The sequence below is a fragment of the Vigna angularis genome, chromosome 10 (genome assembly GCF_016808095.1).
Source record: "Vigna angularis cultivar LongXiaoDou No.4 chromosome 10, ASM1680809v1, whole genome shotgun sequence".
Classification (NCBI taxonomy): Eukaryota; Viridiplantae; Streptophyta; class Magnoliopsida; order Fabales; family Fabaceae; genus Vigna; species Vigna angularis.
The window spans coordinates 21,914,283-22,184,967 of record NC_068979.1 but is presented as its reverse complement, the minus strand read 5'-3'; the positions used below and the strand labels follow the sequence as shown (position 1 = coordinate 22,184,967).

At 32.7% G+C, this 270,685-nt stretch overlaps 18 protein-coding genes, 1 long non-coding RNA gene and 2 other non-coding genes across 47 annotated transcripts; 8 read left to right on the top strand and 13 right to left on the bottom strand.

Moving 5' to 3' along the window:
- Nucleotides 1–3,605: 3,605 nt before the first annotated feature.
- Nucleotides 3,606–8,678, bottom strand: LOC108336728 (probable ADP-ribosylation factor GTPase-activating protein AGD8). The gene is made up of 7 exons (XM_017573194.2): nt 8,552–8,678; nt 8,357–8,475; nt 7,653–8,046; nt 7,295–7,546; nt 4,578–4,700; nt 3,874–3,966; nt 3,606–3,713 (listed from the first exon to the last, which is right to left on the bottom strand). The coding sequence occupies exons 1-7, from the start codon at nt 8,618–8,620 to the stop codon at nt 3,606–3,608; spliced, it is 1,158 nt and encodes a 385-aa protein (XP_017428683.1). The 5' UTR covers nt 8,621–8,678.
- An 11,429-nt stretch (nt 8,679–20,107) lies between these two features.
- LOC108338459 (transcription factor MYC2) lies at nt 20,108–22,665 on the top strand. The gene has a single exon (XM_017575356.2). The coding sequence runs from the start codon at nt 20,354–20,356 to the stop codon at nt 22,322–22,324; it is 1,971 nt and encodes a 656-aa protein (XP_017430845.1). The 5' UTR covers nt 20,108–20,353; the 3' UTR covers nt 22,325–22,665.
- Nucleotides 22,666–62,291: 39,626 nt separating this feature from the next.
- Nucleotides 62,292–62,846, top strand: LOC108336729 (uncharacterized). Its single transcript, XM_017573195.2, has one exon. The coding sequence runs from the start codon at nt 62,292–62,294 to the stop codon at nt 62,664–62,666; it is 375 nt and encodes a 124-aa protein (XP_017428684.1). The 3' UTR covers nt 62,667–62,846.
- Nucleotides 62,847–63,881: 1,035 nt separating this feature from the next.
- Nucleotides 63,882–67,568, bottom strand: LOC108336323 (uncharacterized). Of its 4 annotated transcripts, none has more exons than XM_052869806.1 (4): nt 67,410–67,557; nt 65,459–65,679; nt 64,278–64,836; nt 63,882–64,191 (listed from the first exon to the last, which is right to left on the bottom strand). In XM_052869806.1, exon 3 carries the CDS (start codon nt 64,814–64,816, stop codon nt 64,307–64,309), a length of 510 nt encoding a protein of 169 aa, XP_052725766.1. In that variant the 5' UTR covers nt 64,817–64,836; nt 65,459–65,679; nt 67,410–67,557; the 3' UTR covers nt 63,882–64,191; nt 64,278–64,306. The 4 variants fall into 4 exon arrangements, with proteins under 4 accessions (XP_052725766.1, XP_017428228.1, XP_017428227.1 ...); XM_017572739.2 differs by having other exon boundaries at nt 65,556–65,679; XM_017572738.2 differs by lacking the exon at nt 65,459–65,679 and having other exon boundaries at nt 67,410–67,568.
- Nucleotides 67,569–67,619: 51 nt separating this feature from the next.
- Nucleotides 67,620–67,704, top strand: TRNAM-CAU (transfer RNA methionine (anticodon CAU)). Its single transcript is given in 2 exon segments — nt 67,620–67,657; nt 67,669–67,704. It is a non-coding gene; the product is annotated as a tRNA-Met (tRNA).
- Nucleotides 67,705–70,667: 2,963 nt separating this feature from the next.
- LOC108338650 (protein HAIKU1) lies at nt 70,668–73,590 on the top strand. Of its 7 annotated transcripts, XR_008245668.1 has the most exons (4): nt 70,668–71,070; nt 71,278–72,654; nt 72,796–72,955; nt 73,260–73,590. XR_008245668.1 is itself a non-coding variant. In XM_017575664.2 (2 exons), exon 2 carries the CDS (start codon nt 71,374–71,376, stop codon nt 72,334–72,336), a length of 963 nt encoding a protein of 320 aa, XP_017431153.1. In that variant the 5' UTR covers nt 70,674–71,070; nt 71,278–71,373; the 3' UTR covers nt 72,337–72,799. The 7 variants fall into 7 exon arrangements, 2 of the variants coding, with proteins under 2 accessions (XP_017431153.1, XP_017431152.1); XR_008245669.1 differs by having other exon boundaries at nt 70,674–72,429; nt 72,543–72,654; nt 72,796–73,590; XR_008245667.1 differs by having other exon boundaries at nt 70,674–72,654; nt 72,860–72,955.
- Nucleotides 73,591–89,256: 15,666 nt separating this feature from the next.
- Nucleotides 89,257–90,552, bottom strand: LOC108337133 (abscisic acid receptor PYR1). The gene has a single exon (XM_017573590.2). The coding sequence runs from the start codon at nt 90,314–90,316 to the stop codon at nt 89,657–89,659; it is 660 nt and encodes a 219-aa protein (XP_017429079.1). The 5' UTR covers nt 90,317–90,552; the 3' UTR covers nt 89,257–89,656.
- Nucleotides 90,553–102,278: 11,726 nt separating this feature from the next.
- LOC108336730 (uncharacterized) lies at nt 102,279–105,085 on the bottom strand. The gene is made up of 4 exons (XM_017573196.2): nt 104,627–105,085; nt 104,325–104,471; nt 103,334–103,522; nt 102,279–102,597 (listed from the first exon to the last, which is right to left on the bottom strand). Exons 1-4 carry the CDS (start codon nt 104,792–104,794, stop codon nt 102,433–102,435), a joined length of 669 nt encoding a protein of 222 aa, XP_017428685.2. The 5' UTR covers nt 104,795–105,085; the 3' UTR covers nt 102,279–102,432.
- Nucleotides 105,086–105,695: 610 nt separating this feature from the next.
- On the bottom strand, nt 105,696–109,469 carry LOC108336403 (mitochondrial carnitine/acylcarnitine carrier-like protein). Of its 3 annotated transcripts, none has more exons than XM_017572844.2 (3): nt 109,328–109,469; nt 106,757–107,148; nt 105,696–106,385 (listed from the first exon to the last, which is right to left on the bottom strand). In XM_017572844.2, exons 1-3 carry the CDS (start codon nt 109,466–109,468, stop codon nt 105,884–105,886), a joined length of 1,035 nt encoding a protein of 344 aa, XP_017428333.2. In that variant the 5' UTR covers nt 109,469; the 3' UTR covers nt 105,696–105,883. The 3 variants fall into 3 exon arrangements, with proteins under 3 accessions (XP_017428333.2, XP_017428332.1, XP_017428334.1); XM_017572843.2 differs by having other exon boundaries at nt 109,290–109,418; XM_017572845.2 differs by lacking the exon at nt 109,328–109,469 and adding an exon at nt 109,003–109,261.
- A 3,988-nt stretch (nt 109,470–113,457) lies between these two features.
- LOC108338379 (probable sphingolipid transporter spinster homolog 2) lies at nt 113,458–125,626 on the bottom strand. Of its 5 annotated transcripts, none has more exons than XM_017575220.2 (16): nt 125,386–125,622; nt 125,067–125,198; nt 124,884–124,985; nt 123,311–123,415; nt 123,126–123,201; nt 122,953–123,027; nt 121,441–121,543; nt 121,284–121,349; nt 119,972–120,017; nt 118,870–118,961; nt 118,583–118,659; nt 117,059–117,172; nt 116,297–116,416; nt 115,516–115,644; nt 114,471–114,549; nt 113,458–113,858 (listed from the first exon to the last, which is right to left on the bottom strand). In XM_017575220.2, the coding sequence occupies exons 1-16, from the start codon at nt 125,436–125,438 to the stop codon at nt 113,737–113,739; spliced, it is 1,491 nt and encodes a 496-aa protein (XP_017430709.1). In that variant the 5' UTR covers nt 125,439–125,622; the 3' UTR covers nt 113,458–113,736. The 5 variants fall into 5 exon arrangements, with proteins under 5 accessions (XP_017430709.1, XP_052725195.1, XP_052725197.1 ...); XM_052869237.1 differs by having other exon boundaries at nt 113,800–113,858; nt 115,516–115,571; nt 125,386–125,625; XM_017575221.2 differs by lacking the exon at nt 113,458–113,858 and adding an exon at nt 114,944–115,149 and having other exon boundaries at nt 114,532–114,549; nt 125,386–125,625.
- Nucleotides 125,627–128,965: 3,339 nt separating this feature from the next.
- Nucleotides 128,966–137,558, bottom strand: LOC108336283 (probable starch synthase 4, chloroplastic/amyloplastic). Of its 3 annotated transcripts, XM_017572674.2 has the most exons (20): nt 137,177–137,558; nt 136,931–136,966; nt 136,778–136,811; nt 136,584–136,653; nt 136,375–136,503; nt 135,352–135,556; nt 134,782–134,916; nt 134,482–134,586; nt 134,210–134,308; nt 133,452–133,581; nt 132,956–133,006; nt 132,682–132,792; nt 132,408–132,517; nt 131,993–132,161; nt 131,412–131,498; nt 131,032–131,103; nt 130,186–130,299; nt 129,640–129,701; nt 129,438–129,552; nt 128,966–129,335 (listed from the first exon to the last, which is right to left on the bottom strand). In XM_017572674.2, exons 1-20 carry the CDS (start codon nt 137,269–137,271, stop codon nt 129,216–129,218), a joined length of 2,049 nt encoding a protein of 682 aa, XP_017428163.1. In that variant the 5' UTR covers nt 137,272–137,558; the 3' UTR covers nt 128,966–129,215. The 3 variants fall into 3 exon arrangements, with proteins under 3 accessions (XP_017428163.1, XP_017428165.1, XP_052725754.1); XM_017572676.2 differs by lacking the exons at nt 136,584–136,653; nt 136,778–136,811; nt 136,931–136,966; nt 137,177–137,558 and having other exon boundaries at nt 136,368–136,503; XM_052869794.1 differs by lacking the exons at nt 136,375–136,503; nt 136,584–136,653; nt 136,778–136,811; nt 136,931–136,966; nt 137,177–137,558 and adding an exon at nt 135,852–135,880.
- A 4,502-nt stretch (nt 137,559–142,060) lies between these two features.
- Nucleotides 142,061–147,854, bottom strand: LOC108336206 (uncharacterized). 7 transcript variants are annotated; one of them, XM_017572555.2, is made up of 10 exons: nt 147,695–147,853; nt 147,183–147,231; nt 146,862–147,070; nt 146,161–146,278; nt 145,117–145,194; nt 144,905–145,031; nt 144,308–144,804; nt 144,060–144,196; nt 143,457–143,543; nt 142,061–142,408 (listed from the first exon to the last, which is right to left on the bottom strand). In XM_017572555.2, exons 2-10 carry the CDS (start codon nt 147,201–147,203, stop codon nt 142,300–142,302), a joined length of 1,383 nt encoding a protein of 460 aa, XP_017428044.1. In that variant the 5' UTR covers nt 147,204–147,231; nt 147,695–147,853; the 3' UTR covers nt 142,061–142,299. The 7 variants fall into 7 exon arrangements, with proteins under 7 accessions (XP_017428044.1, XP_017428047.1, XP_017428046.1 ...); XM_017572558.2 differs by having other exon boundaries at nt 144,308–144,795; XM_017572557.2 differs by having other exon boundaries at nt 144,905–145,028.
- Nucleotides 147,855–149,512: 1,658 nt separating this feature from the next.
- Nucleotides 149,513–155,725, bottom strand: LOC108338200 (phosphoenolpyruvate carboxykinase (ATP) 1). Its single transcript, XM_017574949.2, has 13 exons — nt 155,596–155,725; nt 155,173–155,438; nt 154,282–154,454; nt 153,449–153,602; nt 153,227–153,311; nt 152,061–152,161; nt 151,541–151,839; nt 151,169–151,342; nt 151,000–151,065; nt 150,430–150,608; nt 150,163–150,332; nt 149,885–150,053; nt 149,513–149,797 (listed from the first exon to the last, which is right to left on the bottom strand). The coding sequence occupies exons 2-13, from the start codon at nt 155,430–155,432 to the stop codon at nt 149,651–149,653; spliced, it is 1,977 nt and encodes a 658-aa protein (XP_017430438.1). The 5' UTR covers nt 155,433–155,438; nt 155,596–155,725; the 3' UTR covers nt 149,513–149,650.
- A 9,798-nt stretch (nt 155,726–165,523) lies between these two features.
- Nucleotides 165,524–167,343, bottom strand: LOC108336731 (uncharacterized). The gene is made up of 3 exons (XM_017573197.2): nt 167,332–167,343; nt 165,825–167,225; nt 165,524–165,529 (listed from the first exon to the last, which is right to left on the bottom strand). Exons 1-3 carry the CDS (start codon nt 167,341–167,343, stop codon nt 165,524–165,526), a joined length of 1,419 nt encoding a protein of 472 aa, XP_017428686.2.
- Nucleotides 166,579–166,685, top strand: LOC128194561 (small nucleolar RNA R71). The gene has a single exon (XR_008245936.1). It is a non-coding gene; the product is annotated as a small nucleolar RNA R71 (small nucleolar RNA).
- Nucleotides 167,344–185,196: 17,853 nt separating the features above from the next.
- On the bottom strand, nt 185,197–185,805 carry LOC108336732 (uncharacterized). The gene has a single exon (XM_017573198.1). It carries the CDS (start codon nt 185,803–185,805, stop codon nt 185,197–185,199), a length of 609 nt encoding a protein of 202 aa, XP_017428687.1.
- Nucleotides 185,806–201,257: 15,452 nt separating this feature from the next.
- On the bottom strand, nt 201,258–203,942 carry LOC108336312 (probable E3 ubiquitin-protein ligase EDA40). The gene is made up of 2 exons (XM_017572726.2): nt 203,284–203,942; nt 201,258–203,121 (listed from the first exon to the last, which is right to left on the bottom strand). The coding sequence occupies exons 1-2, from the start codon at nt 203,623–203,625 to the stop codon at nt 201,460–201,462; spliced, it is 2,004 nt and encodes a 667-aa protein (XP_017428215.1). The 5' UTR covers nt 203,626–203,942; the 3' UTR covers nt 201,258–201,459.
- Nucleotides 203,943–205,133: 1,191 nt separating this feature from the next.
- On the top strand, nt 205,134–206,196 carry LOC128194346 (uncharacterized). The gene is made up of 3 exons (XR_008245771.1): nt 205,134–205,355; nt 205,681–205,780; nt 205,891–206,196. It is a non-coding gene; the product is annotated as an uncharacterized LOC128194346 (long non-coding RNA).
- Nucleotides 206,197–231,075: 24,879 nt separating this feature from the next.
- Nucleotides 231,076–235,769, bottom strand: LOC108338237 (auxin-responsive protein IAA8). Of its 4 annotated transcripts, none has more exons than XM_017574998.2 (7): nt 235,501–235,769; nt 234,432–234,890; nt 234,164–234,342; nt 233,806–234,035; nt 233,538–233,679; nt 231,987–232,048; nt 231,076–231,427 (listed from the first exon to the last, which is right to left on the bottom strand). In XM_017574998.2, exons 2-7 carry the CDS (start codon nt 234,852–234,854, stop codon nt 231,390–231,392), a joined length of 1,074 nt encoding a protein of 357 aa, XP_017430487.1. In that variant the 5' UTR covers nt 234,855–234,890; nt 235,501–235,769; the 3' UTR covers nt 231,076–231,389. The 4 variants fall into 4 exon arrangements, with proteins under 4 accessions (XP_017430487.1, XP_017430488.1, XP_017430489.1 ...); XM_017574999.2 differs by having other exon boundaries at nt 235,409–235,758; XM_017575000.2 differs by having other exon boundaries at nt 234,432–234,880; nt 235,501–235,758.
- An 18,844-nt stretch (nt 235,770–254,613) lies between these two features.
- On the top strand, nt 254,614–255,578 carry LOC108337696 (uncharacterized protein At5g65660). The gene is made up of 2 exons (XM_017574271.2): nt 254,614–255,030; nt 255,118–255,578. The coding sequence occupies exons 1-2, from the start codon at nt 254,821–254,823 to the stop codon at nt 255,283–255,285; spliced, it is 378 nt and encodes a 125-aa protein (XP_017429760.1). The 5' UTR covers nt 254,614–254,820; the 3' UTR covers nt 255,286–255,578.
- Nucleotides 255,579–263,741: 8,163 nt separating this feature from the next.
- LOC108336380 (uncharacterized) lies at nt 263,742–268,565 on the top strand. The gene is made up of 2 exons (XM_017572813.2): nt 263,742–264,631; nt 267,676–268,565. Exons 1-2 carry the CDS (start codon nt 263,828–263,830, stop codon nt 268,414–268,416), a joined length of 1,545 nt encoding a protein of 514 aa, XP_017428302.1. The 5' UTR covers nt 263,742–263,827; the 3' UTR covers nt 268,417–268,565.
- The last annotated feature ends 2,120 nt before the right edge of the window (nt 268,566–270,685 follow it).

Sequence of the window (270,685 nt, the reverse complement as noted above, 5' to 3'; positions counted from 1 at the left end):
TCTTTATATACACAATAAAAATTTCAACATTATTATGACAATTATTTCCTACTAAAATAAAATTTAAATTAAAAAAAATTACAAGCGGGAGTTCAAATAAGTTAATAATATTGGACCTTGAACAATTAATTGTTTAACATTTAGAAATATTTTAATTCCTCGTGTTTTTACACTAAAGATTGAAACATAAATGATTACGTCAAAAATAAAAGTACTTGCTTTTTAAAATATATATATATATATATATATAATATTTATTTTTTATTTTCTAGCAAATATAATTTGAAATATGGTGTTGTTTTGAGAAATCCTTATGTTTTTTATATTCTGGTTTGGGAATTTCATGTGTTCTTAATGCTCATCTACATATTGTTGGTGCGATTTGGAGGTTAGGGTATTGAATTTGACATTTGCGTTTTTGGGTCATATTTCTCGCAATTTGGAGATTATGGTTTCAACAAAACCACTTTCAAATACCAGATTTCCTTCTAATTTGCCACGTATATAAAAAAAACTAACAACTCATTCATTGATAGCTAATTTGGATACTGTGTCATTAACGATTTAAATGTTGTCAGCAAAAAGTACCAAATTGAACATAAATTATGAAATTATGACTACATTGAACATTTGAAAAAAATGAATCCCACATAGAACAAAGTTGAAAAAAATAGAGACGTGGTAGCTGGCGAGAACGGTGGGCAACCAAGAGAGAAGAGTGAAAGAGAGAAACTTGAGATATAGAGAGATTTCAAGTTGTTGAAAATAAAAAAATTAACCCTTTTTTGAAATAATATTTCAGAAATCACGAAACAAATTTCCACGTATGCTTTTATTTCTAAAAATATTATTTCAAACAGACGAATCGTCACCTTAACATTGTAAAATAGTTAGTAAAAAATAATTGTTAAAGAAACATTTTCGAAAGTATAATTGCATGGGAATTACATTTTCTATATTTTATGTTTGTTATCTTGTTATATGTTTTGTCAGGATTAATCAAAGTTATTACGGTAATAGTAAATTAAAAACTTATCATATTTATGATTATTAAAAAAAAAAGGTGTTGTTAAAATTCAAACAAGTCATACCAATCAATTTATTGTCTATAAAGGATGTTTGAGTTACAAAATGTTCATTTTAATAAATACAACAAACATTAGCTTAATATTCCTTCTTAAGCATTACATACATATTTATCCACACGTACATATATGGTAATAAGCATTAATAATTTATTGTGATAAGAATATAACCTTTTATACACGAACATGATCAGACAACTATAGTGGTTATACATAATTTATACAAAAAAAAAACTTTACAACATAATTAATCTCATTTTTACTTATAAAACTAATTGTTTATAAAACTAATTCTCAAATACGATTGAGTTACTTGATTTAATCATTCATTCAAAATCAATGTCAAAAGTAGAAACCTTATACAAAAAAAATTGATGGTATTCAAATTAATATTTAAAACTATTATTTTACATGTTCTCAATCAAGTAATTTGTGCATGTCAAGATTAAAGGGAAATCATACCTATTGCTTAACAAAAACTACTATCACAAGCATTTATATAGAAGAAATAAGAACATGAATGCAAAAAACAAACAATCTACTCTCACACACAAATATTACGTTATTTGTATTTTTATAACTAACATTTTTTATGCTATGAAGTTATTTCAGCTAGTTTTTGGTTTGTATATGGTTTATTTTTCTTTTATTATGATCTTTTATATTTCAATACATTAATTTATTATTCTTAATCTCTTTTTACTTATTTCAAGATTACAAAGACAATTAATTATTACATTACTTTTTTTTATTTGTTGGGTTTCCTTACAATTTTTTATGCAGTTCAAATTGAAAAAAAAAATTATGTATACATTGTAATTAATACTTATTAAATGATGATACGTAAAAATTATACACAATAAAAATTACAAAAAAAAAATATCGTTGTAACAGTAGTTTAAATTGAGAAATAAAAAAAATTGATTAATACTCATCATATCAACTTATTTAACTAAAATGATTTGTTAAAAAAAATATTTACTACTTTTAAAAAATAAATAAAAGTACTAAAAAATTTAATAAAAAATTCATCATTTAAAAAAATGTAAAATTATAATTGTATAATAAAACTTACATATAATTTTTAGTGAAAAAAATACAGATAATTAGTATTCCCAAGTATTTATTACACGGAAATATTTCAATACCGGTTTATAAATGGGTCGATATTACACTATCAGTTAGTATCCATTATGCATAAAATGTTAAAATGAAAAATCAATTTATATTTCATTAAATTAATTTAATTTTGATTAAAATTAATTTATATTTTATTAAGTTAAAATTAATTAAAATTAAATTTTAACTTATATTTAATTTAATTTATATTAAATTTTATATTTTCTTTTGTAATTTTATTTTAAAAATTTATCAAATATATTTTTTAAATATTTACATATATTTATGTGTATTCACAAATTTTAAAATATCCACGTATATTTTTTAAACGGATATTCGATTAGTAACTAAACATGTAACTGGTGGATCTTTTTGTTATGGATGAAGTAACGAGTAAACACTATTCATGTCCAACTCAACCTGATACATTGTCATCTTAATCATTTAACACTTACCAATTAGTTTTTTCTGCTAATTTTACTAAATATTTTATAATATAACAAATTAAAGTATCAGCTCAAAACATATAAGAACAATATAGTCCTTTTTTTCACATCGTACATCAATTTTACAATTCACTTAATAAATAGAATAATGTATATTAAAATTTTAAGTTAAAAAATATATAATTAAAATATTGTTTTAAGTTATAGAATTAATATTTTATATTTAATGGGATTTAAATATTACCACCCAACTTATAGATTAAAAATTTATCAGAATTTGTAACATAATTTTACATGAAATTTAGAAATATAGATGAAAATAACATTTTTCGTAAAAAGAAAAAAAATACTTTGATAATCTGAATAATAAAAATGCATACATGACACCTTTTATTCAATAACATAATAATATATGTTATAATTTTTAAATGAGATAAAAAATAATACAGATATAATTAAGATATTGTTATTGTAAATTATCAAATGTACTTTATCTTTTTATATCAAAATCATGAAAACAGCTGACTAGTTGTGAAAGTAACGTATTAAATGCATATGTAACTAAAATAAAAGCTACGAAAAAAGAGAGTCTAGTTAACAAAATAAAAACAAAACATTTAAGTAACTAATAAGGAAAATGGTAAAGTTATGCATTATAACTAGTTATTATAAGATATATAGTTTACTTATCTTTTGAGATACTAATTAGCATTTTTTTTTGTATTGGAAATAATTAAAGCGGAATATTATAATTACTTAATATATATTAAGAAATTTCAGAAGATAGCATTTCAGTTTGTGTTGAAAAGAATTTTTTATTAGTGATGTGAAACCCTTGTTAAAAAATATTTTATATGTTGTACTATAATTACATTTGATACACAGGTGATTGTCGACTATACCAAATTTAATGGATATCAACTATATAATTTTTTTATATAAAAAGCTTATATTCTTACATTGTTCTATCCTGAATATCTGTTATCAGATTGGAGGCCAAGAAACTGAGTTTCTTCCCAGTCTCACCAGCCATATTTCTGAGAGAAGAAATGTCTTCATAAGCCTACACAACAACAAAATAATTTATTATTAAATTTCATATAATAATAAATTATTAATAAATTTAAAAGTGTGAATATAATTAAAATAGCAAAAATCATGATAATATCTAAGGTGGCCTTATATAAACATGAATAATAAAATTTATAAATACAGAAACATACACGGAAAGATAGTCTATTAAGGAGGTCATTAGCATCAACATCAACATTGGAAGAGTTACCAAAAAGATCGGCACTAGAAATGGAAGTTGAATCCTGAAAATACAAGAGAACCATCACTCAAACACCAAAATTTAGACTTCGGAGATTTTTATTTCTAATTATAACAATAAAAAGTAAGAAAATTTTGCGAAGATTGTTCATATTTAGCTTGTGTTAAATTATTTATTATAATAATGGTTTTCAATTGCTACAAACTTATGATTACAATGTCTAGAAACATGCCATGAAAATAACACAAGTGTGTAAGTAACATTAGACTATTTTTTTAAGGCTAATTTAAGCTTTAGAATAAATTTTTATAAATAACTTTTATCACATTGAAAAAAAAAATGTTAGTATGCATTATGGCATGGTGAAAGAAATGAAAAAAAAAATATCTAACTTTGTTCCATTCATCCATGATTTATCTAAATTGTGATTAATCTTTTGAAAGAGATGCATTAAATACATTTCAAAACAATGAAACATATGAACCAAATTTACACAGAACTGATATCAATTTTTATCTAAAACTTAAAAAAAATGATTTTGTAATATTTTTTTTTCATTTTTATTCAATATAAACATAAACTCACATTTTAATTTTCTAACAAATTGTATAATTTCAAACCATGTTTCAAACATTTATTAATAAGGACACTTACTGAAAATTTTGAGAGGATAACTTTTGAATCATTTGCATCTTTGTTTGGATCTCCAAAAAATTGAGAGGAAGAAATTGATTTAGCATTTGAGAATTTCTTTCTTGCTTCGTTGGACTCCTCAATCTAGTAAGGGTGGTGATCCAAGACAAAAAATAAGAACCGAATTAAAATGAAAATAACCCCAAAACATATACAAATATTATATATAGATGATTAATCATGGTTGTAACGTCCCGGCAACTCACAGGGACCGTTGACTGCCCCCACAGATCACCACCAGGCTTTCCAGTGTGCTTTAATGAAAACCTTTTTCTTTTAAAAGTAAAGACATAAATGAAAATGAACTTGATATTCTAGCAATAGATTTTATACGCTATTCTATTTTTTATAATTTGTAAAGTAGAAAAATGGTAATTTTTTTTTGAAAAAAAAGGCAGGGTCCCTTTTAATTATGAGATACAATCTGTATTCAAATATGATATACATCATAAATAGATATGCTCTGGGACGGAAGGATTCGAACCTCCGAATAGCGGGACCAAAACCCGTTGCCTTACCGCTTGGCCACGCCCCATTTTCCATTTTACATTAATAAAGACTATTATTAATATTGGTTATTCGTCAATTCCAATTCAAAAATTTCTATATAAAAAAAATTTGTATTCTATTGGTGAGGGGTTCCAATCGAATAATCGGATTAGGTTTTTTCAATTCAAAAAACGTAAATGATGAGAAGGTCCCTCTTTTTTCCTATCCTATATATTAAAAAATTTCAATATTGGAATCCAGAATTCACACTGTAAGACTTATCTGATCTTATAAATTGTTAAAATGTTCGAATTTTAGTTTTCTGATAAATTCTGAATTTTTTTAAGACATTATTCAAATTCAAAATCTCATCGAAAACTTACAGCAGCTTGCCAAACAAAAGCTAAAAAAAAAAAGAGTAAGGGTATTACTGGCATAATATCCACAATTGGATTCAAGAAAGCGTAGGCTTCGGGCAATTTCTCCAACAAAAACCTACTGGAATAAAGGACGGAGGGAATACAAATACAGATCCAACTAAAGATATTAAGCATAACAAACATTTTGTTCTTTAATAAAATAAAAGTTATTTTTGTTTTTTTTTTTATTATGAGTCAGGCTACCGAAAAGCAAATGCATTTTGGTGATATGAGTAGTCAAATCAATTCCTTTAAGCTATCCTTCAACTGTATAGTCCCATACCTATACAGTCTCCAAATCCCTCTCATTCCGGTGTATGTTCGATTCATCCATGTACCCCTTCCACCCGAAGCTGCCAGGAGCCGCTCCTTGTCTGTGCCCCCTGCACCATGCTTTTTGCACCGGCGTCACTCCCCGCCCTCGTCTCCGTGCCCGGGTGTCACATGCCCACCAGCTTTTGCTCTGGTTCGTCCTCGAACCACACCCTACTGGGAGAGGCTAGGCTCTGATACCATCTGTAACGTCCCGGCAACTCGCAGGGACCGTCGACTGCCCCCACAGATCACCACCAGGCTTTCCAGTGTGCTTTGTCCTCACTCGCACACTTTTCGGGAAAACTTCCCGGAAGGTCACCCATCCCAGAATTGCTCCAGGCTAAGCACGCTTAACCATGGAGTTCTTATGAGTCAGGCTACCGAAAAGCAAATGCATTTTTGGTGATATGAGTAGTCAAATCAATTCCTTTAAGCTATCCTTCAACTGTATAGTCCCATACCTATACAGTCTCCAGATCCCTCTCATTCCGGTGTATGTTCGATTCATCCATGTACCCCTTCCACCCGAAGCTGCCAGGAGCCGCTCCTTGTCTGTGCCCCCTGCACCATGCTTTTTGCACCAGCGTCACTCCCCGCCCTCGTCTCCGTGCCCGGGTGTCACAATGGTTGGTTGAGGTCAAATGAAATAGTTATACAAAACTTATGTTTGGTGTCTACGGGTTATGTCGTGGGATCATGTATTATAAACACAATGTATCCTTAAACATAAAGTAGTTTAGTTACTAAAATTCAATATGTTTTTTTTGTCCTAAATTGAATGAAATTAAGAGTCCACAAAAATTACTAAATGTCTGAGAGTAGAAGTATAATGTGTTTTAAGGACATTAAAGAGTGTAATTTCCTTCAACGTCATAGGTTAATGTTAATGTTTGATGACCAAACAAAATTATAGATTCCAAAGATAAAATATTATGCTTTTAATAGGTTTTTGTTCATATAATATGGTCATATTTTGTTATTTTTTAACTTTTGGTTAGTATACATTTTATTTCGTAAGTCTTTCTCCATTTTAGTAAAGCATATTTTTTTATTGTTTTTGTCCCTATAAAAAGTAGATTAATTGTTTCTTGTCCATCTAAAATACTTTTAAAGGGATTAACTCAACATAATAAAATATTTATAAGACTAAAACAAGTAAATATATCTTTTTTACTATGATTAAAACAAAACAAAAAACACTAAAATAGGAAAAAAAAATGTTAAAAGACATTTAAAAAAATGTGGATGATGTTGTTTTCCAATCTTACCAAAAGTTTTACCTAGAAATATACAATGTATGGACATCATGAAAAAAAAAGTACCATGTGATTAAACAAAGAACACCAACAATATTTATGGTAATGCATGGAAGTTTTGTAATAAAAGAAAGTTTTAGTATAGATAAAACAAAATATTCTTTCTAGCTAAAAGTTAAGTTTTCTAAGGATAGCTTACTTTGTCTTTTGATGAATTTGACCCAAATTCCTTTGGAGAACCACTATCCATTAAGAAGTCTACAAAGACGCTTGATGACTCTGGTAAGGATACATGCCTTACTAAGCGACCCTTGCCTTTAGAATTCAAATCAACTGATTGGTCATTTTCTATATACTCAAATCGTGATGTAGATGATGACCCTGAAAGTGTATGCTTCTTTGCTGCGGTTGCTGGTTCTTCTGGTTTTTGCTCGTACAGATTCTCACATGACTGCATATCATACATAGGCATTTTCAAATTTTGTGAGACTGATCAGAATTAACCAACAAACACAACATATTTCTTCAAATATAAATGCAAATAAAAGTATATATACCTTTCTAGTAAGCTTTCTAGCACCAAGTCCGACAGTTTTTTTTGTTTTTTTAGCAGATATAGGTTTTCTGACAGTATTAGAAACTGTTGTGTGTGAATAAGCACTTTCGTTTGGGGATTCATTAGTCTTTACTTGAGGAAGTTCTTCAACAACTTGTTCAAACTGAGAAGCAGTAGGCGATGATGGTGAATCTACCTCCTTATCTGTCATACTTTTAGCTACTTCCTTAGAAAGAATTTGTCTATATAACTCCGCAGCTCTTGATGTATATTTGGCCTCTACTTTACCACCATCAGTCCAACCATGCTGCTTAAAGAAATTTCGTGCACGGTTGTTTCCTCCCAAGCTCATCGTTTTCAATTGCTCTGGACTCCACATGTCTAAGTTTGTTGATCTACAAAACAAACATATAATAATCAATGTTCTCATTTTGCAAATCCTAATCCTATATATCTTCCACAAATCATACTCATTCAACAATGCAATAATAAAAACCAAATCGAAACATGCAAATGTTCATAAACCTCGACAAACACCATGTTATTAATACCCTTTTTAACGTTGTATGTCTGTTAGCTGCAAAAATGACAGTATCCATGTACATTATTTGTTGTGTTTGATGAATTCTGAAGGTAGGGAAAATATTAAAGCGAGAAGATTTAGTCCTAACATGGAGAGCGGAAATATTAATGATTATAACTTGCCTGACAAAACTGACATGGACACCGAGACTACGATGTGCAGCGGAACAATCGATGCAGAGGAAGATCCCATAGGTGAGGGAGGCCCAAGTTGGATTTTTTGCATTACAATCGAAACACATCTAAAAGAAAATGCAGAGAAGGATATGAAGTAGAAAGAGACATAATTAATAAGAAATTATATGGATAATGATGAACCTTGTTTTCAGACTTTGCCTTGAGTTTCCGAAACACATTGTTCTTGTCATAGGAAGCATCTGAGGCCATGGAGACGTAAAAGAGAAATGAAGAAAATTGAAACGCAAATGGGTGGGTATTTAGATAACTAGTTTATTTATGGAATGAATTAATTGGGGGTTTTGCTGAAAGCACCTCACCATTCCTCCTTCCACCAAAAATAACCAATCATCTTTTATGTTGCTCTATTTCTTTATAATTTTTCATTTCAATGTCTATTAAATTACTTTTTCAATTAAGTTAACTTTAAAATACTTCTTTTTCTTTCTACCATTCATCTTCTACTTTATTAAATATGATTTTATTTAAAAATATTAAATTAAAAGAAAATAAATGCTAAAAATGAAATATAACAAGTTATTTTTGAATGATTTTAGTATCTTCTTACATTCACTTAATATGTTAGTGTCATATTCCTTCAGCAAAAGGATCCTTGTCAAAAGGATAGTGACATTAAAAAAAATAGAAATTAAAAGAAAAAAAATTAAAGGTGCAAGGAGAAGTGTCCACAAACAAACACAACTTACCCAAACTGAAAAACTCTTATAGTTATTGACAAAAAAAAAAACAAAGCACGTGAGTACCAGGCTTATAAGTCTGTGTTATTAAAATATTAAAATATTAAAATATTAGGCTTGTTTTGATATTAGTTAACATGTCTGGTCCTGACTTAAGCTAGAAAAGACATGTTTTGCGCTTACATTGCGTGTTAGATGACACCCACCGTAGTGATATTGCCCTTGTATTAATTAAATGCAATTCAAAAATAATGTCATTCTACTTTTATAGCATATTTTTGGTGATACATCTGAATCCACGTATTCACACTTTATGCTGCAAATCTTTCCACCTAACATTTCATCTCATAGCTTCTATATAAACTTCTTCTTTTCAATTACATATTCACCAAAGTTCAGATTTTAAACAAGAAAAACAATTGGATATATACATTTAGTATTTGTAGTGATGATTTTTATCTGTGTAATGACTTTGTTGAAGTTATATATTCTCCTATTTGAAATGGTGATGATGGATAATAATTGTGTGAAAGGTGCCTTTGGGTGCACAAATTATCAACAAGAAATTATTATTATTGTCAATATGTTTATGGAAATTACAAGTAGAAAGAACAACGTCAACAAATTTATTAGTGTGTGTCAGGGGTTTGCATTGAAGAAGAAGCAATGATATCATGGTATTTAGAAAACATGACTTTGATGTTGCATTGCTTCCAAATAAATATGAAAATGTTGATGTCAAAATTTGACTATGTTTTAAAATTACTCTTTTTTAATTAGTAAGACTTTTCTTAAAAGAAATACATATTATTTTGAGTAAATATTCACCAAAATTTTATGTTAAATAATATGAATAAATAAACAATTAATATAAAGATAAAAGTTGATTTAAATATTATTATCAGTAAATCTCTTTAAAAGGTATATAATGCTAAGACAATCTATCTTGAGAAAAATTACATATTTATTATTAATATATGATAACATCTCTTTTGTTAAGTATTAAGAAGATATCACTTTATCAAAGGTATCTGGTATACTTTTATTTATTCTTTTAATTGAAAGTGTAATTACAATACAGTAGTTTATTTTTATTTTTTCTTTCTATCAGGCGATTCCATTAAAAAGCCACCGCAAATTTCTAGCCATTTCCTCTTAAAGTATGCGAATTATTGAAATATTCTTGAGGTAGAGAAAGAAAAGAAAATTAGTAATATTAAGCTTGAAGCTGCAATGCCATCTATCAAGGGTAGTGATTCTCTTCAAGCGAAAAAGTTGAAACACGATTTAATTAGAAAGAAAATCTTCACTTAGATTTGAAACTGAGAAACATTAATATTAAAAATTAGGAGGGTTAATTTAAGCAGAGGGATAATTAAGAGTATTAATGAAGGAAGTTGGAGAAGTTGATGGTTTAAGTAGCGACAGAATTAAATGCGTGAAGAACGTGGGGGATCCTCGTCTCTAACTACACACCACACATCGCCATTATCGACTCATGTTGACTCACCTCCTCAAACATCCCTTTCACATATTATCACTCTTTTATCTTCAATAACCACCATTTCCCAAACTCTTTTTAGTGTCAAATCTCACTAATAACATCTTTTAGCCCCTTTTCTTTCCTTACACCATAGGCTTATTAAAACAATGTTTTTTTAAACAAATATAATGTAAATAGAAAAGAAGGAAATATTTTATTTTAAAGTTTAAAGAAAAATAATAATTTGTGTACTTGATAGTCCGGTCAACACATCCCTTACTCTTATAAGACCGGATGGTCTATTCTCATAAGAATCAGTGCTTTCTAAATACTTTCTAATAATTTTGGAGACCATGGTTTATCAATAGACCATAATCTCTATAAGTAATTCTTCAGTAACGTACACATTAAAATCATCAGCATAAACTTAATATGATTAACAAAATAAAACATACTTATGAGCTGTTTAACCCACCCGCTCTATTAAGATTTTAAAAAAATAAAAAAAAAATAGATTTTACAAGAACAATCCTAGATAGAATAGAAAATAACAAGTGAAAGAATAATCTTCTACCCCATTCTCCGAAACAATTTGTTAAACTATGTATGAAGAAAAATAAAGAGAAAACACTTGTAAGGATGCATTAATCCTTCTATCTGGTTGAACATAAGAATTGAACAAGTTTATTAAAGAAACTTGTAATCTGTGTTTATATTGGTTTTTTCTTTATATTATATTTTTTTTTTTGAAGATAATAATAAAGCTTTTATATAACACTGGCTATTACACTGATTTTAAAATCGAAATGGTCATTAAATTAATTAATATATTAGTTAAAAATCTAATGATTGTATTCATACTAGTAACAATAATAATTAAATAAGACATAAATAATATGAAAGAAATATAATTTTGTTGAGGGGTATAAAATTTTGAGTATATTCAGAAGTTTAAATAAAATATATCATGATATTTATATCTAAATTTGTTACCATTGATAAGTACAAATGTTTGAACAAAATAAAAAAATATAATGAGAAAAATATTTTAGTTTTTTTAATTAAAAAATGCTGCAATTGTTTTAGTAAGAATTTATAACTCGTATGGATCGGTTCCTTCAAGAAAGCTTTGTAGTTTATTAATGCTACTATTGCTTGACCACTCTAAATCAATAGAAGGGGTAATTAAATTTGAGCCGTAAGATTTACAAAATTTTATTTCTAGCATTTTTCTTGTTATAATTACTTGTGAAAAATAGAAGAAATCGAGTCAAATTTTAGTATACCTAAGTTCGACATGTTTTAAATAAACAAGGCATGAATCTCGTCAATGTCTTGTTATAGTAATTTTCTTAAAGATTTTGGCTGGATTAAATGAAAGCCTATTTAAAAAATATTTTATTATACGAATTTAAATGAAAGCCTATTTAAAGTTTATCGTATTATCAGCTTAAATAGGATGATTAAGAATTGCAAGTTTTTTATATTATTATGTAATATATATGTATCATTATAAATTAATTATTTATAAAAAATATTATAAAGCTTTTAAATGAAGTATAAATTTATAATTTCATAATTATTAGCATTTTACACGGATCAAAACATGCTTAATAAAAAAAATATGATTTTGAAATACTATAAAAAATTTATTCAAACAAAAAAGATATTATTTATATTTTTACTCAAAAAGTCACGTGCTTTAAGCCATGCCACCGTTCCCTTCGCCCGTGCACTTTCTCAAAATGTCGTACTCGGTTCGAACTCGACGTAGATCTGTTATAAAAGTGCCATATTGTATCTTTTACTTCTAACAATAATTAATCAATTCATTTTTTTTTTCAAGTGTAACATTTTTTGCTTGTTTATTATTTCTAAAGTTGAAGAAGAGGTAATATGATGTAAAAAAACATGGCAAAACTATGTTACAGTGACAGAGAAAAATGATTATGTGAAAAAAAAACGCAGTGTATATTTTGTGACCCACTAAGTCTTACGCGGGGTCGCATTTTTGAAAACATTGTAGGGAATCATTAGCAGCGTTCACGTGTTGACCCAAAATTTGTTGTTGCTTTCTCTCTTCAACCTTGCCCTGCTACACTACATCAACCTCTTCCCCATATGTTCCTACTAACTCAAACGTGGGAGACATGTAATATCATCACTCACTCAACATGCTATTTCTAATCCACACCGTCCACTCATACCTTTCTATTCATTGTTTTTGTCTTAGTTTTTATATATATAAAAAGTTAACTGTATAAAATTAATTAGAAAAATGGAATTTATATATATTTATATATTACAAAATCGTGTTATTTATAATCAAGATAAGATTTTGAATTTGATATTAAATAACGTAATAGATTAAATAAATAACAAATATTTCTAATAATAAATTAGATAAATTTCAATTTATGATTCTGATATAATGCTGAAAAATAATTCAAATTCTAATTCCGGACCATATTTATATTTTAACTGAAGATAAATTTTAATTCATAATTCTAATATAATGTTAAAAAATAAATCGAATTCTAATTTCGAGACCCTATTTATATTTTAACTGAGATATATATGTTTCTGAAAATTTCAAAAGTATCATCTTATCATGTTATGTTTTAGTTTCTAAAAAATCGAAGTATAATATATGCATTAGAAAGTATTTTTATATCAATTTATATAATTATGAAATCGTTTTATTTGAAGTTATTACCACATTTCCATGAAATCCAACCTTAAAACTTGAATCATGTTATAACTAAGTAAGTTTCAGGACTCAAACATGAAACTTGGAAAGTTGGAACTAGAAAACAGACCTCCAGACACTCTTGTGAAAGAATAAAAGAAGGATAGTGCAGTGCATGGGTGATAAAGTGGTCTTAGAGAAGAATTGATTAAAAGAAGATAGCTTAGTGTAAGATTATGTTAACGATAAGATGGATTAAGATATGAAATAAGTGGTGTGAAGAATGAGGATTCGTGGAAAGGGAGGAATATGATTATTTAAAAATGATATATGATGATGGGGAAGCGTGAAGTGACGGGGCAGCGTAATGAAAAGAAGAAAGAGAAAGTGTACGGAGACGTCTACATTCATTGGGCACAGCACCGCCAAGTTGGAATGCTTTGACTTTTGGCAGCGGAATGGAACACACGCGGCGGCTGAAAACAACAACTTAATATATAATAAGAGAAATTAACAAGATGTTCCGCGTGCAGATCAGAATAAAGGGCAGGGGAGGGGCTGAAAATATGAAACACGTGAGTTTTTTTTTTTTTTTTTTTTTTTAGCGTGTGTGATTAAAAGGGAGAAATGATTGGCCTCTTTAAGTCAGTGTGAGACTGTGTCTGACACTGTGCGTCACGCTTATGCCATTTTCAGTCTTCATCCTCTTCACCCATTTATGGTACTCCTTCCTACCCCATCCTATTCCTTACTCTCTCTTTTTTACCATAATAATACACACAAAATCAAATACTCCTCCCTCTCATCATCACAAAAATATTATTCTTTTCATAAATAAATTAACATTATTTTAAATATAAATTACAATTCATTTTTCTATAAATTAACCTAAATTAACCTAAATTAATTATAGCTTGTCAAAAAAACCCTGTCTTATTTTTTCATAAAAATACTTAAGAAAATATTTGGAGTTTATTTAAAAGAATATAAACTTATATTGTGTAATAATACAACTTTAATTTTTAGATCGTATACAAATTAATTAGTATTATACTTTTGAACTTCTCTCCCATTTTTTTAATCCGGATCTTCAAGTTTGGATACACGTGGAGGACATACTCCTTCCACGTCGGATCAATCTGGCAGACATACATTTGAGAAAGTAAAAAAGTTTGGGAATTAAAAAATAAAAAAATTATTTAATTATTGAACTACAGCTAAAAGAATTATAAAATAGTTTAATATACAAATTAATTTAAAAAATATAAAATAAATTTTAAATTAAAATAAAAATCATTACAAATCTTAAAAAGTGTATTTCAAAATAAAAAAATTAAAATATTTTCAGAAAATAACAAAAATATTTAATTTAATTATTTATTTCATCATAATATAAAACATATATTAATAATTTTTTTGATAATTAATAAAAAATTATAAAGCTAGTGATATATATAATTATGGTGGCATAAAATAATTTTTTTAAGATTATGCATAAATAGTTATGTTTAAAATATAACCAATTATATAAATTTCTTTATCGTAAAAAAAGTTTAATTTAAAAAATTATCTTTTTTAATATATTTTAACATTTTTAATTTGTTTAGCCATATTCGGTGGCTTTGTTTGTTTTGATTTAAACTAAAATAAATGAGTGTATCAAGTGATATTAATTTTTTTACATAAATGAATCTTTTGAAAAAATCATCTACTTATTTACGCAAGTCCTTTAATATATATATATATATATATATATATATATATATATATATATATATATTAGATATTCAAATAAATATGTTTTTTTAATACAACAGTTAACTACAATACTTTTACGACCCAATTTTTTTTCTTTTTGAAGTCTTTTTTCATCAAATATTTTTCTGCTCCTAATTTTCATTTTTCACTCAATCGTGTGAGGATAAGAAAGATTTTGTGTTTGTGAGAGAGAAACTATGGGAAATGACTATTCTGATTTATTGCTAGATTACGACCCCACCTTTTATTTCTCTCATGGCCAACCTTTCGCTGTTGGAACTAGATAAAATAATTGTGTTTTTGGAGAATATTCATTCATATATTATTTTTTAATATTTCATAAGTGTTTTTTTAATTTTAGAAAAGGTTTATTAAAACAATTCATTATATAATAATTTCATACCCAACACATAAAATTGAATTAAAGTAAAATAATTGTTAAATTGGATGCTGTAATTATATTAATTATATTCCAAAGAGATGATACCAAAGTAGAGCATACCATGAAGATAGAATTCTAAAAGCAGACCCCATGTCTCCATCATAAAACCTAGCCTAACCCAAACCTACAGGTAACTTTCAAATGTTGGTATAAGTAGAACATTATCAGTTCATACACAAAAGCACTCAGCCTCTGAACAAACAACTAGTTTATTTATTTTTCTCCTTTTTATTTTCAATTTCTTATAATGTTTTTCTTTTCACTCTTTTGTTTATTTTTCTCTTTTCAAACGGTTTTCTTTCTTGTTCTATATTTTTTTTTTCATTATTTCTCATTTTTTTTCTAATATGATTTTCTTTACTTATTCAATCTCTTTCATCTCTTTTTTATTTTCATGAAAATTATGAAAGATTTTAGTACGCCACATTCTATTTATCTTTCAAAATTTGTAAAAGAAGATTTCATTTCAAGTATTTATTTTTCTGAACTTATTCATTAAAAATATCTTACTATGGCCATTTTTATGTCACATAAAAGAGATGATATAATCTTTCAGTAACTAAAAACATAATAAAAATTTTCAAAAAACAAAAACAAAAACTCATCATGAAATTAGTTCCTTTCCATTTGATTCAATGATTAAGAGGAGCTAAGGTAGAGGTGATCTCACGTGAGAACTAAACAAATGTTCTATTATATACGGATCGAATAAAAGTACAAATTGTTGAAAATGCAAGTGTGAATCTAAGTCCCATGTTAGATAGAATTTTTAAATTAAAATACTATATAAAGGTGAAAGATCCATTAACCCATTACCTTAAAGTTTTAAGTAGAAAGTGGTGTCAATCCCTTATGTGGTTGAACTCATATCTCATTGGTATTTGTATCTCTCCATTAAACATTTCCCTTGATAGACCCAACACAACCAATTTTATACCTACAACCTACCAATAACAATACTTTATTAGTTTTTTTTTACCATTTTTTACATTTTTTTTATTATAATCACTTATTACTTCTAATTATAGTTTAGGGTTTAAGGTTTAGGTTTACACTTTTTTTAATACTAGAATGTTGTCCAATAATGTTTTAATACTTCGGACGTTTAATTTATTTGTTTGCTAAATTATGTAGTTTGACACTTTATTTTTCAACTACTATCTTTGTGAAAATGTTTAGTAAAATAGGTTACACTTTAATTGTATTGTTATCAAATAATGACTCAAGTCAATACACTTTTATTATACTATAATACATATATAAAATACTTTAGAAAAACAAAACATCCGTAAGGCTATGTTCCTTTTAGTGTATTTACTATCTCTAAGAGGGGATTAAAATCTACTTACCCACCAATTTATGATAGATTGAATCAGGTTACAAAATTTTTGGTTCACCAAAAAGAGAGTCAAGTTGAGTTGACTTTTTTTTTTCGCTGAACCATAATGAGCAAACTCGTGCGAGTCATACAGACTCACTTTGACACCCTTACATTTCATAGTCACAATATTTTTAATTTTGACTATAAGTTCTTGTTTGTCACTATTTGTATGATATTATTATATTGAACAACAAAACACTTTTAACATCGAAGTGTTTATTAGTTTACTAAATCACACCTTAATATATGAGTCTTGAATTCATTAGTTATATCTAAAGATCGATTCCAAATAAGCATGTTGTGTTGGAAATTCTAATCTAATGTCTTTAATCCAATCCAGAACGAGACAACATACACATTATTCTCTCCAATGAGATCTTCTTATTCATCTCTTTTGTCACCCTATTATTTTGTGAAGCATAATAAACAATACAATGTCCAATAATACCTTAATCTTTGTAGAAGTTGCCAAATATCTTAAAACATAATTCTAACTCATTATCCATTATCGTACTCCATACCTTTTGTTAAGTCTAATTAAGCATAAAAGTATATACTAATGAAAATGAGAAAAACATTAAATATTTCCTCATCTTAAAAATTCAAGTTAGTTTTAAGTATTTACATTCTTTAACAAAGTACCTCTTAAAGGACATTAATAATTAGAATAGCTTAAGAATGATTGTCTATATTGCTTTCCAAATATGCATTACTCACATAATTGCAAAGCCTTACTATGATAGCTACTTAATCACCCATGCTCACACAAAACTTTCATCCGACTCCCACTCATGTGACTTAGATGCAAATGCTACAAAGCCTTATAAAATGCATACGAAGAAACAAATGACAGAGTCTATCCTATTGAAACCTTCCAATATATACAAGTTACCCACCTTGTTTTATTGTATTACTACAACATATATCTTTTTCGTTACAAAAATCACCCGACTTTTAACATTACACGTGAAACCTTTTCCATTCAATGTATCATTTGAAACGAGATTGTTCTTTAGTTTTTAAATCAAACAAAGTCTAACAATAAGCTAAAAATATCAATATAAATTAAATAGACATATATCATTCAAACTCTCAACTAAGTTAAATAAACTAATACATTAATATATAAAAATATACACATATATGTATGTACGTGTACGTATGCACTTGTGCTATAAAAGATAAACAAATTCTATCAAATGTTAAACAAATTTAATAGATAAGTAAGAAGTAAAATATAAATGAATCATTCCAAGATTTATGTATGTTTTATTGCTTTAAATAACATGTAAAAAAACAGTAAAAGATAATTAGTATCATGAGAGTCATCTACAATTATTTTTAATAGGATAATAACTTTTCTTTATTGTATATCGTTTTCTTTCATTCTTACCTACATAGTTTTAATGAGAGGAGCGTTTTTTTTTCACTATTTTTTTATTGTGCTTTTATATCTAATATATAATATATTGATAATTTGAGAATCAATATAATTAATAACAAAAGTAAGAACATAGTGTATGGAAGCACATTATATATGACTAGTGAAAATAATATTTTTATGATAAAAAATAATTATATAGATAAATATAAATAATAGGGTTAAATATGTTTTTAAATTTTTTAAGTTTTAGTGAAAATTAAAATTAGTCCTTCCTCAAAACTTTAGTCTTATTTAGTCCCTCAATTTTAGAATGTGTAAAAATTTAATTTTTTTAACTAAAATTTGTTAAATTTATTTGACGTTTCAAACACATCTCATGATAGCATCGAAGTTTACACTATTTGACAAAAATTTCTTTTAATGTTAGTTGATAAACGTATTTAAAACCTCAAATAAACTTAACAAAAGTTGTTTAAATATATTAAGTTTACATGGTTATAAAGATGAGAAATTAAATTAGTCCGAAGATTTAAAGAGTAACTAATTTTAATTTTCAATTAAAGTTAACATATTTAAAATTCTGATATAAATATTTTTATTTATTTTGTAAATAAATTTTATTTATTTTTTTGAAATAATTTTAAATTTTAAAAGAATTCATTTGGAAGGTAAAATTAAAAAAAAAATGGACATAAAACAATATCTTTTACATATAAGTATAAATAATATATTATATTATTATTTTTATTTGAATGAAGAAATACTTCAACTTTAAGATAATAAAGTTAATAGTATAATTATATAAAAAAATAGTGGGTGATTTATAATATATGATATGATTGAAAGTAAAGTATATTTCGTTTACTTTTTTCAATTATAAAATATAATTAAAAGTAATATAGAAATATATATATATATATATATATATATATATATATATATATATATTTTAAAAATAAATAAAAACTAAGATATAAATGATATATATGTGATGGGTATATTTTTCATTATCTTATTATTATATGGTTTTAAAGCCCCATCACTTTTGAATTGATGTGTGGGTTGTCAATCCCACGAGGCACCAGAGAAAGACAATTTACAGGTGGAATGCAGACTTTTTTGTCGTCCACAAAATTATAAGAAAATAAGACAAAACAAAAATAATTGTGAAAATGAACCTCAAGCAGGTCCACTTTACACCACCCAGCACTATTCTTTTTGTTATACAACTATGATCTTATAATTTTAAAATTAATTTCCGTACACATAAGATGTTTTATACAAAAGCAGGAGAAATATTTTATATAAAATGTTTATTGTGGTAAATATAATTAATATTTACTATTTTAACAACTAAGATTGCTTAATGAAATATATTAAACATTTCAACCAGGTGTTTTTGTAATATTAATTAAGATAACATTTATCTAAAATTAGATTGAAATTCAGTTTAATACTTCTTCCGTTATTAATAAATATAAGACTCTGTTGCTTAAATCATCAGGGTTAAATAATGTTAATTCAATTGATAAAAGAATAAATAACAATAAATATGTATTAATTTTTAAAATTATACTTATATTTAATATTTTAATTTTTTTAAAAACTGTCTTCTAATTAAAAGTATTTTGATATAAGAATAATCCATACGATAAGCATTTGAGACTTATAGCTCTTAAAACAACAGTATCTTTAATTCGCGTAATTCGAAATAAGTTGTTTTAAGAAAGAATGAAAGAATTATATTAATAATAATAAAAAATATAGTATAGTAAAGCAGTAAAAAAGAGATGGAAAGATACAAGACGCGGCGTGTTTACGAAAAACTCGGCGTGGGCGTTTGGGTTTCGCGGAAGGCTCGCGCTTGCTCACTCTCAGTCAGTCCTCTTGAAACAAAATACTACTAAAATTCACCCTAAATGCACTCCAAATAAATTCCAAACCCAAATGCATTCTCTCTTGTTGGGTAGCTAGCTTTCTGTGTTTATCCCCTTTTCTCTTTCTTTTTTTCTCTCCCAATCCAACCCAATTTCAATTACCCAAACGCCAAACTCCAATCACCACAGCTCAATCACCAACATCATCAACAACTCAGCGTCAGCGAGTGGATGAATCTCTGGACGGACGATAACTCTTCTGTTATGGAGGCTTTCATGTCCTCCTCCGATCTCTCCTCCATATGGCCTCCGCCGGCGCCGCCGCAATCCGCCGCCGTCTTCAACCAGGACACCCTCCAGCACCGCCTACAGGCCCTCATCGAGGGCGCCAGAGAGAGCTGGACCTACGCTATCTTTTGGCAGTCCTCCTATGACTATTCCGGCTCCACGCTCCTTGGCTGGGGCGACGGTTACTACAAAGGCGACGATGACAAGGCCAAGGCCAAGGCCAAAGCTAAAGCCACCTCCGCCGCCGAGCAGGACCACCGCAAGAAGGTCCTCCGGGAGCTCAACTCCCTCATCTCTGGCTCTTCAGCTACCGCCTCCGATGACGTAGACGAGGAGGTCACAGACACCGAGTGGTTCTTCCTTGTTTCCATGACCCAGTCCTTCGTCAACGGCGCCGGCTTGCCCGGCCAGGCCTTCTTCAATTCCAACCCCGTCTGGGTCACCGGTGGCGACCGCCTCTCCTCCTCCCCCTGCGAGAGAGCCCGCCAGGGACAAGTCTTTGGCCTCCAAACCCTAGTCTGCATACCCTCCGCAAACGGAGTCGTTGAACTGGGGTCTACCGAATTAATTTACCAGAACCCGGATCTGATGAACAAGGTGAAGGTCCTCTTCAATTTTAGCAACAACAACTTCGACATGGGTTCTTCTTGGCCTGCAACCAGCGCCGATCAAGGAGAAAACGACCCCTCCACGCTCTGGCTCAACGATCCTGAAGTTAGGGATTCCATTAACACTGTCGCAGCTACTCCTTCTGTATCCGTTTCTGTTCCCCCTCATAACAGTACTCACGGGATTTCAAAGACGATGCAGTTGGAGAGTTCTATTCAAACCCCCGGTTCCAGTACCTTAACTGAAACCCCAAGCTCTATCCACGCTGTTCCACAGAACCAGAGCGTGTTCTCCAGAGAATTGAACTTCTCTGAGTACGGTTTTGATCCCAAGAGTGGCAACACTAACAATCAGCATTCCCTGAAGCCCGAATCCTGCGAGATTCTCAGCTTCAGCGATAGCAAGAGAACCTCTTACGGGGGCGGGGGCGGGGCCGGGGCCGTCAATGGTAATTCCAATTCCAATTCAAATTTCTTCTCTGGTCAATCACCGTTTGTTGCTGTTGCGGATGAGAACAACAATAACAACAACGGGAAGAGAAGGTCACCGAATTCGCGAGGCAGCAACGACGACGGAATGCTTTCGTTCACCTCCCGCGCGATTCTTCCGGTCACTAATTTGAAGTCTGCCGGTGGCGGTGATTCCGACCACTCGGATCTGGAAGCGTCGGTGGTAAAGGACCCTGTGGTGGAGCCGGAGAAGCGGCCCCGGAAGAGAGGGCGGAAGCCGGCGAACGGAAGAGAGGAACCGTTAAACCACGTGGAAGCGGAGAGGCAGAGGAGGGAGAAGCTGAATCAGAGGTTCTACGCGCTTCGTGCTGTGGTTCCCAACGTGTCCAAGATGGACAAAGCGTCGCTTCTGGGTGACGCAATATCTTACATTACGGAGCTGAAGTCCAAGCTTCAAACTCTGGAATCAGATAAAGATGGGTTGCAGAAGCAACTTGAAGGAGTGAAGAAGGAACTCGAGAAATCAAGTGATAACTCTAATCACATGAAACACGCGGGTAATGGTAACATTAAGTCGGCTAATCAGGCGTTGATTGACTTGGACATCGACGTGAAGATTATTGGGTGGGACGCGATGATAAGAATCCAATGCAGCAAGAAGAACCACCCCGCGGCGAGGTTGATGGCGGCGCTGATGGAGTTGGACTTGGACGTTCACCACGCCAGCGTGTCGGTGGTTAACGATTTGATGATTCAACAAGCGACGGTGAAGATGGGGAGTAGGTTTTACACGCAGGAGCAGCTTCGTTTGGCCCTGTCGGCTAAGGTTGGGGATGTACGCACTTTGCGGCGTTGAGTTGAGTTGAGATTATATGAATTGTGCTTATGTCATGTTAGCTAGCTAGCTAGCTCTGTGTAAGTTGTGCTGCTCTGGGATATTTTAAGCCTTCCCGGTAGCTGTTTCTGTAAAATAATAATAATGTCTTTTCTTTTTGGGTAGTAGATGAGTATGAATTTTGAGGTAATCATGTTGGGAAGCTTCATGGAGTTGTAGAACAAGCTAGGCACAATTGTCACCAAATCTGTGGGTGGAGTGGAGATAGGAGCCAGGTAAAATAGGGTATTTTTATCTCTCTAGATAATGTATATATTAATAATCATAAATGTGAAGGAACATCATGCAAGTTTTCGATATTATCATTCTTCATCTTATGAGTTTCACTCCCAGCCTTGGCTGCCATTTCAGTTTTTGGTTATTCAAATAATAATGGTTTGTTTGGGTCTTTTTCAAGAGATCATAAAATAACGCTATTCTTTCAAAAGCCAAAGACTTGTTTTCTGTTTTTTGGTTGGAACATGCACTGCCTACCATTTACAGGATTTTGAACAACTTTATAATCTTTATCATGGAGTTGTTGTGCTTTTGCTGTTTGATCTATCATGAGAAAAAGGGGTGTGATTGAGCTGATTGCTTGGTTGTCCTGGGAACCAAAATTTCCCTGCAGCTTTGAAATGATGTTCCTTTAAGCCATGTGAAAAATGCACACCAACACAAGTAAGGTCGTGCTTCTCTGTCTTTATGCTAATTGGAATTCTTTTCGAGCGTCTACATCTATGCTACGTTTTCAAGTTTTTGACTTGCTCGCACGCTGTTTTAGATCCTCTCTTATTTTTCTCATCTGGTTAGCGAGTTTCCTGATCAGGTATTCTGCTAACTACTGTTCTGACCCTACTACCAACTTTGACAATGAAAATGTCTTCCGACATGCATGGTAGAATCGAGGGGAATAAATGGGTATCGAATACTACTTTAGTCCCAAGTTGTCTGTGTACGAGGCTATGACATATGTGTTTGTGGAATCCGAATCAGTGGTAATGCACGGGAATAGCCAGAAGTTCACCATTAGAAAGAGACTCCAATGAATGGCTCTTTCTCTTAAGCTGCATTAAAAACAACATGAATTTGTTTCATTTACCAACTATTTTTGCTATGTTAAACTTAAATGGTTATAAATTGAGTTTATCAGTATGGATATGTACTTGTACACAGCGGGACTTTTTTGGCATTTCAGGAATCCTGGGATATAAGCAGAATTGGATAAAACTATTTTTAAGTAAAGTTTACTACTTCTAAATATGTGAGAAGCTTTAACAAGATTTAACTGTTATAAGTTAGTGTTTCATTCAATCGTATGTGTAGTAATTATGGAATTCTCAACCTAAACAAACAAATAAATTCAGCACAAACTTAAATTAAAATCATTTGAGACCATTAATTCTCATGTCTTAATTAAGACACTGGAATGTTTACGGTTCTTTCGTAATTATATTGGAATAGCTGTAAAATGGAGAATTTCCTTTTTGATAAGCTAGAAAAGGCAAAAAGTGTTAAATGCTTTTTGAACAGAAGTAAACAAAACGTTCAAGCAAAAAGTTATCCATCTGGCTTTGACAAAACCAAACAGAGACAGGATGCATGATACAATTCCGTATGGAAACTCAACAACCGAACCGCTATACGTCTATCATTTGAATTGTACAGTTAGTTTGAATAACAACTCAGATGCCTTTATGTTTCTCCCTTCTATTAATTATTTTTCCAAAATTTCTTAAATCATCATGAGTTCTACCAAACTTATAAGCTTTCAATTTAAAAAACTGCTGTACATTTTGTCATTTTCTCCTTAGTAAGTTTCTTATCGACAAATTTTGGAATTAGGTCGCCAAGAGAAACTAAGGCTACAATATTAAAAAAATTTCTTAATTTTGAAACATTATATATTAAATTGAAGGAGTAGAATGTAAAGATATGCAAGGAAAGAGGAGAGAATGGGAAGTAGATAGTGGTGGCTGTCTGTAGAAAAATGGAAAGATAAGCTATCCTCTTCAATATTCACCATAATACATACAAAAACACAAAATGTTATACATACAAAGTACAAAAACTTCTCATTACTAAATTAGTTTATCTTTTAGGATTATAAATGAATAGACGCCAGGTGATGCAAAAGATTGCGTGTTCGGGAGAAAATCGAGGTGCTTCGTTTTTTTCCTTTTTTTTTAATTTTTAATTTAATACGATGAGATTGAGGTGGATGAGATTTAATTTATGTGGGGTTCATATTGGTTAGTGTTGATCCAATCTGAATGATTAAAGTTAGTTGAACTGGTAAGAGCAGCTCACAAGATGTTTATTTTATAAACACAGTGGTCATAAAATATAATATTACAAGTAGGACAAAAAATGACCATAAAATAGGGTCAAATATCCTATTAAAAAAATTCAGGCACATTATTGTTTTCTGTGTTTACATAACCTTCTCCAATCGAGGCATTTGCACAAAGACTAATGTCGGATTACATCACCAGGAAATCTTTCAAATGAAATGACTTGATAAGAATTGTCCCAATACCATTTTTAAGATTATCGAGTGCATGCAATCAATCGGTAGTGCCACGAAAATTATTATAAAATTGATTATCACATGCGACAAAACATAAAGCTAGAAAAACTGTTCACCCACTAATAATTCTAATCTCATGAATGAGATTACTACCCCTACGAGCAAGAATGAGAAGCTATGTTAACAGTGAGTTAATGTAATGTAGGTTAAAGTATAAGATATAAGAGAGTGTTAATATCATTTTATAAAGTTAACTTTATGAAATTGAGTTAAATTAAAATTTATTTTTTAATATATTTTTGAAATTAATTAATTATTGACAATAGATATGAATTTTTATGTGGAGAGATATCGAGAAATCAAATAGGAATGAAAATTAAGTTGGTGTCAAAATAATGAATATTAGGAGGTGAGAAGAGATAGTAAGATTAGATTTAGGCTGTGTTCTTTTTAATTGATTTGAGGGAGATGATTTGGGGGAGATGATTTGAGTGGATTTGAGGGTAATTTTTTTGTTGTTTTTTTGAGTGGATTTGAGGTTAATTGTGAGTGGATTTGGAAGGAAAGTTTGTGAGAATTAGTGTAGGATTTGATTGATGTGATTGATTTTAAAAATTAGTTTAATTGGTAGAAAATATAGATTACCAAATTGCCCTTCTTTGCTTGTATTATAAAATGTTATTTTGTAATGTTATATTTAATTGTAAAAAAGTTTATAAAGAGAAAAAAATTTTTTAATCATTGTTAAAAATATTGTTTAAAAATTATAAAAATTATAATGTAGTAAAATAAATATATTTTAAAATGTTTAGGGAAATTGTAACATAATTTAAGATTTGAAAGTCACATACAAACCAAAATAACAACCATTACAGTCATGGAATATATTATCGGAAATAAAATGAACTTAATCATCTAAATGGTGAAGAATGGAGTTCACATTTTGATTTAGGTTAGCAAATTGGCGGTTCATGTCTAGGGAAAGGTTTGCCAAGTTATCTTCAATACGTTGTACCCGCACCTGCATTTGTTCCATACCCTGCATCCTATGTCTCAAGTCTTGTACTCCTTCCCACATTTGATTTATCATGTTAGCATTTGATAGAGGTGGAGGAGGCTGCACAGGGTTTTGATGAGGGTGTGGTTGATCTTCTTCTTCATCATCATCCAGATCGTGTTGCCAAGCACCGTTGACATAAACAATTTTCATCCTCTTCAAAGAATTGATAGAAAAGTGATGTCGGGACCCTATTTGAGTGCTGGGATCGGCTGAGACGTCAACTCCACAATATTGCATGATGTGTGTGATAAGGACACCGTATGGGAGGGCTGTGTCACTGACCTTGCATTTAAGCATATGCTGCATGATGTGATGAGGCCAATTGATAGGTATATTATTTTTCAGCACCCATATCATAAAAATATCTTCGTGCAATAACCTGGCATAATTCCCTGGTCGTGGAGTCAACATATGCACAATAATATAATGGAGAAGCCGATCATTGATATTCAAACAACCAACGGTTAAAACACCTTGACCACCCTCCAAATCTGGTATAACCATAGTAGCTAATGCCATGTCGCGGTCATATGGAAAATCGTCTGGGATAGTTGAGTAACATAATTTCTGACCGTCGTACTTCAAGTTAGCTACATTCAACCAATCAGCAGGTTTGAATCTAATTTTTCTCCTGTTGACCTCAGTGAGCAAATATCCATTTGCAGATATCTTCAGATTTGAATAAAATACTTTGATTAAATCCGGATAGTAGGGTCCCTCTAATGTCAGAAATTGGCTCAACCCTTGAAAAAGAAGCTGTTGTTGGAAAAATAACTCTGAACCGGTGAATGAATCAAAATTCATTATCTTTGGAGGAATTACACTTCTTGTATAGAAATCAGCTGCATAGTTCTCCATTTGATGACTGTGAGTGAAAAAACGCCGCTGATCTAATTGTTCCTCTACAGATGGTCTAACATGGGGTGCATCTTCTGCCTCATTGACAGTTTCTTTTCCCTTACGAGTTCTTTTTGACCTTCTTGTTGATGATGATGCCATCTGAGAATTTTTTCAACAACAAGCTATTTATTAAAACAACAACAAAGGATATCATAACACGTTAGTTATATATAACGATAAAAACAAGAAATGATAGATATTCAACCAAATCATTACATCGTTAACATAATAGAAGTAAAATATTACATCCACCATAGAAATATAATAAGTCATAATTAAATCACTAATACAGAATTGCGTCCTTATACTAATAGTAGTAAGTCATATATGGAAATTCTTAACAGTCACCGCCCGATATCATTTTACATAATTTGTTCCACCGCTTATGTGGTGGCAATCCCATCAACCTCTTAGTGCATGTCGGGTTTCGACATAAGAAATCATAGCACTGCTCTAGCAAATTATCGTCACTGATGTTCATAGCAGTCAACATTTCATAAATGTCCGCCTCAGTATATGTGTAATTGGGGGTGCGACGAAGAATCTCGGTTTGGGAACGTAGTATTTCATTTCTGTCCTCCATCACTGATACTTGACGCACGGCGGCATCAGAAATTACCCCAAAATGTACATTTGATGAGCTTAGTACATTTGCAAACCCATCCAGACTAGTGGTCAACTTATCAAATTGGGTATCAATAGAATCCACCATAGGTGCCTTCCTTTTCGAGCCTCGTAAGGAAGAAGTTCCACCAGATGGGACGGAAGGCACAGATTGAGTCTGGGCCGGACTATATTCATCAACAGATGGAGGAGGCGATGGTGGAGTTGGGTCTCTGTATCCTGTCCACTGAGACTGTTGTGGCATGTACTCAACATTTTCATTCAAATCAACAGTTACATGAGGACCAACACGTTGTCTTCGAGCTTGACGAGCAGTTCGAACACCACTCCCAATAGCTCGATCAGCTGCCCATAACTCCACCATTAAATCATAGTGTTTTATACTGTTAACCCTCCACTTCGCCGCAGCTGGCCGCGACTGCAACAACAAAGACAATAAACACAGTGCTTCATATTAATTATATTAAGGATCCACATAAAAAATAAGTTTTTTTTATAAATACCTGAATCAGGTCAAGCCAGACTTCGTCCTCAGCATGAAATGTCATAGTTACTGGATTCCAAGCAAATCCACTCAATCCAGAGAACAAGTCATGCACCTCACGCCATTTATCCTTTAACACTTTCTGACGATTTTTCACATTATTTTTTGTAACTACGACATACCCAGCGCTGTGAAGATGATCAACTATGTTAGTATATGCTTGGGTTGTCCAGCTTCCATCAACCCTATTACCCATTCTTGATTCCTCGATCATGCAGTGTAGTAGACGTGCGTCCATGTCCTCTGTCCATTTCATAAACTCTCTAGTAGGACCAGAGGACGGCATGGCGGGTGCCTTACCCCTATTCATTTTATACCTAAAGAGTCAAGAAATATTTTGTAAGTTAACATAAAACATCCTTAATAATATGTTCTTCTCATACAGATAAAAATAAATTAAAATACAATACAATCAAATACAATAACTACGATGCTTGGTAATCACGCCACATTTGATCAGCTATACAATCCCTAATACTACTTCCAATCCTATGGTCCTCTTCTCTAACTTGAGATGAAGTCCCATCATGTTCTTCCCTTTCATTCAACTCGTTATCAACTTCATCGAGTAAGGAGTCATCGTTATCCACGCCCCGAAGGAAGTTGTGTAATATACAACAAGCTAGTATGATATTAGTCATCGTCTCTAATCCATAGTGCGGTTCAGTGCCACTTCCAATGATAGGGAATCTTTTTTTCAACACACCAAAAGTTCTTTCAATTACGTTTCTCAACGACGAGTGCCGATGATTAAACAACTCTCGTGCATTTTGTGGTCCTCTGCGTGTATATTCTTTTAAGTGATATCTTACGCCTCTATATGGAGTCAAAATTGTGCTTTTCAACATGAAACCTGCATCACCCAGGTAGTATTTTCCTACAATTTTCCAGATACAAAGGTAATTAGTCACTACAAAATAATTTCATGGACATGGATTGTTTACACACTGACCTTGGGGGATAACCAACGGATCATCTCGATCAAGAGCATTTTTTAATATTCTTGAATCGGATGCAGTGCCTTCCCATCCAGCAAGAACGTACGTGAATTTCATGTCAAAGTCACACGCCGCAAAGACATTTTGTGTTGGCCAATCTTTTCTTCCTCGAAATCTCGGAGCTTCAGAACTTGGAACCCTTACCCTAACATGAGTACCGTCTATGGCCCCCAAACAATCCTAAACATAAAAATATTAACTCATCATATGTCACAGAATTTGTTATCGTCCTTGTTCAAATAACAATAACAGATGTAATGGAATCACTACCTTAAAGTACGGATAAAATCGATTGTTGTTCAACACATGTGGATGAACCTCATTTCCTGATGGTTGTATTAGAAATTCTGATTCTAAACTTATGATAGCGTCCAAGACATTGTGAAAGTGTTTGCTAACTGTCGAACCTGATCGATGAAAGAAAAATGCCACACTACGATTCTTAACATTATGACCAATTATATGAAGAAATTCAGCAACTTGTTCCTCCACGGTTGACCGAATTGCGTCCTTGACTAACCCAGTTGATCTTACTCTCTCACAAAGATTAATAAATGCCTCTGGACCCATCCTAATAATGTCGCGGCACCGATGAGTATGCACGAGATATGACATTAACTTCTCCCTACGACGGTCTCTATCAGGTAGGTAATTGCTTACACTACTGGAATCAGTGGAGTACATATTCAAGATACTCAATGCGTGTCCAACAATGCATAACATTGTGATCGCCGCTACTGATGTGGTTATTTGTAAGTGTTGACGTATCATTCCAATAATCTTGAAGTCTACACCAACCACATCATCATCTACATCTTCGCGGTCCAAATATGATAAATCTATATGTTCTTCCATCTATATTTACTTAAACAATTACACATACTATTTTACAAATTTAAAATTCATATATTCATTCAATAAAATACAAATATACATTAATACATTCAACTAATAATTATAAAAAAAAATTTTAATAACATAATACCACAAAAACATTTAATATCTTTCTTATTAACTACTTACATATACGTATAACAAATTCAATTAATTTTTCAAATATTAATACGTTAATATATTTAATAAAATACAAATATAAATGAACATAAAATATATCAAATAAATAATCTTATACTAAGGTACACATGTCCAGAACTCAATGATTCATTCAAATAATTAAAACATACTGCAATAATGTAAAATACTTACCTGTTCAACACGTATATGGACACTTGAACTTGAAGATGCTTTCACCAATGAACCACACAGGAACCTCTTTCCTATAAAAGCAAGTGAAAAAAAATTGGGTCAATAACTCATACTACACTAATCACAACTCATTAGTATATGCTATCACAACATAACTCATTAGTATATGCTTGGATTTTTAACAGAGAAAACCAAAATCGCAATTCATTAGAGATAACCAAAACTGCAATTCATTTGAAATAATGTTCAATACTTACCTCTTGAACACGTTAAACACCTATATGAACTTTGACCAAGATCTAAGCAACCACACAGGGAACTATTTCCTACGAAAGCAAGAAAAAAAAGGGGTTAATAACTCATACTTCTCCAATCCAACTCATGATACTTTACTTTCATTTTCAACAGACAAAACCAAAACAACAATTAATTTTATATTCTCATACAATAGAAAATGATGTTCTTCCTTGACCTCCACCAGATTTGGTATCTTTGGATTACCAAATCTGCACCAACTTCACGCTTCTTGCTCCACCACGATAAACACCGCAATTCCTAGTGAACACCTGCATCACAAAGCCACTATCAGACCATGATAGATCACCCACTACAATCCATTCCTCATATAATCAGTCCATAGTGTGCTTCTCCATCATTGTTTCAACAGAACTCTATCTTCCCTCTCCACCTTCTTATCTGTGACATGGTCTCGGCCACCCTCACGTCCTCCATAACTCCCTGCCAATCAATATAAACCCTAAACATAACTCTTCTTAACCACTGAAATCCACCATGCACCAACGTCTCTCTCCCACTTCGCGCAACAACCACCAACACTCTTCCATCCATTACAGCACCTCGGCAGCCCTCCACTGACCAACATACGTTTACCTTTACTTTCTTCTTTCTGCAAATTGGTTAACATATAAGCATATGTCCCCTCAACCCTTTCATGATGCACACTGCCTCACAAAATTGTGACATGCATCTTCCGAATCATCACCCATCCACAACCACCTCTCTGCACCCAAAAAAAGAAGCCCCTCAACACCCACCTATTCAAGCCCCTAAACGTGCACAACCACCTCTTGAACCCCCTCAACACCCACCTCATGAAGCCCCTCAACGTGCAGAACAACCTCTCTGCACCCAGCTCTTGAAGCCCCTCAACACCCACATCTTGAAGCCCCTCAACGTGCACCAGCCAGCAGCAAGGAAAGAGCCACCAGGGAAGCTCTGTAATCGGTTACCACTTCACGTAACCGATTACAGAAATGCATGCATTTCTTCAGCTTTTTGTAACCGCAACACCCAGCCTTGTAACCGGTTACGAGACACTGTTCACCATCTTCTCCAACACGCCCTGGACTTTCTTCATCTTCAACAACCACGTCCTCCATTCCACCAACACGCAGATCATGCTTCTTCGTCCTCTTACACAACCTGCAAATCAAAACAAACTTAAACCCTATGATAAACCACCAAGGTATGTTACTCACCTAGCACTTGCTGTTCTTCTTCTCTGGAAAACCTTCTTCTCTTCTCTTAGCTTACACCGCACAACTATCTCTTTGCACACAGCTTACTACACTGCCAACCGATTTATCATTCTTACCACTCAATAAATAACATCACCTACCAAACCAACCGCGTTTGAATTCTCACGGGTCAATGCCAATTCTGCAATGTAACTGTTTGATGCAGGAATCTTTACTGTTTAATGGCTGTTTCAACCTTATCAGCAGCTCAGGAATCTTTCAGGCCACGCCCCCAGCTTTCTCGTGCATGCACAGTGTAATTTTGAAAATGCTGTATTGGATTTGTTTGATATGTAATCGGTTACCCTTAACTATAATCGATTATGTGGTGCACAACTTTTCATCAGCAGGATTCATATTGGAATTTAATATAATGGCAAGGGCACACTGGACATTTCCGGTTAATTCATCGCAAATCTTCTCACTTTCGCGGGTGATAAAAATGGGACGTATCCTTCAAATCCGTCCGCGCAAATCGTCGCTGATCACCTCAAACAAACAAGACTCGTTGCTTAATTCATCGCTCGCTAATTCGCATGAACAGGAAATTCCGTTCATGCGAACACAGCCTTAAGGAGGACAAATGCTTAGGTAATGTAGCATGGAGGCTTATCCCAAGTTATATACCAACTCAAAGAATAAAAAAGGGCAACAATTTTATAAATGGAAGATGGAATAATAACGAGGATGATATTTGAAATGGAGAAAAATAATGGTTTGAGACGAGTCAAAATCTTTTGATAATAGTTCAATATGTAAATTTATTATTGTTGGTAATAATCAAAATTTTTTTTGTCAATAATTATAGAAAAATCTATTTGTAATTGTCGAAGAAAAAATTTATCAGTAATTACAAAAAAATCTGTAATTATCAAAGGAAAAATTTGTTAATAAATTATGTCAATAAATATCACAATTTGATTTATCTTCTTCTTCCTCTCTTATTTATCTTCTTTCTTTTATTTTTCCTACTCTAGAAAATGAACCCATTACAAACAAATGTCATATTGATTCATACAATTTCATAACATGTACAAAAATTCATCATCTCACTTTCCTTTGCTCCATAATTTTATTATCACCTAATTATCATTACCACAATGTGATGGAATACCGCCAATGTCATATAGATTCATTTAATTTCACCAGCACAAAAATTATAGCCAACATAGCAAATTACTCCACCACAAACACAAATCAAAAAGAGAGAAATCAAAAAGAGAGAAAACAAAAAGAAGAGAATAAGTGGATTTAGTTGACTTCAAATCCATTACTGTCTAACGACGATGCGTAGTGATGGAAGTGCGTGGCACGATGACGATGGACTTGGCTAGGTTGAGCCCTTGCATGAAAGAATAAGAATAGAGATACTGCCCGTTCCTTACACGTGTTATAGAAGAAGATGGAGCGAATGACCCCAAGCGCGATAACACCGATGGCGATGACAACTTGGCTTAATAGAGATGCAGGTGCGTCAGAAGGGCTTGTAGCTACGGTGGTATGAGCTGAGATGGGGAAGTGAGGCAAGATAGGGGTTGCCCTCAAGTTAGAGAAAAAAAGATGAAAGGAGTTTTCAAAATAGAGGAAAAGTAGGGTTTGAGGTTGTGGAATGAGAAGAGAAAATTAGGCCGGGAAGGAGAGAGAGAGAGTAATAATGTATGGCTCGTAGAGAGAGAAAGAGTGGACGGAAAATTTGTCACTTTTTTTATCGACAGATTTTATCAACGAAAAAATTTGTCAATAAATGAAATATGTAATAATGTTGAATTTATTGATGAAAAATCCATGAATAAGTGAAATATCTTTTTGGAATTAAAATAAATGTTGATGGTGTATTAAAGAGTTGTATTTTTAATGTTTTTGGTGATCATATGCAGGTTTTGGCCCATTGTATTATAGAGAGTATAAAGACATTTTAGTTAAGTTAGTTTAAGAAGAATACACATATAAAAACATCTTTGGTATGATTGGGATGAAATCCTTTCTTGCAACAAGAGTAGATGTTGAGAGTTGTATTTGTAACTCTTTTGTTAAATGAGTTGGAGCATCTCAAGTACACTCTCGTAACTACATTTTTAACTGATAAAAAAAAATATAAATAACTTATTTTAATAAGATTTGTAAGATTCATGAAAAAAAAGATATATATATATATAGTAGTAAATTTTAGTATTTTATTATTAATAATAATTTTAATGGATAGAAAATTGTAAATTTTGGATATAAAATTATAGTAATTTTAGAAGGAGAGGTTCAAATTTTTGGTAACTTATTTAGTAAATTTTTTTAAATTGAATAGTAAATAGTAAATAGTAAAAAGTAAATAGTAAAAATAAATTTTCAGCATTAAGATTTCTTAGCATGGAAGAAAGTAGTAGGTAGAAATTAGGATCAGATTTGGTGAGAAAATGATTGAAATGTTATTTTTAAATAATATTAAAATAATAAATAATATTAAAATATTAATGAATAGTAAATTTTTTTTTACTATAAATAGCCATGGGAGGGAAGGGTATTCTGCACCAAGAGAAGAGAAATCAAGTGAGAGAAAGTTAGAGAGAAATTTTTAGTTGCAAGAAGGGTAGAGGTTCTGAAAGGTTTCGGAGAAATAAATTCAGAGCAAGAGACGTCTGGAATAGAGGTAGGGGAGCTAACCTTTCTATGTTTTTTTTTATGATTTAATAGTTCTATGCTTTTATATTATGATTTAGTATTATTTTATTACTATTCATATATTGAAATTCTGTGTGAATATTGTTAATGTTTACTGTATGTTTATCTATGTTGAAATTCGGTATAAATATTATATGCTGTTGTTTTGAATCTGTAAATAAGAAATTTGTTAAAAACTAGTTGAGGAACACTTTGGCTAAGGAAAGACTTGGTACTTAAGTTGTCCATTGTGACGCACCTCTCTTTCCTGGAAGTCTACTCGACAAGTTTTTAACTTAAATCCTATTGAACAGATTGAGTACTGTTAAATTATTATGCAATATATTGAGTTTGTGTGATTTATGCGATGATTGTATTTTATTATATTGCATTTGAATTTATGCATCTGAACATGTTATGAGTATTATGGGGAGATTTTGTAGGGGTATAATGTGAGTTGAGGAATATGAGTATGGCATGAGTCTCGTGGAGAGATTCAATAATATTATGGTATTTGTGTATATGTTGATGTTGAGGGTCCCGTAGTTGGAGGTTATCCTGATACTCTAATAATCATCTAGTCTCAAGTAGAGAGGGATGAATTATGTGGTGAGAGGAGCAGGAGGTCCTGGTCTATGTGCCGGTTTTGGACATAGTGAGGGGACTAACCTTGTGAATGGTATGAAGTATTTTGGAAGTGTATTTGTAAGAAGAAGTAGAAGTCATTCCAAGTGCATAACCTCCCGTGACCGCTCATCAACGTATCATCCGGATGAGTGTCTATTGGGTATTGTGGTGTCTATTGGGTATTGTGAGACGAGTGTCTAATAGGAATTGTGGTATGAGGGTGTCGAACATAATTATTATATGATGTTTATATCAAGGTAATTATACATGTTTTAAATGATTTGTTGCATGTTAACTCACCCTACTTGTTTGTGTTTGTTTTGTGTTTGGGTATGTGCGATGATCGTATAATTCGTTATACGGGAGCAGATGAAGGATTGTCGTCTGATCCAATGCCAATGAAGAGAGAGACAGAAGAATAAGTTAGAAGAATTCGAATTATATTTATGAGTTTATAGTTGAAATCTGAGTTTAAAACATGTGTAGACATATATTAATTATGAATTTATAAGTGTGAGATTACGGGATATTACCGTAAATGTAATGTTACAATATATAAATTATGAATTATCCGGCGTGAGATATTGGGATGTTACAAGATTTGTCAGACTTATTATTCTACGTACCATTCAAATGAGATTAAGTTAGATTTAGTATATTTTACACAATAATATCAAATCATATGAAATTTCATTTGAACTAAGTTATTAGACTTACCATCACTTATTATGTTCTTTTTATTTTCATGTTCAATGTTATTAATCTGACCAGTCAAATTAATAATAATAGTTACCAACCTATTTATTTACTTTTCTAGTAAGTAAAAACATTAAATTGAGTTCAATTAGTAATTCAAGTGAGTTTCTTTAGTTAAAAAATGTATAAAAAGTAATTAACAAAAAATAGATTGGAGAGAGGCAATGTTAATGAATATATAAGTATAAAACAATTTATCAACTCCAATATTGGTAATTTCACTTTCTTAAGAAAAAATAATTTCAAATAATTAATTTTGGAAAGCAAATTATGTTAAGTAAACTTTTTAATCAATTTTTTTTAAAAAAAAATCCTATCTTTTGTCATCTAACACAAATTAGTTAGACTAAAACAAGTTGGCTGTGAGACTACCATTCACAACAGTTAATAAAACATTTAATGAAATTATTAGATATTTAATGTTAAAGGAATGCTAATGATATACTTTTCAGTTAACTCTTTTTAATATAAACTCTTTATTCTTAATTGAAATTTATGTACAAGTCTCACTATTTTCAAAATGAAATGCATCGAACAAAGAATAAGATTTGATGAGTTGTTATTTAGTAGACCGAATTAATTATCATAGAGAAAGTGTATTGAGAAAACAGTGTTATATAAGTATATACATTTTTCATGTGTGATACTAATGATAAATTGAATTTCTGGTGAGGTGCTTCCCTGTGTTGAAAGACCATCAAAACATGGCTCTTTAATAACTTGTACGTAATAAAATTTGTTCAATGTTTAAATAAAATAAATAAATGATGGAGTGTAAAATGTACATGACAAAAGTTCAAATGACTATCCTTTGCATTCATATGAAATCCCTATGAATAAACATTTGATAAACATGAAGGATTTAAAAAATAAAAAATCATGTAACATAAAAAAGAGTAACAAGGTAAATGAACAATAAATTGAAAAATAGAAATCTTAATATTTGTTGGTATAATAGACAACCTGATTTATTTTATTTTATGCATAATATTATAATTAATGGTCAAAAGTGTCGAGTGACTTTATCAAATCCTCTATAAAATTCAGAGAACAATTAATAAGTCTAAATCTAATTAATGTATGTATAACTAATTTCTTATGGAAGTTGGCCACAAAATTAGTTAGCCTTTTGTTTAAGTATGTCACGGCATATTTAGTGTGCTTGGAAACCAATAATTCACACTAAAATTCATATATCAAATTTTATATGATATTTGCGAAAACTATACCTAATGATTTATATGACACCTTCATCAAAATTCTAAACACTCACCAAAAACATCACGCACTTGGCCTATTTAAAAATATATATTTCATTTTGATGTTTTAAATAAGTATAAGGACTACACATCACAAAAAAGTTTAAAGACTTGCATATTAATAAACTTATAATTAAAAAAAAAACTGAAAATTAAAATAATTAAAATCATTTATATGTTTTAAATATTTATTATAAGAACCTAGAAAATAGAGTATTAGAGTTAATATGTGTATTAAAATAATGAGACAGAGTATTGTATTATAAAAGAATTCCATAATATAAATAGAATTTTCTAAACTTGTCTTATTACTTAAAACACACTCTATCTCTCTAAAACTCTTTATCTTTGCTTCCTCTCACATCTCTCTAATTGTTCTTGCTTATAAGTCATCTGTTGTTTGACGATTAGGAGGTGTTTAGATGATCACAGTGTCAAGGTCTACAAATTTAACCAATCAATTGTTGTCTTAGAGCAAGTAAGTTTCTACTCATTTTTACCATTTAGCTTCGGTCCATGATCATGCATGGAAACTGTTTTGCATGTATCATTTGACCTTCTTTTCTTGTTTTTGGTTGATTTAGAGTTCTAAGGACTCTGTCCGTTTTCAATTTGGTATCTCATAGGTTTGTCTATAGATTCCTTATGTTTCAAGCAATCGGCGAAATATTTATTTGAGTTGGGCAATTTATTGTGAGGTAAGGGAAGCTAGAACTTTTGTTTTAGTTTGTGATTATATTGTAAGAATTTGTATCTTTATGTATAGTAGTTAAATTTTGAGAAATTTCTATGTTTGGATATATAAAGATTATATGTAGTTGATGATTTGAACATGTTTTGTTGGTATGTTGGAATTGTATGTTTGTGATGTTTAAAACTGTATTGATTATGTGTTATGAAGTTATTCTAATGCTTGGAATTGAATGCAAAGTGATTGGTTAAAAGAAGTGTTCTTTTTGCTTAGGTTTTAAGGTTAAAATAGGGGTTTTGATGGGTGAAATTCAAAAGTAGGTGTTGAAGTGATGAAGGAACTGTTTGAATGTTGTTATGAGGTTATTTTGAACTTGTTAACATTGTTAAATTAAATGAAATCTGGTATGAAACAGGAAAGGGGATTATTATTGAAGTTGAAGGTATATTTAGTGTAAAAAAATGAGGTTTTGGTGAGTGAAATTAAGATCTAAGCATTGGAATGAGAAGGCAAATGGTTTAGCAATGTTAAGTAGTCAATTGGTACTTGTGAGAGGTGTGTTTTGATTGAAAATTATTATGGAGCAAAGATGTGGTTTCTTGTTGAAGTTTTAAAGGGTTTTTAGTGTAAAAGGGGGGTTTTGAGTAGTGAGAATTGGAAGTAAGGGGTGTAGACTGTTTTGGGAATTTAGGAGGTTGATATGAAGCCTATTGTGACTTATATCAGCTGTCAAATTAGAAAAATCTAGTGTAGAATTGTTAAGGACTTCTTAGAGTGAGTTCTTAGGTGTTTTTAGCTCAATTTTAGGTTTTGCATGGTAAGATTTTGAAACAGAAGAGTTGTGAGTAATATGAGGTTTTGGAGAGTGCTAGTCAGTGTATTTAGACTTATTTATGCAGGTTGTAAACTGGTTTAAAAGTTTAAAAGTGTAGAATTGAAATTGGGTTTTAAAGGGTCAAGTTGAGTTACAGTAGGTTGTTCTAAGTTTTCTCAAGGTCTGGAGGGTCCTAGAGGCCTTTAGAAGTTTGAGGTAAAGTATTTAAAGTGAGAAAATTGAGTTTGGTAACTAATGATAGCGCTAAGTGCCTAAATAGGAAGTTGAGCGCCTAAAAAGGGAGTTAAGTGCCTAAATAAGGCGCTGAGCGCCCATTTTCTAGTGGCCAAGGCGCAGAGCGCCAATTTTGGGGAGTTTTTGGGGTTTCGATTAGTGGTTTTTGACGTTCTTTAGGTCATTTTGGGGAGTTTTTGACCCTTCTAGAGCTATTGATGAGGGTTTGAAAGCTGTTTTCCTTGCCTACGTATGAGTATTAAGTTTCTATAAAGAAAATTGTGTTATTATGTGAATTTTGATGCCTTGTATGGGTGTTTCTGGTTATTTAATGTATAAGCAAAAGTTTCATGTGATAGTATGCAATGTTTGTGTGAAGTGTGTATATATATATATATATATATATATATATATATATATATATATATATATATATATGATTATGATAAGGATACTATGATGATGAATATGTGGTTGATTATGTGAATGATATTGATGAACATAATTCCATGACCCTCGTGGAGAGGTTATATGGTGGTGCCCTATGCTGTTGTTGTATGAATGTATGGAGCTTTGTACTGGAGTTTTCTTGATGTTCTTAATAACCCCAACTCAAGTAGAGGTGTTGGTTATGTCGTGGAGAGTAGCAAGAGGTTCAGTCTAGGGACTTTATCTTGGCCCAAAACATTTGTGGACTAACCTTGTATGGTAGCTTAGGGTGAGCCAGTTGTATTATCACTATAAGTGCATAAACTACCTTAGTTTGACATTCATACTATATCTGGATGAGTCAAGCCTATTGATAGTTAGGTGTGTAGTATGTGTGATTCCTTGTATTGAAATTGTACTTCATGTTGATGTATTAATTGTTTTAGAATGTTTCTGTTTACTCTAGCTTAGCCTTTTGCTTGTGTCTTTGTTGTTTGTTTTCTGTGTTTTCTTTTTTTTTGCTATAATCATCCGGTGGGTGTTAGATTTTCCTAGAGCTGGAGTTAGATGGAGGAGCTGTTGATGTTTAGTAGCATTAGTTAGCTGTATTGTGTATAGTTCTGGTTAGTGATGTCCTAAATAAAGTTTTAAATTTATAGTTATGTATATGACTTTAAATAACTTTATTTTCCAGTCTTTGTCGAGTGCTCTCGTTTTATTGATTATGTGATGGATATTATATAGTTTTATACTATATTTTGGAATGTTATATTTATATTCAATTATATATTTAATTAGCCGAGTTATAATTTAAGAAGAGATTAGTTATAATATAAAAGGAGAATTCCTTTATTAAGAAAATAATAATGGTAAAAATATAATAGTAATTTTTTATTTAAGTAATGATAATAATTTTTAGATTTTATATTAGTGTGAAGCATGAATTTATGTTATGTGTATCATATCGACTGTTTACAAAAATGATACAATCTCGCTTTTATTTATTTTCAATTATATATTTTATTATATAGTTGTTATGATTGATATCAAATAAGTTAGTTTAGTATTGGTTAGTAGTTATTACTAGTTTATTTTTGAATTAACCTTTACATTAGTGAATATACTTTAACAGAATTGTTAATAAGTTTTTGTACTTACTATTTTAGTAGAATATTATAAATTTATTTCACTTGTAAAATATGTTGGTTATAGTTAATTTATTTTGTTTTTAGTTATAGAGTTAAAATATAATAGAAGAATTTTTTCGTAAAAACAATTAATGCTACATCTCTTATAACTCAAACTAATGTAATGTATGTAGAGTTTTTTATATTTATTTAAACTTGAATGTTTTTATATTGATTCAAGATTATATTGTAACATTTCATTTATATTTCATTTAATGGTATAAATTATTAAATAAAATATTATAATTTTGATAATGTACAAAGATAAAAAAATATACAAAATATTAATACAGTTATTTAGATATACTAATATAATATATGTACAAGATCAAATAAAAATTGAACAAGTTTTTCTAAAAACAAGAACAACTACACAAATGATTAGTTAAAATATAAATGATTACTTAGTAATATCCTCGACCTCCACTAAAGACATGTTGTCACCTAACTTATCCTTTACTCATACCAATAGATAATTATTACGAAAGATAAATAACATAGAAGAGAAAAAAAGTTAAGATAAGTTAATGTTTAAAAGAAATCTCCATACAACAATTTAAAACATATAACATATTACTTCAACATATATAAAATCTCATAACTCATATTAACATATATATAAATGAATCGAGACTCAATTATCCGGTTATATGCTTTAACATAAGATTTTATTGTATGTGTGCACTTGTAGTAGTATTTATGCTAGGCGAAGTTAAAACACAAAGATTATACTCTACTACTCACGAGGTTAATCTTTCAAGCCTAAGATCAAAAGTCTAGGGTAAAGACCTCCTGCCATTCTCTCTCTCACCCCCTTTCATCTTTATATGAGTTGACTGGTTGATAATGTATCAGGATACATCATTTCTGAACTCTCATATGTCAAACATACATTAACAATCACCAAGACATAGAATTTCTTCGTGAAATTCTCTTAACAATAGAACCACACATGAACATATCAAGAATTATCACACACACACACACACACGCACACGCACACGCACACGCACACGCACACGCACACGCACACACACACACACACACACATATTCACATAGTCATTATACTCATCAACAACATCAAGAACGACATATATCAATACCAAACAACCAAATAAATCAACAAAACACATGGAATATGAAATGACCCTCGGCGGCAAGAATGACACTCAACATCATTCTTCTCGCAAAGCGGCTCGCTCAACGAGATGAACTTAAATGGTTCCATACTAGCAGTGAAAAGTGATGCTCAATAGTGCCCTGCCACCGCTCTACATCAGACCATTAAAAAAAATGGCCATTTAGGGGGGAAATATGCATTCAACGGTGTCAAACTAAAATGCTTCCAGACTTACGATTCCAAGCTAATGCTCAATGCAACATTAGTCCCACTCAACGCCATATAGAAAACAACAACTTTAAATTTGTGATTTTGGAAACAAAGGACCTTTTTAGATGATCAAATTGGTATTCCTAACTCAGTCCTTAGTTAAAAAACAGTTCTTATATTCATAATGATCACCAACTTGATCAAATAGCCAAATCCTCAGTTTTCTCAATCATAAAAGTTCAAGCCCAACCAATACTCAATTGAAGTAATAAAACACACCATGCAATTAAACACAAAACAATAATCATGTTCAACATACCCAATTCAACCAACAATGTCCAACTCACGCACACTAAAGTATTTAGCTTCCCTTACCTTACAAATGACCAACATGCTATAGGGGTCCTAAGACAACTCCACAAGCATAAAAATTTTATCTGCTTCTACGAATAACAAAAACATGATTAGAGCACACTGTTAGATCCACTGATCAACAAAGAGTCTTGTAGAAAACTCATACGTCACATACAAGTTGAGGTAACTCACATGCATGGATAAGCACACAAACTAAGAAAAAGAGCATAAATCAACTTACTATTGTAAAAAACTAATTAGTTAAAGTAGAAGATCTCGGCTCAAGTCTGTTAAGACTTCGACAAGCGTACCGAATCATTTAAGTAATATAAAATGGTAAGGCCAAGTATCGTTTCCCAAAAGACTCGTGTAATACTGGTTAATTGTACTATTAACAACTCTTATAGACTCAAGAACAACATATCAATTCAAAAACAAGTGCAAAGAAGATAAAATTTCAACTATACAGGTTTGGAATTTGGTGTTTGAAGACACTTAGACATGGACTAGACTAGAAATGGTATGAAATGACATTGTTAAGGTTAGTTTTCACCTATTCACTCCTGTGCATACACAATTTCATCTCTTCTCCATTAAATTACTAAAGTCAATCTACAAAATTACTCTATCCCTAATTTCTTAGATGAAAGAGCCTAGCTTTTCCCTATTAAACTCTAATTTCTTGAAAAATATAACAAGCAAAATCTGCCATAAGAACTAGGATCTAAGACAACAAGTGAATCATCTTCCATTCCTAGAATCAATAAACCACTAGGACTCTTGTTTCAGTTCTAGATTACACAAGATACATTCCCATACCCATGAATCAAAGATCAAGCCATGAACATCTCTATTACATGCAAGCTTTAAGATTGGAAACAAGAATACTAGCAATTGATAGAAAAGACATATATCTATTCGAATTATTCAACAAATACACAAGAGTTCAAATGTTACATCTATCCCCAACAAGATGGGTTTGACTCTCCATTTCCACGGAGAGCCTTAGAGCTTACAAAATGACCATGAAAGAAGAAGAAGAACCCAAAGAGGAAGTAGGGAGTGTTCCCACAAACCCTAGCAGCCCTCCAAGATCTCCTCTAAGTGAAATTGTGCCTCTAAACCACCAAAGACCCAAACCCCTTCGCATTTTAGGTTTAAATAATCTCAAACTGTCACATCAGCAAAGGTGACGCTCAACGCCCCTAGAGGGGGCGCCTAGACAAGAAATTATGACAGCATAATGGCGCTCAATGCTCTCTGCTAAGGGGCGCTCAGTGCGAGCACACTAGAAATCAACTTCTTTGCAGTTTGTGCATGTGGCGCTTAGCGGCCCTGACCTAGGGGCCCTCAGCTTGACTCTGCTGCACTACATCTTTTTCTTATTTTTTTGTAGATCTGCTTGCTTCTGTGACTGGTTCAGTTATTTACATTGTTGGAGATTCTTCCAAACACATTATTAGCTACAAAATAAAGGGATTATATATAAAATTACTTCAAAGTAGCCCAAAACACATTTATTTAGAAAACAAGACAAAAGAAGAGGATTAAACAAGTTATAAGTTAAAAAACAGTTGATTTTGCTACTAAAATGATGTCTAGATAATGGTAAGAATTAGCATTATCAAAGTCTCACTCAGGTAATCTCTTATCTTTAGAAAAATGAACAAGAGTTTAGAAAACTTAAAGATAGGCTAGAGAGCTCTTAGAGAAAGAGTTTTAGAAAGATAATATGTTTTTGGATAATGAAACTCCTTAATAGAAATTCTATTTATACATTAAATTTTTAATATTAAAATAATTGATTTTCATCATTTAAAACACGTTATCACCTCTAAGACTCTATTTTCTAGACTCTTACACTCTATTTTCTAGACTCTTACACATATATAATGTTGATATGGGAGCCCTTCAATCTAAGTAATCCAATGGTTAAGATGATTAACATGTTCTAACTTTGTTTGATGATAATTGAATGATTGTTTTTTATGATGTTGAATAATGTTTCTGACTTGATTAATAAGTTGTGAAACTATATTAAAATGTATGTGTTATCAATTTGTGTTGATTGTATGATGATATAAATTTAGTATTAAAGCTGTCAAATGCTAGTAACTTACTCTTTGTTTTAATCGATTAAGAAAATCATCTAATCGATTAAAACTGTGGGTAAATTTTAATCAATTAAGAAATAATCTAATCGATTAAAATTGTTTGATGCACACCAAGAAGCTTAGCTCTCTATTTTAATCGATTAAGGAAATAACCTAATCAATTAAAACTCAAAGTAATATGTCTTTTGTTATATATATGTGGCTAATTCCTTTTGCAGGCATGCAAAATATGTTAAGAGCAATCTATTTTGAAACAAGAACTTTATTTGAGAAGTCTTGGAGCATTCTTCGAGAAGTCAAACATCAATTGAGGAAATTCAAGTTGCAAACCTTTAAGAGTGAGAAAAGATTAAGGAAGGGTCTTAATTCTAATTTCTTTGTAACATCAACACTAGAGGTGTATCAAGTTTTATTTTTTTGTAATTCTTTATGAATTGTAGTTACCTTTGTTGTGTAGGCAATGTTCCTAGTGCGAGTGTGTAGCCTCACCCTTAGAAGATTGTTTGTTGTGGTTAGTGATTTAGAGTACACAGACAAATATTATATCTCTATAATCTTGACACTTTGTTTTAGTAGATTTCTTTCATTGTTCTTGCTTAACATCTTTTTAATTCTTTAAAAAGGTTAAAAAGTTCATTGAAAACAATTTAATACACGAGAAATTATTCAAGAAGGGTAAAAATATTTTTAAACCAATTCATCCTCTCTTGGTTGAGAGATATTGATGTCACAACTTTAATATATAAATATTTCTTGATATAAAATTAAATCTGTTTTATACCATTTTAAGTTATTTTAAAAAAACAAATAAATCATTTTGTTTATCAACTGATGTTAATATCTCACTTTTACATAATCTCTCACTTTTAATATTTATGAGACATAAATCAAGTCTTCAATTAATATATAATTAAAAGAAATCAGTTAAAAGTTTTGATTTTAATAATAAAATATTCGTTAAAAAGTGAATTTAAGTTTAATTTAATCTTACAATGAATTTTAAGTGACGAAGTTTGCATTTATATATATATATATACTGTGAATTGGTATGAAATTTCTAAAAATATTTATAAAAATGTTTTGATATTAAGTGAACAAGAAAATAAAAATAATTTATTTATTATAGATATTAAAAAATAAAAAAGGAGAGGTATAATTTTTTTATATATAAAGAAAATAATATATTTGTATCTAAAATACACACTCATTTAATTTTAGCTCTTTATTATATTGATATGTAGATCGAAATGTTTTTATCTACCGAATTCCTATACATACATCGTGCATACTCAATAGGCTTTACATAAAATATATAGTTTTACTTAAAGAATTTTAAAAAATAATAACGAAATTTTACATGTTCTTCTGATATGTTAAAAATATATACGTGACTAGATTACTTGTGCTATAAAAACATTTTACTTGTATTATACTTCAAAATGACTATCTAAGAATCTTCAGAAATAATTTAAAATTGCCATGATAACACGTGAATTTTGAGGAAATTTTATAAACTGGACTAAAAAGAATGTTTTTTAACGAGACCTACCAGACAATTAAAAGATAGAAGCTGTGTAATATACATCACATCAAAAATTACTTTATAATGAATGATTGATTTGAAAGAAACCGTTTATTGGAGAAGAATTGATTAAAAATTAAAGAAGTGGAGCAGAGCATATGATATGCCACCAAATGTGCCACTTAATTAAATATTTCCTTTAACAACAGCTCAAGAAAATCCACCCCAAGTTGGACCCATTAAAAACTGATTAATACCTCTTCTTCTCTTCCTTCTACACTCCACTTATATTCTTTAATATCAAAATCAACTATTAGACATTTGACAATATTTTGAAATAGGATACGTATCAAAACTGAGTGATGCACATGGAAAATAACTTTTAAAGATAAGAATGATGTGAGAACAAAATTAGGGGTAGGATTTCAAGTTTTGGGTTCATTTTATCTTTTCAGATTTTGAATTTGAGGAAGTTTTGAGAGAGAACCGAGAGCGTGAAACCTAGAGAGAGTCTCCTCTTCCCTCCACCCAGTCACCCATTGTTGTCGGAGTGCCGCTGTTCGTAGAGAAAGTGACGCTTCCTCCCATCCACCCATTGCTGTCGGAGTGTCGTCGGAGTGCCGCTGTTCCTAGAGAAAGTGTCGCTTCCTCCCACCCACCCATTTTCGTTGTCATCATTTTTTCCACTTATAAGTAATGTTGAATCAATTTTTATACAGTTTATGAAGAAATACTTGGCAAATGAACCATATTTAATAAAAGTCATGATGCACGAACATAACTGGTACCAAAGACAAAATAAATGGGTACTTCAGGTGAATGTTTTGCATAGTCAGGTCAACTATGAACATGAAACTCATTTAGGAGTGCCTAATTTCTTTGTCATTATTTTTTCCACTTATAAGTAATGTGGAACCAATTTTTATACAATTTATGAAAAATTACTTGGCAAAGAAACCATATTTAGTAAAAGTCATGGTGTAGGAAAGGAACTGGTATCAAAGACAAAACCTTCACCTGAAGTACCCACTTATTTTGCCTTTGGTACTAGTTATGTTCCTGCAGCATGACTTTTATTAAATATGGTTTATTGACAAAGTATTTATTCATAAATTGTATAAAAATTGGTTTCACATTACTTATAAGTGGAAAAAATGATGACAACGAAAATGGGTGGGTGGGAGGAAGCGACACTCTCTCTAAGAGCGACGACACTCCGACGACAATGGGTGGGTGGGAGGAAGCGCCACTCTCTCTATGAACGGCAACACTATGGCGGCACTCCGACGACAATGGGTGGCTGGGTGGAGGGAAGAGGAGACTTTTTCTAGGTTTTGCGCTCTCGGTTCTCTCTTGAAGCTTCCTCAAATTCGAAATTTGAAAAAAGAAAAGGAACCCAAAACTTGAAACTCTGCCCCAATTTTGTTGCCACGTCATTCTCATATTTAAAAATTATTTTCCAAGTGCATCACTCACATTTTGACATGTGTCCCGTGTCAAAATGTTATTGTTAAAGTATCATTTTCCATTTGATTAATACCTCTTCTTTTCTTCCTTCTACACTCCACTTATATTCTTTAATATCAAAATCAACTATTAGCCACATTTTTTTTCATAATATCATCATTTCGGTCCGAGTTTGCTATGAATAATTAACATGTCTTTATTACTTTCCATATCATGATAAAAGAAATTACATAACTAAACATCCAGTACGATCTTAAGTATGTTGAATAAATTGTTTTATCAATACATAACACTTATGTTTAGAGTGTGAAACTCAGATTTTATCTTTAAAAAACGTATAAGAAAGTAAAAAAATAAAAAATTTATTCATACAATTGGTTCTTATTTCTTGTAATTTTTTTAAAATAAGTATCTTAGTTATTTTTTATCTTAATTAGATCTACTACGAAAAAAATAATGTAATTGGATCTCTATCATTAAATTGACATAATGACATTAAACGTAAACTAACATCACATAACGAAGTGGTTTAATTAAAATACCTAATAGACTTGAGTATATTACATGAGTTTTGATATTTTAAACATTAAAAAATTAGTAAAATTTAATTAAAATTAAATTGGGAATGTTTTTTGCGAACAACCACAATGTCGTTAGCCACCACCCATTGATCGCAACGATGCACTAGATTTTGCCAACCAATCTGCACGTAGCCACCAAAACATTTATAATTTCATTTTAATTAGGGTTTTGTTGTTTTTTGGTTTTTGTAGAAGTGAGGTGTGGAGGAGTCACGGTGGGTTTGAGTGGCTGCTATGAAAGAGACAAAAGGATCTATGGTGGTTTTGGTTTTGTAGGTTAGTGATTTGGCAAGAAAGGTGCAACGAAGAAGGCAATAGAGATCGGTGGTTGTCTGTTAACGCTGGACCAGTAGTGTGCTTTAGAATAGAGTGGCGGAATATAGAAAATGAAAACGTGATGCAAGAGAATATAGAAAATGATTATCTTCTCATTAACAGGAAACTGATATATGTATATCAGATACAGAAGTAGAAAACTGTCTTTTGATAGTTAAAACCGTTAAGTAGTTTAGATTTACATTTTAACATTGCCCTTTACAGCTAAACTACTAAAAGATATAACACCAAGAGAGTCCCTCAGCCTTTCAAATATGTTTTGCCGTAATGCCTTAGTAAAGATGTTTGCTGTTTGCTCATCTGTAGTGCAGTACATCAGTTCTAATCTTTCCTTACTGACTTGATCTCTGAGATAACGAAACTTAGTCTCTATATGTTTGCTTATGCCATGAGAGACCGGGTTCTTGGACAAGCTGATAACTGATTTGTTATCCACCATCAAGCGTGTTGGTTTACAGTGCTCAATCCTCAACTCTCGTAGAATAGCTTCTAGCCATGCACATTGGCAAGCAGTTTCTGCTGCAGATATGTACTTTGCTTCGCAAGATGAGAGTGCAACAACATTTTGTTTCTTTGAGCACCAATATATTGAAGCTCCCATCAATTTGAACAGGTATCCAAAGGTGTTCTTCCTATCCACTTGATCACCACTCCAGTCTGCATCACACCATGCCTTCAAAATATCACACGTATTGTCAACCTTCCTGGGAAAATGAAGACCATAATCCGTTGTTCCCTTCAAGTAGCGCAGAATGTGCTTGGCTGCTGCAAGATGAGACTGTCTTAGATCATGCATGAACCTGCCGACAAGCCCGACTCTGAAGTTGATGTTCGGTCTGCTGTTGCATATGTAACGAAGAGTTCCTACAATCTGCTTGAACAAGGTTGTATCAACCTTGGTCTCTTCTTGCTGACACGTGAGTTGCAAGTTTGCCATGACTAGGATGGATGTGTTATTAGAGTTCTTCAAGTTAAATCTCTCCAGAGTCTCTAAAATATACTTTCTTTGATATCGAGTTAATTTGAGGGACACAGAAAGTTAGTCAACAAAATCATATTCAGTTTAGATTTCCAAAACAAGGTACAAACTTGGTGAACTTTTTGCGCACTTAATCACGGTTTAGTTAAAAATTCTTCTTATTTAATTTCTCTTTCAAAATCAAAGTGGAAGCCAACATTTAACTTGTTGGCTTGGGAAAAAAACCATGCTCAATTAGGACCAAATTTAGAAATATGAGATTTTTATATAATTAAATTTAATATTTTTTAGATATAATTAATTTGATTGTTTTCACTAAATTGGTGTCAACTTTCTTTAAAAAGTCTTCAAAATATTTTCTAGTTAGAATTCATTATTATTTTTCTTTTTTATCTTTATTTATCTCCTTCCACCTCACACTATCTTTCTTTACCTTCCTTTGCCTCTAAGATAAAAAATGATTAAAATTTTAACGCAGGATACTTATAAAATATGTTATTGTTAATTTAACAAAAGAAAGCAAAGTAACTTTATTTAACAAATATTGACTCAATATTTTAAAATAAATACTTGTGATGAATAAAAAAAACATTAAACACGATTGAAATGTGTGAAATTAGCAGAAGCTTTTTGTTGTTGTTTTAGTTAGTATGGATTCTGATGTGTGATTATAACTTTAGAAGCACGACGCATTAGTATTATAGGAGAAGTTGTCATGTCAAATGCAACACTTATAAAAGGAGGCTACACAGTTATATATAAAATCGATTACTTTAGAGAGAAAGAGCAACGTGTAATTGAAGTAATTCTGTATAGTAGAAAAGCTATACAAATAGTCACTCGCTTTTTCTTTGATAACTAGTTTGAGACCTTGCGTTCGCACCAGTCAGTTATTTTTATTTTCTTTTATATATTACTTTATTAAATTAAAAATAATTAGTTGAGTTATATTTGTTATGATATTTATAAAATATTTTTATAATTTATTTTATTTGTCATCATTTTTTTTAATTTTATCAATAATATATTTTAAATAGTGATGTATAATATTAAATAATTTTGATAAAAGTTAAAACTTAATATTTAATTTTTTGTACTGTATTTTAAAAAATAATTACAATTTTGATTAAAGAAAATTTGTATATTATTTTTAAAGTATTTGAAGAGATAGTTATATGATAACTGTTTTAGATATTTTTAATTAGATTTTATATTTTAATATTTTTTACTAAATTATTATGCTTCTATATGATAATAACATTATAATATATTAATATTTTCATATGGTTATATGTTATATGTTTTAGAAATATATTACTGTTTTCAAACCATGATTATGTTGTATTTTTTATTGTAATTTTATTTTTTTTAAATTATATTGATATTTTAGTTAAAATTGTGTCAAATTTTAAATTATATTGTTTTGAAATTCCGTGCTTACGAACAAGTATTTGTTTTCTGTTTTTTTTTTAAAATTTATTATTAAATTTAAATAAATAATTTTTTTATATAAATATATTTAAGTATTATAATTATATATAATTATAAATATAATATTTAAATAAAGAGTTTGATTATATAAAAATAAATAAATAATTAATTGTAGGTATTTTCTTTATAACAAATTAATTAAAAATAATTAATATTATTTTAATATTTATTTATTTATATTAAAGTAATAAATTATAGAAAATTGAGTTAAAGTAATAAATTATAGAAACTACAATTAATAATACCAACATTAATAATAATAATAAAGGATTATATTAATAATAATAATATCAATAATAATAATGATAATAATAATAATATAAATAATAAGTAATGGTATAAAACTAAATCAATGGATAGGTGTTGCAATAAAAAGATATTCATTAAAAAAAAGGTAAAATTATATCGTTTCCTATAAAATAAAAATCATATGAAATTAATTATTAAAATTTGTAAACAGAAATACATGTTGATATAAATAACATAAAAGATAGATATATGAAAATGTATTGACGAATGAAATAAAAAAAAAACTTAAACTATTATGAACAAGAATAACATGTAATATGAATAATTAATTTAAAGTAAAATGTAAACATATCAAATAAACACATTAAAATAGTTAGAGTAACATAAAATTGAAATTAAAAGTTTTAAACAAAATTACATGCAGATATTGACTTTGAGTTTCTAATAATTAATTATTAATATGTATATACCAGTCTTTTTGTAAGGAATGATAATATTATTAAAAAATAGTATTTAAATATAAATTTGCTTACAATTAAATTATAAAATTGACATAATAATTAGTTAATGATGTCTATTAAAATAATATTGTTATATAATTAAAATTTATCATTAGAGTTGAATTATATATCATATGAAAATAAAATGTGTATACAAAAGTCCATTAAAGTAAAATGAAAGCGTGAAATATGATTCCGTACAAATAAAAGTAAAAACAAGAGATCTTCTTTCTATTCGTACACACGAACCGTATTTTTTATATAAATTTTATGTAAAATTAAATTTAAAAATAAAAAGTATGTAAATGATTTAATTATAATGTTTGAATATAGTTAAAAATGTTAATATAATGAAATGAAAAAAACATCAATTTTAATGTAAATTAAATTGAGATTTGTATTTATTGAAAGTGTATGTAGATTAAAATTTGTTATAATAATAAAATTGATTAATAGTTATTTATATGCTTAATCTTTTTATTATATTTATATGTACTATAAAATAAAATATGTAATTAATGAGATACTCATCTTTTATTTATTTATTAGTATAACTAATTTATTTTTAAATAAAATTCTCACAGAAACAACTTATAACGTCACGCGTTCCCAATCACTGAAGTGAAATTTTTTAAATAAATGCAATTGTTAAACGTCGTTTAAAATTGTAATTCGACGTAAAATAATATAAAACGTCGAATGCCTTTTAAATTCGACGTCAAAAGGTTAGTGGATTCAATAAAATTTGAGCTGGAGATTGAAAATTCATTCACTTTATCTTAGCGCGCGATACCCTCTATTCTTCTCAAACTTTTCTTTTCTCGAACGAAGTTTTACTAGCATCACATGTAATTTTTCTTTAAATGCATGTTAATTAACTACTTTATGTATGATTTTTAATTTTGACGTCAATTTAATGTCGTTATCAAATGTAATCTTTCTTTCATTTGATACAAATGCATGTTAATTAACTACTTTATGTATGATTTTTAATTTTGACGTCAATTTAACGTCTCCTGATATGACGTTGTTCGAGATTTCGCCATTAAAAGCCCAAAATATTCAATATTATACACGATTTTTGTGCTAGTGATCAAAGTCCGATAAAATTATTACAAATTCAAGATTTATTATTATTTGTCATAAACTAATTGTTTATATATTTACATATTGGTTGTTTGAAAGAAAATATATATATATATATATATATATATATATATTTTACTTTAATGTCCAATTATTTATAATCCAATTTAATGAAAGTTTTTAATTCATTGAGATTTTAAGTGGAAAAACTAATTTAAATTTTTAAACACAAAACATTAATAATATTTTATAGGGTTAAATATGGTTTTAGTCCCTAAGCTATCAAGCGAATTTATTTATAATCCTTCTTTCAAATTAAGCTGCATTTTCGTCCTTCTCCTTTAAGAAACCTTAAATTTTCGTCCTTAAAAACTGTTAAAAAGAAACTGAGATAGCGTGATGATATTTTTTCTTCCTAACTTTTGTCACGTGTGATGTCAAAAAAATATAATTATTATATTTTGTTACGTTAAAACACACAAATTGTCAATATAATTATTATGTAGCAGTTGATCAAGGAGTTTCACAATATGAACGTCCAGACATTTACAACAGTATTCAGGAGGAATTTTAACTTTGATATTTTTCTTAACTCATATTCTTCCTTCACCATTGCATTTACAACAGTATTCAGATATGAGAAAGATATTAAAATAGAATAAATCCCAATGAAAAATTTATGCAGATAAGGATACCTTTAGTCTGTCATAACACCGCCAGAAATATGTTACAAATTTCTCTTCACATATTTCCATTGCGCAAAAACTTGATTTTATGTTAAGAACCAACAATGAGAGAGGTTTCAGCTAACTTATGTCTATACCAAACACAACCTTAATTGATATCTCCCAATCTTTCCATGACTTGAGATGAAAAGTCTAATCATGTGGATACACATATATTAATAACACACCCAATTATAAATGCTGAATTGGATCAAATAAATCACACACACATCTCATGAAACCAATAAGAGCCCTCAGAGGCGGCTGTTTGGAGAAAAAACATCCAATAAAAATAAATTGGATTTCGAGATGTGATGTTCTCCTTTTCGCATTTCCATATACGAGGCATACACGTCTTCATATTAATTTTGAATTTTTCATAAATTTTTATATTAATTTTAAATAAATTTATTTTTTTATTAAATTAAATAAATTCATACAAATTTTATATAAAAATAAAAAAACAAAAACTAATACAATAAAACTAATAAAAAAAATTTAACATTTAAAATCAAATTATAAAATAAATAACTAATATAAATAATTCAACATTTACAAATAATCTATTCAACTTAACAAAACTAAATTAAACATTTAAAAATTATCTAACTAAAAAATTTAAAATAATACAATAAACATATCATATAATTAAACAAAAGAAACATTTAGTGGAATGAATCAAAAAATCTGAAAATCAAACATCGAATATCGAAATTTGATATTGTGATTTTCGAATTTTTATATTTAATTTATGTTTTGCATTCCAAATCCGATTTTCACTTCTTTGGATCTCCACATCCTGAGCGCCTCTTTCGCATATCAAAATCCGATATGTACTTTCATATCCGATCGGATTTCGATATCCGATTGTTTATTTATCAGATTTTCATATTCAACTATGATATACGAGTTTAAGAGTAAATGCATGCACCTGTTTCATGCGAGAATCTTCAAGAAAAGGAGAGAGAAAAGTATGCACATGGAGGTTGATCTAGAAATTAAAGAAGAGAGAAAAAGTATGAGGCACCGCAAAGAGAATGTATTTTTAAAAGATTTTCAGTAATGAGAAAAAGAATGATGTGGGTATGATTCTTCTTCCTGATTCTTCTTTCTTTTGGTTTTTTTTTCTCTCTACTACTATCATTCTAGTCTGACCATTTCCATTCCTTTGTATTGCTTCAGGTGGATTCTGATCATTTCACGTGGGCATGATTAATGTTTAGTTGTATTTCTATCTTGTTTTACAGTACACATAAATTCCATACAAACCTCTTATTGTATTGTTTACTAGACTCTGCTAGTGTAATAAACATAATTGCCCTGTTTCATTGAGTATATAATACAATTATGTTTCATTGGTGCTTTCATAGTCATCAATGGCTGAAACCAATAAGTGTACGCGATTGCAAACGATGCAAAGTCAGATTAATACTCTGACAACTTGGATGGAAGAACAACACAAGTATCAACAATAAATCATGAACGCTTTGAGAAAATACATAAAACAATGAAGTTGTTACTAAGGAATCAAGGTTGCGTCGTTGGTGGTACAAACTCTGATACTGGAACTCCGGGCTCTTCTCTTACTTCAGTAACTTTGGTTACTTCTTCGGTTCAAAACATTTAGTTGAGATTTCCAATACACCTGATGTTGGAATGGATTTTTAAAGTTGAGGAGTTCTTCGATTATTATCATACACCTGATGTGGATAAAGTAGAGATTGTTGCAATTCATTTGGAGAAGGACATTATTCCTTGGTTTCAAATGCTTCAACACATTAAATTAGTAGATTCCTAGTCAGATGTTACTCGTGCCTTAGAATCTCAATTTGGTCCATCTCCTTTCGATTGTCCTTTGGATGAATTGTTTAAACTCCAACAAACTGGTTCAATTTCAGATTATTACTTAAAATTCACGAGTCTAGCTAACAGATCTAAAGGCCTTTCTAATGAAGTTGTTTTAAATTGTTTAGTGAGTGGATTGAATCCTGATATTCGTAGAGATGTTGTGGCTTAAAATCCTACAACCTTCATTTGAGTGGTGTTATTTGCAAAATTATATGAAGAGAAATTTGCACCAAAAGTTTCATCTCGTCATGACAATTATGTGCATAAATATACTCCAATTCTTGCTCATTCCACTTATATGTCTGCTAATGCTGCGAAACATACCAATAAGTCTCATTTTCCTCCTTTATAACCTGCTCCTAATACTCCTCCTCTCAAACATAGGGCTATTAAGAAAATTTCTCCAGTTGAAATGAAATTAAGATGAGAAAAAGGCATGTGCTACTTTTGTGATAATAAGTTTACAATTAACCATAGGTGCCCTAACAGAAAAATGTTGATGTTACAATTCGATGATGATGAAGTTGAATCTGAAACCATTATTGATGCTCATAATGGAGATAATAATAGTAACCCTAAAAGTGGAATTGAAAGTTCTCCTCGTTTGTCTTTGAAGGCTCTGAAAGGTGGTCTAGGTGTGGGAACTATCCGGTTTGTTGGTCATATTAATACTTTGCCAGTGAAGGTATTGGTTGATGATGGGAGTTCAGATAATTTTCTACAACCAAAAGTGACCAATTTTTTGAAATTACCAGTTGAACCAACACCCTTATTTAAGGTTATGGTTAACAATGGTAATTATATGACTATGGAAGGAATGATTAGAGAACTTAACATTCAATCTTAGGGACACAAATTTCAATTAACTATCATTTTATTACCTATATCAAGTGATGATCTAATAGTAGGAGCTAATTGGTTAAAAACTCTAGGTTCTCACATTGCAGATTATGACTCGTTGTAGCTGAAATTCTTGTATAATGATAGATTTATAACGCTACAGGGTGAGAATGATCACTATCCTACTCATGCTTAATTACATCACATCAAAAGAATGGTTTCTACTCATTCTATTGTTGAAGCTTTCAGCGGGCAACTTATGGAATCTCCTAGTTTCCAGTTTCCATTAGTTGAGTTATCAGCTGATGTATAACCTGAATTGGCTCTTCCATGGCACACGTATCAATCTGTGTTTGAGACACCTTCTTCACTGCCACCACTGAGGTCTCATGATCATGCTATTCCCCTGATAGAAGGATTTAAGCTAGTCAAAGTTAAGCCATATAGATATTTGTACAATCAGAAGGATGAGATTGAAAGATTAGTACAAGGTATGTTGGAAGAAGGCATCATACAACCTAGTAAGAGTCATTTCTCTTCACCAATAATCTTGGTTAAGATAAAGGATGGATCATGGAGAGTATGTACTAATCATAGAGCATTAAATGTTGTTATGGTGAATGATACTTTTCCAATTCCAATAGTTGATGAATTAATTGATGAGTTATTTGGAGCTCAGTTTTTTTCTAAGTTGGATTTGCGATTTGGTTATCACCAAATTTTGTTGAAACCTAAAGATAGGTACAAAATTCCTTTCGAACACATCATAGACATTATGAATGGTTGGTTATGCCATTTGGGCTCATTAAAGCCCCAACAACATTTCAGAGTCTTATGAATAAGGTCTTTAAAGGAGTTTTGAGGAAATTTGTGTTGGTGTTTTGTGATGATATATTGGTATATAGTCCTACATGGCAAGATTATTTACGCCATTTGGAGTTTGTATTGAAGACTCTACAACAACAAAAGCTCTATGCTAGGGTCTCTAAATGCTCTTTTGGAGTTAAACAATTTATTATTTGGGCCATGTGTTATTTGGCGTAGGAGTTGCTATGGAGACTTCGAAATTAGAAGCTATTAATAGTTGGCCATAACCTACTTTCATCAAACAACTTAGAAGTTTTCTAGGCCTCACTTGTTACTATAGAAGATTCATAAGGCATAATGCTTCTATGGTTGGCCCACTCACTGATTTGTTAAAGAAAAATTCATTTCAATGGTCTGAATTAGCTTCTAAACCTTTTCTACAGCTCAAACAAGCCATAACTTCTACACCAGTTCTGGCTATTCCTAATTTCAAGGAACCATTTATTCTAGAGACAAATGCTTTAGGTTCAGGTATTGGGGAAATTTTGAATCAAGCACAACATCCAATGACCTATTTCTCAAAGAAATGATCTCCTAAAATGCAAAAATAGACTACTTATGCAAGGGAATTCTATGTCATTACTAAAGCACTAGCTAAATTTCAACATTATTTACTAGGCCACAAATTCATTATAAGAACTAACTAGAAGAGTGTTAAAGAATTACTAGAACATACCTTGCAGACTCTTAAACAACAACATTGGTTGCCTAAATTCCTTGGTTATGACTTCACTATTCAGTATAAAATTAGAAGAGAAAATGTTCCTGCTGATGCCTTGTCTAGGAGCTTGTTTATGGCTTGGTCAGAACCTACAAGCAATTAGCTGATCAAAGTGGTAGAAGAAACGAAGCAGAATAACACATTTCATGAGCTACTTAATTAGCATGCTTAAGGAGCTAAACTTGATCCTAAGTATGAAATTAAAGATGGTTTGGTATTCCGGAAGGGGAAGTTTATGATTCTAGAAGGTTCTTCCTTTCGACAACAAATAATTCAAGAATTTCATGGCACTAGGACAGGGGTCATGTAGGAACTAAAATTGTTGCTAGAATATGCACTCAGTTTGATTGGCCTAAAATGAAAGAGGATATTAAAAGCTACAACAGAAATTGTAGTATTTGTCAACAGGCTAAGATTAATCAGGGTTCGCCTGCTGGTATACTACAACCGTTACCCATTCCTCAACAAATTTGTGAGGATATTGTCATGGATTTCATTACTAATTTACCTTCTTCTTATGGCTATGATATAATTATGGTAGTGGTAGACGAACTTTCAAAATTTGACCACTTTATTACCCTGAAAGCTGAGTAACAGTAAAACAATGGCATATGCATTCATCAACAATGTTGCAAAGATACATGGATTTCCTAATTCTATTGTGTCTGATAGGGACAAGGTTTTTATTAGTTCTTTTTGGCAGCAATTGTTCAAAGCATAGGGAACCACCTTAGTTATGAGTTCTTCTTATCACTCTCAAAGTGATGGGCTAGACTGAAGTCCTTAAATAGATTCTTGAGATGTATGTAAGATGCTTTGTGTATGACAATCCTAGGTACCCAATGTTAGCCTGAGCACAATATTGGTATATTCTTCATTTCATCATAGTATAACAATGAGTCCTTTCAAGGATGTGTTTGGTAGAAAAGCTCCCTCTGTCAATCCTTACCAGGTGAATTCTAAGGATCCTGCATCCTTAGAGAAAATGTTGATCAACAGAGTTTTTGTTGCAGCAACTCAAACCTAACTTACTAAAATCTTAAAATTATATGAAGTTACTGATAAGAAGAGGAGAGAAGTTCAATTGGATGTGGGTAATTTGGCTTTACTGAAACTACAACCTTATAGGTAACATTCGGTTGCCCTTAGAAAGAATCAGAAGTTGGGCATGCGCTTTTTTGGTCCTTTTAAGGTTGTGAGGCGTATTGATCAGGTGGCATAAAAGTTGGAATTATCGGAAACAACTCGTATGCATCCCGTTTTTCATATTTCTTTACCCAAGAAGTTTCAGGGCAATCAATAGAAACAATATTTACCATTATCACTTACCACCACTGAATTTGGCCCCATTATTCAGCCTCAACAAGTTCTGGATGCAAGAATCATTATCACGAATGGTATGGAAGTCCGACAATTATTGATTCAATGGGAATTAGCGAGACCTAATGAAGCTACATGGGAAGACTTGTTATTCATTGAGCAACATTATCCTCAGTTCAACCTTGAGGACAAGGTTGATTTGAAAGGGAAGGGTATTGTAATAAGTAAAAAGGTTATGGGTAAGGAAAAGTTATTTATGGGCAATGGACACGTGGAGGATGATCCTGAAATTAAATGAGAGAAAAAAAATATGAGGCATAGCAAAGAGAACGTGTTTTTAAAGGATTTTCAACAGTGAAAAAAGGATAATGTGGGTATGATTTTTCTTCCTAATTCTTCTTTCTTTTGGGGTTTTTTTTCTCTTTGCTACTATCATTCCAGTTTGACCATTTCCATTCCTCTGTACTGCTTCAAGGGGATTCTGATCATTTCACGTGAGCATGGATTAATGTTTAGTTGTATTTCCAATCTGTTTTACAATACACATAAATTCCATTAAGACCTTTCATTATATTGTTTACTAGACTATGCTAGTGCAATAAACATTATTGCCCTAATCCCTTGAATATATAATTAGGGGTGGGCATAGTTCATCAAACTGAACTTAAACTACAGTTAACTGTATTATTTTATACTTAAAAAAATTGAACTGTTTTTACTAAAAACTAATTCAATTATTTTATAGTTCAGGTTAAAAGAACTGAAACTTAAGGCAGTTAACTGAAACTTAAGGCAGTTAACTAGTTAACAAGTTAACACATGATTTTTTTTTATCCTTTCTCCATCAGAATCTTTTTTTCTATCACTACGGCTTACAGATTTTGCCAAGGTCCGCTGCCCTCTTCCTTTCTACCGCCTCCTATCCCGCCGTCGCCCATCCCTCCTCCCATCTCCCTCGATTAGCCCTCTAGGGTTTTCTCATCGACTCTCTTTTCACTCCAGCGTCAATGGCTCCTCCAGGTCTCTCTCTTGTTATTAACAAATTCATAATCTTTATGTTTACTGATTTTTTTCTTCTCGTGGGAGGAACGTCCTCCCTTTTTCAAATTCAAGATGGGTGTTCCTTCCCCTGCTCGACAAGCCTTCAAGCTTTCCATTCTTGCTTCCATTTTTAATATCTTCTTCTCGTTGACTCATCATTTACATTGGGTTAGATGTTTGTTTTTGTGTGTGTAGTTTAGGTGTTGCTTGGAAAAAGTTCATTCATGTATTAATTTTTTTTTAATGACCTCTAAATGCACTAGTGGTCTATTTTTATCCAACAATTGTTTTGGTAAGGAACAAGCTCACTCTTCACCCTGTAATTTTGTAATACTAAAGACGAACTTGGTCCTTTTTTCCCTAACCTAGGAAAAAAAATGAGTACAGAGGAAAAGCATGTGAATGAGGAAAATGAAGCAGGTTCTAGCAGACGAACAGTTTCTTTTCCCGTTTAAAAGGTATCACTTTTGGTTATTCGTTTTCCAGTTCTTGTAGGGTCTGGTTTATTTCAAGGATTAGTCACTAATTCAAGGATATATCATATGCATATATTTTATAATACTCAGAGCTTAATTTGTCTGAATTTTTTTCATAAATTGTATCCCTGGGATTTGTCTAAATTCAAGGATATTGCCTTTTGTTGCACTCTTCTCTAACTGGTTCCTTTCACGGATTGTTTATGACGTGACAGATGAAGATAACTTCAATAATGTGAAGCAGGGGCTCAGTGAAATTGATTGTTATGCCATTGATAATGTTTACAAACTTTTAGTTGGAAACAAGAGTGATCTGACAACAAATAAAATTGTATCATATGACACAACTAAAGTAAAACCTTGACGTACATGTTTAAATCTCAGAGTTATCCATTTTACTTTTGAATTGTGTATTCAATAACTCTACCTTTTCAATTTAGTTCTTACAAGTTCTTTGTTTTTTCAAAAGCTGTGAGAAGCTTCCCAGTCCTGTGGGACAAACATTTATAAAGTGCAACAGTATTTTTTAGTTTTGGAAGAAAGTGGAACTAGTTTACTGCATTGGTTTATAAGTAAACTAAAAATTAGTTTACTGAATTGTACTGTACTATAAGTGAACTTAATACTAGTTAATTCAGTTCGCCTGAAGTATTTTTTAGTTCAGTTCAGTTTAGTCAAATTGTTTTGTAGTTAACTACAATTTTTTATAGTATAGAGGAGTATACTTTGCCCACCCCTATATATAATACTATTGTGTTTCAGTGTATGATAAAATTGTCTCGGGTAGAAATAGTTTTGACCATTTATTAACTGTAAGAACAATGAGAACCAATTTTTTTTGTCATTTGTTCGTGCACTTCCATAATTTCCACTTGTAGCTCCATAATTTCAACATGCATTTCCAAAACTTTTTGTAGTACAATCAAAAATACAATTTTTGTATTTTGAAGGATATATTAAAAAATATATTTCAAATTGTATATTTTAAATTGTATCATCCAAAATACTAAAATCTATAAGGATACATATTGAAAATATAGAAGTTTAGAAATAAATTGTCCGAACCTCGTAGTGCAACACTACAGGCCGAAGACAGTGGCCCATCTAATTGGGTCGCTTTTATTAAACATTTTAATTTTTTTATAAAAAGAAAAAAGAAAGAAAGAAAAGACTTACTACTTAGATAAATCGTAATTCATGAGTGACAGCAAAGGAAAAAAAAATGGAAAGAAAAAATAGTCATAGCAGGTTGAACCATCTATCTATAATAATTTGACTAGTTTTATTCTCATGGTCAATTGTCATCATGGGCGTAATAGTGAATACAAAATAAAAATCGGCAAGGGTCATAAGTCTGTGAAACGAGAGAGGACAATCGGAAAATCCAATTTTAATAAATTTGTTTTCAATATAAATTTGTTTACAATGTTTTAAATAATCGGTATCATAATAACTTCTTCTTTTTTTTTACTTAAGTCAAATATCTAGAACATTATCTTAATTTTTTTATCATTCTTATATTAAAAAGTTGTCATATACAAACACTGAGTTAAAATAGAGGGAGCTAGGCTAGTACAAAAACAGTCCATTTTAGGGGTAACAATAACACAACACACGCCAATTCCAAACTTGTTATTTGCTAAAAATAAAAAATTAGGCGGAAAATCATATGATGAAAGATAAAAAAAATACATTTGGCATGTCATAAATGACAGAATAAATCCCTTGCAGTAAAAAGCTTTCGGCATGAATAAGTCATTCGTTGGTCAATAGCTCATGCAACAACAAACTCCAGAATTAGAAAGAAAATGGCTAAGCTGTTTTTGTTTTGGGTCGGAATCCATGCCAAAATAGGGCAACAGCTTGTACTAATCAATTCCATTGTCAAATCCAATCATGCAGCCCTTCACCATGCCTTCCTCCCTCTTCATTCCCTCTGCCCTAATGTGTATAATAAACTCACCTTCTTCCCACTTCATTGCACCAATATTCCTACCAACACAAGCAAAAGCTGGTTTTGCTTGCTTGAGATACAAGAAATTACCAACACAATGAGTCTCAACTGCCTTACCTGCAGCCCGCTTCTTCCAAGAACAGACTCATTTGAGGAGTTATTTCCAGAAAAGGAATACAAGGAACACAAGGAATACAAGGAATACAAGGAACACAAGGAAATCAAGGAAACATGGAATCAAGTTGATAGAAGCTGGTCAAACAACAAGTTACCATCAGCACTAAAACGTGAGCTGCCAAAAGTTGGTGCTGTGGGCAAGCTTAAGGGTGATCATCGCCGCAATTATAGTACAGGAGATGTTCCTTATCCTGGAGCCTCAGAACCAAAGCTCATGAGGAGCAGTGGAATGAGAAGAAACTGGAGTCTTGAAGATCTGACTGAAAAACAAGAGCGGAGAGTGAGGTTCCGCTGACATTGTTCACATCATTGTTCTATGTTTCCTTTCCTTTGCTGCGTTACATTTGCCACTTTTCTGCCTTTTCTATACTTTCTTTGTGTGGGATAATGTAAAGATTGGACAAAGGGGCCAGAGTGGCTGTACATTATTAAAGGATGCTTTTCCAAAACCATTGTACAAGTTATGAGCCTTTTCTTTTACACCATACATGACTCACATCCCTTGTAGTTTTTTAATTTTCATTTTCTCCTTTGGATTCTTTGTAATTCGTGGTTCAATTTATTAATTCATCACATTTTATATTTGTTATAGCCAAACGAGATAATAGACTCGATCAACTAAAAACATTATGCATTTTTCTTGTTTTTTTGGATCTTTTTATTCTCATCGTTTTCCTAGCTTCTGATTTTCTCCCAATCTTCCAATTTTCGTTAAACCTAACACCACACATCCCTTAGCTTTAGCATATTAGGAACCCAAAACTAAAAGATATGATTTTGAACCATGACCCGATTGTTATTGAGTCTAACACTACAATAATCAATCTCTATGTTGTGTATGTTGGAATGCTAGAACTAATGTTTGTATCATGATATCGACAACCGCCATGATCTAAGGGTTAACATCATATCTTACATGGGATGAAAAGAAGTTACCAAAAATAAATATCTTACATCATATTTTTTTTATATACTTTATACCTTTTTCAAATATTATAGTAGGTATAACAATATTACAACTCGAGTCGCAACAGTAAATTTATTTTCCATATTTTAAAATTTCATAAATTTAATAAGGCTAGAGGAATGCAATTGAAAAGTTATTAAAGGATAATACTTCTCTTGCTTTATGATCTATAAATTTGTTGATGTCTTATGATCAAGGAGCTGGCAGTGTCATTTAAAATGAGCGGGAATCGTTGACATGAACCTTGTTAATTTTATTTGAAAGAATATGTTTAGATAAGGCAATTATATTTTATTCTCTGTTCAACATCGATTTCTATTCATAGGGTGTAATGACAACAATACCGAAATTGTAATATTAGAGTTTTCATGTCATTGTGATAATAACATAAATTGCAAAAATGGTACGATACTTAACCAGTTCCTTTGACAATTCATTGGTTTCTTTTCTTTTCTATGGTTATGAAAAAAAGGATGGAAAGGTAACAACGCATTAACTGTAAAGATGAGTGAGTGAGAATTGTAAGAGACAAAAAGTATGAGATTGACTTCTAAGAGCATCTTATTTCGTAAATCAAGATTTATATATTACAAATTCATAAATAGATTGATAGTTTGTTTCTCAAACATACATTGCACTAAAGTTGAAAACTCTACCTGCATACTCAACATGTCATAAAAAATCCGTTTCACTGTGGAGATGATCTTCTGATTATCTCTGTGCCAAACATCAAGCAATGAGCAGAGTCAGGCAGGTATCTTCTTTGATGCCCTTTCTACGTCTGTGATGAAAGGTATGAATGAATAACGTAGAAAATGAAGCAGATTTTCGTTGATCCTGATCATTTCAAAACCTGCCAAGTAACGAAACAGTGGTTATCCAGCATTCTCTACATTATATAATGTTTATCATAGAACAGAAAGTCCACAGGATAAATACTCTTTTTAAAACGTGAAATGAAGAGCCAACTAGTTTTTCTTTCTTCTAGCTTCTGCTTTCCAATTTCTTCGACTCAGCGCCACTCTAGGAGTTTCAGTACTAACAATACTAGAAGATTCAGACTGAATTTCCTTCTCTGGCACTGTTTCTGACTTATTTCCAATGGCTAAGCAAGACATCTCAGGCATGCTAGTTATGGTTGGAGGATCAATAGATCTATTCATTTGTTCATGTTTTAACACATGGGCACGTCTAGCATCCTTCTTCCAATCTCGTTTACAATATATGCGGGTCATGCAGTTGTTGTTGTAGTTCCCATTTGGTGGTTGTTCAACTTTCACAGCTGGTGTCTCTTCCACAACAAATGACTTCTTTGTTTCAGCTTCTAGCCGCTTTCGTGCCCTGTACCTTCGTTGCCTCTCTCGATTCTTCAGACGGCGAGTCATTATGTCATTACGCCCCTTAGAGCGTATTCTTTGATCAACAGATTTCATTATTGAACTATCTTGTGTACCACCAGCTCTTTGATCGTTTTCCATTTTCAGATTAGGACTAGCATCTGCATTATTCATTTCAGTTTAGAAAGGAATGTAGAAAATCATTCTTCGTGATGCATGCATGTGATACTTTTGTTAGAGGGAGCAAGCCTTTTAGTCTGTTTCTGTACTTCACTGAAAAGCCACTTTTCTGCCAGAACACCATCAATAACCTCAAGAAAAATGGATATGGTGAAATTTTAAATAAATGCTCAAGTTATAAATGCCAAAGAAATGTCAATAACAAATTTGTTTATTGGGAACATGGAACAAAACAAAAACAAAACTAAGTAAACAACCATAAAATTAGAAAACAAAGTGCAAAAACTATCTTTCATCCCTGTTTTTACGTAAGTTTCCTAAAGGTAGTTAAAACCATGAAAAGGCACACAGCACCAAAAGAGTCAAAGCCTTTCTAGTTCATGCAAGACGTGACTTTGGAAGCATATTGATAACACTAATATACCTCTGAAACCTGGCCATCTAACTAGCTAATTGTGATGCTAAAAGGTGCAAATAATCAGAATATTAAAAGAACTTAGAACTAGGCGCCTGACTTTCTAACTGTTAGTCTGTTGGTCTTTTAGCAGCAAACACCTTTTGTAAATGAACTACTTTTACAACGAATTCATGCTTGGTAATTACTTTTTATGGAACCCAATGCAAAAATCCTAAAGCAGTAAGATATTTTCCTGTTTTCTTTTTCCAATGTTAATATTCCTTTCTTTAGTATGGCATGTACTTTCTAACACGCCTTGCTTCAAGGTTTTAAAACCCCTCCAGTGCCTTAAGGGTGCTTTTGCCTTTGACTACCTCTCCTCTGATCGTATGTGTATCTGATGGAAGATTAATATCACAATCTGGGACTGCAATTTCATAACATAGAATCATTTAGGCTCTCAACAAATATGCATCCTGAGTCCATTGACTTTGTAGATTAGTGAAATTACCAATTAAAGTTGTAGAAAGGATAGACCTAATGGTTCTTAGTGCCATTTAATTTGCAAAGAGTGAAAAATCAGAATCGAAAGAAATGCATGATTTAAAGACTTGAAACTTAATGACAGGTAAAATAAAAAAGAAAATGCAACAAATCAAACTTAACCAAGATCCAACAAGTTGCTAACATTATGATAGGAGTATATTGGTTTACTACTTCATAACCAACTTTATTAGAACGTATAATTGATTAGGTGTCACCATAATGGATTATGCCGTCAACCAAAAACATTGAGGAGTGGCTCCACAAAGATGGCGACCACCAGCAGTGCCGCTGAGCTCCAGTAGCAACTCCGGCAGTGCCAGTTTTGTCGAAAGAGAATAACACCAAAGATTGCATGCAAATCATGGAACTTCAAAGCTGCAGGATCCGCTGCTTGTTAGTATTTCATTGCCCTTTCCACGCTACCAAACAGCTCCAAATTTGCTGCTTGTCACTCTTCCCTCATTTCCTCTCTTTCCACAAAATTTCTTCTTAACCAAACATTCGTTAACGTTGGAAAAATTGAAATACTTTCAAAAGCTTGTATTAGATGAGAATGGAATAGACCTAATTCAGCCAGAAATAACAGCTCAAGGACAACATTGGTCATAGACTCAGCTGACATGAGATCTTCATATCTCATCAACCACTCATCTTATCCATAGAGGCTTTCATTCGACATAAAATATACAAAAGAAAAAACAAATAAACACAGGCATTTGAATATAAATTCATCAAAATGCTTCATCACAAATGTGCAAGTGGGTACCATTTTGTATTCCCTTCCGAACAAGAACAAAAAAGAAAAACAAGGCACACTTGGACAGGTAAATACGGCAAAAAATATCGTCGACCAAGTTTTAGATTTCCCCCTTTTCCAGTGATAAAGGAGGCAAGGTTTCAAATTAACCGTTTATGACTTTAATTGCAGCCACATCCGCTGCATTTGAGTGCAAATTTCTGCATGTCAGGGATTACAACATAACGACTATGACAACCACCACAATTTAAACCTTCAAAGGAGGTCTACAAGTTCGTATATGGAGGGACAGTGAGAGTTAACTAAAGAAATGACCAAAACATCTCAATGAGATTTGGACAGTACAATTCCTAAGACGTAGTGCCAATTGAGATGCAGCTCCTACAAGTCAGTTTAAAAAAAAAAATCAAAGAATGCATTCCATACATTTCAGTAATCAACGAGTAAACTATCCAGGAATCCGGATCATAAAGAAAAAAAAAATCTGAGTCAAATTATATGAACTTTATCCCAGTAACAGTATAATGAGGCACCGGGAATAATCCACTAAAGAAAAATGGAAACTTGAATTAGTGACAACACAGCTGCAGTCATGTGGTCATGCAGCTAAATAGATTGCAATTGAACCCTCTAAATTTAGTCATCTAGAGGGGTTAAAGTGACATGGGTGTCATCCTCAAATTAGATTATAGAATAGATTTAAAAACACGCAATCACGGGTATGGCAAAAGTGGCTCTGAAACATAGAAGCTTTGAGCTTTGAGATTCGAAGGGGAAGTGGTTACAAATGTATATTTAAAGAGTGACTGAAAGGTGGAAGAAAATGCAGAAGAGAAAAAAGTTGTGTTAATTACCTTGGTGGGTAAAGATCCACACCAATCCTCAGCAGAAGAGCAAGTGTTGGAAACAGTAAGGAACGAGTAGTTAGGGTCGTCAAAGACAGAAGAAAAGATGACTAAACACACAAAGTTGGTCTTGTTCAGGTTACAGAGTTTCCCGGAACTGGAATCACAGGTCTAATCTACAATTATCTATATTTAGAAATCCCTTACACATACCAAACTGGGGTGGTGGCGCAGTTGGCTAGCGCGTAGGTCTCATAGCTTCTGAGTGATCCTGAGGTCGAGAGTTCGAGCCTCTCTCACCCCAACTATTTTTATCATTTTTAACAAAAATCATTTTAGAGATTTTACTGAAAAATATCATTAACTTATTATATAATTATTAATTAATAAATTTCGATCAAAGATAAAACTACAAAATAGAAAGTTTCCCTTTAAAGAATATGGCATGTTTAGAAATCCCATAAATGAAAATCAGTTTGAGCGATTGCTGTTTTAGTTTCAATTTATGACTTTTTGACCTAAATTTCTAATCATACTAAAGTTAACAGTAGATTATGGATTACATAAACATATTATTTTTTGAGCAAGCTCTAGAACTTTGGAATTAAAAGTATCCACATATATGAATTCTTTCACACTATCAAATAGAAAATACAGAAAAGAATTATTTAACAAAATTCAAAAATACCAATACTAATTGGTTCAAAAATAATTATTTTACTTTCCATGAAAGAGCGATATTTCCACACTGGAAGGATTGTTGACATTTTTGTCTATGGAAAAACCCATAAATGAATTACACAAATAAGTTTTCATGCAATCTCTACGCACAATTGTTACCTAAAAAACTTCTCATTGAAATCCTTGTCGATTTCGGAACAAATTTATTTCACAATTAATTTACAGCAATAATAAGCCTGAAAAAGCAGAGGCTATTATTTCACAAATTAATGCAACCATAAACCTTTCAAGATACCAAAGAAATTTTTATTTTGAAAATAACATCTGAAGACTATTAAAAAGATATTAAATATGACATATATAGACAACCTCTTCATACTTTGGAAAGCTGATTATTTAAAACCTAACCATTTAATTTATAATATATATATATATATATATATATATATATATATATATATATATATATATATATATATATATGTATATATATATTTAAATTAGACCAATAAAAAGGTTAACATAATTTTTATAATTTATGTTCCTTTTTAATAGTATAAAAATGAAAAAAAAAATATATATATATATATATATATATATATTTATTATACTATTGAAAAAATATAAATATATCATTAATAGTTACAACTGAATTTCTAAATTAGTAATTATAGTGAAATAATAAAGCTTAAAAATAATAATTTTTATTTATTCAACAAAAAATATTAATTAATAAAATAAAACCTTAAAACATATTTACATAATTAATACATAAAATAATAATTTTAAGAAAATAGTAATATATAATCAATAAAAAAAATTCAAAATATGATAATAATCATATTAATAATAATAACAACTTTAATAGTAATAAAAGAGATATTGATAAAGGAAAATTCATCAAAACAAAAATTTCTTATAACAAATAATAATAATAAAGGATAAAATTATAAATAAAGAAAAAGAATAGAAAGAGTTTGAGTTTGAGCAAGTCTTAAATAGAAAGCGTCTCGCTCCACATAACAAATAAAACAATATGTGCAATGTACTCCTTTTACATAAGTGGTTGTGTTGGTTGTATATTTTCTTCATGTAAATTGGTTGTATTTATAAATAGATGAGAATAAATTATAATAAATAGTAACAAATCTTATTAAAATAAAATAAATGTAATAAAATTTAAAAATGGTTTATCTTAATATTTACTCGTAAAAGTAATAGTCCATAAAACAATAGTAGGATAATTGATTTATTTATTTAATTTTTAAATTATAATAAATATTTTCAATATTAATTCACATGTCAAATAATCAAATTTCACATTTATATGATATTATAAGATAAAAAAACATATAAAACAACGGCACAAACCACTAAACCTATTTGTATGAAATTTTGATATGACATAATGAATTTACCTATCAACTTCCAATGTTTTTATTGATTGTTTAGTACTTGCATGAAAAGAGGTCCTAAAAAAGATATGATCATTTATAATAAACTTAAGGAGTTGCATTCTCGTATGTATATGTGGTTTGTTTGTTTTGAGAAATTCTTATTTTCGTTTTGGATCTATGAGCTCTTATCAATATTTTGTCGTAACAATTTTGATTCCATTAGAATGTCCTTCCCATTCTAATATTAATAAAGAGTTATGTTGAATTTTCTACCATATAATGTCTCCTATGATTTCAATCTAATACTTGCTTGGTAGTTGTTATTATATGTGAAATTTATCATTGAAAAAGTTCATCTTAACTACCTAATATCTATACACACTTATTATAAACATATAATTGAAAGATCATATGACTTTATTTTATGATTATCTATTTTTCTAGTGAAATAAATCGAATATTAATCTCATCTTAATGTCTCTTGTAATATTGTCATCTCCTATAAGTGAATATAAGATCTTTATTAGAAAGTATCCATTAAACCTGACTTTCTTATAAAAGTTAAGTATACAAAATTATAATCAATGATGTTTAAAGTGTTATATTTTTAAGTACTAAGAATCATGTATTACTTAATGAAATATTATTTTGACTTAATAATAAATATTGATCCAATAATTTATATTAGAGTTAAAATCACAAATTAAATTTTCATCAAATTGATGTTGAGATTATACATGACATCAATTATCCAATATATATGTTAAGTAATTTGAATTGCTAATTTCTTAAGTAAAAAAAACTATATTATAATTATTAATTATATTTTTTCCCTAAGGTTATAACATATTATCTAGTATTCAATACTCTATATTTGACTTTTAACTAGGGAAAAAGTAAATATATATCTAAGTTTATCTTTATTCTAATCACTAATTACTTCAAATCCTTATATATTTTATTCATATAACAGTAAAGACTTTAGTTACTTTTATTACCTTTGTCAAAGATTAATCTTCTAAACTCATTACCAACAAACACCGGTATACTTCCTTTAATTCTTAGACAAAAGAAAAAACTCATTAACATGTATTTTTTATATATACATATATATATATATATATATATATATATATATATATATATATATATATATATATATATATATACCTTTTATGATAATTTTATTATATTTAAATGCAGTTGATCTGTATGTGTCTGTACAGGCTTGTGTTGTGGATTGAGGAAGTCACATCAACACGAAATTGCAATCTATATGATATACCGAAAATACCCTTGTCATTCATTCATTCATTCCCCCATTGACCACTCACCCAACTCCTTCTATTCGCCATCCTTAGGGTTTTCTCTGTTTCTTCCATTTCCTCTCTTTCACACTTAACATTCATCTCCAAGAATTAGTCTTACTCCCTCAAAGCTTCGTTTTTTTTACTCAAAAACCCTTTCCGGGTATTATCCTTTCCATTAACCCATTTTTCTTTCATTTTCTGCTCCCAGTTTCGATCTGATCCCGTGCTGAATTTGAAGCCGGTCCTCCACTCCTTCAAATTTCGGCCGAAGCTCCGAAAAGGGTATGTTTTCTGCCTCTTTCTTCGGCTCTAGGGTTAACTTTGATGCTGCTGGTGAGATTGGTTTTTATTTGGAATGAAAGGAATTGGGAATCTTGGGTGTCTATTGGGAGTTCAGGATGCTTAGATTACAGCTCATGCTTGGTTTTGTTCAACTAGTGTATTAGAATTGTTGAAATTAACCGGGTTCTTTAGGTTTGGATTTTGAAGTTGCGGGTGTCGTTGGAAGCTTATGAGCGTTTGTTTGGTTTGCTTCAAGGGGAAAACAAGTGGTGATTTCTCAGTATAGTAAGGTTTGATTTGGAAATGGACAACTCCAAAAACAGGCATAATGATAGTCTGGGTGTTAACAAGATGGGAAAAAATATAAGGAAGAGCCCTTTACATCAGCCCAATTTTGCTAACAACGCTGCTAGACAACAGCCTCAGCCTCAGGTTTACAACATTAGCAAGAATGAATTTCGGGATATTGTTCAGCAGCTTACTGGATCACCCTCCCAGGATCATCCACCTAGACCTCCACACAATCCACCGAAGCCGCAGAGCATGCGACTGCAGAAAATTAGACCTCCCCCGTTAACACCAATCAATCGACCTCGCTTGCCCCCGCCAATGCCGGTGCCTGCTGCCGCCCCTCATCCAGTTCCTCACAATAATGCCATGCCAAGACCTGCTCAGTTTGGACAACCGTTGCCTAGTCCTGGGGATATATGGTCTAATACGACCGAGTCACCCATATCTGCTTACATGCGTTACCTTCAGAATTCAATAATGGATCCAAGTTCAAGGGGTAACCAGGTTCAGCCTCAACCACATCCGTACCCTCAACATCAAATACCCGGCAATGTCCAGCCTCATCCCCCTCCCTCGTCTGCTATGTTTCCTAATCCTCACATGCCCATGTTCCCTTCCCCGAGATTTAATGGTCCTGTTCCACCAATGAATGCTACTAACTCTCCCGTGCCTACTCTTCTTCCTTCACCACAAGCAAATGGTCCTCCTCCCCCTTTACTTTCTCCAACCTCTCAATTCCTCCTGCCTTCTCCAACTGGTTACATGAATTTGCTATCTCCTCGCTCACCTTATCCACTTTTGTCACCTGGCATTCAGTTCCCGTCTCCGCTTACACCAAATTTTCCGTTCTCGTCCACGGGGCAGTCAGGGATTTTAGGTCCTGGCCCACAACCTCCTCCTTCTCCTGGCCTTGTGTTTCCGTTATCACCTTCAGGCTTTTTTCCCATATCAAGTCCCAGGTGGAGAGACCACTAGGCTTCTTAATTCTTGTTACAAGTTTAATATGGTTTGCTTCTTTCTAACTGAAGAGGTTCTAGGCTTGTTCTTTGGCATGTGATGTACAATCAGGTTGTAAGAGCTCTTTTTGGCTATCTGTAGTGTTCATTTCTCATTTCTTTGTTTCTCTTTTGTTGAAAACTGTAATGGTTGCAGTCCTTTTACTTTGACAAGTTTTACATTAGGCAATACATATTGAAGATCAGACAACTCAATTGGGCAGTTGGACAGGAGCTGTAAGATGGAAGACTGATCTGTAGCTCAAAAGGAAGTAGGATTACAGACAATATTTGTTGTGTATGTCATCTTCTTTTGTAATATAGTGGTTTACATCTCAAAGTTCATAGCTAATTTCATCTTTTATATGTAAGGTGTTTTGAAGTACGATCTTATGGTTATTACCATGTGATTTGCTACAAATATATTTTATTTCTGCAGCATATTTTACTGTTCTTATGTAAAGTAGCTCCTCATTTGATTTATGGCATACTGGTGGATCTAGCTTTAGCTGCCTCTTTTGGGGGACAAAGGAGCCACACGTAAAGGCCCAAGAAAAATTATACTAGATTGCTTCATCTTTCTTTGGACTTGTTTTCAGGTAAAATGATTTTCCTTGGGATTGACTGTTTATGCTTTACCCATATGTTATTCAGTACAAAGGAGTACGTTTTTAATTTGGATTCTGCCTTTGGAGGGAGTATGTAGGGGAGAGAATAATATGGCTGACTACTTGACTGAATCATTTATGATGATTTTGTTGTTTCTTCTTTTGTTAAGCATTTAGAAATCACTAGATGTAACTTAACCACTAGGCATATTATCATCTACTCTTGATCATCCCTTGGAGACCCTGCTTATGTTCTCATTCTTTTGCTTATTAAATTAAGTTTTATCTACCTCAGAATATGCTTCTCTCCCGCAAACTCATGGGGGGCATGTGTATAATATCCAAGCCTGAAGATAGATTACTCAGTTCTACGTCATGTGTTGAGAAGAAGCATTAGTTAGTTTTGTGGCCTAACAGGTTTTTGACTGTGAACGTCTTTCCTCTATCTGATAAAGGATCGGTTTGTTTACTGTTGTCTTTTCACCATCATGCATTCCTTCTAGGTCTGACTTTGACTATTTGTTCTGCATCTTCCGCTTCCCGTTTCCTTATATCGTTGACAGAGCGGAGGGCCAGTTCGTTCATGAAATTTATATTGAATAAACTTGCCAACATTTTGGATGTTTCTCATGTGATTCAGTAAAAATCCTGGGTTTTTGTATTCCTGACTGCTTTTAATGTTGTGTAATTTTAATGTCGGTTTTAATGACCATTAAGAAGTCAAGGAATAAACGGATTAGGGTCATCCTGGTGATGAAGAATTTAAATAGTTGCATGAGGGTCTAAACTGTGACTTCATTATTGTCATTGTAAAAAAAAATTCAAAGAGTTGATTGAAAGGTTATTAAAAAAATATGAAAATTTGTATCTACTAAGATTAATGTTGTACATTTTAGTAGTGTTTTTAATTTTGATTCGTCAACTAATGTCCTATCATTGCTTTAGTGAAACTACTTTAAAATTAGTCTGGCTTTAGAATTGCTTTTATTGAGTAATTCAAAATATTAAGTTAGATTCTTTCATCTGTGTGCATTGTAAGGTTCATTTCAGCATCTCAATGTACCAACTTTACTTTATATGCACGAGGGTTTTATTCCTCCAAAATAGAGGGTTTTTTTCCTCTAAAATAAGAAGGTATATAATGAAAAACTAAGGTGCATTTGTTGAATTCATGATGTCTACACAGACTGATAATTTGGTAATCCAAATCAAGTTTATATCTGGGTTTTTCTGGAGGAGTTCAATGCCCGATGAAAACAAGAGACTGATGGCATTTTCTGGATTTTCAGTTGAAAAGTTTTTCTTGTTTCTTTTGCTTAAACTATGATTTTTATTTTCCCAACATATGCAAATACTCTATAATGAGTTATGAATGATATAGTAGAAAATCCTTTTAACTGAAGCTGTGCAGATAGGTATGTTTTGGTAGCGTGTTAAACAATTGGAACCATTTCAATGGACAAAATCGTCCTCATCTTGCCAGTGTTGTCTATAAGAAGATCTGATATGCGTTTAATTATAAATATTTAGGAGTAATCCTTTAAACGTGAAGGAGAAGTATCAGTTAATTTATATCAAACATCACTTCCATGTTAGAGGTTATTCAACAACGACCTTCGGCCTATATCACAGTATCAGTTAATTAAAACGGTAGAGCTGTTCATAAAACGAAGCAAAGCAGCTGTTCATTTGATAACCTAGTCACCAATATGATAATTTTTGTTTTAATTGTTATAAATATGCTTCAGTTTTCATTGGAGTATCTCTACTTATTTTCCCTTCTACTTTCCTGTCACTGTCAGCTTCCTTTCCTGATATATTTATACAAATCCAATATAGAAATAATGGAAGATCAGCATGAAGCCATCACCACCTCAAATCAATCATCAGAATCAAATCAACTCTCACATTTATACAAAATTTATGACTTCTCATCTCCCATCACACTTAATCCATCCATTCTACTTTATTTGAACTAGGGTTTAGAGAGTGGTATGAGTGAAAATAATAAAAAGATAAATATATTTATTACTAATTTAATTTTAATAATACTATTTTAATTATTTCTTTTATCTATAATCTTTTATATATTTTCTTTTTTCTTTTATAAATAAACCATCATAATGAGTAGTCATAATGAAGATGGAGTTGTTATCATAGAACTCTAATAACTAATACAAAAATTCACTTGATAACATTTTTTAATGAAAGATGAAATTTGTTATCTGGAATTCTAATAATCAATAGAAATTTTATCACATTTATAACATTTTTTATATTAATTTTTTATTAATATGGATCAATTTTGTCTCTTTAAGATCAAATTTAGTTTTTTTTTTTAAATATTATATTGATATTTTTATTAAAATTAATTATATTATTATAATATAGTAGATTTATGTAATATGTAAAAAAAACGTTAGCGTTAGTTTAAAATTAAAAGGAAAACTTTTCATTATTTTTAAACTAACTCTAACCTAATATCTAATTATTTATATCTTAATAATATAGTTATAGTTAATTTAAAATTATTCCATAAATATTTAATAAAAATGTGAATTTCAATAAAAACTCAAGATAATATTTATATAAAAATTTAATTTGTTTTTAATTTAGAGATGAACAAAATTATTTTATTTTTTAAAACATTAAAATTCAATTTAATCAAAATAATAAATATAAAAACTGAATTGAATATAAAATATTGGTACGTGGTATTATTGTTAATATATAGCATTACTATTATCAAATAACACGACTTCTATGTGAACAATTTTTAATATTAAAAAAATAATGAAATTAAAAAAAATCGTTAACTAATACATGACTTTTTTTGTTTACATGTGATTAACTATTTAAATTACATTAACAAAAATTACTAAATTAACAAAAATTAACAGAAAACTGATATTTTATTAACCACGAAAAAAAATTACATTATTGAATAATCTTAAAAAAGAAAATAAAGTAGTATTTATTGGGAAATGAACTAAATAGAGAGAATGTAAAAGAATAAAAGAAGAAGAAAAGGTAAAAAGATGAGTATGGTGGGTTAAAAAGAAATAAATTGACAGTTTTAATATTATGTAATTATTTATTAATGAATAAAAACCTGTGAGTTTGTAAAATGGAGGGAAGAAAAGGAAGAAATTAACCCTAAAACCTAAACTCGTTACACATTTCCACTTTTCCGCACGTCTCTTCTTATTTTGTTTGTGAAATATGAAGCTTTCAGAAGAAATAATGCTAGCAGTTTAGGTTATATATATTATCATTACAATTTATTTTCTTCTCTATTCTTTATTAAATAATATATATAAATATATATATATATATATATATATATATATATATATATATATATATATATATATGTTTCTGCGGGAATGGGACAAGGAAAACACCTGTTGCTTCTGCTCGGGAACACTCCTCCTTCACCGATCGGTCCTTCTCATTTCCGTCCTACCTCCTGAATCCTCCTCTCCTTGCCAAAGTGGGGGTGATCTGCAGGAAACGCTCCGACGCTCAAGTCAAAATTTATCTCTGCAAGTCTAGTAAAAATCAAAAATCAAAGAGTTTACCTTCTTAAACGATTGTTATTTATATGGTTTCAAGGAATATTATCCAAATTTACCTCTTAATGACGATCAATGTCAATCTTAACTGCTCCACAGTGACCGTTACCTCATTAGTTATGCATTCATTGACATTCAAAAGTTGTCTCCCGTAAGCGGCTGGATAGTATTATTCTAGTGTCCGGTCGGTCTAACCTACTCGGTATTAACTCAAGTATGTCCGGTCAGTCCAGCCTACCCGACGGTAATAACACCTAAAAATGTTTCTGTGGGAATGGGACGAGGAAAACACCTGTTGCTTCCGCTCGGGAACACTCCTCCTTCACCGATCGGTCCTTCTCGTTTCCGTCCTACCTCTTGAATCCTCTCTCTCCTTGCCAAAGTGGGGGTGACCTGCAGGAAACACTTCGACGCTCAAGTCAGAATTTATCTCCGCAAGTCTAGTAAAAATCAGAAATCAGAGAGTTTACCTTCTTAAACGATTGTTATTTATATGGTTTCAAGGAATATTATCCAAATTTACCTCTTAATGACGATCAATGTCAATCTTAACTGCTCCACAGTGACCGTTACCTCATTAATTATGCATTCATTGACATTCAAAAATTGTTTCCCGCAAGCTACTAGATAGTATTATTCTAGTGTCGGGTCGGTCTAACCTACTCGATATTAACTCAAGTATGTCCGGTCAGTCCAGCCTACCGACAGTAGTAACACCTAAAAATGTTTCTGCGGGAATGAGACGAGGAAAACACCTGCTGCTTTCGCTCGGGAACACTCCTCCTTCATCGATCGGTCCTAAATATATATATATATATATATATATATATATATATATATATATATATATATATATATATATATATATATATATATATATATATATATATATATATATATATATATATACATACATACATACATAAAGGAGATGCAAATTTTGTGGTCAAAAACCGAAGCCCGCTATTTAGAATGAAACAAGCAATTCCTATTCGACATTAAAAGTTTGAATAAAAAGAAAATTTAATTTTAGTATTATAAAATAAATAATTTTGTTATCGAATTGAATTAAATTTGATAGAAAGTAAATTGAATTGAAGTAGTGGTAGATTAAGAACAAAAAATTAGCAGAAATAATAGATGATGGCCCACAGTTGCGTACTGCTCCATTCTTCGTAAGTCTTGACTCCCAACATAACGGCCCCTCTTACATCATATAATAAAATTGATCAATAAAATAAGATTTAAACTTAATTATATGTAGAATATATGAAATTTCTAACATTTTTTTTTTGGGGGTTGAATAATTAAGAGAGTGTAAAATAATAGTGTTATGTGTGATGATTTTTTTGTTTTGTTTTTATTATGAAAAATAATATTTAAAAGGTTTAATGGTAATTCTTATTTTTGTCTGGAATCTCAAATAAGTCCTGTACTATACGAAGTATATCGATCAAAATTGATGGTCATTAAACATGTACTAATAGGTGAGTTTCTCTTACGCTCTACAAATATACGACATTAATGATTAATTACTAGGTTTGATTACCTAAAATATATTGTACTAATGGTTAATCAATGGACGTGACTGTCACAAGCATTATAAGTAGACAAGTGATGTTTAGGTACAATGATTCTTCTGCAGGTCAACAACCCATTGGAGTGGATCACGTTCTCGGGGAGGATTGAAGATCAAAAGAGAGCATAGCAAAAAAAGACGACCAACCCTTGGACCAATTTAACCGAAATATTTTGGCGCCCACCGTGGGGCTGAGCGGCTTCCCCATGAAGCCACAAAGAACCAGACGCGCGCTCGATCTCGACATCGCTACTTCGGATCAATACCAGGTTTTGCAACAAGAGTAAAAAATTCCCTAATAATTCCTAAAGACATGTCTTTTGTTTTAAGAACTTTCAGCCCTACATTCAACCTTGTCAGGATGGTTCAGAGCTGCGTTCAACCTTGTCAGGTTCTACTGACTCTTAATTTTAAATTATAAAATATTATGTACAGGATGGCTCAGAGCTGCGTTCAACCTTGTCAGGTTCTACCGACTCTTAATTTTAAATTATAAAATATTATGCACAGGATAGTTCAGAGCTGCGTAACCTTGTCAGGTTCTACCAACTCTTAATTTTAAATTATAAAATATTATGCACATAATGGTTTAGAGCTGCGCAACCTTGTCAGGTTCTACCAACTATTAATTTTAAATTATAAAATATTATGTACATGATGGTTTAGAGCTGTCTTCAACCTTGTCAGGTTCTAAGGACTCTTAATTTTAAATTATAAAATATTATGCACAAGATGGTTCAGAGCTACGTTCAACCTTGTCAGGTTCTAACGACTCTTAATTTTTAATTATAAAATATTATGTGCAGGAAGGTTCAGAGCTACGTTCAACCTTGTCAGGTTCTAACGACTCTTAATTTTTAATTATAAAATATTATGTGCAGGAAGGTTCAGACCTCAACTTGGTCAGGCTATAATGCCCGCTTGGGGGAAGTCAGAAAAATGACTACAGAAATCTCCGCTCAACGCACGAAGTCAGAAAAATGACTCCTGCATCAGGACCGTTCGGGAGAAGTCAAAAAAATGGCTTCAAAAATCCCCAGTCAACGCAAGAAGTCAGAAAAATGACTCCTGCCTCAAGCCGCTCGGGGGAATTCAGAAAAATGGCTTCAGAAATCTCCGCTCAACGCATGAAGTCAGAAAAATGACTCATGCCTCAAGCTGCTCGGGGGAAGTCAGAAAAATGGCTTCAGAAATCCCCGGTCAACGCAGGAAGTCAGAAAAATGACTCCTGCCTCAGGACCGCTCGGGGAAGTCAAAAAAATGGCTTCAGAAATCCCCGTTCAACCAGGAAGTCAGAAAAATGACTCATGCCTCAAGCCGCTCGGGGGGAAGTCAGTAAAATGGCTTCAGAAATCCCCGCTCAATGTAGGAAGTCAGAAAAATGACTCCTACCTGAAGCTGCGCGGGGGAAGTCAGAAAAATGGCTTAAGAAATCTCTGCTCAATGTAGGAAGTTCGAAAAAGAACTCTGTCAACTACTCAACAGGTTCAGATTTGTCAGGTTCCAATGTCTTTTCATTATAAAAATAAATATTGAAGCGTTTACTTTATTTAAAAGCATATTTTTTGGAGTAAAAATCTCTTGCAGAGGAAAAAGTTTCAAAGAGAACTCTTAACATTTTCTGATCAGTCTAAGGAACAAATCCAAAGAGAATTCTTAGAGTTCGCCGCTCGGTAGATAAAGCAATGAAGACTTAAAATATCGAAGATAGACTCCCTAAATACAACGTGAGCGGCCTCTTTTAATGCTCATAATAATCCCTAGGCACCTCTTTTAATAAAGAGCTTACTCGGACTTCGGAGGCTTATGTACTATACGAAGTATACCGATCGAAATTGATGGTCATTAAGAAAGTACTAATAGGTAAGTTTGTCTTACCCTCTACAAATATACGACATTAATGATTAATTATTGGATTTGATTACCTAAAATATATTACATTAATGGTTAATCAATGGACGTGGCTGTCACAAGCCTTATAAGTAGACAACTGATGTTCAGGTACAATGATCTTTATCTATCCTAATAAAATGTAGATCTCTTTATGAAACATATCTGACTTAAGCGTCGGAGTGTCTTCTGTAGGTCAACAACTCATTGGAGTGGATCGCGTTCTCGGGGAGGATTGAAGATCAAAAGAGAGCAAAGCAAAGAAGGACGACTGACCCTCGGACCAATTCAACCGAAACAAGTCCCTTTCTTTTTCGGCGTCTCAATTGGGTATTTGATTTTATAAAATTGAAGCAATTAGGGGTTTCCGTCAAATTGAGAAGCCACCGTTAAGGAGGGTGTTACGTGGCTGACATTTTCTTTTTAAATGATGTGGCATTAAAAACGTGTGCGAAGTGTATTTTTTTTAATTTTTGAATTAAAAAATGGAGTGCAAAGAGGGAAAATAAAATTTAAATAAGGGCAAAGTGGTCATCTCATTTCATAGAACACATGGAAAGGTCCAAAAGCATTGCCAGCACCAAACATTGCTCTTGGAATGCCATCCTTCATCTTCTCCGGTAACCAAATCACGCTTCCATGGCAGCCACCGTAGACAGAACTGCAAATTACAGGAACCCAATCGCGAGTTCGTCCAACATTTTCACCACTACGAGACAAAATTAGAACTTGCGAAAATTCCCAAATCAAAAACCAGAAAAAAGATGTATGTTAACTGATGCAAAATTGACAAAAAAAAGTTGAATCTGCGAAAATTCCCAAATCAACCGCCATTGTGAAACATCTTCACCTGACCACCTCGTCAATGCCGCTACAGAGACCACCCAAACACACTCATGCCTCTTCGCTAGCTACTCGCTAGGTCGCCACTAATCGTGATTCGATCTCCACTGTCTTCGCAACCTGAAACGCAGAAAAACCAGAAACGACAGAGGAACCCTAAAACGCAGAAAAAATCCCCAAATCAGACAACCCTAGTCGCGCAAGCACGATCAAGACTCAGGAGGCGAAACTCATGAGCGTGATTCCCTTTGTTTTCCACCATCATCGCGAGAGATAATTAGAATCGTGAAGCACCTGCAAAAATCAAAATGCAACCACAAGAGAAATTTTTCTCTTCGCACACAGAGATCTCCATGGCAATTGGCAGCAACACACTTCGCGACGCAGGCAGAGGAGGCAGAAGCAAGCTTTCCAAATCCCAATTCTAAAACCCTAATTTAAGGGGCTACCACGTGGCAAGCCCCAATTGGATACTTAATTTAATTTGATTTCCCAACTTTGCCCTTACTTATATTATATTTCCACTTTGTAAACTTCATTTTTTAATTCAAAAATAAAATAAAGATAATTGAAACAGGTTTTTAATGCCACATCATTTAAAAAGACACTGTCAGCATGCCACGTAACATTCTCCTTAACGATGTCTTATCAATTTGACGGAAAGCCCTTGTTTGATTCAATTTTATAAAAATAAGGACCCAATTGAGACACCGAAAAAGAAAAATACCGATTTCGAACAAAAATAGAAACTTACTAACCCATTAAACCTATTTAAAATAAAAGAGGGAAAGAGCATCTAGAAACAGGAAGGAAATATGATTGGTGTGGCCCTACAAATAGTTTGATCTGATTGGGATTAGTTGTGATTGTGGCCACTAGTTTTTGGGTGAGAGAGAAGAAGCAATAACAATGAAAAGAAAAAGAGAAATGGGTTGAAAATAGTTAAGCATTTGAGTCCTCTAAAGTTAGTGTTTGTAGCTTCTATTCCTCTTTTCTTTGGTATCAACTTGCCAACTTGTATCAATTGGATCATCTCAAAAGCCCCCTTGTCGCTTTCGTTCGCCTTTCTTATAGTGCTCTTCACGTGCTATGTTTACTCAAACCATATGTTCTTAAAAAAAGATCAAATATTCTTTATACATCTTTTTCAACTTCAAATCCACAATAATTCATAACCATCTTCTTTTTTTTAATTCTATCAAAACCCATTTCTACTAAACACTAAAATAAACTCTATTGTTCAATTAATCTTGGATCAGTCAGTCTACATAATTAAAAATATCATGATAACTACCTAAAATGTTAAGATTGTATCATATGATTAATCATTTTTAAACAATAATAAAGTCTGATAGAGATTAACTTATTGTAAAACATAATCAATACCAATTAAATCATGATTAGTCTTTTGTATTTTAAAATCTATAAATACAGTTAATATAAAAAAAATAATTATATTTATTATACATTTAACGGTTGAATTTGTTAAACTTTTCAAACTTTAAAATTGAAGTATCTTTTATAGATAACCTTTTAATTTGATAAAACTATTTGAAAAATAAATAACGACAAATTCCAAAGTTAATAAATAAATAACTTCAATCTATAATAAAAAACATACCATACTGTATAAAAAAAATTAAATTCATTGTAAAAAGAAAAAGAGTGCGCATTCTTTTTTAATTTTGGTTTAGCAAGGTTCCTTGAATCCACTAATAAGATGGTTATAGATTTGTAAAGTTGATAATGAGATTTGTGTTGTGTAGTCGAATTAATGCGTGGGCATGATTTAAAGGTACTTAGATGGATTTGGATATACCTGCCCAAAGGCTGTTCTGCTCTCACACGTTCGACAATACAATACATTCACTTTTCACATCTTCTGCGTAACTTTCCCAGGAAAATGACTGTTCAAAACTTGCTTTTCAGCTCCACTAGCCCCACAATTTTTTTAATTTCTTCTATACACTAAATTTATTAATTTTTATGGTACCACCTTAAAACCTCTAAAAACATTAAAATTATAATTTTATTTATTCGTACATGTTTCTCCCCCACAAATAGGGTACTGTTGTTTCAGTGCCATCATTCTCAAAAAAATATGTGCCCACATAACGTTACTTTTTAATATATTATTATTTGTTGAAATTTATTAAAAAATACATAGAAAAATGCCATTTTTTTTGGAGAAACTAATTATTAGCCAAGTGATATGATGGAGGCATGTGAAGTGGCAGAAGAACAACCGTGCAAGCAATGGAAAATGAGGACTGTCGATACCTTTTACCTTCGAACTGTGTTCTGTGCTCATTCATTTAATGGCCGTAAAATGTGATTTAATGATAAATAGCATTATTAAGAAAACATATTGATGATGTTGATTATGTGGTGGAGCAATAAAGCAAGTTTTGCGACAAATAATTCACTAAAAACTAAGTTGGAAAGAAAAGAAGTTTGATTGAATTTGTTCACTTGCATGCAACTTGTTCATACAGATACACTCTAATATTGTGAAACTCTTCCTTTCTATATAACATTCCCCAAAACTATGGAATCTACATAGTTTATTCCTTTTCTGACTTTTTCTCACATTACCATTTTTCCTTTTCTTTTCCTTTTCCATTCAACTACCACAATTCATCCAATCATATTTAAATATGCCCAATTAATACCTTTTAAAGAAACTGTGGCGTAAATAATACTTATTTTAATTTTTGGCGTATTCTATTATTATCCATGCATGTGTATATTTAATCATAAAGTTTAATAAATGTTTTATCTAAACTAACTGTACGTATATTAATTAAAAAATTTGATGCAATTAATTAAAACTTTATGATTGACATTTGTTTAATTATGATAGTATTGTTTTAAAAATAATGTTTAAAAGTTGGTTGTTTTTCATGTGATACATTTTTTTTAAAGTTTGGTTGATTATGTTAATAAGGTGAGTTTGTTTATGTAATTTAAAAGAGTATATGAAAACTGAAATAAATCATATCATCATGTATGGAAAGTTTGTCCAAGTTTTTTTGTTTTGAAGATAAAAGTAAATTCCTCATTAGCTTTAATTGAAAAAAATATGACGACTTAGAGAAAGATTAAATTTATGTTTTAGATCGTAACTTCAAATACTCAAGGTTACACCAAATATAACTACTTAACATGTTATCATTATACAACTTTAAATTAACATGTTATCACTGTGCTAAATTATTAATGTTTTAGTTTAGTTTGATTCTATTTAACTGATAATTTTGATATAAAAATTAATAATTAAGAATCACTTTCAAACACTTTTAAAACAAGAAACTAAATTAATGTTATTTAACAAAAATGGAAACAAAACAAGTTATTAAACCTAAAAATAATATCAGTAGTAATCGAACTAGACAAGATATTCTTTAAATCATTTTAGTGGAAAAGAATTTTCACACACATGCAATTCGGTAATATTACCTAAGAAAAACTTGAGAACATATTTATAAAAGAAGTGAGATTAAGAGTTTGATTAGAAGGAAACAAAAGAGAAGAATGGAAGTTGTTAGAGGGAAAAATCTGACCCATACGATTGTCGATGTCAGTATACGTATGTATGTATGTTGCCTAACAAATCCATTCTGATACGTTCCTATCTGGAAAATCAGTAACCTAACATGGAGACGTTGACACCATGAGTATCTTCAACAGTGACAACCTAAAAGTGGCTAAAGAATACTCGTATTATTATTTGTATAAACAATAAATATGATGATGAAAAGTAAAACCCTACATTGCCAGCTTATAGATACTGGAAAAACCCTGCACATACATATAGATTTGGAAAAACAAAAAGGGGCACCACATTAATACATACCTCTGCTAGCAACACGTTGAACGAGGCATCAATATCATGATAACAGCGACCAGAACTTGCAGGCAAAAGCATGGGGCCATAGCATTGTGAACGAACGGTTAAGAAAAATGCAGCTAACTAGAAGATTTGGATTATTAGAAATGGCCTTATTGGGTACCAAGAGCCACCTTTTTTATTTAACCCAACCTCAACCTGCAAATGGAAGAACCAAAACTACACTACAAAAACCTGCCAGAAAACGGGTCCTTCTCAATTTTATACCTTTCTTACAAATTCCCCTTTTCCACACTGCAATTCGGAGAAAGATGCTTCACACTAGCCACCATCTGACACAATTATTTACTCCCATTTTTCTCACTGCCCTCCACCTACTACTACTACTATATGAGAAACAACAACACTATCAACTAAACCTGCCTGCTGCTAGGTGCCTTCACCTTCTTATTATACCTTCCTAATGGGTTGCACAATCTGACCCATTTACCATTCCACCAATAATATATAGGGTTACTCAACTTCAGATTTTGTTCAATTCAAACTTGTTTTTTCTTTTTGCAATTTATTGAACTACTGTAATATCCCAAAAATATAACTACAAACTATATTCAAAAGTATTTATATTTACAATAAAATAGAATAGTTACAGTAAATAAAGTTTAACTTACATTTATCCTAAAATAACCATAAATTAAAAATTTTACAAAAACCTACACTGATACAACCTAAAAGAGCAGAGTGATCGGTCATACAAGAAGTGTATTAACCGAACGGTCCTATACTAAATATCAAAACAAAGTCAAGACCTAACGGTCTTACTCTTAGCGGAGACCATCCTCTTATGCCAGCGCTTGCTCCAGAGAAGCTTCTGCACCTTCTACTCACACCCACAGGATGATCATCGAAAAGACAAGGACTACCGAACGGACAACAAGGCAAGACAGAAAAATAAGGGTAAACTAGTGTAATTTAATTAACTATGTAAACTTACAATTCATACAAACACATAAAACAATCATACTTCTACAGAAATCACACCAACATACTATAACCGACCACTTTCCCTTTGACTGTCCGGATTGTATGAATTATGTAGCTACAATGTTCGTGTGCTCGTGGGTGGTAATCTAAAAACCTTATGATTACCGTAGCATGGAAAACCCTTGAGCTGCCACACGAGGTTAGCTCGTTATTCCTCACCTTAGGTCAAGGTAATACATACCGCCCAGGCTAGGGTCTCCTGCTATTCTCACTACATGCATCACCATTCTCTAATTGAGACTTGGTGACCATTAGAATGTCAGGATGAACGACAGCTTAGTCTGACCATATTCATACTTTACAATTTCTTAACCATTTCTGAGATATTCCTCCTTGGAACACTCGTTCATATCCATATAATACAAATCACATCATACTTCTTCATATTCATACTATTCCATTCATATCACATTTTAAATACCATACCTCATTAACAACATATTTCCTCATCCATAACACCTTTAAATAACTTCAAACCGAACATTAAAACAACATCACCATTGAGCATAACTGACTTGAAAAAATATCAACACTTATTATGAACAAAACCTGACGGTAGAACACCTCCTATCTGCGAACATGACCGTACGGGATATGGTTTCCCTATGGTGAACCTGACCAAACGGGATATTGTTTCCCTATGGTGAACATGACCGAAGGGAATATTATTTCCCTATGGTGAACATGGACGAACGGGATATTTACTACACAGAATCCAAAGATTTGACTGAATACTATAGAACATCTATAATTAGACATAAACAAATACTAAAGCTCATAACCAAAATCTAAGAGCCTAGACCGAACACTACAAGCTTAGTCTGAACCCTCTTAGTTACAATTTCAATTACATAATTTTGTAATATGACGACACCAAGTGCTTAGTACATCATCGAGCATTACTGAGACCGAGTGTTGGCATCTGGCCGAGCACTACCAAGACAGTTCAAGACCGAGCGGTCAATAACAGTTATAGCCTATGACAGACTGAACGTTGTTTACAACAAAAGTTATGTCTATACCGAATGCTACATTAATTTAAAATCAACACTAAATCGAACGGTCATTAACTGAGAATCCACAATAGCAGAATTCAGTTAAGATCAAACACCAGATAAAAGTCGAACGATCAATTAAAGGCCTTCAGCAACTACATAATTCTGCAGAATAGCTACAAAATTAGGATCGACACAAAACCTTACCAATTTCACTCGACCACTGTTCCATAATCATACAGATACACAATCATCATAAACACAGCATCAACATTCCACACCAACAGCACCGAACACCCAATTCATCAAATTTTACACTCATACAGCTTTATCCAAATCAATTTCATACGCATGCATAATTATCAAACAACATATCCATACATCAAAACCAAGTAATTAAATTATCTAGCTTCCCTTACCTCTTTGACCGAACCGAACAACGATTATTCTTTCCAGATTTTGCTTTCTTACCAGAAAATCCCAAGAACATCTATATTTCACCGGTTGGTGAGAAAAGACCAACCCAAAATTACCAGAAAAGTGGTTAGAACTAAGAAGAAGAAGCTGATGAACACATGCAACCAGGAACTTGGTTTGCATGTGCCAGAAATAGAATTTCTAAGAAGAGAGTGAACTTACTGACTCTAAACTTGATTTTGATCGGTGGAAAAGAAGATCTGAACCCCCAAAATTGCTCAGACTGTGGCTGGTTGAAGAAAAGATAAAATGAGATGAAGGATTTCTAGAGAGAAGGACGAGAAAAGATAGATGTTTGAGTTTTAGAGAGATGCAAATTTATGAGAAAATAAGATGAGCTGTGGTTTGGAAAATTCTATAAAATGTTTACTCTCTTGCATTTGCGACATCTGTCCCTACCTTCCAGATGTTATTTTCAGGATTTTACAACTACTAGCAACATATGTCATATTTGTTGATAGAAAGCTTACCCTTAAGTATCTGGTTACGTTGTTGACATGGCAATATAATTTAAATTGTAATAGAGAATCTGTGTTTGTGAAATTTTGTATAGAAACAGAAAATAAGGTACTTTATGTAATTAAGAGACAGAAAGATATATAATGTTTGTAAAAGTATTGTATGATGTGTTAAAGTCCAATTACAAATAAAGTCTTATATTGGGAATGGAAATTTTGGTGTAAGATTTACAAGGATTTTGATCTCTGTTGTGATGTGAGTCCATCTAATATTCTTATCAAATTGAAGAATATAACTGCTCAATGCAATGTACATTTTTATTCTTAGAGATTATACCAACCTACATCTTTTAAAGTTCATCAGAATTAGAGGTCAACATCATGTTATAAAAAAATAGTTATTGATATGTTTCTAATTATATTTTTAAAAATATACACATTTTATTATTTAATTAAAATTTATTTAGGAATAAATTCCTTTTATGCTTTCATATAACCAACATTAGTGTGTGGAAGTAAATATATTTAAAAACATACAGTTCGTATTTTTAGGTACATGGTCACTTGGATGAATAAGCTTCCTGACACGGGTTAGTATAGCATAAATATCCAACACAACTCCCAAAATGTATTGCGATATTTTATGACAATGAAAGAAAAATGAAATGGCAGATGATTCACAGTAAAGAAGTAGATGATATAGTAATAATAAAAGAAACAAAAATTAATTTCATCTAATTTTATTTCCTACTTTAAAAATAGGTTCACATAAGCCATCTTTTCCTGGCAAACAAATGACTAAAGCAATAGTTGACATAAAATGACTTAGCAAAAACATACTAGAGATTATGTGAATCTGTCACATAACTTAAGCACAACGTTGCCATACTTATAATAGTTGCATGTAGAAAATACTATTTTCTAACTTGTTGCTATCTACAAATTAAGAGATAACTGGCATTAAAAAAAATGAATTATAAGTTGCTGCATGCTACACTTACAAAATATCAGATAAAATTGAAGACATAAAATGTTGAATTAAAGATATGAACAAAAATTGGGAAAATCTTACAAAGGAAGGAACTAAAATTGCATTTAAAGATGGTCTTTGATGAACCAAGTTGATGAGTGAATTTTGTTTTAATTTATTCCCACCCATCGAAACCAGTTCTAGAGTTTATGTTATGGAAGGGTAGGGCGATGATGGCGTTGAATGTAAAAGACAAAAAGAATTGATTCCAGCGTTGGTGACACCTTGATTGTGGGAGAGAAAGAGACTCTTATGACTGTGCTCTCCGCTACTTTATATTCCCAGTTCTGTTTCTCAACCCCTAATTTGACTTTCTACATTAAAAACACTCTATAGGCACATGGAAATCAAAGCATTTTGATGATTGAAAAATATCACATGGTGTAGCCATAAGTGCATTTCTACCACCTTCCCAACAAAATTTAACAGAAAACCTATTTGATTCGTGCAATAATACCATAAGCATCTTCAATCTACAGAAGGAAGCATCTTCTTTAAGTAGGCTTGCACTCATGGGAGAAAAAAGGGGAAGATATGTACACGGAATCAAATCCAGAGGAAAAGCAAATGATGATATTCACAGAACGGTTTGAAAGACACCATGAAGAACAAACATCACAAGTCAACATTTCCTGTACACCTGCATTGACCAAATTGCCCTTACCCATTGTAATAACAAAATTCAACGGATCACCAAGGAGGACATGCTAGCTACCGCCAAAGAAAATCATCAAAAACACAAAACGAGAGTCTTACCCGAAAAAAATATAAAGGAAAAGTAAATGAATTTCCAAAGAAAAAAAATAAAAGAAAAGAAAAACAGAGAATAACTTGTTTCTCTCTTTTTATGAATTGGTGAGCGAGGGAGCGATTGTTTCAAATTCCAATCCCTTCTTTTGTTTAATTCTTTTTGTTTTTATTGAGATTTGCGCAGTGCTGGTTTGGATTGCTTCACCGTGAGTGTGGCTTATGGTCACCGTCGCGGTTTGTTCCTTCGGTGACGGTGGCGAGCTTCTGAAGGTTGAGCTTGACGACGGTGTCGGCGAAGAGACGCGTGTCCTCTTCGGTGTTGCCGTCGGGGACATCAACTATGTAGGATTCGAGGACGACCGTGTAGATCTTAGCGTCTGCGTCGGAGTCGAAGGCGTGAACGCTGGTGACGGAGCGGTAGTTTCGGAGGCGGTGTTCGCCGCCGATGATGCTGAAACCGGTCACGCGGCGGTCGTCGTCGAGGAGGTCGAGCCTCTCGGTGCTGGTGGCGGCGGGGAGGCCAGATATGACATTGACGTCGCGTGTGACGCCGACGGCCATGTGGAAGGGGTCTTTGACGGCACAGCTCTTGATGAAGTGCTTGTAGGTCTGTGGCTTGTCGAAGCGGCGGACGACGGACCAGACGGCTTCGGGTGGAGCCTGGACGCGCTGGGCGAGGAGGGAGGAGCATTGGCCGGGGCCGACGAGGTAGGTGTGGTGCTCCGTGATGGAGGGGACGAGGGAGCCCAACTCGTGCGGGGTGAGGCCGGAGGGAGGGTTGAGGTGGTGGTTGGTCGGGATGCGGTGGTTGTCGTCAGAGTCTGGCTCCGATGTGGAGGCGGAGCTCTCACCTTTCTCCATGGCGGAGAGAGAGAGAAAGAGAGAGAGCGTGAGAAGGAGAGAGTGTGTAAGAGACGCTGTTGGCGCTTGCGGAACGAGACTTTGAGGAACGGTTAGGGGTATTCCTGGAAATTCCCTCCCAAACTCTGTTTTCTTTCTCTCCCACTTGCTAATATATGCAACTCCACCAAAAGTCACTGCTTTCTTAAACTTCAAATTATACTCTCTTTTTTTTCAGTTCAAACCACACTTGCGAAGAAAATATGGAGCTTGAGTTTAAGTGTCTTGCTAAACTAAGGTTAAAGAATTACATAATTATCAAAATCAATTTTTAAGGACCTTAACAAAATATTCCTTTCCATTTCTTATTTAATTACAACACTGATTAGTACTTGTCGGAGTTTAATTATAAACAATAAAGTAATAAGTCAAACAAAGTTGATTCACTTGTCGAAAATTGAACTCCAATTAATTTTTGTTTTACCAGTGTAAGAATTTTGTTACTGAATAATTCAAAGTATTTTAATAGAACTTGAGAGAATTTGTAACGAACGTTTAAAATTTAACCCGCTTAAAATTTTTTTTAAAGAAGTACTAAAAATATTTGAAAATACAGTTTTTTTAAATAAAATAGTTTTTATTTACCTTTTATACACTTGAGTATTTACAACTTTTCAATATCTAACTTATTTTATTTTGGGAAATTGTTTATTAGAAAGTATCAATAATATAACTCAACACATTAATCACGAATAAAGTTATTAAATATTTTTTTATCAATGTAAAAGAAAAAGAAAACACTTTATTCTCTTACATTGTAGTAAAATAGATACGTTTGAGTTAAGTAGTGGAAAATAAAATTAAGTTTGAACTTATCTTACTTATTAGAGAGAAAAATCAATTCATTATTTAATAAAATCTGAATAATTTACGAATAGATCAATTAGTTTATATTATTGATATGTGGATGTGTAGTGATTATTAAAGGTGGGTATCTAGGTTTAAGCTTGTGTGCTACCTCTATAATTTGTAGTTTATGCGTCTAGGGACTTTTAATTCTTTACTTTCTTTTAGGATGGGATTTTTTTTACCTAAATTAAATGGGTTTAGTATGTGGAGATGGTGAAATATCCTATTTATTGCTATTTATGATGTAGTATATGATATGTGAAGTGACATTATCCAATGTGTGAAAAAGTTGAAAAAAAAACATCTATACCATATAAACTACATTATTCAACAAAAGGTTGTTGCTAAGAGAAAAAAAAAAGTGAGAATATTTTCATAAACATGGTATTTATTATATTAGTTACAAATACATTCAATTGTATATATAGCATTTATTAATATGACGTAGAATATAATATATGAAAAGAAAATTTATTCCAAAAAGTGAAAAATTAGACAAATATTATATCACATCTTTTTAAATACTTCATTGAACAATTTGTAAACTTGGTATTCTTATCATGATGGATTAATACAACTATACCAATTCTTTAAATTTTGAATACAACTTCAATCATCGTACTTATCTTGTTTTTTTTACAAGATGCATATGCCTTTATTATTTACTTCAATAAACAATTAGAGTTAGGTTAAGATTAGAACTGAAGTAATCAGAAAATTATAATTAAAGACAACTAAGTAAGTATGTAAAAGGAAACATATAAATGTATACGAGAAACTTTGAAAGGATATAGAAAATGACAATAAAAATTTTAAATCGTTTAGAGTAAAACATCTCAATGATAAAAAAAAGGGTCTTAGAAATTGAAATTATACCACATAACATTCATTTTAGTTCACGATATTTATATTGATTGAATTATCAATATAAAATATATAGAACAATTGATGTAAAGATTTATTTTTATAATAATATTAGTTGAATTTTAGCTGCATTAAACTTATCATGATTCACACAATATAATATTAGAAACTTATCATGTTATAAGATGAATAATTACTCTTAAATTAACTTTGAAGTAACTTCAATATAAAGACATAGTTTATGAATAAAGTATAGTTATTAAATTATGTGTTTTCTTAGAAATGTCTATATAATTGTTTTCTTAGAATTTGAAAAAAAAAGTTTATTACTTAGAACATGTTTAGATTGTTATAATTGGTTTATTTTTTCACTCGTTCTTCCTTATATACTAACTGTTTTTCTTGTCTCATCGTGGAATTAGAGCTGCAAAATGTTTGATTTTTTGAAGGTAAAATATTTTAAATACGATTTTCTTGCAATTAATTATGTTTTAAAAATGGTAAAGTTTATGCTATTTCTTTTAAGTTGGGTTTTATGGAGAATGGAGTTTATTTGTTAAAGCTATAATTTGTATATTGCATCTATTCGGCTTTTCAATTTATTAAAAGACTAGTTGAATTGCATTGACAAAGAATCATGTATAATAATATTTCTTATGATTTGATATTGAAAAAAACACGAGAAGAGTCACACAGACAGAATCGAGAGAGAATGAGAAACAAAATCTGAAATGTAGTTACTAGACGATAGAATAGAATGTACGTGTTTATATATAATCAACAATTATTTATAACAACTTAACAATAAACTATCTAATTAGAACAACTAATTATTTATATGCAACTAACAAGGACTCCCTGCGATAATAACCAAGCTCATACACTATACCTTTATTACCTTTAAGTATAATATTAATTGACACATAATATTAATATATTATCTGTAAAAATAAATTATTCATGTATTGTTGCTTATTATAAAATATCGTTGGATGTAAAACATTTTCATATTAATTTTCAATTACAAATATATGTACATTAAATTTATTAAGTTGAATAATATGACACTAAATATTTAAATATTCTATATATAAATTACAATAATATTAAGTTTATTAAAAATTAACTTATTAACTTGATTTTTTAAAGTTTGATGATTAACTTAATATTAATAGTTAAAATATTTCATTTTTCTGTTTCTTCTTACCCAAAACTTAATATCACATAATTTGTTCGAGTGGTATTTGTTAAAGAATCTTAACTTAAAATTCTCTTGTTACAATTAATAAAAAACTTTAGGTAAAAGGAGTTAAAGTAGAAAAATAAATTATGTAAAAATATTAATTGAAAGTAAAATTTTACCTTATTATTTTTATTAACAAAATTATTTATCATTATTTAAAAAAAAACAAAGTGTTAATATTGAAGTCATCATTAGATTAGCCATTTTCATTAAATAATGTTTCTTTTTTGCATGTGTGATAATTAATATATTATGTTTGGAAAATATATGTTTACATATATTTTTTTAGGTTTAATTCATCGTTTGGTCCCTAGTTTTAGGTTTTCTGTTCAAAGTAATCATACCTTTTAAAAAAGTTCAGTAGTGACACATATTTCATTAAAAACGGTTCAAAATAGTTGTTTTGGCTTACGGCGTTAAAAACATAAAGGTGAAATTGTCTTCGTGGCCAAAACTGAATGACATGTGCACTTATTGATTGCGTGACAATGTGAAGTGAATTGACTTGGTGGAAATGTTTAAGTTATTGGGTAAAAGAAAAGGGTTAGGGTTGGTGAGGGTTCATGCAACTTCTTTCCTTTTTTGAGCAAAGTGGTTGTAGCGAGATAGAAATGGTTTCTTCCCAAGGTTGTTCTTCTTGTTCCAATACATGGTCGCAAGGAATTTTGCATTCCACACATGATGGTGGTTGGAGGGGAGGTGGAATATATAATCCCTCGTTGCAAATGTGATGATTTTGTTGTAAGCAAAGTGGCCAAAACTCCACATAATGTTGGTAGACAATTTTGTGGTTGTCGTCATTATAAGGTTTTCTGAATACCCTTCTCACTTTATGTCTTTGGAATTTATTTGTTGATACATTGCTTACTTTGAACCTATTTTGGTGGCTTATTTGGTAAATAACAGGGTGGATCTTCAATAGAGATGTACTGTAACTTTTTCAAGTGATGTAATGAAGAAAAGATTGACGAAAGAAATGGTCAAATTGTCAAACAAAGGAGGAAATTATACCCCCAAAAACATCATCAATCAAACAAAATAGGTATATTTAACAAAAGACAAAATTAAACCCTAACCCCTAAAACCAACAACAACAACACCAACCCACTTTGATTTGAAGACCACTTTCACTTTCACTAGATTTCACCACATTTAACAACCCAGAAATCGCGAATGGATTCTTAGATAAGGGTAATTTCATTTAACCCGTTAAACCTTGCTCACGTTATTCAACTTTTTTTAATGTACACCCTGAAATATATCAAACGTGCCACGTATTGCAAAAACTGCATAGGTCATTCAGTTTTGGCCACGGAGGCAATTGCACCGTTATGTTTTTAATGTCGTAAGCCAAAAAGACCATTTGAACCATTTTTAACGAAATATCGGTCACTACTGAACTTTTTTAAAAAGGTAAGACTACTTTGAACAGAAAGCCCAAAACTAAGGACCAAACGATGAATTAAGCCATTTTTTTACAACATTTTACTATAATATATTTTTTTTATTGGATTTAGAATACGTCAATACAATAATAAATAAATAATAAATTAGTCAACGTAACAAATAAATAATAAACACATATGTATTGTATCAAAATATTGTAAAACAAATTTATGAAACAATATATTTTTTCATTTTGTTTTATAGGTGATAAGCAAAAATCTCATTACTAAGAAACATTTTGCGAATGATAAAAATGTAAGGGCCTAAAAATATATGGTAGTTGGGCCCTATGTTGAGGTAGCCAGACCCATAACACTAAGGGCACTATGACCTTAGGAGGGACTTTTCAGATCTGAGTTCATTATCTCAGCTTCCCATTCTCTCTCTAAAAAGCTTGTTCCTCCATTTCTCTCTGCCTTCTCTCTACCTTTCCCTCACGTTTAGTGGTTGCATGTTGGTTTAGGTGGTGCTGAAGTGACCGCGGCGTAGAGACCTTCGCAACCATCCAAATAGATTTTCATTCTTCAGCGGGTAAGTAGCTCTTCACCGTTCTCTGCTGTTTGGGACCTAGGGCAAGTTGCATGTGCCTAGTGTACCCTTCTTTATGTTTTCCTCCATTCATTCTAGCTCTAATAGTTGTTCTTGGTCACCGCATTGCGGGTTATAGGGTGCTGTCTAGATTATTCGCGTTTGGGGTACTGGAGCTGCGGGTCTTAGAGCTGAGCAAAGAAGTTTAAAGGTAAGGGGAGCTAGGTTTTCTTAAAGTTTATTATTATGAAATGTGCAAATGTGCTGATCTCTGTGCAATTATGTTGTTTGGGTTGAAATTATGTTTTTGAGATTTGCTGTATGAACTGTATGTTGGAAATTTGTGACTGTGGATTTGGTTGGGCTGAGGTGATATTTGAGATTGATATGTTTGATGTATGCACTGTTTTGAGTAAACTAGTAATGTTTTGGGGTCACTTGAGAGGAAGTGAGGTAGTGGTTTTGGGAAGTAGGGGTTCTGGACACAATTGGGCTGTGGGGACATCTTAGGCAAGTCATTTGTGACCTGTTAGGATCATAAAATTGGACTAAAACATGTTAGAAGTGGTAAAAATCGAAATTGGGTCCTTAAGTTGTGGAAATTGATGTTCAAAAGACAAAACTTGATCTTAATCACTTTAGAATGGTAGTAGGAATGTTCATAACCATTTAGATGAGTTTAGTTAAGTATAAAACAAGAATTAAGGGTGTTAGAAGTTAGTAAAAATGGTTAGGAATAGTTGGGTTAGGTGCTATTCATAATTCTGCAGAATTATGCAGTTTCGCAACTGATAACCGTTCGGTCTTAGCGTTCGGTCGTAATAGCGTTCGGTCTTAAGTGGAGTTCGGCCTTGGTACTCCGTCTAATTGAGCGTTCGGTCTTAGCGTCTGTCTTAGCGTTCGGTCTGAGGTGGAGTTCGTCCTTAGAGGTCTTGTTGAGCGTTCGGTATTAGCGTCTGTCTTAGCGTTCGGTCTGAGGTGGAGTTCGACCTTAGTGCTCTGTCTTGTTGAGCATTCGGTCTTAGTGGATGGTCTCAGGTAGCGTTTGGTCTCTTAAAGAGAGTTTGGTCTCTTAAGTAGTGTACGATCTTAGTGGGTGGTCTTGGTAGCGTTTGGTCTTAGTGGATGGTCTCTTAAGTAGCGTTCGGTCTCTCTTAGTGAGCGGTCCTGAATAGTGTTCGGTCACTCCTCAGTCTTACCATTTATGGACCGTTCGGTCCTGTCCTTTGGGAAGTGAGATATTGTTCGGTCTCCACCATTCACAGGGTGTTCGATCTTGCCCATTATGGGTTGCTGTTTTCTGTTCGGCCTATATTCTTATTTATCCCAGTATGTTATGTTACTTAATTGTTCTAGTTGCTTTAAGGGTTTATGTATGCATTAACATGTTGGTGTTAAAGTGGAAAGTATTAGTATTGGACGTAATTCTATGATCCTCAAGGGGGATACATGGTGGTGCCCTTTCAGTGTGTTTAGAATGATTTGCATGGTAGCTCAGTCTTGGGGGTTTTCCTGACACTCCAATGGTCCTTCATTCTCAAGTAGAGAGGATTGAACCATGTGGTGAGGAGTAGCAGGAGGTCCTAGTCTTGGGTGCTTCCAGTATGGCCCAAGATGAGTGATAACAGATTAACCTCGTGAGTGTGATAGGGTGAAACCCATTAGCAATGGCTTTGCAAAGCAGTAGAAGCCACCACGAGTGCATAACCCGCCATAGCTCGGCAATCATTCTAAGTCCGGACGAGTCAAGTTTAAGTGCAACAAGTCATGTTTGTATAGTATAGTATATTCGCCTTTACTTGCATGTTGCCTATGACTGTTATAATACGATTTTTATATCTAGCTCACCCTTGCTTGTGTGTTTGTGTTTGCTTGGGTATGCTTTCTTTTGCAATGATCATCCACTTGGATGTGAGCAGAGATGGATGAGGTGCCTCTAGAGCAAGCTTTGGAGGAAGGCGATGTTGCGGCTTAGTCTCCTTAGGACTCTCTTAGTATTTCTTGTATTTTGAATTACTATTTAGTTGTTAAGGATTTTCCTGGTGATCCCTATCCTTTTGAAACACTCTACTTGCGTTTAAGTTTTAAATTATGCCTCATTCTGGGATGACTGTAAGCTTAACTACTTTGTTTACAGTCTACTCTAACTGTTCTCTTTTATTTAAATGTGGACTTACTATGTTATATGCTTCTATATAATCTAGGATGTTACATTTATGGTATCAGAGCAGTTTCTGTCCTTAGGAAATCCTGTAGGGTATGTGCGTTCCTTGTTTATGCTTGTGTACTCTTAATCGTGTTTAAGTTGGGTGTCTTTGTTTATTTAAGTTGGACTGATGGTCTTTCCTCTCTGTGTGAACAGAAGATGACACCTAGGCTTCCTCCTCCTCCCCCACCGGCGGATCCGTCTGAATCTAACCAGATGTTAGAGACTGTGCTTCAGGCGTTGCAACAGCAGAATGCTGCATTGGTTCAGCAAAACACAATAGCCTTGCAAAATCTGGAAACTGCAAGAGTGTCTGCTGAGAACGCCAGAGGGTCGGCTAATACCACTCAGAGGCAGTTCATGGATATGATGGCTGGTGGTAAGACTGCTATAGGCACGTCTTCATCTGTAGGTCCGGTCCCAGAATGGAGCTTGGAAAGCTTTCTTCAACACCATCCAGCTAGGTTTGATGGGAAGTGTAGTCCGGATGAAGCTGATCATTGGTTTAAAGACATGGAGAGAATCTATGAAGCCAAGAGATGTCCTGATGAGAACATATTCTTTAAATATTTGTATTATAATAAAATTTATTAATATTTACAAATTGATTAAGTTAATATGTAAAATAAACTTTTATTCATCAACAAAATTAAATAGATCTTAAAAAAAATATGAAAAAGAAGAAGACAACATTATTCAATAACTTTCAAAATAACAATTATTCTTAAAAAGACATATAATACTTAATAATTGATAAGTATGAAAAATACATGTTTTCAGACTTATTAATGAACTTAAAATTTGTATTTATTACAACTTTTCCTCATTCAAAAGTTGTAATTAAAAGTAAGAAAGTATGTAGTAAATTGTACATAAATTTATACATCAAAGTGGAGTGTTATCATATGTTTCTCGCTAAGCCAACATTAAATCGCTAAGCTAAATAGAGTTTTATTCGCTCAGCGCACCAACACAACTCGCTGAGCGAATAAAGGACCATTAAAGATATGCTGGAGTTGAATATTCGCTTAGCGCATAAAGAGTTGTGCGCTTAGCGAATTAGTTATTTTTTTCAATTGGCTTTTAAAGTGAGAAATAGAAGGAAAGAAACGAAAACATCTCAGGAACTTCCAGAGACTACTTCAAGGCATCAAAGACACCATTGTTGCAAGAGATTGCTTCAAATGTGTACGTTCTAGATGTCTAAGAGTAGTTAAATTTTTCTTTCGTTGGAATTGGATGTAATCAACTCATTCTTATGTAATTTTCCTGTTGAATATATCGTTGTTCTTTCAAATGCTCTTTTTTGAATTTACTAACATTGTATGAAAATATAATGTTATTTGAATGTCTTTGATTACTGGAAAGTAACTTTGAACATGAACATAGATAGAGCACCTAAGTGATTTGGGATCTAGGGATAGACTCAATAACTTGGTCTTTTTTAGTATCAGACTTAATGCAAATTGTATGTTAAATTGACTAAGAGATTAACATTTTGATATATAAATTTAGAATTAGTTGCTAAGGGATTAGGACTAGTTTGCCTTGATGTGAATGTTTGAATGAAATAATGATATATTGTATAGAGTTTTATCTTCATATGATTCATAAAACCCAATTCCAACAAAGTTTCTTTTAAATATAATTCCTTGCACACCAACTGTTTGATAAAATACCAAAAAGAGTTTCTTGTGTTGTTTTGTACATTTTGATGTCTAATTAAGTTATAAAAGGAAGAATTGTCATGTGTTACATAAGTCCCTTGGGAGACGATACTTTTATTTATTCACTGTATTGCTTGGAACGATTTGGTATACTTGCCAAAAAATTAACAATAATAATTATGTCTAGAAAAAAAAATGAAAATCCTCTTTTATATATATATATATATATATATATATATATATATATATATATATATATATATATATATATATATATATATATATATATATATATATATATATACGTACGTAACATTTTTTCACTTAAAATCTAGCACTCTGAAACTAACTAAATTAAACTAGTAATGTGAGTCCAATTATCTTACTTCCAAAATTGTTCAAAAACATGTCACAAAACATTAACTATAAAATTGAAGTTGATGTGTTATAAGCTGATTAGTTTTAAAATAAACCGCATATACTCGTTTAATAATTCGTTTATAGTTAAGCTTAGGGTAGAGCAAGTCAACCACTATTATTTATAGTAACATATACTAGAACTAGTAAATATAAGTATATAAAGCACATGCAATTGATGAAGAAAGTCAATTCTAATAACTTGAAATAACATGTATGTACTTTAACACGCGAACAATAGAAACTCAGACCAATATTTTTGTCCAGAATAGATTAAACGAAAATAATAGAAGAAGAAAATGAAGGAAATAAGTAATTATTTGGTTTTGCACTATAGCATGAGCCATTTATAGCAAAAAAGGAATATTAAAGATGGTTGTGATTATAGAATGCATTGGTTTCGGGTCAAAGGGGGCAATTAAGATTCCTTCACGACAACTTGAATAAAATATGGGATGTTACGGGAAGCATCCCAAGTCACTGCAACTTCCTCTGCTTCTCAATGCACCATTTCCATAATTACAAATTACTATACCTCTTTCTAATGCAATATGCCTTCATCTCATTTAAATGGTGGCTAAAAGATTTCATGGAAGAGAAATCTCCCTAACTTCAAAAGAAAGAAGCTTGAGAATAATTCCTGAGGAAAATAGCTAGATATAGGAAATAATAGTATTTTATTTTAGTTGAATATCTTACTTGATATAGGGTCATAATTAATTGTATTTCATCCCTAGGGATGTGTAAGAGATAAATGGCCCACAAGACCTAGCCAACTCCACACAACAGCAAGTTGCAGAAGCTACCCACATTTATGTGTTCACATCCATGGATCCACTTCTCTCTAATTCACTATAAATAATATCGATATTATAAGTATTATTTATTCATACAATAATTTCTACCTATCTTCTCATCTATTTGTTTTTCTTTTATCTCATACATTATATCATCATCACCTACTTCATCACATATATTTATGCTTCTCTTCTTATTTCTGTTGCGTATGTAAAAGGGTGATGTATAATAATCGGATGTGACACCGATGGCTTAATATACCAAAAATTGATAAAGTTAAGTAGTAGCTATAATGATGGATTAGAATATTTGATGCATTCAAAATCAAAGTGAAATTATGTTGACCAATAAATAGAGGTGGTGTTGATGTAGTTATTTTCCGACTCCGGGTTATGCGAAAGCAATTAGATTAATGTGGTAGAGCACAATTCTAGAAGAATCTGACGAGAATATTTAATGGGAAAATAAAAAGGTGAAATGATTAAGGGAATATATTATTGGATGAATTGATGAAGTTCAGGATTATGATTGTTGTCTGTATTAATAATGGTGTTAAAATAATAAAACTTTGTAGACATAGAAATAATTTCATTGGTTGGTGGCATCCAAAAGATAGCTAAAGTCTAAAGATGATGGTCATTGCACAACTAGAAACTGTCTGCTTGTAGCCACCATTTGATTCCATTATTATGAACTGAAGTCTCTGCTTTTAGAATTTTATTTTGCTTACCGATAATTACACTAAAATCATTGCTGTTGCTGTATTATGAGCTCATCTCAACCAGACAGATTACTTCCCAACATACTAAAAAATTAAGATAAAACACTTTCAAGCAACTTCAAAATGGATGTCTGCATCATTCCACGGATTTTCCAGCTCACCACAATTTTCTCTCTTTCAACAAATCTATAAACTGTTAATATCAATACATAACAATTATTAGTATAATTCAATCCTCAAAAAATATATTTCTCAGAAATCAAATCATTGAATGGATCTCATATTTTTTGTGGTAACGTTTTGTAGGATTTAGCAATTTTCTGAAACTAAATAAAATTTCAACGCGAGAATATCCATTTCATTTTTATTGCAAGATTCACGAATCATAATGACCACAAATAAGTGTTTAGCATTTTAAATTTGGTGGTCATGAGAAGATCTCCCAGCGGGCAAATAGGAGGAGGTCCTGCTGTTCACCATGTTCCTATTTAATTGATACCATGAAAAGTAATAAGCACAATGCCAGATATTCCATTTTTTTTAGTTATTATAAGTTATGTATATGCCATTGTTAAGCCATGATCATGAAATTCTCTTTAGACCTTTCGTTAGTGGGTGTATCTGATTCCAACTCCTTAACAAATCATTTTTCAATTAAACCTTCTTCGCCTCTGACGGTTCACTGCGATTTGAACTTCAGAATATATAAAATATAGACTTAAAAAAATGCATTTCCTCAAATTCACTTGTATCAGTGCTTAAGTGCAACGTTTTGGCTCTGTCTGAAAAATATGACGTGTGAAATTTGTTGCTTATTTCTTAAACACATCCTTAGTTATGTAATATGAAATAAGCATTTAAAAACTCTAGGTCCGTCCAAACTACGAGATCGATGGCATCTTTTTTCCAATAATTCTACTTAAATAATTAGAAATATTGGGTTGTCTGAAGCTGGAACCAAAGCTAGTGTTATTACAGTTCACGATTTCACATGGTCTTCTGTCCCTTAAAATCTGCGATGGTTCATTTCCCCAAGTACTCCAGTGCAAACAATTGTACTGTGATGTTTAACAATGATACGACTCCCAAACGATTTTGTTCTTCAGTACAGATGAGAAAATAAACTCTATTAAAACAGATTAATTCTTTATTTTAAAAAATAATCTTTCATTTCTGATAAAAAAATATCCTTGTGACTATATCTACCAAATCTAATCTCATACTTTATTATTACCAGTATAAAGTAATGTACCAGAAAATTCAAACCGAACGACACAAATTTATATTAATGTTCATGGTCGGGTAAAAGAAGTAAGAAACTAACCAATGTTACGAGGATCAGCAACCTAGTAGTTTTAAATGTGGCCAACCAACATTAGATACTCGTTTTTTTTCAACTTGGCCTTTCTTTTCATTCTTCTTAGGTCTATTCTTCACCACCTGCACCTGTTGCTTAGGAGGACACGAGTTTTTAATTTGTTGCTTCTCGCTCTCACATTTTTCCTGCAACAATATACATGTTAAACATTGATTCTGAGATTCATTCCAATAATAGCATAGGACTCGCAACCAGCAGAAACGCCTTGTAAATCACTTCTATGTTGCTGTTGGTGTTGCCAGTGCCAAGGTAACAATAATATAAAACAAAAAGGCTATATAGTACACACTGCCTATGATGTTGCTGCCGATTGATTTACATTTTCCCATCATAACCTAATTGCTGGCTCTTTGGACTTTACTGCTTAGTTTATTTAGATACAATACAGCCAAAAAGAAAAAAAAAATATAACATACTAGAAGCTCCATTAATTCGTGATGCGCATGATTTCTTTCTTTTATCTGTATGAACACACACACTTTTTAACAAACACATGCATAATTATCTGTGGTCCTTACAAATTTTCATGTTAGGTATGCCTTGTATTCTAATCTAACTGGATCTGGGTACATTTTTTAAGGGTGAAAGAGACATAATGTTAATATATTTTTTCTCATATCTAGAGGTTACCATTCATTCTTTATTCTTGCTAGGACCGAAACTCCAAGCACAAGAATTAAGAAGAAAAAAGTTTAAGAAATTTAGTTTAGTTGACCCTTGGATGGTGACAGTGAACAAAAAATTTACAGGGGTTAGTTGTAAACCTGTAAACTATAGTGTAAACATTTGACTCTTCAACAATCAAGAATATATTAGAAATAAATAACTGTTCTATTTCAGTAATGTTGTTTTTTTTCTTACCTGGGGTGTTTCAGTTGTCTTGATAGGCATTAATCCTCTCTCAGTATTATTTGAGAGATTGTTGAAAGTTGGAAAAGAGTGACATATTTCTGTCTTGGATCCCTGGCTGGTAGAAGATTCCCCAGAAGTTTGTGTGGAATCACGGGACAAAGGTAGAGGGTTTCCACTTGAATCAATATCTACATAAAGCTAAAGAAACACATAATTGTGTTAACTTACATGGTAGATAATATGTTTACACTTTAAAATAATTAAATTCATGTGATGAGAGTGTTGATGCAAAGAACAGTGATGATTTTCTCGAACATAGGAGTGAGTGTGACTGTATGGTATATGTTTCTAAATATTGTTGCTCAGTAATGGATGCTTATGATAGGATGTCATTTTCGTAGGCATATTCTGGCTACATATAGATGAGGGATTTGGCGGTTTAAGCATTAGTTGTTTCATGAAGTGTTTGAAATCGATTCACTAAGATGATAAACCTTTTTTTTGCAAGTGGTTTATGTCATCACAGCTCTAGGCTTCCTATTTCTATGATTATCTCAGGAAGTATGCAGATCAGTAGTAATCAAGACATATTCTCTATTTATATAACTAAAATTAACTTTAAACAATAAATAAATGATATTAGATGAAAATGTCTACTTAATATGAATTTAAGGTCTCCATCGGTATAACAATATGCACCAGTACTAGGATAAAAAAATATCAAATGTAAAATTTGATGGATAGTAAAAGAATAAAACTCATTTTTCCCAAAAATACAAAAAATACAAAAAATACAGACCATGAACAGAATGTAAAGAATTTTTTGAGATAAACATACAGAAAAAGTTTGTTGGTTTTTGCGATAATTATTTTAAAAATTATATCTATCATAATTTTTTATCATACAGATAGTGCATGAAAGTTAATCTTAAAAATGCCAAATGCAATTATTAGACAAAACGGCTGGCAGCAAAACCAGACCGAATATATAATGTTTAACCTTAAAAAGTCTGTGTTCAAGAGAGGTAACTCGATCCAACAATGTGCCTTTAAAGAAATCCTCTTTGGTGGAGAAATCGAAAGGTTGTTTGGCTTTGTCAGCAGGGACATTGCTGCCAGATCTTTGTTTTCTTTCTAAGTATTTCATCTGTCATGAGAAGCATAAATAGACATGTATAAGGAAAAAGCGATGCTGAGAAGGATAAATAAATGTTTGAAAGGGTAAGATTCTAAGAATGATATGTGAGAAAATTGATGTGATTGTGACAAATAAGACGAAGGTTAGGAGAGTGAAAAGCTCACAATGAACTCCAAATGATCCAGCCTAGCAATGAGAGAGATGGATGAGTGATGAGAGGGTAGTTTGGGGTCATCCATTTTTGGCAAATTGGAGTGTTCTGTGTTTCGATAAAATAAGAATGATGTGTTATATATATTATCACACTCAGTGCTCGCACTCAACAAAGACATGACAAACAAGAGGAGAAAATCAACTCAGCATTCAACTGCGACGTTTAATCGTTCGCACATTTTCCTTGGACCCAGTTTGTTATGTCACGTGCCACTCACCATTTTTTTCTCACTTCCTTTCCCCCTCCTGATATTCATAATAGTTCGTTACGACTGGGTCTTATGAATGATTACGTGGTGTAAATATGAATACATGATAGTTAGTCAACTGGATTGGGCCTTGCATATCGGGTTGTCTTCATGGGTTAGTCCCCTATGATTCCTTCGTCTGTTTCTTCCTGCCACTATGAAATTTCTTCCTTCACCCCATCAATCTGTGAATTTCCTAATTTTACTTTTCTGAACACACCATACCAATTCCGGAAATATTGATAGAGGCCAACCAATGGAGTCTTTTTCATCCAATAGAGTTAGTAGGCCAACCATTGAAACTGAACTGGGAACTGCCACAGGAATTTAACAGTGACAGAATCTTTCAATACCTTCATACTTTCTGAATAAATTCTGTCCATTGACATCTCAGCAAAGGAAACGGTAAAATAATCTAATTGCAAGAGTACATATTTATTCCTTACAACAATTTTTGTTGTATTTATTGTTAGGTTTGGACTAAGGTTCATCATGAAATCTAAAAAAACGAATTTAAGTTAGTTTAGTTAGGACACACTGTGCTCACCAAAAAAAGTTAAGATACAATTGATCCAGTTCTTGCAAGTTCAAATGATTGCATCCTAATTTGATCACAAACCTTAAATTCACACTGAACTATTAAGATACATTTGAAATTGCAAGAATTTGATTCACAACTGTATCTTAACTCTGAACTACACGCTGAAATTTTTTTTCTAGGACATCGTTTGTGATCTATAAAAATATTTTAAGCATAAAGGAAAACACTTGATTCTGAAATAAAGTGCTGCTGCATAACCACGGATGAAAGAACGATTCCCTGAATCAATAACAAGTTAAGCCTTTTGTGGCCATATTGCAATTGCAATGCATGAAATGAAAATGTTTTAGGAATTTAAAAGAAAAGGAAACATGGTCACTCAATGGCACCGCTGCTATCTGTGTTTCTGTATGAATTAATCATGCAAGAGCTGATCTTGTCATCTCATATGCCAAGAAGCAAGCTGCATTAGCAGGAACACTTCGGGCCATTGCTGGACCAAAACCCTTATATAGGCCTTTGAACCCCTCAGTAGCTGAAATTCTTCTGAAAGCATCAATTGAACCCGAGAACTTAGGGTTTTTGTAATCATCTATTTGAATCACACTCTTGACAACATCAGTTGGGTAAACTGCGAGCCAGTATGCAGCTCCGGCCAAGCCTCCAGCGAGCAACAGAGAACCTCTATCCAGTCCCGAAGTATCAGTACCACCAGCAAGTAATTGCTTTAGTGCTTCATATACACCAAACAATGCAGCATTTCCAGGTACTTCACGAGCCATAGTGGGAACCATGCCCTTGAACAGACCTCTTATGCCCCCTTCTGACCTGAGAACTTGCCTGGCTACATCCATGGGTCCCCCATATTTCACTGCCACGGTACCTGCTCCAGTGCCAGCTAATGCACTTTGTGCTTGCAATCTGATATTCACCACGAAACAAAACAGTTAGAAGATCATTACATAGTCTAAGTACTTCTGTTTAAATGATTATATGAAAAACGAATTCAGGAAAAGTTAACCAAGACTAGTCTGCAGCTCAATTCACTCAGCTTATTCTCATGACTATCTGATTTCATGTCAACCACAAAATACATGATTGGATTTGTCTAAAGTGAACACTAAAACAAGAGATGCTTCACAGAAAAGTTATTGTTATCAAAGAGGTCAAAATCTATGAAAAGATTTAGAAGGAGAAAAAAGAAACAATAGATATAGAAGTTGATAGAAAGAATATACGGGAAATGTAACGAAACCATGACCATTATTAAATCATCATCAATAACCTCTGACCTGCATTTGATCAATTCAGTAGGGCAAGCTAGAAACGAAACGGCAATTCCAGCTCCAGCTCCACAAACAACCTGCTGATTTACTGTGAGAGTAGCACCAGGATGCGACCTTAGTAATGCTTCCATTTGCCCCCTAACTGAAAACAGAACAGCATTGAAAGCTGCTACTGTGGCAAGTGGGGCACCCATACCCTTGTATAAACCCCTTGGACCTTCAGCTGCCACTGTCTGCTTGACAGCATCAATTGCACCAGAATACCTGGGAAGCTGGCCCGGGAGGGGTGTAGGCTGGCTTTGGAGCTTGACCTTGATGGTGTCAAATGGGTGGCCAACTATTAATTGCGCCACCCCCCCAATAGTCCCAGCAGTTAGGTCCTTTGCCACATCTCCCATCTGAAAAATAAAAATTCCAAGAATGAAAACTGAGGAATAGACAAGTAACCTGAACATGTGAAGTAAAATTACCATTACCATAAAATTTACTTGACAAAACAGCCCATTTAAACAATACTGGAAATCACATAAAATCTAGGGCATGCACTTTATCCCTACGAAAGCATTGAGAACAGGATTGTTTGTTTAAAAAACACGTCCCCTTGGTGTCTCTTTCCCATTAATTTCTACTGTTCTAGTGAAAATGTGACAGAAGTTCAAGGTATATATGATATTTTTCAGGATAAAACTAGAGCTAAGAGGAGAGTTAAGCTTCATTAGAGTAAACCCTCATTCTAGTGTTTGAAAATTCATGTAACAAACTGTAGTTCATGACTTTATAGATGTCATTATTAGTGTACTTAGCTGGAAAACAACTGTAGAGAACGAAATCGAAAATAAATTTCCCCAATGTCAGGGATCAAAGTATCAAGGATTTATGTGACTGACAATTTACAATTTTAAGGACTAGAATGAGGATTTTCACTTTTTTTAATTCTATAACGGGTAATGTCATAAGAGAAGCATATTCAGACACCAATAATGTAAAAATGCAGATGTTGGAAAGTAATAATAAAATAAATTCTTTAATTTGCTTCATATCCTCTATTACTTGGAAAATATTTATAAGATGTAGTAATTACAAAATCAATAACAATAATGAGTGTTTAATTATTTGCTCCACTAGGTGAGGTGGGATGCATGAATAACAAGACCTACTAGTCTCAGTTAAAAGCTAAATTTCTTGGGATATTATTGACTTAATTATTTCCTCTAGTGTTCTTCTTGCCCACCCTCTAACCAAGGCTAAAATGTAAAAAAACATACTATCCAGTGCCCTCATGATGTCTCTACCGACTAATGCAGATGTCCTAACGAACCACTATCTTGTGTAAAATAAGAAAAAAGAAAACATATAACACCTAGAAAAATTTTCAAAGGTAACAAAATGAATTTATCGCTGCTGCAGGACATAGCATTATTACATCCCTGACAGATTATCCTTTAGGCAGTACAGATCAGACAACTAAATTGACCCAACCAGTCTTGTAATTAGTGCATGGATCCTCTAGAGTTGCTTAAAACTCATACAATCCACAAAAAGGTACAGTCATAAACTTTCTAACTGGTGAAAAAAAAATCTCTACTTTTCGTTAAGCTGCTTAAAGGTTAAGATTAAATTCTTCAACTTTAGAGCTTCACAGGCTTGACATGAAGGTATAATGAGTGTTGTTTGCTAACTATCTCAAAACTGCTCTGCATTATTTTCTTAACTTAATCCTAAACAATCTGAGGCCAGAAATAAATCCAAACAACTTCTTTTAACAGTGTCATTATGTAACGGTGGAAGAAAAGGAAAGGAAGAGGAAAATGCCACAGCTATGAAGATCAAACTCATTTTAAGTCATGTAAGACATTCCCGTCCCTTTGTGATCCATCTTAATTAACTCTCAAAGGATATCCAGATACAAAAAAAAAAACAGAAACCAAAAGTAGTTCAAATTGAAATAGGTTAAGGAAATTGAAACTCCATCTTCCACTCTTTCTGCTTCACAGATTAAATAAATAACCATGTTCTCTCTCTTTCTGATTTAACAAAGCACCCACAAATTCAAAGAGAAAAATTCCAGATATATAACTCCAACTAAATTAGATCCCAGAAATAAAAAGAGAGACTATTGTATGAATCAACGTCTAAAATAGGATACATAGAGTATGAGTATAAGAAACTGGATCGCTGATGTTAAGTGCATGCATTTATCCTTGTAAAAAAAATAACTTTTGAACAAGGTCGGAATATTACTGTGCTTTCACCTGTTCCCAAATAAATAGATGAAATAAGAATGAAGTTGAACCAACACTCTTGTCAGGAGTACATACAGAGTGAAAGAAAACAGCAGGATTGTATGTAGAATAGAAGGAGTGAAATGAAAGAAGAAATGATAGTATTGATAGAAATGAAAAAGGTTAAAAATCAAGAGAGGGGTGTTAGGTGAATCTGTGAAGTGGGTTGTTTCCGAAGGTGACAGATACTAATCGAAAATGTGAAACACACGAAAAATTGTAGGTAACAACAGAAAATTAGAGTTACAGAACCGCACCAGAAGGAGATTTTGAGAGAGATGTGCAATGTACAAACCAGAGTTTGTTCAGATGATGACACAGGATGTCTCGGAAACTCGCTCTGTCTCTGTTGTCTCTGACTCCAATGAATAGATGATATGAACTTGTGCTCAAGACAAACATGGAAATTCAATTTATGTGATTTATTTATTTTCATACGAGAGTAATTCTGAGGAAGCTAAAACTAGTTTATTTATTATTTTTTAGTTTATAATTATATGTTACTTTTCACCGCAAATTTAATTTTTTTCATTATTATTTATATATTTTAGTGTATATTCTTGTTAATTTGTATTTTATTTATGGATTAGGTTAACAATTCCTTTTAACAACTTTTTTATAATAGGTGTTACCATTTTATTGGTTTGTTTGAATTTATTTTTAAAATAATATTTAAAACAGATCAATTATAAGTGTATTGTAAAAAAATTGTTAAATAAAAGTTGTTAAAAGAACATTTTTCTTTATTTATTATTGTCTATTTCAATTGTATAAAAATACTTACTTATTATATTATTTTTAATAGGTATATTATTATTTTTAACATTTTATAATTAAAAAAAATTAACGATACATATAGAAGTATAATATATTTTTATGATATAAATTTATATACAAATTACATACAATAAACTTATAGAAAAAAAATTCAACATAAAACTAATTAAATTAACAAATAAAAAATTTAACCTTCTAAAGTAATAAATTTAATTAATACTGATTATATCCCGTGTTAAAAATATTTCATTACATGAATTTATATGAAAATTACACAAAATAAATTGTGGAAAAGAAATTTAACATAATAATATTTTTAATTAAGAAATAAAAAATTTAATTTTCTTTGAAAATAAATTTAACTAATGTTCGTTATACTAAGTTATTTAAATAAATATTTTTCTAAATAAAAAAAGTGTATACAACTTAAAAAAAAATAAAAGTATTAAAAAATTTATCGAAAATTTAATTATTTTAATAAATAAAAAATTATAATTATATAATAATATGTTTTTGTTAAGAAAAACAAATGCAATTATATATCAAAATTTATAGAATTATATTTTCATGAAATATTATATTTATCAACTGATTATTAACTAATTTATTACACAATTTTAGTATAATAAGTTAGTTTAATTGATTTTATTACAGAAATCTAGTAATACCAGTAAATAAATAATATTACAAAAATATTTTAAAAAATTTGCTAAAACAATGACTGCTTATGTATTTTTATATCATTTTAATGTCTTAAATTAAATATTTATTTTAAACTTTAATTTCTTAAATTTATTTAAATATAATATTTTGTATTATAGTATTATTATGTATATATCGTTGAATTGTGGAATTATAATTTGAAACAAGTTTTTCTATAACTAAATAGATTACAGATTTACAGTAAAGAAGAAAAAAGAAAAAAAAAATTATATTGTGAGTAATTAAAACATGTATAATTATTTTTAGTAAAAGAATAATTTATATTAGCATTTGTTTCTCTCTACATTACATACTTAAAATAACTATTTAATTTTAAATATAAATAAAAAATCTGATTAGTGATTTTGTTGCATCTAAGATCTATCTGAATAAATTGGTATTTTTGACACTAAGATTGATTCAAAAAAATGTTTAAACATAAGATCGAATACTAATTTACTCAATTTGTTACTGTGATTCTGTCCATCATATTAAACCAACAATCACCACAAACTCAAACAATGACTCAACATATCAAAGACCAAAGACCAAATTTCGGCAAAACAAGAAGCTAAGTCTTTTTAACTAAAATTAATTTAATTAAAAATAACTTTAACTATAAGGCTAAATAAAAAACATAATTTTATAAAATTAAATTTTTAACAAGTTTTTAATAATTAATAATTTTCATCAATAACACTATGTTAATTAATTCATTTTTTTTAAATCATAGCAAATATTGGGAATATAGATATCATGATAAAAATAATCTTCCATTCATAAGTAAATAACTAAAATATTCCTAATCGTGGAAGTATCTTTTTAAAGATGGTTGTTTGTATCTTTCAAATAGACAAATATGAATGTCACCAACCATAGGATGACATGCAGCCAATAAAAGTTCACAAAATAATAATAAAAATAATAAAAATGAATGTGTACTCTTTTCAGTCCAAATCTCAGGTGAGTGGGTAATGACATAGTACTGGACTCTCTAGGACTATTTAATGAGGTAACATAATTATGCAACTCTTTTTTTCATCATTTTTAATTTATAAATTAAAATAATTTTTTATTTAACTAAATATGAAAATTCATGGTCTCAATTTAAAAATTTTATATATCTTCTAATTAAAGTCTATATCACATGTATTTTTAATTAATTTTAAAAATTTATATACATATTTAAAATTATATTATTTTAATGTAATAAAAATATAAATATTCATACTCAAGTTTTCAGTAGTAAAAATGAAAAAAAGAAGTCAAAGTCTAATTTTGGTAAGATATCTCCGCATAAGAAATTAAAATTTCATAATATTTATTTTGTTTCATATTTTCTCGATTCTATTTTAAAATTAAATTAAAAATAACCATATATGCCAAACATCATATTTTAAAGAAAAGTAAATAAGTGCTTTTAAAAAGTTTGAAAATATTAAAAACGGAAGACTTTTATTTAATGATATTAATATTGTTAATATCACAAAAGACTTTTGTTACTAAACTCTTTAACTGGTGTTTTCTTTTGGTTATTAAAATGTATACGTATATACTAATGTAAAATTCAAATAACTTCCATTAAAGTTAATTAAAAAACCAATATTAATTGAGTTAAATCAAGGAATTTAATTGTTCATAAAAGAAAACGATACCTTTATTAAATCAAACATTTATTAAAGAATTAGTTTATAAATATAATGTTCCATCATGTCCAAAATAGAAAAAAATAATGATATATATAAATTTATCATATATTTTCTTTTTATTTATATTTTTTAATCTATAATATATTTTTATAGTGGGTTAAATATGTTTTTATTTCTAAGTTATTTATTAAAATTGTAATTTTATATAGTTTTTTTTTTAAAAAAAGTAATTGAGAAGACACAACATCAATTAAATATAAGCTTAACCTACAAATAAGTAATGTGTTTTTGGTTGTTTCGATAAGAAGCCGAGTGTCCTAAATCGGAGTATAAATATAGAGTGAATAATCTGATTCAAAGTTAACAATATTTCAAGCTAGAGAACCTTAGTCCCTAAACCTTAGTTATATCATATATCACGATAAAAAGATAATAAAATATAAACATTTTTATCTTTCACTAAAATATATTCTAGATTATAAGATCGGTTAATTAAATCAAAACTTTCTATAAGACTTAGGTCTAATATTCCTAGAACTAAAGATTTTATTGTATATTCAAGATCTAAAGTTGATATCTTGCGTATTTGAATTGACCTTTAAACACGATATCCATCTTCGAGTAGTGAGTTAGTCTCTGTACGACTAGAATAATACATAACTTCTAATCTTGAGTGTGTACGAGATATAAAGATTGGAAACGTTCGTTAAATCCATTATGAATATTTTCTTGTGATATGTTGACATCTTTCAAAAAATAAAAAACTTTTTCACTTGTTTTAATTAGTTTTTGTCAATTTTAAATTTGGTGTCATCTTTTGTGCGAAGCTGCTTTAGTTTTTATTCTACTATTACATTTTCTCTCACGTAATCTTTAGATACGTTTTTCTTTTCTTCTTGCTAAATTTGACATTTGTTTCTAGCAACGTAATAGTTTATGGCCTAATTTATTTTTATTTGATTTTGTAGCGGACCGATTGTGTTGAGTCTTTTGAAAAATAATGAGAAAGATTTAGGAAAGTAACACAACATCAATGAGACATAAACTAAACCCAATCCATCGTACAAAATTAACACAACCTCCAATTTAAATTTCATTTTCTATCAAATTTGTTCCAATCTTTTGCTATTGTTTCCAGTATTAAATTTCATACGTCTTTAAAAATTGTCCCTCGGTACCCAAGAAATAGAAAAAAAAAGATATGTTCGTAAACTTTGATACTGATAACTCACCTTTCTACAATTTTAGAGGAACAGCATAAAAGCCACGAAACCAAACCTGCTTTAGTTAACACTCCTAGAACAAAATATCCGTTGGTTTATTTTTCATGGCAAGACTGGATAATTACAAATTTACAAGGAGCAACATATTGACCCGTGAAAGAATAAACAGACTCTTTTCAAACATAAAGTAAAGTTCAATATCCTTTTGTACTGATAACATGACATTATCAAAACCATCGTCCACCCTTTACCACATGATTCGTTGTAGTAAAGATACTACCCGACTTTTACCCTTTTCATAATTGAAGTTAATATACACTTGAAGCACAGTATTAGTACTACTGAAAGGGAAATTAGATTTCACTCGATGCATCTCTGTTCCCTTCAATCAATGGTGTCTGTTTCCCTCTTCTAGATGTGGCAGATCGTTCCTCATCATCTTTGTCATATACGTCAACACTTTTCATAAAGATTCCTGCAATATTTAATAGGACTGATTAATTAACTATAGTTCAGCCATATGCTACTTTCAACAGCATAACTTTACTTTTCTTCAAGCTATTCAAATCAATTTTCCTGATGTTATTGTTAAATAATTGGCGCGTTGGTGGTCAACTAACAATTCTTAGGCATCATCACTCAAACATAAATTTATATATCCACGAAGTGTGTCAACCAGAATAATCACTCACTAAGATAATTTCCATCACCATGAATCTTTACTGCAACATGCTGATTAAAATTAACACTTCAGGTTAATTGCAGCATAAAATAAATACCTAAATTTGGCATTTATTTTCATTTATGATTTATAGTTCTCCAAATGCTAAAAGAAAAGGAATGATTAACTCTACTGGTCCTTGAGAATGTAGAGGACTAGAGGTTGTGGTTGAGAATTTTCTGCATCTTCCTACTTGATTTTATCATTTTATTTTCAATGAGAAAGATAAACAGACAAATACACATGCACAACATCTACGTGTCCTTTATGTATTTTGAAGAAATCAATCCAAAACTATTCTAACGTAAATGGATACCAGAAAGTATTAAGAATAGCAAATTGCAACCATAGCAGCATGCCATTTACCTATGAACCATATAACAGCAGCAAGAAAGAAAATGGATGTTAAACAAAGTGATGTCTTCCTCCAGTCGTTAATATGATCCTGCCCAGGAAAACCAATTTGCTTAGAGTCAAAACAATGCTTTAAACTAAATTATATGCATGAAAAAGGCTAAATATGCCAAGAATATAAAGTCAGCCTATCTGGACAATAGAGTAAAACAGAAATGTGTTCTCACTACATTTTTGTAATAGACAATGAAGTGGCATACTAGTCGTCTTCTAACAGATGAAAATAGAAGCCCCTTCACATCAACAAGGAGATCAAGTTGAGAAAGGGGCAGCTAGATAGAACAAAGGGTAACCCAACGAAATTCTTCTCATGTGAGGACTGGGGAGGGTGTACTCACCACTAAGACAGTTAGAAAAAAGTGTCACGTAATAAATAAAATCAAGTGAACATACAACATTCTTGTGATTTTCTGAGAACTACATACTCGAATGATTATCCCACTAACAAAGAAGGCTAGATGCATTGTAACATAAGAAATAGGATTAAAAACTTTAGCCCATTATTTTTATCTTGTGAATTGTCTTCAGTAATCATTATCTTTATAATCAGCTCGTGTATAAGTATTATTCTGCAGAGTGCACGTTTCACAGGAGCATTTTCGGCCAGTCTAAAATATTTTCTCCCAGAAGCCTGTACAGGAAATAGGATTAAAAACGTTAGCCCATTATTTTTGTCCTGTGAATTGTCTTCAGTAATCATTATCTATATAATCAGCTTTTGTATAAGTATTATTCTGCAGAGCGCTCATTTCACTGGAGCATTTTCAGCCAGTCTAAAATATTTTCTCCCAGAATCTAAGTTGATTGATAATACAAACTTACTTTTACAACAGATCATAGACAGCTTACTGAAAAAGACCATAGAGGATAAGATGAACTTCACTAGCACACTACTTTCATGGAGCAAATAATCATCTAATTCAATTTATAGCAATATCCAGTTATAAGAGTATACCAAAGCACAGGTATAAAACATCACGAAAATCTTAGGTGTTACCTGCAGGACTCCAACGAGTGGTGAGGAAGGCACATCACCAAAGATATGGATTGAAACTGTAGATACAGCCATAGACAGTGGTCTCAAACTAGGTTTTACACATCGGAGAGAGACATAATTTACAGGAGCCTACAAATATAGTATCATAACCAACCAAATATTAAACCAATGACGCCAAAAATTGAGACTACATTAATAAAATAAGAATACAATTAAAGAAAACAAATTGAGACTATTTTAAATGATCAGATTTCTCGCCAAAAACATTTTATCAATGAAGGAAATCTGGAAATGTCATATTGAATCTGTTAGAATGTTCAGTTTGAAAATGTTTAGCTCCCATAATTTCAACAGAAAATGGAAACTAAACATTTACAAACCAAACACTATAAATCAGTCCATCCATAAGTTATTTAATTAAACAAACCATCAAACCAATCCCATTAACTACTTTTCATGAATAGATATACAATCCATCCATTTAAAGTGTTATACTTTTTTAAAAGAAAAACATTTCTATAAAAAAAGTTCTTTATTTAAACATTCTAACACCCAAACATTATTTAAGTCCAAAACTAGTCCCTTAAATACTTCAAACCACTGATTTTGGACTACTTGATCTAATAGATTGCCAAAATATGTTGGATGGTTCAACATCGATATATTAACAAATGGTGATTCAAGCCATTAAATTTGGATGGTTAGTGGATAAATCGATCCAATTGCCATTCCTACTTTTAAGAGAGGAAAATTTAATCTTCTGAGTGATTCATAAAATTACCTGAGTGACAAAAATCAGTAGTTCACCCATAGAGAAGAAGACTATGAAACCAGACAAGCTCTTGAAAAGAAAAGCAATGAAGCAGAAGATTGCTCCGAGAAATGTTGCTCCAGAAAGAAGCTGCAATGGCAACACAGGGAACCCAAAGAAGAAATGAAATAACACAAAAAAAAAAAAAATTCATTGTGTAGACACACCCTTACAAAGACAAAACAGAGTCAAATTCAAGACAAAGGAAAAGAAGACCAGAACGTGTAACTGTAAAATTCTTAACCACTTCTATATAAAATAGAATTGAATCATTATAGATTTGAGAATAGATCAATAATATAAAATAAAATTTCTCATGAAAGATATAGAAATCTTGAACTTGTCCATACAGAAAACAAGAAAACAATTTTGTTATGATCTCTGATCCAATTTTAATATTCATATCGGTACAAAATGGGTTCCGAAGACTCATGTACACTGTAAAAGAAAATACTATAACAGTTATATGAAATTCGGACAATCATTTATTCTGTTTTCTCTACATACAATCTAGCCAGTGGCTGAATAACAAATAACCTTCAAATTCTAGACTATTTATACTATTATTACTGATGAAACCCAACATCTAGCATCTAGGTCAAGCTTTCATCCAAATCCCAGAAATCCAACACCTTAAAGATACGTTTTCCAGTCAAAAGTGTAGAACAAATGGAATTATGAGTCATTTGACTCATTTCACACTATAAATAAATGTAAATCAACTGAGTATACCTTGAAAGAATTAGAGATTGTTGAAGATATCCTGTCAAGAAACAAGCCTCCAGCTAATGTCCCCAAAATCCCACAAACAATTGTCATGCCTCCAAACAACAAGTCAGCATTACTCTATCAAAAAAAAGCACTGTCAAAGAAGCAAATTTCCACAAAGGACCCCAGTGCTATATGTAACACAAATAATGTTTAAATTATAAGTCTTAGAATTTGGATTTAGGACCTAACTCAAAACCAGATTGTAAAGTGAGGTTTGTCCAAACTTTACAATTTCTCTTTGTCATATCTCTAGTCAATGAGAGACTAAACCACAACCTTTGACAAAGTAATTAAGACAGGCCATAGATGATCACACTTAAAGCAATTTTCCAATATTGTCCCTCACACTCAAGGCTTTTGGCATGGAATGTGATGTGACAAATGCAAATGACCCAACAATGCATGTAGGATAGACTCTTGCGGCATCTTAGAATTTGAGTTTAGGGTCTAACGCAATCCCACAAAATCGGATTATAAGATGAGAATTAACCAAGCTTTACTATAGCTCTCATAAACCATATCTCTAGTCAATGTGAACCACCACCCTTGAGGTTGCAATTAAGAAGAGCTAAAAGTGACCACCCTTAAGGTTGCTTTCCAACAATAAATGATGGAGATCCTAAATCAGCTAGGGACTACTCACTATCTTATTGGACCACCTCAAAGGTCCAATCATCGGCATGAAAGGGTTTAGGGATTCCACATTGACTAGTGTAGTGATACAACCAAGTTAAAAAGGTATCATAGTGATTGTTGTTAAGTTTAATAGGTCACCCCTATCAAGTCATTATCGAACCACTCACAAATGTCCAATCTTGCAAACTTTACATTGTAGACGTTCAATCCTCAATATGATGGAATATTGAAGATCCTACATTGCTAATTTTACAACTAAATATTGTATGTAAGTGAAATATAACTTATTCTACAAGTTATTTTCGTAGGGTGGAGTTAAAATCAACCCCAAATTATAAGTACAGTGATAGAATACGACCTCCTATTACAAAGCTCTATGGGAGAAGAAATGCTGAAAATGGGAATAGAGCTATTTGATGTAATTACAAGTAATTGGGAGTCAGTTACCATGACAATAGAGCTAGTTAATGAATGAGATAGGTTTGTATAAATACTTTTGGGGTCTAGAGAATAAGGGGGGAAATAGAAATATATGTGGGAGGACACAGGACCCTTGAAGAACCAGAGTTATTGTTTTCTTTAAGACTTTCCTTTGAAAGAAATATACGGTGATGTCTCTTTTATCTTTGTAAACTTCCTCTTCTTTCAATCTTTGATCCAGTTTCTATAATATAGCAACAACAACAACCAAGTTTTGTCCCAATAAGTGAGGTTCATCAATCAACAGCACAAGGCTGTTTCAAAAACCAACTTTTCAATAAAATCTTCAAAATATGCCTTTGGTAATATTTTTTTTCTAACATTTAATATGCAGAAGTCATAAATTTATTGGGTAATATATGACAATACCATATGATAAATGTTGTATCCTGCCTTTGGGCCCCAATATGAATAAGCTCCAATAACAAAATTGTACGATATGTACCCTGGCAATATTTAAATTCTCATGTAAAAAAGCAAATACCATAGTTCAAAATTAAAAATACAAATATCATATTCTGAAAACAGAAATTCATTATATTTATTGTGCATTACATTGAACTATTATAAAAATGTTCCAGTTTTCTTAAACAACAGCCATAGTCAGGAAACAAGTGAAAGAAAAGTATTTGTCTGCAGGTAGGGAAAAGAAGTACCTAGAACATTTACAACATACACTTGGTCATGCAAGAGCTCCTGTATATCTTTTGAAAAGATGGTGAATTGATCCCACAATTTGGATGTTGACCTGACAATCATAAGGAAGAAAAGTAATGCTTTACTCAAATATCAGATATCAGGTGAAGCAACAACTTTAGCAATCTATTCTGACCATAATCATAAGGGAAAATGTACAAGAACTTTAGTTGGGGAACCGTAATATCTATTATGTGAGTGGAAAACTGCCTTTTCACCATAATATATGTATGTGTGTATAAAGTTTAAAAGAAAACTTCCTTAAAAGTAGGAGCAGGAGTGTAATAATATTTAATGATGATTTTCTTCTCTCTTTAATTATATTATGAACAAAGCATTGTGATTTTAGAAAAAGGAAACAAGACACCAAGTACAGGAATGACATTTCCCATATTCCATTATGTATGGTCCACGGGTTAGTATGTTTTTGTCTCTGCTTTTCTATCTGTTTGTATTCTATCTTTGTCAATCTACCACCCTGATTCCAGGCAGCTGTCAATCTGTTATAGCACCAAAACTGCTCTGCATGAACTGAAAGCACTCCCATTTAGAGTATTGACCATTGCCAGCAGATTAAATAGACCAAGAAGTTGGATGATTGCTTCAAGTGACACTGTCTGCTCCTCCAACCGCTCAGACAATCCATCGTAAATGGTAGTTGAATTTTGTCTCGAACTTCATTTTTCTTGCTCTCTTTAATGTACACAAGACAAATTTAATGCTTAGACTTCATATTTTTGTTGGAAAGTTACCTTAATTTGAGTCACCCCCAGTTCACCAAAGTTAACCTCATTGAGGGTTGCCTTAAGTGCAACCTCAAGGATGATGATCTGGTCTCACATCGACTAAATGTATGTTTCAAATGGAACTTATAAAGTTTGGAGACTCTTCACCTTACAAGATGATGTAGTGGAGTTGAGTTGAGTTGAGTTCTAAGGCTAACTTCTAAATTTTTCTCAGCTTGGCATTTGAAATAGGAAAACAAAGACAACCTAAACAACAAATACCAAAGAGAGAAGGTATTCAAAATTCAGAAAATCGAAAAGAGATAGTGCCGCTTACTTGGATCCTCTTAGCAAGGCTTGATCTTCAGCAAGCATGTCATCACCTATAACAGAAACCTCGAACATTGAGCACAGGAATTATTTACTACACCAAAAATGAAAATATTCTATATAAATGGAACACAGATATGAAGGGAAGTGCACAGTCAGAAAAAGTTATAAATACTACAAATATGACTAACAGTTATCCTAATATGAATGATACACATAGCTTCTTCCTTGAAATGAAAAATTGAATTAAAAATAGATAATTAAGTTTAAAATTTCATAAGATGATTCTTGTTGAATATAATAAAAACTATATGTATGGAATTAATCTCCTTTGTGTTGAATATAAGATTAATCTCCTTTGTGTTGAATATAGGATTAATCTCCTTTGTGTTGAATATACATTTAGGATACTATATTTATAGTAAAAGAAAAATGGACTAAGCCCAAAATACAAATAAGAAATAATAACAAACTAACTAAAGATAAAAGATAAATATAAGATATCTATATAAAATATCTAATGATCTAATATATCTAACACTTCTCATCAAGTTGGTATGTGTAGCATGGAAGAACTAGAAATCCAAAAGGAAGGAAAAAAATCGGCTTAGTAAAGTAGAATACACGTTGGAGAGGTAGAGGAAAACCTTAAAAGAATAGATAATGGTAATCCTGCTGAAGTTTGGAAGTGTGTAGGCGAACAAGATATTGCTTGGCTCACTAAGCTATTTAACAGAATTTTGATATCTCAGAAAATGTCAAATGTGTGGAGGAGCACTTTGGTCCCAATATTTAAGAACAATATGAAATTATTAGAAAAGATGATTACATATAGAATATCTAAGCTATACATTCCAAGTACTCAACCTGCATTGGTGTAATAAGGTTCTGTTGTTGTACTCAACCTGCATTGGTGTAATAAGGTTTTGTTGTTGTACTATTGCAATCCCCCCTCTTCTAAAATAAATAATTCATCACAGCACAGCTTTTAACTGATTTGGACATATTGCAAAATAGTGACTTAAAGTGTGTTCAATTTTTTTATAACCACTAACATAACTTAGAGACATACTAGAAAAAAACATAAGATGCTTATTTACTTCTATATGAAGTAAAGACATCCCATTCTCTTATATTCATTAGCATTAATGTTTTTTCAAACTTTTTTTTCTTTATGAAATTTGTCCAGTCTTCAAATTTTCTCCATAGCTGCTATTATGAAAACAATATTGGAAGATAATATCCCATAAATTTCAAAAAGATTACAAGGAAATATAGATAATAAATTACAAAGTAATAGATAAAAGAATCAGGAATACCTCCAGTTTCTGAATCATTTGTTTCAATAGACGTTGGTGTGTGTTTGGATTCCAAGGGTGCAAAACCTACATTAAAAGTTAAATACTATATTACTGCGACAGGGATTAAAAAAATTAAGGATGTTCTGAAACACATCAAAGAGAAGAAAATGGTCACCTTCCAATTGCAAAGGCTTCGTTACAAAACCCAAAATGGGAAAAGGAAGCATCAAAATTGCCAAAACCCAGAATGCTACACGCCAGTTAAATTGACTTCCAACCTACACGTTATTTGAAAACTTGAAGCTGATTTATTTTAAATTATCACTGAACAATGCTTAAGATATGGTAAAATCGACCAAAAGCCAATTAATATAATAAATATAAAAGATTAGCACAAGTTTTAAGCTTGCAATACCTTAGATAAGGGTATAACAAGACAAAAAAATGCTTTTCCAGAAAATATGGCTATTTAGTTTGAGAATATGGCTGATATACATTATTAGTTCTCCACAAGAAGTCCATCAAATATACTTAATCCTTCACATTCAACTATCGTTTGCAAGGATCAAACTATCTTTCTCTCTTGCCTTGAAAAGAATGCAACTAACGATACCATTTTGTTTTCACGAAAGAATGAAGAAACTTTCTGAATCCTTTCACTTTCAATCATTTTGAAATTTCTTCAAGGTCTGATTGATGTCAATCAGTATTTTGGCTGGTGTTTATGTAAACTATCAAAGTAATTCCACATTAGCATCACTACAGATTGTCGGACCTTGAAGCGGCCTCTTAATATTTGAGTGTTTACTCAGCAGGTAATCCACCCAATATGAAGAAAATCTCGCACCTTGAGATCTGAAAAGGTGCTTAATTTTCTCCAGGCAATGGATTATTCCCATTCAAGTTTATCTGTGCAGGATTCCTCTGTACTACCTATCTTTGTTTTGCAGCCCAGGTCATGAATTTTTTCTGGGGTTAGGTACAGCCGATATGAAACATGACAACTTGGTGAACTTGTGGATATGCAGTCATCCTAAGAAAGAAGGCAGTTTGGGTCTTAGCAAGTTGATTTCAAAGAACGTTGCCTTGGAAAGCAAACAGAATGCAGTTTCCTTGAGAATCTTGTGCCCTTTCACATTAAGTTATGCATTGTTTAGTGTGACTAAAATTAGAATGTGTGGGATGCTAACGTGGCAATGTGCTGTTTATGCCACTCTTTGGTACATGTGATTGGAACACAATTCTTTTATCTTAAAGAAGAGTCCAACGAGTGAACAGCTTCTTTGAGATAGAATTAGGTGTTTGGCTTCTAGTTGACAAAGCTTATGGCCTTCTGGGAGGGGCTTCCCTTAAGGGTATGTTTAGTGAGAAGGCTGGGAAACTTAGCTTAATTCCTTTTATCTCTTTTGTTGAATTTTCTTTTATCACGAAATCTCTTATCCTCTGATCTCACAGTAATGTTTTTATTTAATGTGTTCATCTTTTATGCCCCTATACATATATAAATAAAAGCCAAACTCGACCAAAATAGATAAAAATTCCAACAATTATTAGGCCTATATATAGCAGTCCAAGAAAATGATACATCACAATACACAGGCACAATCAAAAGCCACAAGTTGACACCATCAAACAAAAGAAACAAGTCATCTTAACACAGCTAGACAATGGAAGTATGTAGTCTTACAAATCCACCATAAACATAGCCCAGAGCAGTCCCAGCTGGTATGCACATATAAAACGTAGCAAGCCATGCTGTTTTCTGTCATCAATAAAAACACTTAATCTGCAAAACTGTATTCATGAAGGAAAAGTTTAATTATGAAGGAACTGAAGGGGGAATAAAGAAATAGGTCAAACCTGTGCAGCAGGGGCATGGTCATCTATGAATGGTGCTGCAAGACTTATGAAGGAAGCTTCACCTACCCCAACTAGCCTGCAAAAAAACTGCTGTGAGTCTCAAATCAAAATATGACATGAGAAATTGGTGAATTATTAAGGGCTCGAGGCTTTATAATGTTGAAAGCACTGAAACATTCCCTTACATTCGGCATATTGCAATAGACCAAAAATCAAACGAACTACCACATCCAGCTATCGCAAATGTCCAAACAGACAATCCAACACCAATAAGCCGAAATGGATTGTGACTGCAAACATGAAAATGCATTAATCAACATTCAATGAAAGGGGAAACATGGAGGTTGTAAATATTTAATCCTACTTTGAGCTGCCTAAGCCTTTTTGAAGTGCATGACTCAAATTATCAGTTTCCCATTGTTTATGCATTTTTAACATAACTTCTTAACAAAATGCCATGCATCCAAGCAAGGCAAACATGCTGAAATCTGGCATCACTTCATTCCACTTTAATTTATATAATTCAATTGATAGGTGGGCAAGGTCAGGATTGCATCTGACTTACATATTATAATCCCACCTTATTTGTAATAGTCTCAAAGAACTGGACTATGATAGGCACTAAATGGTTCTTATACTATCTTCGTAAATGGGTTTATACTTAATTCAATTTTACAAAACTTGCTTGTAAAGTAAGATTATACCTCATTTATATATTATAATTTGGCTTAATTTGTAACCAATGTGGGATCTCCAACAAGATTACCAAAACAGTGTCAATTCACTTTAATAAATAGAGATGACCGTAGAACTCTCCTGCATCTATGATTTGCTTTAACCAAACTGGAAGTGAGAAGTGAAATTTCTATTGGACTGTACATTTGTAGGAATATTTGAACCATTTAGTTGACAAGACAGGCTTGTGTTCAGTCATGAATTTCAAAAGAGCAAGAAATGAGAAGACAAGCTACACAAGTGTGTAGATAAGCAGCAAGAGATCTGTGAATATCGAGTCACAAAAATAACCCCAAGATTAGAAGGATATTCTGATATTTTATTTTTGCTGTTGAATTTATAAGCTAGCCCTCAGTTCATGCTAATACGAATGCAATACCTACAACTATTACTACTACATCCACACCATATAAAGTTACAACAACTAATCATGGTGACGTGATGAGCTTGATGTCATAGTTAATCCATGAGCATAAATAACATGAGAAGCAGGCAAAAGCTCATGCAACAAGAAGCAATGTACTGTTAGGAAGAAAAATAATGCTGAGGCTACTAGTGCTAATGCTGAAATGGATGGCCACATGGAAGATATAATGCACAAGGAGACAAATTCAGAGTTAGTTACTAAAAGGGGACAGCTGGCAACCAATTATGAAACTAGAGAACCAAGGAGGAGGAGCAGCAGAAGGAGAATATCAAATAGGAGGCTACGTGACTTTGTCTAGGAGGGAAAAATCTGTGGTACAATTCTCTCTCTTGAGATTCTCTCTTCTCTCTCCAATAACAACTTCTCTAATCCTTACTATCTCTCCTCAGGTGCTATGACCCTGGAGTGAATCAGTGACTGTGAGTGTCTCTGCTATGGGGATCTTTTTAGAATTGATAATAGAACGTGTGGAATGATTCCAATAATAGCATTAATTTTTATTCAGTCCATTTACTGTTGGATTGACTTTAGAAATATACAATCGGTGCAGTTTCATTGCAGTTTTTGTTGAAATTTATTTACTGCATAACATGTACCTTTTGGCCAGAGAAGCAAATATTGGAGAAGCAATTAGGAGTCCAACCATAAATGCAGATGACAGAACACCATCTTGAAAATTGTTCAAGTTAAAATCCCCCCTGAAATGTGGAAAATCGTGCTACAATAAGACGAAAACAACAATCAGTAGTAAAATAGAGTTTAGCAGAAACAGAGCTTACTGAATTCCACTGCCACCAGTACAAATACCGGAGTCAGTACAAGTTGCAAGACTTCCATTTACACCGTTACTGGCAATAGCTCCTCGATCCACATAGTTTAGCATGTTAATGATACAAAATATCATAAGAAGCCTGCAATCATCACATCACATGTATTAATTAATAAACTAATTAACTAATTTGTGTAGTTCATTTACACATCAAGCACAAAACACTTTTGAATTGCAGAATATCAATCAGTGAATCATGTATTGTTTCGAATTTCGAGTTGCAAAACAGAAACAATGAAAAGCAAAAGTAGGTTTATGAGAAGAAGGACCTTTTAGGCGTAAACCAAGAAGGATTAGAACTTTGACCCGACTCCGATGCCATTTTCGCTTCGCTCTGCTCGCACCTTCTTCTTCTTCTCTTTGAATATATATATTTTTGCAATTGAGAAATGAAATAAATAAACGTAGTTAGTTAGTCTACAATAATAGCTGAAGTAAGTCTACACTCGAGTTTCCTTTCATTTCATTTGCGTAATCGTTCCTCCAAACTCAACCGCCTACGATCCTTCTATTCCCTTATAAATTATACATAACGTTTCATCCACGTTCTAATAAAAATATAAAATATAGGATCCAATCAAATGAAAATATTTCTTTAACATCCATATGATTTTTATTAGAATTTATTACATTTTTATTTATGACGACTACAGCTCTTTCTGCTTTAGTTTTACTCTTTTATAAAAAAAAATAATCTAATCAATTTATTTATCATCTAATAAATAATAATCCACTACATATTTATATAAGTCTTCGCTGTTTAACCTTTGGATTTTGATTTTCAGGAAAGTCGTCATGATTTTCTCATATAATAAACAACTCACTAAAATATCGTGGCTATTTTGAATCAAACAAAATATAATAAAAATCTAAATTTAGTGGTTAATGTATAACCTTTTACTTCTCAATCAATCGCATCTAAAATTTGCTTTCTAATATTATATTAGTCTAGTTCACATAAACTATTGCGTTATATGATAATTTTTAGTGAAAAAAACTTATTTTTACGCATGCAGTTGTATTAAAAGTTTAACTTGTATAAATTATGTCTAAGCAGTTATATTAATTCAAAATTACGGGACATTTTATTTATGTAAATAAAAGTTTACTTTTATAAAATATATTTTTTAAATAATTTTTTTCAAAATTTGATATATAGCGTACATTTTATATTTTAACGGTTAAATTAATTAAAAATATATAATTTTTTAATCTTCTGAATGAAAAGTATTGAAATTCACAACCTTGTGTAATCTTCTTGAATGTTAAATTTCTTTTTTTCGTGAACGTATATACTCGAAGCTTTTGCAACTCGAATATTCGAAAAAATAGGTATCGTGTTTGTTTGAATTTCTTTTAAATAATCTCTTTTATTACAAAAACTCTCAAATATCCAAAACAAATAAATAATTAAATTGATCATATTTAGTTTGCTAATTTATATTCAATAGTTTCGCATAATTTAATTTAAATAGAAGTGTAGTACCAATATTTGTATATTGTAATCCACTAGAAAAGGTTGCTAATTTTGTAAAAAAAATAAAACTACTTTAAAAAGTCACATTTAGTTTACGTATAACTTGATGTGTAATTGACCTAAAAAATATTTTAAAGTTAGACACTAAAACAAAGATCCGTTTGATAATTTTGTCGTTTTAATTTCAAAGTTATTTTATGTAAAAGTTGTTTTATAAAATAATTTAAAATTCAAGTAATTTAAAATTAATTGTCTCAGTTAATGGAAGGACGTGCTTACGACAAAAAAATATACTAAAATATACACATTTAGACTTTTTAGTTTCAAAGATTTAAAAATACATAACTTAATTACCAAATATCAAACGTTTAAAACTTCTATATCATTTTAAACATACTTTTTGTAAGATAATTTTTTGTTTAAATGGAATTTAATAATGTCAAATTATTTTAAAATACATTGTCGCAATTAAGAATTAAAAAAAGTTAACCATAAATTAAAAGCTTAAGAAATGAAATTTAAATTTAAATAATAAAAATTACATTTATAACATAAAAGACGTTATTTAACTATAATATTAATAACTCACTTCAATGCTGTCATTTTAGTATCATCAACTTAATTACTATTTAGCGGTTATGTAAAATCTAGACCTGTCAATTTGGCCCTCTTTACATGGTTTGACCCTAACCCACGTGGGTTAGGGCCAGAAAAATCCACAGGGCCAAAAAGCTCCTCGTAGAAAAAGCCCACAGGGCCAAAATATCTTCAAAAGCCCTGTGGGCCAAGGCCAGCCCATGGGCCTTTTTTTTAGAAAAAATGTTCATTTTGAATACAAGAAAAAATATAATTAACTCCTAATTTGTTACAAAAATAGTTATTATAGAAAATAAATTAAAATTTTTGTAAGAGGAGAGTTCTAAAATCAAGAAGCAAAAACAAAATGACAATATTTATTGAGTTAGATTCTCTAAGTATATAATTAAAGGATATTTTATAAATTTGAAATTTAAATATTTAATTTCACTTTTTTTTAAGTTATAAGTAAGAAATTAACTTTTTATCTAAAATTATCCTAATTGAAATTTAAGAGAAGATTTTCTCTAATTGAAACTCTTAATTTAAAAAAAAATGAGGCTTCTTTATTTTCTTAGAAAGTTATTGAAAAAGAAATTAAATATAAATGATTTTGTTTTTCATTTTATACTCAACAAATCATGTTCATAACAAAAATAATAAATAAAAAGAAAAAACTCATAAACCTTGTGCAGACTCTAAAGTTGTATTTGCCCATAAAATTCAATCTCGTCGTACTACTCACTCAAAATGTTTACATTTTAAATGTCATAAACATAAATATAAACATAAACATAAACATACATTTATGTTATGTGTTCTAATTGAAAGTTAAAAATAAATTATTTAATGTGTTAGTTAAAGAATTGAAACACTATAACATTTGTCATTCTTTAGGTCTATTTAAAATTTTAATTTTTTATAAATTTTTAAGAAATTAACTTTCTTTTTATAATATATCTTATGGTGATTTTGAGAAAAGATTATCAGAGAGAAAAAAAACAAAATAAAACATAAGTTTAATTTACACATAAAATATTAATACTATTTTTGATCCAAAAATTTTAAATAATTAATTTTTGAATTATTTTTAATTTTAAATAATTAAAAACAGATTGAGTGATATTTTAGAAGTCGAGGAAACAAAACAGTGATTCTTTTTAAGAATTTTAAAAGCAGTGCAAATATTAAATCAAATTAATATGTTATTATCTCTATTTGTGGTTATTTTGATATTACTAATTATATATAATTAGTGTCTACAATATAAGACATAATTTTATTAAAATTGACAACAAAATAAAGCATTTTTATAATATTTCAGTAAAATAAATTTGTAATACTATTTAGTTGTATAAAATTAAGTGTGTGGTTTGTAATTATTTTTAATTATTTAAAAAAGTGGTTATTTTGAGTATTAAATATTCTATTATACTATAATTAATTAGTTTTATTTAATAATTTGAAATAAGAAATCAATTACATGAATATAAAATTTAGTACTTTTAATAGTTACTATTACGAACGTTGAAGTTTAGTTTCCAAAAAAATTTTAGTGGGCTAAACCCACCTTAACCTTGACCCTAACCCCCTTGAGAGGGGACTTTGGGAGTTGGGGCTTTTTTTTGGCCCCCATTTGAGAGGCTTCTTAAGAGGGAGCTTTTTTAAGAGTGGGTTAGGACTAGCCCCGAGGTCATGGATCAAATTGACACCTCTAGTAAAACCTAACTTTTAACTTTTAGAGAAGATCGTTTTCCTCAACCATTCATTGACTTCTATTTTAACACAGAGAAAAGTATCATATCAGAATAATTATTTAAACTTTTCAGGAATATAAAGAAAGAAAACAAATACATGAACACAATTTCAAAATTTCACTCAATTTATACGAAATTAAAAATATATTCAACCCAGATTTCATTATTCTGCCCCCACACCCTTCCAACTCCTTCAACCTTATTCCTAATTCCTAAATTCTAAATCCTTATTCATTATATTGGATACTATTCTGTCATATCTCAAGCTCCTAAACAAAAAAAAAAATGTTTACATATTCTTTATAGCAGAGTAAGCTGCAAAATGAAGATCGTAGCATTCACCATCCCATGATAAGTCATGTGCCATTGCTTGCATTATTTTTCGTTTCCACGTTGCAGGGTTAGTCCTCTACAGGAAAAGGAAAGCAATTTAATGGATCATAACTGTATGGATTGTTATTTTCTAGAAACAGTAAAACTTACTAAGGAGAAACCACTAGAAACTACATACAATTTCATCAACAGCAAGGCCGAGAGAGATGTTTAAAAAGCTAGAGTTGATCAATTTTGAGTACATGGTAGCCTCATGGTCTTGGTTTGTGAAGTTCCTTTCAAAAGGTATCACCCTTGCAGATAGATACAAATGAAATGAGTGTTCAACAAGAACGGAGAAAAAATTTCATCTATCACAAGATATATGTGTTATGGATTACCTGTTTGTGCTTGCATCAGAGGTAAGTGCTATTGGAGCTGCTCCATACCTTAATGCTATGAGCTACACATTCAGGTTACAAAATATTGTAAGATTCAGTTTATGTATAACAATCTCCACCCACCAGAAAAGAAACAAAATAAGACTTGTTTAATTTTAGAAATTTTTCATACTTTTGTTCACTTTTAACTACAAAAATGTCACCTGCTATTCAATTTGTTTTCTACAGCAAAAGATTTGTACATGAAACAGAAAAAAAAATTATTTGAAATTTTGAAACTCGGTGATGTGTGTTACATTTCCCACATAAAACAGGCAATAAAAGAGATGGAGGAATGGATTTTCTGCATCTATACCAACCATCATGAATTTCCACAGTGGCAACATTTAGTTTTCAGGAAGACTAGAAAACAAAGTCTTAATGAAACTATAGAAACAAGCAACTTCCTAGTACCAGGGCTAACAAATATAATTCATACTGAATGTTTTACTTGAGGTGCTACAGCAGTGGAGAAAAAATCACCACTAAAATGGATGGTGATCTTACAGGGATTTCGTCAGTAGGATCAACGAAAGATTGGCACAAGATGATGTCCGATCCAGCAAAGACTAAATGCAACAGAGCTTCATCATAAGTAGGAAAAAGTTTAAGATTATCATCCTGAAGATTTTGAATGGAATGGAAAATCATTAGTAGCAGAAAAGGAAAGAAATATTAACTCTATAACAGATTATGAACAACGATAAACATGTTACAGAAACAATTTTCCTAAAATAATATCATTCCCAACAAATGCATTACTTTTTTATGTTGCACACACAAGAATTGATTTACCTTATTTGGGGGTAAATTAGGAATAAAATAATTAATTTTTAGGAAATCTGCCAATTTGATTTTTTTTTTAAATTCCAATACAGCAGTAATTTAAGAACATGGAAGTGTATCAAATGAGAAAAGTGCATCTCAACCTATAATTAAAATGAACAATTAATATTAGAACTAGTTGAAAAATTATTTACCATCTCCATATGATTGTATAGCCAACTAGATACCTCTTTTAGAACATAATGTCAAAATAATGCAACTTTATGACTGTATAATTTAAATTGAAATGTTCATTCTGCTGAACAATGACTAGGACAAGATATGCCCTGGCAGGTTGCTGAAAAATAGAGTCAAAACTGCTAATACTCAAAGCTTTGTCGCTGTAGTAGGTATAAAACTTTTGGAGATCTCAGTAATACAAATATGACCAAATTATATATATAAATGCATACAAACATCATTTTATAAGCCGGCTTTATAGAGTTAAATTAAGCTCAAATCCACTTTTGCAATAAAAAGCAATTAGCTACAAGGAATTATAAAAAATAAAAACAAGACTGTGGTTACCTTGAGTTCCTTCTGAAGCGATTCAAGGGTCTGATTCAAGACTGATCTTTCACTGGTCCCCAAAAATATGAACTGCAGAGAATAATTATTCCAAACTAATTAAAACAACAAAATCTGAAACAATAATTTTCCATAGCCAGATTCGTTTCATAGAAGGTTGATTTGCATAGGGTTTATTAGTTTATCTTCAATATGAAAACACAAGGAACAACAGAGATAGTTTCTCCTGTAAGAAACAGATAAAAACTTCATATGCATACTGCTATGTTTGGAGCTTCTTTTTCAATATCAGTTAATGAAAAAATCTTAGAAACAATGAGACTGTACTTTTTTTAAAATAAAGAAAACAAGAAAAGTATAAAGACAACAGAGATGGCAACCTGGACATCCTGTTGCTTGGCATTCAAGATAACTTCCTTCAGCCTTTTCACATCCAGGTCTCGTCCTTCCGGAAAAATGAATCCAACCTGTTAAAAATTTAAACTATGAGCACAAAAGCCAATTAACCACATGTACCTAATTCGTAACGTTGTATACCAGTTATCATATTGCTTTGAAAAATAAAACAGCTTTAACCATATATTTCACCAAATGAAAATACATTAAAGAAAATAAATGAATAATTTCAATAAGAATGATGAAGAAATTTCCAAAAACGAACAAAGGAAGGGACGCAGCCAAAAGCTGTTCACTTTTTCCTTGGACGTTTTATTGTTTTGGCCTTGTGATTTCATTCTCTCCATCTTGTTGAAGTACTTCTTTTTAACAAAATAAAAAAGATGTCTGCAGTTCACTTAACCCCAGTAGTATTTAAAATTTGTTTGTCATTAAACTTGTCTTGAACATCATTTAATCTCTATTACAGAGTTATCACATTCACATTGTTTGTACTATGTTACACTTTTTTCTCCTTGGATATATTTACAATGGCACATACATAAATAAGGAGTGAACCACTTACAAGAATACTGGAAGAATGTTCAGATAACCCCAGCTGCTGCAGCAATGAAACTTTGCAAACAACTTTTCCTTTGAAATTTTCAGCATTGAAATTTTCTGGAAGAAGATAGTCTGTCGAAGGATCCCAAGTTGACCTGTCTAACCCATAAGGAGCAATGACCAACTTGTCCCTGCAACCAAATGTAACTTTCCTTGTTGAATACAAAGGGAAAGACAGAGGTGGACGCTTTAGCGTGGAAACACATTATCAAACTACACAAGGGGAATTATTTATAAAAAGCTAACCAATATAGTTATCAACCAGACTGTTCACTATGTCAACTATTTCAAGTTAATATTGATTTGCAAGGAAAGAAAAAATAACACCTCATAAAACACTAAACAAGATTGAAATTATGTTATGACAGCATACTTACCTATGCTCATTTAAAGTAGGTTCCAGTTCATGACTCAGATTATGAACAATTGCATGCTTTTGATGGATAGACGACATTATTACAACTTTATTTGAATAGATAATTCCACCCTGCAAATTTGATAGAAGACTCAATGTTGTACAGTCATAAGAAAATACAGTCTCAAAAGAGAAAAGAGAGATTGTGGCACACAAGATGTTATTCAACTATTACATATTACAGTTTGAGGGATATAACACAAAAACGAAGTCAAGTGTTTATATGACTAGCACACCTTTAAAATATTGACTAGTTGTGTGTTAGTGTTGTCTTGTAAACGATCAGCGCGATGAAGTCTTAAAGGATCAAGCCCGCATAAGGCCAATTTATCTGGTTGTTCAATACCCTACATACACAGCACATCCAATAATTGCAAGACTGACAAGACCAAATGTAAAATCCATAACAAACAATATGTAATTTTCCTGAAAATTTCAGCTGAAAGAAATGTCAAGCTCGGAAATTCAACACAAAGTGCATAATCCAGCAGGCCAAGATCAGTGAATAACCTGTGAATTGAAGCCATGGCATGTAAATAATATTTTGGTTCCTCCAAGTCCCTAAACAAAACAAATCATTAAGAACATTACAGAGGATCCTTTTCTATGTAAAGAACCAGAAACTAATGAATAAGTCTCGATAGAAGATTATGCAACAAAGCAATATACTATTCCATAATTAAACCACTCTCGTACATGGCAAGAAAACCTATGCACATTTTCTTAAAAAGAGAAAACAATTTAAGGGTCATCAAGGATAAAAATGGTTATAAGATAAGACACATAGTGCAGTTTCCAATCAGCCACAGGATAGAAGTAGAGATATGCTCTCAGCTTCCTAAGGGAAAAAGAAAGGGATCACTTGAAACAAAACTACAAAAGTTTGCTCGCCATTGAATTTTACAAGGCTCAACTACATTAATTGTTTTCCTGAAAATATGTCCTAATTTACACTAAATCACAAAATTACTGTAGTTAAAAAGAGCACAAAATTAAGAATAGAAACCTGTTTAACAAATATATCCCAGAAAAGGGGCCCAACTATGGCAGTCTCCCAATTATGAATATGTAATACATCAGGCTGCTTCCCACATTTTACAATATAATCCAATGATGCTCGACAAAAGTAGGAGAACCTGATGGTAAAGAAATCATATTAAGATTATTGACAATTAAGTACGCCAGAGTAAAAGGAAAGTGTTGTCGCATGCAATTACATGTACATTAGAGTATTCCCTAATTTTAATTGGGACTAGTTTTCTTAATTCCTCTCTTATTATTATGCACAAATTGGCAGCTTAAAATCTTCAGAGTAGCATTTATTCCATCTGATTTTCATGGCTATATGTGTGTTATACCGACTGCTGCATATTTGCCATAAGAATGACAAACAATTCAGTTCTCTTTCAAGTGAAAACTTAAGTAGATCAGATTTTACTTTCCTGTCACCTATAACAAGAAACTAAGATGCACATGAGATAGCAACTATCAGAGTATCTCTTTTATTTCACTCTTTGAAGATAGTTTGAGAGCACAAAAAGTCAGTCATAATGGGTTAAAAAAAGAGTGTGTTGGTATTAAAAAATACATCCAGCTTTCTAGTCTCGAATTTTCATTATCAATTTCCCCATTAAACAAAAACATTTCAAAATTATCTGACTAGCTTCTTATATGAACTTCGAAGTTCAAGTTTTTCTTTGCTTTTAAACATTAACAAATAGAAACTAGATGAACCACAATCATTAGAAATATCATTTCACTCACCTTTCAAAATCATCTGGATAGCCATATATCATCTCACGATTGAAAAACGATGAAAAGTACTTTGGTTCAATCAAAGTGACTCCAATGCCATAAACAACACTGTCACATGCTAAGAGTAAGTATAGAATACATGAAAATCAGCAGATTTTAAAAAAGGAACAAAATGTGAAATAGTACTTCTAATATACTTAATAACAAGCAGTAAAATTATTTGACATTCATTTTATATGGAGACTTGCAGTAAATAAACAGACAAAGAAAGCCAAACTAACCCAGTCCAAATTTTATTTCCATGCAATTGACCATTAAAATATGAGTAAGCTTCTACATTAACTTCACGCAATCCTTGCACTTCATTGAGGTTTAAACTTGCATACCTACACGAAATTAGATACATCCAAATTAAGGAATTATAAACATCAAGGAACTATTAATTAGACTAATTTAGCCATATAAAATAGACACCAAATGCATAGATACAAAGCACAAAATAGACTCAGAAGTTTCATGCTCATATTAATTGAAAGAATAACAAAAATAGCAAACAGAACAAAAGGACATAAATATCTTACTTTGGCAATATAACTTCCACCAAGTGACCCTTTCTTTGAAGTGCACGAGATATGCCAGTCACATATGAAGCTACCGATCCTCTAGGGACCATTGGCGTCATTTCTGTGCAAATGTGAACAATATGAAAACCATTCCTGAATGAAATTCATACAATAAAGGAGAATCAGATTTTAAAAATGAGAAAGGAAAAGTAAAAGAGGAAAATAGTAACTAACTCTACTAATTATTAGCCTTATTAGCAAAAAAAAAACACTAACATGAAAAATCCAGAATCTATAATTCCTGCAAAAAACCTAGCTGACTCAGTATCCTATTAAACAGTACATATTTAAGTACTTATACACTTGCTAATTTTATAGACTCAGATATCCATGTCTCTCTTCATGCTCAGTTCTTTCAGTAATTTAGGCATGTTACACGCTCTGTGCCACTACCACAGAAAAATAAAATTGCTGAGAATTTTGAAATGCTTCCAGATGTTTCTGGCAGATAACGCAACAAAAATAGGATAACCCATTGACTGCTGTAACTATGAAGGAGGAACATAAACAAATGCAGTCAGGATTTACTTTTTGTGTCCATGTGCAAAGTGACGAAGTTGTCCTAGAAGTTCGGGATCTTTTTTGCGTGAGATGATATTAAAAACATCCGCCAGACTCACTTTGTGATTAATCACCAAACTTCTTAATTCAGATGCTTCTCCAGGGCTAATCATGCTGCTAAGGACCATGGCATCTATCCGAAGCAGCAACTCTGAACAAGTTGATTGATTAACTGGGTTACAAAAAGAGACAGAAACATAAAATTCAATTAATCATCGAGAGCTTCAAAGGCAAATCTATGGTTGATAAATTGTATCAATAATAGAATTTTTTTATCATAGATTTAAAAAACTCTACACAATTCAACTATTTCAGCACAAATATCTACAAGCCATTATATTAGGATTCAACAGCAAGCTGAGGACTTGAGTCTCATTATTAAGGGATTCTAGTGTGGGTTTACAAGGCCTTGGGCTCTCGAACTATGACAGCTAGATTTTGTGGTGTGGTTCTCCAAAGGCTCTTACCATTTGGTATCAAAGCCATCCATTGCATCCCTTAGCTGCAAAGGAGCGGCAATGTGGTCACCAGCATTGCACTAGAACTAGTCAAAGGGAATGAGAGTTTTGCATGGACGCCAGGGCTGCAGAGCATGTTAAGAAGAAAGGATTCAATTGCAAAGTATGGGACTAGAGTCCCACAATGAAAAGAATCGGAACTTCGGATGGGTTTTATAAGATCTTGACTTTCCAATTACAATGGGCAAAATTAGCCTATATGGTGTGATTCTCCCAAGGTTCTCAACATATTATATATAGTTGACCTACAGGATAGGTGAAAAAAAAAAGAAACTAGTCCTTTAAGCAAAGGGAAGAAACCAAATGTAATCAAACATGAGTGTGTGGAATCATGATTCAGTAGTACGACAGAAGATAACCTAGAGGATGCCAACAACAAATGAAATGCATTTATCTGACCAAAAGTATGCATTATGAGGTACTACAAAAGCACATGCTGATGCTATTAAACATTTAAACCATCACCTTTTACCTTTACCAGCACCAGCCTGCTTTTCTGCTTCCAATTTCTTTATCTTTTTTAGTAGCGAGTGCTTTTCTCTATTCGTTTTCTCAAGTTCCTTAATGGCCCCAAGACGTTGGTCGTTCAAGTACAGTATGTCTAAATAACGAGAAAATAAACCAGAAATTATTTAACTCTCTTGTACGAAGCACCAGTGTGAATAAGGTGAAAGAACTAACTCTGTTGAGCTTCTTTGAACAATTGCCAAATATTATCTTGTTTCACATTCTGGCCATCATTAGATATTGTCTAACATACAAAGTGGGGGAAACAGTAAGAACTTAGAAGTCTATGAAATCTCTGCAAAAACAGAGAACGAAGAGTAAAAGTTAAATGCGAAAAACACAACAATTTTGAAACAAAAGCAGCATACCTGGGATATGTCCACATTTTTATTACCCTCTGACCTAAGATACAAATTCCTAAGTCAGTTCCGACTACACTGGTATATGAATCGGCAAAGAAACACGGTAAAATGTTTATTTATAATTAAAAAAGAAAAACTTTAAAGAATAAAAAATGTTACTTGTGTTCATGAAAGCCACTGACATCTCCATTATTCCTGAAAACACATAAGCAATGCAAAGAGGTTAAGCAGGAATAATCCCTGAGATGAATTATATAAATTTATGAACTATCAAAGCAAAAGGGACAACTTTTCAGTCTCTGAGGCATCAAAGTTGGATTTTGAGGACACCCCAGTAAGAATATAATAGTAAACATAAAAAAGTGCGAAGATAGAAAGGGTGGGGAAGTGGAGTAAAAGTCTGACCTCAGGCAAGAAATAGGAGGGAATGCAACGGGTTTTGGCACGGAAGGGAGTTGAAGACGAGGAATCGGTGGATGGAAGAAAAACAATGTCCCCATATTCTGATTCGAGATTGAGGTTTAGAGATGGAGGCAGTGAGTGATATTGCGCCACTCACACCCGTGTCCATGATAATGTAATTGTGTCTCTCATCCAAATCATTGTTGCCTTTTCAAACTACAACCGTAAACACAAAGACAATGCGCCAACTAGGAAACACGTGTCCACTCGTGTGCCGCCTGTGAATTTGATCGCCCCTTAATATGTCGCTGAACATAAATACAAATACTTGAGTACTATCAATTGATCAAGTCTGAACTAAAGAGTGAACTGACTGGTACAGCATCACCTACCCTTCTCTCAATTTGCTATCTCAATGGAAGTTCTTCTGCTAAATTTTGGACAATGTTATATCTATTTGTGAATTAATATTAGTTATTCATTTTAAATGATTTTTAATTATTAAATATCTATTAATGATTCATCATAAAGTTAAAATATGATTATATACTGTAACTAAACTTTTTGTTTGGATGACACGTAAGAGATTGGATCACCCGTATTATGTCCAATTAAAAATATCTATTTTAATATAACAAAATGACCTTAAGAATTGTTGAAGTTGATTAAGTCTTTAATTTGAGTTTTATTGTAGATTTAAATTAAATTTTAAGTATGTTAGTTAGTGCTTTGAATATTTCAAGTCTATAAGTGTTTTAAATAGTCGTTATCTTTTAGGAATTTATATAATATTTTCTAGTTATTCTTTGTTAACAGATTTTAAAATGTGGATTGTAGTTAATCAATTATAGTGAGTTTTTTTCACTGTTTTCAATTTGTAACGAGTGATATTATAGATCAATAAGCAGAAAGAAAAGTTGTTGATGAAGCAAAAGTGTCAAGGGAGGATAAGAGTGATGCTCCCTTCACCACTCCATCTTCTCCTTACACCTCCTCAATTTTTTTTTTTAATTCTAAATTTATCCTTTTTTATTTTTACCAATTTTACTTTTTATTTTTTAAAACCATAATCTCAATCTCCTCTCACTTTCACTTTCCCTTTCACTCTCAGCAGCAAGCCCTTATCCTCCACTATCACTTTCTCTCTTTCTCTTATTTTCCACTTCTGTTAACACAAAATTTGACAGAAAAAGAAGATAAACTGAACTAACTATTTTTTCTTTTATTCACTTTTTATTTTGTACTCAACAAACATACTTCTCTTTCATTGCATTGTAAGTCGGTTTTAAGCATAGATGTTCAAGTTTGGTTATTTAAAGACAAGGAAGTAAGGAAGTGGGGAAGAAATTTTTAGTAGATTATATTATGGAATCATGATACTTCAAAACTTATCAGAAGTTATAAATGTTTTAAATTTATACCATGCAGAATATGTTTTTTCTGTCAAATTTTGTATTAACGGGAGTGAAAATTAAGAGAAAGAGAGAAAGTGACAGTGAGGGGTGGGGACTTGCTGTTGAGAGTGAAAGGGACTTGAGATCTTTAGAGCATGCAAAATTTACAATCTTGAAAAGGGGTTGTTTTTTAAGATTGCAATGTCATCTAATAGGATGTTTAAATTATCTACAAAAACATAATAAAAGGAAGAAGTTGGTTTTAATGCTCTTACGAAAGATCTAGCCCGACTTTGGCACTACATATTTGACCACTTAAGCTTTACGAGTATGAGCACACTTCAATAAAAAGGAATGATGTGAGACTTACCTCATCTTGACACTGTAGGGAGGTTCAACACACACATGATCTCCACATTGGTAAGATATTGTCCGTTTTGGGTCAAGCCCTCACGGATTTACTTTTGGTATTACTCCAAAAGGCCTCTTACCAAGGAAGGTATCTTATGTGTATATAAACTCATGTCCATATCTTGTTTTATTCTATGTGGGACTTTGTTTGTATCTTAACAATCCTTCCCTCAAACAAAGGACTATGCTTCTCCACCTCCCCTATCGCGGAAGTTTTTTCTTATTCGAGTACACTATAGACCCATGGTCATGCCACTGAGCATTTCTTGCTCTTCACCTCCTCCCATGATTCATCTGGCTATCTGCCACTGGCCACCTGTCAGAGCTTCACTTTACCATGGAGGGATGTACTCATCTAACCCTAGTCACTAGAATAGAACATTATGTTAAGGTGAAAGACCTATTAACCAATTGCCTTAAGGTTTTGGGTAGAGAGTGGTGTCAATCCCTTATATGGTTGGGCTCAGATCTCATTGGTATTGTGTCTCCCCAGTGAACCTCCTCCTTGATAGACCCGACAGTGGTATCAGAGCCAATGGTTTGTCTTGGTGATCGGCTTAAACGAGTATAATGGTCCCTATATCGAAAGTCTTCCTGGCGAAAAGTTCCAAGTAAGCGTGTCCCGTTAAGATGAACGGCTGTACGAAGGGCTACTCGTGGTTGTGATTGGTTAAGAATGCTTCCGCTTGGAGGGGGAGTGTATCAATGTGGAAGGGACTCACCCTTGAGGGGGAGATTGTTGGGAATCCAAGTGAGTCCAAGTCCCACATTAGATAGAAGGAGAAAGTAGAACACTATATAAAGGTGAAATACCCATTAACCCATTACCTTAATGTTTTGGGTAGAGAGTGGTGTAAGTCCCTTATATGGTTGGACTCATATCTCATTGGTATTGTGTCTCCCTAGTGAACCTCCTCTTCGATACTTTGTTTGTATCCTAGCAGACACTTCATCAAAAGTGTGTTGCTTGTCTTTTGAGAAAGCAACAAAGAAATTAACTTCCACTTGCCACCACATGGAAAGTCTCTCAAATTCTTGAACTGATACATTTTGATATATATGGACCCATCAGACCTATATCCAACAAAAAAAGGTACATGATTAGCTTTATTGATGACTTTAGTAGTAGAACATAGGTGTATTTTTTGGCTGAAAAATCACAAGCTTTCATTACTTTCAGAAAACATAAGAATCAAGTTAAGAAAGAGACTGGTTTATCCATAAAAGGTCTTCGTACATATCATGGCATGAGTTCACATTACATGAATTCAATAATTTTTGCAACGAAAATGGTATCCAAAGGCAGTTAACAGCTCCATACAACCCTCAACATAATGGTGTAGCTGCAGAAGATTCAAACAATCATGAATATGGCTTGAAGTATGCTCTCGGGACAAAAATTGCTAAAAACATTATGGCCTAAAGCTATTAATTGGACAATTCACATTCTCAACAAGAGTACAATACTAGTTGTGAAGAATAAAACCCCAAAAGAAGCTTGGAGAGGATTCAAACCATCATTGTCTTACTTCAGAGTGTTTATTTGTATATCACACACACATGTTCCTAATTGTAAAAGAGCAAAGCTTGATGACAAAGTGTGAGATTTATTTTTCTTGGAGTTAGTGAGGAGTCAAAGTCATATAGATTGTATGATCCTATTTTTCAAAGAGAGATGTGGTGTTTGAAGAAGACAACATCTAAATTGAAGTAAACATAATGAGAAGTCTATTTTAGTTGACTTGAATTGGGATAATAATGATAATGATAATAAAACAAATGCAATAGTTGTTGCAAATGGAGATAGGCTGAAATTGATTAATATAACGATGAGAAGCAAGTCGTAAATAGATCAGGTGATAGGATCTAACTTGGGTGAAGAGCTACCTGAACAAAGAATGAGATAACAACCAACTTGGATGAGAGATTATATTAGTAGAAAAAGTTTATCAAAGGAAGAAGATGTAACAAATTTTGTCATGTTTACAACAAATGATCTAACTCAGTTTTGGAAATGGAAGGCAAAATGGATGCAAAGATCGAAACTATAAAAAAAATAATATTTGAAAATTAACAGAGTTACCTACCGAAGCAAAGAAGGTTGTTATGAAATGAATATATAATTTTCAATTTAAGTGAGAGTGTTAAAGTTTGTTAAGTCTTTAATTTGAGTTCTATTGTAGATTTAAATTGTTTTTCGTACTTTAAATATTTCAAGTTTGTTAATTAGAGCTTTGAATAATCCTATATTTTTGGGATTTAAATAATGTTTTTCTAGTTATTCTCTATTTAGTAGGTTGTAAGACGTACGTTGTAGTTTTTGTGTTTTTCTCTAAAGGCTATATATTAGCCATTAAACAATTATAGTGAATTTACAAAAAGAATGAGTTCCTACTAAGTTTTTATTATTTTATTTCTTAACAAATTAAATATAATTGATAAAATAATTATTTTAAAAAAGTATAATAAAATATGTAAACTAAAAGAGAATCTCTTTATTTATATAATATATAAAATAGTATAGAAGTATAGATAAATTTAAATGTTTAATATTTTTTATTCAATGTTCCACTTAAATTTGAATGCCATATTCTACGTACGAACACTGATTTGAATGGCTTCAAATCGAACCAATCTGTGTAAAAGAAACTTAGGGATTTCTTTGGTAGTATACCTGTGGCACTATCATTTATACCAGAAAATTGTGAAAATTTAAATCAAAAGCAAATTCAATTCGTGCTGCTCTCATTTTTAATCATCACTTTAGAAAATTCCTTTATGGTTTTTAATCCCCTCTGTTTTCTCCACAACATATTAAAATTTCGAAGAATATAATCATCAAGAGGTGATTCACGAGTCAAAAACAAATTTAATTTTCCCTGTAAGGTTTTCGAACTAATTTCTTCAGGATTCGTATGACTACTTTTTCTAAGACAAGTTTCATCCGACATGCTGGGAATAATGCAATTCATTGAGTAAGCTTGATACCAAGACAAATTGCTCTATTATAGTTTCAGCATATTTCCGAAATAACTCACTCCTCTTTTTTCTTATCAACTGAATGAATTAACTACGGGATTCCTTTAGAAATAACTAACTGTAATTTGTATGATTAATGTTAAAAAAATATACAATTAGCATAATCCTTTTGATAACATCACTTCCAAAAAAAAAATTATTTAATCAACATGGAAGCATTGGCTAAATGCAAATCTAATGATGGAACAACAGCCTGGACGATGGGAATTTGATTATGATCTGAACAAAAATATTGACACGGAATGGAAAGCAAATTATGGAGTGTGATTTGATTGTAGAACGCTAATGGCCAAGCTTACGCTTCTTGGACAATAGTCGTCTCTGCTCTCTTTCCTCTTCCTCTTGTATCAACCTAAGCTGCTCCTCATCCTCCTCTCTGGCGATTTTGGCACTGCGACACAATATTACACAAACTCATTAACCCTAAAAAAAATAAACTTCCTAAACCAAAAAGTGATAACCAGAAATTTAACTAAATACAAATAATCACATCACCGGCATTTATAAGGCAACAAAACAAAACTATGAAAAGACAGTTCTACGCTGCAGCAGATTATAAGAATCCTAACAAATGACTTCAGAACATTAGTTAAAAAAACAAGAGTAATTTTTTATCCTGAAAACACAACAACCATTCATCGTTTGTGTGCAAGGAAATATTTGATAGTACGTCTTCCTTAATATTTAAGGGTATTCGTTGGTATATCCTAATTAATAATCCTATAATTATCCAAATCCAATAACTACTACTAATGAATGTGTTGAATATTTTTCATTCCCGTTATTTTAAATACATTTTTCTCATTCAAGACTTTTTATAAAGTATAAAAGGATACTTACGAATATTAGCCTACACTTCATTCAAAAATAAAGCAACGAGCAACAGAGAAAAAGTAAATGTTGTGCAATTCACCAATAAATAAATAAATATATACGTGTTATACAATTATAGACATAAATTAGTTTCAGAGAAGATTCCATTATAGAAAGAAATTGAAGAGTAACTTTAATTCACATTGAAATACGGCAAAAACAGAACCATGCAGTACAAGTATGCATTCAGGCAGTTAAGTCAACGCAACTTGCAATGTGGTTCAAAGTTCATTGCCTAACACGACAGTTTTGGGAGAGAAGGAAAAGAGAGAATAAAAGATGAGGTTAGAGGTAAAGAAATTACTTCCGTAAAAAAAGTATCAAGAAAAAAAAAAGGAATGGATTTTTTTCTGTTTTTGGATGGTGTTTGAGGTTGCAGAAAAAGTTGTCTGGCGTATTGAGTAGAAAATTTAAATACTTAAGTTTGTGATTCAGTTTTGACAACTCAAAACACCCCAAAGGTTTTTCTTTTCAAGTTAGGTCGTTCAACTAAATAAACAACTGAAAGTGTGATTTGAATATGGTAGCAATTATCCGATTTCAATTTTAGGCTTAGAAAAACCAACCTCCTCCTTTCCTCCTTCATGATTTCATCAAAGCCAACCTCCATATCGGCATCGTCGTCCTCATCAACAAATTTATTGGGGTTGTAACTGCAAAAAATGCAACAAAATGATTATCTGACTATTCTAAATCATAAGTACTGAGAGTGGAACATTCTATCAAAACAAGCAACTAGATAAGAAATAATCCAATAATCAGTGCTAGGAAAACAACCACCAAGAACCAACTAAATCACCAATTCACATTAGAAACATTGCACAAACAATCCCAAGCAAGGTCTATTTAGTCAAACAGCATTCGGTATTGGAATTTCAACATTCCCAAATAAGAGTCAATAGCATGTCAAGACGAGGTGAATCAAAAAGTTTCAGACAAACTTGACTCTGCAACAATAATATTTTGTAGCTATAGATCTACCCCACTTTTCCAATCTGGGTCAGTCTGCACAGTCAAACAATTGAAACATGCATATTATGTAGCCTATGAATTCCTACAACAGCAACTTGCAAGCTTTAGGCATGTGAGAAAGTAAGTTCATTGTTTCTCATGTAATAGAAATGAAAACACAAGTTGCTAACATCTAATAGAAAACTTAGAAAGCTTACTTGAACATTGATCTGATCATTCTACTAACATCCATTTCATCCTCTGCCTCATCATCGCATCGTTTCCTCACTTTATTCTTAGGACGTTGATCTTGCAAATTAGATTGCTTTGGGATTTGTTTAAGTGGCTTATTTATCTATCAAGCAAGTGAACATAAATATGTTAACAAGGAAAACTATAGAACAAATTCAAAGGAAACAAAAATCCTTAACATGAGTGTGTCCATATTTATATAATAACATTACACCTGAGCTTTGGTTGATGCCACTGGTTGTTTTGATATCATTTTTGATTTATTCTGTTCTTGTAGGCTGTTTCTTTGTTCCAGACTCTGCTTTGGCACAGTTGAATGCAGCTTCGAAGAGAGTGGTTTCTGCACACCATTTACAGAGTGCACCTTTGAAGAGAGAGGCTTCTGAGCACCACTTGCAGAATGCAACTTTGAGGAGAGAGGTTTATGCACTCCATTTACAGGATTTTTCATATCAGGTGCTAATGATTTATTCCCCAAGGTACTAACAGGCATCTTTAAAGGACGAACCAGTCCATTCCCACTGTTACTACTAAGTTGTTTTCTAGAATCCACAGATGCCTTACTGTACCTGTTGATAGAACTTATCTTATAATTGGACCCTGATTTAGGAGCCAAATGACCAGGCCCAGTAACATGTTTTCGATTTTCATCACAGCCACGGCCAATCTTGCCACCATTGACATTCTTCCTAGCAACTTGACCTGACCGTGCTTCAACATCAGAAAAAACCCTGTAAGTTTCCCCAATTACACTATAGTATGTTCTAACACCCCTAATACTGCATAAAATTATAACCAAGCAATAAATTACCAGAATTATGTACAAGTGTTTTATGAGATGGGGTTTCTCTCTCAGGAGCAGCAAACTCCACATCATCAGACAAAAGAAACGAGTAATCTCTAGTAACCTTGAGTTTCTGGGCTTTAGCCTGTTTCTGCTAGAACACAACAATTCATCACAATCATTTCAGAAGATCGTAGATTAAAAGCTACAAGAGAAGCTTTATACAGTAGCCACAATACCTCACTGACTTTGGGTGGAATATTATGACGAACTGAGGAGTTCAATACACCCTTAGATACTTTATTTGTGTTTTTGTTCTGCAAACAGAATTATTATCAGAAAGCAACAATAGATACATCAAAGAACACCTAGCAGCTACTTATTCTTAGTAATGGGAAAAACAAGGAGCTAAGCTAAAGGCATTAAGGAAACAAACACATATCACTACTGCAGTTTGAATAACGCTAAAAAACATACAGGACAAATTAGAAAAAAAATAACTTAGTTTTGCGTTCACAGAAGCAGGGTATGCCAGTTCTCTGACCATTCTCACACTTCACTAGTAACTTCTAGGGGAGTTCCACAGTTGGATGTCAATCTCAAAGAACTTATCAACAGAGTTATAAATATATACATCAAAATAATTAATACACATACACAGAGACACATATTGAAACCTTCCAAACTGTTAGAGACCAAGAGGCTCATATATTAGAAGTATACTGAAGAAGACGGGTATTAGTCAGTTAAATGAGCAAGTGACTATTACTATTGTAACAACAATTATGAGTGGAGTCCTTTAGATAGAATTGCATAGGTGAGTGAGGGGAATTTGAGGAATATTGTATGAGAAACGTATTTCAGTTGTTTGAAGGAACCTCTTTCCTTGGCAGGACAATAAACTCTGATTTTTTTTCCTTTTCATTCCCTCTCTTACTGTTTTTTTAGGACCCATCAAGAACTCATTCAGACCTTCGTCTAACCATGTGATGGCAGGAAAAAGCAGGCAGGAATCAAATGCTATATTTCAACTAAGCAGTTTTTAGTGTTACTTTTTATTTCCTTTTATTTATTGGTTTAATTCTTGGTTACATTATTGAAAGGGAAACAAGTGCAGTTGCCAAATGACCCCAAACAACCAATATGCCAATGCATGAAATCACATTAAAAACACTTGACATATAATAATCATAACAGCTCAAAATGACGATTGCTTCTGCAATACAGAACTTAACAAAAAATACTGAAATGGAATACAAAAATCAAAGGCACTGAATACATACAGTGTGGGACGAGTTAGAAAGCCTGGATGATAAATGCTGGTTTTCTAGCAATGACTTGCTCTCTTGGATTACTCTCTGAGCAATAACTGGTTGAGAAGGGCCAAAAAAAGACCCATAACTGCAGCAACAAGAAAATTGAAACAATATTTTGAAAATGCTCCTGTTTTTACAATGTTATCAATGCTTAGCAACCACAGGCATATTGATGAAGAGTACAAAGCATGCACAGTTATTAGCCACACGAGTAAGAAGATGAACACAACACCTCAAAATTATAAGCTACAGGTTTGAAAATAACATACATATATTAATAGAACAAAAAAAAAACTAGGAAGAAAAAGACAAAGGCATTCATAAAACAAATTAAAAATAAGTGCTTAAAGATTTGTCTCAAAGTAGGTTTCAAACATGTGGGCACATAAGATATCGGGTTTATATTCTTGAAACAACCAACTTTATATAATTACCACCAAGAAAAAAGTAACTAAATGTTAGCATGCCCCAATGCAATCGTACACTATGGTACGTTAAGGTTGCAAATAAACTTGCTATCACAAGAAATTGCACTCTTTTAACTAGATCTCTAATGACTATTAATATGGGATGATTTATTAGAATTCAAACTCATCAAAGCCTTCCAATTTAAAGTTGCTTTGCAGTCATGACTATGTATATGCCTAACAGATGTTAAGAGTACTCACTTATCATAAGGAAGTTTACTCTTTCTAGTAGAATCTAAAAGGGAATTACTGTTCTCCTTTTTCATCTGCTTTCTAATCGATTCTTTCAACTTCTGCCTCAGTTCCAGGTAATGCAGTTCTTCCTTTGTTGGCTTAGGAGGTTCTTCCTCTACGTATTCTTCCTCGCCATCCTCTCCATATTCATCCCCTTCCTCATAATCATCGTAACCCTGTGGTTCTTGCAGAGAATAATTAGGAGACAAAAACGCTTCATAAAACAGCAAGCACACCGATTTAACTGAGGAACAAATAGTGGGAATCTCAGACCCGAAAATCACTTACATCTGTATCGTAGCCCCTCATCGCAGTTTAACGAAAAGAGTGAGAACCACTGCAACAAAACAACTTGACATTAAATCATAAATCGAATGATTGAACGAATGTAAATTGAGGTAAGATTCGAAGGTGAAATACTCAGCCACTGCAAGTGACAGTGTTAAAATAAGGACATAAGAAGCAACATGAACAAACCCAGTACTTTAGCGTCAAAATTTAAAGAAATTAGGGTTACGGAAAAATAATTTGCAAGAACCCAATAAACAAAAAAAGTATACGCCTGATTTTCCCCCCCAACTTGGCACACACGAGGAAGATCAACTGACGAATATGAAAATTGACGTAGCCAAAAAAGCATGAACGACAACAATTCTTACGTTGATATGAATTTGGGTGGGAGATGGTAAGCAACATAAGCAAAAATGGGAATAGTGGAATGAAAAACTGAGGTTATGGACGTAAGAGAGGGAATTGAATGGTGGAGAGTTGAGAAAGAGAAGGGAATAGAGGAAGCATACCTTGTGCAGTGCTGAGTGTTGTGATAATTGTTGATTAGCGCAAAATGCAGAGGATTTTGAAAGGGAGGGAAAGGCGAGAGGAAGGTCTTTCACATTGTGGTTCCAGAAATTTCCATTTCCTTCCACGCCCCATCCTCATCGCACCACCTTGGCCCACCCATAACCAAACAAATTATGATCAACTCAAATTACCTTTTTTTTCAACCTAAAATATATAATTAACATAAATTACATAATCATTACCACATATAAATAAAACCAAAAAAAATAAAAAGAATGTAAGATCTAATACCTCTTAATCTTTCCTTCTTTCTTTCATTTCTTTAAAAACTTAACTTTTTTTCTTTCTTCCATAACTTGGATTTGCTACCAATGTATTAAAACTCTTTTTTAACTTTTTTTTCATATATTTATAAATCTAATTTTTTTTAAATATAATGATTTATTCTCATTTATTATTATCTAACAATAATATATAACTGCATTTAAGAATATCTTACCATAACTAATCATATCTCAAAACATTACTTAATTTGTAAGAATATAACAACATATAATTATATCAATTAATATCTAACAATACTTTATAATATTTTTTCAATTAAATAATTATTCACCAAATCTTCTTTTTTTTAATAAATCTTTTAAATTAAAATTAATTCTTTAAATTATAACTAACTAACTATTTTATCTTTTATTTAAAATTCTTAATCATATTTATATATTCTTTTAATTATTAAAATTTTAATGATATCGTATTCTCCCACCAAAATAATCGAAACATGAAGATAAGAGAATAAAAAGTAAATAACTCACGTTAACCATCCAAAAGACTTCAACCAGAGGAATATCTTTCTTCAACGTGAATTATACCTCTCTAATTTCTTTATATTTATTTGATTTCCAGCTAAAAGAAATTGTCACATTTATATTCCAAGTTTCGGACAATTAAGGAAAATAAATAAATAAAATTAATTAGAGAGTATATTTTGTAAAAACTAAATTATATAGTTAGCAGTTGATAAATCAATTTCTACATTATAAATTAAAATAAATTCTTAACTTAAAAAGTTTTGAGTTGATAAGGTAATTTATTAATTATAAATGTTAGGTAACTGGTAAATTAGTTAGTAAATACAATGATTAATAGTATTTTGGTCTTTTTTCTATTTTGTTAACGTGAGACTATTTCTTTTAGTGTTCAAAACAATTCTAATTTTCGTAATTTATATTTAATATGGTTTTATTATACACAAGTTTTATTATATAAATAAAAGTTATGTTTTATAGGAAAAAATATATTATGTAATTATAATCTTAAATTGTTTTAAAAAATAAGTAAATTATTATTGAACTTTTAATAATACTTTAATTTATATTTAAAAAATTGTATTTCTTTCATTTACTTTCATAATTTTACATTTATATTATTTCTTAATTTAAACTACTTGTTATATTGCATTTCTTTTTCACAATTTTCATGGGATATAACTTTTTTGCAATAAAACATCAATCAGTTTAATTTATAATGTTAAAAAAAATTTAAATTTAAATAATTTAAAAAAATTATATAATCTAACGAATACTAAAATTATTACATTAGTTAAAACAATATTCAATACTTCATATAAACATTTTTTTCTTTTTACTTTGATCTTGAACCGAAACCATTTAGATTCTAAGATTCCAAAATTGAGCCATTGATGATTGACATCAGAATCGATCGAAGTTGACGAGGCCCGGTAGGCATTATAATTCTAGTGGCGACGAGTAAAAGCTTAAGGAGGTGAAAAAATGAAGAAAATTGCAAATGAAGACTTGAATGTAAACTGCATTCTTTATAAAGACTTGAATGAAATGTTAATCTGAACCAACCAAACTACCATATTATTCTAAGGCGACATTTTTTCTACCATCCTAACATCCCATCCTACATCCCATCCAAACATCATTGTCTCAAAAGATTGGACCTGCGGCGAGAATCTCTTCTGTCAGGTTGTTGTTGCCCTTGCCAATCTTGTGGCTGGTGAAGGTTTCAAAATTTTTCTTGAACAATCCAGCCAACTTCAGTAGCGTCTCCTTGTAGGCCTTCTTGTCTGACCACTGCAATCGATAAAAAAGACTCCAACGTTAGAAAAAGACCGTGTCAAAGGAGAGAATAAAAAGGTACATAGCTCTAGGATCACTAACTGTGTTCACTGGGTCCAGGATTTCAGAAGGTACACCCTCCACTTCGGTGGGGATCTCAAGCCCAAAAATTTCAGTCTTCTTGTACTCTGCATTCAGGAGACTTCCGGAGTGAATAGCATCAATGATTTTCCTTGTGTATTGGAGCTTAATACGACTCCCTTGACCATAGCTGCAGTTTGACATATGCGAAAACTGGTGAGTTCTAGATTTCGTAGGGTACAAATTGCAAGACTTTTAGGATCAGAGAGAAATTCAATTTCAATGTTATAATTACACACCTGCCAGCAGACCAACCAGTGTTAACAAGCCACCCAGTGGCACCATGTTTCTGCATCTTTTCAGCAAGCATTGCTGCATATTTTGTAGGGTGTAGCATAATAAATGCTGCACCAAAACAGGCCGAGAAAGTTGCCTGTGGCTCCTTTATACCGTCCTCTGTGCCAGCCACCTGAAGTTGTTGCAAGTAAAAGATGGTTAGAATTACAGAAGAAACAAAATAACAAATAAATAGTAAGGTAGGAATAGGTAGTTTTTTGAAACATTACCAAAGCGGTATATCCGCTGATGAAATGGTACATGGTCTGGGCCAGGTTCAACTTGCTCACAGGTGGTAGTACACCAAATGCATCACATGCCAAAAGTATGACATTCTTTGGGTGAGGACCAACACAAGGTAACTTTGCATTTGGAATGTATTCAATGGGATAAGCAGCACGAGTATTTTCTGCAAAACAATTGTAATGCAATGATATTAATTATCATCAGGGATGTCTTGTAATGGATGATTACAACATAAATCTAGACGCAGCACCCAAAGATCCCCATCAAGTTTTGTCCTCTTGCTTGATTAAAGCAATAACGTTAATGTTCAATTGTTTATCTGTCATATGCTTGTCAATTCATTATTCAATTCCTTCCTTATCACTTCCGTGTTTGAGGAGGTTAATTTTAAGAAATGGCATGGTCTTATATATAATAGGAATAGATGTTGCTTCTCAATTACATCTTGCGAGTATGAGGTCAGCTGTTTCATTGGCAACACCATGCACAGCTAAGTCCTATTGCTGTCAGCTTAAATTAATCGGAGTCAACCTCTAGAAAAGATAATATCTTACCGGTAACCGATTTGTCAGAGTAATCAACATCGCGATCATGCTCATCAAACACCACGTTTTCCAACACTGCCAATCAATCGGAAGAAAAAGAAAAGAAAGTCAAAATGCATTACATATTTAGGAGTGATTAAATTAAACAAGTTAAAGTGAGTGCGAGATTGATACATACCTGTGCCAAACCTGATTGCATTCCAAATATCAGGCTCCTTCTCCCGGGAGAGATCAATGCATTTGGCATAGCAACCACCTTCAATGTTGGAGACACCATTCTCACCCCAACAGTGTTCATCATCACCGATCAAATACCTATTATGGTCGGTAGAAAGAGTGGTCTTTCCAGTACCTAAAGGAAAGAGTATTGATAAAAAAGGGACCCATTAGAAAAAGAGACAGAAGAAGGTAAAAGAGAGATCCAAGTATATAATATATGTAAGAAGAGAAGCAGGGGAGTATTATTGAGCAGGGCTGAATAAGGGAAGGCAGGGTAGGGTGTGTGGAGCCACATTATACCGATGCATCCTTTGATGGGGCAATACTATACCTGAGAGTCCAAAGAAGAGAGCAACATCCCCATTTTTGCCTATGTTGCATCCAGAGTGAAGGGAGAGGATTCGACGCATAGGCATGAGATAATGCATGACACTGAAAAGACCCTTCTTCATTTCCCCGGCGTATTGTGTGCCGAGTATGACCATTTCCTTCCTAGAAAGATTTAGATCTATGCTAGTGGAGGATGTCATGTAGTGAGTATAACGGTTACACGGGAACTGTCCAGCATTGTAAATAGTGAAGTCCGGAGTACCAAAACTCTCCAGCTCTTCGGGAGTGGGACGGATACACCTGTCACCCACCCAGTTATCCAATTGTACACTATACTAAACTCACATGCACACTACTTGGGGGGAACCTCTTCCTCCATTCAGCAGGGATGTATATATTATATCACAATAAATTAAGGCTTTCAACGTTAGGGCACTTATCTGGCGGGCTTATACCTTTTCTCTGGATGGATGAACACACAAACAATTGCAATGCTAAATTATTCTTTAATTTTCACTTACATGTTGTGCATGAACAATGAATGGTAAGCTCTCGCAGAGACAATCCGGACTTTGATTCTGTTCTCCAGGTCCCAGTTCAAGAATTGGTCATTCACGAACACCTGTCCATCACCAACTTACTTAGAATATAGCACTTCTTTAAGCAACAAATCTTTCATTGACTTAGACATCCAAATAATACATTCTTATTCGTTGGATTCTCCATCCAGATAAGATCACACATGATATTCTGTAAAAGTATTTTTATTGTTCAAGCAAAGAATTAAACAATTGCTTAAAAATTCTCCTCCATCATCTTCGAATTCATGGAATGATCGTAGATTTAGTCAGCTTGTGACCCGAACTGGTGTGTAAAACATGAATTGGATGACAGTCAAGTTTTGTTTATTTCGAACAAACCTGGCCTCAATTAGTAACGTGTGGGATTCAATTTTTAGGTTGAGATAAGTAAATTACCGTAAATATTTATTCTTTCAAAACAAAATTATCATAAAAAAGATCTATTTTTGGAAGTTCAAATGATAAATGTACTGACAAAAGAGTAAAGTTTTTGTACAGTGTTACTTAATCTATTTTCTTCCTAATCAACACCATAATCAGCCGAATTGTATATACTGGTGGTGGGGAGATAATATAAGAGGTAAAATGAACAGTTGGATGCTTTTCTAACGGAAGTAATCAATTCTTCACTACCATAAAAGGGAAATGCCACTCACATCACAGGCTTTGGTGCTCTGTATGGTGAAAGAAAAAGCATATATGCTTATTCGTTCACGAAGCCTGAGGCTGGATAATGATTTTCTGACTGAATGCAACAATTAGGATGCAAAATCACCACCAAACTAAGCAAGTAGGAAACACGATTCAATAACCCAATTCCAAGTAAATGACAGAAACACATGAAAACAGTGTCGTGTTATATAAGGAATACACGAACTTTTCGCCCACTTGGACAAAACGACAACCTAAGCCCAATCCCCACGTCACCTTAAAAGCTAAGATGAGATATACCATGTTTTCTCTAATCACCATGGACCGTTCTTTTAAAATATTAATTAAAAAACATAACCACGTTTGTCTAATAAAATTTAATCACTGAGTGAGTGTGCATATCATCCCATCCCATCTGTCATGTATGTATGGTAATTAAAGAAAGGAGAAATTACCTTGTCCAAGGAGTTCAAGTAATCAACGGCTCTCTCTCTGTTCACCATGAAAGTGTGCTCGTCCATCTCGATGTTAGGGGAACCCCTGTAGAATGCAAAATTTGGCAATTTCGTGTGTCATAAAGACAAAGAAAACATAACAAAAAATAGAACGTGACAGAGATTTATAAGCCGCAAATATAATTCCACATAAATTGGTAGCTGTTTAAACTTAGCACTCACTTTCCCCACCAAAGCTCATTCTCAGTCAGATCGTCCTTGACGACGCGCTTGTCCCTCGGAGAGCGACCTGTTTTGGCCCCTGAAAGTGTTGCCAATGCCCCCGTGGCAGTGATGAATGATCCTTTCTCATACTTGATCGCTTGCTCGTAAAGTTCTGCACCGAAAAACCAAACCGCGTTGAATAAACCAAACACTGTTTACAAACTTCTATGAATTAATTATCATGAAAACTTTAGTCAGATAAATTTCTATTAAACAAGATATTCATGGGATTTTGTCACGTCTATAGCATGAAGAGTGCGCTCAACGTTCCTATCATTAGGAAATTCTTCAAAATTTTGTCGGCCACAAAAGCATTGGACTTTTTAATTGATTAAATTAAGTTAAATAAAAGTTGCCGGCAGTATTGGGAATAATTAGTATTTGAAGGCAGATTGACCATAGTTTTTTTATCTGGTACATATATGCCCTCACCAATTTTACTAATCAAATTTATTAAAACTTAATTATCTAAATAACGAAAAAAATGAATATACAATAAAACGTTAGGGTTGGCTTGACTAGTTCAAAAACATCATCGACGGTGTTGTTCTAATTTGAACTTATTTTTTCCCGTACAACGCAAGTACAAAATTGATGATAAAGCATGTAGCTATCAGGGTAAGAGTGACATCGATCAAAAGTGATAATTGAAAAGAGGAACACGACTATGTCCGGTGTAAGTAACATAGGAAGGGGACTACGTGGCCTTAATGATAATGTCAAAAAGGGAGAAAAGTCTCATCATCGTAAAAAGCATCGGTATATAAAGGTTCATCGAGAAGAGGAAGTACCAGCAGGGGAGAGATTGTAGAGGACATGGGTGAATTTCAGAGCACTGTCGCTGACAGCAATGGTGGGAGTGACATGATGGTGCACGTGAGTAACCTTGGTATCTGCCTTCCTAGCTGGGTCTCCCTTCACCAGTTGCGGTCCCGTTTCTCTGGTCAGTGACGCCAGAGATGCACTGTTTCAACAACAGATCAGAACATCATTCACAGTTTTAATTTTAATTTCACATATACACACAATGTAAAACTCAAGTGCTCGCCACCGCACTTAGATCGGTCCCACTCAAATAAACTCAATTGAATAAATCATCAAACTCCTGGCCACCGTCTGATTCACCTTACTTTCTTAGTCAAGGCTTTATGTTACACGTAACAACCGGGTCCCACAACCTTTCTCCTCGCATTTATTCAAATTCTGTCTTAAAACAGATTTTCCGCCGGGCCATGTTCTTCACTGTTTGTTTCTCCACAATATTTTAATTATAAATATAAATAATAAAGAAGATTTACTTCGGAAACAAATTTCGTCACTAAGAAAAATAAAATATAATATAGAGAAATGGATGAAAATATATATTATAAAATTTTACAAAAATAATAAATCTTGTAATTAATTTATTTATTAGACGCGGCTTCATAGATATTTTGTACGAGTTTCACTCAAATAATTTGTTAAAGTGATGCTCCAATTCAAAAAGTCCTTGTTAAACTGCATCAGTTTTTTTTTTTTTTTTAAAGTTAATAGTTGCTTAGTAGGAAATACACGTAAGAATATTGTGTGCAGATAGATATGAAAAAAAGAAGAAGCGAAACGGTCTTTTTTTCTTGTTTCGTCTTCCTTATTTTCGGACACCACAAACGTTGTAAATGTGGGAAGAAAAGTCTTATATATACCTGATGGACTGGAGTTGCTGCTTATGACGATCTTCCTCCGAAAGGGTAGCGAAGGGAGCCTGAGACCCCGTAACGGGTGTGGTGGGTGCAGACCTCTTCCTCTGCAGCGAGTGAAGCTCGTCAATAGTCTGCGCCTTCACGGTGGGAACGCTGTCGTCGTGACAAATCCCGTTATGCTTCTTGTGTGTCTGAATCTTGGCCAATCCGTTCTTAGCTGTCCCGTTACCATTTGCAACGCTGCCATTCCCGTTGGATGCCATCTTAAGCTTTTGTCAATGGAAAAATTAAAGGAAATTAGGAACAAGATAAAAATAAGGCACAGTAAAGCCTGAGACAGACATGCACGTAGGGTTGAAGATGAAAGATGAAAAGCAAAGGAACATTGAATAAGAAGGTGATCGAAACAGAGAAAGAAAAGAGTACCAGAGGTTTGGAGGTTGGCTATACGTAAACGAGGAAAGCTAGAACAGAAGGACAATGAAGTGCAACTTTTTGTGAGAGTCAGGGCAGAAGTTGTTGGGAATGGGATGGGAAATTTACAAGGATGAGATGGGCGTTTTATAGGCTTCAGTGGCACCATATCTTGACCGTACTTGAGTGAGTAACCATGGTTTAGGATAACCATGGTTAGATCCTATCCCTAGCCACGGCACGGCTTCAGCGGTCAAGTGGCGAAAAAGTAAATTTTCTATATTTTCTAAATTTTGTAAATTTAATAATGGAGGAATTGGAGAGATATTAGGTCCATGAGAGTAGAGATAGTTATCCTCTGCTCCTCCTATCCGCACTAGCCAACACTCTTCCTCTTCTCTCATTAAACACCTTTTAATTCATTTTTAATGTCCTTAAAATAACATTTATTCTTATCTTTCACATAAAACAAGATCATTAATTCAGTGTCTTGATACAAATAATACAATTACTTATTTGACTAATGATAACAGAAAACATATTTTATTTTATAAATATCCATAGCTATTATGTATATAACATATTTATTTATTTATTTAATGGAAACATTACTTGATGGAGGATTGGATTAATTTAATTTAAACTAAAAGATATGTATGATGAGTTTTTCCATGAAATTCACATGAGAATATTAATAAAACATCAACTCAACTCACTCATTTTTATTATTATTTCCAACTCATAATAATAAAACGATATGTTTATTTTTCTTTTTTAATGTTCTCATTTCTGATAGAGTAATAATGTCTCATAACTATTTCATAGTGTCGTCAAAATAGGTTGAAACTCGTTGGCTCACCACGGATTTGAGCCGGGTTGAGTTGAAAAAAAATATGAAAATTTTGATGCGAGCCAATTTTGACCCAGCTCGCTAAAAACTCGGCTCACCCGAGTTGAACCTGTGGTGAGTCGGGTTGGCTCACCATCCTACCTATTTTTTTTTATTGAAATAAAATTAATTCAATTAATTATTCAAATCCTATTATTTTTATTAAAATCAAATTAATTAAATTAATTATTCAAAACGCACAACCTTTACTTTGCAGTAGAGCTTATCATGCTGCGTTGTGTTGTTGTCTGCTATATATCTTTGTTAACGGTTATATGTAGTTTATTGATTAAATGGTTATGTATGTCTCATTAAACTAAATTGGAAAAATTTTATGCTTGATAGCTTAGAATATATAACAATAGAGTTCTTTTGTTTCATTTTCTTTTATATCAATTGGTTAAATTATTACTGTTTCAATTTGATCGATTAAAGTAACATGTTATAAGAATCTCAGAAGAAGAGGATGAAAAAAAATTAAGTGAACCAATGAGTCAACCCGTTTAACCCACTAACCCGTGGTGGGTCAGGTCGGGTTTAAATTTTTTCGGTTCGCTAATAAATGAGCCGAGTTGGGTTGACTCACTAGTGGCCAACCCGTGGTGGGTCAGGTTGGGTCGGGCCTGATTACTCGTTTTGAAAGCTCTATTATTTCATAATACATTAAAACGGTAGAAAATTAATAATTAATTAATTATTTTAAACGAAGTCTATATTATTTGTGATAAAATGGAATATAATTATATAATTGTACAAGTTTTATTATATAAATAAAAATTATGTTTTAAAAAGTATATTACCATATATTATAATTTTATTTTTTTAAAATAATTAAATTAGTATTACAAATTTATATTTAATTTTTTAAAAGTTTTATATGTTTTTTTATTTGAGTAAACTATTTTATTTAATTCAATTTATGTAGTGAATATTAAAAATTTTATTACTTAATTTTTTCTTGTTTTTTCTATTTACAAATTATTGTGTATAATTTTCATATTGTGGAATAAAATGCTTATTACATTGATTTGAATATTATATCTTTTACGTGGATCAAACAATCTCATCTCATAAATTAATAGTCTCTAGTTTGTTGGTTTTACTAAATAATTTTCAAAATTTATTTTTAATTGAGAAATTATGAAAAATAATTAATATAAAAGTTAATAAATTTGTTATAATAATTTTCACAAAAATATTATAAACTATTTTACGCTTTCACTATGGGGAAATTGTTTTGCAATTCTAATTGAAAGACAATAAAAATACAAACACGACTAAAATTTACATATAACATTTGTTCTGTATTAAATTCGGTGTAAGAAAATGAAATAAAGACGTGTTTAAAGATGGGATGCTTTGCGGACAACTTCATCTACATCTGATGTGGCGCTACGTTTGCGCAATTCCAACCTACCATGACTAGGTAACCAGGATGTCCATCCCATGATTCCTATAATTAGCAAAATTCATGAACGTTTTCCTTTTGACAACTATTTAAATATAATTTAATTCTTTTTATTTATAACACCCAATTCTCACGATATAGTATCCACGCGTTCTTTCAATGTATGTTTATATGTAAAATAAAAAAATGAGTTTGCTCCAAACATAATTCTATTGGATTATTCGTAATCCTGTCATTTATTTATAATTATAAGGATTAAAAGATAGACAGGAATAAAATTACTATTTTATAGAATACATTATTATAAGACTTATAAATAGAAAAATTATTATTTGAATTCTTTTGTATTAAATCATCAATTCTTTAAAAGTATTCATTTCAATTTTACTTTTTTTTCTGAGAAATCATTTCATTTTTTTTTAAATCAAAGTCCATCCTAAAATAAGATATACTAATTTTGTCCAATTATAATTTTCATCAACTTTTTATTCTTTATTTGAGTCATCAGTAATGCAAAACATATAAATTATGACCACATTTCACGTCAGTTTAAAAAAAAATCGATGTGAAATAAAAACACAATGATATAATTATAATTACAAATACATATTTACATTAGTTGATTCTTGAACTGATGTAATAAAAGGATATTACATCAGTTGTCTTGTGAACTAATGTTATATATTAAATATACTACATCAATTAGTTTAGGAAACTAATGTAGTATGTTTTCAAATTAAAAAAACACATACTACATCAATTAAGACTAAGAACAAAATTTTCATATTCACATTGCTTATATATTTCACACTTATCTTTTCACGCTTCGTCTTCTACATTTCAACCTTACTCCATGACAACATCTTAAAGCTTTTTTTCACTTCATTTTCTCCTTTGTTCTCACTATTTTTTTTTTGGTTTCTAGTGTTCTTGTTGTTTATATTATGGTTTTCAAGTGCTTTGAATTTTCCCTTTTCGTTGTTTGTGATCCACTAGTGGAGCCTCTCTTGTGATCCATTTTTTGGAGCATCTCTCGCTATCGTCGCAACCACATTCGTGGAGGGTTTCTCGTTAAAGCTTGTTTCCTATCTCACTCTGTCTCTCATCGTTGCTTGTTGCCTCTCTCGCTCGTGCCGTCACTTACCCCCTTTCTGAAGGATTTAGACAGCAATTATTATAATAATCAAGGCCACAAGTATGTTATTGCTTCGATTATTTGTATAACCGAGGAAATATCCTTTTCAAGGGTTAAAATGTGAGAAAATGTAAAACAATATCCACTTATTGATGTACGTTTGGCAAGTGTACCAATCGTAATCGTAGTAACAAAATATCGTCCTCTGGGATTGAATGAGTTGAGTACCAGTTTACTAACTTACTTAATTTTGAGTGATGAAATTTATCCAGTGAAATGATGAACATAAACAAGTGATGGAAATTCAAATGATATAAACAATGTTAGAGAATTGATTTCATACCTTTTCATATAATTTCCTCCCCTTTTCAATCGATGTGTAAATTATAATTATCCCCTTGAGTTTATTTAGAGCTTGTTTACCCCTAATCCCTTAGTAGGCAAACGTATCCCTTGAATTTGAATCCCCAATCCCTTAGGCCAATTACAAATTCAACAAGATCATGAAAAACAATCATATCTCAATTCAAACTAACTAGTCCTGCCCAATTTCCCAATTGTGACAGTATCTAATATGTTCTATTTATAAACGCAAGCAATTCCCAATCTCCCAACTGTGAAACTGCTCATAGAATAGACATTAAAACATAAATAGAACACTGGGATAATTAAAATGAACTTAACATCAATTGAAAAAGGTTCAGAAAATATAATCCAAAGCACTACATCAATCTACTAACAAAAGGAAATTTAGTTCTGCATAATGGAAAAGAAAAATCAAAAAGCCAAAAAGTTCCGCAAAAAGTTCCAAAAAGAAGATGAAGAAGAAGAGCCCCTTTGTTGTACGTGAATCCCTATTTGTCTCCCCCTTCCACGTGTTTTCATTCCTCCCCCATCATTTCCACCAATTCCTCCTTTTTAGGAGAGTGGTTTTCCTTTTCCCTAACTTCCTCCAATTTTCCTTTAATTTAATCTCTTTAAATCAGTCATAAAAAAGATCAATAACTGCTCCTGGAAACTTTCACAGCCCATGGAAAACTCCCCACTCTGCCTGTGTTCTTCTCTGCTTTAATTCTGTTTTTTTACGTGAATCCACAGATTACTCCACAGGTTGTGGGAACTTTCACAGCACAGTTGTTGAACTTTCTGTTTTGCAACTCCATTTAGAAGCAACATCCACAGGTTGTGAGACTGTTCACAGCTTGGTTGTTGAACTCTCTGGTTTCATCTTGGTATCTTGTACATCAATTCTTCCCAAATTGTGATTTTGGCACTTAGAATCATCAATCTACAATAAAAACACAAAATGCCAATGTATGATCCGAAACAAAGATAATCCATGACTAAATCCTTCAATGAATGCAATTATGCATGCAAATGACCTAAACTAAGACATGAATGCAATTACATTTACTCACACATCAAAATACCCCATGCTTAGACGTTTGCTTGTCCTCAAGCAAAGAGAATGCAACTAACACAGAATGATTATGCACGCAGAATGATATAAAACCTAAAGGGAAACATACCATCTCATTTCAAGTTCAGTTCAAACAATGATATTCCTCAAGCCCATACTTCACAAAATTTCAAGCATAATGACTAACTGATTGGGACCCTAAGTGCAATTACTGAATTGAGGTATGACACAAGACATTAAGGCAGATAATATTGGACATTTTAGTGTCTTGAAAAAGATTTACTATTAGGTTCCTCACTTAGAAAACACTTACCTGCCAACTAAGCATGGATCTTCCACTCATTTTGTCTTTTACTTGCCACACTCAGTCTCAAAGGAGTGTCTCTTCCCCAGTAACATATAGTCTCAAAGGGGTGTCAAATTATTCACTCAATATTTTTGTTTTGGTTTTTTTTTTTTGTTTTGTTTTTTTTTTTAGTTTGTATTTAAAATTGGACAGACAATTCTCCAGTAACCAAGTGCAGTGAGTGTCACCATAGAAACCTAACAGAAAATATTTTCTATCTTTTCCCCAAATATTATCTTCCATTAGTATCTTAGTGTCAAATCTCACTGTGTAGTGTGTGAAGTTTCCCAACAAGCAATCAGCAATCTATTCACAATGTGCTTAGAAAATATCATTGTTCAAAACATAGAACGCAAAGCTAAAATGATACATTTCCATATAAACGTTAAATGCACATGCAAATGCAAAATGGAAGATGTCATACATACAAACACCCTAAGCCTACATATTTACAAAGTCCCCAATATATGGAAAGTAAAAAAAATATACAGGGGGTTAGAACTCACAAGATTAATGATGACTAGAGTTGAGCTTGGTGAGAACTTCTTGTAAGAGTTGTTCCACTTTCTGCTGATGAAGAATTTGATTGTCCCTAAATTGGATGAACTCCTGATAATGTAGGATTTGTTGTGCTTTGAGTTCAGTAAGGGACTGCTAGATATGAGCAAGAGTGTCAGTCGTAGAAGGCCGAGGAACTGGAGGTATGTGAGATGACGGTTCTGGATCATGAGGAGGGGAATTTTGGCGGTGCTATCGTCTTCGTCCGCATTGAACGTCGCAGTGGCACAGTGGGTCGCCGCATTGCAGGCACGATGGGCTGCGGTGGTTGGCGGCGTTGGCGTGTCATCGTGCCGGTGGCGGATTTGCTGCCGGAATTTGGCTGGAGGAAAATCCTAAAAAATTTAGGGTTTTTCACTTTTTGCAGATGGGTTCGAATGAGGTACACTATCTTCAGCCCCTTTATGCACTTCTTCTTCAGTTTTTTTTTTTTTTTTTTTTTTTTTTTTTTTTTTTAAATAAGAAGAACTAAGGACCTCCAGTTTTGGCAGCACCATGTGATGCTGTGAATGAAACAGTAGACCTATTTTTGTCATAATTCCCTCCCAAATACAACTTTAACCTTTGACCATTTACTTTAAAGCTCCTCTCAGCATGAAGGTCAGAGATTTCAATTGTTCCAAAGGGAAGAACTTTTTGAACCACAAATGGACCTGACCACCTAGATTTGAGTTTTCCAGGGAACAATTTAAGTCTGGAATTATACAATAGAACTTGTTGCCCTGGGGTAAACTCTCTCAGCACAATTTTTTTATCATGCCATTTTTTTGTCCTTTCCTTATAAATCTGGGCATTCTCATAAGCTTGCAATCTAAATTCATCTAGCTCATCCAATTGAAGCAGCCTTTTCTCACCTGCAGTCTTCAAATCAAAATTTAGCAATTTAATGGCCCAAAATGCTTTATGCTCAAGTTCCACCGGTAAATGACAAGATTTTCCATACACCAACTGATATGGTGACATTCCAATTGGAGTTTTAAAAGCTGTTCGATAAGCCCAAAGTACATCATCTAGTTTCCTTGACCAATCTTTCCTAGATGAGCTTACAATTTTTTCCAAAATTCTTTTCAACTCCCTATTAGAAACTTCCACTTGTCCACTGGTTTGGGGATGATAAGGGGTAGCTATTTTGTGTCTCACACCATATTTGCCCAAAAGTGATGCAAATTGCTTGTTATGGAAATGTAAGCCCCCATCACTAATGATTGCTCTTGGTACCCCAAATCTGGAAAAAATTTGTTTCTTGATGAAAGAAATCACCACCTTGGCATCATTTGTTGGTAACGCAGCAGCCTCTACCCACTTAGATACATAGTCCACAACAACCAAAATGTATTGGTTTGAGAAAGAGCGTGGAAAGGGCCCCATAAAATCTATTCCCCAAACATCAAAAATCTCCACTTCAAGTATGTTGTTCATGGGCATCTCATGTCGCTTGGAAATATTGCCAACTCTTTGACATCTATCACAGTGTTTCACAAAACTATGGGCATCTTTAAAAAGGGTAGGCCAATAAAAGCCACTTTGCAACACTTTAGAAGCTGTTCTCTCAACTGAAAAATGCCCCCCATAATTTGACCCATGACAATGCCAAAGGATGTTCTCAAATTCATTTTCAGGAACACATCTTCTGATCATACCATCTCCACATCTTTTGAACAACAAGGGGTCATCCCAAAAATAGCTCTTGGCATCATGCATGAATTTTTTCTTTTGCTGAAAAGTAAGGTCATTTGGAATTATACCTCCTGCTTTAAAATTAGCAAAATCTGCAAACCATGGCAAGGAAGTAATGGCCATCAACTTTTCATCTGGAAACTCCTCTGCAATAGGCTTGATGTCCTTATTCCCTTCTTCAAGCTTCAATCTTGAAAGGTGATCTGCCACCAGATTTTGCTTCCCCTGTTTATCTCGGATCTCCAAGTCAAACTCTTGTAATAAGAGAATCCAACGTATTAGTCGTGGCTTGGCATCCTGCTTAGCAAATAGATATCTCAAAGCAGCATGATCAGTGTAAACAATGACCTTTGACCCAACAAGATAGGATCGAAATTTATCAAATGCAAACACTACTGCAAGCAATTCTTTTTCAGTCGTGGCATAATTCTTTTGAGCTTCATTTAACACTCGACTTGCATAATATATCACATGAAACACTTTTTCTTTTCTTTGTCCTAATACAGCACCCACAGCATAATCACTTGCATCACACATCAATTCAAATGGTAAAGACCAATTAGGTGCTGTCATTATAGGAGCAGAAACAAGTTTTTCTTTTATAGTTAAAAATGCTTGCATGCATGCATCATCAAACACAAAAGGGGTTTCTTTTTCAAGAAGATTAGTCATAGGCTTTACTATCTTAGAAAAGTCTTTGATAAACCGCCTATAAAAACCTGCATGACCTAAGAAACTTCTTACTCCTTTTACATTCACTGGAGGAGGTAATTGTTCTATTACTTCCACTTTTGCTTTATCAATCTCAATGCCTTTTTCAGAAATGTGATGACCAAGAACAATTCCTTCTCTTACCATAAAATGGCATTTTTCCCAATTTAACACTAGATTAGTTTCTTGGCATCTTTTTAACACTAAGGTTAAATTAGCTAAGCAAGAATCAAATGAAGAGCCAAATACAGAAAAGTCATCCATAAAGATCTCAATGCAATTTTCAATCAAATCAGAAAAGATGGAAAACATACACCTTTGAAATGTTGCAGGTGCATTGCAGAGACTGAATGGCATTCTCCTATAGGCAAAGACGCCATAGGGACATGTAAATGCTGTCTTTTCTTGATCTTCAGGGGCTACTGCTATTTGGTTGTAGCCAGAGTACCCATCTAGAAAGCAGTAATATGCATGCCCCGCCAATTTCTCCACCATTTGATCTATGAATGGAAGTGGAAAATGGTCCTTTCTTGTGGCTTGATTCAGTCTTCGGTAATCTATGCACATCCGCCACCCTGTGACTTTTCTTGTAGGAATGAGCTCATTGGCTTCATTGATCACCACTGTCATTCCTCCTTTCTTGGGTACAACATGAACAGGACTTACCCACTCACTATCAGAAATTGGGTAGATAATTCCTGCATCTAGCAATTTGATTACTTCTTTCCTTACCACTTCCTTCATAGTCGGATTGAGCCTCCTTTGTGGTTGCCGCACAGGTTTGAAATCCTCTTCCAAATAAATTTTATGCATGCACACAGTAGGACTAATACCTTGCAAATCATCAATTTTCCACCCAAGGGCAGATTTATACTCCCTCAGCACCCTTAAGAGTTTATCTTCTTCAGTCGAGGAAAGCTCATTGCTCATAATTACTGGATTCAGCTTTTGCTCATCAAGGAACATGTATTTAAGGTGAGAAGGGAGTTGTTTCAATTCCACCTTGGACGTTTCTACTCCTCCATCTTCACTCTTGTGTAAATCTTCTATTCCTCTAGTGGAATTGAATATTGGCTTCAGCACTTCCAATTGATGAGCACACTTCACCACCTCTTCATCATTAATTTCTCTTTTCAACTCCTTTGCTTCCATTCCTGACAGTAGAGTTCTCTCTAATGGATTCTGCTTTACATGGAAATTTATCTCCTCCAACACAAGAGACTCAATTATTTCAGCTTTGAAACAGTCCTCTCTGTCAAGTTTGTGCTTCACTGCTTCAGTCATAGAAAATGTGACTTTTTCATCTGCCACTCTTAACATCAATTGCCCTTGTTCTACATCTATCAATGCTCTTCCTGTTGCTAAGAATGGTCTTTCCAATATAATTGGGACTTCAGCATCTTCTTCCATGTCAAGAACCACAAAATCAGCTGGGAAAATGAATTTATCCACCTTCACTAGAACATCTTCCACAATTCCATAAGGATAAGTCATTGATCGGTCTGCCAATTGTAAAGTTATCATAGTGGGCTTTACTTCACCAATACCCAACCTTTTAAAAATGGACAAAGGCATCAAATTGATACTTGCTCCAAGGTCACATAATGCTTTACCCACAGTGATGTTTCCAATCTCACATGGAATGACAAAGCTTCCTGGGTCTTTCAACTTTGGAGGTAATTTTTGCTGAATTATTGCACTGCACTCCTCTGTGAGCATAATTGTTTCATCATCTTGAAGCTTCCTCTTCTTTGACAGCAAGTCTTTCATAAATTTAGCATAACTTGGCATTTGTTCTAATGCTTCAGCAAATGGAATATTAACGTGGAGCTTCTTAAAAACATCTAGAAATCTTGCAAATTGTTTGGCTTGTTCTTGCTTCTTCAACCTTTGAGGGAATGGAATTGTAGGGACATACTCACGCATCTTTTTCTCACTCTCTTGATTTTTCTCTCCCTCTTCGTTCTCCTCACATTTTCTCTCAACTTCTTTTTCAGCACTTTCTTCTACTATTTCATCAACTCTTTTCTTTTTCTTTCTCTCCATCTCACTCTTTTTTTCATTCTCTAACACTCTTCCACTCCTCAATTGAATTGCCTTGCATTGTTCCCTTGGGTTTGGTATAGTGTCACTAGGGAATGTGCCAGGAGATCTCTCAGAGAGTTGTCTTGAAAGCTGACCAATCTGGTTCTCCAAATTTCTGATTGAAGCTTCCTGGTTCTTAAAATTAGTCCTAGTCTCATTCATGAAATTTGAAGTCTGGTCCACAAAGGTAGAAGTTTGCATTGTTAACTTCTCTAATGCATTTTCCAACGTAGACATCTTGTTCCCTTGATTGCTGGGTTGAGCTTGATATTGATATGGAGGCCTTGGCGGGTTAGATTGGATTGGATTACTCCAAGGTCTCGTTTGTTGGGGTCTCCAATTTGCATTAAAGTTGGTAGAAAACTGATTCTGTTGTTGTCCCACTACATTCACTTGTGCCTCTTGTTGATTGGCCTGACATTCACCATTCTGATGCATTCCTCCACAAAAGTCACACACTGGAGATATTGTATTAACATTATTTGCTTGCATATTTCCCAACTTCTGAGTCAAATCAGTGATCTGTTGTGTTAACAACTTGTTTTGGGATAGGATAGCATCCAAAGTATTAACCTCCAACACTCCAGCTTTTCTATTTTGACGATCAAACTGCATATTCACTGTGTTGTTTGCCATTAGCTCAAGAGTCTCCAAAGCTTCTTCTGGTGTTTTGAGATTGAATGATCCTTCACTTGCTGCATCCAACATTGCCTTAAAAGTGGGTGAAAGACCATTATAGAAAGTCTGCACTTGCAACCATTCAGGTAAAGCATGATGTGGACACTTCCTCATTAGCTCCTTGTACCTTTCCCACGCCTCATATAAGGATTCATGGTCTTGCTGCACGAAGGAGGTGATCTCATTCCTCATTTTTGCTGATTTGGAAGGAGGGAAGTATTTGGTTACAAATTTTGTAGCCATATCCTCCCATGTAGAAATACTTCCTTGAGGTAGTGATTGAAGCCAGCTTTTAGCTTTATCCCGTAGTGAAAACGGAAAAAGCCTCAAACGAATTGCATCATCTGAAACTCCATTATACTTCAAAGTATCACAGATTGCCAGAAAATTCTCCAGGTGAGAATTAGGATCTTCTGAATTTGTACCTCCAAATTGATTCTGTTGAATGACTTGCAACAATGCAGGCTTGATTTCGAAATTGTTAGCTTGAATAGGAGGTCTCACAATGCTCCCTTGATAGCTATTAGGATTTGGCATTGAATAGTCACGAAGAGTCTTTCTAACAGGTTCTTGGTCTGCCATTGTTGATGTCTCCTTTCCTTGTTCAATTAATCTTTGTTCTTGTCTTCTTTCTCTCTTTCTTCTTCTTGCACTACTTCTATTTCTTCTAGCAGTGCGTTCAATTTCTGAATCGAAAAGCAATTCTTCTGGGCCAACAGTACCTCGCATAAACAACTAAAACAAAAAACACACAATACTGCAACAGAAATTAGGTGACAATAAAATTCGTCGCAACCACATTCGTGGAGGGTTTCTCGTTAAAGCTTGTTTCCTATCTCACTCTGTCTCTCATCGTTGCTTGTTGCCTCTCTCGCTCGTGCCGTCACTTACCCCCTTTCTGAAGGATTTAGACAGCAATTATTATAATAATCAAGGCCACAAGTATGTTATTGCTTCGATTATTTGTATAACCGAGGAAATATCCTTTTCAAGGGTTAAAATGTGAGAAAATGTAAAACAATATCCACTTATTGATGTACGTTTGGCAAGTGTACCAATCGTAATTGTAGTAACAAAATATCGTCCTCTGGGATTGAATGAGTTGAGTACCAGTTTACTAACTTACTTAATTTTGAGTGATGAAATTTATCCAGTGAAATGATGAACATAAACAAGTGATGGAAATTCAAATGATATAAACAATGTTAGAGAATTGATTTCATACCTTTTCATATAATTTCCTCCCCTTTTCAATCGATGTGTAAATTATAATTATCCCCTTGAGTTTATTTAGAGCTTGTTTACCCCTAATCCCTTAGTAGGCAAACGTATCCCTTGAATTTGAATCCCCAATCCCTTAGGCCAATTACAAATTCAACAAGATCATGAAAAACAATCATATCTCAATTCAAACTAACTAGTCCTGCCCAATTTCCCAATTGTGACAGTATCTAATCTGTTCTATTTATAAACGCAAGCAATTCCCAATCTCCCAACTGTGAAACTGCTCATAGAATAGACATTAAAACATAAATAGAACACTGGGATAATTAAAATGAACTTAACATCAATTGAAAAAGGTTCAGAAAATATAATCCAAAGCACTACATCAATCCGCTAACAAAAGGAAATTTAGTTCTGCATAATGGAAAAGAAAAATCAAAAAGCCAAAAAGTTCCGCAAAAAGTTCCAAAAAGAAGATGAAGAAGAAGAGCCCCTTTGTTGTACGTGAATCCCTATTTGTCTCCCCCTTCCACGTGTTTTCATTCCTCCCCCATCATTTCCACCAATTCCTCCTTTTTAGGAGAGTGGTTTTCCTTTTCCCTAACTTCCTCCAATTTTCCTTTAATTTAATCTCTTTAAATCAGTCATAAAAAAGATCAATAACTGCTCCTGGAAACTTTCACAACCCATGGAAAACTCCCCACTCTGCCTGTGTTCTTCTCTGCTTTAATTCTGTTTTTTTACGTGAATCCACAGATTACTCCACAGGTTGTGGGAACTTTCACAGCACAGTTGTTGAACTTTCTGTTTTGCAACTCCATTTAGAAGCAACATCCACAGGTTGTGAGACTGTTCACAGCTTGGTTGTTGAACTCTCTGGTTTCATCTTGGTATCTTGTACATCAATTCTTCCCAAATTGTGATTTTGGCACTTAGAATCATCAATCTACAATAAAAACACAAAATGCCAATGTATGATCCGAAACAAAGATAATCCATGACTAAATCCTTCAATGAATGCAATTATGCATGCAAATGACCTAAACTAAGACATGAATGCAATTACATTTACTCACACATCACTTATCTTCTTTGTTTTGAAACTGCACAACTGTAACTCTTTCTTCCTGTGAACGAAAACGTTGTCGTGCACCCTCTTTTATTCATCACCGAACAATGTGAACGCCACCGCTTTGACATCATCGTTCACGGTTCACCATTCTTATGTCGCTCCACCTCATTCTCTTGGAGTTCACCATTCTCCTTTTCACGTTCATCATTCTTTTGTGGGCAAAGGTTTTGCTCTAAAATTTTCTCTATTTCGTTTTCTTTGTACTATTTTGATAGTAATAAGTTAGGTTAGAAATTATGAGAATAAAATTTTGAATTGTTGGTGTTAAATTGATGGATTTGTTGTTTGAATAATATTTGTTGGTCTTATATTTGGATTGAATATTTTATTTGTGTAAGAAGATGACCATTTTGATACAATTAATGAAACTCTTTGATATTAAGTCTATAATTCCATTCTTTTAATACAATTCAATTTGTGTGAGGAAGTTGTGCATATAAACTTTTAAGGCTAGGAATCATGCAACTAATTAATGTGTTATTTTCTGTTGTGTCTATATACTGTATTTTTGTTGTGAGATTTTCTAACTTCCAAAACATAGACATTCTTCATTGTTGACCGACTTTCACGCTCCCAGGTTCTTATTAAATTTTCCTTTTAATATGAACCTATAATTTTGTAGTACTTTGTCATGTTTAGTGTAAGTAACAATATAGGGTTCAATGATGTTTATGTGTTGATTGACCCTCAACTTACTCACGAAGGCAATAAATTTGATGACATCCAAACATACGTCACCAGTTGCTTTGCATGGGGGAAAGAATTATATTTTGTCCCTTGCATAGCTGGGTAAGTGAAGTTTGTTAACTTGAAAGTTCCATTTGTGATTTTAATATATAACAATTAAGTTATTATCAATTTTAGGCATCATTGATAGTTACTTATGGTTTTCATACCGGATAACATTATTGTGTGGTTTTGCTCATTGCACAAGTCTCCCCCCAAACACCTCAGACAAGTAGTAGATTGGTAAGAACCTCAATGTTTGAACTTTCTTTGTTAGATAAGTGTATCCTAAAGCCATTTTTTTCTCATAGTTCAATTACAGCACATATGATGTTATCAGGGAAATTAACTACTACGACTAAAAAGCTTGCATGGTTGACCCTCAAAGTTTGGTATTTTGGTCCATATGTTCTTATAATTATTTTATTCTAACGATCTTTGTTAACTATTTATAATTATGACGATATATTGTAGTGTAATAGACAAGTTTACTCATATAAGTGCGGTTACTATGTAATGTATTGATGACGATCATTTTTCGTGCCTATATTGCAAGTGGCTAGAAAATGGTAATATTTGGATTTAATGAATTTTTTTCTTTATCGTTTGAAATTCATATACACTAATTGAAATCATGTGTCTTGTGTAGAGATTAAAGACTCCTCTTCCAATTCTTGAGAAGTCCATTCTTTACACACGAAAAGCCCTTGAACATTAGCATATTATATTGAGTTGATTTATAGTCATAATACTTTGTACATTAAGATGATTTATGGTTATAATTATATATTTTATTGAAAATAATATTATGGATTGTATTGTTGTGTTGTGAATACTTTGATTTTAGATGCAAGTCTATTTTTGTGATAAGGGATGTTACGAAAACATAATCATTGTTAAAGAAAATGCAAAATTTAGCAACGATTGTGATCAAAACCGAGACAAAAAAAGGTTTATAGCCTCGATTTTGGCACAAAATACTGTCATAGAATACTTCATGTTTTAAATAATTATTTAATTTTAAGGACCTATGGCATCGGTTCTTGCTAGAATTGATGCCATAGACCCTTAAAATTAAATATTTATTTAAAATATGACGCACTCTATGACAGTGGTTCCTTGTACAACTGTTATAAAAAATCCAGTTTTTTTTTTGTTTACTGCTTCGAGAATTGGTGAATCGAGGTAAAAATCCATTCTTTTTTACCTCGTCTGAATATATATCGGTTTGAAAACCGCTGTCAATTGTAAAAAATAACCGATGTCGTTTCTCTTTGCTGCACTAGTGTCAATTAAGCAAAGGTAAATTGGAACTTGTATTATTGCATTAAAGATCAGGTAACATATATTTACACTAAGTCATTTAGACACCTAAGATTTAAACAAATAAGACCATTAATGAGAATGAATTTAATTAAGTTTTTGGATTAAACATGAGTGTTGTATAGTAATCCAAAAACTAGTGTTAGTTAATTTTGTTTTTATGTAAAAAAAGGTACAATTAAAGTATTTTTCTCTTATAAATATTGTACACTTGATAGGTGAATGAAAAAGTCTCTTATTTCTTAATATATGTTGTATGTGCACTCTATTTGAGTTTTCTTATCCATAATGTTTAAATGCTTTTAAATAAGGTTTAATAGTCTTCTTTGTCCTTAGTTTCGCTCTAGTGTGTCAAGTTGGTCCAACCTTTTAAAAAGTGTCAATTTCGTTCATAATTGACAAAATTTGCCTCAATCAAGTCCCTTCCGTTAAATATGCGGAAACGGCGTTGGTTTTTCTTTCTCTTTCTTCTATTCCTCTGCAACACAGCAGCTCTTGTCAGCTTTTTATCAGTGGTATGATTTACTTTATGACGCATAAATCATTTTGTGAAGTAATTATATACACTTTTGTTATATCAAAATTTTATCAATTTAATATTAGAGACTTGTTATGTTTTCTTTTTAAAGGTTGAAACTTAAAAAAAAAACACACATAATATATATATATATATATATTTATTTATTTATTTATTGTGTGAATAAATTTTTACTCGAAAGATTATGAGTTGAAAACATATTTTATATTACTTTCATAAATTGTAAAAATATAATAATTTATAATTTAATTTATATAAACGAACATAATCTTTTAAAATAATTTGAAAATAAAAAATATATTTAACCCATCAAACATTAATTAAAAAATTGAGTTTTATAAGATTATTTTACTGTAATAAAAGTGATAACAAAATTTAAAAGTTGTAAAAACGTTGAATTATAATAATAAAAAACATTTCCTTCCCAAGGAGAGTGTATATCTTTTTCAACAACAAAATAAAATATTAATTAGAAAAATAATAGTCTAATGAAACTCCTACATTACAAAAAAGTAGTAAAAAATATATATTAAAATTGACGTGGCACAATAAAATCCACTAAAAATACATTAAAGCTTATTATTGTGGATTTTATTATTTCATATCACTTTTAAGATTATTGGTTAGCAACTTTTACTCTAATATAAGAATTCTTACAAGGCTCATACACACTCCATTAGTTTAATTTGGTTTAATGACAAAACTTATGTTTTTAAGATAGAGCTTTTTTTTTTATTGAGTAAATATTACTGTTATATTAGGTGTATATCTATATTATTTAGTCATTAATTATAAGATTAAATATGTTTTTTTATTAAATTATTTTTAAGAATGTGTTTCATCCTTAAAATAAATTTATGGTTTTTTTACTTTATAAAAATAAGGCAAAATAATATAACTTTACATTGTAGTGTAATATAACTTAAACATATATTTTGTTAACAATTACTTTTACATAACTTTCCTTCAATACAAATAAATATAGTTTAAAAACAAAATACAATTTTTAAAAATTGTTTAGGAATAAAAAATCTAGTTAACCCTTAATTATATACGATACACAAACTTAAATTTTTGAAGATTTTTTTCACAGTTGAAATCATATTTATTATTTTTATTAGTCTTATTCTTATGTATATTTTAATTTTTTAATAATTTATACATTAGAGAAGGAGAAAGTTAGACAAATAACAAAAATTAGGAATGAGACCCAATATATTTTAATTTGTTTAATCATTAACTCATTATGATTTGGAGAAACTATGAGCATTAATTCACATGTTTTATATAAAGGATCACGTCAAGGATACTGAGATGATGATAGCACTGACAAAAAGTTGATGCATTTCAGAGGAGCAGAAGTGAGAGAAAGAAAATTTAACTTTGTTTTCGCATATTTAACGGAAGGGACTTAATTGAGGCAAAATTTATCAATTATGGACGAAATTGACACTTTTTTAAAAGGTTGGACCAACTTGGCACACTATAGGAAAACTAAGAACAAAGAAGGCTATTAAACCTTTAAATAATAAAATTTGTCAATCTTTCACTACTTTGTTATATTTGATTTATATATTATACTTATTCTAATAGAAAACTGATTATGATTTATTAAAATTTAAATTGACATGAATGTTTAACAATAATACAACTATTAAATGAGATATTATTATAATTTAATAGTTCTAAAAAGTAACTCTTAACTTTAAAAGAAAATAAATGATGACACAAATAACTATTTTCTTAAAATTTTACTCTCATACATGTGTGTGTGTGTGTGTATATATATATATATATATATATATATATATATATATATATATATATATATATATATATATATATATATATATATATATATATATATATATATATATATATATATATATATATATATATATATGGGGTTTGTTAACTTGCGTACACTTGTTTTTCAGTTGGTACATTTTAGCAATGTGTACCGGGTTTTAGTAGACAAAAATACCCTCATATATATGGATTTTAAGTTTTAAGGTCAAGGTATTTGAATAATTTTATTATTGAAACTAAAAAAAAAACAAGAAACCTCCAAAACCTTTACTCACCTCCCTCATTTCTCTCAACCCTTTTTTTTCATGTATCTCACTCTAACATTTTCTCTGTCATCCCTACCGTAGCCCCAAGTGAATAAATCAGAAACACTAGCAGTTAAACAATTTGTCTTTGTAAAGAGTTGAGTCATTGACATATTCACCTTCAGGCAAAGGTTCATTCAAGATCTCTTCAATTTCATCATCTTCACTAATCTCTCTAATTTCATCATATGCAGATGTTGAATCATCATCTCTAAAAAAAACCTTCCAGGCCAATTACCAATTCCTTATGTCATTATGCTTGTGAAAATTAGATAAAATTAGATAAGACAAAAATTATAAAATTAAATGAAAACTCATTATAAAATCATTTTTTGTAAGAAATTGTTTAACAACGAGTGTTTCTGATTTTTTTTCCAGGCCAATTATCAATTCTTTAATGTCATTATGCTTGTGAAAATTAGATAAAATTAGATAAGACAAAAATTATAAAATGAAAACTCATTATAAAATCATTTTTTTGTAAAAAATTGTTTAACAACACTGTTTCTTATTTGTTTCAGTTGGGCTACCATATATATATATATATATATATATATATATATATATATATATATATATATATATATATATATATAGTTTAAGCATTTAGATAATCTTTATTTTTGGTTATTTTTCTCAAATAGGTCTCTCATTTTTTTTTCAATTGGGTTCTTATTTTTTAAAAATTGGAGCAATTAGGTCTTTATTGTTAGTTTTGTACTAACACGTTAAAGATGTGTCATATGTCAGCTCGTGATTTCTTTTGAATTTTTTGAATTTTTTTAAAAATAAAAAAATTGTCATGTGTCAAACTGACATTGTGCCACGTGACAATGATAGTGTGATGTGTCACCAATAGTGTCACGTGTCATTGCATTTGTTTCAATTTGGCCCCTGTATTTTATTTTGTTCCAATTTGGTCCATGTATTTTTGTTTTGTTTCAATTTGGTCCCTACATTAAATGATTAAAAGATTAAAATAAATACAATGTTTTGCTCAAAAGGGTTTCAAGAAAGTTGTCACACGAATAATTATAGAAGATTTAACTAAATGAAATAACGACATATACGTTTTTCAAATTCGTATCTTTAAATATATTTTTATTAAGTGAATTTTTAGTGATGATGTATTCGAAGTCTTAATGTTTAATTATAGAAACTTTTTATGAATTGTTGAGGGAGTACTGAGACTATTTTTGTGTAGATCACATTCAGAAAAATATTTATTATTGTAATGTTAATTTTTATAGTTTGTTCATTTATATTATTTAGGTTAAATGATTTCATTTGTTGTTTAATTTTGAAGAAAACTTTTAAATGAGTTTCTTTATTTTTGTTTGTCTCAATTTAGTTTTTGTTAAACTTTAATGTAATTAAGTTATTTTCGGTGTACTATATAAATAAAAATGTATCATAGGTTAGTTCGTAATTTTTTTATTTTTCTAATAAAAAATATCAATTTGTATAAAAAAAATTGTAAAGATTTATATACAAATTAAAATTTGTTTGAATTTGAAAATGAACAAAATTGTTTAATTTTAAACAAAAAATTAGGATTAAATTGAGATAAAATAAAAATACAGGAACCAAATTGAGACAAAATAAAAATATAAGGACCAAATTCAAACAAATACAATGACACGTGGTCTGACATTGTGCCACATGGCAATGATAGTGACACGTGGCACTATCAATCCCACGTCACACTATCATTGCCATGTGGCATAATGTCAGCTTGACACATGGCAAATTTGTTTATTTTAAAAAAGTTAAAATAATAAAAATATTTAAAAAATATTTAAAAATTTCAAAAAATCACGAGTTGACACATAATATTTTTTTTAATAGTATTAGTATGAAACTAATGACAAGAACCTAATTGGTCCACTTTTTCAAAAATAAAAACTCAATTGAACGAAAAAAAAGTGAGAGACAAAATAGAGAAAAATCAGTGATAGAGACTATTTAAATGATTAAACCTATATAAAGTAACGGAGTTAGAGAGGTATGTACCCAATTAATGAGATTAATATAATAAATTTGATGAATGTGAAGAATGCAAATATAATTTACTCTTATTCAACTACTCTAATAAACTTACTTGCTACCAAAATTCATACACATTTTCTATTTAGTTTAAATATTAATATCAATATCAATTCTTTATTAATATACCTCCACGACACCATTATTGTTACTTTTGTTATAACGGTAAGTCCCTCATGCAATAGTGATGAACTTTTACAAAGATTGTAATAGTGATGTTCTTCTAAAGTACGAATACTAATGTCATTTATTCTAAACTTATAAAAGTCTAAATTAATTTATTTTTCTTAAGAAATATATACATTTGACAAAATATATGTTACCAATAAAAGTTAAACTACTTAATTAAATGAAAGAGTAGTAACGCGCACCAATCTTAAATACATTCTAACTCAACAAAAAGTAGTTAACGAGTCTAATACTTTCCCAAAAACTAACTTAAACACAAGAACATTGAGTTAATTATGGCTGGTTTGTTATTATTAAAACATATGATTGTGTTAATGGTCAAAATACTGTTTAAAATAAGTTGAGTTTGATGTATTGAAAGTGATTTTTATATTTTCTTCACCAACACTAACTTACAAGTCACAATATTCTTTTAATTTTTTTTTCTAATACACAAAACTAAATCTTCATTTTATACCAGGTTCCTATAATGTAATGGCAGAGATTCGGTTAGAGTTTTAATATTATTTAAAAAAAACATTGCATTTGTATTTTACAGATATTAACAAAGTCACAAAATTAGGAATATAATCCCAAAAACAAGGAAATGTCAATGCCGTTTATTATAAATCTAATATAACCCAAAGAAAATATTAGTTAACCTTTGCTGAGGAATTGAAAATTGGTTATTGATAACGATTGAGAATTTTGTTTTGCATCAAATTTCTCCATATCAAATTATCAATTAAGATATTTTTAAATCATTGTTATGTATAATTTTATATTTTGAATTTATAATTGTTGAGTGTATTGGGTCGAGTTAATTAAAATATTTTTTTTTCACTTTTTAACTTTCTTTTTTATTGTTTGGATATTTTAATTAATTAAGTGTATTACTTTCATACTTAAATCAGTTTAATATTTAATCGATTTAACAATTAATATCATAATATAATAGATGTTTATAAAAATTTTAATAATCATATTTTTTATCTATATTTATAGATTTTTCTTTTAAACTTCTTATTAGAAAAAATTTTAAACACCGCTCATTCTATTAAATCTGATTATTAATTAATTTTTTTAATTAAATTATTAATTTTCTTCCAATTTTAATAATAGATATAGTGTAATTTGGTTGGTATGTATCATTCGATTCATGTAGAATACAATAATTATTTAAAAAAAATAATTTTATTCCTGTTTTACACAAAACGGTGAGCTTCCTCCCTCATCCTTTGTGCTGTTGGACCAAATGAGGCAACACGAGAAGATGACAGAATCTACCTTTTTCTAGAATTCAGCCCTCATTTTTGTCCATATCTTCTGTGTTAGGCGTTTTTCTCATATTCTCACTATAATTAAAAAAAAATTCAAGTTATTCCACGCAAGATATTATTTTTCAAGAAACTACTGCCACGTACTTTTTAAATGCTTTGGACTTTTTCAGGCTTGATAGTTACAAGTCATTCCGCATCTTCACATTATTATTCTATTTAAATTTATGGACAACTAAAATTAAATACAAAATGTGCATCGAGTCTATAAATTAATGTATAAATGAATTGAAAATAATGCATAAATTAGTTATTTAGGTATAAAATTAAACTGTTGATGTAATTTTCTAAACTTTATTGATTTAATTATTAATTTACAATTGATTTAAACACTTATATATATATATATATATATATATATATATATATATATATATATAATTTAAGTAAAAAATGCGAACCATCTAAATTAATTTAACATCGTGAAAAAAAGTCAAGTGTTTACTGTCTATATCATTTATCGTCTATATGTAGAAGAAAATATTATTAGACTAATCAAATAATGAAGAAGTCTTGATAAATAAAATTTAAGACTTATATTATTTAATAAGACTAGACTAATCAAATTGTGACCAAGTCTTGTTAAATGAGTTTTTAGACTCATATTATTTAATAAGGCGCATATATATTTATTCTAATAGAAAAATATGTTACAAGTTATAAAATTAATATCCTAAGAAAAATATGTTAATTATATATATATATATATATATATATATAGAATTTTAGTAGAAAAAAAATCTACAGTAAAAAGACATACATTAAATATAGAAGTATTTTAACATTTTTTCGTTTTTAGTTTAAAATAAAAAAATAAAAAAAAAAATAAAAAAAACTTACTTTACTAACTGTTTTTAATTTAAAATAAAAAATAAAATAAAAATAAAAAACACTTATTTTACCAACTTAAAAAAGAGCTTTAGGTTAACAAATCCCATATATATATATATATATATATATATATATATATATATATATATATATATATATATATATATATATATATATATATATATATATATATATATATATATATATATATATATATATATATATATATATATATATATATACTAGTAGAAAAATACAGTATAACGTTTTTGTTTTTTTGTCTTTCACGTCGAATTTGAGATCGACGCCATATCAGAAAATGTTAAATTGACGTTGAATTTAAAAAATTTGGACGTTATGAAATTGATGTTGAATTTTGTCAATAGATGTTAATCAATTTTTTTATTTTTTTTAATGAATTGTGATCTTTTTTACAACTCTATCAGACTCTTGAAAAGCAGAAAAACAACAAATTTCAATTTTTGGTATTTTATAAAGTATCAACATCAAACCACAATAACAAACAACAAAAAATGTTCAATCAAACAACAACAACAAACAAGTTCAAAAAAAAAAACAAACAAGTTCAACAAAAAAACAACAAACAACTTCAACAAATAAGTTCTTCAAAACGAAAACAAAAACTAACCTTCAAAAGGTGGGTTCTACGGAATAAAGTATCGTCACCAGTGAGAGAGAAAGCAGAATGCGCCTGTGAAGGACAAGAACACGAAAGTAATCGGTCAAAACAAACGAAAATCATACATAAAGTAGTTAATTAACATGCATTGTATCAAATGAAAGAAAGATTACATGTGATGGTCGTCAAACTTCGTTCGAGAAAAGTTTGAGAAGAGAAGAGGGTCTCGCGCGCTAAGAGAAAGTGAATGAATTTTCAATTTTCCGCTCAAATTTTTATTGAATTCACTACAGAATATGTCAAAGCCCCTACACAATTCGACATATTATATGTTTTTTAAAAAAAAAAGAATTAAAAATGGGGTTACTTTTTGGCTTCTAACGGAAAAATAATACGTCGAAGCCCCTACAAAATTTGACGTATTATTTGTTGCTTGAAAGAAAAAAGAAAAAAAAAATTAAAAAGGGATAACTCTTTGGCTTCTGGCTAAAAAATAATAGGTCAAAGCCCCTTCAGAATTCGCGTACTATTGGTGGTTTAAAAAAAAAGAAAGAAGAATTAAAAAAGGGTGATTCTTTGGCTTTTGGCGGACAAATATTACGTCGAAACTCCTAAAGAATTTGACGTACTATTGATGGTTTAAAAGAAAGAAAAAAAAGAATGACGCGCTGGTTTAAATAATTACCATCATAGAACATCCAATTGTATAGAGCTTCGACGTTTTACAATTCCAAACAACATCTAATAATTGCATTTATTTACAAAAATATCACCGATCATTTTTAACGTTGACTATTGATTGGACGTTGAACGCATGACGTTATACGCTGTTTTTGCACTAGTGATATATATATATATATATATATATATATATATATATATATATATATATATATATATATATATATATATATATTATAAACATAAAAATTTTAATATAAATCTAATAATCATATTATGGGTTTAGCTTGCTCTATAATAATATTATGTGTTTATTATTGTTGTAAATATATTATTTGATATTCAACCTAAGGTATAATGTAAATGCTTAAAATATGTAATCTTGTTTATTATCTTTGAAGCAAATAATGTGGTGAAAATTTATGCATAGCTGTTGGGGTTAAATTTGACTTTGTCATAGCCACTGAGGGCTGTCTCCATGTATTAAGCTGGAGGTATGTTTGCATTAACTGATATTATTCTAAATGTTTGTTACATATTGACTGAGGGCCCACTATATGTTCTCCTACTCTTAAATTTGTTATATTCATGCATGAAATAATAGTGTGGATTAGACTGAACCCAAGGTATGATATGTTAATGCTTAATGTTATATCCAAATACTTATCATCTTCATCAGCCGAGACCTCTTCATAATTCTGCTCATCCAATTTAACTCGATCAATCTTATACATAAGCTCACATTTAAGTATTCAATTGTCGAGGACCTTCAATCAAAATCTTATCCGTAAGAGCTCGTAGACAAACAATCTAGATATTTTAACTTATTCAATTATTTTTCTTATACTCAAAAAAAGATGATAATAAGTTAAAACACTTAAGTGGTTACCCAACATGATTTTCTGACTTATCAAAGTTACTTTGTATTTAATTTCACCATTTTTTTTTTGTTGAAACATCACAAGCATATGATGGGTAAGTTTTCAAATTTATTATTCAAGAAGGTCTCATGAAGGTTGTTGATTCTGAGTGATCACAACGGGTTGGGTCACTACAAATAATGTCTACCTGCAACCCGATCCGCAAAATAAAAATCCACACGTAAAAAAACCCATAAATATTTAAAATCTGTGGGTAGTCGCGGATACTCACAAATATTAAAAAATATACATTTTATACATTTTTAAAATAAAATATAAATAAAATTATAAATATATATATAATTTAATATAAATAAAATAAAATTTAATTTTAATTAATTTTAATTTTAATTAAATTTAATCTAATAAAATATAATTTTATTTTATTTAAAATTAAATTAAATTAAATTAAATTTTTATTTTTATTTTTTGTGGATAACGAGTATTTGAGGGTTGAGTAGTATATACTCACACCCAACCCGATTATAAGCGGATATTAAAGTACTCAGTTACCTGCAACCCGCGGATAATAAATATCCATAAATATCAACTATCCGACACGACTTTTATTTGCAGATGCTAATTTTTTTGTCATCTCTAATTCTTAGTTATAAATTTGTTATATATATATATATATATATATATATATATATATATATATATATATAATTGTATTGTTTTTCTTGTTGTTAAAAAGGCTGATGAATGACCAATCTGACAAAAATTCCAAACTTGATTTAGGGTGAGAATGTCCGTTTAAAGCAACTAATTCAACTTGGCTGGAGGTAGGCCTAAAAGAGTAAAGTAAATCAACCATAAATTATTGGACATATTATAAAATGGTGAAAAAATTATGAACCTTTTGTATGAGAAATTGGAGACTCAAGGTCAGAGGGTTGTGTACGGTTTCAATTGTTTAGAGCCCGACCCAATACTAAAAAATGAATATTAAATGTCCAATAATTGATCTAAAGTTATAGGTTCAAGAATTGGATCTAAATCTATTTTGTTTTCAATTTAAATTTTATTATTAGAATAATAACGATTTATAAAAATTTTATCTTAAATCTCACTTTCAACGTACCAAACTATTTTGACTTAAGGGTTATTTACATGAAGAATTCTTTGTACATTAATTTTTTTTGGTAAAAACTACTTAATTTTTTGGGTAAAAAATACTTAATTTTTTTATGAGAAAAAGTACCATTAACTTTTATTTAAAATTGTATAAATTTTGAATATACTAATTTTCTCACATAAAGTCATAAGGTATTAATAAAAGTTATTAATAGAAATATTTTAAGAAATAATTACATTAACAACCCTCTTGATTGAGAAAACATTTGATAATATTAACATTGTTATAAATAAATAATTTTAGTAATGAGACACTAATAAAGAAAAATAATTAATAAAATTTACTTAAAAATACAATAAATTTCATAAAAAATATTCTTACAATTTTATTTTAAATATTTTAAGAAAATGTTTCAAAATCTCCTAATCACATGTTCTAACGAAATTCTATATAATTCTAAGTAAAATATACCGAGTCACGTGAAAGGTCACATAAATATAATAGTAATTTTATTGGTGTCACACTTTTTTTTATATCTAAATACATGTAATATTTTTGTTTCGGTTACGGATTTCAGTCATCAAATTCCTTCACAATTTTGTCTTCTCGTCGTCTGATCTCGTTCCAAACTCCGTTATCTTGCTCTTCCATCCGGGAGGAAACCTGTCAAAGATCCTCCGATACCAAAGTCAGTATACGAATTGTTCGGCAATTTAATAGAACAGTAATAAATGTGTAGTAAATACAACCTATCTACCACTTACCTTTGACCTGTATTTATAGTTTTCGCCATGAGCTTGGGATTAGTGAAGAGTTAATCACAACCCAATTTTAGCCCAATGGCTCCAATCACTGTTTACCTTAATCATTGTCTTAGTGATCCAGAGAACCTTCCGGCCGGTCTTATTATAACCGTCCGGTTAGGTTGATTCAGCATTGCTTTCTCTGGACCGTCTGGTCCGTATGGTACACAAGCCCCCCAAGCCCTAGTGCACATAGTGAACGTTGGGTTTAAGGCTAGCTGATATCTTGGTTATGAGTGCGGGGGCTCCGATTGCTGACCGTTCGTCTGAGGACTCTCCACCGAACTGGTAACGTGCTTGATCCCCAGACCCCTATAAAACTCGGCCAATTTTTGGTCAATGAACAGCCAACCTTTGTCTGTAACGATTGTCTGAGGAAGACCAAATCGACACACCAATTTCCAGCAGAAATTTTGCACCTGCGACGCCGTGATGGTAGCCAAGGGTTCAGCCTCCACCCATTTGGTGAAGTAGTCGATCGCCACAAGGAGGAACTTCTTTTGCACCCGACCTATTGGAAATGGGCCAACTATGTCCATCCCTCATTGCGTGAACGGCCAGGGTGACGTCATGGTGTGGAAGGTGTGCGGTGGTGTGTGCGTGTTGTTTGCGTGGGCCTGACAGCTGAGGCACTTCTGAGTGAAGACCCTGGTGTCCTCCTCCATTGTTGGCCAGTAGTATCCACCCCGCAGTACCCAAGCCTTCAAAGCTCGACGACCGGTGTGGAATCCGCAGGTTCCATTATGGAGCTCGTTCATGACATACTGCGCTTCTTCCTTCCCGAGGCACTTAAGGAGGGGGGAGGAGAACCCTCTCCGATATAGGTCGTCCCCTACCATAAGGTAGCGTACAATCTTCTTGGCGTCTGACAGCTTAATTGATTGGCATGCATCCTGTTGGGCCATTAATGCTCGAATCTCCGCTCGTCAGTCCCCGACTTCACCCTTTGACACCGCCAAGCATTCAACCGACGGCTGCAGTAATACCTGGCATATGATCGTCGTCAACTGCCCTTTTTCTATCCCTGAACTTAGCTTTGATAACATGTCCGCCCACGTGTTGTCCTTGCGAGGGATGTGTCGGATGTCGACCTTAACAAACAGTTTTGTCAAGGCAGTCGCTTTGTAGAAATATCGGAGGAGTTGTTCCTCTTTCACCTAGAACTCCCCATTCATTTGTCCCACAACAAGCTGGGAATCGATCCGGCACACAACCTTCCGCACCCTCATATCCCTTGCTAGCTCCAGGCCGACCAACAAGGCCTCGTACTTCGTCTGGTTGTTGGAGGTTTTGAACTTAAAGACCAACGAATGCTCCAGCAAGAATCTGTTCGGGCCTTCTAGTACTATACCAGCAAGAATCCGTTCGGGCCTTCTAATACTATACCAGCTCTACTCAAAGACCGCCGCAACGCGCCGTTGCAGATTCCACTCATCGTTGACCGCCAGGGGCAACTCTGCTGAAAAATTGGCCAAGTGTTTGCCCTTAATTGATCCTCTCGGCTCATATCGTAGACCAAATTCGAAAAACTCGACCGCCCAGCCCATCATTCGTCCAGCTAAGTCGGGTTTCCTTAAAATTTTGGAAATGGGGAAATCCGTCCGGACGACGACCTGGTAACTTTGGAAGTACGACCGGAGTCTTCTGGATGCATTCAACAAGGCTAAGGCAACCTTCTCTACTTGCTGATATTGTGCCTTAGCCTCCTGGAGGGTCCGGCTTATGAAGTACACGAGCCTAGGCTCGGGTCACTCCTGCATCAGTACTGCGCTGATCATCGACTCCGAGACACCCAGAAAAATCTGCAAATCTTCCCCTGGCGTTGGGCGGTTCATCACCGGTGGATTCATCAAGATTGTCTTGACATCCTGAAACGTTTGTTCTCACTCAACATCCCACACGACGCTGGATCCCTTCCTCATTTTTCTTAACACCGGTCTCACCCTCTTATCCTCCCACATTCGCCGCTTCTTCTACGCTACCGGTCGCACCTCTTTGAACAATACCAATTTATGTGACATGACTGAGTGATGGATCCCCGGCATATCGGCAGCCGTCCAGGCGAATAGGTCTTGATTCTTCCACAGAACGGACCAAATTGCTTTCTCCAATTCAGGCTCTAGCCCATGAGCCATAGCGGTGGTCTGGGAAGCACTTCTTCCTATCAAGACCGGCTGCGTCTCCCCTAAGAGCTCCAACCGATCTTCGATGTTTGTTCGCGGGTCAAAGTCTACCATAGCCACTTCAGATCCGCTTGGCCTCCTCTTGACCGTGCGGGTGTGAAGCTTCAGGCGGTCTACATAACATTCCCTAGCCGTCTTCTGATATGCTCGGACAGTGTAGATTGTTCCTTTATCAGAGGGATACTTCATCGTAAGGTGGGGAGTCGATACAATTGCCCCAAAGGCGTTCAGACATGGTCGGCCCAATAACACATTATAGGAGGTGTTGGCCTCCATGAGCAAGTATCTAACCCTCCGCTCCTCATTGTCCCAACCGGTCCCCAATCGAGTGCGTAAATCCACATACCCCCTAATATCCACCCTTTCGCCTGCGAAACCTACTATCTGCTCGTTGTACGGAACAATGACGTCGTTTGATATGTCCATCTACTGGAAGGTTTTCAAGTAGAGGATGTTCACTGAAATTCCTTGGTCAACCAGCACCTTGCTCACACTGTAGCGGGCAATCTCTGCTGTTATCACCATTGGATCATCTTGATCGGGGTCGGGCGCATGAAAATCATCGTCTGAAAATGTAATGGGCGGCATCGTCCTCCGGGGTTTGTCAACCGCGTGAATGGATCGTAAGGCCCGTACATGACGCTTCCGGGCGGATGAAGAAGATCCTCCCCGGCGAAACCGCCGGATATCGTGTTGATATGTCCCCGCAGAGGATGATCGTGGACTTGGGGATGATCGATCCGCACATACTTCTTCAGGGTCCCCGCACAGATTAATTCCTCTATTTTATCCTTCAGGGTCACGCACTCCTCCGTGGTGTGGCCCATGTTTTTATTATACAAATAGTGTTTATTATCGTCCGCCCCTGGCGGTGTGGGTCGTCTCTTTGCTTTTGGAATCAGCTCCGCACTTAGGGCTTCCTGGAAAATTTTCGCCCGAGGGGCGTTCAAGGGGGTGTATTGTTAGAATCGCGGTCCCCGGGGTGGTTCTCTCTGCTTAAACCCTCCAGACTTCCCAACCTGACCGCCCGATTTCCCTCTGTCGATTTTCTCTCCTTTGCTCTTCATCTCCTCCACCCTTATCTCATCAGCCGCCCTCTCTCGCAACTCTTCCATGGTTTTGGGCGCTCGTCGGCAGACGCTGTCCTTGAATGGTCCGGGCTTGGAAGTAGGTAGGACGTACTGCACAACGAGTTCCAGGCTTAAACCCTTCACCCGCCGGACAGTCTTCTGGTAGCGATCCATGAATGCTCTCAAAGTTTCTTCTTTCCCCTGCTTCAGGGTGACCAACTCAAAAATGGTCAAGTCTTGAGTGCTACTGCCAGCGAACTTATGACTGAACATGCGCTGGAATCCAGCGAAATTCTCGATGAAGTTGGGAGGAAGTGAGTTAAACCACTCAAGTGCCTCCCCCTCCAATGATAAAGAAAACGCTCGGCACCAGATGGCGTCGTTGCCCGTACGGAACGCCATTGTGTTCGAAAAGGTCTTGATGTGGGCCTCCGGGTCCGTCGTCCCGTCGTATATCTTAAACTGGGGCGGGACGAACTGCTCTGATATTTGGACGTCCATGATTGCCTAGACAAAGGGGAGTAATGTTGACGAGGTCTCGGTTTTTACCACCAACTGCTTGTCCCCCGCGACACTCTCCGCGTGTACTGATTTGACTTTACTTCCCTCGATCTCTGGTTTCGTGGGTTTCCACGTTTTGTCTGGTCCACTGCTGTGTTCGGCTTGATCTTCCAGTGTGGCCTTGCCACGTTCCTTAGCCTGCTCTCTTTCCCCCCTCTCTCCTGCCTCCTCTCGGGCAATTCGTGTCGAACATTCGGCCCTGACGGCTATGCGTTCCGCCTCATGGCGTTGCTGCATCTCCTCCATTTTTTACTGTAGCATCCGGATCATCTCCACTGGGTCGTCAATGCTCATGTTTCTCGTGGTCACCATTTGATTTTGCAAGTAACTTGGCCCCATGGTGGGCGCCAAAATGTTTCGGTTATGGGGCTGAGTCACCAAACTCCTTCACAATTTTGTCTTCTCGCCGTCCGGTCTCACTCCAAGCTCCGCTGTCTTGCTCTTCCGTCTGGGAGGGAACCTGTCAAAGATCCTCCGATGCCAAAGTCAGTATACGAATCGTTCGACAATTCAATAGAACAGTAATAAATGTGTAGTAAATGCAATCTATCTATCACTTACCTTTGACCTGTATTTATAGTTTTCGCCATGGACTTGGGATTAGTAAAGAATTAATCACGACCCAATTTTAGTCCAATGACTATAATCGTTGTTTACCTTAATCATGGTCTTAATGATCCAGAAAACCTTCCAGTCGGTCTTATTATAACCGTCCGGTTAGGTTGATTCAGCATTGCTTTCTCTAGACCGTCCGGTCAGTATGATACAATTTTGTTACGATCTCAATAAGGGTTAACATTGTATACATTTAAATACTTTATTTTGAAATATTGAATTAGTATCTACATAAAAACATCATGAGAATCATCACATTTGGATAATAACAGTATTTGGTTGTTAATAATTGATTATATTAGGAAAGGTGAGTTAAGGATATAATATAAAAATATAACATTAAAATGGAGAAGAAAAAGAGAAGAAAGAGATAAGTTAAGAAAGTGCTCAGTGGAGATTCGGTAGGTTGAAATGAAGTTTCGTAGAGTAGTTGGAAGCTGGGGAAGGGAATATGTGGTAGAGGCCGTGTCTTGAGCAGTGTTGTGTTGTGAACTTCTGTCTTCTGTTCTTACTTTCTTTGGTTCTGTCTTTGACTATGATTTTCCCATTCCCCTTGATGTTGATGAGTCAAATGAACACCTTAAAGTGCATTGGAGTTGGTAAGGCATCAGAATAATTTGTTCCATTTAGGGGAGGTATATATATACACGTTGGGAGAGGTAGAGACTTAATACAAAGTAACAGTAAAATGTCATTTTTGTCTCTATCTTAATAAATATAACTGTTTAATAATTTTTCAGTCACCTCTTCTCCTAACAATCAGACTACTCGAAGGAAGTGACCATATATGTGTATGTGAACATACAGAATGGACCACAAGATTTTAGTAATTTTAGATGTGAGAAATCTTATCTTTTATATAAATTTTTCATTGTAAATGAATGACCGCAACAAAAAGTAAAATTTGTACGAGATATGAGACACGCTCATTGCAAGTGTAACATATTTGTGAGACATAAATTTTATAATAAAGAAAAAAAGTAATAGTTTATTTTTAAGCACTTTTATCTTATATTTTAAAAATAATTATGTCTTTTTCTCTGATCTTAATTTTTTACACATTCACAATTTTTATTTTTTATTAGTTATTTTAAAAAGTAGTAAAAAATTTATATTCTTTACTAGTAGTAATTCCCGTTGGTTATATTCTAGTCAAAATACTAATAATTTGATAAATCAAAATAATTAAAATAATAAAGATAAAATATTAAAATTTTATGTAAAAATCAATTTCACTAATATATTGTCTTTATTAATCATCATTGTACTATTTTTAAAAGATATTTTTTGTATTAATTAAATTGGTGGTGCAGAAATGAACACAAAAAATCATGACTTTCAACTTACATGATACTACCCAAGAAAAATTATCTAAGAATATTTTATTTTGAAGTTTAACAAAATGATTTATCGAAATAGTGTTTTTGCAAAAATGGTATAAGATACGTTATCTAAGCGTTATAGTAAACTGTTTATTGTTTACATCCAATGTTCTCAATCATTAGATGAATAGTTTTTTTTTTGTCTTTAAGTAGTGTTTCTTGTTTGTGTAGATCCTACTAAGGACAAGATGTTTTATTAAAGTTCTGTGTTGATCCAAAAAGACGTTAAGAGATATAGGGATATTCTAGGAATGTTTCCTCGTTGTTTTTTGCCTAATCATTTGTATAACAACACGATTTTTCTCTACAAAAGAACAACAATGTCTGACAATATACAAAAGACTACATCAACTTTATCAAAAGTCATTGGCTAAGTGTAACAGATAATTCTTGAAACTCTCTATAAATTGGAGCTGCATGAAAAAGAGAAAAAAAGGATAACATTACAATACCCTTACGTTACTGAAATTCTTTCTGGTTATGCATCATCTACAATTGGTAGTACATTTATGTAACAAGTTTCTCAAATTTGTATTATTTTGATCATATCCTCTATAAGAGAGTTATTATTGTATTTGCTTTAAACAAACATTTGCTTTTTGGATACTCAAAAGTGATTTAAAACACTCTATTTGTTTAGCTTAGGGGGAGTTAAACGTATTTGGCTAACTGAGTTGTTGTAAACCAGGAGTGATGAAACTCGTTTGTAACTTGTTGAAGTTTGTGGAATCCTTTAAGAGTTCTTAAAAGAGAATTGGATGTAACTCAAGTTGAGTGAACCAATATAAAATGAGCTTTTGTCTTTTCCCTCATTTTACTCTATTTCCAAATGCTTCTAAAAATTCTTAAGTGTTCAAAACTATATGCAGACCATCTAACCCCTACAAAAAACGACTAATACTTTTACGAGGAGTTTTCAAACTCTATTGAACCTCCTCTTTCTAAAGTTTGCATGTTATTTTGATTGGTATCAGAGCGAAGCGAACCTTTTGGAGTTAGTTCTTCGCTAGACTAGAGGAAAGATCCTACTTGTAAATGGAAAACAAATGATTCACTATCAACCACCATCTTCATTTTAAGGGGGAAAAGTTTAACTACTGAAAACAAAGAATGATAACATTATTTGAATCCTATCACATTAATATGTGGGACGTAGTCGAAAATGGAAACTACATACCCCTTGATAAAGAGGGTGAGCCCCTAAAAGAAGCTTATGGTCAGATGACAAAAAATAAAAGTAGCTTCTACACTCTAAAGCCATAAATTCATTAATGTGCGCTTTATATGAAGAGCATTACATAAAGGTATATGTGTACAAAGGCGCTAAAGAGATATGGGATACGCTGATGGTCACCAATGAAGGTTCAAACGAAGCTAAGAGAAACAAGCTCAATCTGCTTACAGACAGTATGAGTTGTTCACCATGATAGACAGTGAAGGTGTTCAAGCAATGTTCAACCGTTTTCAAACTATCCTGAACGAGTTGGTCTTCAGCCAAGACTTATAAAAACTTTAATCATATTGATAAAATTCTACGCAACCTTCCTCGTTATTGAAGACCTTAGGTTACAATGTTGAAAGCGTATAAGAATCTTGTCGGTCTCAACCTTTAAGAGCTGGTTGGCATCCTAAAGGTCCATGAGTTAGAGCTTCAGCATGTGGGTTAATCAGAAAAGAAAAGATTATAACTCTCAGAGCTCAACAACCCATAAGGAAAATGTCCATCAAAGCCCTCAAGTTTGAAGAACCTTTAGAGGAATCAAATGTTGACCATGACTTTGCAGATGAAGATGAATTGCCGTTCATCTCTAGAAAGATTCATTCCTTGTGGAAGAAGAAGAAGAATATACCATTCAAAGGTAGATGTGTTGAATCCTCATCCAGAAACGAGAACAAGAATAAACACAAGGAATGACCCGTTGTGTGCTATGAATGCAAAAAGTCTGGACATTTTAGGTCAAAGTGCCCTGATATTGAGAAACTAAAAAAGAAAGTTGTCTTCCTTAAACGAGACAAGAAGAAAGTACTCATGAGTAATTCGGAAGACCTATACTAGTCTGAGTCAGAGGAAGAAGAAGCCAATATGTGTCTAATGACTGATTCTGTTGAATGCACGTCAAATGACTTTAATGAAGAGTTAGATTTTACTGATCTTCACTATGTTATTGAAGCATAAAATGAGTTGTTATCTAACTCCTCCAAACTTTCAGAAGCATTTAAAACTTTAAGAAAACGGTTTCAAAAATGCTCCAAAGAAAATGAGATTTTGAAAGAATATTTCTAGCATTGAAAGATGTCATAACTTTCATAAAATAGCAAAACAATGACCTTGACAAGAAGTTGTTCCAATCTAACTGATGGAAGGGAAAACTATTTTCGAAAACTGAAATGTTGAAGAAAACACTAGTTACTGAAGATTTTAAATGTGTTAACCTTCTACAACGTGAAAAGGACACCTTACTCAAGGTGTTAACAAGAACAATAATGAACGTTTAGGACTTCTAATAAAGTGTTTTAAATGTTCATCCGACAAAATAGGTCTAAGATTTAAAGGTAAATCAACACATTATATGCTCTCTTCAGAGTTTGTGAAAGCTGAAGAGGAAGTCTCCAATACTACATCTACTTATGAAAAGAAAAAGATGCGTAAAACTAATAAAATAGGACCCAACGCGAAATTGGTACCTAAAGATAAGATCATCACTCTTGTAGATTTGCTTGATGACCAGAAGGAAACCCTGGTCATGGTATCTGGATAGTGGCTACTCGCAACACATGACAGGAGAAAGGCCTATGTTCCAAGACTTGAAGATGAAGAAGGGAAGAACAATGACTTTCGGAGGAAACCAAAAAGGCAAAATAATAGGTATTGGCAAGAAGTATAAACACTTCCCTTTCCATTGAAAACGTTTTATTGGTTGAAGGCCTTAAACATAATTTGCTGAACATAAGTCAATTGTGTGCCAGTGGAAAAAAAAATAGTTTTGAAAAAGGCCAATTTAAAGTCTAGACGACCAATGACCAACAATATTTTTTGTTGATAGATAAGGGAATTTGTATAAATATACATCTTCATGAATTGTATGTTCAACGTGTTTCATCTCTAGTATGAATAAAAGATGAGATTAAAATCTGGCATAGTAAATGTGAACACGAAAACTTAAGATTAACCTCTAAGTTACAATGATTTCGTAGAAGGATTGCCTAAAAATGACAAGATATTTTGTAATTGAGACAATTTTACAACACATTTATATAAACCTTTTGAAAATGATTGAAAAGAAAATAAAAGATGAACTACTTTATAATAATTTCGATTAGAGAAAATTATCGTGTTTTAAGTCAGAACATGTGTGATGAACTCTAATTGTTTTCACTCACATTTTTGTAAAATTAGTTTTAAATATTTAAATATACGTAACGCATGTATCAAAATTAATTTAAACTACAAAGTCGGGGATCATGTAATTTAATAAAAACTGTTATATTTAATTTTAACTCAGTGAACAATTTACCACACAGGGATAAAGAACCAAATGTACATATATTTTCTTTTTTCTTTACTTATATATTTTTTTTCTGTTTTATCCTGTATTTCCAATTTTCAAAAATAGTTTTAAGTATTATATTTTTTTTATCAAATTTTATAATTTGATAAAAGATTTTTTTCTTATCAAATTTTAAAATTTAATGATTTTTTTTATAAAATTTCAAAAATTATTGAAAGTGTTGTTTTTATTGAATTTTGAAATTTAATGAAAGATTTTTCAAAAACTTTATTAAATTTTGAAAAAAAAATATTTTTATTGAATTTCGAAATTTGATAAATGAAAAAATTCATGGAATTTCAAAATTTAATGAAACTTTGAAATTTTTTTATCAAATTTTAAAATTTGATGAGAAAAATTCTTTAATATGAAACATTGAAAGAATTTGAAAGTACATAATGAAATGATGAAAGGTGCAAGATGATGGTTCATTTGGTTGTAGAAGACTAATAACAATTTAACCATTCAAAATTAATGCGCAGTATAATAAATGTGACTTAAAGAGAGATAAATGAGTTTTTTTTAAGGCTTAAATGCTTATTCATTTTTATATTAAGAGATGAATTTTTTGTTTATTATCCGGTTTTAAAAATGAAGATAACATATAAATAAGGTCCACAAAGAAAAAACAAGTTCAACAAATCGTCAAAGAAAAAGTTGAACAAGAGATAAAAAAAACTAGACAGCAGAAGAGAGAAGAAAAAAAGTACAGCCACATCAGCATTAACTTAACGTCATTGCTGTCAACTTAACGGACAAAACCTTGTTCATACACTTTTCATAACATAAGGAACCAATGTTTTCATTTTTAAAACCGGATACGAAACAGAAATTGACTTTTTAACATGAGAACGAAGTAAGCATTTAAGCCTTTTTTTTTTTTATCGCGGATTTTGTCAAAAGTTGTTACATACCTTATGTCCACATTTTCATATAACCAACAATATATAAGAATATCTCAAAGCTTGCCTTTAGATTAAACTTTTCATTTTTCACATTGGCGTGTCAAATTTGAAACCGAGTTGGAAATTTTCAAACAGATTTCATGGACTGTTGAAGAAAAAATAGAAAAGAAAAAAAAAAGTTTAGCATCATTACTTCATCCGAAAATTCTTATTTTGAATTTTGTCATTCTTTATACTCTTTTACTGGTTTGCAATAGTTTAGTACTCAATTATCCATATCATACTTTTTTTAATATAATATCAAACTGTCAATTTTCTTTTGGTTCTAGTAACGGTGATATTTTTTAATTCATGCAAGTTAGTCAGGGAATTGAATATTTAATATCTTCAAAATTGACTCTATTACAAAATTTTTAAAAAATAATATATTCTTATACATAAAATTTTAAACATATATTTATTTAATTCTCAGAGTAGTTTTGTTAGTTTTGAATTAATAATTTTTATAGTGTTATATTTCAACAATATTACAAAAGAGATGGAACAAACTAATAGTCAAGACTAAAATAATTTATTTATCAAATATTAAATATAAAAAAGATTAAATAAAATTCAAAGGTGTCATTCAATACACACCAAGTTTGAACATATAAATTATTAATTTAACTCATTTAAAGGAGGCTTATATGTGTGTGACTTTATGTAAGTTTGCTTTTATTTTCTTTTCCTAAATATCAATTTTATTTTTAAAATTTTCAGTTTCATTTTATTTTAGGATCATAATAATTATTTTTATTAATTATACTTTTTAATATTTAAATAACTTACAGATGTATTTTGTAAGAGTATCTATACTTTTAATATAAAATTTGAAAATGAATTAGATATGACGTTTTTTCACATTTACTTTAAAATTTGTAGTTTTCTAAAGTCTCATCTTTTTCATCAAATTGAAGCCTTGAGAATGTGGTGAAGAATAAAATAGTTTGGACCAATTGAATTCTGGTTGTGGTAAGTATAGCCAATTTTATCTCAAGTTGTTCTTTTTTTTTAGTTTATGCTAAGGGAAGATACTACCTATATATGGTTGATTTATTCCAAAGCCTACTTAGATAGCTCAAAAGATAATTATTGGATAAAATATGTTTCAAAAGGGTTGATATTAATTTTTATCATGTTAGATTTTTTAGTGAGTGATATGTATATATATTAGTTAGTAAATCTTGTTTTTTATATAATTTAAAATATTAAATATGTTTTTATCTTTTAATTTTAGATGAAAATTGAAATTAAATATTTTTAAAATTTTGGATCAATTTAATTTTTCATCTTTATAAATATATAAATTTAATTTTTTTAAATTAATTTTCAAACACATTTCTTAGTTAATATTAAAACAGAAATATATCGAACCGTTTAAACATTCAAATATAAATTGTTAGATATATTTAAAACGTCAAATAAACTTAACAAAATTTAAATCAATACATTTAAAACATTAAGCAAAATTTAAATTAATTTCAACTTTTACTTAAAGACCAAAAATATATTTAACATATACAAAATACTATAAGTTTAAACCAAATAATATAATTAATTATAAGTCATTGGCATAAATAATGTGTATTTTTTGTTTCGTTCCTAAAGAGTATAATGAAACGTATCGTTGACAAAGAAAAAAGGATGGCTGAGGGAAAATCAAATTCATTCAAGTCAATGCTAGAAATCAATAAGGAAGAAATTTCTCACGGAAGACATTTGGTTGATTTAAAATAAGTAGAGCAATGAATAACTTCATTCCTTAATTGAATTTTTTTATTATATTAATACATCTATTATTTGTGGTGCATATCTACTCCTATTTGATTTTCTGTTTAACAATTTCGATTATTTATTTTACTCAGTAATACTTCCTTACTTTCATAACTCAGACACCTTTATATTTTTGTGATCTATGCATTAAAAATAAAAAAAAAATGTATTTTAATTCAAAGCATTTACTACGCAATAAATGAAACTTTCCCGAGGGACTGATTGTTCTCTTCCTTGTCATTCAACCAAAAAAAGGTTCTCTTTCAACCGATATTTTCTCCATACACGACTCAAATGTCACTTAAATTAATTATAGTTGATTTTTAGTACTTCATTTTGGTTAAATGTTTTTTCTTCCTCCAACTTTCATTACACCTATCTATCTTGAAGGCTCCAAAATAAGCGTTATTATATATACTGTTAAAAATAATAAGTAGCATGGATAATTTTAAAAAGATGTAATAAATTGAAAAGAAAATGCATAAATAGTATTTTTTTATTATTGATATGCATTAAGAAAATATGAAACTATATTCTAAGATGATATAGAATATCTTATTTATTCCTTGAATGTGCAGCAAATTGTTGATAATTTAGGGTGTGACGAAAGAAAAAGGAAAGTCACAACTTGGTTGTTAGATACCCGTGAAAATGCAATATATGCTCATTGACAGTGGAAGAATGGTCACCTTTTTCATTCAATGCAAGCAAGATGCATGGTAACATCACCAATTTGCAAATGCAAATTTCGAATAAAAAATATATTTTTGAAAACTATAATTATTTAATAACTCATCTTTTATTAAGATAATAGCTAACATGATAATTTTGTATTGTATTATTTAGAATTAATAGAATAGCATATAAGTAATTATAAATTAATTATATTTTTTAAAAGTGTAAAATTATCATTATTTTCTCCAATTCCTCACTAATTGGCAACATGCGTAATTACTCACACGTAACCAATTTGCGTGTGCAAAACTTTGGTCCAATATTATTGGAAATGTTTCATATATAGGTTTCTTTAAATAAAAAGTATATATATATATATATATATCATTATTTAATATATTTATAAAGTTCATATCCAAGTTGCATGCAAATTGATGTCTCACAGGTCAACACAGCCCACATGAAAGTTGTGTGGAGTTTAGTTTAACCTTTTTTTAAAGTACAAGAATTGAACGAGTAATTGAAAAGCAGTACGGAGTTTTTATTTTTAGACGATTTTTTTTAAAATAAATTCGACAATTAATTTTACCAAATAATTTTTTTTAAAAAGATATTTGAGAAGAAGAAACACATGAAAACCTAAGACAGAAACCACTTCTCTCGTCAACATATATTTGTTTAGTCACGAAATCTTCGTGATCAATTTTGAAAATTTGACATATTTTAAAATAAGTTTTAGTTAGTGATCTGATTTTAGCAAACGCGAGATTAAAATTAGGATAATTTATAACTATTTAAAATGATGTTAATATAAAGCTAAAAATACATTAACATGTGTCATGCAAAGTTTATGAAGTTAATTTTTATTCATCGTTCGTTTTTTACAATATCAAAATTAAATTCAATTATTTCAAAATTTAAAGGAATAAAAAAATGGAAAAAATTGATAATGAATGGAGGTAATCCAACAGATTTTCGGAGGTCTGTGAGGAATTGAGCGACCAAATATAAAGGACCAAGCTCACACTTCTTGCAATTAGCCCAAACAAATATCTACTCTGAGAAGTTTCTTCAAGCACCCCCATACATTTCTTTTCGCACCCTCGTAAAGTTTTGTACTTCGGAAAAGTTTTGTACTACGCAGTCTGAAATGTAAATTTTACATTCTAAAATATATAATTTAGAAGTATTTTTTACTTTATATTATATAACATACAATGTGGAATACAATTTTTTTATTCTAAACAGCATGACCAAATATAAAATGGTATTCTAAATTATACAATTTCAACTGATTGTATTTTTTGGGTCCTAAGCTATTGATAGGCCTAGCAGCAGACTAAATAAATGGCGGGTGTTGCTCCCTCCACCGCCACCCCTTCTCCCTCTACCTTTCCACAAAATTTTTAATGACAAAATTACCTTTTAATTTTTAACCATTTTACTTTTAATCTTATATTATTCTTCACTTTTACTCTTGTGCAAACCCCCCCCCCCACCAGCTTTCTTTGAGATCTGTTTCTTCCCACCGTCGTCTTACTCTCTCATCTCTTTCGGTGAGATCTGTTTCTTCTCACCCCAACTCTCCCCTTCTCTCCGTTTGTGGTGGTGCGATGGTGTGGCAGTGGGTACGGTTGTGGTTCGTTGGTAGTGACTGGTGCGTGTAGATCTTCGTTGGTCTACCCTCAAGTTGGTTTTCTTTAACCTATGTGCCCTAGTGCTCTCGAATTGTATAGCCGCGGCCTCCTCCCATCGCATCACATCACACAATCAAACCAAAGGAGATGTAAGATACGCTATGGATAGGGTGTTCTCCTCAGTCGACGAAATCTTTGATCACTTCTGGCCATCGCCGCCGACCCCATCTCCGTCGCCGATAAGGCCTTCCAATGCTTCATCCAGAAAGCTCCCACTTACGCCACTGTTACTACTCGCATTTTCCTCCGCAATTCCACTGTTAGTCGTCGTTGGATCGTCTTCTTCACGCGGGATGTTTGGCACACAGCGCTGCCGTCGCCCGCCGCATGATCTCCACCATCCTTAGCGGCCACCGCTCCATCTATTATGACGCCTTCCATTCCCGCCATCATATCTCTCTATCACTTGTAAATCCTGGAAGAGGATAACCACCAACCCGTGCCTGGATGAATCTCATCTACAAGTTGATGAAAAATGTAGTCTTTCGAAAGGTCGTAGTCATAATCAAATGCAATGTATACTCTTTCTCCAACTCACTTCATATCAATTCATATGAAGGAACCATTTGCAACTAATAACAAAAGTAAGCTCCCAAGGAACTCCTTCTCCAATCCGCAGGGAAGACCCAATTCAGAGCAGTGCCTCCATCTCCTTCGCAACGAACACAATGGGAGTACTCACCCCTACAGGGACTTCAACTTCTGTTTCACCTTCCATCAAAGTTATTATTTTAATATATTTTGGTCAAAGAGAGAAAGAGATTTAAGGTTAAAAGTAAAATGGTTAAAAATTAAATGATAATTTTGTCATTAAAAATTTTGTGGAGAGGTGGAGGGAGAAGGGGTGGTGGTCGAGGGAGCAACACCCATAAATGGCTAAGGAGTTTCTTCCTACAGTTCCACGTATTTCTTTCTGCACTCCAATTAATTTTTATAATTTGGTTTGTGTAATCTAAAATATAAAATTTTATTTTGGAATGTATGATCAAAAATTTATTTTTTAGTTCTTATTTCAAATTATATAATTCAAAATACAATTTTTAATATTCCAAAATACAAAGTCTTATGGAGGTGCAAATAGAAATTATGGAGATGCAGGAAAAAGAAATTACCCATGCCTCAGTCCCAATCGTTCATGGGTGTTGCTCCCTCCACCACCCCAAGTGCTCCTCCACCTCCCCACTATTTTCTTTTATTCCAAAAATACTCTACACCTCCCCACTATTTTCTTTTATTCCAAAAATACTCTACACCTCCCCACTATTTTCTTTTATTCCAAAAATACCCCACACCTCCCCATTATATTCAACAATCTTTCTCTTTCTCTCTCCACATTAATGGAGCATTCACATGGCTTAGATTTAAACTTGTGATACATTGCAAAATTTTATTTAGACTTTCCCTTAAATAAGTTTGATTCAATCTTATTTTCACTACTCAATATATTTTTTTTTCTTCAAATTACTTAATAAATGGTAAAATTTTGTTCTAAATTTCTAGAAAAATGTTTATATATACGTGTGTTTTTTTTTACATTTAATATCTATAATTTGTAACATTATATTATGTTTTAACTTACCGATATGTTTGACTCAAATAACTTGAATAAAGTATTTAATTTATTAGATAAATAATATAAAAATATTATTAAATACTTAAAATATAAAAGAAAAGTTATTTGTTAAAGATTTGGAATTTATTTAGTTCATTCGTCATTATAAAGTTAGTATATAATAATAATAATATATTATTTACTATTAATAGTATTATGTTTATTCTTTTGTATTTGTATCGAACTTTTAAGTTTATAAAATGGAAGTGGTAGAAGTACTAATATTGAAGTTTCCTCTGAATTTTATATTTTGCAATATATCACAAGTTTAAATCTGAGCCATATGAATGCTCCATTAATGCAGAGAGAGAAAGAGAAAAATTGTTGAAGATAGTGGGGAGGTGTAGGGTATTTTTGGAATAAAAGAAAATAGTGGATAGGTGTGAAGTATTTTTGGAATAAAAGAAAATAGTACGGAGGTGCAGAAGCACTTGGGGTGGTGGAGGGAGCAACATCCATCGTGCATTGGTGTATGTGGTTTGGAGACTTTGGGCCAACCAAAAATCAAAACTGTGTTTTTGGGACTGGCAATTCATATCCAATAACCAAAGAGTGTCACTATAAATTTTAGCTAAAAGACATTTTTCCAAGTAATTATGATTTTTGACTCTCAATTGGAGACTTAATCATCCTCAATATTTCTTGCCCCTTTTTAACAGATGTGTTATGTGAAAATTGATCCAAATTCTTCCCAATCCCTTTCATACTTTTTAGCAAATTTGTCTTTTTTTGATACACTCTTTATCTATGATAAAAAAGAAGAAGAGGAAAACAGTTTCAATGTAACAAACAATCATGAGAAGGAAGGTTAAAACATAGAAGAACTAAAGTAAAAAACAGTAGCATATATTTGCATGTAAAGTTTCCTCTTGAAAATTTTACAGCAGCATTTGGTAGAAGCAAATTTAGGCCAAGTTCACCTAGTTTTGGATCTGACGGGGTGAACAGGATTTGGCCACCAAAAGTAAAACCATGGAAGTTGGATGATTGGTGAGGAAGAAAAAACTTATTATCCCCACAACGTTAGCTGTTGATTGTATGGTTAGATGCAGAAGCTAAGAACGTGGCCTTTTCGGGATTTACATAATAGAAAATTTAAGAAGGAAAGATTAAAGTAAGAAGTAACGGGAAGCACTCATGAGCAGCACTTAAAAAGGGTTCTAAAAGTGTGCGCAAATTAAGGAGTTCCTCAGTATCCTCCAAAAGTGAGAGGAAACGACCACTGGTCCAACCAAAAAACTAAAATTTTACCAAATGCATAGAAGGGGACCTCCCCCTAAGCTAAAATTCGTCTTCTTCATCATCAATTTTCTCATTCTCTTTTCTCTCTTTCACACACATTTAGACTTCATGTCTTGCCTAAAGGCCAAAACCTCTTTCTCCACACCTTTTACAACTCCTAGCACAGTCCAACTTTGTTGCACCCAAGAGTGCCAATCACCATCAACTAAAAATTTCTGTTATGTAATAGGATAAAGATATTCGTTTAAGATAAGGACGCATCCAAAGTTTTTACCTTGCTCAATGAAGATACTCTCGGTTAAAACATGCACAAGTAAAAGCTTAGGATTATGGAGGAAATCATCGTTTTATCATGTTAATAATTCGTAGGTCCAATTATTGAATCCGTGCAGCCACCCCATTGATTTATCATATAATATTTTGAGTAGATGAGGTAGTTAAAACGAAAAAATGGTGAAGGAATATTAATGAAATTAACATGGAGTTGTTTTTGTGTGGAAAAGATATAATATTCTTACTTTTTTTGGGTGTGGCTGAGCTAGTTTGGGATGGGGTTTGCAAGCACAGAGATCTAGGATCCCAAAAATCGCATATCAAGTCAGCAACATAAATTCGTTGCTGACAGAATAGCATTCATGATTTGACGCACCATCTTATGATTTGTCTGTTTCTATTCTTCAAAAAAGATAAAGTTCTCACACGTGCCACTACTCACAACAGGCCAAACCATTTTCATTCTAAAGTTATATGCTACATGTAAGCAAACTGAGAAATCCACACTTTGTATAAAATAAAAGGTTCAAGAGAAAAGAGAGAATACATACAAATTCTAATAACTTCTATATGTACTCCTCTGAAGAATTCCAAAGTATTCAAAGATTTGAGTTTGTTATTATTCCTCAAGCAAATGTGTTCATGTATTTCCTTTTGCAATCTCTTGCGATTTTCCAAAAAGAGGGGTTACTCTCTCCCACAAGTCATGATCGTTGGTCGTGCACCATAACTTTTCATCTTGGAAGTGCTTGTTTGGCATGGCACCGTCATGATCCTACTTGCAAAACATAACTTTGCATATTGGAAGTACTTGTTTGGCACCATGGAAGCAAAACCCCACCAGCTAGTGCTCTGCATATGAGAGCACCACGGTAAATCCAGACAAGGTTTTTCATCGATCCGCAATATGTTTCACATATTATTTCAATTACATCATTTCACATTTCAGAATATTTGTTTATTTTAAACCAAATATCATTTCTTTTCTGAAATGTCAAACGGAGCATGTTATAGTGTTATAAGATATATAGCCAGAGTTAGTGTAAAAGATTTTGCTTTATTAATTAATTAAGACATAATTTTAGTGTAACTACGTACCAAGGTAGCTGGTAATAACTTGTAGTTAAGTGTAAACGAAGATGACATGAGTGAAGATTTTTGTGTAGAAAGAATTTAGGGAAAAGCAGTGGAGAAAGAGTGAAGATTCCATAGAGTGTGAGATGGCACATGCATTGGGTTTGGATAGGCCGAAAGATTGATGCCAAATATTGCCAAGTTAAGTAAAGGGGAAGCACTTGCATGGCATTATCCATTGTATGGACATCTAAGCAGTAACGAGTACAGGGCCCCAACATTCTGCTTCTATAGACTTATTAATACACCTAACAGCTCATGCAACCAAACAAAGTGTACTATTAATTTTAACGTATTGGGTATGATTAGACCCACCAACTGTGAATATTATTATTTTGTGTTTTGAGAAGAAATAAGGAAGTATTTTTAAAAATGATTATTGTGTGGATAGTGTTTGGATGGAGGTGATAATCTGCATAGATGAGATTTGGGGTTATCGAAAATGAAAAGGGGAAGAAGTAAGAGAGGACAGAAGAGAAGAAACACAGGCACAGTGGTGAAAGAACTGAAGTGGGTTCACTTTGCCATCGCTATCATCCTTTCTTACCCAGAAAGCCTCCACCCGTCTGCACCCGCTTGTCCCTATTATCATTGCCTGGGTCAGGATCATTTCAATTTTTAACAAACAATTCTCTATTTAATATTTTTTTTTATCTATGCACAATATTATATTTAAAAAAATTAAAATCAAAATTACAACTAAAATCTCGCATTCTCAAATCCATGCAAGTCGCTAACTCTGTTCATAGACTTCCTCATAATAGCAACCTTAGCCAGTCGCTCAGCGGCTCGCCAAGCCGAAGTCGGTGTCAGCGGCTCTATTTTTTCTTCGGCGCGACTGTTAATACGCGTTGGTCTCTGTCTGCGCCGCTGAAGCTCCGCTTGCTCAGCTTCGAGCCACCGCAGGAACTCCTCATCCGGCTTACTGGATTGCATTAGAAGGGCTCGAGCCGAGGAGAGCAAGTGAAGAGCCCCAGAGAGATCGTTGTGTTCGGCCAGCCGCGTCGACTCGGCTACGGCTCTGGCGGTGACGTGGAGGTTTCGTAATCGTTCGATCTTGGGGCAGGAGGATCGTACGGTGTGGGGACGAGGAACAAGCATTGCCTGCTCAACGGGATTCAAATACTCTCGAGTGAGGGGGTCCCGATAAGAGGATCGTACGGTTAGAACGTGGTGGGACCCAGCGGATGCGGCAGGCACCTTCAGTTCCACCAACAATTCTCTTTCCTCCTCCGCGTAGAGATCCCCAATTCGGATCCAACCAGAACCAAGCGAAACGGGTCGACCCGCTAATGAGTACACGCCAGCGATCTCCACTGCTCGCGATCGCGACACCACCTCTAACTGAATCCTAACGTCCTGAGCAACCACGCTCAACAAACCACCCACGAATTTCGCGAGCGCGTCGTCGGAGAGCGCGTGAGGAGAATCCCCCAGGCGCACCGCGTGGACAGGGACTTCGAGGTGCGAGAGGCGAGTGGTGGACACCAGCGAGGGCTTGTGAATACTGTTTCCGGCACGTGATTCGGGGATATCGGATAGGACTATGATGCTCGCGACACCGTTCTTCTCGCGGCGGTCCTCGAGCACCTTCGCGGCCTTTTTGACGGCGTCGTTCTTCACCGGAGTTCCTTCTCGGGACTGGTCGATGGAGGCAAGTGCGTCGACAATCCGACGCGCCGATCTCTGGCCGCCGCCAGTCATTCGCCGCAGCGGAAGCAACCGCTTGGATCCGGCGGAGAATGCAACGATTGAGAGACGATCCGTTGGGCGGAGCGATGAGATTACCTGTCGCATGGAGTTTTTCATCAGGCGGAGTTTGTTGCCGGACATGGCGCCGCCTACGTCGAGCACGGCGACGAGATCAATTGGAGCTCGACGAGGCGGTTTCGGAGCGTGAGGTGGCTTCAGCTTCAAAACGACAACGTATGTTTCGTAGTTTCGGTTGGCAGCGACAATGGCTGCCTCCGGCAGCAACGATAGCTCGAGGTTCCTCCGGATTACCGGTGAGGAAGGTAAATTGGGAAGCGGAGCAACGTTGAAGCCCTGAAATTCTGTTTTGTTGTTGTCTTCTTCCTCCTCGTTATCGGACTCGGGAATGGGGTTGAAGCGAGACAGTGAAGTAGGAGACATGAGGGGTTCGTCATCGTTGTAAACCTTGAAGGTTTTCTTGTTGTTATCGTCATTGTGGTGGATGGAGAGTACTGGAAGTTCCTTCCAGCTAGTGTTGCACACGGGGCAGGTTAGGATCGGGTGCTTCTTCACTATGCAAGGGAAGTGGAACGTATGAGAGCATTCGGCCGTGAAAATTGCAGTTCCTTGCCCACTCCTCACACTCTGAGTACAGATTCCACATCGACTCTGCAAAAGACAAACCATTAAAATTCAACCGTTAGACGGTGATTGATTAGGATAACACGATTCGTTGGGTTTAAGAAACTACTTAAGAATTAAGGAATCGCGTATGAGAAGAAAAAGCTAAAAAGAAGAAACCAAACTTGGTATATTGATGTTGTTGCTTACTTTGGATAGGCGTAGAGTGGCTTTGAAAAGTGAGAAGCTGGATGGTGACTTGGGGGATGAGGGGTTTGAGTTATGGAACAACCTTGGAGTTTTGCATTGAAGTTTTGGACTGTTAGGGACCGAACAGGTGGTTCGACACCGGAGGGTAGGGGTGGGTGGAGGTTGAGATTCGCAGCGGGGGGTTGATGGGTTAGAGAAAAATCCAAACTTGGAAGTGATTTTGGGACTGTGATTGGTATCGTTGTTATTGTTCTGGCAATGTTGTTTTCTCTCAGTGAAGACTTTGGGTTCTGTATCTTTGGGGATGGATGTGCAGAAGGCTCTTCTCCACCCAGTAACCATTCTCACAGTGTTGTAAAAGCGACTTTAGGAATTGAAGTGATGATGAATTGGATTATAGTTATAGAGGAGAGAGGAGTTTGAACATGAAAGATGATTAGAAAGGGAAAAGGAGGAGAATAAGAAAATAAGAAAGAGGAAGAAGAAATGGATTAGATTGAGAGAGGGTTTTCATGTTCCTCTTTTCCTTCTTTCTATTTCCATTGAGCAGCATGTATTTATCCATGTCTTGACCTAGGTGAATTTTCTATTTTTCTGTTTGGAGAGTCTAAAAAAGACGACCTGAATGGAAAAAGGCTTGTGTGTTGCTTCTAAATTGAACACCCTATCTGTGGTTGTGTCCACAACAGTGTACAATAAAAAATGTGAAAATCACGTAAAATGGTAGAAAGACAAAAGGGTTTGGGTATAGTTGGGAATATTATTATCCGGGTAAAGTGAAAGTGGGGGTGGTGTTGGGATTAACATGTGCAACTGGCAAGTGGAGGTTTCTAACTACAGTAACAAGTCAACGGGTTCCCTCCTCGGAATCCTGCATCACTGTCTCATTCCCACGTTATGGTCACCGACCCATGCAATAGTGTGAGCTCCAGAAGCGTCTCCATCTCTCCATCTCTCTCCCTTTGCACGCACACACCTTCATTCATGGTTACTCCCATTCATCCCTTTCGCCTTAATCTTCGTCACTTTTCCCTTTTCCCACAAATCAAAACCCTCCAAACCAACCTTTTGATTTTTTACTTTTTTATAATACTAACAGAAAAAATATTATTGGTTGGTTGAAATGTGCAGGAATTAGTGAGTCTGATTGGGCATTAAGTTGCCGAGCCAACTTTGGTACCTATCATCTGGTTCCTCCGTTGTGGGCTCCATTTCGTTGGCCATCGATATTAATGGTGTGGGAAATTGTGATGTTCAGGACATAGACCACTCCTTCTCCGCAGAAGGGCCAATTCGTCATTTCATCTCTGCAATCCATTAATTACCATAACAATGCATTATTAGTTTGGGTTCTAGTCAATCAATTCAATACAATACCATAACGGCCATTGGCTGGCTGCATCATATATATATTTTTTTGTCTTTTTTTAATTTCCTCATCAATCCCAAGAAAATGCCTAACCTAAAAGAATTATAATTTAAAAATGATACCCTCACTGTTTTCTTACACCAAGTTAATGCGTTATTGATGAGGATAATTGTGGACTAGTGTGGTTCCAACCACTAATGGCACAAAGTTACTTTAGAGAAGTTATTGTTGAGATTTGCAAATTGGGGCATGTCTTAATTACGCATAACTACTCTCTCACACTTGGTTTATGACTCATTTGATTATTCATAGATAAGATCAAACTGTGTTCCAACCAAGTACTGTGATCAGAACAAACTCACCTCAAGGTCGTCAAGCATTTATTTATCAAAATTCTTCATCATTATTCTTATAATGCTAATAAATTATAAATTCAAAATTGCTTTCCACTTATTAATTATTTTGTACTATAAAAAGAGTATTTGATGAAAATTTTGTGTGGTAAAAATAGTTTGGACAAGATTAAATAAAAGTGAGACAGTGTTGAGATTTCACGAATAAGGAAATGCAGAGTTGGTTTGCTTATGTATGTTCTCTCGTAAAAAGGCAGGTCTAAGGGGGGCAGGTTTCACCTCACTGTGTAAAGTTCACACTCAGATTTCCCTGTAAAGTTCTCATCAACATCATCATTACCATCATAAAGGTTTTTTATAATTTTTTATTATAATTTAAACCCTTTCTCCTTCTCCCTTATCATCATCATCACTCATATTTTTACCTTCTACAGTTCTGCAACATATGATGTCTGATCTAAATGCTGTAGGTGTAGTGTAGCTAATTACTTATAGCTCAATGAGTTGGCTATTATATTGTTATTTGTATCATTCCAACAGTTGAAAGTTATTGGTAATTGATTTATCAATGTCTACCAGTGCCCATGGTGGGACTATTATTCACAACTATATTTCATGCACCATTATTTCAAATCAAACCAAAGATTCCTGACAAAGGTTTGCTATTAGTCACAGATCAAAACACCCAATGGAGTTCGCTCAAAGGAATTGCATTATACTTTTTATTCATTCAACATAGAGTTTGCGGAAGGAGTAAAATGAAGGACTTACTAAGGTAACAAATACATTGAATGTCTTGGTTCATTTTTTGTGTTGCCTGAATTTATCCATTGTTCATGATGAAAACTTTATTCTATTATTTGGTTCTCTAAAATGGAGAAACAGATAGAATCACATGAAGTGGAGTTTTCTTAAAATAGAAAACTCTCAAAGACACAGTTGAATTATTTCGCTGAACCAAACCAAAACAGTCGTAATATCCATTGCACTGCATCAATGAGCATAGCCTGTGAATCGGATTGCTTGGTCTCAATTATTGGCAGAGAACGACATCCTTGTGGAAACTCCTTTCTGTTTCAAAATATGCCTTTCTCCTGTCAAAGCTTAAAATACATAATTTGATAAATAATTGTGATATATAAAGTATACATTAAATAGGTTTATTTCATAAAATTCATTATATATATATATATATATATATATATATATATATATATAGTTTCTAGACATATTCAAAAGTTACAATAATACCAAATACTTGCTTACTGTAAACTTTAACAACATGCAAGATGTAAAGTTGTTAAGCTAATTTGCTTATTAAAAACATTATTTTAGGATTTTTATTTTCTTGTTCTTTTTTGTTTCCTCTTCTATCTAAATAAAAAAGCATCGTAACGAGAATAAATAAGAATTTAGTATAAATGAACAGATATTTCTGTAAATAATATACATGCATTGTCTGAAACAAATATGTCTTTATGTACATTAAATATAAATTGTCACATACGTTAAAAGTTTAACAATGTAATTTTCCAATGAATTTTAAATTTAACACTTTGTGGAATATAAGTTTTTACAGCAGTTTAAATTGAAGAGATAAAGACAAAAATAAAATTATGGAATTTTTTTGTATTTTGTTTTAATTGATTAAAAACGAAAACTAAAAGCATATTGAGTGTCTGAAAATGTGTTTTACTTTCACAAGTATCGAAGAAACTGAATAAAGTAGTGCAGTAGGGATTTGACGCCGTTAGGAAGAGTCATTTACGTACCATTGAGAAATGCACACATAAAGGACGGTGTCAGTTAGTCAACTCTCGTTGTTTAGCGAACTCACTCACCTGTCAACATTATCTCCGTACACCACTCACATCAACCTTATGCTCCCAGTAATTCTTCAATTCAAAAATATAATATCACTTTTCGAGATTGCTTCATAATTTTTTTATTTACATTGCAATTCATAATATAAGTATATCTTAATCCAAAGTTATCACTTTTAATTAAATTTAACCGTCAACATAATTTTAAACTATGATTTTAATTTTAAAATAATGCTAAAGTGAGATAATATACAAAGAAAGAAATATACAATAGGAAAAGTGAGCTTAGATTCACAAAAAGAAAAGTTGGAAAATTGAGAAAATGTCTTGGTGAAAAGCTTTTTATATAAACATGAGCTAAAAAGCATGAAAAAAATGTAATATCACAAATCCTGCTGTATGGTAGGATACCTAGAACGACCGATCGTCCACTTAGTCGACCACCCACTTAGTCAATCACTGATGGTAGACAACATTCGATCGTCTTCAGTCGATCGCTCACTCAGTCGACCATTGATGGTCGATAGCATACGATCGTCCTCAACCGATCGTACACTTATTACGATCGGTTAAGGACATCCTAGGATTGATCTCCGCCCCCCTTCACAACAATCGTCGTAAACGATCCTTATCTAACGATCGTCTATTGATAGATCTAAAGGGCGGTTCATCAGTTTCGGTCCGAATGGACATATTAATCCTGAGAGAGCGGTTAAACATATCCGGTTATGAAGCTTTGATCGCTGGTCTAACCCTCGCCAGGGAACTCGCGGTCGCTCGTCTAGAGTGTCGAATGGACTCACAATTGGTAGTTGGACATATGAACGGGACATACCAGGTTAAAGACAATCAATTGCTGCGTTACTTCCATAAAGCTAACACCCTGCTCCAGGATTTCACCGAGGTCGGCATTATCCATGTACCCCGGGAACAGAACACGAGAGCAGATCTCTTGTCTAAATTAACTCACTCCAAGGAGCGAGCACAACTGTCTTCAATCATCAAAATGACGCTCGACCATCCGGTCGTCGAGGCTTTCGCCACCGATGTCCCGACACCGACGGTCGATTGGAGGCAGGAAGTCAAGGATCTGATGATGAAGCAGGAGCGAGGGGAAAAAGTAACAGCGCGTGAGTCAAAGCGCGTCGCACGTTTTCTGTACATAGGTGATGACCTATATCGACGCGGCCATAGTACCCCTCTGCTGAAATGCATATCAGGAGAGGAAGCTGACTACGTCATGCGCGAACTTCACACTGGAATCTGCGATTTTCATTCAGGCAAACGTACGCTCAGAGCGCGCGTTCTTCGCGCAGGATATCACTGGCCAACAATCGATCAAGATTGCAAGACGCTCGTCAAAAAGTGTATTTCCTGCCAAGTCCACGGTCAAGTTGCCCGCATTCCCCCCGAAGAATTACATAGTATCATATCTCCGTGGTCGTTCGCTCAATGGGGACTCGACATAGTCGGACCCTTACCCCTGGCCAAAGCACAGAACAAATTCCTCCTAGTCGCCGTCGATTATTTCACCAAATGGATCGAAGCCGAACCCCTATCTATTATCAGCGCTCAACGAGTACAGAAGTTCATCTGGCATTTAATCTGTCGATTTGGTCTACCACAAAAGATCATCACTGACAACGGTCGACAGTTTGTCGAGCGCAAGTTAGAGGAATTCCTCAGCAGTCTGGGCATTAAACACGTAACCAGCTCGGTGGAACATCCGCAAACGAACGGCCAAGCGGAGGCCGCGAATAAAGCTATACTCATTGAAATGAAGAAGCGACTTGGCGAAGCCAAAGGTTTATGGGTGGAAGAACTACCCAAGGTCTTATGGGCATACAGATGCACCCCACACGGCTCAACCGGGGAAACTCCATTCAACTTAACTTACGGCATTGATGCCATGCTCCTAGTCGAGGTCGGAGAGCCCTCGCTGCGACGACACATCACCAACCTAACCATTAATGATGAGCAGCTGCGGATGAATCTCGACACCCTCCCCGAGCGTCGAGAAGTCGCCACCGTCCGTTCTGAAGCTCAAAAGAGAATGCTCTCCCGCCGCTATAACACTAAGGTAAAACCCCGCGCGTTCAAAAACGGCGATCTGGTGTGGCGGAAACGGGGGGCAGCCAGGGTGAATCAAGCGCACGGAAAGTTAGCGGCCAATTGGGAGGGGCCATTCCGCATCATTGAGGACCTGATGAATGGGGCATACCGTCTCCAACTCCTGAACGGACAACCTGTTCCCAACACGTGGAATGTTACTCACCTCAAATTTTATTTTAGTTGATATTCCTTTATATTCATGACACATTATTCATTTCAGTTCAAAACAATGATATATTTTATTATTATTTCATTACATTTTCTCATTTGTCGAGTCCCAGGTTTAGACTCCCCTAATCTCATTCGACATGTTACATAGTCGCCACCAGGCAACCCACTAATAGCAAATGCTCAACCAGATGCACGTTCCCCTACAACACATCCGCACCTGGTTGATTTGGACAACTCCAACTGGTAGATGTTCTCCCTCGAACACCTAGTTCCACATGGGATACCTTCCCACTGGTAGATGTTCTCCCTCGAGCACCCAGTTAAGTTCGGGATACTAATCCCACTGGTAGATGTTCTCCCTCGAACACCCAGTTACGCAGGGGATACAATCCCACTGGTAGATGTTCTCCCTCGAACACCCAGTTAGAGTCGGGATACTGATTCCTGGGTAGATGTTCACCCTCGAACACCCAACGCATCCAACCTAGACGCTCGTTCATAAACTCTATACGCATCTATCTCACGCCCACACAAGACGATGGTTTTCATCATACAACACAAATATAAATGCCGAACCGAAATGCATAAAATTCAAATATTCAAGTCATCAACTATGTCCAACAACACATACAACACATAAGCACACAAGCACATAAGAGTTTCAATTCCTAATCTATTACAATATTAGGCGACCCGACAGCGTTCTCTACGGCCACCGCCTCAGCTGGTTCATCTACAGCGATCACCTCATTAGGCTCGTCAGCAACGATCGCCTCTTCATCCATACCATCTTCAGCCTCCATAAAGGCGTCTTCCGGAATTTCACACAAGGGCTTCAGTTGACCCTCGTACACGTCCTTCCGAACGTCGAACGCCACCCCCTCGGTCGACACCTCAAGCAAATGTCTGACCTGCCTCAGAGCCTTCTGAAAGCCCCGGGTATGTTCAACCACTATAGCTTCTTTCATCTCCTCTATTATCTCCTTGTCCTCGACCGACTCCGCCCGCAAATCATCTCTCTCCTTGGTCAACACCGCCATCATCTTCTTTGCCTGTTCCAGCTCGCGCGACACTTGGTCGCGCTCCTTCTTCAAAGCCAGAGTAATCCTCGGGCACTAGTCAGCAGCACTTCGGCCTCGCTTAGTAGTTGCTCCGACCGTTTCTGCTTTTGATCGCAGAGGGCATGAGCCTCAGTCAGCTCCTTCAATTGTGTCTGCGTTTTCTCCAGCTCAACCCGCAATGCGCCTCTGTCAGAAGCATACGCCATATGCCAAGCCAGCATTTGTGCTCGACTCGCCATCTCCAACATGGCGTCGGCTATTTGTTGCTCAGTCATATTCTTTATCACCCTCTTTTCCGAGTTATCTAAGTTAAACTCCACCTTATGACTCAGGGTGAAGGACGGATCCCATACGCCGTTAGGGAGGGGACGCTCTGTTTCGTCTGCAACCTCCTTCCTCTTCTTCAATGTTGCGCCACTGGCGTCGACTGCCTTGCCCCTCCTTTTTCGTATCAATGGTTGCTCTTCGACGACCATTGCTTCATCGGTCGACACCGATAGCACGACCGGACCAGTTGGTTGCGCTTGTGTACACCTGAATGAAGACCCGGGACGGTCAGCTTCCGTCTTCTCGGTGTCGATGGATTGAAACCAGTTTCGGACACTTCCTTTCCTCCCCATTATCTCGGTGAAACAAAGGTCACTCCAGAACAGTCAGCAACAACAAAGCAAAAGATAAAAATAACAAGAAGAGAAACATACCAAATACCCTCGAATCAGCGTCATCGTGCTCAAGGCAATTTATGAGCCGACGGGAAGAAAAGGGGCGTGGCAACGCCGTCAACACATTCAACGCCTCTAATTCTTCGATCGTCATTTTATCCTCGGCCCACGAGGTGAACCTCAGCGGCTCCTGCGTCCAGTACAGTGGGAATTTGGACCTTCCCTCTCCATCAAAAAAGTGCCTTCGCCCAGAGTCGAGGATCGACACTTTAAAGAACTTATCTTTAAAGCCCCTATATGACTGCAAATAAAGCTCTAACAGAGCATTACCCGGCTCGAAAATCAATGACACCCAACCCTTCTTCGCAACCGGTCGACACCTAGAGAAGTACAAAAACAGAGCCATAGTCGGCCTAATTCCCAAGGCCCGACATAACACGGCAAATGCCTGCATGTACCCCCACCCGTTGGGATGCAACTGACTGGGTGCGACATTTTGGGTCTTCAACACATCCATTTGGAAGGTTGTGAACGACAATCTCAGATAGAAATCATAAAACGGTGAAACATAACAGTAAAAGAACTCGTGGGAGCTATTCTCCCTCCCGTAGAACACTCTCTCATCCTCACGACAGGCAACCAATTTCACACACGTTTTATAGCCTAGGGTTCTCAAAATACAATTATTTTCTACCCAGTCTGCTAACACCGCCCTACTCCTAAATCGACTACTGAGTTCGTTCACTTCACGCGCCGCCCAGCCGTAATCCCCACCATGAGCCGGAACACGTTCTTCTGGGCCTTCACTCCACACGTTTCCATAAACAAACGCGCTCTCACCACACGGCACAATGGTGATTTCAGGGCATTCCGCCGTTGACGACGGCCCCGGTATATCACTACCGGCTCTCTGCCCCTTTTCTTCCATTATCGGCAGTAAGCACACTAATAGGGAGAAAGGATTAAGATTTACCTGGCGAATCAGTTTGACAACACACGTTGACGGTATATGAAGACAGGTTCACTCACAAAACCACCACGAGAATCGTCACCGGCGCACAATGCACTTTTCGTTTTTCAAAAACCCGCGAATGATGAACTCCTCTCATTTACTTTCGTCTTAAAGAATCAAAAGAGACAGACCGCCCTGCGCCGTAGGATTCCTTCAATCTAACGGTTTAGATTTCGTGACTTTTCACATTCTCCAGAGGCGGGAAACCCTAAACCTTACCTCAAAACGGTGCGTAGCGCTTCTCCCATAACGGTACATTCACCGTCCTACAGTAAACTCGCGGACCCAACCCAGGCTTATTTACTCGGACTCGGGGGGCATTATGTATGGTAGGATACCTAGAACGACCGATCGCCCACTTAGTCGACCACCCACTTAGTCGACCACTGATGGTAGACAACATTCGGTCGTCCTCAGTCGATCGCCCACTCAGTCGACCATTGATGGTCGACAGCATACGATCGTCCTCAACCGATCGTACACTTATTACGATCGGTTAAGGACATCCTAGGATTGATCTCCGCCCCCCCTTCACAACAATCGTCGTAAACGATCCTTATCTAACGATCGTCTATTGATAGATCTAAAGGGCGGTCGATCAGTTTCGGTCCGAATGGACATATTAATCCTGAGAGAGCGGTTAAACATATCCGGTTATAGTGCCACAAATCACGGAGTCAACTGATCCAATATCTAGCACGACTGAACAGTTATACTCTCCACAACCAGATTCTCAACCAACCGGAAGTTAAGGTAAACGGTTCATTATTACTAGGATAAATAGGCGAACTAAAGGAGAAAAAAGGTACGTTTTTCCCCTAGAGAGAAAATTAAGAAAGAAAGTAATATCTTCTTCTTTGAGTAAACGGAAAATAGTTAGATTGATCTTTCGTCTGACTTGAGCGTCGGAGTGCCTTTGTAAGTACCCAGCCCAGCTTCTCTCAAAGAGCTTCCGGTAGGAAGGAGACACGACATCCACAGCATCTGAGAAAGGATTGGAGGTGATTTACTGCGCGCATATCTCGGCCTACACAATTATACTGAAACACCTGCTAAAAGGAAAGAAAAAAAAAACAAATATAATTGATTATTTTTTATATGGAATTTGTTTTTATAATTTCTTTTAGGATAATTTGTTTCACGCATGTCATTCACCTCGTTTCTCTCTCGTAGTTTTTACACGCATACATTCTCTTAACTTGATAATTACTGAATATTAAATTAATTACAAATTTAGTCAAAATTCCTTTAGTTTTTCAACTGGTCTACCGTCTTTTTCCAATATAAATTATGTTGAATTAATTATTTTCATCAACATGTAACAATGTTATTGAAAAAATAACTTTAAAATTTTCTATAAAGTCTATTTTTAAAATCATAAAATTTGAAAAGACTATTAAAACAAAGGACACTTAGATTACAATACATTAACTATACTATTTGAAATAAAAACGGCACTATTTTAAAACATTAAGATAAGAACATGATAAAATGTGTATTCCAAAATTTTGTGAATACAAAATTTAAAAATAAATAAACGCGTATTCAAAATAATAGATCTTAAATTTTTTATTTTAAATGAATAATTTTCTTTTCAATATTTCAGTATAAATTAATATTTTAATCATATTGTCTTTGCCGCATTGATGAAATGAAGAAAATATAACTCGTTCCGTTGATATCCATTTAACTGTTTCTATGTTTCTATTGATTAGAAGAAAATAAACAAAGAAGAGTACACTACACTAATATGAAAATAAAAATCACATATTTATTGATGAAAATCAACTCGTAAGAACTTTGGTTTTATTATTTACATTAACTATTAATAAAATTTAAAAAGCAAAAAATGAAAAACATTTATATAAATAATATGACAACCAGTTTTACTTTATGTTGACAGCTCATTGACTAACTAGTAACCAATCTCATCTTACAATCTAAAAGACTAATTAGTTAAAAATCTTAATCCGACACACTTTTTTTCTATAAGTTGACGAATTAGTTTGTGAAACTTAACCCATTTTGTCACTCCTATATAAAATTCACCTAACCTTTTCACATGTTTTTACACTTTTGTAAAATTATTAATTATGAAAAAAAGATTTTTAAATTAATGATTACGATGAGATTGTTTTGAAATGACAAAAGTCACACAAAGAAGATAATAAATTATGGTAACTTGTGTTTTCATGATATTCATAAAATGAACCTTGAAACAAATATGTTTGTTTTCTTTCCCTCTTATCTTCAACATTTTCACATGTTCAATCTCAATTTTCATGAGCATTTAGTAGCTGTCCACGTTATTGATTGTTTCCTTTATTAATAATTGATTGAGATTAGATGTGTTAGTGAAAATTTATTTTAATGTATTTTAATTTTTGCTACTGCTTATGAGTTAGCTTTTGGTCAAGTAAATATTTCCTGTTTAACAGACTTATATATATATATATATATATATATATATATATATATATATATATATATATATATATATTAATATTAGTTGTGGATACATATTTAATTAGATGATAATAAATCATTGAAAAAAATATCTACTTTGTGTATTCAAGATTTTTGACGATCATAATTTTTTTAATGATGAATAATATTTGTTAATATAATTAAAAAAAAGTTAAATATGTTTTTATTTTTTAAATTTAGATGAGAAATTAGAACTCAATACAAATTCTAAATTTTGATATATTTTGGGTTTCAATTTCAAACAAATAAAATCCTTTTAATTCATTTGTGTTAACTTTGTTTTATGTGCTAAATAATGTTTTAGGTTGATAATTAAGTTGGAACAAGTGTTAACAACTTAATTGTTATAAACATCATGTTAAAAAAATTGAATTAAAAAAACTATCTTTATTCATTTTTAAAGTTTGAATGTATTTGAAATATAGACAAATTTCAATGCATTCAAATTTAGATTACAACCCTATTTAACCCATAAATAATAATTTGTTATATATATATATATATATATATATATATATATATATATATATATATATATATTATTTATTAAATAAATTTAAGTTTCATTTGAAAAAGAATAGGAATTCAGAAATACTATATTATTAATTCATATTTTTTTATGAGATTAAAAGTAATTTGTTTAAATATGAAATTCAATAATATCGTTAAAGTTAATTTAAAAGTATTTTCATAAATAATAAATAATAAATTTGATTTTAAAAGGAAGAAATTAAATTGAAATAGAATAACAATGACGTGTAATTGATGGTGTCACATATCATTCCATAGACTTGACTTGTGGTAACACATTTTTTTATTTGCAAAATAAATACAAAAATTAAAGTAAATAAATGAATAAATTTTTTAGAAAAAGAAAAAGACTATAAACATACACATTACATGTCTGTAATGTTATTGATATAATGCTAACAAAATAAGTTTTTGAATAATTGGACTTAATTACAGGAAAAATGGAAAAGGAAACCAAATTAAAAATTTTCATCCAAAATTGGGTCCAAATGTCTAAACAAGTTAAAATCTTAAGAATATGTGATGCAATTATGATTACTTACAATCTATTTGAAAATTTGCCAAAAGATAAAAGACCCACCAACGCTAAATTACTTTTATTTATTTTTTAAAATTGAGTTATATTTAACTATTCATGAATTATAATCATGATTCAGGAGGCAAAAATATATCTCTGATTGCACCAGTAATTATTGAACATGTGATGCAATTCCTAGCTATAGTGACTGAAATGTTCAAACCAGAATTGTCCTACACGGCACTGTTTTCAGCATACATGGTGTCTTAGAAATTCTAGTTGTTTTAAAAATAATAAGGTGAAATATGATGAAAAATAGAATCTACTGGTGCCAATTTTGCTGGAAATGTTTGAATGGATGAACCAAACTCATCTAATAAGTGATTAATGTTTTTACAAGCATGAATATTAAACTTTGAAGATAAAAAACTGTTGAATGAAAATGGATTTTGGTTTAAAATATAGGTAGGTATATAGAAAGCATAAAAATGAACAAGTTGGCATGTTATGTATCCGTTCCTTAAGCAAAGTCTCATGATCATTTAGAGAACAGAAGGCTATGAGGCTACTTTGTTAACAGCCAAAATAGCATATTATAATGCACTTTAGATTCATTGACCTTTATCCCTCATCACAGATTCATTCAAATCATTCACTGTACATCACACAATTTCATCATTTTTTAAACGTTTTAGTTATTCAAACTTCTCTCACTCACCATTAAATCCTATCCTTTCCAACGTCACCACCAAACCTACCTCCACCTCTTTTTACGACTTCATATATAGTACTACATTATTTATCAATTTTAAAACTTCGTCTGAATAATGTACTTAATAAATATTTGCATTATAAAGCTGAGAAAACAAGGCCTATTGAAACCTAATATGAAGTTAAATAAGTTGGGGATCATAGGTTAGGATGATTTTGAATTGATAGAAAAATAAGAAAGCAAAAATTCCAAATTTCAATGCAGCTGAGATAATAAGACATGTTGTGGTAGCTAGTTTGATGGTCCTCATCATAATGGTAATGTGAAGGTGGGAGCACAGATGTTGGTACAACGTTTTTCAACGTTTTTATCTTTGATTTTTCATACAATACAAGACATATCACGAGTACACCAAGTTTTAAAATCTGAAGAGAATTAAAGAAACCTCTTTCCCCGAGAAATTTGGACAGCCCCATAAGGATACGACTGACCCACCACAGCACAAGGGCCTCCATATTATTTATTTACTTTCTCTTTTTCAAGACCAAGATTTTATTTTAAATTTGGAGTTAAACGTCATTGAAAGTTTGAATAAACTTCTCTGCCATCCCAGTAAGTAGCACTGAGAGAGGATCAAGCATGTTGCCACCCCTTAAGGGTTTTTTATTGTTTTTTTTCTCAGAGACAATTGGGAACACGAAATCTACTTGCTTTTATTTACTCCATCTCTGATATGTTATTAAATTTGACTAATTTACAGTGTTGTTTTGTTAGAACTTGTTGAAAACATTTTGGCAGCATTAGGAGTCTAAGAAGATTGGTTGAATGAATGAATAATAAGAATCCAATCATCCACGACATGGTTGCCGTGTGAGATCCGTTCACAAACGACAGAGTCACCAATGATAGGACTCAACAAATTGCTTGACCTGACATGTCTATGCACCAAACACACATAAACTAATTATAATCATAATAACATTAATTTAGAATCGTCTTCTTCCCTTCATCCTTTCTTTATTTTCCATTAGAACGCACATGATTAGCGGTTAGTGCTGTTAAATTGATATTCCCACCACAGACTACCATTTAAATATTACTATAGTATATACTAATTTGCACTCACATGCAGAAGATGGATAGAGAGCAACAGCAGAATTAATACCACAAATCTAATCATTTTATATTTTATGCAGAATGAGAGGCTTCTCTTTAGGACGGCGAATGCTGTGATTGTGTGACCACCATAATTGGGGCACATGCCATCACCCATTAGTGTTAGGATCCCCACCAACCAATTTTAATAAATCCCACACTGCATATAATGTAACATTCTAACAATTATCATATACGACATCACCATGAATTATATAAGAATGTTGTGTATATATAGTTTATAAAGCATATATAACAACAATTCTCAATAATCAAACACATTATGCTGGTTCCTACTTTCTACCCTTTTCATCATTCACTACGTTATGGGATGTGCAATTAAGAAATGAATCACTTATGAATGAGAAAGTCCAGATATGGTGGTGTCAAGTTGCTCTCAAGCATTTATATGTGTGACAGTATTTCTGTCCTATATACCATAATGATGTAAACAAGGAACTGTTTTCTCATCAAAGTTCAAACTACACCACGGTTGATTCAATCCCTACTAATTATGCCACATCAAAACGATGCATGTGTATAGAATGTTTGTATGGCCTTTAATTTCTGATAATGATCACAACGTATCACAAGTGACACATGCCTTCTACAGTAGTGGCAGCTGAAGAAACACGTGGAGTCATTATTGAAGGACTAAAGGTACTAGAGAAAGAGAGATTTCGAGCCTTAGCTTAATTTACGCTTGGTGTTACGTAAAGCTGTAATGGCAATGTGGCTGCATGAGGTACATACACCAATGAAATATCAAATATACGTTTTGATGAATGTATATATATATACATATATGTTTCTGTATGAATGATATTCTGATCCTAGAGAGAACAATACCTGAAGGGTCCAATGTTTTTTCAATTATTGTGACTTTGTTTAAGAAAAAGGTTGAAATTTTCTCAAGAGTGGGAATGGTAAATGAAGGAACATCACAGATTTTCAGCTCCTCTGTTAGATTTTTTTTCTTCTTAAATGACATTGAAATGAGGCTAGGATTTCAGAACTTGATTGAAAGAGATTGATGAAGCAACCTAACAAGTTTCCTTGTTGTCCTTTTGCACAGTTGCTTTTGATTCAGAAACATTATCGTCTTGTCATTTGAAACATGGACAAAAAAATGGGCATGCTATTGCCTACTGGGGTGTAGATATGATAACGTAACAATTGTTGCTAAGCACATGTATAATTTGTCGCCAGTAGATAAATAATTAGCAGTGACTTGAAAGGAAGATACAACCATTTCAAACCTATGGGGCCATTGTTCCTCAAATGAGAAGGTAAATGTCACGTACCAGATAAGCTGTTTCATCACCATTTCTCCTTCTGTCATTCTAATGTGAGTACTTATGCAGAACTTAAACAAATATATTCCATTAACATATAACTTTATCTAACCAAAATACATATATTTGGTGAATAATGCTATTTTATATTACCAAAAAATGGAAGCTCAACTTTAAAACAAAATTAAAATTAGAGAAAACTAAAAATACATGAACTCCGAGAGATATATTTGTGTTTATAATCTACATATTATTTTCAATAGTGCTCACTTGCTTATTTACACAAGTCCACTTTTTATCCTTTTCTTTCTAACTAAAGTATTTGATTTCATAAAAAAATATAGAAGAATACAAATTAACTAACGTAAAACTATAAATATAACCATTTTACATCTATAGACTAGTTCAAAAATTAACTTTTCTAAATAATTTTTTTTAGTAAATTAAGTGTTAGTTGTTTTTTTACTGAATCAACTATAATGCATGAACAAGTGTCGTATCCACATCTCTAATATGTCACCAACTTGCAATAAATTTGTAAAACAAATAATAACTAATATATTGTCTTCTTCAACTCTACTTCTATTGATTTAATAGATATTAATGCATTTATTTAGTATCATTAAAAGTTCATAACTCATTCTAAATCAATTTATTGAATTTAGAAAACAAGAATTTCAATATAGAATCCTCAAATAACTATGATTAAGTCTTTACTTTAAGTGTAAGACTTGATTAAACTAAAACATTCAAATCCATTCCTATCATTCAAATATATTAGATAATTTGATTATACTTTATATTTAAGATTAGTTTTTCAATTCTCTCTAAATCAATTAAATAAGATGAGTAATCAATTTATCCAAATATTCAAATACAAACTAAATCATTAATATTGAATAAAAGACTTTATATTTGAAAGGATTTTATTTGGACTCAACTCCTTATCTTGGTATAAGCTTCTCAGATTCAATTAATTTAGTTTCTCTTCATGGAGTCCTTAGCTCCACCCCAAGTCATGCTTAACTGTGACGATTAAATTTTTAATCTTGCTTAACCATTTTTAAAGTTAAGCTACTAATTTTGAACCAATAATTAATATTATTTATTCTCACTCCAATAAGATCATAGTCCTTTCCCACATGAAATTAAGTAGTGGATGTGTTTTTTCCTGCGGGTTTAGGACGGTGGGGGAGGTTATGAATTTGCATTCTATTATATGATGGTTGAAATTTAAGGTTTTATATCAGTCCCAACTGGCATTACATTATTCCTTGCAACAATTTATATGAGGATTTATCAAAATCATAGTGCTTCTTTTTTATCAAAATCACACAATCTATCTCTTTCCAAACAGGCTCTATATATAGTGCTGTTATTAAATCATGGTGCTTTTGAATAAATGGAACTAGGTAATATATTTTGTCACTAAGTCCACACTATTAATAAAATCAAAGTAGGAATATGAACATTGTTTACCACTGAATTGCTCACTTTCTATGGTTCTCAAGCATCTTCAAACTTCTTTTTCCTTTTTTTTCCTGTTTTTCTCAGCATATTGAACTCCTAATATTCAAATAATCACTGCTGCTGCCATAGGACTTCAATACCTCAGTTATCATTGTCTACTTTTTCTTAGATATGAAGTTACAACCTTAATGACTATGACACTGTGTCACCATCCACAAATTAAAGATTGGCTCTACAATGCTTGCTTATTTATCAGAGCTAGGTTAATCAAACTGGTGGTTACTTGCCCTTGTCACCGCGGCAAGGAAGGAAATCTGATCTTACAATCTTGAACATGATCATGTGCATTTGGATTATTGCTTTTCCTTTTAATATTCTTTTTCACCTAATGAGCAAGTGGCATGCTAGCTTTTTCTATATATACACACATGTACAGTGAAGACAAAAAAAAAATTAAACCTAAAATCTGGTATAGTGCATTTAGATAAACCTAAAATTTCTATATATACACACATATCTAAACCCTGATTATAGTGCATTTAGATAACACAAAAAATATTAAGGTGATATCCTGAAACAAACGAAGCAACTATCAGTTGCTTTGTCTTCATCATTAAAAAATAAATAATGCTATCTTATCTTGAATCTAATCCAAAAACAGTGACAGATTTGGAGAGGTAACATGCTGGGGGACTATATTAAAACAGGGTTAAATAATCATAACAAGAAACTTACAAGTGTAACTTTATATCACATAAGGGTAAGAATATTCGAAACAAGTGACATCTAACTTCAATAAATCTATAATGGATACCAAACCTTACCACTACAGCTTTTCTCCACTATTAGGTAATGATTACACTTAATCCTTCCAACACTACTAATTTCCTTTTGAGATTCTGGATTTGGATTATTATATCTCTCTCTTAGACACTACTCCAATCTCCCAAAACAACAAAAATCAAGTTCAGTGAAAAAGGGGTATCTGGTTTTAACCAACCCAGTAACTTCAACTATAGAGAAATCAACCATTAAAGGAAATTTTTTTTACTCAAACCACAAAGTTGGGCGGTTTGACATACACTGAATTGTACCTATCTACCATTTTCTTCACGATTCTAGCTAACTCTAACAGGCTATGCGCACTAAGGTTTTAGCTTTATCATACATATGTTGTGTTTCCTTTAGAGGAAACGCCATCATATTAGCATATGCCATTTAGCAGAGCATGATTAAATTCAAATGAACATTATAATCCATAGAATCTGGAAGAAATGACAAACTACCATAAGTGTACTTCTATTAATTATTTAATGCTTTTGGTCAATAATTATTCTTGCACTAACCTGGGAATATTATTACTAACGATGCTTAAACTAATAAATCATAAGATATGATCAATATTGACAACCATAAAGTTCAACGGTACTAATCAGAAGTCAAAAGAAGCTGATAAAATGAAGTTCCATATGTATATGTACGTATATATATATATATATATATATATATATATATATATATATATATATATATATATATATATATATATATATATATATATATATATGTCTTGCAATAAGATGCAAAAACCTGCCTAAAGGTGGCAGTGCTCACCAACTCTAAATAAGACTGTTGCTTCTATTGCTAGAATCATCTTTAAAACAAAATAATGAAAGATGTGTAATAGGATTTGATTAGAATCATACCTTAAATCTATTTTCCCTATAAAAAAAGAAGCACAATTATTGCATCAACATATTTTTAGTTTTTATAGCTTTTTCCTCGTTTTGCGTGGCTTGTCATGTTTGACCATATATCAAATTATCTCAGGTAAAGACAGAATTTTGACTATAACATTCATAGAGATCGATTTATTGTGTAAAGAATAATATATCAGGATTGCCGTTTTCGTAATAAAGAATGAAAATTTGCCACCCACTACCAATACAAAGTTTGAATTTTTCAATATTTTGGATAAATGTTTTTCTACTTTTGCCTCCCTTTCCAAATGCTCGCTAAATTAGTTTTCAAAAAACCATTCACTATGATTCTTTCAATAGACAGCTAAAGATAATGAGAAACAAAAAAAAAATTATGCCATCAAACCATTCAAGGAATGAACTCTGAATACCATTCAATGAATTCGATTAAGCAATTTGATTACCACCAAAGCATTGATGAGATTCTGGTTTCAAAATGAAAATCTGCAGTCATGATATATGGCAATTGGAAAACATCAACAGATGAAAACAGAAATTTCCTAGTGACCTCTGAAATTTATCATTCAAATACAGACAAGCGTAAATCCATTGCACATCTCCTTAAAGTATCAATATAAGCCCAGATCAGCTAAATTCTAGATCTGTTAAGCAACAACATTTAACTTAACGTTAGATTGTATTCTGGCCCAATATTTTAGACTGGAATTCTCAACAAGCACTGATTGTAATCTCCTAACTAACACAACTGAAAAAAAAAACAGAAGATACCTTTGATTCTTAATGTCCCTCCGTTAATTGAATACATTATGTTCTTAGAGAAACCGTGTTAATGAAAGCTAGAAAGGTCACAGATCATATTCCTTGTTAAGGTAGATAACTAGAAGGAAGAATGAGCGATGAAGAGAAGAAAAATTAGAAGAAACTAGTATAATGTGAGTAAAGTGAAAAAATAAATAAAATTCGGTATAAGGATAAAGTAAACAGTTGAGCAGCATAATTATGTTCATGGTAATCATAGACCGAGATAGAGTAAACTACATTGCTCAAATCAAATGACAATAGTGGCACAATATAGATTACTTAAACATGCAATGTCATTCCAGTAGGTGAAACTCAAATTTTCATTTTATTTGCTATCTTAAAACCTGCTGTTAATAGGAATCATAACATTATATCCTTTTAGCACCAAAATCAATATTTTGCAAATGCTATACGACACCAGGTTAAAAACTTCAATTTTTTTTTCTCAATTTTGTAGATGTTATTTTCTAATAGGACCACGAAATACCTGTGTTTTATGCTGATTGACTATTATTGACAACATAACTGATTGCACCGATAATCAATGCATGTTAACAAAAACACTCACATTGTGAATAAGATTATTTACATATCAACAAAACACTACAAATTATAAGAATTACATTTGGCTTTTCATCTCCTAGTGATAATGTTTCTAATTATTACAAAACATAATATTATAATAATATTATAATGACCATTAACATCCAAAGTATAACACACTAACACTAGTACAAAAATCGTGTACAACGTCGAATATTTTGGACTTTTAACGGCGAAATCGCAAACGATGTTATATAAGAAAACGTTAAATTTACGTCGAATTTAAAAAATTTGACTAATTTTATCAATATTCGACGTTAAACTTAACGTCGAATTTTGTCAATATTAGACGTTAATAAGTTGTTTTTGTTTTTTTTAATTAATTGTGATTCTTTTTTACAACTCTACCAGACCTGAAAAGCAGAAAAACAACAATTTTCAGTCTTTGATATTTTATAAAGTATGAACTATGCAGTATCAACAACAAACAATAATAACCAACAACAAACAAGTTCAATCAAACAACAACAACAAACAAGTTCAACTAAACAACAACAACAAACAAGTTCAACAAAAAAAACAACAAACAAGTTCTTCAAAACGAAAACGAAAACTAACCTTCAAAAGGTGGGTTCGTCAGAATAAAGTTTCGTCACAGTGAGAGAGAAAACAGAATACGCCTACGAAGGACAAGAGCGCGAAAATAATCGGTTCAAACAAACAAAAATCATACATAAAGTAATTAATTAACATGCATTTGTATCAAATGAAAGAAAGATTACATGTGATGCTCGTCAAACTTCGTTCGAGAAAAGTTTGAGAAAAAAGAGAGGGTATCGCGCTCTAAGATAAAGGGAATGAATTTTCAATCTCCCGCTCAAATTTTTATTGAATTCACTAACCTTTTGACGTCAAATTTAAAAGTCATTCGACATTTTATATTATTTTACGTCGAATTACAATTCTAAACGACGTTTAATAATTGCATTTATTTACAAAAATGTCACCGCTCATTTTTAACGTTGGTAATTCAGTGGTTAGACGTTAAACACGTGACGTTATAAGTTGTTTTTGTACTAGTGTAAATTCCTAATAACTTTTGATCTCCTAAAACATAACTCATCATTTAAGTTTATCTTAACAAAACTCTCCGTAAATTTAAATACATATTTCATCCTTCATTCCTATAAGCTTTTGTAATTATTGCACAACATAGTAGGCAATGGTTTTGTAAACAAATTTGCAATTTGATCTTGACTTCCCACGTGCACCATCTCTACATTGCCTTCCTTCACTTATTCTCTAATGTGAAATGAAATTTCATATCAATGTGCTTGCTCCTCTTATGGTTGACAGGATTCTCTGCCAACTCACTATATGACTTGCTATCTACACGAATTATAGTCCTTCCTCCTTGTTTCATCTCTAGTTTGCTTAGAAGATTTCTATATACTCAATGATGTTGCAACATACTTAGCTTCACATGTAAACAATGTCATTATAAGTTGCTTCTTTGAGAGCCAAGTAAACGTCGTGTTGCTAATGAAGAATACATAGCCAAATGTGCTTGTCCAGTCATCTACATCTCCTTACCAATCATTGTTTGAGTACCCTACTAGTCGGTAGTTGTCCAACTTAGTGTAGTATAAGCCGAGTGATATTGTTCCCCGCACATACCTTAGTATCCTTTTCAATGCTTTCCAATGTGTGTAGCACGACTCCTCCATATACCAACTACTATTCCAATGCTTAGTAGTAAGTCTGACGTTGTACTTGTCAAGTAACAAAGACTTCTAACCATACTTCGACACTTGCTGGCGTCTACTTAGTCTCCACCATTGAACTGTGAGAGTATTGTACCCGATTGCAACTTGTCATCTTGAACTTGTTTAAGATCTCTTCAGCATACCTATCTTGAGACACAAAAATGCCAGTTTCAAGTTGTTTGACTCCCAATCCGAGGAAGTACTTCATGTGTCAAAAGTCGATCATCTCAAATACTTTCTCCATGACACTTTTGAACTCCTTAATCATCTATGCATTACTTTTAATGAAAATAAGATCATCAACATAAAAAGCAATGAATATCACATTATCTTCATGTTTCTTTATATATAGGGTATGTTATGTAGAAAATAACATGACAAACACTATGATAGGACTCTACAATTCACTGTGATTATTTTCATTGAACATTGACACCCTTTAAATAAGTGCAAAGAGAGCTTTGAACCAAGTTCAAAGAATAAAAACTTAAAACAAAATATTAATTGACTCAAAATAAAAAAAATATTTAATCTATATCTACTTATATCAACAAAAAAAATAATATTGCACCTAAATAAATGAAAAATCAAAACTATCCATCCCTATTTAATCTCTATCATAATCAAACTAAATATTACTATACCGAAACTAATAAATAAGACTAAAAAAAATTACTAATAAACCCCTTAGATTTAAGTTTATCCTAACAAAACTCCCCCATAAACTTAAATCTTTCCATCCTTCATTCTTGCACCCCAACTTTCCATCATCATCCCGCATCAAGCTTCCTTCTTTCAACCAAATTTGGATTCTTCATTTTGTTCATGTTCGCCGTGTTGTTTGTCACCATAGCCGAACTCTCTAATGCTTTGGCCAACTTGTTCTTTGTTCTGTGCAACTTCTCAGTAACCTCGACCAACTCATTTCTAACTTTAGGCGACTTCTCAATAATCTTAGCTGAATTCTTCATCTTGTTTGAAACTTTACTTATAATATTCTTTCCTATCTCAGTATATGAGTTTCTCATACCCTGGTTCTTCTCAACGCTTCATCTTCCTCTTTCCTGTTTTCATTTGGTTCAAGAACATTAGATGTTTCTTCCTTCTTTTCAATCACCTTCTTCATTTCCTTAAGCTCAGTCCTCTGTTTATTCATAATCTCATTAGCTTCATCTAGAAGTCTCCCTATCCGCTAAATCTCTTCATATTTTTGTCTAAGTTTCTTCTTTAGGTTTGCCTTCTCCACATCTTTCGCTCCATTTACTGAGCTTACTTCATCCATTGTTGGGACCAAACTCTCCATGTCCACACTCTCTGCAAAGCTTTGTAAGTTATCCAAAAATCCAAGCAAGTTGGTCGGGCTTGTCACATACTCACCCGAGATCCCTTCATACTGCTCTGAGTTGTGTAGAGGCACTACCAAGCTAATCTGGTTGTTCTCAAGTTCAGTCGGGCTAATTAGTCTCCATACAGAAACATCTAGACTCTTAAATATATAGACCGAGCTTCCTACTGATCTCTTTAGTGCCTATTGGTTATCCAGGCTCCCTACCAATCTTTCCAATCTCTTTATCATCCTAGAACCCAGATCTAGCTCAGTATCCGACATGTTCTTCACCATAGACCCTAGGTTGAACTCCGCAGCCAGTCTCATGCTCGGCAGGTCAACATCCAAGCTCTTTGCCATCAACAAGATTTCATACTCTTCCTCTTCATCTTCAGTAAGGAGATTTGTCTTCCCCATTGTCTTAGTTTGGCAATAGTTTGTAATGTGGCCAACATTACCACAGTTGTATCATTTACTTGATCGGCACTCATTTTCTGCAACCCGGTTAAGAGGCATCTCTTCTCCGTTCATTCTGAGTTAGTTATTCATCTTCTATACTCAAGCTATAAACTTGGCAAATCCCTCCTCTTCATCCATCTCCACATGTTTTAACTCTCTTCTGAGAGCTTGTACTTAGACCTTCCTCACGTGAATATCTCCTTTGTACGCCACCTCCAAAATTTTTCAGGTTTCTTTTGCTGACTTCGCATTAACTATTTTCTCGAACACCGATTTATTCACTGCATTGTATAGAAAGTACAAAGTTAATATGTATTTCACTCGTGTCTTTTTCAATGCAGCAATCTTGGTCACTGTCGAATGTTCATCCTTTGCAGGTTCATTATACCCATCCTCCACTATGTCTCATACATCTTGGAATTCAAGAAGAACCTTCATCATCTGTAGACACCAATTGTGTAATTGATCTTTTTCAACAAGTGTGGCATACTCATTTTGTTGACTACCTTTGACATATGTCCCACAAAACACTCAAGCACTCACTGTTTTCCTTACGGTGTTTGACTTTCCTCTCTCTCTTCTTTTTTTTTTCTCTCGGTACTCAGAGCATATAAAGCTTTGGTACCAATTTGTAGAAAATAATGTGACACACACTATGATAGAACTCTTAAATGCACTGTGGTTATTTCATTTAACCTTGTCACCCTTTAAATATGTGTAAATAGGGCCTTAGATACAAAGAATAAAACAAAAAACGAAATATCAACTGACTCAAAATGAGAAACTACTTAATCTATCTCTATCTTATATCAACAAAATAAAATAATATTACACCTAAATAAATGGAAAATTAAAACTATTTATCCTTATTTTATCTCTATGAAAATCAAACTAAATATTAGTAGACTCAAACTAATAAAATAAGACTCAAACAAAATTACTAATAAACCCCTTATATTTAAGTTTATTCTAACATATTCATATGGACACTCTTCACATCTATTCTTCTTGAATTAAGTGTCAATAAGATGATTTCATGCTTGAAGAGCTTGTTTTAATCTATATAGTGTCTTCTTCAACCCCAACACTTTCTTTTCTTCTCCTATTCTCATACACTTGAGTGGCTGTTAATATAAACTTCTTCCTTCAAGACTCCATTCAAGAACGTCGACTTCACGTCCAATTGAAATATCAGCCACATGTGTTGAGTTGCTAATGAAATTAGTAGCCGAAGAGTTTCCATTCTTGTGACTGGCGCAAACACCTCAGCATAGTCTATCCCCACTTCTGTTTATAGCCCCTTGGTACAAATTGGGCTTTGTGTCGCTCTATCTCACCTTGAGGGTCATCTTCTTTTTGTATACACATTTTACACCTATGGGTCGAGCTCCTTTAAGAGGTTGGATAACTTCAATGTGTCATTGCGCTTTATCATACTTATCTCCTCATCCATTGGTATACACCACTTCTCTTAATTCTTTGAATTTGCCAAAAGACAAAGAATATGTACCTCTTTAATAGACTCATACATATCTTGCAAGGTTCACATTCTAGGCCATCATGGTTCATATTTGTCATCAGTCTCTGAATTTGTTATAACTGGTGGTAAAACATATCCTGCTAGTACTTTCATCGATCTCTTCTCCTGAGTTCTTCCATCTCCATTCACTTTCTTTATCTACTCATATATCACGACTTGTTACCACCTTTTGGTTTATTATGTTAAAAAACTTGTAAGCTTTAACATTCTCATCATACCCAATAAACACAAATTTCTTACTTTTGTCTTCAAGTTTTGTCCTTTGTTGAACCGATACATGACCATATGCCATGCTACCAAATACCTTGAGATAAGATACACTCGACTTTTGTTCATACTTATTCTGCACATATTCTTCCCTTTTAGCATTACTCGAATCATATCTAGAATTGTTAGGTTCTTCCTCTCAATTATCCCATTTTGTTGTAGCGAGTAGGGTGTTGTTAAGAGTTTTCTTATGTCGTGCTCCTCACAGTACTTCATGAACATGGCTGATTTGAAGTTGTATCCTCTATCAGACCGAACAACTTTAATATGTTTGTTTGTCTCCTTCTCAACCATCACTCTAAACTTCTTGAATATTTTGAACACTTAAGATTTTTCTTTCAAGAAGTATATCCATGACTTTCTTGAAAAATCATCAACAAACAAAACAAAATACCAGTCACCACTTACCACTAAATGATTCAGGGCTAATTAGTCTAAACACATGAGTATGTATCAAATCGAGTTGCTCCCCTGCTTAGTTCTTGGCACTACTCGAAAACGGTGTCCTCGATTGTTTGTTAAGTACGCGTTCTTCACAAAACTTTCCATCGAACTCAATGCTCGGCAATCCACGAACCATGCCTTTCCTCACCAAGTCGATCAGTCCACCAAAATGTAAGTGACCAAACAAAAAATGCCACAACATTGCTTCATCTTCCACATTAACTTAAAGCATCTCTCTTTAACAATCTTCAAGTCTAGTTTATACATCTTGGTTTTCCTCATTTATACTCGGACAATCAAATGTTCAAGTTTGTCCTTCAACTGTAATACTCAATCTTTCATTAAATTTGAGTGACCCTTCTTCATTAGTTATCACATGCTAAGAATATTGCTTTTGAAATCAGGTACATAGTACATGTCACAAATCTCCCCAACTCGATCAACCTTATGTGAGTACTAAATTGTTTTTATGCCTTTTACTACAACCTTTGAATCATATCTAAAAGACATGTGTCTAACATCAACTTTAGTAAGGCTTTGAAAAATTATTCGTCTCCACACATATGGTTGCTCGCTCCTGTGTCAAGGTACCACACTGAGTTGGTTGAATGGCTTGGTTGTACTATCGAGTTTAATAGCTCAATTGCTTTGTCTGAGATACTTATCAATATGAAATCAATTCCCAAGCTTTGTGACATCATCAACAAACCGACCTCATTCTCTTTGACTTTCTCTCTAAGAAAGTTGGTCAGCACATCCTTCCTATTTTGAGATTGCCACTCTTTTGCAAAGTGAGTGACCTTGTCACAATTGTAACATTTGTTCAATTTACAATCATTTGCAGAATGATTGTGCTTATCACATTTGAAGCATTAAATGTTTGTTGTCTAGGTTGACATCTTTCTTCTTCATGTCTTCCTTGACCTTGCAACCATCTCCTTTACCTCTTGACTTTTTCGTTTGCTTCGAGTGTTTTAGGCGTAATATTGCTTATCCTTTTTAATTGTTGCTTTTAATTAAAACGCATGTTAAGTGACTTCACCTTCTTCTTCTTCTTCCACTACTTATGAGTCTCAAAGGGCTCGACAAATTCTTCAATAGTAAGCATTCGTAAATCCTTAAACTCTTTAATCTCATATACCACATTTTCAAAGTCATTAACCAATGATCTCAAAATCTTCTTCACCACTCAATTAGATAACAACACCTTTATTATTGAATTAGTTCGCCATAGTTTCAATTTGAGTAATGTTCTTGACTAATTCCCTTCTCTCCTTCATTCTCATGCTCTTCAATTTTGAGTGTTTATAACCTCACCTACTTCAGTATATCATTTTCCTCATACACATTTTCTATAATATCTCACAATTCTTTTAATATTATTTGCATTTACAATATTTTCAAAGTCAAACTTGTTCACACCTTAGTATAAAATGTACAAAATTGTCTTGTCGTACAAAATTATCTTGTCCTTGATATACAATTATAGGGCAATCATCCGAACATTCGATTAAGTTCACTTTTTTTTTTCACAAGACCACTTTTTACCCGTTCTCAATTTTCTTGGATGAGACTCCAATTGTCATGAGACATGAACCCACAATAGAGGTCTCAATTTTCTTGGATGAGACTCCAATTGTCATGAGACATGAACCCACAATAGAGGTCATCTATTGTATATTTCATACAGGAGACTATAATTTAAAAGAGAAATTGTAATATAACACACTTTTTCATTTATTTAACACGTAATACAAAGATAAAATAGCCATAAAAATATAAAGTAAGATTGGGTTGAATGTAAAAAAAATTGTGTCTCAAAAACTCATTTTTCTAATTTAAAACTTACATTTGACTTTTCATCTACAAGACCCAATGTCTCTTGTTATTAAAAACATATTATATTGTCCATTAACCTCCAAATCATAATGCACACATAATGACTTTTGCTCTCCAAACCCTCATTTTAAGTTTACCAACCCATCATTTAAGTTTACCCTAATAATGTATTGAATATTTTGGTTCATACGTAACATAATAAAAAACAATAATAATAATAATAATATAAATGCCAATGAGGTGTCAACAAATATCAGACCAGATTTTAAAAACTCTACCCATATCCATTTTCACATGGTAATAGGAGACACGAAAGAATGCTATTGAAGAAAATGGAAGAAAATGAATAGGCGAGTGAGACACAAATCACAAACATGGTGTTAGAACCGTATGATGGCTGCAACAGATATTCGATTCATCCAAACAAACAGATTCCTATATTGATTACAGACTCCACAAATACTAATCTTTCCAAGTAGCTTCATATGATATTATAGTGGTAACAAATTAACACAAGACCAAGAAAGACTCTTAAGGGACTCGAAAACATAAAAACAACAGCTTAATGGCGTTAAACCATTGATCTCAGGGAATTCAGTCATCTTCCTTTTTTCCCACTCTGGATCCAGCAATAAAGCTTTGATTAGACAAAAGGCGGTCCCGAATACCTTAAGTCCTGCTTTTGGACTTTTCCATGGCCCTGGGAGCTGAGGCAAAAAAACTCCACTTAAGCAAACTGAGGCGTAATTATTTTATATAAGGTAAACAGTATTATTATTGTTGTTAATATTTAACTCGACATTAGCTGACGAGATAGATCATGCTATGGAACTAAACATCAAGTTATAGAGTTTCAAAACAAAAAGGTCTATATGCAGTTCCCTTGACAACAGAAATGATCCAACCACTAAAATTGTGGTAAAATTGCAATATGTTAGCAGACAAAAATTCCTTTTAAAACTGCACCCAAATATCCAATATATATTGACTTGCAGCATTTAGTTTAACGGTTAATCGACATAAGACCGAATTTTACAGTGACAGAACCACACACAATTTTGCATAAATGAATATATGAAATATTCCTCAGAAAAGCATATACAGATATTCAAGTTATCTCTTAAGAACGTGTTACAACACAATCTGCTGCAGGTATAGTTCATATGTCCGTCTCAAATTAAGTATGTCAATTTAATAGTTCACGTGAATCTTCCACATTAGGCATAGCGAGTGACGGTAAAATAAATCATTGGTGAGAATACACACCTAAGCCAATGGCATCAGAACCCTTCATAATTTTCAGCCTTTTGCAAGTATCAATGAACATTCTGCAACAATTTGTACAAATGAAGTTGAGTGGAAAAGGGATGTAAACCAGTAGAGGAAAGCAAAAATCTCAAGCCATTAGTCAGTTCATTTGTTGGTACAAATATTGACTAATTTGCACCAAGACCTGATGATGTCTACATAGACAGAACATAAAACATACGAACAAAGTATATGGCAGAATTAACAGTAAAAATCGTATTCAGCTGAAAAAGCCCTAGCCATGATAAATTCTTTAGATTGATACTACTGTTCAAGTCTATACATACATAAAAAATGGGAAAATAATAGAAACGGTGCTAGAAAAGATAAAAATAAATCCCTACAGACTAAACGAGGAGTATACGTATGCTTCATCACTTCCCAAAGGCCCCATACCTGAATTAACCATTACAATCCCCTACTTTCCCCTCCCACTCATTAGCCACTGCCACTCAGGCATTCTGTTAAGAAGCAAGTCATCCCTTCGTTATCCTCCATTTTACCCTTCCTCACCTGCATGAGCTAAACTTCACTTTCCAACCTCATCTCTATAGCAAACACCAAAGTAGCAGACTAGCAGTACATTCTATTTTATCAACTATATTTATATCTGTTAAACTAGTTCAAATTTGACTACAAATTGATCAATATGGTGCATGCTAAATGACTCTATCAAAGTATATATCGTTTCTGCAAAGAAAATGTTTTTAGAACATCTCAAAGGACTTTGCCCGTTAATTGAGTGTTGCTGTACTCGAGCTATATATCATTTTATATTTCAGTTCATATTTGTCATAAACGGCATATTTCGCATTTAAAATATGCTATGCACAAAAACTAGTTTTATAGCAAGCTCTCAGTTGCCATGCCCCTGAATAGCACATTAAAGGAATTTGGCTGTTATTTCATACAACTTACAACTATTTTGTATCCTTCTCTAGTGTATACTCTCCTAAAATTAGAAGAATTGGCTGAAAGAAGAAATAACAGGATATCATTGGTCATTAATTCTTGCACTCAACCATTTGTTATCATATTTCGAATCAAACTAAGTTGATTATCCTTCTAGATGATTGTAAAGTAAGCAAGATTCTGGAATTACTAATAAAACTTGACTTCGGGTCTTTTCAAAATACTGGAAAATAATAACGCCAGCATACTTGTTGCATGATTTGAACAAGAATGTGATTGATCACTAGACTCAGCGTTCAAGGCATATACACAAACAATTAATCAGACTCTTGCTCTAATTTTTTATCACCTCAACGACTAGTAACCAAAATGATCTCCAATTAATTTTTTAATTTCCAAATTGTTTGATAATTGAAAATTAGCAAGAAATTACATATGTGCCCAATAATAATTATTACCCTTTAAACCTTTTTAGGTTATATAATTGCTAACTCACCCAACCATATAATCAAAGAAACATCTATAATTACTATAACTCGGAAAATATAATGAGAACAAAAAAATGACAAAGGACACGAAGAATTTAGGTGTACTTACTCCCAGGGTACATCCCCTACAAGCATCCAGTCTCCATCTTTATCTTCATAAGTGACGACATACTCTGAACCGTGCAGAAGATCCCTCAGCTTACTCTCACTCAACATTTCTCTTCCTGGAGCTCCATGGGAACCACACTGACCTGATTGTAAACAAGTACCAAAGACACAATCCAGAATAAAATTAAAATAACCATCAAATAATTTTTAAAACAAATCATTAGTAGAAACCAATTTACTGCTAAGTAAATAGAGCTGCAAAAGCTCACCTAAGGTAAAACAGCTGAACATTTTCTCAAGTGCAGAAGATAGCTCCTGATATGTTGAATAACTTCTTAGATCTACTTTCCTAAGATAGGGAGCACCATCCATGCTGACCTTCACAAAGAGTGCGCCACCACCTGGTTTTCCATCCACTTCATCATTGTTCTTGTTGGATGTAGTGGCCATGGAGTTTTTCCTAAATGATCTTATAGGAGGCCAACCGACAACCTGTGCCCTGCAAAACGGATTTTACGTAATTAGCATACCTAGAACACAAGGAAAATCCAATTTATGGAGTTCGTTTGTCCAACTTCTAAAATCACGTGAAAGCTATGATTCCTAGAGTAGATAGATTCCACTTACTTAGAAGCCGGTGCACTGCCACTTATAGAAGCACCTGTATGGTTATGACCGGTTCCATTATTAGCTGAACAAGGCCGTTCTTGCAACTTGCTTGGAATTTCTTTCATTGCAGAAGGCTGAGCACAAGAAGGCCTAGGTGACAGCATTGCGTTCATCCCCTTATTACCAGTAAACTTCCCCTGCACGAAAGATTGCGACAGCAAATCTCAGACACAGAAAAAAAAAATCATTTCTCACAATATTAAGAACTTCAAGCATCTCTTCTAACCTGAGAAAACCCATCCATGGTATCAGCAAAACCTCTCTTGTTGCCGGAAACAACAGTTTTCTGGGACGACAAGCAAATCCCGTCTTTAGTAGGAACTAATGGGAACAGTGGCTTCTCGTCGAGCTTTGCTGAGCTTAAAGAGAAAAGATCAGGATCCCTTTCAGGTGACTGTGACCCGGGAAGACCCAGCCTCAACTCCGTAGCCTTCAAATTCATGTTCTCCTTTTTCTCATCACCCAAGCCTGGCACAGTAGATGCACAGCTATCCACTGATGAGCAATCAGACAACCCTAAGTAATTCCTTTCTTTCAATCCAGCCCCATTCTGAGAGAAACAATCCAAGGACTGCGAAGAACCAGACGCTACAGTCGACGACACCTTGCTCAGCCCATCCTCCTCCGTTACCACCGCCGGCGGCGACATCACACTCCAAACACAATCAAACCAAACTGCCAAAAACTGAAACAGTAAAAGTCAAATCCATCGTTCACTCCAAATTAACAGCAACCCAAAAAGCCCTATGCTAACAACAAAACACCATTTATGAGAAAATCACGCTTCAGCATGATGAAAAAAAGGTCCAATCATAACGATCACGCCATTAACTAGCAACTCAGCCAACAACCAATCACAGTGAAAAACAAATAAGTAAAAGTAAATAATTAGCATGCATGGGTTTTACTGTTACAGAGTTAAGCATAAAAAAAAGATAATTATAACAGAATCACAACATTAAGACACATAAACAACCTTGCGAGTTAGTAATTAAAGGAAGACTTAGCAAAATAGGACGCCCTACTACTCCCTTCCTATTTCTAGTTCACTCTTCTTCGCAACCTCAGCCTCTTCAGCAAATAATAAGTAAACACAAAGCTCAAAAGCTAAGTAGATCCGCGCTCGCGCAAATTCCTCAGCAGTTTTTTTCAGAAAAAAAAAAAAAGAAGAAGAAGAAGAAACAGAATAGGAGTACATTCTACCTGAAAGTGCCGAGAAAGATAATCGATGAAGAAATCTTTGAAAAAAGAGGAACAGTTAGAAGTAAGAGAAGAGAATTTGAAGTAGTACGCACCTAAGGAAGCGAGTTTTGGTATATCAGAGACCGAAAAAAACTGCTACTGATTTTGTGGAAATTTTTCGCAAGAAAATGCTAAAGGGAGAAAGTGAAGCAGAGTGAGAAAGTTTAAGGGCCTTCCATAAGCAGAAAGAAACAAAAGCTTTTGGGGAGATATGAGTGGAGAAGCTGAATGAATGAAGCCTTAAGACAGAAAAACCAAACAAAAGCGATTAAACGCAATTATGGTACTGAGGGGCAAAACGGAGAATAAATGGCGGAGGCTGTGTCCATTTGTTAGTTTGATAACAATGATATGGACTCCGGATTTTGCGTTGGACGGTAGCGATGCATTCTGACGGAGAAATCAAAACCGTCCATTCCCTCACCACATGGAGACACGAAATTAAATATCTTGTCGCTGTTAACAGGTGCTACAACGTTGCCGTTTGGAATTTCGAAATGTCGCATTTACCCTTGTGTGTTTTGTGAACGAAAACGTATAACCATAAATTGTTGACACATGCACTATTACACTGTTTGTATTGTGAATGTGATTAACTGAGTGGAGATAGTTATGAATGAATGAATTTTCAATACCAAATAAATGTTAGTCAACATGGTTATCATTGAATAAATTCAGCGTCAAGGAATCTGATTATTATGTTTTTTATGCATTTGTTTAACTTAAAACATGGTGTACTACAAATTCTTTAGAAAATACAGGAGTGGAAAATATAATTAACTCCTTTGATAAACATCAAATAATGATAGTGCTGTCTCTTTCTTTGAAAAAAAAAAACATGTCAGCATGGAATGTTTAATTATATGCATTACAAGAAGATAAGAAGTGTGAGAAAAAATTAAAACTATGGATGGAAGCTAAAATCGTTAATAAAGTTGTATTACATCTGTAATATTAATTGACTAATTGATTTGGATAGGTTGATTATAAAACAAAATCAAATAAAAGAAATCAAACTTATAAAATATCAAAGTTTACACTTTAAAATTTTCAATTTAAAAATAAAAAAATACACTAGTAGATTAGTGGTGATGAATTATTTGCACAAATAAGATTAGACAGGGAAGGAAAAGAATCCATTGGGAGTTGCATGCGCAAATTCAAAAGGTAAAGTTGATTTTCACTGTCAGTGTATTTTTCTTTGACTTATTTTTGAGCTGAGCTGAAAATAAGAGGATCAAAGATCCCATCCGAATGCGCATGAATGAATGAATGGGGTGCAGAAATACTCCCAGTACAATTGTTGAATACTTCATTAATGGTCTTGGATCCTAGCTTACTGAATTGAATAAACTAATCTTATATGAAATAGTTAATAGAAAAGCGTTATGATTATTGGATGTGGGACTTACTGTGTAGCATGGGAAAGGTATCCAAGGGCATAGGTGAAGGTTTTACGGACATAAATAATGAGTGCAGGGGAATCATGGCATAATCCTCTGATTCACACACAATTTTCAGATCTCTGCTTGTGGTACAAGTCAACCATACCATCATCTTCTGTCTCGCACATTCAATTCAATGTCGGGCTTGCTCTAATGACCTAATAAATCATCATGAAAGCTTCAGATGCAACAAAAGATGAGTAAAATAGAGTGGGGAAATGAAAGTTTTAATAATATTTGACAGATGTTTTTATTAGAATGGCGCCACTTGATTGATTATGGAGTGGTTTGGGATGTGGAAAAGCATATATATATATATATATATATATATATATATATATATATATATATATATATATATATATATATATTTGAAGATGGTTTGATGAAAATATTGTTAGATAAGTGGAAGGAAGAATGGGAAAAAGGTAAAGGGAGACAAGAATGCGGCAATTGAAATGGGTTTGCCGGGTGTTGAGGAGGACATATAACACCCTCCACCCTCATCACCCATCTTTTTTCATCATTACCAATTTCTCTTTCTCTATGCCTATTCTCTAGACTCTACCCATAGCCACACTCCTTATTCCTAATAGTCATGTTTCTTTGTTTTTATGTTTCATACCTCTCCTACCCTACCCTACTACCCTCCCTATCATCACCATACGTCACTCCTCACTAATTTCAATTCCTAATCACCTTTTTCTTTTTACTTCAAAAATTACTACTACTGTCAAATTTTATTTTAAAATACAACTAAAACATGATAAACTGTATTTAAATTTAATTACGGGTATTCATTAATCTTATTTGTGACTGAATTCATGTGCGTTAGGTATGTGATTGATAAGAATGGGAAAGGAAGAAGAACCCAAAAACCTGACTCTAACAATATACTATTGCTACAACATTGATTTTTGGAATCTAAATAGACATATAATAAGATTGAAAGGAAGGAAATAAATGTTTGATTGGGTTGAGAGGGTCAGGTTTTGCGGGGCTCTGCTACGACACAGGGACCCAATGCCGGAACCACTCCGCTTTTGCCGCTATCCACTCTTTTTATTTTCTCTATTTTTTAGTTACTTCAATCTGAGACGTTGGATGAAAGCTGAATAGTGGATTAATGGCGTTGGAGTTATAGACGGAGTTTGAGAGAGAGAGAGAGAGAGAGAGAGTTGGCACGTGTGTGGCTCGTGACTGACAGAGAAAGCAACAACGCAGTAGGGTCAAACCACTTTTTTATGTTTTGTGGCGAATGAAACAGGTGGGGCCCATCCTAAATTCCTACTCTACACTCACGTGTGAACCCTTTAATTGGTGACCGAGACTCTGCGTACGTGCGTGCGTTGTGAGTTTATGTTACTCTGCTGAAGAGACCAACCACACCTTAGCGTGCACCACTCTTAACAAGGTACAATCCACTGTGAACCATTAACCTTCTCATTTTCGATGGATTTTCTTTTATTTCTAAAAGAATGTTATAATATGTAAAATAATATAATGAATTTTCACTTATAATAATCTTTTGGATCAGGTTCTGGGTTACACGTTCGACGTTTGCCTTTGCTCTTGAAAGTGGCCCAAGCCCATACCCGTGGCCCATTATTATTTAAAAAAGACCCAATTCCGTTACGTGATTCGGTCCGTTAGTGTCTGAGAACTAACAAGATGTTATGATTGTCATTCTAACCCTAAAGCCATCTTTGCATCCAAAACCAAGAAAAACACCACCAGTGAATACAAGCATTTTATCTGTATTAACCACCAGTGAATCATTTTATCTGCATTTCATCTTTTTTTTTATCCAATCATATTTTCCTGAAGTCAAGCTTGTTTTTATTTACTAGATTTATTTCTTATTCACTTATTTCAAACACTTAAAAGATATTAAATGTAAAATAACTAAATTATAAGAAAACTCAAAAACAAGATAAATTCAAAGATTAAAGTGACGGATAAAGGACCAAAAAATATAAACTTATCAAACAGTAATAACGCAGCGGAAATTCAATCCCCCTCTCTTGAGAGAATCTGTGAGGAGCACCAAACAAATAGAACAAAAATAGAATTCAAAGCACAAAGAGACACCAACAATTTTTTAGCGTGGAAAATCCCTCAATACAAGGGTAAAAACCACGAGTCGTCCAAACCAAAGAAAAATCCACTATGATCAATAAGAGGGTACAAAAGAGTCTCCAATAATAACACCAAATGATGTGTTCAATAAGTCAATTTAAATAAACACAAATGCTTACAAATGAGAACAAAGAAGATGAAAAATCTCCAAAACAGGGTTGCTGGTGCGGGACCGATTTCTCCCAATCTAGACCTTCGATTGACGATCCGAACGGTCAGAATGAAGAACCATATGTCTGGAACCTACTGTCCAAAAATCTGTTCGATCCAACGGTGAACGACTTCACAACGACGAAAACACCAGTGCAGGTTTAGGATTATGCGGGAATGGCTTTCTCTCTTTCTTTTTCTCTTACTTGGTTTTTTCCTCTCTTCAAATGACTCTAATGTGCCCTACTAATCTGACTCATCTCTATTTGACCTAGTAAGACCTAAAGGTCCACATTATTTGGGCCTATTCTCCACATAGGAAGGGAGTCCAGTAACCCAACAAATCTCCCCTTCACGACTATATGGAGATATCCGCTAAACCGGCAATCTCACAACAAACTTCAAATTTTCCTCTTGGCAATGCCTTGGTCATCATATCAGCACCATTATCATTTGTATGACCTTTAGTTAATTCCAACAACCTAGCATCCAAAACATCACGTATCCAATGATACCTCACATCAATATGTTTGGATTTAGAATTAAAAGTTGGATTCTTACCAAGATGAATAGCACTTTGACTGTCACAAAACAAGTATTTCCCTTGCAAGTGAACATCACCAACACCAATAACCTTAGACACTCCATCACTACCCATTTTCAATACTCCAAAATCACCAGGTGTATAAGATGTGAAGAACTCCTTCCTGAATGTAACATGCAGTGTAGCACCACTATCAATTATCCACATGCTTTCATCAGATACAAGATTAATAGTGTCATAATCACGAAGACAAATAAGGTCACCACATGTAGTAGTAGTAGTAGTAACACGATCACCATCATCGGTATCTTTTTCTCTTTGCTTACCCTTTTTGTCTTTGTTCTCTTTCTTCAACAAAAAACAGTTCTTCTTTATATGTCCTGTTTTGTGACAATAGTGACACTTCACATTCTTGTACCGAGACCTGGACTTGCTCCTGCTTTTATCTATACCACTATTTTGTTCTTTCTTCGGGCTTCTCCCCTTATTCTCTGTAATAAGCACTTCTGAATGAGATGAAGTACCATGTGTCTTCCTTCTCATCTCTTCATTAAGAGCACCACTATTTGCCATATGCAAAGAAATATCACCATTAGGGGTAGCACTTATCATGGAAACCCTAAATGTCTCCCACGAATCCGGTAAAGAGTTTAATAGGAATAAGCCCAATAGATCATCATCAAATTTTATACCCACTCTTGCTAATTGATCATAGCGTCCTTGAAATTCACTCAAGTGATTTGAAACAGGAGTTCCTTCCTTGTACTTCAACTCCATAAAATTTTTCAGCAAGTACAATTTATTAGCCCCTCACTTAGAGGCATACAAGGACTCAAGCTTATCTCATAGGCTTCTCACATGTGTCTCATTAGCAACAAAATTTTAAACATTATCATCAACAAACTGTCTGATAAATCCACATACCTGTTGATGTTCAAAATCTCATTCTTCATCTGACTTGGACTTTTGCTTATTGGAAGCAAAAACTGGAAGATGCAAATTTTTCAAAAATAACATATCCTTCATCTTGTCTTTCCATAGGTGATCATTTTCTCCATTCAAAGGAATCAATTTTGTATGTGTCTCCATCATTCACGCAAACTAAACAGTCCCTTAACTAAAGAGCTCTGATGCCACTCTGATGGGAAAGGGCCAAAAAATATAACAACTTATCAAAGAGTAATAACGCAGCGGAAATTCAATCCCCCTTTCTTGCGAGAATTTGTGAGGAGCACCAAACAAATGGAACAAAAATAGAATCCAAAGCACAAAGAGACACCAACCGTTTTTAGCGTGGAAAACCCCTCAATGCAAGGGTAAAAACCACGAGTCGTCCAGACCAAAGAAAAATCCACTATGATCAATAATAGGGTACAAAAGAGTCTCCATTAATAACACCAAATGATGTTTTCAATAAGCCAATTTAAATAAGCGCAAATGCTTACAAATGAGAACAAAGAAGATGAAAAATCTCCAAAACAGGACTGCTGGTGCGGGACCGATTTCTCCCAATCTACACCTCCGATATACGATCCGAAAGGTCAGAATGAAGAACCATATGTCTGGAACCTACTATCCAAAAATCAGCTCGATCCAACGGTGAATGACTTCACAACGACGAAAACACCAGTACAGGTTTAGGGTTATGCGGGAATGGCTTTCTCTCTTTCTTTTTCTCTTACTTTGGCTTTTTCCTCTCTTCAAATGACTTTAATGTGCCCTACTAATCTGACCCATCTCTATTTAACCTAGTGAGACCTAAAGTGTAACATCCCAAAATATATAGTATAGACTATATTACAGAAAAACTGCATGAATGATTAAATAATATAATAATCCATCTAAAGTATAAAGTGATATCTTTACAATCATCCAAAAAAAACTATAAATTTAAAACTTTATATACAGACTGAAGACTATTCAAAACTATACACAAGGCCCTACTGAACTCAATCAACTACTCAGGAGCATCACCTCCATCCAATGCTTGCTCTAGAGAGACCTTTTCTTCCGCTGCTCACATCCAAAGGATGGTCATTGCAAAGAAGAACACCAGAACATACAAAATACAAGCACACAACAGGGTAAGCTAGTTTAAACAAAGATTAATCATACATCAATTTATTTAACTTCATACAAGCATATTATTCATTCACATCACTTAAACCCTTCACACATAACGCCACACTGACTTTGACTGTCTGGACTTAGAATGATTGTCGAGCTATGTCAGGTCGTGCACTCGTGGTGGCTTCTACTGCTTTACAAAGCCGTTGCCAATGGGTTTCACCCTACCACACTCACGAGGTTAGTCCGTTATCACTCACCTTGGGCCATACTGGAAGCACCCAAGACTATGACCTCCTGCTACTCCTCACGACATGGATCAATCCTCTCTACTTGAGAATGAAAGACCATTGGAGTTTCAGGATAACCCCCAAGACTAAGCTCCTGCATCCATTCTAAACTTACTTGAATCTCAACTAGAGATTTCACTTTGAATCACAACATAGGGCACCACCATGTCTCCTCTCCTTGAGGATCATGGAATTACGTCCATTAACCATACTTGAACTTTAAACTTTTAAATACAACACACATCAATAACCACTGATATTACATGATACAACTTCAACTTACTTCATACAACACTCAATGTTCATTTAAAACAACTTAAGATCACAAGAGAAATGAACTAGAACTGAACCCCTCGCATAGCGCACACCTTCAAACAGCGAAGCTATAAGCTTCTCGCACAGCGACCTAACTCACCTTGCGAAGTCCTTAAACAGAGACCAATTCTTATTAATCCCTCGCATAGCGACTAAACTCGTTATGCGAATAAATTGTGAAATGTACCAGACCTCAACCCCTCGCATAACGTCCCAACTCGCTATGCGAGAACCTCAGACAGAGACTCAAGCTTCCTAAACACTCGCAGAGCGAGACCCACTCGTTGTTCGAATAAAAAGAATAATGGTTCCATACCCCAACCAGTCGCATAGCGATTTGATTCGCTATGCGGATTTACAAACGGAGAGCAACCCTCTCAATCCACTCGCACAGCGCATCCATCGCTATGCAAGTGCCGTGGCAGAGAACACCTCGCCAAGGTGACTCGCTATGCGAATCCATTCGCACAACGAGTCTACATAATCTGCAGAATGAAATTCTGCAGAATTATGCAACTCAACCACTCTTTACCAATTCCACTCAACTCTCCCAACTTCTAACACTCCTAATTCGTTGTATATTGTTAATTAGACTTGACTAAGTGATTCTAGACCTTCCTAACCTCAATCTAAAGTGTTTATGCATCAAATCCCACTCTAAAACCTCAATTTCATCAACTTACAGACCCAAATCCTAATTTACCACTTTGAACTTGATTTTAACCAGTTTGATGACTCAAACAAGTCACAAATGACCTGTCTAAACTACCCCAGCAGCCTCTAACAACACTTGACCTCTAATACTTAAATTCACTACCTCACTTCCTCTAAATTGACTCTAAACAAGCTCAAACCACTTCACTTCATACCTCCTCACTACCACAACAAATTACTCACATTAATCCAACTTGCACAATTACAGCACTTAGATTCATCCAAAACAGTTCATCAACCACACATTACAGTTTCATAATTTCACCCTTTCAACACATTCAATTCACATTACCCTAAAACTGACAATTTAGTCCTAAGCAGTAAAATACTACCACATTAAACATATATACAAGTCATAAAACAATTTAATACAGTAGCTAGCTCTCCTTACCTCAGAGATACCAGTCCTGCTCATAGAGATGCACCGACAGTTGACTTGCAACACAAGGAAACTCAACAGAAACCTACAACTCACCAATTGGTGATAGAGAACAACACTTAGAACCTAAATTGAGCTAGAAAATGGAAGGAAGAACTGTTAACCACATGCAATACAGAAACATTGCATGCTCACAGTCCAGTGAAGAACGGACAACAATGGAAACCACTTACTAGCTGAAGAACACTAAATTGATCGGTCCAAAACGAATCCCTCAACGCCAGGATCGCCTAGGCACCTCCTGATCGTCGAACAGATAACTCAACATAGAGAAATTGTAGAAAGAAGTCAAATAACTCCGAGGAATAGAGTTCTAGAGAGATGAAATGTTCTTAGAATAATGAAAAGTGTTTATAAAATTCTATTTATATTATAAGATTATTTTAAAGTAAAATAATTTGTCTCATTATTTTAACACACATATATGCTCTATAACACTCTATTTTTCAGGTCTTTACATAAATGTTCACATTATTTGGGCCTATTCTCCACATAGGAAGGGAGTCCAATAACCCAACATAAACAAGATAAAAGTTAAGAAATGATTAATTTTATTCACATAAACAAATACATAAAATAGATAAAAATTAATATTATAGTCATAAGGACTTTAGAATATGAAAATCAATTTATATCAAAGTTTATAAAGTTTAAAATATAGATGAATTTTAATTTTGCATATAAAAGCTTAAAACTAAAAGCATATTTAAATTTTTATTTTATTTCAAAAGTCTCCTATATCTCTTGTTAACTTTGTTGTGGATTGCATATTGATCAATTTAAAACACGAGATAAAATATGAGAAAAATTATCGAAAAGTTCGATGGACAATACGCAGCAGAAAGAAAAAAGATTTGTAATTGTAAATATGATGAAAAAGCGCACACATATAAAATTTGATTTGAGTTGTAGTGTATCGATAGGTATAAAGAAATAAAAGAATGAAAGAGAATAATTATATAAAGTAGCATAATGAATAGCATATTTAGGTGGGTGTTGATATTAAAGAGTTAGGGGAAGTGGAAGCAGCATCATATACTGCTTGGATTCCATGGATTTGGCACTGAAGTGAAATGGTCCCAACATTAAGATATACAAAAAAAAATCTCATAGATGCTCATCTAATCTCATCCAAATAGCTCTCTGGATCCAAAAACTGTTACATAAACCATCCTTTATTTAGTCCCAAATCCAATTATCAATAATCACTTACAGAGGATAACCATACTCCAATGTTGTTTCTTTTCCCTAGTCCACTTGCTCCAGCTACGTACTCCTCGCTTCTGGATAACACTAATTATTACACACTAAGAAACAAAATTATTATGTTAAGAATTAACAAAATTATTTTATTTTAATTTTACCCATTTAAATATATGTACTCTTTGGATATAAGAAATATAGCACGTGCTGATTATATCTTACCATTAAAAAAATAATATAATGGTAAAGTTTTGAGCAATGAAAATGAAAGGCGGCTGTTGTAAAGTGAGAAAATAGATGAAGGAGGCAAAAGGAAGTAAGAAAGTATTTGAAGTTGAGACGGCATATATCGTATCTATGGAGATGGTGACAGTGATGCTATCAGTATTACTAACACATCTCCATCCATTCCATGTCTTCTTCTACCATATTTATTTATTCATTCAATGCATAACTTTCTTCATTCTTCTTCTTCTACTTCTTTTTACTTTCTTCCCTACCACTCAAGTTGCAAATGTATATGATAGGGTTCACTTTAATGTAATTTTTCATTAAATGAAATTAGGTTGTACTCATTTTCTCTCTCCAAAATTAAAAACTTAATTATGTTGGATCATCCATTGACTAATTTTTAGAATATTATATATTTAGAAAATTGTTTTCTATATTTTTGAAAAATAAAATAGTAAGTATTTAAATTATTTATAATACGTATAAACTTGTATGATAAAATATAATTTTTTAATAAATCATTATAACAATGTTAAATATGTTATTATTTATGCAAAATTGAAATTCATGTTTATCTCAATTTGATATATTTTGATTGCAAAACTTTAAAGATGAATGGTATAGTGTTTTAAATATAATATTTTCATTTTTTTTTTATATGTTAGATAGTGTTCTAGGATTGCATTTGACAAACTGAATGATATTAAGGACTATTTTCACTCATTTGTATCATTCAATTTTTCTACATATTACATTTAAATCACTTCAATTTAATTTCATGTTGTATGATATCTTAACAATTTTTATTTTGATTTTCATTTATATGTCTTCAACTTAGATGAATTCGAAGAGAAAACAAATCATCTTGAAGAATAAATATTTACCCTTGTTGAAAGTCAACTTATAACTATTAAACGAAGAAATATCCTTTTTTATTAAGACAAATCAGTCCTAAGCATTTCATTTTAATATTCAGCAAATCAAATTTCAGTTATTATCAACAATGAAAATTACGGATAACTAAAATGTTATCACTTCCTTTGTTTACACCCATCACATACAAAACATATTATGAGTATTGTAACATCCCAAAAATACAGTAATCACCATATAATAAAATTAATTACATTTCATAATCAAACAGTGCAGTCTTACACTAATATTAACGTTCAAAAGCGGAAAGGCGTTAAGTACAGAGTTAAATACAATTTAACTACAATAAGAAGAGTCTGAATCGAACGGTTTACAAAACCAACTACCGAACGATCAAAACGAAACAGCTAACATCTAATATTAACCGAACTAAAGCTCGGCCTTAACTTCAACATCCACCAGGTTCTCCTCTTCAATCACTTCTTCCAACAGGGCGTCTCCTTCTGCTCACATCCACACGGATGATCATCGCAATGACAAGACGGACGTACAAGGACGAGACAACACAAGGAAAGAACACAGGGTAAGCTTAAGTAATTTAATTCATGCATCAACATATAAATTAAACATACCAACAATACAAGAATATCTCAACACATACAACCATCCAAAACTCTCATTAGACAGACCGTCCAGACTGTATGAATCTGTGTATCTACAGGCGCTCGTGCACCTGGGTGATGTAGTAACTGGGAACACTCAACAGCTGCCACCCGAGGTTAGCCCTATCAGTCCAAAGTACTCCTAAGGACTAGGACCTCCTGCCGTTCCCACACATGACCCACCCTCCTCTACGTGAGGACGAGCACTCACGGAACATCAGGATGAACTGCCATCAGTAGCTTTACCACGTTCATACTATACAAACTTCCCATATTCAATGCCTAGAGTCGTTCCTCCCTGGAACGCTCGTTCAAAATCCACCATCATTTATTCATCTCATATACTGTTCATTATTTATATTTTTTCACTTTATTTTCATTTTCATCTTCCAATCCAAGTTCTCAAAATAACGAACGTTCAGTCCTCTTTATAATGAGGACGAACGTGAAGAAAAGAACGAGAAACCTTAGTTCAAGAGCAGAATAAATTCAACTACAAATACACATCATTTTTTACGAACGTCATTTACCATTTGAATAAGTTGAATGAACTGACTCTCGGAGGATTAGATCAATACTCAAGGAATAATTTAAGTTCAAAGACTCTAGACCAGATCCAATGGATAAAGCCACCTCAAGACGATTTCAGAACCATAACGAGAATAATTCTATTTTAGAGACCGACTGTCAGTCTATGACCGAACGCGGTAAGAGGATTTTACTGAATTTGAACGTACGCTATTTCCACACGTATGATATTTAAAGACGAATCCGAGCGTTCGGTATAAGATCGAGCACTACTTATGACGTACGCTAGGTGTAAGACCGAGCGCTACTTGTTACGAACGCTAGGTGTAAGACCGAGCGCTACAAATCTTAAAGTACAAGATATATATATTACTTTATTTCGAAGATTAGGGTACGACTATTCTGAGCCGAACGCTCCAAGATAGTATTTTCACATGAGGACGCTCGTTCTCGATCAGAGTTCTTTCCAAATGAAAGAATTCCATTTTTAACCAATTTACTAGAAAACCGAACGGTAGAGGACCGTTCGATGACGAACGTACATAATCATAGTAAGAAGTTCATATTCAAATTTTGCAACTATTTTCAACTTAAGTTTTTCAACATACCAATTCATACTTTTATACTTCATATCAAATATAAATTTTCAGACTTTATAGCATCCACATTAATAATTCATACTTCGAAATTCATAACTCATTTTCACATTTATACAAATCAAACATCATTATACAGATCAACCAGCATACACCATATTCATTCAATCAAACAGCGGTCGTTCATACAAAACACAACATATGAATTAAATCAAATAAGCTCCCCTTACCTGGATCGGTGGTGAACGTCCTAAGAGTAGGATTTTGGTTCGTCCGACTACAACTTTCTACCCTCAACAATTTTCCTTAATTCCTCCGACTAAGTCTAATCATAAAAATAAGGAAGAATTTAGATTATACCCCGGCATGCAACCAAAACTTGGTTTTGCATGTAACCCAGAACGAATGACAAGGGACGAGAACTTACCAGTTTCAGAATCTGGATCTGTTCGGTCCAAATTGAAGCTTACGACGCCGGGAGTACTTCTATGGTTTCTGAATGATGAACGGAGAAGAGAAAGGGTGAGTTTCAGTAGAGAGAAGGGAGAGTTTCTAGAGAGAAGTAGGAGAAATGGAAAGTCAGGGTTTTGGAATGGCGAAGGTGCATGCAGAAGAGTGACGCGGATTTCAGAAAGTTCAGTTTTGTTTAAAAACGAACGTCCGTTCTCCTGCTGACACCTGCATCCCACTAACTGAATTTCGGATCCTCGTTTATTGACACCTGGCGTCCGCTCAGAGGGTTTCTAAGTACGTTTTAATGGTTCTGAGCAGGGTTTTGAGTATAATAAATGAGATTTGACAGGTGGGTTTGGTTGCTTAACTACGAGGCCTGACAAGTATCAATGACTTCACTTTTATGTATCATCATATTATGTCTTTTGATGTACTCATCCATAATATATTTTAATATTTTCAAATGACTTTATAAATTTAGGAACTTGCCAAATTTTCATTATCTTCCTTCACGACGAATGTTCTTATCACTATCTTCATAATTTTATACAATATATATTGTGCTTGGTATTTTTCACGGTGTTATTTTAAATTAATCATAACAATAATAATTAACGATGTTTAAGAATAATAATATTTTTTAAAAATTAAAAAACATAACTTTTACAATTATTATTAATATAAAAAATTAATACAAAATGTCAACAAACTTTTTTTCATAATAATAACTCATATCTAAATATTTATTTTTTTAATACCAAAAATGAGATGTAGTCTTTATTTATTACTATTATTAATTTTTTTCTCAAATTTATTGAATAAATTTTTAAATAAATTCCAGTTATCTAAAAATCATTTTATATTGTTTTTATAATGAAGGATTATTTGGTAATTTTCATTTTATATCGTTTTCATAACGTATCGAGTATACCTGCATAAGACATTCTAATGTAAAAATAGGTTCAAGGTTTCACAATTTAGATATTAATTATGTAATGAATGCAATCATCAACCGCTCTACCTCAAACCTATATTTATTGATTTTGAAATGAATTTATGATTAATAAGGACTTAATTATGTTTCTATTATTAGTAATCATACTTTATATTTAAATCGTTCAAAATTAAAGTTAATTATCCTGATCATTGATTAATTAGTTAAATTTTTCTATCATTTGATGATAGTTTCTTTACGCGTTTCATTCGTAATTGATCGTCCAATTATACTATCCTAATCATAAATCTATCTAAGAAATTTTCACTTGAACACAATTATGCTTTCTTCACATGTGAGGATTTGTGGGAGATGATTTGGGGGAGAGTGATTGAATGGATTTGAGGGTAATTTTTTTGTTATTTGTTTGAGTGGATTTGAAGGTAATTGAGGGTGGATTTAGAAGTAAAGTTTTTAAGTAAAGTTTGTAAGAATTAGTATAGGATTTGATTGATGTGACATATTTAAAAAATTTGTATAATTGATAGAAACTAAAGATTACCAAAATGTTTCTAATTATTAAAGTAATATAAAATGATAATTGTTAATGTTACATTTAACTATAAAAATGTTTATAAAAAGTAAAAAATTAACATTAATTATTAGAATTAATTTTAATATTGTACAAAAATTTTATTTTAGGAAAATGAATTTATTTTTAATTGTAATATTTTTGTAATATTATTTATTACCAAGCGGTATGATTTTATCTGTGTGAAATTGAATATTTTTTAAAGGAAGAAATAATTAAACAAAGTTAGCATAATACATTAGATAAAAGTTTTATTTATAATTATATTAATATAAAATTATTTATTAATATACAGGAATTATATATAACTGAAAATAAACATTAAAAATAATCTAACAAAATTTTAGAATCTAAATAACTCATTCTAATTTTTTACTATATATTTCAAAAAAACTTTAGATATGTTATCAAAAGAGAGTTGAAATTGTTGCAATACTTCTCTAATTAGGAAGGTTTTACTTATTCCAATGATTTAATAACTCAAAATGAAGAAAAAAAAATATACTCCCTCCATTTTACTTATATATTGTGTAATTTTCTTGAGGAAGTCCAACTCAGTTAAATAAAGTACATGAATTAGAAAAAGTATTCACTCCACTTCTTATGATGTTATCTTGGATGTATAGGAGTCTGGCTATGTTACATCTACATTAAGCACTTTGACAGCAGCACAAGCCTTTTTATCAAACAGCTTGTGTGCAAGATAGCCAAGAACTCAAAGAGCAAGCAAATAATCGGTAACAATCAACGAGCACCTCAAATTGATCCAATGATTAGCTCTAGAATGGATTAACAATGCAATAAAAGTCCATAAGTCGAAGATAAGTTCAAATCAAAGGTGCAATGCAAATGTTACAAACTGTTTGTGAAAATGTCTCAATGACAATGCAGTTTGGTGCAGAATTCCTGTCTTTCAGATTTCGGAAACTTGTTGCACTTATCCAATTAGCTTTTTAATTTCATTCCAACTCTTTTGAATGTTCTAATTCTTTTATATGGACTCAAGCTTTTGCTACAACTTACAAACAATGTTCAATGCACCAAATCAGTTTTCAAGACAGCAAAATTCTGCTACAGCAAATTATTTGAACCAGAAAAGTGCTTAAAAAGTGGATGAGTTGGATAGTGAAAATGCACATAACAATTTATAATCAGATTAGCTTTGCACAAACATGTTTGGTTGATGAATATAAGATTGTTTGAATGATTTTTCTAGGCAGATTCAATCTATGAAACAGTTTGGCATATTTAGTTCATGTGCATTCCAAATCAAGCAACTATAGTATCCAAATTTTGAAACAGAGTTTTAAACAGACTTGAGACAATGGTTTTGGCGTCAAAACAACATTTAAAACTTGCTCAAAGTAGCAGAACAGTGTATTGGATGGTTAGCAAGATCTAAGTGCTCAAACCAGATTTAAAACATAAAAATTAACCCAACAATGAAGCTGCAGATCGGCCTACTGCAGATTTAGGTTCTGCTGTAATTTCTCAATGCATCCATGCTATGCTTAAGCATTTTATGGCTTATGTGGTATGCAATTGATGTTAACCAGCAAAAACAACTCACAGATTTGCTTCAAATCAATGAAACAGTACCAGATTTTTTTTTTCAAATAGATGCAATGCAAGTGAGTTTAAAATTCGAAATCTGATTGCACACTTGCCATCGAGCTCATTCCAATGAATTCCACGGCTCTTTTGATGATGGACAAAATGTTCTTACAGTTCCAGATTCACTTGAGCCACAAAACAAAGCAATAAGCAGCTGATTACTCAGAATTAATGACAATCAAAAGCAATGCATAGTAATGCACATGACTTGACAAAACTGGACAGACTAATCAAACAAAAATGACTCAAATATGAAGTGGTCCGATTGAAAAATGAAAAGCATCAACAAAGCAAAGAAAGATGGACAGAAAACAATGAAATCAACAGAATCCTAAAAACAACAGCAACCAGTGATGGCAGATTTGATGGAACAGAACACGTTCAAAACAAAACAGAAAAAAGGAATTAAATGACAGTGAAGGAAGTCAAAACAACTGGATTTAGCTCTCAACAGCAGCTTGAACCTGGGTTTGAATACCACTTGATAGCTTCGTCCAGATGCAGCAACCTAGTACAGACCAGCGTGAGATTGGATCAGCGGAAGTAAGGTGGAAGCTGGCAGCGGAAATGGTGTGATTTGGTGGCTGTTTGGAATGGATGAAGCGCTATGAACCGAATGCACAGCTTGGGAATGCTTCTATCTCAACAACGGGGAACAGAATACGAACCCATGGTAACCGAATACAGCTTTCATTCTTCTTCTTCATACGCGTGGAATCGAATACCAATCAATGGGAACCGAATACAGTTTCCCTTTGTTCTTCTTCATGCGGCTGGAACCGAATATGGGTTCCTTGGAACTGAATACGGTTTCATCTTCTTCATCTTCAGCTTCAAACAGTCGTTATCTTCATCAACCACTTTCTTCTTCATCTTCCATCAACCTTATCTTCTTCATCTACCACCAACCCTGCAACGAAAAAACAACAAGTACTTGCCTAAACAACAACACACTCATACTAACATCACCTCATCTTTCTCTTCGTCAGCACTCAAGGCATAAAACATTACACTTGCAGAATACAATGCTCCTTCAATTGCACAATACATTGGAAGTGGAATTATTTCCATATACATGGGCACTTTAGACTTTTTCGATTGGATCCCTCCAAATCTCACCACATCCGCGGGTGAGTAAAAAGTACAACATCCCGTATTTCCTTTCCGTCTGCGCGTTTCTCTGCATGTGAATACAAAATTCACTTCAAATCATCGCTAATAAAACTGCTTAAACAATACTTTCCCTCTAAGCGAACACTGCGTTAGTGAGATCATTCATCACATGTTCACTTACTCTTTTTCTTTTTTGGAATATTCATCATAAGACGTGACATCTTTTCACATCGTTTGCAATTTGAATCTCTCTTCCATTAGACATAGGTGTATAATTTTTACGTTGTTTTCTATCAAATCATATAATCTTCTTGATAGATTTTCAAGAAATTTTTTCACTTTTGAAGTGTGGTCGGAATGTAATTTCAATACAAGGAAACAATCTCATCGACATTGTGATAAATAAAACTGGTGTACGTTTTAAAAAAAAATCTAACCAATATTAAAATTGTTGTGTCTTTTCTTCTTTAACTTTTTATTTTAAATTATTTATATTTTATTGTTTTGTATGTGACGTTTGAAATATTTTCTTTTATCCCTCTCAATAGTGTGACATATTTTTCTTTAGATAATTTGTTCCAGAGACAATAATAATATTTATATTTATTATTTTGTTAATACTATTATTTTTATTTCTGAATTTGAAGATTGAAAATACTATTAACAATAATATATCGATCAATATTAGACTAAAGATAAATCCATTTATATTTTTTCTAATATTATATATTTATCCTTTTCACATTGATTAATTTAACGATTAATTTAACGAAATATCATTTCTAATTGTATATCATTTTTTATATATTTATTAAGTGACATGTTCAAGATAAATTACCAACACTTTGAAATGTTTAATATATAGAATTACAACATAATTTTTGGTAAACTCGCGTATGAAAACTGTATAAAAAGATCTCTTTATGAATATATTCTAGTAATATATATATGTATATATATATATATATATACATGCACAATTTTTATATAAATTAAAATAAAATTATTTTAAAAGGCGCTATATTTATTGCCTATACAGTTTAGTTTGTTTTGTATGCATAAGTTATGATTTTTCTTTTAAATTAAACTAACTGCGTAAAATTTTCAGAAGAAATATTTATATAGATTTTGTTTTTCAAATCTGATAACTTTCATTCAAGACTTCTTTTGAGCGACAGATAATTAATAATGAAATATAGAAACTATAAACTGACATATAATATATAAGTTGTTTCGATTGTTTTTTTGGAGCAAGACAAAAAAATCAGAGAATGCTAATTTAAAATAAAAGAACAGTTTAATTATAATTTTTTGTATTTACTTTTCTTTGTTTACATGGACATTGTAGTTTGTTATATTTGATGAATCTTCGTATTGGTTTGAAAACACTAATAGTAAACGACATACTTGAAATGTTGTACATTCAAAGTAATAAAACACAATTATATAAATATTTTAAATAAATCAAATTCAACTAAACTGTCTCACAACTTGTAGAAAACTGTACCTTAGACTTGAAAAAAAAAAAGTAATTATGTCTTAATAGCTATATAGAAAATTTTGAAAGACCACGTTAGAAAAGAAGTGGCGAGGTGTATGTAATGTAACCCTCCATGCCTCCCAATAGTTGCATTGGTTTGATTTACTTTTTCATAAATATTCATATTTGCTTGCAACCATGAATATGTTTTTGTTTTTCTTCGTCACACCCTTGCAAGCAACGAGCATGTTGACGTTGAAACTTAACTCTCTGCTTGCCACAATTATTATTTTATTAAAAAAAAATATGTTTCAGGTCAAATATCTATCAAATAGCATTATTTTACAAATTAAAACCATAGTATTTATTGGACAAAAACTTCATATGATTTTTTGCACTTTACTCTATTTACACAGACAACCGACACAACGTCTGCAGTTGTTACTTTCTCGTTTATTCTCTATTAGAATAGGATAGTCGCAACTCTTATTTTCCAAAATCAGTCTTTGATTAGAAGTTAATTAACAGTTGTTAAAAGAGTTGTAAAAAAATATCTTACACTATGTGAAAAAATATCCAAAATTTCCTAATTATTAGAAGCAATAAAGCTGTTGTCTTGTCATTGAATTTAAGGCAGGGGGTCTGAGATATTTATTCGCATAGGATATTATATTATAATTTTGTTGCATTGTTAAAGGAAGGAAATTTGAGAAGTTTTTTTTATTTTGAAGAAAATAAAAAATAAAATGATATATAGGAAAAGCACGATAAAGCAGCTTTTGGTAACGCTCATCGCTGTCAGTGACGCCCTGGGTCACCAAACCAAACCAAACCCACAGATATCTATCTCTTCCGTACCTCACTCTTTCTACTATATAACTCTCCGCAACGCATTTCACATTTTCATTTCTCTTCTTCTAATATTCGCCTCTTACCTCAATGGTATCAGGTCCACTGCTACTCCAAACAACCACATCAACAACAACACACGATGGAGGGCCAAGATCTCTCCCCATCCCACATCGACACATCTCGACCGTCCCTCGGCTTCCCCTTGGGCACTGCCCTCCTCTTGATCATAATCTTCAGCCTCAGCGGCATGTTCTCCTGCTGCTACCACTGGGACAAGCTACGGTCTTTTCGCCAATCTCTCTCTCCTCCACACCCTCAACCCTCCCTCACCCAATCCCAACCCTCCATGGTAACTTTTTACAATTTCATTTCAACCATGCCGCAAATATATACATATAATTTTTATTTTATTTTAATTTCTTCGTTGTGATTGCAGGTTAAGCAAAACAAAGGTCAGAGCTTGCCAGTGTTGATGCCTGGAGATGAACTGCCCAAGTTCATAGCCATGCCTTGCCCGCGTCAACCTTCGCGCCCGGATACCATTGTTGTCACCGTCGACACCCCGCCCCTCAAACCGCCGCAGCCGGTGGCTCCTTTCTGTTAGTTATTGCCAACAAAGCCATGTTAACCACCGTTGGTCGGTGCTGTGTGTAAATATGTTTATATATATGCATGATGTTGCCGCCATTTGTTCTATACCACCCGGTGAAGATGCAGGATAAAAACAAAAAACAACGTGGGTACCAGGTCAATTCCGAGATCGTGACCGCTTCATTTGATTCCGTATATCTGTTGCTCTTGTATGTGGTGATTAATTAGTAAATTTAAGTGACTTAATTGATTAAACCGGTTCTATTAATTGAAAAATGCAAAAAAAATTCAATTAGTTTGAGAAAACCAGAAATCATTAAACTTTTTCTTTTTATCTTTTTATCATTCCACTCAGCCAGTTATGACAAGTATTTGTGGTAGAAGAATAGGTTGGTTGTGTGTAAATTTCAACTTTCAATTTATTGAAAATGATAAAAGAGTAGCTGGCAAGAATAGGAGTTGATTCGATTTGTGAACAAGTGCGATTGTACTATAGTCTCATTAATCACGGCAACTAAACCAATGACACCAAAAGAAAACAAAAATCTGCATTAATATTGATACTATTGCTCGCTTGGGTGATTTGGATATGATAAGAATTAAGCTTAACTCACTAGTAGAAACATTAAAAAAAAAGGAGGAAGCGTGTAAAAGAACGATTCGAGGAAGTGGGGAATGTTGGCCACTGTCCCCGTTTGGTCCAAATTTTAAACATGGGAGAGGAAAATGATAGATTGGATAGTCGTAAAACTATGATGTCGGATAGAAAGTATTCGCAGTGGCTTCTTTTCATGACCTAATTTTAATTTAATTTCACTCTGGAACTTCTTTTTATCTTTAGATGCAGACAGTATCAGATGTGTACCTTCCGTGATTATTGTTAGTACTTGACCCTTTTTTCATTTTAGCGTTTTCTATTCTCACTAGTGGCCAAGTGGTTCTGTCACTGTGTATCGTCCTACAACTTGTCTTGTGCCCACACTCCATTCTTCATCATCAAATTTTGAAATCTTCCATCCATTATTTGTTTTCAATTCAAAATACGTCATGTCTAACACTGTTGCGTTCTCGTTTAGATGAAACGGTTAAAATATAATATATTAACATCCAAATTTAACACAATTTTACGACAACTAAATGTGACAATGTCTATACGGATTTATAATTTTTTTCAAGCTACTAACCTCAAAAACATTAGATTAAAAAACAAAAATTGAAGAAATTGAATGATGTGATTTCTTCCTTCATTCTTAGTTTTTCGTGCGACTTGAAGTCAAGAAATGTAGTTTTTGTCTAGCTTGTTTTTTCGTTTTGCTTGCTCCATTGAAATCTATTACTCTCCTGTTTTCTTTGTTGTTTTTTATCTTCAGTTAAACCAAGTAGAGGAAAAACTTAAGGATCTTCTGCGAGCAAAAATATAAATCAATTTAAAAATGTCACATAAAAGGTGCACAATTACTGAAATTTTATTATTAATATATTATTTCTAGTTGGAAAAGCCTACCTGAATAAAAAATATTAATTTATATTGTAAATACATATATTGCCACATCAACTGTGTGAAATTTTAGTGTTAATATATCATTTCCCGCTAAAAAACCTACCTGAATAAAAAATATTAATATATATTGTAAATACATATATTATTTTCCAGGCTGAGTCATTATTATGCAGGAGTATATATTTATATGTTATCATGGGGCCTCAAACAAAATGATTAAAAAAATAGAATACAAAACTGAACTCGGTCGTTTCTTCTTGGCCTTATTATGAAAGGTGGTATCATACATACATGGCGACTGATGATGATGGAGTGGGTCATGTGCATTCTTTTTAAGCACAAAATATATTCTCTCCCCGTTACATACTTTGTGTTATGATGAAGAGATTAATGCTTTTCAATTATATATTGGAATTCCTTGTAAGGAAATTGGGTATAAATCATATACCGTATGTTGAAATATTATATTTTTATATGTATTGTAAATCAATTATTGATTTAAGACTAGAGATAATTTGTTTTTCAAGGTGAATGTTATACATTTTTAACTACACACAACTCTATCATAAAAGAACGGCTAACAAATTCAAATATACAAGATTATTGGGATAAAATAAATTCTTTCCAAACACTTTTTAATAATTTTAACAAAATAATATATATATATATATATATATATATATATATATATAATTAATTAATATGTCCGCCATGTTGTACACACTTCCATTTCCATATATTATGTTTTTCTAGCTATCATGCAATAGCGCAAAATTCCCTTTTCATTATTTTGTTTTCTACGTGATTTGATTTTATTGTGTATTGTACTTCCCATGTCATTTATATTATTGTAATTTATTATTGTCTCTCGTCTGTTTTCATGAAGTGAAAGAAATAAAAAAGAAGGTTAAATATGGCCAATATTTGCTTTAAAAAACTCCATTATTTCTCCAAAAAAATTGATTCTTTTTGTGCTTACAATTCTTAAGTTAAAAACTAAAAAAATAAAGAATTTTTATTTATTTATTTGGGTAATTATTTTTAAAGAATAAATAAATTATACTTCCAAAAAAAAATTATTGTTTAATAATACTAATTTAAAAAGTCTGTATAATAATTTTCACGTGTAATAAAATAATATTTGTAATGTTTTTTTTAGTATTGTTATGACATAATTTTCTTAACATATAATAACTATAAGGTTTTATTTGTTCTTTTTTCTCCTCCAAAAAAGGAAAATAATATCACTATTATCCTGCTTTCCTCACTTTACTTTATCAAATAACTAAAGTGTTGGCCTATTGTAAGCATCTTAAAAATCTAATTAAAAAACTATTACTTGATTTTATATATTGTAGAATGGCTTTTTTGTTATCTCGGTACCTTTTTACTAATAATTTTCTTGACATTGAGATTTAAGCTAAACAATATTTTACAAAGTCAAAATCTAAAATGAAAATTTTGAAAAAATAATAATCAAAATCATTGACACGTGTGATCTTTTGTTTAACTTGATTTTGATACTTCAAAAACTGATTAACTAGTCATTCAACTTCAGTGAAATATAAATCTAATTCATCTATCAACGTAGAAATAAAAATGGTGAAATTTAAGTATAAAAGATTTGGAATCTTATATAAGTTAGATTCATGAAACTAAAAGTATAAAATCAACAAAAAAGTTTGAAAAAAACAAAAAAAACATAGATTTTCTAAAAATTATCCATTAAAACTGCACACAATAGTAATCCTTTAGTACTAAACTCCACCTATTAGATCCTTAAAGAGGTTGGTTTAAGAAAAGAGTGGGAGGCATAGCACCAAAAAATTAGGTTACGTTGCACTATTAGTTTGTTTATGGATAGCCAATAACATTAAACAATTTGCATGAATGCGCTTCGTACATCAGCTTTACACATTAATCGTATAATTTTTTGTCATTCGGTTTTCTTTTTTATGCTTTATTATTAACCTATCTTTATTATGTATATATATATTCGATTCGATTCGTATTATATCATTAATTAAACATTATGCTATTTGCTGACAAATAAAGCATTGTTGAGAAATATATCATCGTCAGCGTACATAATAATGAGAGTTATTTACCTTTTCTAATTTCGCAAAACCCATGAACCGCACGTTGTTATTTAAAATGTAATGGGATTAATGCTTTATGATAATGAGATAATGTTGTTTAACACATTGCATGGGATAGGGAAGTGAATCTTTCACAGCAGCTTGGTGTGAGATTAAATTTAAGAGTGCGTGGTAATCAGCTGTTTGAGTTAGATAGAAATTAAAGTGAGAAGAAAATAAATTGAAGATCAACACAACTTAAAACAATTCCATCATACCCACATCCAATAGATCAATATTTCAATAAATTAATTTCATCATACCATTTAATATTTAATAATGTAATTATAGATTTCAAGATGTCTATAACATTGAAAATAATGTAATTTTTTTTTAATTTTAGAGACAAACGAACTTTTTAAAAAAAATTCAAACTCATTTCAAACTTAAAAAATGTTTTATCTACAACTAGAAAAATCACATACAATTATAGCACACGATTAGAATTACTAATTAATAGAGATTTATATAAAAAAAAATAAAAAGATACATACAAGTAGGAATGACAAAAAAATTCGCGCCAGCGGATATCCACGGATAAAATCCGTGACGAATAGTTGATACCTGCGAATATTTACTATTCGCGGGTTGTGGATTGCGGGTAGTGGGTAATTTAATACTTGTTTATAAACGGGTCGGTTGCGGATAGTATACTTTATTAAGTTAAATTTAATTTTATTAAGTTAAATTTAATTAAAATTAACATTAGTTTATATTTTATAAGGTTAAATTTAATTAAAATTAAATTTTAATTTATATTATATTTTATATAGTTTTTGTAAATTTATTTAAATTTTATTTTAATAATTTTTAAAAATATATTTTTTTAAATATTTGCGGGTATCCATGGATATCCGCGGGTTTTAAAATACTCGTGAGTTCTTTTTAAGCGGAAATCCGTGCGGGTAGTGGGTGAATTTTTTTTTTGTCGAGTCGGGTTGCGGGTAGGCACTACCCGTGCCCGACCCAATCCGTTGTCATCCCTACATACAACTGATCGAAAGAAGACTCACATGCAACATTTCACAGAAAAGGACCTGAAAAAATATTGAAACTCAATTTACGTGAACTGAGAAATTTATCGGTCCAAGTTAAAGAGCTTGAAAAAAATTAACGGTCCTGCTTTTTTAATATATTGAAGTAACAAAGAGATTACTATATGTAACATTCCATTTAATTAGTATCACTACTAACAGGAAACATCACATGATCAATAAAATAGAACAATTAAACTTTAAAAAAATATAAAATATTCATACATTTATCCAAAATAACCATAAGACTATTACATATTTACAATTCAAAAAGAGAAAAAACTAGATAATTACATAAGGCTTTACTCAAACTGTATCTATAACAAAGATCTATACTAAGAAACTACACATCTACACCATCACCCTCCAAAGCTTGCTCTAACATAACGTCATCACCCTCTACTCACCCACCAGATGATCATTGCCACAAGAATCAAACATAAACCAATAGACAAACACAAAAACACACAAAAATAGGATAAGCTAATGTGAAAAGAAACAAACATCGCATATTAAGATTTCATTATACATTATATTCCAACCAAATCAAACCAATCATCCTAATCATGTCATTGAGCTAGATAAAACCATCAAGATAAATGTATTGATGTCAAACTATGACAAGTTTTGCACTTGTAGTGGTGAAACAACTGGCTCCCCCAAGCTACCACACAATATTAATTTGTCTATTACCTATGAACAAAGAACACCAGACCATAGACTAAGATCTCCTGCTACTCCTCACCACATAATCCCCTTCTCTATCCATAATCCCCTTCTCTATCTAAGATGACGCTATTATTGGAGTGTTAGAATAACTTCCAAGGCTGAGTTCGTACATCAATACATCACTTACTTGAAACCATCATTAAAAATTTCACTCTAGAAATTCTTTCCAAACCATACCTGAGTTCAATCACAAAATTTTCATACCATCATATATTTCAAATCATATCACTAAGTATTAAATATAACATCACACCATTTAAATCCAAACACAAAAGAAAAGAGAAAAACAAACAACCAAGACAACTCAAACGCACTTGCCCAACGCCAAAATCATGGCACCTAGCAAGCACAAGTTCGCCCAACGAGCACTATCCACTTGCCGAGCGAGAGTCCAAATAAAGGACTTCTCCAGCCTAACGAGCTTACTCTCATAGCTGTTGAAACTTACTATCAAAACCCCATAATACTCGCCCAATGAGCCACTAGCTCGCCCATCCACTCTGCATAATTATGCAAAATACCAATTCTAAATAATTTGCATCCTCTCAACCTTCCCTGGCCTATCTTAGGCATTTCTACCAACTTCTAACATTCTTAAATGGAATTCTAAACCACAATAGACTTATCCAGTGTATATGATCCAACCTAAACTAAGTTTAAACTCATTTTACTATGAAATTCCAACTTACAACAACTAAAACACCACTTTATAGACCATAAATCAATTCTACCTAATTTAACTCTTAACTAAGCAATTTAGGGGTCAGAACAAGTTACAAATAACTCAAAAACATATCCCAACCACTCCAAATTGCCTTAGATCTTCCAAATCAAAATTTCACTCTCCATAACCTCTAAAATTGCACCTAAAAGTCATTCAAACACAATCTCCTGTCTACCATCCATTTCTAGACCATCTTTCTACTAACTTACCACCCAAACAAATCTTAAATGACCATACAACAGATCCTAAATGACCATTTCTCCCTTTAGACCTTTGCTTCCAAAACTCACCTATCAAAAACATCTCTTTTTGACAAAAAATGACCTATAATCCTACTAACTCATTTCTCCTCCACATTTTCAATCCAAAATAATATTACCAACTTCAAAATAATAATATTCATACGATTACTACAATCCAACACATGCTCAAACAAGCCATTAAATAACATACAATTAATTTCACTCGTCAAAACACAATTACCATTAAAACAAGCTCAATTACAACAAAATCATCATATTATCATGTCAACAATTAATCATACTTGAAATAAAGAGTTTAAGCATAAGCACTAGCTTCCCTTACCTTATCAGAAAATCTATTAAGCTCTACACAGTACTCTACTTTTGCTTTGAGCTTAAGAAACTGTAAAAAAACCTACAAACCACATAAACATGACTAAAACAAGTTCTTAGGACCTCTCATCAATGAAGATCTAGAAAAGGAAGCTAAAAGACTCATGCGAAGGAACCCTTATGCATGACCTCAAACTAAGAGGTAAAGGGAAAAATGAATAGAAACTTACTTGTTCTAGAAGGAAAATTGATCTGATAATGATGGAGAGTACACTATCATTATCTCCTAGAAGATTTCTGATAATCATACATATGATTTAAGAGTCAAAGATTGTAGAGAGAAAGAAAAAGGAACTCGGAGAAAGAGTTATAGAGAGATGACGAGTATTTTAGATAATGAGACGAATTTATAAAATTCTATTTATATTATTAAATTATTTTAACTTTAAAATATTTGATCTCATTATTTTAAAACACTTATTAACTTTAATATTTTATTTTCTAAGTTTCACAATATTTACTTTTAATTGATTACATTATAAGAATTAACATGTAATTTGATTGACTGCAAAGTATAATTAACATTTTATACACTTTTTTTGCAAATTCATACAAATTCTATATTGAAAGTTATTGTTATTGTAGGCAAAATATGCCTGCGATAAAGTTTTTATTTTGATCTTTTTTCTTATTTTTTTAAATCAAGATGTAATTTTTCACCTACAAAGATAGTTTGATGTTCAAATTAGATAGTCTTATTTTTGAAATTAGATATTCTAACATTCAAAAATTAAATATATATATATATATATATATATATATATATATATATATATATATATATATAAACAGTAGTATATACTAAAATGAATATAAAAAAAATTACCTAATTATCTGATTTGATGAATAATATTATTTATAATATTTTCATGAATTTTTATTTAAATTAATACATTAAGATTTTGCTTATCTATCTTTTTCTCCAATCTTTTAATCAATCGTCCTAACCTTCAACATAATCAAAGTGTACGTTGTTACTATGATCAATATGTTTATTCCTATAAGATGTCGTCTTGAGCTGATGACATTATTTCGGTCCTAAATAAGAGTGTTATAAATAAAATTTTCAAATATCAATTATAGCGATGAATATAGAAGCTGACAAAAAAAAAAAGATACTGCATGGAAAAGAAACTGTACAGAGGCAATTGAAAATAGAGTACCAAAAACATACGAACAAAACTGCAAGTACTAGAAGAAAAAATAAAAGGAATACGGGAGGATCAGTGATAATTTATAAGAATAATTCTTTAAGGAAAAATACAATAAATAAAATTGAAAGTGAAAGAAATAGGATTATGGAATTGAAGCAAAATAAAATTTTATATTGATTGATTGTAAGAGTAACCACCAAAAAGAGGAAAGAAAAAAAATCAATCTGAGAAGGGGGTTGGGAGAAGTGGTTGGAAGAACCACTGAAAAGGAAAAGGGTTTGAAGAGACGTATATAGGATATAATTAAGATTAGAATTTTTAACCATAATAGTGTAATTTTCTTTCAAAATTATTAGAATGAACAGAAATTTAAAATTTATAAAAATGGATAAGTTGTGTTTGATAAAATCAGCTTTATAAATTAGGTTTTATAGTAACTTCTATTAGATTGATATTAAGATACCCAAGGCATAGGCAAAGAAGAAGAACGAAGGGTAAGACTGTCATTTCATTATACATGTGGTGTAGAAAACATGGGGTGCGTGACGCAATTGCCTCAATTCAATTCGAGTTTGAATTCAAAAAATGCACATCTAATCTTTGTTCACTGTAGAAGCGACGCCTTCAAGTGTTTGTGAAAATGTCAGACAAAAACTCTTATGTAGACCGTCAATTCCTCACCCCACGAAGGTCACCCAGGTTCCTCCCACAACTAAACCACACCACTGCCAACCCCAAATCTGCCACCGTTTCCGTAAAGAAATCCAATGATTCTACAGTCGGGTCGAGAATATCTCCGAGGCTTAACAATGGGGACGTTGGGTTTTCATCTCTTCGACGATCTCCCAGGTTCAACAACGAGCCAAGCGATAAGAAAGTGAAAGGCACGAGGGTGAAGGGCGGTGAAGCTGAAACGAAAGAAAAGTTTGTCGTTTTGGATGAGGGGTTTGGTGGAGGAAGAAAGAAAGAGAGAAAGGAGAAGAGGGATGAAGTTAGGACGCACGATAATCATGGCGTTTCGGATGAAGGGTGTCGTCAACGAAGGAAGAAGGAGAGAAACAGGGGGAGTAGGGATGGAGTTAACACCCAAGGAAATCGTGTCATTTCAGATGAAGGGACTGGTGGGGGAGAAAAGAAGGGGGTAAAAGGGAAGAGGGTTGGAGTTGAAACGACCAGAAATGGTGTCGTTTCGGATGAGGGTGCTGGTGGGGGAAGAAAGAAGGGTGGAAATAGAGAGATCGTTGGAGTTAAAACAGAAGAAAATCGTGTTGTTTGTGATGAGGGTTTTGGCGGAGAAAGAAAGAAGAGGGGAAATGGAGAGAAGAGAAAGCGCAATGACGATGAAATAAGGAAAGGATGGACCAAGGAACAAGATTTGGCTCTCCAAAGAGCATATCTTACTGCAAAGCCTAGCCCCCATTTCTGGAAGAACGTTTCCAAACTGGTATGCATCCCTCTCTGTGTGTATGCAGTAGAAAAAATTGACTTTTGGTTTGACATCAACTTGGAACAAAGTTTGTGATTCATGCTGTTGCTATTTAACTGAAGTTGAATGTTTGGGATTGGCTTGTGTAACCCTTGGAAGCTGACTGTTATGTGGTTGGTTTACGGTTTAAAGAGTTTTGATATGATTGTTGATAATGGGAAAATGGATTCAGAAAATCAAGCAGTTTGCTATACTTTGAAAACTTAGTTGATGATTGTCTTGTTTTGCCTTTGTTTTGTTGTCTGCTGAAATGTTACAAAACAGATATGGTGCTTCAAGTGTGTGCTCAGAACTTGCATGCTATTTTCAGCTAAGAATTACAGTGAATAAGTTATAATGTACTCTTTTAGGGCAAAACAATAATTCTGAAAGGTGACAGATGTTTCTGTTTGAATGCAATGATGTAGAATGGAGTGATACTAGGTTTCATCTTGTTGTATCCTATCATGGTGCAGTAACTCAAGTAATAGGAATTCCAATGAATTCCAAGAACACAGAAGGTACAGGAAACTCTGAACAAGAAAGACTTTGGAGGATCTTTATTGATATAGAGAATAAGATAAAGAAGAAAAGTTTTACAATTGCATCAGTAATCCCCCCTTTCAGCCACAACAGATATTGTTTAGAGTTAGTGAACTACTCAACTAACTCATCAACGAACTCGACCAACTCTGCTAAAAACCAGTGGAAAGACTCTGATCCAGAATGTAGACTCCTGTGATTAGTTTTGTCACAAAGTGTCTATGAGTAGGTGTGTCTCCATTTTTGGACTGCAAAAAAACCCCAATCAGTTCCTTTTCATAAGTGGAAAGAGTTTGGTGTTGAGTAAAAATTCTACTAATGAAAGCCAAAGGATGATATTCTTGCTTTAACACTGAACCAATTTCATATCAGGAAGCATCCACTTATACTATGGAAGTTTTATTGAAATATGGTAGAGCTAGAACAGGAGCTGATATCAATCCCCTTCTAACTAAAATTAGAGTGACTCCAAGTGGAACTAAAATTATCTTTCCTGAACATATCAGTTAATGGCCTTGCTATTGTGTCATATCCTTTAACAAACCTCCTATTATAGTTAGTAAGACCACCTAAAAAACTTGTAGTTGTTTAACAGTTTGAGGCAAAGGCCAATCTTTGACAGCCTGAATCTTTTCAGGATCAGTAGAGATTCTGATTTTTTTTACAGGAAATTACCATTATAATCCACTTTATTCATTTCAAAGTAGCATTTAGTTCTTGGCAAACAGATTATTTCCCCTCATGACTGACAACACCTTGCTCAAATGTTGTATATGTTTAGATTCACTGGTGCTATAAATCAGTATATCATCAAAGAAAACTTACAAAAAAGTTTCCTAGAAATTTCCTGAAAACAGCATTCATCAAACTTTGAAAAGTTGCACGAACATTTAGAAGTCCAAACGATGTGACCAAATATTCATAATGCCCACTGTGTCTTGGATGCAGTTTTGTGTAAGGATCCATCCTCTCTTGATGGAAACCTGCCCTCAGGTCAATTTTGGACAAAATAACGGAACCATTCAATTCATCCATCGAGTCTTCTACCAAAAGAATTAGAAACCTGGCTTTAACTCTACACTTGTTAAGCTACCTATAATCAACACACAATCTCCAAAAGCCATCTTTTTTTTCAATTAACACATCAGGACTAGCATAATAATTGAGCTGTTCTGAATAAAACAGGAATCCAAATCTCCTGAACAACTTTATGAATAATGTCCTTTTCATTCCCTGCATATTTGTTAGGTCTTTTATTTAATGTGTCAGCCCCTTGCAACGGTAAAGGCTTTCATCACTCTTGTGGGCTGAAACATCCTAACCATCATCTGAATATCATGTTTAAGCCCTCCTAGGAAACAACTATTCTTCAGAAAGGTCCAATCGATTAATTATGGCACCAAATTCTTCATGATAGGACGTAACAGTGGAATGTTTCCTCAAATCCATCAGTTCTACCATTGGATCTTCCCCAATTTTACCAAATCTATCCATTAACAATTCGCATATGCAATCTAAGATGGCCAATGATTATGATTAATAGATTTAACAAAAGCCTGATGCCACTGCAAAGTTTTACAACTTCAAAATGCACAACTGCCAGACGTACCTTAAATTCTTCAGGAGTAAAATAAATGGCAAAGTACATTTCGCATTGGCAAATCCATTGATTCACGTTCTCACCATTGAATCTTGGAGATTCTATCTAAACCAAGTTCCACATGAATAAGGAGCAGCAGAATGTGAACGAATGTTACCAGAACCAGATTCTTGGACGTCATCTGGAACGTGATTTTGTCTATGTCCTGAATTGTTAGCTCATGGTAACTTTTCCGAATCTTCAGATTTTTTTGGAGTAGTTCAGTAATGGTACCTTTCAAGTGTATTCATGTAATGTCTTTTGCACAGCACCTACCAATTCCCCAATTTTTGCTTCAATCTTCTCAGAAATGCAATTTTCTAACCGTTCTTCCATTTTGTGTAAATACGCTTGCGTTCTTGTTGATTCCACCACTTCTGAAGGAGTGTGTTCAGGAACGTGACAGCTGATACCAGTTAATACAATTGCATTCAGAACCTCCCCTTCAGTCACAACAACTAATTAACTAACTCAAAAAATGGCTACTTTAACATATCAAATAGGAGGAAGGAATGGAATGTAACACTTTGCTTCCCCTAGAAAATAGGGATATGATATGAGATGGTTTCCATTTCATCCTAAAAATATACAGAACAATGGCATGTTAACTTTATTCCATCCGATATCATTTTATTTAACGTCAATCATGTATCCGGACATTGAGGAACTGTTGAAAGTTTTAGACAATTTTATTTCTTTATGTACATTTCTTAAAGAACAAATTTAGTTTTATAGTCTGTCCGTAGTCAATTGCTTGTCAGGTACATGCGGATGCAGCTAGCTTATAGATATGTTTTATTCTTGTATTGGTTGAACCATTGCCATTCAAAATATGTTGCAGGTGCCTGGAAAGTCTCAACAGGAATGCTTTGATAGAATTCACATTGACCATGTGACTCCAGTTCAATTGCAGCCTCGATCAAGGGCAAAGACATTAAAATCATCACCCATTCAGGAATTTTCTTTATCTGCAAGTAAACTTCTCAACCCTATTGACATAAAAGTTAGAAGATCTAATGTTCTAAAACCAAAGAACATTATTACCCAGAAGTCTGTTGAGAAGCAGTTACAGCGCAGGCTTGCAGGTGATCTAGACCGTGCAGGGGACATATTTTCCGTTCTTGAACCAAACATAGATTTGTCCACTAATGCTTTACAGCCTAGTGAATCCCTTTCTACTCCAAAGCAGCTAAAGGAAAACAAAGGGTTCCTGCAAAGTTGCACTGAAACATCATCTTCAAGTGGTAATAAGTTACTTTCAAGATTTAGTGGCTCGCACAATACAGATCTTGTTAGTCCACCGGTACTAAAGAAAGTAAAGAACAGGGTATTGCATGAAAAATATGTCAATAAATTGCGCTGTAGGGAATCTAGGAGAAGAGCAGCCTCTACGAATATAATTGGTGAAGGAAGAAGCATAAAGAAAAAGGATGCAGTTAAAGCTGCAAAAGTTGCCTTGGTTTCTGAAGCTAGAGATGCTATCAACAAATTTCGACAATCGCAAGTCAATGTCATGGACAACGGCTGCAGTTCTGATGAAGTTAACGATGATGACATTCAATATGAAGATGAAAGTCAATAGGTTCTAGTGAAACTTATTGTCTAATTGCTTGTATAGTAGTTTGACCTGTACTTTTAGAAATTGTAGTCCATAGCCTAGTCATAAACTGATTTTTTCTATGCTTCTATTATACCCATCTTTTCAAAATTTGAGATGAATTTGTTTTGACAGATAATACTTCTAAAAGAAGAAAATAACAATAAACTGATTAAGGATATTTTAGAAAAGTTCATTAATGTATTATTTATTTAATTAATTACAAACGAATCTTATAAAAAGATATAACTAGTTCTTTTGAAAGGGTGTAAGAAATAGTAATGGATGAATTTTTATGGATTTGACATTGCAGTGCCTTTACGACTACTTTTCCCCGCCACGGCAAATTTATTAGAGTTGAGTTCAATTGCTCCTCAAATCTTGACTTCTACCATATCTATATACATTAACAATAATTCTGATGAGAACTGTATTTAATTGTTGAGAGTGATTATTTTAAAAGCATAAAAAAATTGAGAATATATCTCTTTTCACTTTCGATAGAAAGAAATTAAGAAGATATGCAAGCATAAAAAAAGAGGGGAAGATCGAAAGATAGAAGTATGAAAACAAAATTAAAACATAATTTTTTTTGTTTCTTGATAACGTGGATGGAAGAAGAATAAATAGTTTTAAAAAATTAATTTTCATTTTTATTATTGAGTTCAGTGTTTCATTTTAATCTTTGGTTTTTTTTTTTTAGCCTGACTGCCATGGACACTAGGATAAAAGGTTAGAAAAAGAAAATAATATTCATCATGTAGCTTTTGAATTACAGGTAACTCCACAATTTTATTCTATCCTTAATTTAATTTGATTATGAAAGTAATCATTTACCTGAATAAGATTTACATGAAGATAAGATAAATATGACCTAATCTTTTGGTATGACTTAAAGTTGATTTTGATATTTTTAAACTTAAAAATAAATATCATATATTTCTTTTAGTATAAGTTCTGGTTGTATTTTGAATTCTCTCATATTATCTTAATATTATTTAATAGAAGAACCTTATAATTTTGGTTTAAATACAACGTAATTAGCATAACTGAATGGTAGCACAACAGATGAATCTTTTCTGTTTTAATGGGCATTCTAGAATAATAATGAGCTCTAGAATAACAATGAGCTGTCAATAGATAATACATAATATGCCTTTATCCTCCAAGGTTTTAGGTCACACCCATTCTTTTTGTTCAGACTATATATATGATGTAATCATTGAGAATCAATAGACTGAAATTTATGCAAATTGCCTTTTCTTCTATTTTCTGTTATGAAATCAGAGCCTAGTTAAGAGTCTATCCTAGCGAGTTCTATGTGGGCATTCTATTCTTCTATTTCACCCGCTATCGGACCACCCATTAATTTCTACTATCACGCTTGAGATGTTTATACCTCGGCGTGAAGGGGGTGTGTTGGAAGTCCTACATCAACTAGAGATAAGGCTAAATTATAATATATAAGTGGGATGCAAACCTCACCTTACAAGCCGGTTTTGTGAGGTTGAGTTAGGCTTAAAAACTCACTTTCTAATATGGTATCAAGAGCCCTCTAAAGGTTCAAGCTTTTTCTAGCTTACTCTCTCATGGCCTATTCAGGCTCCTCTGGAAATGAGGAGGAAGACATTCCACCTCCTCCTCCTCCCTTTGTTGATCCTAACCAAAATCCTTCAAGCCCCTTCTACATACACCCAAGTGAGAGCCCTTCATCTGTTGTGGTTTCTCCACCTCTCTCTGCCAACAACTTTCAGTCATGGTCCCATTCCTTCCGAATGACCCTTATTTCTAAAAACAAGATGGGCTTTCTCAATGGCGCCATCCCCATACCAGCAACCATCAATCCCTTATACCCCTCTTGGGAAAGATGTAACACTCTGTTAATGTCATGGATGCTCAATTCCTTTTCTCCTTCAATCGCTCAAAGTGTTGTGTTTTCTGAGTGAGCCACTAATGTCTGGATTAACCTTCGCGAACATTTTTCTCAAGGAGATTTTCTTCGTGTTGCTAAGTTACAAGAAGAAATCTATTCTCTCAAACAAGGTGCGCTCTCCATCACCGACTTCTACACCAATCTGAAATCCCTATGGGAAGAGTTGGACAACTACCGAACTCTAACCCCTTGTTCTTGCTCTGCTCGCACCTACCATTCACAGGATTTCATCATTCGTTTCCTAAAAGGGCTTGACGATCGATTTGCCATGGTTCGCTCACAAATCTTATTACTTGACCCTCTTCCCTCTACTAATCGTGT

What these genes read in the sequence shown, in the direction of transcription:
- LOC108336730 (XM_017573196.2), bottom strand. Translation starts at nt 104,794, where the DNA reads ATGTCTTTGTTGAGTGCGAGCACTGAGTGTGATAATATATATAACACA. An exon ending in TGGATCATTTGGAGTTCATT is followed by an intron (nt 104,472 to 104,626) that starts GTGAGCTTTTCA and finishes TTCTCATGACAG; the next exon opens with ATGAAATACTTAGAAAGAAA. An exon ending in TTGAACACAGACTTTTTAAG is followed by an intron (nt 103,523 to 104,324) that starts GTTAAACATTAT and finishes GTGTTTCTTTAG; the next exon opens with CTTTATGTAGATATTGATTC.
- LOC108336728 (XM_017573194.2), bottom strand. Translation starts at nt 8,620, where the DNA reads ATGGCCTCAGATGCTTCCTATGACAAGAACAATGTGTTTCGGAAACTC. An exon ending in GTCCATGTCAGTTTTGTCAG is followed by an intron (nt 8,047 to 8,356) that starts GCAAGTTATAAT and finishes TTTGTTTTGTAG; the next exon opens with ATCAACAAACTTAGACATGT. An exon ending in CTAGAAAGCTTACTAGAAAG is followed by an intron (nt 7,547 to 7,652) that starts GTATATATACTT and finishes TATGATATGCAG; the next exon opens with TCATGTGAGAATCTGTACGA.
- LOC108336323 (XM_052869805.1), bottom strand. Translation starts at nt 64,849, where the DNA reads ATGAATAATGCAGATGCTAGTCCTAATCTGAAAATGGAAAACGATCAA.
- LOC108338650 (XM_017575664.2), top strand. Translation starts at nt 71,374, where the DNA reads ATGGACAACTCCAAAAACAGGCATAATGATAGTCTGGGTGTTAACAAG.
- LOC108337133 (XM_017573590.2), bottom strand. Translation starts at nt 90,316, where the DNA reads ATGGAGAAAGGTGAGAGCTCCGCCTCCACATCGGAGCCAGACTCTGAC.
- LOC108338237 (XM_017574998.2), bottom strand. Translation starts at nt 234,854, where the DNA reads ATGTCGCCGCCGGCGGTGGTAACGGAGGAGGATGGGCTGAGCAAGGTG. An exon ending in CCATGGATGGGTTTTCTCAG is followed by an intron (nt 234,343 to 234,431) that starts GTTAGAAGAGAT and finishes TCTTTCGTGCAG; the next exon opens with GGGAAGTTTACTGGTAATAA. An exon ending in GGCAGTGCACCGGCTTCTAA is followed by an intron (nt 234,036 to 234,163) that starts GTAAGTGGAATC and finishes TCCGTTTTGCAG; the next exon opens with GGCACAGGTTGTCGGTTGGC.
- LOC108337696 (XM_017574271.2), top strand. Translation starts at nt 254,821, where the DNA reads ATGGAGGGCCAAGATCTCTCCCCATCCCACATCGACACATCTCGACCG. An exon ending in CCCAATCCCAACCCTCCATG is followed by an intron (nt 255,031 to 255,117) that starts GTAACTTTTTAC and finishes TTGTGATTGCAG; the next exon opens with GTTAAGCAAAACAAAGGTCA.
- LOC108338459 (XM_017575356.2), top strand. Translation starts at nt 20,354, where the DNA reads ATGAATCTCTGGACGGACGATAACTCTTCTGTTATGGAGGCTTTCATG.
- LOC108338200 (XM_017574949.2), bottom strand. Translation starts at nt 155,432, where the DNA reads ATGGCATCCAACGGGAATGGCAGCGTTGCAAATGGTAACGGGACAGCT. An exon ending in TCATTGTTCATGCACAACAT is followed by an intron (nt 151,840 to 152,060) that starts GTAAGTGAAAAT and finishes GGTGGGTGACAG; the next exon opens with GTGTATCCGTCCCACTCCCG. An exon ending in TCTCTTCTTTGGACTCTCAG is followed by an intron (nt 151,343 to 151,540) that starts GTATAGTATTGC and finishes TCTTTCCTTTAG; the next exon opens with GTACTGGAAAGACCACTCTT.
- LOC108336206 (XM_052869519.1), bottom strand. Translation starts at nt 147,203, where the DNA reads ATGAGGGGCTACGATACAGAT. An exon ending in TTTCTAACTCGTCCCACACT is followed by an intron (nt 145,195 to 146,160) that starts GTATGTATTCAG and finishes TTCTGTTTGCAG; the next exon opens with AACAAAAACACAAATAAAGT. An exon ending in AACACTTGTACATAATTCTG is followed by an intron (nt 144,805 to 144,904) that starts GTAATTTATTGC and finishes CTGATGTTGAAG; the next exon opens with CACGGTCAGGTCAAGTTGCT.
- LOC108336729 (XM_017573195.2), top strand. Translation starts at nt 62,292, where the DNA reads ATGAGTCTCAACTGCCTTACCTGCAGCCCGCTTCTTCCAAGAACAGAC.
- LOC108336283 (XM_017572674.2), bottom strand. Translation starts at nt 137,271, where the DNA reads ATGGGGACATTGTTTTTCTTCCATCCACCGATTCCTCGTCTTCAACTC. An exon ending in CCAAGCAACAGGATGTCCAG is followed by an intron (nt 131,104 to 131,411) that starts GTTGCCATCTCT and finishes TATTCTCTGCAG; the next exon opens with TTCATATTTTTGGGGACCAG. An exon ending in CGCTTCAGAAGGAACTCAAG is followed by an intron (nt 130,300 to 131,031) that starts GTAACCACAGTC and finishes CAAAATCTTCAG; the next exon opens with GATGATAATCTTAAACTTTT.
- LOC108336312 (XM_017572726.2), bottom strand. Translation starts at nt 203,625, where the DNA reads ATGGTTACTGGGTGGAGAAGAGCCTTCTGCACATCCATCCCCAAAGAT. An exon ending in CCACTCTACGCCTATCCAAA is followed by an intron (nt 203,122 to 203,283) that starts GTAAGCAACAAC and finishes TGTCTTTTGCAG; the next exon opens with AGTCGATGTGGAATCTGTAC.
- LOC108336380 (XM_017572813.2), top strand. Translation starts at nt 263,828, where the DNA reads ATGTCAGACAAAAACTCTTATGTAGACCGTCAATTCCTCACCCCACGA. An exon ending in GGAAGAACGTTTCCAAACTG is followed by an intron (nt 264,632 to 267,675) that starts GTATGCATCCCT and finishes AATATGTTGCAG; the next exon opens with GTGCCTGGAAAGTCTCAACA.
- LOC108336732 (XM_017573198.1), bottom strand. Translation starts at nt 185,805, where the DNA reads ATGGACGTCCAAATATCAGAGCAGTTCGTCCCGCCCCAGTTTAAGATA.
- LOC108338379 (XM_017575220.2), bottom strand. Translation starts at nt 125,438, where the DNA reads ATGGCATCGGAGTCGGGTCAAAGTTCTAATCCTTCTTGGTTTACGCCT. An exon ending in TCTTGGTTTACGCCTAAAAG is followed by an intron (nt 125,199 to 125,385) that starts GTCCTTCTTCTC and finishes TGATGATTGCAG; the next exon opens with GCTTCTTATGATATTTTGTA. An exon ending in TGCTGTTATATGGTTCATAG is followed by an intron (nt 113,859 to 114,470) that starts GTAAATGGCATG and finishes TAAATATTGCAG; the next exon opens with GAATCTTTATGAAAAGTGTT.
- LOC108336403 (XM_017572844.2), bottom strand. Translation starts at nt 109,468, where the DNA reads ATGAAAATAAATAAATCACATAAATTGAATTTCCATGTTTGTCTTGAG. An exon ending in CATCATCTGAACAAACTCTG is followed by an intron (nt 107,149 to 109,327) that starts GTTTGTACATTG and finishes TTTATTTTTCAG; the next exon opens with ATGGGAGATGTGGCAAAGGA. An exon ending in ACTGAATTGATCAAATGCAG is followed by an intron (nt 106,386 to 106,756) that starts GTCAGAGGTTAT and finishes GGTGAATATCAG; the next exon opens with ATTGCAAGCACAAAGTGCAT.